This window comes from Pan paniscus, chromosome 15 (genome assembly GCF_029289425.2).
Source record: "Pan paniscus chromosome 15, NHGRI_mPanPan1-v2.0_pri, whole genome shotgun sequence".
In the NCBI taxonomy this organism is placed as follows: Eukaryota; Metazoa; Chordata; class Mammalia; order Primates; family Hominidae; genus Pan; species Pan paniscus.
Window position 1 is genome coordinate 54,104,813 of NC_073264.2, and position 288,358 is coordinate 54,393,170.

Below are 288,358 nucleotides of genomic sequence, written 5' to 3' on the forward strand. Positions count from 1 at the left end.
ACTTTTCCCTCTGCTTTTGTCAAGAAGAAGGAGTCTCGCCCATAACCACCACAGCCAGGAATGTCCTGAGTCTCACCTGAAGCCAGCAAATCTCAGAGGCTCACCCAAGGCTCTCGACATAGTACTTGGGTAGTGCTGCTGGTTATTCAGGGATCAAGGGCTCTTCAGTTAGCAGGTGATGAATTCTGTCAGGACTGGGTCCTTTTCTTCAAGGCAGCAGGTTCTCTTCTGGCCCAAGACATGTCTAGAAATGTCATCTGGGAACTAAGTCCTAGGAAGAGGGCTTCACAACTCTGACTGGTTCTCTCTCCTGCTGTGGCTGAGCTGGTATTCAAGATGCAAAACAAAATCCTCAACACTCTTCCCTCTCCTCTCCTCAAGTGGAAGGAAGGTGTCTCTTTTGGAGCTGTGAACCGTGCAGCCTGGTGTGAGGGGAGGGGTGATGCCAGCATTCCATTAGATGCTCAGGCTGGTGTCTCAGTAGGTTGCATCACCCCATCTAGTGGTTCTGGGCCCAGTTTAGCACTAGCACTCACGTAAAAGTTGCAGTTCTTGTGGCCTAGACTGCATTTCCAGATTATTAAGAGCCCCAGAACACTAGCTTCTGGTGGTGTTTGCAGGGATTGGCAATTCCCCTTCGGCTAAGGCTGATTTAAATTCTCCCTCTGTAGGTGGGCATCAGCTGAGTTTGGTCCAGTTTTCCTTTCTGAATTTTAGTTTTTATAAAGGTGTTTTATTGTATAAATAGTTGTTAAATTTGTGTCCTTGTGGAGTTGAAGGGGGCAGGGAGGATGATCAGTGGAAACATTTATTCCACCATCTTGCTCCACTGTCTTATGATTGAACTCATTTCTTCATTGTTTATACCTCCTTACTCCACTGAAATGACTCATGTTGTGATTTAAATTATCTCCATGTCACTAAATTCAAAGGACATTTTAAATCCTCATCTTTCTTGATTTCTTGGCAGTTTTTGACACTGGTAACCACTTCTTCCTTGCAACATTTCTCTTGCCTTCTGTGTCACCATATTTTCCTGGTTCTACTTTGCTTCTCCTCAGACTCCTTTGCTGGGTTATCTTTATCATCATGATCATGATTAGGTAGAGTCTTTGAGGCTGTATCTGAACATCCTTCTTTTATTCAAGGATCTCCTTCTAGGAGTATCATCCACCACAAAATCCCGTTGTTACACTGAAGAAACAGTGTCTCTCCCACCCACTCTCCTTCTCGTTTTTTATTTGTTTGTTTGTTTGTGTCTTGAGGCAGGGTCTCACTCTATTGCCCAGGCTAGCGTGCAATGGTGTGAACACAACTCACTGCAGCCTCAACCTCCTGAGCCCAAGCAATCCTTCTACCTCAGCCTCCAAAGTATCTGGGACCACAGGCCTATGCCACCATACCCAGCTAATTTTTAAATTTTTTGTAGAGATGGGGTCTCCTATGTTGTCCAGAGTTGTCTCAAACTCCTGGGCTCAAGCAATCCTCCCCAGTCAGCCTCCCAAAGTATTGGGATTATAGATGTGAGCCACTGTGCCCAGTGGCTTGTTTTATCCTTAACACTTACCAGTGTGTGGCACAAAATTAGACGCCTGATAAATGTGTGTTGAATGAGTGACTGAATGAATGGCTAGTACCCTTTCATTTATGACTTGCTCAAGGATTATCTGATAAATTCTCACGTTTTCAATCATCTTTGTGCCATCTACTTTTGACATTTTTATTTTACATTTCTTCTAGTCTTCTCCTTCCTTTCATAAAGTTTACTTTTTTCATTTCATCTTTGGGACAATGGCATTCTCCATGTAATACCACAGACTACTCTCCCTTAATTTTATCTGAGTTTAGCTTTTAAAGTATATCCCTTCCTACCAAAACATTAATCTTAATATTCTAACTATAGGAAAGTCTCCTTTTATAACAGGACTTTGTATTTTCAAGCCACGATATTCCTTGACATCCATCCTTGAAGCCTATAAAGGCCTTTAATTGCAGGCTTCTATTGCCCTTTTCACTTTTGAAGCAGGTGAACATATGAAAACATACTCAATAACTGCATCTCTGAGATTTAATCGCTCCTCATAAATGTTTTTTTAGTGTGTGAGAAAATGGAAAAGAAGGCACTTCCTCCCTTTCCCCATAACTTTAAGTCTCTGTCCATTCATTGCCTGCAACAATGGGGGAGTTACTAATTTTATTGTTTAGAGCCCAGATTATCAGTTGGGATAGCATTGTTAATCGGCAGGATTACTGTACCCTAAAGTTTGTGCCTATAGACAGTCTGTTGTCTTGTGGTAAGTATCCTATACCTGGGGCAGGCTCAACATCTTCCTCCCTTCCATTCCTTTTGGCTTCCAGGGTCTCAGGACCCTTTTATTTGGGCAAAAGAAATGAGATCTTGTCTGCACTTTCAGCAGAAACTACATTCTCCAATCCAGGTAGGGGCCACTTCCCTCTCTGTGGGAGTATCAAGTGCTTGCTCAGCTATTAATGAAGTAGAATGTTGTTTTGCATTTTGGGTTTTCTTTTCATGTGGCTAGAGCCAATTGAGTAGGAAGGATGCTTGGCAGTGCAGGATCTGGGCATTTCTGGGTCTCTTGTTTTAATATGCTCAAAATAAGAGTATAAACTTTAACCTCCAACCTCTAATAACACACTTGTTTCTTTCGGAACTCTGAATCGTAATTTCAGAGCTTATGCCATAAGGGTTTCACTTCTTGGCAGAATCTTTAAAATAAATAATAGAAAAGTCTCAATAAGTCTCCCAGTCTGTCTCCTCCAAACCAGAACAGGATCATTTCCTACATTAGGTCCAGCTAATGTTTTATCTGATTTAATTTTTAATATTTTGGATGATGACTTTCACAATTTCCCTGAGGAGGCCCTTCCATAATTTAATATTTATCTTCCAGACAGGGAGTGTTTCCAGTAATCAACCTAAATTTTTAAATTTCATTTTGTTCTCTTGGAGATTAAATATTTCCTCTCTGTGAAAAGTTAAAATTTTCAAATATGGTATTAATATACCAAACAATTCCCCAGTATGCAATCTATTTCTTTAGTCTCTTCAAAGGAATTAATAGTTCTAACCATTTGTTATTGTTCTTCAGAGATGGGGTCTTGTGATTTTGTCCAGGCTGGTCTTGAACCTTTGGGCTCAAACTCAAGCAATCACCTAACCTTGGCCTCCTGAGTATCTGAGATTGCAGGTATGAATCACCATGCCCGATCCTAGCCATTTATTTCTATTGCTTTTCTGAATACAGATCATTTTCTTCTATCCTTTTATCATCTATATGAACTAAATTTTCTACTTGTGGTCTCCTTTTTAAAACAAAACTGTCTATTTTTTACTTTTTTGTGACAAAATGCACACAACATAAAATTTACCATTTTAACTTTTTTGTTGTTCTAGCTTTTTATAATTAAAATTGTTAAACATTTACAAAAGCTGAAAAAATACTATATTATTCAACTTGAACAATTATTAATATATGGCCCGTCTTTTTAACTTATTTTAACTTTCTTTCTTTTATTTTTTTGAGACAGGGTCTTGCTCTGTTGCCTAGGATGGAGTGCAGTAGCCCAATTACAGCTCACTGCAGCCTCAACCTCCCTGAGCTCAAGCGATTCTCCTGCCTTAGCCTCCCAAGTAGCTGAAACTACAGGCCTATGCCACCATGCCTGGTTGATTTTTGTACTTTCTATAGAGGGAGGATTTTGCCATGTTACCCAGGCTGGTCTCAAACTCCTGAGATTAAACAAACCACCTGCCTCGGCCTCCCAAAGTGCTGGGATTACAGGTGTGAGCCACCACGCCCAGCCAATAAGCATTTTAACCATTTTTGAATGTACATTTCAGTGGCATTAAGTACATTCACATTGTTGTGCCATCATCACCAGTCTCCAACTCCAGAGTCTTTCATCTTCCCAAACTGAAACTCTATTCTATTAAACTCTATTCTAGTAAAGTCCTCATTCTCCCAACCCCAGTTCCAGTGGAAAGTAGAACCACTATTCTATTTTCTGCTGCTATGAATTTGACTATTTTAAGTACTTTGTCTAAGTTCATTCTTGTTTTTTCAAAAGAAATAACACTTCGGAACTGTAACATGTAGTAATTTTAGATGACAAAAATAACAATAACCTTATTACAGCTGTATTGATTCAAGGATGATATGAAAAATATTGAACAACTGGCATGACAGGGGCACTGGGCAATTGGAACGAAGCCCAGCCCAGTCAGAGTGGATGATTGATGGACCAGACCAGAGCGCACAGCTGCACAGCAACGCTTTATCTATTACATAACTCACCCTAATGCTGCTATTTGCTTTGTGGCATTTTTAGATATTTTCTTTTCATTTAATAGTTGTGCAGCTGGCTTTATTGGCTCACTGGATTTTTTGCAGACCTAGTGAAATTATAAATTCCTTAAAGTACTTGGGGGAGAGAAATACAATATATATATATCTATATATGTCTACATATATCTCAAGGAGAATGCTGTCAGTGGCAAGCCACAGAAAACTCCATTGAAGTAGTCCCATGGATGACAGAATTGAAAACTTGGCATAAAAAAGCATTTCGATCTATAAATTCTAACAGGAGTTAAAAGTTAGAATTTATGGTGATAAGCAAAAGAAACACATTTTTACAAAAGCTCCTAAGAGATAGTAGCCTGGGGGAAAGTCAGAGTACAATTTTCAAAGCGTGACTTTCATATAAATATATAGTGAACACATGTTAAAAATTTATTTAACTCATTAATGAGTAAAGCAGCAGAATGGTTCAGTTGATTCGAAGAGAATCTAGAAAGCTGATCTATAGGATTGGTGAAAAAGAAAAGACTCCTGGAAGAAGATGGCAAAATTAGATATAAAACTGGTAAATGTCCTACAGGGCAATAAAGTCATAACCTTTGAGGTTATCTTATTAACTGGACAAAAATCATTATCAATTTTTTACAAGGTAATATTGAACTTTACAGAGTCCAGGCTCTAATCATCAGTAAATGGTAAATCAAACAAGATTATATTTTCTAGAGAATCTAGAGTCTTAGGCAGGTGTGTTAGATAATGATCTATTATGATATTGAAAGGCCATACAGTACTTTCTATTTGCAAGTTTTGGACTTTTTTTAAAAAGAAAGTGTATAGCGGCTGGGCGCAGTGGCTCACACCTGTAATCCCAGCACTTTGGGAGGCCGAGGTGGGCGGATCACCTGAGGTCAGGAGTTCAAGACCAGCCTGGCCAACATGGTGAAACCCCGTCTCTACTAAAAATACAAAAATTAGCTGGCCGTGGTGACAGGCGCCTGTAATCCCAGCTACTTGGGAGGCTGAGGCAGGAGAATCGCTTGAAACCGAGAGGCGGTGGTTGCAGTGAGCCGGGATCGTGCCATTGCACTCCAGCCTGGGGGACAAGAGCGAGACTTAGTCTCAAAAAAAAAAAAAGGTGTATAGAAAACATGGTTCCTCAAATTTCCCCACTATTATTACTGAAGACATGTTGCCTTGGTGGAAAATTCTTCCTCCCAGAACGAAGTCCCTATAGGTTGGGAGAAGACCTGAATGAAGCCTGACCAAATTTTTTGTACCTCTAATCATGTTGGCCAGAAACTCCAGCATTAGATAGTTACAAAATCTAACCTTAGACAGTTATATTATCTGCCTTTAACGAGTCATGGCATCTAGATCTAACATTCGGGTACCAGATATAATTTCTTGCTATGCTACCAGTGCCACGGAAATACCACAAAAACAGTGCTACAAACACCCACGTATCCTTGGCTTAGATTCACTAATCGTTAACATTTTATACATTTGTTTTTATCTCTTTTTTCACACTCCCATAAATATATTTTCCTGAATCATTTGAACATTAGAGTATATATCATGAAATTTCACTTCTAAACACTATACTGTGTACTAAAAACAAGGACTTTGTTTTGTAGTGGATGCTACAAAACTCTACCCAGATCCCCTTTCAGGAATGAAGAGCTCATTCTCCCATATTTTTTGGAGTATCACTAGCAGACTGCCCTTAGCTTCTTTGGAAATTGTCTTGGCTGAAGAGACTCTGAGCCCAAGCTCACACCCCGCCTCCCCATCAGGGCCATCTGCATCCAATGACTGACGTGCAGGTCTAAAGGCCTGGGTTGCTTTCTTACTCCAGAAACCTGAAGGCCCAGACCAGCTTCAGCTCCCCAAGGTGCCGGCTGAGGCCTTTCTTGAGTCTGCTTCGCAGCCCAAACTTTCTCTCTGCCCAATTCTGCCTGGCTTTCTTCCAGTCTCTTTCACAGGTGTTGATCCCAAGAGCATTTCCTCATAAAATTCATGTACAACAATCTCCATTTTACAGTCTACTTCTCAGGAATCCCACCTGTGCATTTGGTGCCAGAAGGAGCTTGAGAGAGCTGAAACTATTATTGGTTTTAGTGAGTCATTCCAGAATCTTAGCATCATGACAATTAAAAAGATTTTCTCATGCTAGACCCAAAACTCTCCTGTTTCAACAGACTCTAAGATATATTAAATGAAAAAAGCAAGATACAGAATGTTGTATATCATGAGGTTCCATTTTCAAAAAACAAAATGGAGAAATACATTTACATATATGCTTACTTTTAATAGAATATCTTTGTAAGGAAATAAAAGAAGCATGTGACAGAGATTGCCTCTGGGAGAGAAGACTAGCGGCTTGGGAATAGAGGAAATAGAGGACTTTTTTTATTGTAAGCTCTTCAATAATATTGTAATTTCTATCATGTACTGTATGACTGCCTTTTTTTTTAAGGAATGTAGGAAACAGTAAAACAAAATGGTAGTGGTTGCTAATTCTGGATGGTAGAAATGTAGGTTTTGTTGTATTTTTTGTAGTTTATAAAATTAAAATTTCAAACACCAAAAGGCTACTTAAAAAAATTTTTTTTAGAGGCAGGGTCTTGCTCTGCTACCCAGGCTGAAGTGCAGTGGTGCAATCATAGCTCACTGCAGCCTCAAACTCCTGGGCTCAAGCAATCCTCCTGCTTCAGCCTCCCAAGTAGCTAGATCTACAAGTGCGTACCACCATACCTGGCTAATTTTTAGTTTTTTTTGTAGAGACAGGGATCTCGATACATTGCCCAAGCTGGTCTCAAGTGATCCTCCCATCTTGTCCTCCCAAAGTGCTGGGATTACAGGCATAAGCCACCAGCCCCAGCCCCATCTGTTTACACTTAATTTATTTCTTATTGTGAATGAACAGCCATCCTACTTATTAAAACACTTCATTTATTTGAAAATAATAATCAAATAATTTCTTGGTTTTTTTTTTTTTTTTTTAATTTGAGATGGAGTCTCACTCTGTCATCCAGACTGGAGTACAGTGGCACAATCTTGGCTCACTGCAACCTCTGCCTCCCAGGTTCAAGTGATTCTCCTGCCTCTGCCTCCTGAGCAGCTGGGATTATAGGCACCTGCCACCATGCCCGGCTAATTTTTGTATTTTTAACAGAGATGGAGTTTCACCAGGTTGGCCAGGCTGGTCTCGAACTCCTGACCTCAAGTGATCCGCCTGCCTCAGCCTCCTACAGTGCTGGGATTACAGGTGTGAGCCACCGCACCTGGCCTTGAAAATAGTAATCAAATAATTTCTTAGCCTTTTCTTCTATAAGCTTAGAGAATGAGGATCAAATCAATAGATAATAAAGTATTACAACAAAAGTTTTAAGTATCTTAATTCCTTAATTTAAAGCAATAATTTATTGATTTGATCATCGTTGTCATTTTTTTTAGAACCTTAAGTACATTCATTATATCGTTTTTTAGAGTACTTTTAGGTTCACAGCAAAATTTAGAGGAAAGTACAAAGATATCCCATATACCCTCCACCCCCACATATGCATGCATTTCCCATTAGCAACATCCTCCACCAGAGTGCTACTTTTTTTTACAACTGATGAATCTACATTGATACACAATTATCACCCAATGTTTCTTGTTTACATTAGGGTTCATTCTTGGTGTTTTATATTCTATGGGTTCTGACAGATATATAATGACACGTATCCACCATTATAGTATCATCCAGGGTATTTTCACTGCCCTAAAAATCCTCTGCATTCTGCCTGTTCATTCCTCCCTCCCAGCTCCTCCCCACTAACCTTTGGCAACCACTGATCTTTTTATTGTCTCCATAGTTTTGCCTTTTCCAGAATGTCATGCAGTTGAAATAATAATATGTAACCTTTTCAGATTAGCTTCTTTCCATCTTAGCCTCCAACCTTAGCTTCCTGAGTAGCTGGGACTACAGGTGTGCACCACTACATCTTGCTAATTGTTTTTTTTATTATTTGTAGAGATGAGGTCTCACTATGTTGCCCAGGGTGGTCTCAGACTTCTAGGTTCAAGCAATCCACTTGCCTCAGCCTCCCAAAGTGCTGGGATTACAGGCGTCAGTCACCACACCTGGCTTCCACGTGTTTTCACGGCATGATAGCTCATTTCTTTTTAGCACTGAATAATATGCCATTGTCTGGATATACCACAGTTTATCTATTCACCTACTGAAGGACATCTTGGATGCTTTCAAGTTTTGGCAATTATGAATAAAGGTACTATAAGCAACTGTGTTCAGGTTTTTGTGTGGACGTAGTTTTCAGCTCCCTTGGGTAAATACCAAGGAGCTTGATTGTTGGATTGCATGGTAAGAGCATGTTTTGTTTTGTGAGACAACACCAAACTATCTTCCAGAGTCACCATTTTGCATTCCTACCAGCAGTGAATGAGAGTCCCTGTTGTTTCACACATGATATCTTTCCAAAGTATAATTATCAAAACTAGATATAATGCTGTCTACCAAAACCAAAAATCTAAATAATGCACAGGACGGAGCTGATTTTTTATTAGTTTTCCACCTTGTAGGATCATGTTCAGCTAATGCTCAGTAACATTTTTATTTAATGTCAGCATAATCTGAAATTTTGATTCATCTGTTGGGATTTTCTTGATTAAGAAAGTAAACAAAGTCTTCAAAACCATAGGCCTACTCTTAGCTTATTGCACAAGGCAGAGCAAAGAAAAGCACATCATCTGTGTGGGCAGGCAGAGGCATACGGAGAGAAAGTTCTGAGACAGGTAGACACATTCCTTTTTCAGAACTCAGCATCACATCAGCCAGGCCTCCTCTCAAGGCCAAAATGTGAGGGTGGAGGAGAGCTGTTATAGGGAGTAAATATATTAATACAGTAAAATATTAATAAGTATTAAATTGTGTTCTATTATATGTTATACTATAGTATATATTATTTTACATAATAGTTGTATGTTATAATTATGTTGCATATTATATTTAATATGTTAAATTACAGTATTATAAATTATATTAATAAAATCAATTTGAATTTATATACGTATAATTATCAACATATTAACAATTATACATTTATATTAATTACTAATATATTAAATGAATTTATACAGAGAAAGCACTTAAAAGAGAGCTAGAAGCTGGGTATGGTGGCTCATGCCTGTAATCTCAACACTTTGGGAAGCCGAGGTGGGAAGATTGCTTGAGCCCAGGGGTTCGAGACCAGCCTGGGCAAAATAGGGAGGCCCTTATCTCTACAAAAAATTTAAAAATTACCTGGGCATGGTGGTACATGCCTGTAGTCCCAGACACTCAGGAGGCTGAGGTGGGAGGATTGCTGGAGCCCAGGAGATTGAAGCTGAAGTGAGCTGTAATCACACCACTGCACTGCAGCCTGGGCAATAGAGTGAGACCCTGTCTCAAAAAAAAAAAAAAACAAAAACAAAAAACAGAGTGCAAGAGCTAGGCATGTAGTATGCATTCAATAAATGTTGGGTATTCTTATTTATCTTTGTATCTCCAACACTTAGTGATATGGTTTGGCTCTGTGTCCCCACCCAAATCTCCTCTTGAATTGTACTCCCATAATTCCCATGAGTTGTGGGAGGGACTTGGTGGGAGATAATTGAATCATGGGAGTGATTTTGTCCATACTGTTCTTGTGATAGTAAATAAGTCTTACAAGATCTGATGGTTTTATAAGGGATTTCTGCTTTTGCTTCTCTCTCATTCTCTTTTGCTGCTGCCATGTAAGAAGTGCATTTCACCTTCTGTCATGATTATGACACCTCCCCAGCCACATGGAACCGTGAGTCCGTTAAACCTATTTTTCTTCCCAGTCTTGGGTATGTCTTTATCAGCAGTGTGAAAACAGACGAATACACTTATCATTGTGTAGCCATCTATTTAACTATTTATTTGCTAGGGGTAGATTGTTTCTTTTTTCTTTTTCTTTTTCTTTTTGAGATGGAGTCTCACTCTGTTGCCCAGGCTGGAGTGCAGTGGCGCGACCTCGTCTCACTGCAAGCTCCACCTCCCGGGTTCATGCCATTCTCCTGCCTCAGCCTCCCGAGTAGCTAGGATTACAGGTGCCCGCCACCATGCCCAGCTAATTTTTTGTAATTTTACTGGAGACGGGGTTTCATCGTGTTAGCCAGGATGGTCTTGATCTCCTGACCTTGTGATCCACCTGCCTCGGCCTCCGAAAGTGCTGGGATTACAGGCGTGAGTCACCGCGTCCGGCCAGAGGGTAAATTGTTTTTTATCCACTCCTCTGTTTTCTATGAGAAAGGATTTCCCCAACAAACTCAACCTCTGTTGCTGCCTCTTATTCCTCCCTATGGAGCTGGAGTGGGCCACTCAGCTAGTGAATATGGGAAAGGATCTTGAGGCTGGTGGTGGTAGAGGCATAGCCTGGCCCCATTGTTTTCTCCTCCTTTGGACACACATTCTGTTCTTCCTCTTGGGGTGACTTCCATGGGGGCCCATCCAGTGGGCATGTATGTATAATTTCCAGCACAGTGGAGATTGGGTGAATGAGGCTGCCTGATTTGGGTTTTTATTGGGGATATGCGTGTTGCTGCACATCTAAGCCTCATTTTTCAAAAACTGTGTTGATTGTAAAACTGATATTTTGATCTTCATCTGATTCCTTCTGACATATCTTAACTCTCAATTGGTTCTAAACCCAGTCAGGGAAAAGAGAAGTCTTACTTATGGGTCCCCCACCTCAAACCTGAACATCATTTAACAAATCTTTTTGTGGTTAGTGTTGTGGAAAAGACAGTTGAGATCTGAAGCATGAAGCAGAGTAAATGCTAAGAAGAAGATGTGGTAAGAATTTCCAGGTTGAAGGAGGAAGGCGCTGTGGTAGGGGGACATGCAGATGTGAGATCTTGAAGGCAGGTTGGGGAGCTGGATGCAGAGGGAGGAGGATATGTGTCCACTGGGGGCTGATGTAGGCAGAGGGGCCACGTTTATCCTAAGGGCAGTGGAAAAGCCATGGGAGAACTTTGCATTGTGAATGATCACTTCAGCTGTTCTGATGGAGACCAAAATGAATGTGGATAGACAAGTCAAATCTAGAGGATTTATGATCTCTTTGTGGCTTGAATTGACAGCAGTAGATGTGAAGAGGACAGATTTGAGAGATATTTAGGAGGCCAACTGAACCAAACTTTGTGATGGATTGGATGTGGGCAATAAAAAAGATGGAAATGTTACAGTAAGTCCTGGGCTTTCAGCTTGCATAACTGAGAGAATGGGAAGCACCGTTCAATGATATCAGGAGCAAAGGAAGACCAGGTGTTGAGAGAGAAAGAGCATGTGTTCAGTTCAGATATGTTGAGTCTGTGGTGCCTTTGAAACATCCAAGTGGAGAGACAGAGAGAGAGAGATAGATGATATATATATGATATGATATATAGTAATATATATGATATATTGAGGCTGGTGGTGGTAGAAGGTGGTGAAATACGTATATGATATATTTCTATATATAGTGTAAACTATTATATATATGCTAATTACACTATATTATTTACACTATATATAATATATAATATACTATATATAATATATATAAACATATACATATATATATTATATATAGTGTAAATTAAAGACCAGGATGTAGTGAGATGACCTCGGGAGAAAATGTAGCTAGATGGAGATGAGAAGGTGACCCAAGACTGAGCCACGGAGTTCTCTAACAAGTAGAGGTCAGATAGGGAGGAGTAACCCATAAGACAGACTTAATAGAAGCAGCCAGAGAGGTGAGAAGAAAGCAGGAGAGTGTGAAAGGCAAAACAAAGGATGTTTCCAGAGAATGTCTGTTGTACTGAATTGGATATCTAACAAATGGCTCTGCACCATCCATCCTAATCGTTATCCCTGTTTATGCAGATTCTCAGAAATTGCTTTACTTTTTGCTTCCTACCTGCTTTAGTCTGTTTAGACTGCCATAGCAAAACCCCTTAGACTGGGTAATTTAAAAACTACAGAAATTTATTGCTCACAGTTCTAGAGGCTGGGAAGTCCAGGATCAAGGTGCCAGCAGATTTGGTGTCTGGTGAGGACCCATTTCTCATGGATGGTGCCTTCTTGTTGTGTCCTCAAGATGACGGAAGGGGCAATCTCCCTTGGGCCTCTTTTCTAAGGACACTGATCTCATTTGAGGAGGCAGATCCCTCATGACCTTATCACCTCCCAAAAGCCCCACCTCTTAGTACTATCACATTGGGGATTAAGTTTCAACATGTGGATTTGGGAAGGACACAAACATTCAGACCACAGCACTATCTATGCTAGAAAATAACTTGCTTCACATTCTGTGTGCTCAGTGCTCACTAATGACAACTCCATCCAAATATCCTGGAAGTTTTTAGCATTGCTTCCTCCACTTTGGGAAAGAGAATGAACTTCTGAGGCTTGTAGGCAGGGCCTCTCAGGGGCAAATAATAGGTGGAAAGCAATGCAAGCTCCAAAGCTCTGGAAACCTGGTGGGCTGCACTAACTGACAGGCTAGAAATGGTAAAAGAAAATGGTTTGCAAACACTTTGTTTTGCATGTAAGAGTCTGAATTTTGTGAGCTGATGCAGCCCTAATATGATTTGGCTCTGTGTCCCCACCCAAATCTCATGTTGAATTGTAATCCCCAGCGTTGAAGGTGGGGCCTGGTCGGAAGTTATTGGATTATGGAGGTGGATTTCTTACGAATGGTTTAGCACCATCCCCTGGTGCTGTTCTCATGATAGTGAGTGAGTGAGTCCTCGAAAGATCTGGTTGTTTAAAAGTGTGTAGCACCTCCCCCAAGCCTTGCTCCTACTCCTCCTGCCATGTAAGATGTTCCTGCTTCCCCTTCATCTTCTGCTACCATTGTATGTTTCCCGAGGCCTCTCCAGATGCCAAGCAGATCCCAGCATCAGGCTTCCTTCACAGCCTGTGGAACTGTGAGCCAATTAAACCTCTTTTCTTTATAAATTACTCAGTCTCAGGTATTTCTTTATAGCAATGCTAAATGGACTAATACACGTCCCAAATGCTATAATAATTACAACCCTGAGTACTTATTGTGGATTTCCCATTACCAACAGTTTATGACTCAGAACAACAGGTTGTCATCATCTGAGGGAAGGCATGTAACATGAGGGGTTGTTATGGTGTGACAGGGGCCTGGAGTGACAGGGCAGGTACAGTGACATCTACTCACCATTCTCAGTATGTCTGGATGACACTTGCTGGGAATATGAATGAGAATTAGTACAGCCCTGTTTTCTCCCTTTTGCTCATTTTTGGTTCAGGGCTTTTTGGGGGTGGAAAAAGTGTCAGCCATCAATACTCTTTTGTATTTATTTGTAGTTATTAGAGCAAGAATTGTACAAACTGGGTGGCACAATCAGTTGTAAACTTCCCGAGTTTTGGAACTTTTGTTTTGTTCACTGCTATAACCACAATGCCTTCTGAGGCATTGTGGACTCAGTAAGTATGTATTCTGTAAATGAATGAATAAAGGATACTCTTCATCAATTACATAAATAGGGAAATATGCTATCAACTGAAACAGAACCACTGAAATTATGCCCCCTGCCAAGGAGGCAAAGTGAACTAAAATGAAGAGCTTGCTATAGCCAGTTGGATCCTTGCCATTCCGCCTGCTGTGCAAATGGCAGAGCTTGATTAGATTAACTCCTCAGTTGATGTCACGCATACTAATAAGGCAGAAAACCACAGAGAGGGAACAACTAGCACAGGCTTTGTACTCAGCAGACACTCAGCAAATTTTACTTTTTCTCTTTTTAGAGACAGGGTCTAACTCTGTCACCCTGGCTGGAGTGCAGTGGCATGATCATAGCTCACCACAGCCTCGAACTCCTGGGCTCAAGTGATCCTTTGGCCTCAGCCTCTCTAGCAGCTGGGACTGCAGGAGTGTGCCATTGGCTAATTTTTCTTTTATTTTTTTAAGAGATAGGGTCTTGCTATATTGTTCAGGGTGGTCTCAAACTCTTGGCCTCATGTGATTCTCCTGCCTCGGCCTGCCAAAATGCTGGGATTACAGGTGTGAACCACCATATTTGACCCTCAGTTTTGGCTCACCGATGACTATTTGAACCCTTACCAAGGTATTTAAATCTACAATGCCTGATGTTTTATCTTCTGGGATACATCATGAATTAGCCTTGCTTGCAGCAGCTTCTGAGGACTAATATATTCTTGAAAACTGGAAAAAGGCCAACTTAATGTCTTACTGAATGAAGGATGAAAGGGATGACCTTGAAAATTATTAAGCTTGCAGCAATACCTTGAAAAGTAGTGCAGTAAATCAGCAGATATCAATTTAGAAATGCTGAGAAGGGAACAAAGCATAAGGCATGGCTTTGTAATAAATGATCCTTGTCTGACTTATCCAATTTCCTTTTGGGCAGATGTTTAAGACTGGTTGAAGGAAAGGGAGCAATAAATAAAACAATTTTTTAAACCTATCAAGAATGTTCATTTTGTCTTGTATAGCAATTTTAAATGAGAAAAACATATTCTAGGCAGATATACTGGTAGGAGAATTAAATTCCAAGAAAAATCATTGTCAACCGCATAGAAATGGGTTGACAATGGGACTTCAAATGGATTGAGTTCTACTGACTCTACCTTCAATTATGCAAAACATATTCATTGAAAACTTACTTTTTTGCAGGCACTATTCTAGATGCTGGGGACATAACACTGAACAAAACAGATTACAATCCTTGCTCCCATGGAGCTTATATTCTAGAGGGAGAACAGAAAATATACATATGATATATTAGATAATGTTAAGTGTTAAGAAGGGGAAAATAGGCAGGTAAGTGAGATAGAAAATGTAGGCACAATGACGGGCGCAGTGGCTCACGCCTGTAATCCCAGCACTTTGGGAGGCAGAGGCAGGTGGATCACTTGAGGCCAGGAGTTCAACACCAGCCTGGCCAACATCATGAAACCCTGTCTCTACTAAAAATACAAAAATCAGCCAGGTGTGGTGGCAGGCGCCTGTAATCCTAGCTACTTGGGAGGCTGAGGCACAAGAATTGCTTGAGCTGGGGAGGTGGAGGTTGCAGTGAGCTGAGATCACACCACTGCACCCCAGCCTGGGCGACAGAGTGAGACTGTGTCTCGAAACAAAGAGGGAGAGACAGAGAGAGAGAAAGAAAGAAAAGAAAGAAAGAAAAAATGTGGGCACAAAGTGGGTGTATATATTTATGGGGTACATGAGCTATTTTAATACAGGCATACGATGCATAATAACCACATCAGGGTAAATGGGGTATCCATCACCTCAAGCATTTATACTTTCTTTGTGTTACAAACAATCCAATTATACTCTTTTAGTTATTTTAAAATGTACTGTAAATTATTGTTGACTGTAGTCACCCTATTGTGCTATCAAATACTAGATCTTATTTGTTCTATCTAACTATATTTTTTATATTCATTAACCATCCCCACTCCCCTCCAACAACCCTTCCCAGACTGTGGTAACCATCCTTCTACTCTCTATCTCCATAAGTTTATTGTTTTAATTTTTAGATCCCTCAAATAAGTGAGAGCATGTGAAGTTTGTCTTCTTGTGCCTGGATTATTTTATTCAATATAATGTCCTTCAATTCCATCAATATTGTTGCAAATGACTGATCTTATTCTTTTTATGGAGGAATAGTACTCCATTGTGTATAGGCACTACCTTTTTTTAATCCATTTGTCTGTTGACAGACAGTTTGGTTGCTTCCAAATCTTGGCTATATTTGTCAACAGTGCTGCAATAAACATGAGAGTGCAGATATCTCTTTGATATACTAATTTCCTTTATTTCAGGTATATACATAGCCGTGGGATTACTGGATCATATGGTAGCTCTATTTTTAGCTTTTTGAGGAATCTCCAAACTGTTCTCCACAGTGGTTGTGTTAATTTACATTCCCACCAACAGTGCACAAGGGTTCCCTTTCTCTACATCTTTGCCAACATTCGTTGTTGCCTGTCTTTTGGATAAAAGCCATTTTAACTGGAATGAGGTGATATCTTATCGTGGTTTTGATTTACATTTTTCTGATGATCTGAGCACTGTTTCATATACCTGTTTGCCATTTGTACATTTTCTTTTGAGAAACATCTGTTCAGATCTCTTGCACATTTATTTATTTATTTTTACTTTTTTTAAACGGATAAAGTAGGATGCAGTTTTGCACATTTAAAAACTGGATTATTGGCCGGGCATGGTGGCTCACCTCTGTAATCCCAAAACTTTGGGAGGCTGAGATGGGTGGATTGCTTGAGCTCAGGAGTTCAAGACCAGCCTGGGCCACATGATGAAACCCCATTTCTACAAAAAATACAAAAATTAGCCGGGCATGGTGTCGCGTGCCTGTAGTCCCAGCTACTTAAGAGGCTGAGATGGGAGAATGGCTTGCAAGATTGGCTTGCAAGGATGGCTTGCATATCTGGCTAAAGATTTGTCTATTTTCTTTAACTTTTCAAAAGCCCAACATTTCTTTTATTGATTGTTCATATTTTTTAAAATTTCAAATTCTTTTGTTTCTGCTCTGTTCTTCATTATTTCTTCTATTAGTTTTGGGTTTGGTTTGCTCTTTCTTTTCTAGTTGTTTATTTGAAGTTTTTCTAGTTTTTTGATGTAGGCATTTATTGCTATAAACTTACCCCTTTGTACTGTTTTCACTGTATGCCATAGACTTAGGTACGTTGTGTTTCCATTATCATTTGTTTCAAGAAATTTTTCAATTTCCTTCTTAATTTCTTCACTGACACACTGATCATTCAGGAGCATATTGTTTAATTTCCATGTGTTTGTATAGTTTCCAAAATTCCTCTTGTTGATTTCTAATTTTATTCCATTGTGGTCAGACAAGATGCTTGATATTATTTCAATTTTTTTTTATTTTTTTAAGACTTGTTTTGTGGCCTAACATAGGATCTATCCTTGAGAATGATCCATGTGCTTGCTCAGGAAAGCAGTATGTATTCCATAGTCATTGGTTGAAATGTTCTATATTTAAATATTTTTAGGTCCATTTGGTCTATAGTGCAGATTAAATCTGATGTTTCTTTGTTGATTTTCTGCCTGTATGACCTGTCCAATGCTGAAAGTGGGGCATTGAAATCTCCAGCTGTTATTGTATTGGGGTCTTTCTTTTTAGCTCTAATAATATTGCTTTATATATGTGAGTTGTCTGGTGTTGGGTGCGTAGATATTTACAATTGTGATATCCTTTTGCAGAACTGATCCCTTTATCATTACATAGTGATCTTCTTTGTCTCTTCTTAGCATTTTTGTCTTGATATCTATTTTGTCTGATGTAAGTATAGGTACTCCTGTTCTTTTTTGGTTTTCATTAACATGGAATATCTTTTTCTATTCCCTTATTTTCAGTCTATATGTGTTTAATAGGTGAGGTGTGTTTTTTTAACAGGCAACAGATCAATGGGTTTTGTTTCATTTTAAAGCCATTCAGCCACTCTATGTCTTTTGATTGGAGAGTTTAGTCCACTTATATTTAATGTTATTATTGATAAGTAAGGACTCACTACTGTCATTTTAAAAATGTGTTTTCTGGTTGTTTTGTGGTCTTCTCTTCCTTCTTTCTTTCCTTCCTGTCTTTCTTTTAGTGATGATGATTTTCTCTGGTGGTATGTTTTAATTTCTTGCTTTTTATTTTTAGTGTATCTGTTGTATGTTTTTTTATTTGTGGTTACAGTGAGGCTTGCAAATGACATCTTATAACCCATTATTTTAAACTTATGACTTATTTATTTTTTTTTTGAAGATAGAGTCTCACTCTGTTGCTCAGGCTGGAGTGCAGTGGCATGATCTCGGCTCACTGCAACCTCCACCTCCCAGGTTCAAGCAATTCTCGTGCCTTAGCCTCCCAAGTGGCTGGAATTACAGGTGCGTGCCACCACGCCCAGCTAATTTTTGTATTTCTAGTAGAGATGGGGTTTTGCCATATTGCCCAGGTTGGTTTCAAACTCCTGGGCCCAAGTGATCCACTTGCCTTGGCCTTTCAAAGCGCTGGGATTACAGGCGTCAGCCCCTGCGCCCAGCCACTTGTGATTGCATAAACAAACTAACAAACAAAGAGAAAACTAATAAAAACTCTACATCTCTACATTTTAACTTCATCCCCTACTTTTTAACTTTTGTTTTCATTTATATCTTATTATACTATCTATGCCTTGAAATGTTGCTGTAGTTATTATTTTTGATAGGCTCATCTTTTAGTCTTTCTACTTAAGACATGAGTAGTTTACACACCACAATTACAGTGTTATAATTTTCTGTTGTTTTTTGGTGTACTTACTATTACCAGTGAGTTTTATACTTCCGGTGATTTCATATTGCTCAATGATGTCCTTTTTTTCAGACTGAAGAACTCCCTTTAGCATTTTTGTAGCACATGTCTAGTGTTGATAAAATCCCTCAGCTTTTGTTGTTCTGGGAAAGTCTTTATTTCTCCTTCATGTTTGAGGAATATTTTCACCAGATATACTATTCTAGGGTAAAAGTTTTTTTCCTTCCACACTTTAAATATGTCCTGCCTTTCTCTCTGGGACTGTAAAGTTTCCACTGAGAAGTCTGATGCCAGATGTACTGGAGTTCCTTAGTATGTTATTTGTTTCCTTTCTGTTGCTGCTTTTAGGATCCCTTCTTTATCCTTAAGCTTTGGGAGTTTGACTATTAAATGCTGGAGGTAGTCTTCTTTGGGTTAAATCTGCTTAGTGCTCTATAACCTTCTTGTACTTGAATATTGATATCTTTTTGGGGAAGTTTTCTGTTATTATTCCTTTGATTAAACTTTCTACCCCAATCTCTTTCTTTTGAGGTTATTTTCTAGATCTTGTAGGCATGCTTCGTTCTTCTTTATTCTTTTTTCTCCTCTGACTGTGCATTTTCAAATAGTTTGTCTTCAAGCTCACTAATTGTTTCTTCTGCTTGATCAATTCTACTATTAGAAGACTCTGATGCATTCATCAGTACGCCAATTGCATTTTTCAGCTCCAGAATTTCTGCTTGATTCTTTTTAATTATTTCCATCTCTTTGTTAAATTTATCTGGTTGGGTCTGAACTCCTTCTCAATGTTATTTTGAATTGTTTTGAGCTTCCTCAAAACAGTTGTTTTGAATTCTCTGTCTGAAAGGTCACATATCTTGGTCTCTCTGGGACTGGTCACTAGTGTCTTATTTAGTTTGTTTGGTGAGGTCATATTTTCCTGAATGGTCTTAATGCTTGTAGATATTTGTCACTGTCTGGGCATTGAAGGGTTAGGAACTTATTGTATTCTTCCCAATCTGGGCTTGTTTGTACTTTTGCTTCTTGGGAAGGCTTTCCAAGGGACTTGGGTGTTGTGACCTGTCTTTGGTCACTGTGGCTGTACCTGTGTTAGGGGGTACCCCCAAGCCCAGTAATGCCATGGTTCTTATAGACTCATAGAGGTACCACCTTGGTAGTCTTGAATAAGATCTGGGAGAATTCCTGGGATTACCAGGCAGAGACTCTTGTTCTCTTCCCTTACTTTCCCCCAAACAAACAGAGTCTCTCTCTCTCTCTGTGCTGAGCTGTGAGACTGAGGCTGTGAGACCCAGTGCTGTTCTGCTTTGAGTGACCACTGCCTGGCTACTGCCTGTGTTCACTAAAGGCCAAGGGCTCTATAATCAGCAGATGGTGAATCCATCCAGGCTTGTGTTTTTCCCTTCAGGGAGGTAACTTCTTCTGCCTTGGTCAGGTCCAGATATACTGCCTGGGAGCCAGGGCCTGGAGTCAGGAACACTGGGAATTTACCTGGTGCTGTATTCTATTGTGGCTGAGCTGGCATCCAAGCCACAAGATAAAGTTCTTCTCATTCTTCTTTCCCCTTTCCTAAAGCAAATGAGTCTTTCCCCATGGCTACCATTGTTCCAGGCCCACAGTACTGTCTGGCTCCTGCCAATGTTCACTGAAGGCCCAAGGTCTCTTCAGTCAGCTTGTTGAATGTTGCCAGACCTCAGTTTCCCCTTCAGGGTAGTGGTCTCCTCCTCAGACCTAGGGTGGGTCTAGAAATGTCTTCCAGTAGCCAAGGCCTTGAATTGAGGATCCTAGCAGCTAGCTTGGTATTCTACTCCACTGTGGCTGAGCTGGTACCCAAGCTGCAAGACAAAGTCCCCTTTACTCTTCCTTCATTTTTTTTCAAGCAGAAGGAACATCTCCCCATAGCCACAGCTGGGAATGTGCTGGGTCACACCTGAAGCTAGCATGGCTCTGAGTTCCACCAAAGGCCCACAGCAAGTTCTGCCTGGCTACCACTGCTGATTATTTGGGGCCCAAGGCCTCTTTAGTTAGCGAGTGATGAATCCTGCCATGATTGGGTCCTTCCCTTTACGTCAGTGGGTTCCCTTTCAGCCCAGGTGTGTCTAGAAATCTCATGTGGTAACTAGGGCTTGGAATAGGGACCTCAGGACTCTGCCTGTTCCCCTGTCCTGCTGTTGCTGAGCTGGTATCCAAGTTGTAAGACAAAGTCCTCTTTACTCTTCCCTCTTCTCTGCTCATATGGAAGTAAGGAGTTTCTCCTGGAGCTGGGAGCTGCATTGCCTGGGGTTGGGGGAGGGGTGATGCAAGCACTCCTTAAGCCCCCAAGCTGTGTCTCACTAGGTTGTGTGCACCCCAAGTCCACTGGCTCTGAGCCTAGCACAACACCAATACTTGCCTAGGAATTACAGTCCTTGTGGCCTAAACCAGCAGTCCCCACTCTTTTTGGTACCAGGGACTGGTTTCATGGAAGACATTTTTTCCATGGACCAGAGATGGGAGAAGGCTTTGGGATAAAACTGTTCCACCTCAGATCGTCAGGCATTAGTTAGATTCTCATAAAAAGCGTGCAGCTAGATCCCTTGCGTGTACAGTTTACAATAGGGTTCATGTTGCTATGAGAATCTAATGGTGACGCTGATCTGACATGAGGTGGAGCTCAGGCGGTAATGCTCACTCGGCCACTGCTCACCTCCTCCTGTGCGGCCGGGTTCCTAACACGCCATGGACTGGTACTGGTCCGTGGCCCAGGGATTAAGGACCCCCGGCCTAGACTGCCTTTCAAGTTTATTTAGGACCCCAGAGCACATTAGCCTGCTGCGGCAGGGCTTGGCAGAACTCAGGTTCCAACCATTGGGATGAATGATTCCCCTCTGGCTAGGGCTGGTCTAAATGCTCCCTCCTGGGTGCTGGCTGACTTCTGCCCTGTGTTGCTTTCTGCTGTAACCAGACAGCACTGAGTTCCAATGCAAAGTCCCATAGTCACTGTGCTCTCCCTCCCCTGAGCACACCGATTCTCTCTCTGCACCATGTGGCCACTGCCAGGGGATGGGAATGGGTGGTGGAGGCAATTCAAGATAGTCTTCTGTACCCTCTTCCGTGCCTCTTTCAGGGATATGAAGTTAAAACCAGGTACTGTGATTGCTCACCTGATTTTTGGTTCTTATGAAAGTGCTTTTTTGTGTGTGTGTGGATAGTTGTTCAATTTGATGTTTTTGTGGGGCAGGGGGATGATCACTGGAGGCATCTATTCAGCCATCTTGCCCTGCCTCCCTCTCAGGTTTACAATTTTAAATAGAATGGCAGCAGTAAGGTGTTATAAGAAGGTAATATTTGTGTAGAGACTTGAATAAGATGAGAAAGAGAGTCATACAGATATATGGGGAAGAGTATTTCCGAGATGAAAATAGCATATGCAAAGGTCCCAAGGCAGGAACATGTTTGGTATTTTGCATTGAGACTAGAACAGAGTGAGTAGAAGTTGAGGTCAGAGAGGTAGCAGGGGCCAGATCATGACAGTTTACTGTTTTTGGCAATGACTACTGAATGTATACGACTAGATAGCTCTTTGTATTTGGGGACAATACTCCATAATGTAAGTCTTGGTAGGAGGTAGAATACCCTCAGCCCCAACCTTTCAAGTTGAAAGGATCCTCTCTTCACTTCCTGGTTGATAAAGGAGCAAATAGAATTGGTTATTCCTCTCCAGGACTTGGAGCCATCAAGGAGAAAAAATATCAACCCCCCAGGCACAGGAATGGTGGTGCCGACAGCCATGCAGAAACAGTGTCTATTGCACAGTGTGTACAGCACCAGCAGCAGTGCCCTGTCCAGTCTCACTGTGATATCACTGTGGCTATGCCTTCCTGCCCAGCCTTCCTTAGAGTCTGCCCATATTCCGAGTTTAGTAGTTTAACCTTCGTACCTTCTGTAAGCTACTTGATAAACCACCGCTACCACCACCACCACCACCAACAACAACAACAAAAGCTTTCTGCTTAAGTTAGCTAGAATTGCTTCATATGCCTTGGAGCCAAAAATATTGACTGATACACACAGAACTCAGGATTATAACTCAAGACATTCTTTACCAGGTTATGTACTAATGAGGAGACGGACATACAGGGAGAAAACAAACTAATGCTAGATTCATTACTACTGCCTAGAACTGGGATTTATATTAAATTACCAACTAACATAAAATAAGTCTATATAGTGTGGTAGCTCATGTTTCCAAATAGGGCTGCAACACCATCTCCCATCTTGCACAATCTATTACGCTGTGACCCTGCCACTCCCCCAACAGGACGGGAATATGTTTCCTCTCCCCTGGAATCTGGGCTGGCCCTGGGACCTGTTTTGACAAATAAAGTGTAGCAGAAGTGGTGTTGTATAATTTCCAAGGCTGGGTCTCCATCTTGGAAGCCGGCTGCCATGTGAAATGTCCCATTCTGTGAGAGACAGACAACTGGAGAGAAGACTGAAGACACTTGGAACATTCCAGTCCTGGCCAAACTCAGAGCTGAATGCAGCTCAATGAGTGAGCCCAGCCAATGTTACATGAAGCAAAAGGACCAGCCAGCTCAGCCCAGTCCAAATTTCTGATCCACAGAATCTTGAGCTAACAAATCATTGTTGTTTTAAGCTACTAAGTGTTGGGGTTTTTTGTTACACAGCAATAGATAACTGAAACATACAGATATTGTCCCAATAAAAATTTTTAAGCACTTAATTGCATATAGCTTCAGTGTGTGTGTGTGTGTGTGTGTGTGTGTGTAACATCTGCCTACCAGGGCCTTTACTTTGTAGTAGATAGAACTCTCCCAAGCACAAAAGTAAAATACATAGACTATGGGAGAAAATCACAGAATTGAGGTATAAATAGTTTTTACTGTATTTAGATTAAATATAGGACAAAGACAAGTGGTGTGTGTCTGTCTGTGTGTTGGGGAAAGTCAAGGAGATTTCTGGGAAAATTGAAGGGGAAGAAAGGAGAAAAGGAAAAGCAGTCAACAGAAAGGTTCACTTTTCTTTCAGGCCCATATGCCAAGCTCAGGGCTTCGAAACTGAGAAGCACTAGAATTAAGTTTATTAGACTACCCTATGTTCAATTATTGATCATATAAAATGTCATTCATCTACCACTACATCCTTCAGTAGAAATTGTCAGGAACATGATTTTGCCAGTTTTGCTCGCTGATCCATCCCCAAGTGACTGAAACTGGGCCTACCTCACAGGTAGTCACTGAAAACATATGGCAGAAAATAAACACAAAGGGAAACAGCAATATACTTAAAAATGTTTACCTAATAAATATCAGAAGTGCAATAGAGTTCATCCAGCTTAGGGTTTCCAAACTGACGACTGGTTAGATTGGAAGAGGTGGAGTGAGTTGATGGAAGAGCATTCCAGAAATCTGTAAAATAGATATATACCATTACCAGAAACTCAAAAAGGGTTAGGAAGGCTAACACTCCAAATAAAGCTAACGTTTGTGAAAACTATACATAAAAGCATTTTTAAACCTATGTTTCTTAGCAACAGTTTCCTCTAACTTAGACCTTTAATTTTATCTGCAACTTTTTCTTTTCTCCTATTTCCTTTACTCAGAAAATAATCTTCATATTGGTAAGTATAAAATATACATGTAAAGAGCTCAGGCAAGTTGAGCATCTCACGTCTCTTGGCTTTAAATGAGTTTATGCCTCTGGACCCTGCAAGAAAGCTTTGGTCGAGGGTAGCATGACCTCACTGAGTGTCCGCAGTTGGATCTTCTTCTGTGGGTCTGGAGGTCCAGTTGCCCTGATAGGAGGTGAGTCTGTGTCTTACAGGTTTGTTCTTGAGCCCAGGTATTATTTGGGCTAAGCAGCTTCATAATAAGCCCTATTAGCCCCCTTTGAGGAAATGTGCTTTTATAAGCTGGTGGTAAGTCTCAGTAGTATTCGACTGGTCCTTTCCAACCCATCACTCTGTCCTCTGGCAGAGGTAGCACACACCATGCCTGAGGGCTCTCCTCACTAGACAGCCTTGACAACCAGGCCCTGCAAAACAGGCTGCATAGGAGGGGCGGCTGCGTGGAATTTCTCCTTTGGTCAAATGGGACGCCAGCCTCCACAGCAGCATGTATGCACAAGATGAACATAGAGAATCCCGTACTTGTGTGTTCTGTACTGGGGAACAGTCAGAAAACCAACAAGTGACCTCTCAGCCTCTGGAATGAAGCAAGTTTTGAAACTGATGCATTATACCTTCCTCAAAAGGCCAGTGGTACACTGGTTGTGGATAGACATGCCGAGCCTTTCTCCTTTTTATAAACCTCTGCTGCATTAGCATCTCCAACACAATTTAAAATATTACTGATCAACAAAAATACCAAAATGAGTGAGCTTTTTTCCCAAGAACTCTGGGATGCTGCTTTGTTTAAATGACCTTGGCAGAAGTTACGAAGTTTACACATACGCTGCCTGCTCCATTGAAATGAACTCATACTCTGCTGTATCTTCCAACATTCTTATGGGCAAATGCCCAGAAATGAACTCATTAAGTTGAATAATTTTTCAGGCTATTGATCTATTCTCTAACCTTAATTTATCCTTTAGCAAATGTCACATACTGGTTGGCCCACTGATTAAAAGAAACACTTTTTGAAATGTATGAAGTCAAAATGTTAAAAGATTTACACATTGAATCATATGGCATCATATCAAAATTAAATGTGTCATTTAAGCATTATTTTCAGAAAATATTAGAAGTAATTCAAATGTATATTAATAAAGGTCTTGTTAAATAAAGTATGATACATCCAGATGATGGAATACTATGCAGCTGTTCAAAAGAATTAGGAAGCAACAGGTAAGGAAAGGTTTCCAAAACATACTAAAAAAAATTCAGTTAATGCAGCACAAGAGATGTAAAACAAAAAAACAAAAAAACACAGAGGAAAGACGCTCTTCAGTTTTTTTTGTTTGTTTGCTTGTTTGTTTGTTTGTTTGTTTTTTTACTCCAGGGAAAACACTGACGAATGGTCAGAGCTCCTATCCTGATCTTTTCATCAAGGCACCTTTCCTAATAATATGGTTCAACTGTGAATGTAGAAGGTAGGGGGCGGGGCAGGGGGAGAAAAAGAAAACTCTGGCCTTAGAGGATATATAAGTACAATTGTTACAAATAATGCAGACTTCAAACACAAAAAAGTCACAACCCAAACAAACCAAAATTTAAATGATCAGAATTGGCAGCACAAAGAAAACGCCCTCTCTTGACTTGTATTGTGGCAGTCTGAACGCCCCCAGAAAATTGTGCCAAAGAGTTTAGAAAAATAAGTACACAATAAAAGTAAACACACACATACACACAAAATAGCAAACTTCAGGTAACTATTTTGGATTGCAAACAGGATAAATTAAATGTTCAAACAATCTGATAAAATAACCATTTGGAAACTGAAAAAAAAAAAATCAGTTAAAAAAAGCAAAGCCCAGAAAAGTATGTCATGCTTTGATAAAGAAGGGAGAAATGTAAGAATGGGCTGGGTGTGGTGGCGTATGCCTTTAATTCCAACACTTTGGGAGGTTTAGGTGGGTGGATCAATTGAGCCCAGGAGCTGGAGACCAGCCTGGGCAACATGGCGAAACCCTGTCTCTACAAAAAATAAAAAAATTAGTCAGGTGTGGTGGTGTGCACCTGTGGTCCCAGCTACTTGGGAGGCTGAGCTGGGAGGATCACCTGAGCCTGGGAAGTGAAGGTTGCAGTGGGCCATGATTGAACCACTGTGCTCCAGCCTGGGCAATACAGCAAGACCCTTTATCAAAAAAAAAAAAAAAAAAGACGTTTAAGAATACATATTTATAATTTGCTTCTATGTGTATTAAACAACTCTGGAACTAAGTATATGTAAGAAATTAAGAAGAATGGTTACCTATGGAGTGAAGGAACTAGGAAAATGGGAGCCACGGGTTAGGGTGGGTTTCACTGTATAATTTTTTATATATTTTGATTTTGACCCATGACAACATATTACCTATTTAAGAAACTAAATTAGGCCAGGCACGGTGGCTCATGCCTGTAATCCCAGCACTTTGGGATGCTGAGGCAGGTGGATCACCTGAGGTCAGGAGTTCGACACCAGCCTGGCCAAAATAGTGAAACCCCATCTCTACCAAAAATACAAAAAACTAGCCGGGCGTGGTGGCGCATGCCTGTAGTCCCAGATACTCAGGAGGTGAGGCAGGAGAATTGCTTGAACCCAGGAGGTGGAGGTTGCAGTGAGCCAAGATCATGCCACGGCACTCCAGCTTGGGCAACAGAGTGAGACTCTGCCTCCAAAAAAAAAAAAAAAAAAAAAAATTAGCTGGGCGTGGTTGTGGGCACCTGTAACCTAACCTCAGCTACTCAGGAGGTTGAGGCAGGAGAATCACTGGAACCCAGGAGGCAGAGGTTGCAATGAGCTGAGATTACACCACTGCACTCCAGCCTGGGCAACAGAGCAAGACTCTGTCTCAAAACAACAACAACAACAACAAAGAACACAAAAACAAAAACAAAAAAACTGAATTAAAAAAATACACGTGTATGAGACAAACTTCAGCAATTCAGTTTCTAGTCAATGGGCATCTGTGGTGAGTGGATCACATTAAAGGCAGAGGTGATGGTTTATTTCTTCATTCCATGGAGAAGACAGAGGCTCAGAAACTCCAGAAGAGAAGCAGGGCTCTTCTCCCGAGTCTCCAGATCATGTAGAGAAGTGAATGGGAGAAAAGGGACATGCCCCTCTCCTTATCCTTGCTTTATCCACGTCCTCCACAGGAATTGCAGTGTTCTTGCAAGTTTTTAACAAAAGCCTAAAACCACTGCAGACATGTGCATTTAGCAAACATTTATCGAGTACCTAGTATGAAGATTCAAACATAACTAGTAGTCCATCCCAGTCCTTTAGAGAAACACAGTCCAGGAGTCAGGAAAGCAGGCAGTGGTGTGGCACAGGTAGGCCCGTCACGGGAGAGCAGAGAAGCAGCTACAGCAGCCTTTGAAGGTGAATAGGTGTGTGGGTGGGGAGGGGCGTGTCGGGGGTGTAGGCAATGGGGAAAGTGTTTTTCAGCAGGACAGGTGAGCTGAGTTTTCTGAGACTACCAGGAGTAAAGTGAAAAGGAAGGCGGGAGGGGATTCCAGAGACAGGGTCACAGAGTCACCATCCTCCTGCCTTGTGGGGTGGGGGAGAAGTAAGGGGAGGGCAAGGAAATGGCCATTGGAGGACAGGAGAGGGAGACCAGATTATGAAGGGCATTGAATGCCAGGCTAAGGTATTTGGATTCTGATCTAGACACTAAGGGGACTTACATATTAGGTTTGGATTGTGAAGCTAGGTGAACCTGGAGATGCTGAAAATTCAAGGTACCACTGAAAGAGGGAGATGTAATAATTTGCCTGTGACTTATTGCTTGTGATTGTGACTGATTGCCCTAAAATGTACAACAGCCTTGCTAGGTTCTGGAAATATAATATGTGCAATATTTGGTATTATTATTTTTGAGAATGAAGACAGAGAATGATTGTCTTGGTCAGAGTACTAACAGGAAGCAGATGCACAGTCAGAGTAGGACAATTCTAGGAAGGTTTATTTACAGAGGGAGATGACAAAGTTGGGCATAGGGCAAAGTCCCTGCAAGGGATGCTGTAGTAACCTGGGTTTGTAGCAGCCTGGCCGACAACACAGCCCTAGGCCCAAAGGGACAAGGGCAGGGAAGCCATCCCTGAACCCAGGAGCGAGAGAGCTGTGTAAAACAGGCCAGTGGGGAGGAGCAGTGAACTTCTGTTAGGAGACGTAGCCAGCCCGAGGGATCTCGCAGGGAGCAAACCAGGGCAAGAAATATTCTGACCTCACCCCTCCTCCCTCCTTCTCATCTCCCAGCAGTCAGAGGGCTCAGAGGCCCAGAGATGTGGGTCAGTCTTCAGGATACAGAAGGAGGGAGCTCGGTTCTAGAGGGGCAAATGAAAGGTATCTGGCATACATATTATAAGTACATTTCCCTCAACTTATCCTTTCTTGTGTCCACCCCCCTGCAAAGAAAAACAAAGGAGAAAAATTTTGCTAGGCAAGTATGTAAGTTAGGAAAAGCCAGCCACTGTAACAAACTGACCTTAAAATGTATTATGGCTCAAATACCATAGAGTTTATTTCTTGTTCATGTAACAGTACTGGGTACATCTCACAGGCCCCCACAGTGCCGCCTTCATGTAGTCGTTTGGGCACCCGGGCTGACGGAGGCTCTGCTGTCTATAACTGGTGGCTTTCAAGCTTTCAGGGTTGCCCTGGGGGTCATCTTCATTCCAACCAGCTGCAAAGAGCAAAGAAGATGAAGCATGGGAAGTTGTAATGGGGCAGACCTGAAAGTGGCACACGTCACTCCAGCTCATTCCATTGGCTGGACTCAGCCACGTGGCCACTCCTCCCTGCCAGAGGGGCTGGGACATGTGGTCTAGCCATGAGCTCAGGAAGAAAAGAACATGGTAAGGAAGCAGCTAGAATCTCTGCCACAGCATGCAAGTAATGTCCTTCAGCAAGATCAGTTTGTACTAAGTAATAGACTAAACTCTTGAAAGACCCACACTACTCTGAATGGTTCCAGCTCTTAACAGTGAAAATTGTCAAGTGTAGTGCAGTGCATGGACCAAATCACTAAATAGCTGAATTGGCTGAGAACGTAAAATTTTAATTTCAAAATGTATAGCTTCTTTATTTTACTTTCCTTACAGTGAAACCTCTCTCTGCTTCCAATTTATTCCTCTTATTTGATGTTGTCATCCTCCCATAATGTATGTGAATGAACGCAGTCAGGTCTTTGAAAGTTGCCAAGAGCACATCAGAAATAGACACTGGCTGGGCACAGTGGCTCACGCCCGTAATCCCAGCACTTTGGGAGGCCGAGGTGGGCAGATCACTTGAGGTTGGGAGTTCGAGACCAGCCTGGCCAACATGGTGAAACCCCATCTCTACTAAAAATACAAAAATTAGCTGGGCGTGGTGGCAGGCACCTGTAATCTCAGTGACTCAGGAGGCTGAGGCAGGAGAATCGCTTGAACCAGGGAGGCAGAGGTTGCAGTGAGCCAAGATCATGCCACAGCACCCCAGCCTGGGCAACAGAGTGAGACTCTGTCTTCAAAAAAGAAGAAGAAATAGACACTACCAATAATCAAAGAAGTTGACAGCATAAGAGGAAAAATCTTGTCTGTTTAGATGTCCTGGAAGTATGGTTATGGAGTTGTGATAGAGTCCATCATGGATCCATTAACAACGTTAATCATCTCTATGACTTTTACCACATGAGCTGTCCTCTTGAAGCTCCTGAACACAGCAATTCACCCCTTTCACGGGGGTTGCTGTGTGCTCCTATTGCACCCATCAGAGTGAATCGTACATATATGCCCAGTTACAGGTTCGTCGCTGTCTTGAGAGCAGTTTCCCACCTTATGTAGCTTTTATAAATCCTTAGCCTCTAACACATTACAAAGCACATGCAGGCAATACATTTGAATGAAAGAATGAATGAGCATTAATGAGTGCCGTTTTATTTTGGGTCTCCAGAAATACTGACAGATGTTGTAATAATCATTATCTTTAAACTTCACGTTCACAGGTAAGCCTATCTCAGCTTTCCATATGGCAAAAAACATAAGCAACCCAAAATGGCCTGTGTCCTGGGATCCCTGTCCTTTTTTTTTTTTTTTTTTTTAAGGAGACTAGTAACAATCATTACAGCCTGCCTTCACTTTTATTCAACCATATTACAGAAGGTACAAACGTACCCTAACAATTCAAACAAAGTTATAACAAAGAAATTAAACAAGTGAAGAAAGAATATATTTGATTTGCAAACAGGTTTCGGGCAGTAGCAGCATAACAAAGCACCAACATTTCATATGTGTTTGCCAAACTGTAAGTAGTAATACCACCGTTCTTTATATAAACAAATTAATAGTTTGATTTTGATTAAGCAATTGGTGGTTAAAAGATACTTTTATGTAACTCTGTGACAACTACATCACAGTTTATACAAGCAATAGGAATGCCATGCTATTTTTTTCTTTAACGTGTGTTTGCGTGTTTTTAAGTAAAGAAAGGCACAAGATAAAAAAACTTAAACAGCATGAGGGTATATATTTTAAAATGCTTCTGTCCTATCTTTGTTCCTCTAATCTAGTCCCTATCACCAGTGGCATCAAATGATACTCCTTCTTGTATACCCTGAATTTAGAGAGAATTTTAAGCATTTATAAGCAGGGTTGTGTTTATTTTTTAATTTTTTTTTTTGAGACAGGGTCTTACTGTGTAGCATAGGCTGGAGTGCAGTGTCACTATCATGGCTCACTGCAGCCTTTAACTCCCAGGTTCAAGCAATCCTTCTACCTCAGCCTCCTGAGTAGCTGGGACCACAGGTGCACACCACCATGCCGAGCTCATTTTTTTTTTTTTTTTTTTGAGACAGAATTTCGCTCTGTCGCTCAGGCTGGAGTGCAGTGGTGCGATCTTGGCTCACTGCAACCTCTGCCTCCCAGGTTCAAGCGATTCTCCTGCCTCAGTAGCTCCCAAGTAGCTGGGATTACAGGCCTGAGCCACCATGACTGGCTAATTTTTGTATTTTTAGTAGAAATGGGGTTTTGCCCTGTTGGCCAGGCTGGTCTTGAACTCCTGACCTCAAGCAGTCCTCCTGCCTGGGAAAGCATTGGGATTACAGGCATAAGCCACTGTGCCAGGCCTAAAGGTTATTTTTAAAAAGTTACACATGCAGTTAGCAATATGAAAAAATGGTCTGAGTCATCAACTGTTAGATAAGTAATGGAAATTATCCTTCTTAATCACTTATAATCAGAGGCCCAAGGGATGGGGGTCTCTGATACGGATGTATCCCGCATTAGTTTGCTAAGAGTGCCTTAACAAATTGCCACGAACTGGGTGATTTAAAACCACAGAAATGTCTTCTTTCATGGTTCTGGAGGCCAGAAGTGTGAAATGAAGGTGTTGGCAGGGCCTCGCTCTCTCTGAGGCTTGACAGGAGGATCCTTCCTTGCCTCTTTCAGCTTCTGCTGGCTTCGGGTGTTCTTTGGTTGGTGGCAGCAAAACTCCAATTGCTGCCTCCACCTTCACACAGACTGCTCTTTATGTGTCTCTGTGTTTCAAATCTCCCTCTCCTCTTAGAAGGGTACCAGTCATTGGATTTGGGGCTCACTCAAAATCCAGCATCATTTCATCTGTGTGCAAATGGAGTCCCATCTTTGTCACTTCCAGAAAGCCTTTGAAAGCTACCCCTTCCCAGCTACCCTGCCATGGGGAAAATGCCTTGTTGCAAGCCCCAGCCACTCTGCCATCCTCCTTAAGGCTCACTTAAATCAATCCTCTGTGCTGGGCCTGAAGCACAAAAGTTTCTTTACTTTTCATTGTGGGAATAAGAGTACTAAGGACCACTCAGACTTTTAGAAACAACCAACATACAACAAATTTAGCACACACAACACAAGTAATTAAGCTGGGAGTGGGGGGACTCTGGTAATATTTCCTTCTGCCCTCCACAGGAGCAACGGGCTTTGAATATAGAGAGAAGTCTCTACTCCATCCAGCCTTCATTTATTTACTCAGGATGCCACTTTGATTTCAGTTTTTATCCCTAGGGCATCCTAAGGGCCTTTGGAATCACTGTGAAATTTGGAAAGAAACATTGGGTGTTTCACACCTGGTATTCATCTGTTCATTCGTAAGTGACAGGCAGGCACTATAGTAAGATGTTGGATGGGGAGAAGCCAATTTCCACCCCAAAGCACTCCATACACTCCAGTGGTGGATGACAGACATGTAAACAGACAAATAGGACAGGAGGTGGGGAGTCTAAGGATGGGTATCTGAAAGCAATATCGGGGGTTGTCCCTGCTTCTGGAGTATGACAATTACTACAAGGGTGGCTTTCCCCGGGCAATGCTGTTGCTGTCTGTTTTGAAGCTAATCACACCTTTTGATAGTTTAAGGTCTTGGATGAACTAATAGAGTTCATAAAGATAATGAGACCGAGTTTTGAACATCCTCAAAAATAAGTGATTGTAATTAATCCAATGTAGAAGTTACAACAAAAAAGCTAAAATAAGAAAAACACAGAAACTGACTCAGAATGGTTTCTAAAGATTAACTCATATAATAAGAAGTCCAAAGATTGACAGGCTCAACAATATCACCCATCACCCCCAGTTTTCCTGCCTCTCTTTGCTATTGTCCGTAGGCTTCATCTGAATGCTGGTTCCCTTTGTCTTCCTATCATGACCCATAGCAATTTTGGCTGCATAATTCCTTGTCTGTATCCACTAGGTGAGAGAGCAAGTAAACATCCTGGTAAACCAATTTAGTTCACATGCATGCCCCTGGATCCGTAACTCTCACCGAAGGGAATGCCATGTGCTGTTTTGTTCAAATCTAGATGACTGAACACTCGCAAAAGAGGGGAGAAGGAATTACTGAAATTAGTTTAGGCCAATCAGAGCTCATGCCTTGAGTGGGAATCGGGGATACAGCCTTCTTCCCCTGAATCTCTTGGGCTGCTGAAGATGCATGCAGGACTGCTGGATGCATTAATGAAGCTGAGGTTCTATTAGGAAGGAGGGAAAGGAGAACCATAAAGAGCTGCAAACCCTGATCTACAATAATGAGGAAGGGCTTGCAGTAAACGTTAGTGAGGGCTGGTGAAGACCCCAGGATGGAACCTGCAGCCTGAGTCTCACACACATTCTCCCACATGGTGCACCATAAGGGGGCACTCAACACTCCCTGGTTAGAACCGATGGGCACAGGATGCTTAGGCTGGCTGCAGGAATTTCCAGGGGACACTGAGGAGTGGTAGGGGGAGGTGAGATTAAATGAAGAAGCACACAATCTTGCTCTAGTTGTTGGAAACAGTCTGTCAGAGAAGCAAAGCAGGAAAAAATTACCTGTGACTTGTGAACAGTCTCACAGTTGTTGATTGCTGCTGACTAGGGAACAGAAAGGGCATCACACATATACCACACACACCCACACCCTTGTGTTACAAGGAACCAAAAAGAATTTTTGCCAGTGGAGAACACCAGTTTAGTCCCTCCTTCATTGAAACCTCCTACCCGTTGCTCTTCTGGGAATACCCATCTCATGTCTGGTTCTGCCCTTACTAGTTGTATGTTCTTGGAAAGCTGTTTAACCTCTATTTCAGTCTGCTCTTATGTAAAAACGGGATAATAATAGTACCTACACTCATACGGTTGTTGTGAGGGTTAAATAAGTTAATAAATGTTAACAGTTAGAAAGTTACCTAGGACGTAGTAAGCATAAAGTGATGATAATGGTGATTGGCTGGGCATGGTGGCTCACACTTGTAATCTCAGCTCTTTGCGAGGCAGAGGTGGGAGGATCACTTGAGCCCAGGAGTTGGAGACCAGCCTGGGAAACATAATCAGATCCCATCTCTCCAAAAGAAAAAAAAAAAAAAAGAAGAAGAAGGAAAAGGATGATACTGGTTAAAAGAGTAATACAAAAGGAACTCTGTGTGTGTGTGTGTGTGTTTGTGTGTGTAAAAAGAGAGGAGCAAGAAAAAACGAATGGACAAAATAGAGTAATACCGCAACTGGGCTATGGACATTTTGAACAAACCTAAATCTGTGTGTTACCGTGGACCAGTGAGTCCTGTGTACCTCCCACTTTCTTCCTTTTTGAATAGGAATGCCTCTAGCTGCTATCCTTCTCCTGTCCCACCATTGTACATTGTGTGTGTGAGGCAGACAACTTGTTTCATTTTTTTTTCCATTTCATAGTTTTGCAAGTCCGCAGATGAAGGGGAATTGTGCTCCAGGAGCTGGACTTCATGAGTTACACCTGAGGAGCCTCATCTGTACACCTGGGCCTGATTTAGATGATGAGATTTTGGCCTTCAAAGCGACTCTGTAATGGAATGAGACTTTTGGAGGACTTGAGATGGGGTAGATGAATTTTGCACATGGGAAGGACATGGATCACTGGGGGCCAGAGTGTGGATTATGGCAGACAGGCTACATGGCTCCCAGTGAGCCCCACTGATGTGGTTAGGCTCTGTGTCCCCACCCAAATCTCATCTCGAATTATAATCCCCAGGTGTTGAGGGAAGGACTGGGTGGAAGGTGATTGGATCATGGGGGTGGTTTCCCCCATGCTGTTCTCGTGATAGTGAGTGAGTTCTCATGAGATCTGATGGTTTTATAAGGGGCTTTTCCCCCTTCTCTCTCTCCTGCCACCTTGTGAAGAAGGTGCTTGCTTGCCTTTTGCCTGCCATCACGATTGTAAGTTTCCTGAGGCCTCCTCAGCCATATGGAACTGTGAGCCAATAAAACCTCTTTCCTTTATAAATTACCCAGTCTCAGGGAAGTCCTTTATAGCAGTGTGAGAATAGACTGATATACCCCTCTCCTAGCATTCTCACCTTGTATAATCTCCTCTCCTTGAGGAGCTTGCTGTGGCTTGCTTCTACCAATAGAATATGGTATAGGAGATGGAATGTCACTTCTGTGATTACTTTAGGTAAGACCGTAACTTCCATCTTGCCAGTAGACTCAATTGATTTTGCCCCTGCTGGCTTTGATGAAATAAGCTGCCAATGTGGAGAGGCCCATGCGGCAAGAAACTAAGGTGCCCTCTGAGAGAAGGCTGGGAAGGAGCTGAGCTCCTCCACCTGACAAGCAACAATGAACTGAATCCTGCCAACAACCATGTGAACTTGAAGGCAAGTCCTTCTCCAGTTGAGCCTTCAGTGAAACCCCAGGCTTGGCTGACACTGTCATTGCAGTTTTGTGAAAGACCCTAAAACAGAGGATCCTGCTCACCTGTGCCTGAATTCCTGGCCCAATAAATGGTGTTGAATCTACCAGAGAGCCAGCTGGAAAAAGATATCAGTGGAGCCCTACTTATCTCATCACTACAATAAATTCTGGCTGGATCACAGATATAAATGCTGAGCACAAAATAATAAATCTTTGAGTAGAATATATCGCGAACATTTTTCGTAATTTCAAGGGAAATACTATCTAAATAATAAACTTTCTAGAGGCCAAAAATGAAAAGGTAAGTTCAAAAACATAAAACTAGAATTCTGTATAAAACAAACAGTAGAAGTATGGAGGGAAGAAGAAACGAACTGGGGAAGAAACCCTCCTACATGTACATTGACAAAACGTGATTTCCCCTGATATGTAGAGTTCAACAAGTCAAAACAAACAGCAATGTGATAGGAAACAGAGAACATGGTTCACAGAACAGAACATGCAAGTGGCTCTCAAACAGGCAAAGATGCTTGACATTGGACAAAGATGAAACCAAATTAAAATGATAAGGTATTATTTTTTAACCTATCAATTGGGATTGGTAAAAAAGTTGGAATATTCTGTGCTAAGGGATGGGGAAACAGGCCCTCTCTTTTTCTTTTTTTTGAGACACAGTCTCACTCTGTCACCTAGGTTGGAGTGCAGTGGTGTGATCTCGGCTCACTGCAACCTCCACCTCCCAGGTTCAAGTGATTCTCCTGCCTCAGCCTCCAGAGTAGCTGGCACTACAGGTGCCCACCACCGCACCCAGCTAATTTTTTTTTTGTATTAGTAGAGACAAGGTTTCGCCATGGCCAGATTGGTTTCGAACCTGACTTCAGGCGATCTGCCTGCCTCAGCCTCCCAAAGTGCTGGGATGACAGGCGTGAGCCACCACACCGGACCGGAAACAGGTACTCTCATACCTGTGTGTATAAATTGGTACAATCTCCATGAAGGGCAATTTGACCAAATATCTATCAAAATATCCAAATTTGACATAGAAATCTCACCTCTAGAAATTTTACCCACACATGATATATTTTAAAAGATTGTCACTGAAGCACAGTTTGTAATAGGGAAAGATGGAAAATAACCAACATGTATATAAACAGGGTACTGTTTATCTACTGAAAATGAACAAATAAGGCAGTTCTGTTTGTACTGACATGAAGCAGTTTTCAAGGTTGTTTAGAAAAACAAAGAGGAGAATATTGTGTAATGTATGCCATTTGTACAAAAACAATTACATATACCAGACGTGCTTATATATGCAAAGAATATTTCTGGGAAAATACACAAGAAACTTGCTTCCAGGAAGAACTAGGTGGCTGGGGAAAACAGAAGTTGGACACTTCTTATTTTATAGTTTTTTGAATATTTTGGGTGAATATTATGAATATATTCTCTATTCACTATTGTTAATACAAAAATGAAAAGGAAGCAATGTTTTGACACCCAAAGGCTCTCTCCAGGACTTAAAAGGGAGGCGTGTTTTTTAGGCAAGAAAGAGCCAGTGAATGCCCCTCTGTGGGAGCAAAAGAAGAGAACGCCCACTGCATTTTTAAAGTACAGCTTAAAATAGTGTGTTGCAAAGCTCAGTGGGCTCAGCCCTTTATGATTGTTGGTTAGAAGACTGTCAGGGATCATTTTCCAAATGCCAACTTACACTCCTCTGTCATCCAGAAAGTTCTTATTCCTGTGAGAATTTTTAGAATTTAGAGAATGGCTGGTAGGGCTGACAGCCCCATGTAAAGCAGGTGGGGAAACTTCAGAGGAGTGGTCCCCATGCATCTATTTCTCATTGTTTTCTTTCCTTGTTCCAGCCAGTGCTACTGCTCCTCTTTCCTGGGTCCAGCCTTTGACGTAAACTCTGCAGCTGAGACCCCGACCTCTCTCCCCGCTTCCCTGTCTTACTTAAGCCTGGAACAGCTCTTAAGCCTGGCACCTCTGCAGCTGTGACTCATTGCAAATGCTTTGCATTCCGGGATGTTCTTCAGGGTTTTGGGTCTCCCTTGTGGCTCAAAGAACCATGCAAGTTGAAAGGGAGGAGAAAAAGAGGCCCTGCAGCTGCCAAAACATTGCAGACATGAGGCGGGAAATTGTTAGGAAAACTGAAAAGGTTTTGTGCTGGAAGAACCCCAGCCAGCCACTCCCTCACTTGGGCCTGCTTGTAACTGGAGCAGAGCTAGGGGACGCCTCCGTGGAAGCTGAGTCAACTGTGGGTTGTCCCAGCCCCCATGAGGTTCCATTCACAGACCCAGAGGCACCACACCCCATCTGGAGACCATCTCCATGTGTCCATGAAGCACTGGGTTAAAGCCACTCTGGAAAGCAGAAATGGGGGTGTCATCTAGAAGTATTGTTCGTCTCAAGTGTTAGTTTACCTTTACGTCACTGGAATGATTTTGTCAGCTTGTTCTGCCTCCTCACCACCTTCAGCTGTACACAATTTATGTTTAAATTCAGGTCAATTGACATCTACTCTTATGACAGCTGTGTTCTTCCCTGACCCTTAAAGCTATGAGACCCTATGTTGAAGGTCTTTAGGTAAAAGAAATTAGTGTCTTGCTGTCCATTGTTAATTCAATGGAGATGGGGGAGGGTAAGCTGTGCCTTCTCACCTTCACTTCTTTCCTGATCCTCTATAAAGACTCCAATTGGGCATAATTTTAAAAACCTTTTAAATAAACTTTATCGATGTAAACTTACATATAAGAAAACACACCCGGGTTGGCTCCGGTTGCAGAGTTGAGTGTCCTGAGAGGTCAGATTGCCGTCAGACATGGCTCATGAACATGGACGTAGTAAAATGGAACTTCCAGATTATAAACAATGGAAGATAGAAGGGACACCATTAGAAACTGTCAAGAAGAAGTTGGCTGCGCAAGGGCTAAGGGATCCATGGGGTCAAGGTGAAGCTTGGAGATACATGGGTGGCTTTGCAAATAGTGGTTCCTTTATTGGTGCATTATTAAAAGGATTCAAGTGGGGATTTGCTGCGTTTGTGGGAGCTGTAGGAGCTGAATATTATCTGGAGTCCCTGAATAAAGATAAGAAGCATCACTGAGGATAATACCTGGAAGTACCATAGTGGTTTCTTAACTCTTCAGAATAAGATTTCTTCACTGTAGCCTACTTGTCTGGCTTGTCCCTTAAAGAATATTAGTAATATTTAATAAAGTAAAATAATATATATGCAAAAAACCCCACTCATTTTCGGTGTATAATTTTATGAGTTTTGGCAAACCTACATACCCCTGTAAAGCATAATTTGAAGCCAATGGCTTAATAGATAGGAAAACAATGAAATAAATGCAGATGGGGGGGGTCAACAGTATTTCATATTCCCCTACATTTCTCTAACCCCATGGGTGCAACATCGTCACATGTTAAGGCTCCTTTGCCATCAAACAATATTCAATATAGTTTTACTTGGATTTCATAGGAGAAAACAACTTGGATTGAACAGAAAACAAAATATGAAGTGAAGTGGAAAGAGAAAAAAATTGCTACATTTCTTTTTTTAAATTTTTATTTGAGTTTGGGGATACATGTGCAGAACGTGCAGGTTTGTTACATAGGCTAGATTTCAAATATTTTTTTTTCTGTATAACAAATATTAGCTCTTAAAAGTTCTTTGTAAAATTAAGAAATTTCGAAAGTAATGATGCTTTTTTTTGTGAACCACACATTTCAATTTTATACATTGACTGACTTCCACAAAAAAAGAGGATTATCATACTTCCTCTCCTCACATTCCCCTCTCCTCAACTTTCATATTTATTTATTTATTTATTTATTTTTGAGACGGAGTTTTGCTCTTGTCGCCCAGGCAAGAGTGCAATGGTGCAATCTTGGCTCACTGCAACCTCCGCCTCCTGGGTTCAAGCGATTCTCCTGCCTCAGCCTCCCGAGTTGCTGGGATTACAGGCACCCGCCACCACACCCAGCTAATTTTGTATTTTTAGTAGAGATGGGGTTTCTCCATGTTGGTCAGGCTGGTCTCGAACTCCTGACCTCAGGTGATCCACCCGCCTTGACCTCCCAAAGTGCTGGGATTACAGACGTGAGCCACCACACCCGGCCTTCATATTTTTATTTTGACAAGTTTATAACATTAACATTGTCTTCAGTGATAGTCCAACAGTTTTGTATTGATCTATATTTAAATTAATTTGGTGTTCACCAAAACCTTTTTTTTTTTGAGACAGTCTCACTCTGTCATGATCTTGGCTCACTGCAACCTCTGCCACCTGGGTTCAAGTGATTCTCCTGCCTCAGCCTCCCGAGTAGCTGGGATTACAGGCACCTGCCACCGTGCTCGGCTAATTTTTGTAGTTTTAGTAGAGACAGGGTTTCACCATCTTGGCCAGGCCGGTCTTGAACTCCTGACCTCGTGATCCACCCACCTTGGCCTCCCAAAGTGCTGAGATTACAGGCATGAGCCACCGCACCTGGCCCACCAAAACCTTTTATATGGCTTCTGCTCCTTTATATCTTTCTCGAAGTCTTCTCTTAATTGCCAGGATAACATCAAGTAGTTTCTCTGAGAGAGGCTCATAGACGTTGTATTTCCTGATTTTTTTCTTGTTTGGGAAAGTCCTCTTTGCCCATGTGCGGGAACTTATTTGCATAAGATCCTTGGGTTACACTCCATTAGCCATTGGTCCACTGTCTTCTGCCATTAAGTTCTGAGGTCAGCCTGTCCCCTGCGTATAATGTGTTATTATTTGTCTGAATGCCTGAAGAACTCTTTATTTTTGAATTTCAATAGGTAGGTCAAGATATGTCTCAATATTGAATGTTCTATGTTGAAGTTGTTTGAAACACAACGTGTTCTTCAATTCAGCAGATTCACTTTTCTTTGTTTCAGGGATGTTCTCTTGAATATTTTTCTGTTCAATTTGTTGGGCTTTCTACTTCAGACACAATTTGTCATTATATTACATCATCTTCATCTAGTTCTCACTTCTTTCTATTGTAGAGGAGGAAAAATAATTTTCTCTACCTTTCATAGTTCTTAGTGAGATTCTTGTAATCAAAGACAGATTAACAAGAGAAAAACAGAAGTTGATTAACATGTATACCTCAGGTATACATGGGAGATACACAGAGAAATGAGTCAATCTCATAGAAGTGGCTTTGAATTCAGCCTTATATACTATAGTTCACTGAAACAAACAGGAGTGGGGAAGGCCAGTTATGTAGAGGTAGCCAGGGAAAGCATGGGTAAACTAGGGTAAGGTTTGTTATGTGGATTTAAGTTGGTGCCTTCTGCATTGACAAGTCTTTTGTGATTCAGAGTCATCCTCTCCTCCTGGTACAGAGAGAAGTCATCCTTACAAATGGAAATTTCCTTTATATTTTCCTTACAAGATGGTAATTTGTTTTCAGAGCTAGTCCTTTGCTATTGTTCAAAATAATCCTTGCGCCAAAAAGGCATATTTTGGGGAGGCATATTCTGGTCTCCTACAGTCATATTTCAGATGTTATATTCTGGTCTCCTACACTACTTTATTTATTTATTTGAGACAGGGTTTCACTCTGCCACCCAGGCTGGAGTGCAGTGGTGCAATCTTGGCTCACTGCAGCCTTGACCTCCCAGGCTCCAGCAATCCTCCCACCTCAGCCTCCTAAGTAGCTGGGACTACATGTGCATGCCACCACACCTGGCTAATTTTTTTATTTTTTGGTAGAGATGGGGTCTTGCTGTATTTTCCAGGCTAGTCTCAAACTTCTGGGCTCAAGTGATCCTCCTGCTTCAGCCTCCAAGTAGCTGGGACCACGCCTACCACACCCAGCTAATTTTTAAAATTTTTTGTAGAGACAGGGTCTTGCTATGTTGCTCAGGCTTGTCTGGAACTCCTGGTCTTAAGTGATCCTCTCTCCTTGGCCTCCCAAAGTGCTGGGATTACAGGTGTGAGCCACCTCACCTGGCCTAGTTTTTTTTTTTTTTTGAGACAGGATCTCACTGTCACCCAGGCTGGAATGCAGTGTTGCAATCATGGCTCACTGCAGCCTCTACCTCCCACCCTCAAGTGATCCTCCCACCTCAGCCTCCCAAGTACCTGGGACCACAGGTGAGAGCCCCCATGCCCAGCTAATTGTTTTATTTTTTTTTTGTAGAGATGGGGTCTTCCTGTGTTGTTGAGGCCGGTCTTGAATTCCTGGACTCAAAGCAATCCTCCCACCTCAGCCTCCCAAACTGTTGGGATTACAGTCATGAGCCACCATGCCCAGCCAATATGCAGCCTTGGTTAGACTATTTGGGCTCTGCTTTCCTGAAATTTTGTTAAATATCTTGTACCAGTTTTGTTTTGCCCAGCTGGAGGTTGTATACTATTCTTAGGTTAGAATGGCTGAGTGGGGAGAAGGCATACTCTCAAGTTTAGGATTATTTAGTGAAGAAGTTAAGGACATGTCACCCCACAAACATATGCTGCTTTGGCATGTTGTTTATTTTGAGCTGAAGGCACTTGAAAAACAGCAGAGGCAGGAAGAGCTCTCTGATCTACCCTTTTCTATATAAGAACAGGCCATAAAATTCCCCATAAGAAAGGAGCCCTCCCTGTACAAGGAAGAGAAAAACATCCTTAACACCAGAGACTGGGAATCAGCACCGAAATGGATCTGTATAAACTTACTAAAGCAACCCTTATCATCCAGTAGTTTTATCTCCCTCCCCGTATATTTCCTGGTCACTTCCGCACAATTTACTGGCCCTAACCCAAACCCCTTTGTCTGGTCATCACTTCAAAAACTTAGCATTGCTTTGACTAGAAGGTATAAAAGCTTTCTACTCTGTTCAACTTCTTTGGGTCTTGGGACTCTTGTGAAGGGCTCCACGTGCATCTAAAAATTTAATAAAACTTGTATACTTTTATCCTATTAATCTGCCTTGTCGGTTTAAATCTTTTTGTTTCTTTGTTTTTTGAGACGGAGTCTCGCTCTGTCGCCCAGGCGCGGTCTCGGCTCACTGCAAGCTCCATCTCCTGGGTTCACGCCATTCTCCTGCCTCAGCCTCTCGAGTAGCTGGGACTACAGGCGCCCGCCGCCACGCCCGGCTAATTTTTTCTATTTTGTTTTAGTAGAGACGGGGTTTCACCATGTTAACCAGGATGGTCGCGATCTCCTGACCTCGTGATCTGCCCGCCTCGGCCTCCCAAAGTGCTGGGATTACAGGCGTGAGCCACCGCGCCCGGCCGTCAGTTTAATTCTTAGGCCTATTGGAGATCCTAGAGGGTAGAGGAGAATTTTTTTTCTCCCCAGCAGTTCTGGTGATGAGGAGGGAATTTCACTGCCTGCCTTGGCTACTGCAGCTGAGAGATTTTGGGACCTTTGACAAAAACCAGCAGAGGGTAGAAATTCTTACCACTTCAGTATCCTAGATCTCTGCCTGCAGGGTCTGCTTGAAGCAAGACTGATGAGTCTCTTGTCTTTTTTTCTTTCTACACTTACGTTAGCAGGAGAAAATATTTGTGTGAAGCCATTCTTTGGGTATGGCAACTTCGGCATTTTCTGTTTCAAGTATTCTTGTTTTCTATTTGATCCCATTCTTCCCAGAGATGGTCATTGTTTTCCTTTGTCTTTATCTTTTGTGTCATATGCTACAAGGGGGAACCCAGCTCTAGGGCCTATAGTCCTGTGTTCGAGCTGGCTTCATGGACTGGTGAGTGCACACTTCTCACCAGACTCGTGTCTGTTTAGACAACCTTTGTTGTGAGTCCCTGAAGCAAAAACAAGATGAGATTCTTCTTTTACTTGTTTTATGTACTGAAAGCTTGGCTTTGTGACCAGTGAGAATATTCTCTCTGGGCCCCACTAGCTCAGGGGAGTAAGTGTTGGCTTGCCTTGTGTCAGGTGGCTGGCCTACAGGCTGGAAGCCTGAGACATGTGATGACAGGTAGCATTCTCTTTGTTTGAACATGCCAGCTTCCAGGGGAGGTTCCAGTCCATAAGGGGCCTTTGCTGTCTCAATCTTCTTTGTCTTATTAGTACTGGGAATATCCCATCCTAGGGTTGCCCACCTGGTGCTACAGATTAGTGGGTATGTGGCTGGAGGTGTCCCACATCTTGTGAGAGACCAGAGACAGCACTTCCACAAACACAGTTCTCACTGCTGGTGACGGCAAAGGTCTTTGCTTTCCTAGGCCACCTCTGGTGTGAACTTTTTAGGATCATGTGCGTGCATCTTCTACACTCACTCTAGGGATGCCTCTTGCATCCATGGTAAAGATTTATTCTAAGCCTGGAAAGTTATTTCACAGTCTTTCCATGAAAAGGTTTATTGGTTTGAGTTGCTATTGGAATAAACACATTCTTGGAGATCCTATTTGTCAACGGCCAGATCATGGATCCTTTGAATTGGAAAAACTTCCCTATTTGAAAAAAATTTTGTCATCGAAAACAACTGTCCTATTGGCACTATGGGAACATCACATTGTAAAGAGGATGTAGAGGAGGGTAACAGCTAGCTTTAGGGAAGAACAGACTTAGAACAAAAGTTAAAGTCCACACACACTACAAATCCTCCTTCTCCATCCACCTATACTTCCCTTTACCCCCAACTGCCTGTGCCTGACCCTCCAGAAGATCTTCTGGCTCTCTGGGCCCCTGGCTTGAATCCCCCTCCTCAAAATATGGCCCCATCTCTTCAGCAAAATCCTTTAACTTGTAAAACTTTTCCAACTTTTTAGAAAATCCCTTAAACATTCAGCTGCCTGCTTTAACTTCCCTTTCCTGGGAAGATTACAGAACACACTCTGGCCTGATCTCCAGGCCTGGGGTATACAGTTTGCCTGTGTAAATGCTGATAGCCAGGAAGTAAATCTGGCCCAGGCTCCAGGAAGACTCCTCCTACTTCCCAGGGTTCTGCAAACTCCGTCAACTCCAGACCTTACTGTGCCGTGCATGTTATACTGGATCCCCACCACAAAGAATTTGTCTCCAGACAGCAGTAGACCCTTTATTTTATTTTTAAAAGTGTATATATTTTTTGAGACGGAGTTTCGCTCTTGTTGCCCAGGCTGGAGTGCAGTGGTGCAATCTCAGCTCACTGCAACCTCCACCTCCCGGGTTCAAGTGATTCTCCTGCCTCAGCCTCCTGAGCAGCTGGGATTACAGGCACGTGCCACCACGCCTGGCTAATTTTGTATTTTTAGTAGACACGGGATTTCACCATGTTGGCCAGGCTGGTCTTGAACTCCTGACCTCAGGTGATCCGTCTGCCTTGGCCTCCCAAAGTGCTGGGATTACAGGTATATGCCACCGTGCTTGGCCTAAATATTTTTTATTAGTACAAATTTATGGGGTAGTGTGAAATTTTGTTATGTATATATAATGCATAGTGATCAAGTCAGTATTTAGGGTGTCCCTCCCATCTCCTGAGTACAATACATTTTTGTTAACTACACTCACTCTACTCTGCTATCAAACCTTGAATTTCTTCCTTCTAATTGTGTGTTTGTACTCTTTAACCCACTTCTCTTCATCATCCCTCTTCCTCCCACTCACCCTTACCAGTCACTGTTATTTATCTTTTCACATTCTACCTTCATGTGATCAAATTTTTTAGCCCCCACATATAAGTGAGAACACGCAATACTTGTCTTTTCGTGCCTGGCTTATCTCACTTAAGATGATGATCTTCCAGTTCCACCCATGTGGCTGTAAATGACAGGATTCCATTCTTTTTTATGGCTGAGTAGTACTCCACTTGTGTGTGTATAACACATTTTCTTTATCCATTCATCTGTTGATGGACATTTAGGTTGATGTTGTATAGCAGGAGATCTTTTAAATTACAAAGCCCTTTGGTCCCCACTTTCAGAAGATTCTACCACATTTAGAGAGGAGTTAGAAGGATTGGTAGCCACTCATAATCCCACTCACAGGGACCTCAACTGGCCACCAAGATGTGTTCTTCCCACCTGTGATGATACTGTAGTTATTAGACAGGCCAGATGGACTCTACGGGAACCAACTCTTCCCCACCCACCTCCACCCAGGAAATAAATGGCTGGAACTACTTCTAGACCCCACTGCAAGTGACCAGGAAATGGCTCAGCTAGAGGCCAATATTCCATGCCTAATGGAGGTGATGAAAGAGGCCTTTCTCCCTAAGGTGAATTGGTCTCAGGTTGAAGCATGCACTCAAAGGAAGGAGAATCTCCTAAGGTTTTTATGGAATACTTTATACAAACTTTTAAAAGCCACACTGCATTAAACCAGAAAGCCCCAGAACACAGAAATCTTTTAATTTCTGGCTTGGTTGGAAATCTTCTCCCTGATATAAAGAGGGAAATTCAAAATAGTGTGGCTGCCCGGGTGAGTCAGTCTCTTGAGTGTTATTATAGAAGCAGCTATGCAATTCTTTGAAAATAGCTTGCAGAAAATAAGAAAAAAAAAAAACAACCAACAGCTCTGCCTTCTAAATCTAGTATTTACAGAAACAAAGCTATGAGTCTCAGAGTAACTCAAAATCCCCTCATTTTTCTTACCAACCACAGTGCCTGCCTTGTTTGCCTCCAGATGTCTGCAGATATTTAAAAAACCAGGACACTGGAAAAACAACTGTCCTGCAACTTCAAAGAAAGATGAAGAAGAAAGAAAAAGTGGGGTCCGTAGATCCCACCATCCTCAGAAGTTTCATTTTCCCCTTCTGAGGGATAATACCCTATTAATTGATGGGGTCAGCTCATCCTCAACCACACCCCCAAACCCATCATTAAACTTTAAGCAGAGGATTGGGAACTGCATTTCTTAATTGACACTGGTTTGACTTCTTCTACCATAACACCCAGAGGATTTATTTTTACCTGTCACCTCTGATTCTGTTTAAGTTGTCAGAGTCTGTGGGCAACCTATTTCACTGCCCATATCTTAGGCCACCCCAATATTCTTAGGCCCTCTCAACATTGTGCTTTTCTGGTTTCTGACTCCTTACCAGCAAATCTTTCCAAAAGAGATTTTTAATGCAAGTTTAATGCAAGCATATAATGCAATGAGAAAGATGTTTTTATTTTCCTGCCCTCAGAACAAACCTAAAACTTTCTACTTTCCTTAATGGAAACCCATCTCAATTTAAAATCCTCTGAAGAGGATGCAATCTTAAAAGATGCCTGAACTAGTCCTTGGGCCTCACATGCAAATGACACTGGCTTGCTACTAAGCACAGGGCCTGCACACATCGCCTGGGAAAGAAACAAACCTTTCCCACCAGTAGCCCACAATCTTCTCTAATGAGATGCAACATGAGGAATCAAACATATAATCGACTCCTTTTTACAGCAGGGTGGTGGTGTCTTTATTTCTTTACCCTGTAGCACCCCAAGCTTGCCGGGAAAGAAAGAAGAGAAAGTTGATTCAGATGGGGGTGGGAAGGGGGATGGGGGAATCACTTCTAACCAATTGTACAAGATCCAAGAGCCAAAAGCAACTCCTTTGTAATTCCTTGCTACCCTACCCCATAGTCACTAATCCAGCTACCATTCTTACCTTGATTCCTGCTGACACAGCCTGGTTTACAGTAATTGACCTCTGCTCGATTCCATTGCACCCTGATTAGACATTTCTCTTTGCATTTACGTATAAAAGAGACAATTAACATGGACTCACAGACCTCAGGGATATCATGAGTCTCCTTTAATACTTTCCCAGGTCTTTAAAGCCCACTTAGATTCTTTAGCCCTTACCCAGGGCTCCAATCTTGTGCCATATGCTGATGATCTCCTCTGAGCCTTAATATTAGCATTGTTCATACCCACTGCCCTTGGCTTACCTAATTTTGACAAACTTTTTCACTTGTATTGCCATAAACATAATGAGATTGCTGCAGGTATTCTAGGACAACTTTTTGGATCTCAAATATGTCCTGTAGCATATTTCTCATGTCAGTTAGACCCCATGGTAGCAAGTATGCCCTCATGCCTGTGTGCAGTTACTGCAGCTGCCACCCTAATTGGCAAAGGCAGTACTCTTATATTAGAATCCTCCATTTACCTCTATGTTCCCCCTACTATGTCTGTCTGCTTTCTTATAAGTTTATAAAACACAGCACCTCTCTACATGATGACCGACCACTTCAGAAAAGCCCTGTTAACCATCCCTCCATCACGTTACATCACTGTAACACTTTAAATCCAGCTACTCTACCACCTCTCCCTGCTAATGAAGAGCTTCACTCCATTTCTCATCGTTGCCTTGACACTGTAGAAATGGTCTCAAAGCCACGAGCAAACCTCTTAGCTACCCCTTTGGACAACCCAGACTTACTTCTGTTTTGTGATGGCTCTTGTAAATGAAATTGCCAAGGAAACATAACAACTGGCTAGTTTTCCCACATGAAACACTTGAGGTGTGCTCTTTGCTCATTGTAAGATCAGCTCAAGCTGCTGAACCGATAGCTGTCACTCAAGTTTGCACACTGGCAAAAGAAAAAATGGCCACTCTTTACACCGACTCCAGATATGCCTTTGGAGTCTGCCATACTGTTGGCAAAATCTGGAAATGCCTTGAATTTTTAACTTCTGCTGGTGCTTCTATTGCCAATGGGCATATAATTGTTGATCTATTACAGGCTATTTTCCTCCCTACTAAAATTACTGTTGCTTATTGTTCAGCCCATACTAAGGAGTCTGGTATTGTATCTCTTGGGAACAATAGGGCTGACAAGGCTGCTAAATACACAGCCAAAAATGTGCCACCTTTTTTTTTTTTTATATCTAGTTTCTAAACCTGCCTTTACCTCTAGCTGATACTATTGATTATCAGGCAGATGCTCCATGATCTGAAAAGACAAATGGATACAAAAGCATTCAAAACAATGATCAGATGGATTATACATTGGGCCAAAAGGATTTCCTACGGCCCCCATTCTTTCAGCCTTTTGGCTTGCACTTGTCTCCCATCAAATGGGATGTATGTGCAGATGGAGGATAGTTAAGGACCCAAAAGATAAATGGGCGCCAGGTGCGGTGGCTCATGCCTGTAATCCCTGCACTTTGGGAGGCCGAGGTGGGTGGATCACCTGAGGTAAGGAGTTCGAGACCAGCCTGGCCAACATGGTAAAACCCCATCTCTATTAAAAATGCAAAAAATTAGCTGAGAATGGTGGCGGGCACCTGTAATCTCAGCTACTTGGGACGCTGAGGCAGGAGAATTGCTTGAACTGGGAGGCGGAGGTTGCAGTGAGCCAAAATTGTGCCATTGCACTCCAGCCTGGGCAACAACAGCGAAACTCCGTCTCCAAAAAAAAAAAAAAAAAAAAAAAAATTATAATTGGTTCTGCCCTGGCACCCACAAAATTTCTGACCGAATTATTTCCCAGCATACTGCTTGTAAATCTCACCAAATTTCTGTAGGAAACCAATATTCCTCAGGAAGTCCTTGAGGCCTACATTGCCTCTTGTGGCACTCCAAGTGGATTTCATAGATTTACCTCCAGCTTTAGGCTATTCTCACTGTTTGCTTATTGTTTCTATGTTTAGTGGATAGACTGAATGCCATCTGACTAGACGTGCTGATGCCACGACAGTGGTGAATAAATGAATAAGATTATTCTTTGTTTTGGCATTCCTTTATGAATTGAGTCAGACCAAGGAATTCATTTTATAGCAGAAATAAACCACTTGCTTGCAAAAACTTTGGGATACTCATTAAAATTTCATACCCTGATCATCCCTTATCCTTCAAGTGGAACAGAAAAAGCTAGACATAAAAAGGACTTTGGGGAAAGAAGCATTGGAGGGACTGGGTTGTTTTCACTGCCCTAGTGAGCATGAGCTTGTGTGTGGTGTGGGGAGGGCTTTAGGAGCTGAGGCAGCTGGTGCTTGGTGGGGGTGGGGGAACCACAGTCCACCAGAAAAAGCAGATAAAGTATAAGTTCCCCCACATCTTTAAAAAAAGATTTTATTTAAAAATTTTTTAGAGATAGGGTCTTGCTCTGTCACCCGGGCTGGAGTGCAGTGGTGTGACTTTGACCTCCTGGGCTCAAATGATCCTCCTACCTCAGTCTCCCAAGTAATTAGGACTACAGGCACGTACCACCACACCCAGCTAATTATTTTATTTTTTATACAGATGGGGGTCTTGTTATGTTGCCCAGGCTGGTCATGAACTCTTGCTGCCTCGGCCTCCCAAACTGTTGGGATTACATGCCCATGTGAGCCACCATGCACAGTCTCCCACGCTTACTTAATCAAGTCTTCAAGTAACAGAAGCCTTACCCTCATATGGAGACAAGTGGTGAGTTACTGGCCCATCTGAATGACTTACTGTTTGTTCACTGATTAGCAGAAGAGTCCAGGACAAATGCCTGTGAGAATAAATGTGGAGTCATCAAAAAGGAGCATGTACCGGCTGCAGCACAGGGAATTCTACAGAACAGAGGCTCAAAATCAACACATTCTTGAAAATTGTATGATGCATTATCTTAGATGGTAACAGGTTGTAAAAGCACTTTTTATGAATCAGCTAATATTGTGGATTATTAAAATATTGGCTAGGTAGAAACAAAAAATTTTAGGAAAATTCTGTCAAGAGACTGCACTGAAATGGCCAGAAGCGTTCCCCTAAATACATAAAACCTGTAATACTTGAAATAGAAGGCATGAATTTACCCCTTTGGAAACAATACTTGGTTGTTCTATGCCTACTGGTATCTCTAAGCCTTCTATTCTTGAATTGAGTGAACCATTATGGAGACTTAAGTGAACAATTCGATGCTATGACTAGTTATATACAGGAACTGACAAGTATACTTGGAGCATATCAACAGGTAAAAATGACACAGCCAGCCTCTGCCAACTGACAATGCTTGCCATCTCTTTTGACCAGGAGATCTATGTACATCAAGGTTTTTAGAAGACATTACCTAGCTAGGAAGGACCTTATGAAGTACTGCTAACAACTTATGCCGCTATCTAAATAAAATAAAAATCCTCATGGATTCCTGCAAGCCGTGCTAAGCTAGGTCAGCACTCTTAGGACAATTGAGAGACCCCAGATCAGCACTCTCAGGACAATTTGGAAGACCATCCCTGCAAGTGACCTTAAAGTAAGGATTTCCAGGGTTAATCCCCAGGCTCAGGAAGCAGACAGCATCATGAAGTAGACAATTTTTTCCCAAGGTCATTAAGAAACTTCACTTTCACCGATTTTCTCCCCCATTATGTCTCCTTACTCCAAAACAAAAACAAAAATACCTCTTCCTTTTAATGAAGACTCCTTTTCTTTGGCCATTTATTTAAAGGCTGACTGGAGATTGCGCGTCTCAATCTATCCTGTTTTCACTCTGATTCTCCGCTATGGGCTCTCTTCCAAACTCTATTATGCTTTTATAAACTCTTCCTGTTTTCTCAACAGGCCAAGCAGAAACCCGACATCCTCCTACACCAGTTTCCCAAACCCTGGCATATTAGTTAATCAGATTGCTGGTTATGTCCAACATCTAGATCACACAAAAGAACCTGAACTAGGCCAGGCACGATGGCTCATGCCTGTAATCCCAGCACTTTGGGAAGCCGGGGTGGGCGGATCACTTGAGGTCAGGAGTTCGAGACCAGCCTGGCCAACATGGTGAAACCCTGTCTCTACTAAAAATACAAAAATTAGCTGCCGTGGTGGTGCACGCCTGTGATCCCAGCTGCTTGGGAGGCTGAGGCAGGAGAATCACTTGAATCCAGGAGGCAGAGGTTGCAGTGAGCCAAGATTGAGCCACTGTACTTCAGCCTGGATGACAGAGAAAGACTGCGTCTCAAAAAACAAAAACAAAAACAAAACCCGAACTAATTTTAATTCCTGCCAAGGAATGACAGGTACTTGCAAAAAGCTGGTAGACCAAGACTGGAAAATAGATCTATGACAAGATATGGCATTTATCACCAAGAAAACAATGTCACTCTACTTCTCCTCTTGGTGAGTTACTTGGATATGGAAAAACTTTCAGGGAAGCTCAAGGACTGTCCTTTGCTCAGGTAAAGTCATTAGAAGGGAATTTTCCCCTTTGTCTTGAAAACAGGAGTGGTGCTGGGCCTTTCCTGTGTGACATACCAAGGCAAGACATACACTGTGGTTTGATTTCACAGGCAGCATCCTCAAGCCTCTTATGAAGGTCATAAATGGTCCTGACACTGACTCTTACGGTACAAACACTTGTCAAATTACCAGATGTTAAAGCTGAACCACAAGCCACCCTTGTGTAACCTGGGGTAGCTCATCTGCTTTCCACATTAGGCTGCCAAGCAAGCTGGTGACCGATGAAAGCTGGTTGGTGGCATAGTTTGAAGACCTGAGAGCCACAGAACCAATGGTGTGGATTCCACTGTGGATCTAAAGACCTGGGAACCAGGCGTACTGAGGGCAGGAGAAGATAAATGCCTCAGCTCAAGCAGTCAGGCAGAGGGAGTGAATCCTTCTTTTCTCTACTCAGGCCCTCAATGGATTGGATGGTGCACACTCACATTGCGGAGAACAATTTCCTTTACTCAGTCTGTCAATTCAAATGCAAATCTCTTCTGGAAATACCCTCACAGGCACACCCCAGAGGTCATATTTAACCAGATATTTGGGCATTCCATGATCAAGTCAAAGTGACACATCAAATTAACTGTCATAGGATCTGACAAAACTTTTCTTAATATCTCTTATTTAAGTGGCAGGATGGAGGTCTGTGTACTGGGTTATTCAGCAATTAAGAGGACCATAGCTGGTTGGTTAGCCATTTCCTTAAGATTAATGTATGTTCTTTAAATCAGAGGAAAGCCTGGTTACAATGATTGCTTCTGACCCCATCCTGTGCAATTCTTTGAGTCTGGAGAAGCACAAAAGACTATCTAAAAAAGTGTGTAGCAGCAGAAACCTGGAAATGAAAGCTCACTGGATGGCAAAATCACTGGATTCTCAACTGATGAGCCCAAATTAACAAAGTGAAAATTTAAATATTATATATATACATATATATATATATATATATTTTTTTTTTTTTTTTTTGAGACAGGATCTTGCTCTGTTGCCCAGGCTGGAGTGCAGTGGCAATACCTCTGCTCAGTGCAGCCTCAACTTTCCGGGCTCAGGTGATCCTCCCACCTCAGCCTCCCAAGTAGCTGGGATTACAGGTGTGTGCCACCATGCCTGGCTAAGTTTTTAATTTTTTTTTTTAGAGATGGGGATTTGCCATGTTGCTCGGGCTTGTCTCAAACTCCTGGGCTCAAGTGATCCACCTGCCTTGGCCTCCCAAAGTGCTGGCATTATGGCATGAGCCATTGTGCCTGGCATATAATAGATATTCATAATTTAGGTGGTCCAGCATCCAAACCCTTTTATTTATTTATTTATTTATTTATTTATTTATTTATTTATTTATTTATTTATTTAGAGACAGAGTCTTGCTATGTCACTCAGGCTGGAGTGCAGTGGTGCGATCACAGCCCACTGTAGCCTTGATCTCCCAGGCTCAAGTGATCCTCCCACCTCAGCCTCCTGAGTAGCTGGAACTACTTGTGTGTACCACCACTCTTGCCTTTTTTCTTTGTAGAGACTAGGTCTCACTGTGTTGCCCAGGTTGATCTTGAACTCTTGGACTCAAGTGATCCTCCTGCCTTGGCCTCCCAAAGTGCTGGGATTACAGGTTTGAGCCACTGTGCCCAGCCTAAACTCACTTTATATGTGCATATATTACTTGCAAATTATTCTAGCTTCTATGTGGAATGTTGAGAATTGAAATACTTGAGGATATTTTGCATTTGTGAGAAATAAAAATATTGAAGATAATTAAATCCTTTTGTTAGCCTGTATAAGGTTGGTGCAAAAGTAATCGCAGTTTTTGCCATTGAAGGTAATGGCAAAAACCCCAATAACTTCTGCACCAATCTAATATATAAACTGGTTCTACAACTCCCAGGATCCATTGGCATCAAGAATTGAGAGAAGTTGTGGGGAAATGGAGGCCTTACCTTAACTCTCCTTGGCACAGCACAAAGGACCAAGGCTTCTCCCTGGGAAATACAATCTGGGTACTCAGTACTGGCAGGATTTAGAGTCAAACAAGAGCTTCATTCAGGCTAATGAGAGTTGGTACAAGTAATATTGCTGTAAGGATTCTTCTGACTACTGTGCATGCATATTAACCAGCTTAACTTTTGTTCCTTGTTTTTGCAGTTACAGCAAGTGATCTGGCTTAAGCCATCTTCCCTACTCCTTTTCCTGTTTTGTGACACGTATTTCTGTAGGCTGATTGAGCTGCACCAATAGAACAGGCTGTGAACTCCTAAGGTGGGAGTAGGGAGGTGGAAGGAGAGAGGCTTGGCTTCTTGAGTTTTCTCTATCACCTCGGACAATTGCAAGCACATAGGAAATTACCGTTGGATTGAATTGAACCAAACTGGAATGGAACTAACTGACCCATAAGATGAAAACCACATACAAACAAGGAATGCTTGTGTTGGGGTTCAGAAAGAGATCCCTAAAATATAACACTTTGACATGCTGAACTAAAGAAGCAGCCTCAAAGTCTCTCTGACCTCCCTGCCCGCTTCTCTTTCAATACTCTCTCCCAAAGCACAGGATGTAGCTGTTCTCGGAAGTTCCCTTATCTACCTAGAAACTGGACCCATGAAAGAGAAACACAACTGTCTTTGATCCCCTCCCTGAAATTTCATAAACCAGAGATTAAAACTCGTATCACCAAGGAAGAGGCTGAAAATTAAACACCACATCTAGAGCTCAGCTGAACTTTTTTCCAAACTATTTTCTGTTCTCTGGCTCCATTAAATTCCCCAAAATAATTATTTGATAGTCATTGTCTGAGCATTGGACCCATTCATTTCCCCTAAAAATAATTTATTACCTGCTATAGTTTGGATATTTGACCCTCCAAATTTCATGTTGATTTTTTTTTTTTTTTTGACAGAGTCTCACTTGTTGCTCAGGCTGGACTGCAGTGGCACGATCTTGGCTCACTGCAACCTCCGCCTCCCAGGTTTGAGCAATTCTCTTGCCTCAGCTTCCTGAGTAGCTGGGACTACAGGCGCACACCACCATGCCCGGCTAATTTTTGTATTTTTAGTATGGACAGGGTTTCACCATGTTGGCCAGGCTGGTCTCGAACTCCTGACCTCAGGTGATCTGCCCGCCTCGGCCTCCCAAAGTGCTGGGATTACAGGCATGAGCCACCGTGCCTGAATTTCATGTTGAAATTTTATCCCCATTGTTGGAGGTAGGGTCTAATGGGAGGTGTCTGGGTCATGGGATGGATCCCTCATGAATGGCTTGGTGCTGTCCTTGAGGTAATGAGTGAGTTCTCGCTCTATTAGCCCTCAAGAGAGTTTCCCCAAGAGCTAGTTGTTCAAAAGAGCCTGGCATCTCCCTCCCATCTCCCTTGCTTTCTCTCTCATCATATGATCTCTGCACACTGGTTTTCCTTTGCCTTTCACCATGAGTGGAAGCAGCCTGAGGCCCTCACCAGAAGCTGAGCAGGTACCAGTGACATGCTTCTTGTACAGCCTGCAGAACTGTAAGCCAAATAAACCTCTTTTCTTTGTAAATCGCTCAGCCTTGGGTATTCCTTTATAGCAACACAAATGGACTAAGACACTACCCCTCAGAATGGCCATATTTTCCCCATCTCCTTTTCCCCCATGAAGGAGAGTATATAAGCATATGGACCTCGTTGGGTTATTAATCATTCTCCTGCAATTCCCCTGTGCTTATGCATATTAAATAAACATGTATACCTTTTTCTCCAAATAATCTGCTTATTGTCATTCATTTTCAGTGAACCTTTAGAGGGTAAAGGGGAAACTTTCCCTTGGTCTCTATACTTGCTTGATATCTAAACAATTAATAGATAAAGCAACTTTGGACAGGGAGAGAAACTGGGAATGTGTTTTTCCTTGATCTTCATATTATAGCCTGAACTATTGTATAATAATTTATTAAGAATTAAGGGATGCCAGGCGCCGTGGCTCATGCCTATAATCTCAGCACTTTGGGAGGCCGAGGCTGGTGGATCGCCTGAGGTCAGGAGTTTGAGACTAGCTTGGCCAACATGGTGAAACCCTGTCTCTACTAAAAATACAAACAATAAGATGTCAGCTGAAGCACCTTTTCCTTTGAAATTCAAAGAAAATTAGCTTGAACTCTTGTGTCCCTCCTCAGGAAAATCTGGGTGATTTATGCATTTTCCAGTTACCTCAGTATTTGGAGAATTAATTTTATTTATATTTATTTTAGAGATAGAGTCTCACTATGTTCCCCAGGCTGGACTTAAGATCCTGGGCTCAAGCAATCTTCTTGCCTCAGCCTCCCAAGTAGGTGGGACTACAGGTGTGTGCCACTGTGCCTCCCCACGTGCTGTTACTCTCCTGTATTGCTTTGTCCCAACTGAGGACTCTCAGCCTTTCCGCCCTTAACCCCCTCAAAACAATAATACTCACACAAGGCATTTGTGTATGAAACTAACTTTACTAAAGGCTGCTTGGTTTCCCTCTCCCTTTTCACAGCTTTTTACTTTTTCTTTTCACATGTTCCTATCCTAAACTTACCTGCTTCTATGATTCTCTGCCCTTCACTTTACTTCCTTCTTTATATGCAGAACTATTTTTAAGTTTGAGGTACATGTGCAGGTTTGTTACATAGGTAAACCTGTGTCATGTGGATTTGTTGGTACAGATTATTTCATCACCCAGGTATTAAACCCAGTTCCCATTAGTTATTTTTCCTGATCCTCTCCCTCCTCCAACCCTCACCCTCCACCCTCTGCTAGGCCTCAGTGTGTTGTTCCTCTGTGTGTGTCCATGTGTTCTCATCATTTAGCTCCCACTTATGAGAACATGTTGTATTTGCTTTTTCTGTTCCTGCATTAGTTTGCTAAGGATAATGGTCTCTAGCTCCATTCATGTCCCTGCAAAGGACGTGATCTCATTCTTTTTATGGCTGCATAGTATTCCATGGTGTATATGTACTACATTTTCTTTATCCAGTCTATCATTGATGGGCATTTAGGTTGATTCCACATCTTTGCTATTGTGAACAGTGCTGCAATGAACAGACACATATATGTGTCTTCATGATGGAATGATTTATATTCCTTTGGGTATATACCCAGTAATGGAATTGCTCGGCCAAATGGTAGTTCTGTCTTTAGGTCTTTGAGGAATCACCACGCTGTCTTCCAAAATGGGTGAACTAATTTACACCCCCACCAACAGTGTATAAGCATTCCTTTTTCTCCACAACCTCACCAGCACGTTATTTTTTGACTTTTTAATAATAGCCAGTACAGAACTATTTTGATTCTTCTTTTCCAGACCGGCCCTGTCCTATCCCAAAACTCATTAGTGTGTTTTCCAAAACAATGGCTCACCTAAGGAATATGAACCTTGAGCTATAAGGAGAATTGCAGTCAAAGGCCTTTCTTTTCAGCCTTTCTGAAGAAGAGTTTGGGGACAGATAGTTAAATCATCCTACTTTTAAAGATTGATCCTTTATTCCTCTAATTCTGAGTAAGGCATTTCTTTCCTAATCTCACATCCTACAATCTCCTATCTGCCTCTGGGATAGTAATCATATTAATATTGCTCAATACTCTCAAAAGAATAAGCAACATTTAAGTTCCTTGGTATGTAGACTAGAATGTAAAGTTATCATATTATTCCTGTTATTTCTGCTACTAATGTTTTTTGTTTCTTAAAAAATAAAACACACTTTTGAATAGGTAACTCATGCATACAATTAAAAATTCAAAAGGCACAACAAACTGCATATAGCTAAAAGCAAGCATACCTTCTACTCCTGTCCCTCAGTTATCTAATTCTCTTTTGCAGAGGTAACCACTAAGAGTAATTTCTGGTTTGATCTTTCAGAGGTATTATATCCTATGTCTTCCCGACTGCCTATAAATGGCATAAATTCTAAACACTCTACACTCTACATTCTATACACCCTGTTTTGCATTTGGGTTTTCACTTAACCACATAGCTTGGGCACTCTGCCATACCTGTACATATAGAACTGCCTTATCTGTAATTTCTTTAATCTATACATAATTCCACCTTATAGAGGTACCATAATTTCTTTAGCTAATCCCAATCAATGGAATTTATATTGCTTTTAATATTTTGCTGTCAGTAACAATTCTGTAATTACTTTATATGTAAGTCATTTTTCAGGAGTGGTAATATTTGAAGGACAGATTTGTAGAAGCAGAATGGTTGGGTTAAAGGGTATGGGCATTTTCAGCTTTGATAGATATTGCCAAACTGCCCTCCAAAAACGTTGTACCTATTCACATTTCCACCAGCAAATGTTTGGGAGTAACTTTCCTTGTACCCTCACCAACAGAGCATGTTATAAAGCCTTTAGAACTTTGTCACTCTTATAGGTGAAAAGTGGTACCTCACTCATTTTTTTCTTAGGCTCTTCTTATAAATGATTTGAAATGCCTTTATCATATACTAAAATTGGCTATGTATCTGACATATTTCTGGGCTTCCTCATCTATTCTATTGGTCTCTCTTGTCTCTTCATACACTATTACTATAGTGTTTTGGTCACAACAGCATTATACTATGTTTTACTATCTAGTGGGCTAATTGTCCTCATTACTCTTCTTTCCCCCTTGGAAATTTCCTGAATATTCTTATTTTTTCTATACAATTTTAAGACACAGCTTGCCCAGTTCCAAAAAAGATCCTGTTTCATTTTTGAGATTGTATCATATGAACAGATTATTTCAGATACTATTACTCACTTGGTAAAGCTTACTGTTGAAGCTTACCATTTGTCCATATATTTTGAGTTACATCTTCCTTATGCTTATCACAACAGTGATGCCTTACATAAAATGTTATCTTATTAATTCTTTATAACCACCTTGGGAAACAGGTAGGGTAGTTAGAAGATTAGGCATTAGCTCAAGATTATATATGATAGACCATCCTAATCCAGTTTTATGTCTACTACATTGTAATACTTCCACAGAGATTTCATACAAATTAAAAAGACAAAACAGACTTTCCTACTAAGGGTTCTATTTTCCTATTGCAAAAAGCCAGCAATATGCAAGTACAATTCTGCAGTGTACTTCTTGTGTGACAATCTGTGGCCAAGCACTGTGGAATGCATTCCAATCAGGGATTAACAATCTCAAAAGAATGTTGAAACCAGAGTTGGCTTGAATGTTGTACAATGACACCAAGGATCTTGGCCCACTTCCCAGGTTTTCCCTTTTTGGTTTTCTAGCAAGTTCGATTATGCCTGGGAATTTGTGGAATATGGCACTTGGATCAGTGACTTCCTGAATATGACATTGAGATCAATGGCATTTGTCTGCCTGAAAGATTTTGGACTATGATTTTTAGATATATTGCAGTTATAAATAAGTTCTCTGTTGAAATGGTACTCAGGAAGCCTTGACACAGGGTGCAAAGAGGAAGAGGAGTTTGTGAATTGCTTATGGAAGGCAGAGATCTTGAAAGAAAGTTCTTTTGTGAATAGTGAGTTGCATACTTGGGCACACTAACATTCCAGCTGGAGGATCTTCAAGTCTTTAAAAAAAGATCGAGTGGATTAAAATCTATCTTTAATGCCTCATTTGACAAATGGGCACTCACCAAGGGTCAGCCAAACCGTTATAAACTGGGAGGTCCCTCTTACCATCGCCCTAGTTCAGTTGAGAGCTGACAAAGAGCCTGCATTAGTTACTGAATTATTTTTGAGGATAAACTTATGTGTTGACTTGAGTGTATTTTTGGATTACATTTCCAAAACAAATAATGCATTCATCATTTCATTGTAGTCAAACTTTTCTCAATGCCATGAGTAATTAAGAGCTGACTTAAATTTTTTAAGATGTATAGCAGTATGATATACATACCTAGGTAAGTCTGAGTTTCCTGCCACCATATAAATGAGAACATTCTTTAGCTTGTCCCTCTGCAAAAAGACTACTGTTTTCTAAACTAGAATGTTATGCAAGAATCTGAACAGCATACAGTTTACTGAAAGCTCAGCCTGTACAGTGACAACCAAAAAGTAGGACAAAGGTTAAAAGCAAAAACTTGGGGCAAGTTCTAAGCAATAAAGTTAAAGGCATATGGATGATAAAATATTTACCAAAGCAGAGACCAGGCTGTAAAATCTGGCTAGTAAAAGTGTAAAGATGAGCTGTGATTGACATGGCTATTCAATTCAATGATCTCACTGGTTTGTTGAGCATTAAGAATGTTGCCAAAATCATGAAATTAGACCTCTTTGAACAGAGAAGAGGTGGCGTGATGGTGTAATATATCATTTGCCTTTTATTCCCACTATAAAGGCAACACCTCAAGCTATAAATATTAACTATTTGTACATGAGAAATTATTGAAAGGTGAAGCAAAGCTAAGTAAAGGAAGGGGAACATCACACTCCGGGGACTGTTGTGGGGTGGGGGGAGGGGGTAGGGATAGCATTAGGAGATATACCTAATGCTAAATGACAAGTTAATGGGTGCAGCACACCAGCATGGCACATGTGTACATATGTAACTAACCTGCACATTGTGCACATGTACCCTAAAACTTAAAGTATAATAATAAAAAATAAATTAAAAAAAGGTGAAGAAAATAGGCAGCAAAAAGAAACTGTTACATTAAATTAAGCATAAAGCATATCAAGTTAGGAGAGCATTTTCAATTCTAGGAAAATGACCTAACACAGATTTCATGATTCTCCACATACATTTATTTTTTTAGAGACAGGGTCTTGCTCTATTGTCCAGGCTGGAGTGCAGTGGTGCAATCATAGCTCACTTGCAGCCTAGAACTCCTAGACTCAAGTGATCCTTCCACCTCAGCCTCCTGAATAGCTAGGACTACAGGTGTGTGCCACCACACCTGGCTAATTAAAAAAAAAAATTGTAAAGAGGAGGTCTTGCTATGCTGCCCAGGCTGGTCTTGAAGGCCTGGGCTCATGTAATCTTCTTGCCTTGGCCTTCCAAAGTGCTTAGGATTTCAGGCATGGCCACCACATGTGGCAGATTGTCCTTATATTAATAGAATTTGTCTCAACTGAGTTATATGAGGAATACTTTTTTCAAACAGTGACCATGCTGAGTTTTAACATGTGCCTTAAGTATCATTAAATGCTGTGGTTACAAGACTCAGCAAATCTCAGATAAAAGGAAATCTGAGTCTGACAAGCCTCTCAGAGAAACGTAAAACATGATTCCAAAACTAAAGGGTATTCCAGTTCCTTTTGATGACAATTTTTAAAATTTAAGATTTGTGGACTCGTTAAGGACCTCTGTATAGCTAAGAATCTGATTCTTAGTTTTATATACATATATACATACATAAATAAAACATATAACATATATATGACATGCATGCCACATATATGTCATATATGTGTGATTCTGAAGAACCTTTGAAAGATTTCAGGGTCTTTATTCTGGAAAAGCCTTCACACTCTTAAAAATGTGGCTCCAGGATGATTATGACATTATAATACAGGATATTTTCAGACTTAAACCTGGGGAGTGTGAATTGAACCATTCCTAGGACTATGTTATTCCTAGATAAGAATATTTAGCTGTTGCATGTACTGGAAGGAATACAGGTAAGATTATACTCATTGGGCAACTCACTTGTCAAGATACCAACCATTCTGCTCAAAGCCCAGAAGAGGCAAAACAGGAAGTGATCACCTTGGTTTCTTCTTCCATGTGAAAGGTTTCTCTCTTTTCCACTTGTGCACACTGTAGTTATTTTACTAGCAACTGAGATCACTAGCAGGGAAGTAAGCTAGACTTTTGGCTGAGTTACAATTTTCAGGCCTCTACATACAGACATTTATGTGGAGTCTGGTCTCAAGGCCCATCTAGAAGGTGTTCCCACACATTAAGCTGGGAGAGGCAGCAGAGTACAGGATTAAGCATAGACATATCATGGCTCCACCGCTATCTCATAGCTGTGCGGCTGTGGTTACCTAACCTTTCTGTGCCTTAGTTTCTTTGTGGAAAGTTAAGAGCTAACAACAGTATTTCCCTCATAGGGGTATTGTGGACATTAAATGAGGGGATGTATCTAAAGCACCTACAGTGCCAGGTATAGCAAACGTTCAATAATGTTAACAGTGATCTTAATACAAGCTGCACAATTAAGGATTTAATAAATTTTGCAAGCTAGTAGGCTCTCACTCCTATATACATATCCACATTCTTAAATATTTTTACAGTTGATGGGGGAAAAATGAGAATTCTTTGTAACAGGTGGTGTTAGCAAATATTTAAAGCCACTGATCTTGTTGAGAAAAATGCTCAGCCTTTGATGTATCAGCAATGAGTGTTCTCTATTTTGGCATTACTATAAGGAGTCAGACTCGGCCCCTAAATAAGATGCCCCAGTAGTCTCCGTTGCTTAAGTAACTTTCCACCATTACTATCTGTGGGAGGGGTTTCTCTCCCACATTAGTTCCCTCTTCACTGTGTTGTGGTTTTCTCTCCCCAAAGAAATCATTTTTAGTATATCAGCCACAACTTAAAATGCGCTTATATACTGGTAGAAACTGGTGATCCTTAGCCTTCCAAATAGTTGCATTCCTAAAGTTAATAGCTATTTATTTAAAACTTGGAATACATTCCATTCCTTATAAACAAAACAACAAAATGTTTTAGTATCCCTCACAAAAGCAAATTAATTGATCAACCACCATTTTCCACAAACCTCATCTTTTTCTCCTTTGTTTTCCCTTCCATTTTATTTCAGTTGCAGAATGAGTGAATCATAAATTACCGTCTAGCTTAGAGACAAAATAGTCTGCAGCTGGAAGGCATTGAGAAAGCACTGGGAATGTGTCTTTTTTCCAACTGCAACTCATTGCTGACTCCAAAATAAATGAAAGTTCAATACATGGAAGTTTCTGGGGTGAGGGGACAGCAAATGCAAAGGTAGAGAGGGGCAAACACGCACTGTTATGTTTAGGGAACAGCACAGGGCAAGCAGGAAATACTTCTTGGTTTATGTAGGAAACTGCCACTGAGTTACTATGGGACCAAGTTGGGGAGTGCCTGCAATTATAAATATTTTGTTAGGCATTTTAGCACAGGTTAATGTAACAGTTTTTTAAAATAGCACACTCCAGTTCTGCATTCAAGTTCACCCTGACATATAATTTCTACTCTTCTGCCCTGCCCCACAAGCTACTAATTTTGCTTTCTTTGGCTGTGGAAAAAGGAATCTTCCTTTTGTCTGAGCCGTTTGGTTCCAGGTAGGGTTTGCCCTTTCTCAAGGCTTCTCCCAATTCAGCAATTCTCATTATTTTGGTCACAGAATTGCCCATGAAGGCAAAGAATTTTGTATTTTAAAAACTCATGGTTATTCCCAGTACTTAGAGCCTGGTGTATATACTGGTGTAGATATAATTCAGTAAATTTAAGCACCTATGATGTACTGTGGAGGGTCTGGTGATGATTAGGATTGCTCCCCACCTTTAAAGAGCTTACACACACAAGTGGGAGACTGTAATCAAACCCCAAATCAAGGCAAAATGAAACCAGTGCAATTATTGAGAAACGTATTGCTTTTGTGTTTTTTAATAAAAAATATTTCAACTTTTCATTTAGAAACAGTGGGTAAATGTGCAAGTTTGTTACAAGGGTATATTGTGTGATGCTGAGGTTTGAGGTACAGATCCCATCACCCAGGTAGTGAGCATAGTACCCAATAGGTAGTTTTCCAACCTATCCTTCTGCCCTCCTCACCCACAGTGTTCTAGTCTGCAGTGTCTGTTGTTCCCACCTTTGCATCCTGAGATACTCAATGTTTAGCTCCCATTTGTTAGAACATGCAGTACTTGGTTTTCTGTTCTTAATTTGCTTAGATTATGGCTTCCAGCTGCATCCATGTGGCTGGCTGCAAAGGACATGATTTTGTTCTTTTTATGGCTGCATAATACTCCATGATTTATATGTACCACATTTTCTTTATCCAGTCCACTGTTGATGGGCAGCCACGTTGATCTGTCTTTGCTACTGTGAATAGCACTGTGATGACCGTATGTGTTTTTGGTAGAAGGATTTATTTCCTTTTGGGAAATAAACCCATATCCTGGGTTGAATGGTAGATCTGTTTTAAGTTATTTGAGAAATCTCCAAACTGCTTTCCACAGTGACTAATTTACATTCCCACAACAGTGTATAAATGTTCTCTTTTCTCTGAAACCTTACTGGCATGTTATTAGACTTCTTTACAATAGCCATTCTAACTGGTGTGAGATGGTATCTTATTGTGGTTTTGATTTGCGTTTCTCTGATGATTAGTGATGAGCACTTTTTCACGTTTGTTGATTGCTTGTATGTCTTCTTTTGAGAAGTGTCTGTTCATGTCCTTCACCCATTTTTTAATGGGGTTGTTTTTTGCTTGTTAAGTTCCTTATTGATTCTGGATGTCAGATCTTTGTTGGATGTCTAGTTTGCAAATATTTTCTCCAATTCTATATGTTGTCTGTTTACTCTGTTGATAGTGTCTTTTGCTGTGCAGAGTGCTTTAATTAGGTCCCCACTTGCCAATTTCTGTTTTGTTGCAATTGCCTTTGGGGACTTAGCCAAAAGTTCTTTGCCAAGGCTGATGTTGATAAGGGTATTTCCTAGGTTTTCTTCTAGGATTTTTATAGTTTGAGGTCTTACATTTAAATCTTTAATCCATCTTGAGTTAATTTTCATATACGGTGAAAGTTAGGGGGTCCAGTTTCATTCTTCTGCATAGGGCTAGCCAGTTATCCCAACACCATTTATTGAATACGGATAAAATCCAACATCCCTCATGATAAAACCCTTCAACAGACTAGGTATCAAAGGAACATATCTCAAAATAATAACAGCCATCTACAACCAACCCACAGACATCATACTGGATGAGCAAAAGCTGGAACTATTCCTTCTGAGAACTGGAATAAGAAGAGGATGCCCAGTCTCATCGCTCCCATTCGACTTAGAGCAATCAGGCAAGAGAAATAAATAAAAGGCATCCAACTGGGAAAAGAAATCAAACTAGCTCTCTTCGCTGATATGATTTTATACCTAGAAAACCCCAAAGACTCTGCCAAAAGCTCCTAGACTGATAAACAACTTTAGTCAAGTTTCAGGATACAAAATCAATGCACAAAAATTAGGAGCATTTCTATACACCAATAACGTTCAAGCTGAGAGCAGATCAAGAACCCAATACCATTTACAATAGCCATAAAAAACTGAAATACTTAAAAATACACCTAACCAAGGAGGTGAAAGATCTCTACAAGGAGAACTACAAAACATGGCAGAAAGAAATCAGGGATGAAACCAAAAAACGGAAAAACATTCCATGTTCATGGATTGGAAGAATCAATATAGTTTAAAAATGGCCATACTGCCCAAAGCAATTTACAGAATCAATGCTGTCCTATCAAACTACCAACCTCATTTTTCACAGAGGTTAGAACATTTTCACAGAATTAGAAAACAACTATTCTAAAATTCAGATGGAACCAAAGAAAGAGCCTGAATAGCCAAAGCAACCCAAAGCAGAAAGAACAAAGCCAGCAGCATCACACAGATGTGGCTTCAAACTATATGACCACAGTAACCAAAACAGCACGGCACTGGTACAATAACAGACATGTAGACCAATGGAACACAATAGAGAACACAGAAATAAAGCTGCACACCTACAGCCAATAGATCTTCAGCAAAGCTGATACAAGCAAGCAATGGGGAAAGGAACACGTTGTTAATGGGGGCTCACAAGCAGTAATTAACTTCAACCAGGGGATCACAAGACATTATCTTCAAAGACAACTCCATTAGGAATGTGGAGGTAATTTTTTGTTAAATGATTATTAATTTGAACTCTTTTGGATCCAAGAGACAGAGACCCACCTCAGAATAGTGTAAGCAAATAAAAGTACAACTGATCTGGAGGTGATACTTGCTTCAGTTCTCCAGGAACTCTTAGCTCATTTCTTGTGTATGCTTCCTTTTCATGGCAGATGCACATAATCCATGTCACAGGAAAGGGTGGAGTTTTGCCATGGATGGCTCCATCCTCATATCACCCCATGTGCCACTGGATTGTGTTTAACAGCCATAGAAGGCTACCTGCATTTCAGGGCCAGCAAATAAAATCCTATGGAAGGCTTCTGCCCTATCTAGTTAGGGTCCTGTGCCTATTTCTTGTCTAATCATTGTGGCTTATGGGGTGGGAAATAAGGTCTGATCTGAGTCATGTACTCATCTCCTGACCATGGTACAGACAGTGCTGATTGAGCTGCTGGTGCTTACAGGGACTCACACAAAGCAGAAAATAATTTTAACAAGGAGCAGGAAAGGATTCAAGACATGGAATTGGCTAGGAGAGGATCCAAAAGGAGGGGAAATAGGATGCTGGGCAGACAAAAACAGGTAGCCAGTACAATAACTAAAATGCAAGCATTTAAAGGCAAATGGAATGTAGTTTGCTGTAACAAAAATATAGTTTGATTGTTGAAGGTAGGCAGTGGAGAAGCAGGCAGGAGAGTCAGGTTGGGCAGGCTGTGGGGAGCCTTGAGTGACAGATGGCATCATCAAAGGGCTTTGGTTGTCATCAGACCTATGTGTCCCTATCCCCTTTCTCATAAACAATGCCTCTGAGATGTCTAAGCTGTCAGACTGTCATGACCATGCACCAATCTCTTTCCTTTCACACATTTACCTTTTCTTTCCCCTCACAGTCCGTACACTGTCCCATCTCAATTCTACATGTAGTCCTTATAGCCTGGCCACGTATTTCTCATCTAAGGTCAGCACCACCTCAGGGAATTGCACTGAAATTCCTAGACTGTTTAAAAAACCAACACCTAAAACTCGACTTTTAAAGTCACTTTGGTAGCAAAGGTGGGGGAATGGGAAGGTGAGTGGAAAGGTAGTAGGAGTAGGTTTCTATCTGGCACGGGTTCTTGGAGTTAGCCTGAAGACCTCAGAGCTATGGTCACTGACTGAACCCTGGACTGAGAAATTGTGAATGAACCATAATCAGAATATGCCTGTCTTTTCTAATATATAAGTGTACTTTATCCTCTGATGTTCTAGAGGGAGTTGTGGCCACCAGCCTTCCTAGTAGAACGGAATGTGGCAGCCACAGCTGATGAATAGGGAGATCTTTCAATTTTCATAAACTTTTTGGAAGAGTTACCACAAACTGTATGATGAGGATTATTTTCTCCAGAATGCTTAGAACAGTCTAGTCTGAGGTTGCTCACTGTAGGGCACAACTACTTGTTTCAGGTGAGCAAGATAACAAACGGATCAATTCAGCTAGAGAAACACAGTATAATGCAGGAGAAAACATTTACCTCTCACTTCTTTGAAATTATTAAATGTGCATGCACCAGTTCCAGCTGAGAAAATCAGAACTGAACAATGCCAGAATAAAAGTTTAAAGTTTCTGTCATCCAAACTGATCACTGCAGAGAGAAAACAGAAATAATGCATGCTTCAGTAAAACTGAAGATTCTGAGAAAACTAACCTGCTTTGGCTATTGAAAATAAGAGGTAACAAAGGAAAAGAAAAAGCCTGCCTTCAAAGAGTTGTGATTGCAGTCATTGACAACATTTAGTAGTGTTAGAGAGAGTGAACATAAGAAGTCACAGGAGCTGAAAGAAAGGAAACAAGGGTCTCAGGAGAGTTATGGTGCCAGCTGCTTCTGAGAAATGTCCCTATGAGCAAAAATTCTCCATCTTCTTACTGGCAAAGTTGGGATTATGGCAGCCTTAGAACCAGAAAATGGTTATAATTTTTTGTCATGAAGCTCAAAGGGAAACAAAAAGCTTGAGAGATCAAGCAGGGACCGCAGTGGGTGTGGGTACAGTCAAGGGAAGGTATGAGTGACGCTCCTAGATATTCAATGTCTTCCAGGAGAAAGCAGTAAAGGTCAAGTGTTAACATACTTGTTTTTCATCTTACTCCAACAGAAGACCAGATGTAATCTTCCTAAAGAATATTCCCCAACATATCCTGACAACTGTTGGGTGGGGAGGAAGCAAGTTGTACCATGTTACATATAAATGAAAAACCATAAGGTAGCAGACAATACTAAGCATGCACCCGCCCTTATACAAACACAAAGGCAGAGGAAAAGTTCACCCTAACAATCTGCCAATGGACTATTTTTGGGGAATGCACATACAAACACACACACACCAAAAAACAAAACAAAACACAATAGTAAAAACTCTTCTCGTAGTCTCCAAAAAGGGTATACTTAAATTTTAAATTTCTGAGTTAACCTATGTTGGAACAGTTTTGGAGGTGACCTATTTGTCATGAATTGATAAAAGGCCCACATAAACACTATGGAAAGGAATGTTAAACATTAGTTAACACTGTGCAACTTGTTTCTTTAAGTTTGCATTTGTCACCAGAATAGAAAACTAACAAAATATTTCCTGGACATCTTATTTTTTTCTTCATTTTCTTTCTGTTGTTTTGTATTTCTTCTTTTTTTTCCTGGGTATTTTGAATCTGAGGCATAAACGGAAGTCTGTCCAGACCTGATAGGGTACTCTTATGAGAGTCTGGAAGAAAGAAGGGACCAACTGCTAACTCAAGCCTACAGCCATGTGTCAGATTAAAGCTTGCTGATGCTTTAATCTGAGCTTAAAGCATCAGATTACAGAGGTGTGTGTGTGGAGGGGAGGTTGGGGGACAAAAACAAAGAGAGGCAGTTTCTGCCCTTCAGGAGTAGTTTCCTATCGATTAGGGGAAACAGTCTGGTATAAGACATGGTTGGGAATCAGGGGACTAGGTTCTAATTCTGACTGTCATTCATTGGCCATGTGATTGTATAGGGTGGAATCGGTCACTTACAAAATGAAGGAATCACATGAGGAGGTGAAACTGTAAAATGAAGGAATTAAATGTGATAGCATTTCTCTAGGTAAATGCCAAATTTAAAAATATGGTTAAATAAATTTGGAGGCCCCCACGCAGCACCAGATAGATTCACAGAGCATTTAGTGTAGCAAAGGCTCTCAAAGCCCTGCTGTAAGGGAGATTTTTGAATTTGTCAATTCCTAAACTTAGTTTCTGACATGACACCTGTTAATATTTGCAGAATATTATTGAGAAAAGAATGGTCTCTATGCCCCTTCCAGCTTTAAAATTCCATCATTAATATTTTTTTACTTTACCACTTCCCTCAGTTGTCACTGTATTTAGCTTTTCATGGAGTTTGCTGCCTTTCACTTCACTTTTCATGACCTTTACTGCTATTTAAATGCTGACATGATACTGTAACAGGGTTGGATTAAATGATCTCTAAAAATCTGTACAGACCCGGAAATTTTACGGTTCTTTGAAAACTATCACAAGCATCTACTGAAGACTGAAAGAGAAAGCATATAACCCAGGCTGTCACCAACTTAGCATTAACATTTACTAAATGAGACCTTTGAGATTCTTATGTTTTAAGTTCAGCCAGAGTACCATCAGATTCCTGGCAGAGGCTTGAGGCACAGGAATGACAGCGGAATACAGATAAGGGATAGAAAACTTTAGAATAGCTACAGAGGTCAACTACCCCAAACATAGTTTAGCAAAACTTAGTTTCTTTTTCTAGTATATGATTGCTACGTTCTTTTTTGTTCTGCCTTGATCTTTAATATTTTACGTGTTTTTAGAAGAGCAATTTTAATACATACACTCAAATTAGTTTTCTCGATTGTCCACATGCCTTACTCATTAATTAGCTGAGAAGATAGAAATACAATCTAATGGATCAAAAAGAAATTTGTCTTCTACTACAGACTTTACAGGAAAATCTTTTGGCTTGATCTGACTCCACTGGAAGGGGCTCATGTACTATCACTGGAATGAACAGAGGCACTAGCTGTGATACGGTACTGACAATTTCTTTTCCTTTTGTCTACTGTCTAGGTGATGCAAAGCTGGAATATGGTGTGTTAAATTTTCTGCAGACTAGGATGCTTCAGCTCCCAACGAGAAAACAGAGAAAAAAGAGACTAAGGATGAATGTTTACATGTCTGAGGCCTTTAGCGTGAGTATTCAGCATGAATGTTCAGTGTGAGTACTTCAAAAGATAACAGATGCCGTTTAACAGAAAGAAGTAAAACGTTAAGATTCCTAAGGCTTGCTTCACATACAAAAGAGCAGTTATTAGAACATCCTGTGTGTGTGTGCGTGTGTGTGTGTGTGTGTAAATACATACTTTTTTTTTTTGGATACAGTGTCCAGCTCTGTCACCCAAGGTGGAGTGCAGTGGTGCAATCTTGGCTCACTGAAGCCTTGACCTCCCGGAATCACGCAGTCCTACCGACCTCAGTGAGTAGCTGGGACCACAGGTGTCTGCCAACACACCCAGCTAATCTTTGCATTTTTTGTAGAGACTGGGTTTCACCATGTTGTCCAGGTCGGTTTTCAACTCTTGGGCTCAAGTAATCTTCCCTGCTTGGCCTCCCAAAGTGCTGGGATTACAGGCATGAGCTGCCACACCTGGCCAAAATCCAGTATATTTTAAAATTACGTCCTAAAACACAGAAACACTGGATTATAAACAAGATTACTGTTGAAAAGAAAGTATGAACTAACATAAGGCCTTAGCAAGACTAATTTTAAAGTAAAAATAAAGCAAGATTTAATCTAAGTCTTATTCTAACGGTTAATAATTCCTGGGAAGCTAACTAAAGTTCAGTGATCTAATCAGTACCTGGGAGAATCATCATAGCATGTACACAAAATAGAGAATAAAATTTTAATGGTATCAAAAACAAAACTTTTTTTGGCCGATTTAGTACTTGCTGGAATAAAGTTGCAAAATGTTACTCAGTAACTGACTTAGCTTCTAATCAAGCCAGAATGACACACAGTCTGTATATTAATTAAGTATATACAAATACATCCAATGTTAACATGCACAGACATAGAAACAAGGATACTACAAAACTGAAATCACCATCTCTACTGATGAAAAATGAACTGAAAACAAAACATCCATCCAGTAGTCCAGAACATCTTATTTTTGAAAAGGTTTTGAATATTGCTCTTTCCAAGAATTCAAATAAACTCCAAATGGTTAAATTTGACTGTTTTCTCAACATGAAAAAAAGGAAGCAGACATATTCCTATGGCTATAGGAACATACCTTTTACTCAGTGATATCAAATTAAAAGGTCTGACATAATTTCACTCTTCTCAGGTAAAAAGGGCTCTTCATATTCTAGTGGTTAAGAATAAATCCCTTCAAGTTCTTATGCATTTGAGTGTCATACCACCTACAGCAACATATGCTCAAGTACCTTTAACGATACAGTCATATAGCATGAGTTTAATTTTCCTGAGAACTAAATTAGACCTACAAAATAAACAGGCTATGAAAATGACCTGAGTTCATAGGAATCTCTAAGTTAGAGATACTTTAGCTTTGCTAAGATTTCATCAAAAGCCTTTTATAGCAAGGGTTTCTTAGTGAGTCACATACTTGGTCATGGAGCCTTGGAATTTTTTTTAAACATTAAAAAGAAGTGCTTTATGTTGTTGTGCAAATTCAGCAAAAGGCCAAAACAGCCAACAGTACTGAAGCACTAAGTAAAACCTACAAGTAAGCCACAGATTCTACTATCTTATGAAGAAAGGAGGAGGTGAGAGATACAGCTGACCAACTTTGCTCCCAGTTTGACAATGATTATTGGGAAGCTAAGCAATTCCTTGCAAGTTAAGAAAAGACAGCACCTTAAGTGGAACCTAGTGGAAACCACTCAGAAGTGAGGGTTGTGTGCAACAGGGATGGCTACTGATCCCCTCTAGGTAACTCCTCTTTTGTGTGAGAATCCAAGAACATAGAAATCAAGCAGGGAAACACCGGCTTCATGGTCATTTCTCTGAATTATGAATTGCAACTTCTGTTATTATTGTTTGCAAACTACTAAAAGGTCACATGTGAATCAAGTCATTGAACAGCATATAAAAGAATACGGCCTGGCTTCAACCCAAGCTTTTCTTTTTTGTTTTTTACAGACAGGGTCTGGCTCTGTCACCCAGGCTGGAGTGCATTGGTGTGATCAGAGCTCACTGCAGCTTCGAACTTCTGTCGGGTGATCCTCCCACCTCAGCCTCTTGAGTAGCTGGGACTACAGGTGTACACCACTACAAGTGGCTAATTTTTGTCAGTTTTTGCAGAGAAGGGGGTCTCACTATGTTGCCCAAGCTGGTCTTGAAATCCTGGGCTCAAGAGATCCTCCCATCTTGGCCTCCCAAAGTGTTGGGATTACAGGCGTGAACCACGGTGACTAGCTCAATCTAAGCTTTTCTGATTTCTGATGTAATCTAATTGACGGCACTTTAAATGTTTTGGTGCCTTGGTGTATTAACATGTAACATGAGAACAAGATTTATTTACTTACCTCAAGAAGCTAGTACATGGGTTATTGAATGCACTCTTAAACTTTGAGCCCCTCAGATGAAAAGCACTGTGGAAACAATTACAGCTGAAGAAAACCCTTCCAATGCCTCAGAATCCTGACTTACTGTGCCTTGTGTCTCAATGGCACATTGAGAAACAATGTGCACTAGTTAGTGGCATCACATCCCTTCATATATGTTGTTTGGCACACAAATGTTTATACATTTAAAATAGCTGTCATACTACCTATTCAAAAGCATTTACTAGTTTTCTAATAAAGCTAATGAAATGCACCCATTATGGAGTACTCCGTGTCAAGTTTAGAGAAACTTTAGCTTTCTCTGAAGTACATGTAACATAATAAAAAGTTTATTTAAAAAATTGAACTAGTGTTGTATGAAGCCATAAGTTTTTAATGAAAAAAAATGTATGCCACAGTGTCTATATATTCATCTGAAGAGTACAAAGATGGAGTTCTGAGAAAAAAGGGTTTATCACTATAGAAAATAAATCTGGTTCTTAAATTATGTTCAAAGCAAACATTAAAACAGTAATGTCTCATACACTGAAATAAAGCAATTAGAGGTAATAAATTATAAATACAGTAGTTCAAATATTGTTTTAAGCATTAGTTTTTCTAAACAAGTTAAATTCAAAACATTTTAAATCTGTTATATTTTTTCAAAGGGATGTACAAATGAAAGCCTTCATAGAAATCTAAAACGATACCACCTTGCGATCTTCATATAGAATATGCTGAACCTTGACCATTTTTAATTTATAACATACTTTGGTTAATACATTATGTTCCATATGCCTTTATATTTGGGAGGAATCAGATTGTGATTTGTAGCCTTTACATGCAGTTTACCCAAACCTTCTTCACATCCAGGTCTTGCTTGATTCTCTGGAGAAGGTTTTGTCAGACTCATAATTAAAATGATGCAAACTGTAAATGACTTCTTCAGAACTGAAAACTTTTTTTTTTTAAATAAAGTGCTTTTAAATTCAAATATATGTTGCCCTAAAGAAAACTGAAATATACTTTAACCCTGAAATCTCCGTATCTTGACACACACGTTTTAACGGAAAAAAAAAAAAAATCAGTTTTAGGCCATTCATGTCCTTCAAGAGTTCAGATTGGATCTAAATTGGGTTTTGCATCATCATCGTGCTCATGTTTATACATGAAGGTTAAAAGAAAAAGGGCAACATCCAAGGATGACCAATAGGCAGTATGCGACGTGACAGCTGACCAATAGCGGCTCTCCACAAGGCCTTCTCTGAGTTCAAAATCAATCCTGTGATCCAACTCCACTAAAAAGAAAAGAAGTTAAACAAATGAATACAGATTATAATAAAATATGTTCTATATAGACTTACTGGAGTTGAGAGTAAAAATTTAGCTAAATAGAAGTGATTCTGTCACTTTTTTAAGAAGTGACTTTCCATTATCATCTTAAGAGAAAAACGCTCAAAAGAGCCTCAGTAGTACAGGATTCTATTTGTAAAGTTCTTTCCTTTGTATGCTAAAGTTAATATAAAATAATAAAGGAAGACAAAAAAAATCACTTGGCATATCACAGAATATTTTCAGAGTTAAAAAAATTGCTTTCAAAACTTGGCATTACCATTTAATCCTTGTGCCTAATCTATAAAATAAGGAAAACACCCCTCTTGAAGATTTACGGGCCAGGCTTGCATGCAATAATGCCCGTGGGAGTGCAAGAGATCATTCAATCTCCTCCTTAGGGAGGCCCTATATATCCACTAGTTGTGTGAGGGATATGTTAGAAGATAACCATCTGTGTACAATCCTAGAATGTTTTCTTCTCTACTAGGCTGAATGTCTCACAGGCAACCCCCATAAACCCTAGTCTCCATCCAGTCAGCAGGGTCTAACATGTGCCTGGGACATACAAACGCTCATTAAGTGTTTGTTCAACAAAAGAAGAACATGCAGGGTGGCTGGGAAAGTTAAACGGGGAGGAGCAGTGGTGATTCTTGGGAGGAAGGACTTTGCTTATAACAGTGCTGTCCAAAAACAATTCAGTGAATTCAATCAAGTATTTTCTAAAACCCACAGAAAGTCCTTGCAATTACCTGTTAGAGAAAAATCACCTTAACAAATCAAGGCTCTAAAATAATTCCAATGAGCCCATTTAATAAATTATTAGAGATAAACACTTAAGAATATGACATTTTGATCTTTAGGAACTCCTTTAAACTGTTAATGAGCGGTACAGTGTTCTGAAGGGTCTATGTTACAAACGAAACAAAAATGCTCAAATCACTACCAACCAGACACTGTAAAGTCTGCCCCTGAACAAGCACCAAAAGGATTTTAAGAGTAAAACTGGCACAAATTAAGAAGGAGATTGGAGAAAAAGTTGGGTTTTGCTTTATACTGGGAATTTGGTAATCATACATAGGAAATCATAATACTCTAGGGAAATATTTCATATAAATGCTTAGTTAATGCTTATTTTAAATAGGTATTTTGTAACAATACCATTTGGTAATTTAACAATGCTTATACAGTTGTTATTTTTCTATTAAACTATGCTCTTCTTACAAGGTATGTTCATAAATCTAGCTACACATTTTCAGAGAAGGTTTACATTTAAGTGGTATAAATACCAATTAGGTTATAAAATACTTGTAAAATACATTGACATGGGCTTTTTACTAAGTTTTTTGGGCTGGTTTTTTTTTTTTTGAGATGGAGTCTCACACTGTCACCCAGGCTGGAGTGCAGTGGCACGATCTTTGCTCACTGCAACCTCCGCCTCCCAGGTTCAAGCGATTCTCTGGCCTCAGCCTCCCGAGTAGCTGGGATTACAGGTGTCCACCACCACACCCGGCTAATTTTTTTGTATTTTTAGTACAGATGGGGTTTCACTATGTTGGCCAGGCTGGTCTTGAACTCCTGACCTGGTGATCCACCCACCTCAGCCTCCCAAAGTGCTGGGATTACAAGTGTGCACCACCGCACCCGGCCTGGACTGCATTTTTAAAATTTAAATTACAATAAGCTAATCAATAACAAGTCAGAAATAGCTGAAATCCATGTGGACTGGTGAGTTAGTAAATGTCTTAATCTTTTGTATTCCATGGGACATTTGCATTAGATTTATAGTACATTCTGACACAGTAGACGGGAAGACAAAAATAGAACAAGAAACTGGAATGCTCAAGCACAATGAAGATGAGTCAAGATGAATTACAAAGGAAAAAGAAGATGAAAAACAGTTGGAAAATGTGTTAATATTGGTGAAGACCACAAAGTTATAATTTTTAAGACTTCACTTTCAAATGCCACTTCATGTTTTCCTAGTCCAACACTCTTTAGTTACAATTCTGTTTTTTAAGTCAAAGAAAGGAAGACATTTCCTGTTTATAACATGTGTTACTTGGCTCCACTTTGATTTTATGTTCCTGAAATTATTCTTAATATGCTATTACTGTCTTACAACACTGCCTTTCATTGAGTAGACACTCAAATGTTAAATTTCATTCTTGTCCTATATTATGTGCCCTTATCATTTTATCACTTAAAGGGACTTTACTCAGTGTCACTAACCAGATTGACTCCCTCTATCCTTCCATATTTATCTACAGATTGTCTCCATCAAAGTGGGTATTAGGAAGCTAGCTTGTACTTGATGAACCTGTTTCAGTTTCTCATCCTCCCTGAAAAGGTTTACCCCAGGCAGTCTGGCTATCAGTGCAGTGGACCTCACATCTATGTTGGTTATGTAGGTGGATGGATGAAACTAGGTGGGCCTATGTTCCATCTTTTTTCTCTCTTTTAGGTAGATCACAGATTTCCCAAGGGAGTGAGGGTCTACATAGTAGCACCATTCTGTATGTGCTGTGAGATCAGCTCTTGGCCAAAGTAGGCTCAAATCTACGTGGATTAGCCTAGGACCTACTTTCTCATTATTACCATCTCAAGAATGGGTGTTGTCATACAGGTTGGTAGTTTTTCCCTGGTTTCTCTAACTGAGCTAGGTCAAAAAAAAAAAAAAGAACATAAATCATCACTTCTTTTTCTCTCTGGAATGCCCAAGTGACAGAATTTCTCTATCCATAAAAAAGAAGAATCAGGTTTCTGAACAGTTGAAGAGAAGTAAAAATGAGAAAAGAAACTGTGTTTTTAAACAATCATCAACTCTTTGCTTACACTGTTTTAAAACACGGATTATTTTCTTTCTGGGGTGTCACATACATAGGCATATTTCTTTCCCTCTTCCCCAAAGTAGAGTATCTGCTACATTCCATGTGGAAGTGCTTGACAATCAAGGAATCTCCATAGTGTGAAGGTCAAGTGTCATCAGTAGTGTGCTTTCATCAGAGAATTCTTTTGTGCACAAGGCTTGTCAACAGACATATAATAAGTAATTATAATATATGGTAGAATGTGATGAACCACAAAACAGAGGTACAGTAAAGGACCCTCTCAGTTCTAAGGAATGAAAGATGGCTTTCACCTGGAGAAATCATAAGAGGCTCTCTGGAAGGAGGAGGATTTGGACATGTAGAGATGAAAAGACATTGCAGGGAGAAGAAACAGCATGAGCAAAACTGCAGAGGTGGGAAGCATGGGGTATGAAGAGAAATACAAGTTAGTTTTCTTGAGAAAAACCAGGAACGATTAAAAGGGAGTAGTTCTGAATTTGCCTAGAAAATTTTGTCAAACCAAATTGTGAAGGGTCCAACAAATCTAGCTATTCATTTCTTTGTATGGATGATTTTCATAGGGTCAAACAAATCTAGCCATTCATTTCTTTGTATGAATGACTGAGACCTTTCTCCAGGTGAAAGCAATCTTTCATTCCTTAGAACTGAGAGAGTCCTTTATTGTACCTATGTTTTGTGGTTCGTCACATTCTACCATATATTATAATTACTTATGCAGTTATCTACCTTCCCTACTAGAGTTTATGCTCTTTAGAAAACACACAATTTTCACACTAGCATCTTTATAGGCAGTATTGAAATTTGTTTCATCTTATCTTTTCTAGTGACTGCCATGGTCTCTTGGCTCAAGGTAAACAGTGAAGTAAATAATTGTTGAGTGAATGAAAACAGGAAGTGCAAAAAGAAGCCATATAGATATTACCATCTGAATCATTTTGTGTAGTTATGATTACAGGTTTAACTACTTAGGTAGCTAGGTAGGATGGTTTTGAGATACTGGATATATGGGCTACTTGGTTGCAGGACAAATATGAATGAATTAGTTTTCCTTTCTCCAACCAAAATTGCAAAAAACATAAATAAAATTATTTATTTATGAAACAGGCTGGCTTGGGCAGAGACCAGAGAGAGCACTTATGTAAGGTAATTTCTTAAGGGGAATTCACTGAGTTAGATCAACGCAAACTGAAGTAATGTAAGAGTTTTTTTTTTTTTACTTGAAAAAATTTATGAAAATTGGTGATCAAATAAAGAAACTGTAAAATGAGATTTGGTTAAAACATTAAAAGAAAAAAAATCCCACAAAGCCCTGTAACGTGTTTTGTCAAAGACAAAATCCAGCATTTTTTTTTTTTTTTAAAAGAGAAGCTGTGGAAAAAGAATCAGAAGTTAGTCATAAAAATAATTTTAAACTGCTAAAGTTAATCCATAGTGATACATTTAGAATATACTGAAAATTAAGAGATTAAAAATATCTCTTACATCCAAGAATACTGTTTTTAAAAGTGAATGTACTCCCCTAAACTACATTAAATATTTGTGTTGAAAGCAATCAGCTATGACATACCTACAACCCTAAGTGGTAAATTTACTGATACCTGAAATAACCAAGAATGATGACATTCTTTGTACTATTAGAAACCCTTTTATATCTAAATGTATTAAATGAAAAGAAATAGCAAACCTCTTTGGAGCCTTTAGGACAATAAAGAAGAAAGAAAATGACCTTATGCTTTTCTTCAGGTTCCTTCTTTGTAGAAGTATACACAAATATACTTTAGCACATTAAGTGGCTAGTCAATTTTCAGGTTTCAGAACCACTACCATTTAAGACTAGAAAATATGGGATGAAAATACACATAAAATAGTCTGTAATGGTAACACTGAAGCTGGGATCTCATAGAAGAACTGATCCAATTTTTCAATAAGCAGAAGAACTCTAAGTAGATCATTTTTATAGTATTCTGAATGCTATTCCTGACATATACCATACCGAGGGCATTATCTTTATTCTGCATTACATTTTCCGGAAAAAGAAGTTGTGGGAGATTAAAGAACGATTCTTGAAGTCTGAAATCTGTGAAAAAAAAACACAAGATGCTGTAAAGGGTTGGCTGATGATTAAAAATGGCCTTCAATGATGTAGTGGCCAAAAGTTAGAACAATACTCCCAAATAAGCTGACTAAATCTAGCATACATAAAGTAGTACACATCTTAATTTTTGTAAGGAGCTCTTTCATGGAAAATGTCAGCATAACTAACTTGAAATATAATCTCATAATCTGTTAACACCCAGATAGTCCCCAAATTCATAGCGAATTTAGTTCCTAACCTAGATGCAAAACAATGCTAGAAGAAACAGATCTTTGCATTATATGTTAGAAAAGAAGTCTAGACTTTTCAAAAGAAGAATAGCTAGGTAAGATGCTTCAACTGGATGAAAATAAAATAGGTTTCAATTGACAACACTCATTCTTCACATAAAGAAACAGACAGATCATGAATTCTAAGCCTGTGCCCCATTTTACCCTCAAATAGCAAGTGAATCAAAGTCGGTAGCTTCAGAATAAAGGTTATCCAGAAGAACTGAGGCAATTAATGTAAGTAGAAGGAAGAAAGGAGGGAAGCCAGAATCACCTAATCACAATGACCAAATTTCAGAAAGAAGATTTAATGAAGAAAAGTTTTATGATTTGCACGATATAGCCAAGACAGCACTTACGACGAGAAATTATGATGATTACACAGATTACGTTATTGAAGCAAGCCAAATAATTAGTAAAGCAAATCTTGGGAATAGGATTTAAAAGGCAGAATCTTATTATAATAGTCCAATTTTAATAGTTATATCTATATCTAGAGGTGAATATGTGTAATACGTATAATATATAAGTATGTGTAATATGTGAATATGTGTAAGACTCATAATTACCTCATATTGAGTCTTGTTGACTATTTTACCATTTGGACTATCAAAGAATTTATGTGTAAGAATGACATAGTATGTATTTTGTTAAGCTCTCAAAATAAAAAGATGCAATACAGCTATGCACCTCTACTAACTGCTGTTCTGGAAGAAAAAACTGGGGGTTTCTCTATTATTTTGAAATTACTATGTTAAACAGAAAAAAAAAAACCTAAAAAAGTTTTATTCCCTCAGAGCCTGTAGATTCTATACATACGTTTTCATTACCCTTTTTCTAGGGGGTTAAACCCTACCCTGCTCTTCTTGCTCCCTCCCTCACTCTAATGTTTACTAGCACTACTGTTGCGCGTTAATGACATTACAGAGAACCATGACTTTTTACCTGCTACCTTACAAAATTCTTTGAAATTAATTTTCTTCAGCAGTTAGAGTTTTCTTGACATCTGCACATCACAACAGAATTTTGTATTTTCACAATCACATTTTTGATATTAAGTAGAAAAGGAAACAAGTCAGAAATAGTATGAGAACTCTTATAGGAAAGGTAAAATATATTTAATGCAAATATCAAAGTCTAAAAAAGAATTTTCCAGACTTGCAATTATAAAATTTTCAGTGTCCAGAGTCTGGCACAGATATAATTAAATTAAAAATGCTGTTGGCCCAAGTAGGAATGTTCAACCCTATTAATAATTCATCCTGGAGTGGAGTTGACTGTGGAAGAATTATTCAGCCTCTAGGAGTGTCACACCTGAACTTTCTAAGGATGGATGGCAATGAATGCCATCATTTTACAATTTAGAGTAGCAGACACAGTAAGAACACAATACTCTAAGTAACAAATAAAATCTGTTTAAAAATTTCTAGAGAAAGAAAAGTTTTCTCCCTGCTATAGTTACAGAAAAGGAGTAGCTAGTTTCAGAATTTATATTTCATTATAGGTGTCAATGAAAAAATAGGACTTGACGTTTTAGTTTTATTTTACTAGACACCTAAAAATAATGTTCAAGTTCAGACTCTTGGAAGTAAATATATACTAAGTGTATTAGTGTTTCACAACTACTCAACATTTCAAACTTTCTAAGTCCACCGGAGAAAGCTTAAATAAAGATCCATATAATGCTAAGTCCAACATAACTATCCATTTATTTACTCATTTTTTCAATATCTGCTTTACACTAGGTAGCTGGGATAGAATTGGAAGCCATTCAGCAGATCCAATAAAATTTCTAAGCTTTGAATAGAAGTAGCATGACTTTGGTATAGCAGTTTTTAAAGTCTCAAGACCAGATACAGCATAGATCTAAAGCAATAATTACACGATTTTTGAGACTGAGAAGATCACATTAGTAAAAATCTACTTTATAAACTTCAGGGGGTACTTACCCTAAAGAGATTTGTTTTATGCTTGATGGTTAAGACCCTGTGCCACAAGGCCCTAATTACTAATATTCTATTAATTCATCAATGCAGAAAGTAAAACTGCATTTTCCTGGAAATTATTCTTAAAAATATAAGCATAAGGAAAGCATTTTTTTCTTTCAAAGTTAAGGCACACTTTAGATCTTAGAGTTGACTAGCTAGTATTAATATTTTATACCTCCCTGCCCTCCCCAAGTTTTAAAAAGATACAGTATAAACTTAAGGAAATAATGTATGAACTAACATGCAGAATCGAGGAAGCCAGAACTGCTATGTGGAAGGGTCTGTGTCCCTACAGTGGTAGCAGAAGGTGAGGCAACTGGCTTCTTCTCATCTTCCATTGAGTCTTTTGATGTTTCAGATGACTGTGTTGTAGATGAACGTCCAAATCTTGAGAACAACATTCCTCCAAGTCCCTTTCCAATGCTAGCAGCCCCTGTATTTCACAAAGCAGGGTAGTCATTCTGTTGAATCACACCACACTCTAAGCTAAAGAGCACCACCCATAATTATAGCCAACTGGCAGAGGGACCAAACCCTAGTCATGTTTTTCCAGGGTGGGAACATAAGAAAATTATAATTTATATTGCAGGTTTCTAAATAAAAATGGTGAATAGAATGAGAGTTGTATAAGCTCTAGGAATATAACACAGGAATATATAAACAAAGGAATAAAGATTCTATTTTATTCAAGTGATCATGGTTTATTAAAATATTTGGCAAGATTAAAGTCTTTAATAAAAGAACCATGCCATTGACATGAGTATAGATTTACTATTGATATACTTACTACTGAATTTAAATGGACATGTAAGAAAAAGCCATCAATAAACAATGTATTAACATGAGAAAGTAAAACAGCCAATGAGTCCAGGAGATAAAGCCTATTTATAGTGCCACCTTGTGGTATTTTACATTAAGGCAACTTGTAACCAAAGGCAATGGACAGATTCAAATACCACATAATCGAGTTCCAGTGATACAGCAAACATTGTGCCAGTACTGGAGATCATTCAAAGAAAAATTAAACATCCTTGTTGCCCTCAGGAATCACATAGTTTGAGAGACTTTTAGAATAGATCAGAGAACTGGTTGACAGGGAGCACCCTCTGACACAAGTGCTTTCTCATTTCACAGATGAGCAAGTAGAGCATTAAAAACTATATTATTTACTCAAGATCTCACAGCAAGTGGTAGGACCAAGATTAAAATGAGGGACTTGATTCTCATAACAGCTTTTTCTGGTCCATCCAGCTATCTCATATTCTAAAACTATTAAGATCTGATCTAATCAGAGAACTTTAGAGCTTTCTGGGCCTCAAGTATGAACATTGGGAGGGTAGTTAATTCTAGACACAGGGATTAACTGTTGGGAGTTTCCTAATACATAGAATACTTCTAGTCCCCCAAACTTAATGGCTATGAAAGTGCTTATATGCATAGATAAGGAATACATAAGAGAAATTACCTAATATGCTTGCTTTGCCTATATTTGTTATAGATTCTCCATAGTGTCGGCGGGACAAAACTGGTGAGGTCACAGGGCTTGGTATGGTTGAAATGCCTTCATTCTCTGAAACTGAGGTAGGTTCTTTAGCTGGGTTGAGAAAGCTTGGCTTCATATGTTCATAAGGTAAAGGATTTGAAGTATTGTACCAGTGGATCTGGACAGGTGAAATGTTGCTGTAGTGTTTCAGTATTAATGGTTCTAATCTATAAGCCTTGATTTAAAAAAAAAAATTCAAAGAAACACAGCGTTAAATCACAATGCTTGGATTTTAGTAAACTGTTCTTACTCTACTGCATGTTAAGTAAACCTCCGAGAAGGAATTTAATTAAAAAACAATAGCTATTTCAAATATGTATTTCTATTTGTTCACTGTTAATATGCAGTTGGTCTAATGAAGAGATTATGAAAAACAGTCTAGGCTAATAGTGTCTATCAATTAGTTTTTCAGAGAAATATTTTTATTATGTTCTGATATGTAACAATTAGATTTATTTTAGTCTCAGGAGCAAAGTTGTAGTAGTAGATGGTAATCCTGGGAAACAGCAAATAAGGCCAATTTTTAATATTTTAGGAGCTCTATTTAAGCTCTGTTTTAAAATAGATTGATACAGTAACAGCATAAATCAGATGCCAGCATAAGAGCATCTGTCTGATGTGAAGTAGCAATGAGACAGCAGAAAAGGCAATGGATATGGCATCAGAATCCCCCAAATTCATATTCTGGTTTCTATCACTTATTTTTTAATTTACATTTTTAGAAAATTTTATTTTTTAAGATGGAGATGGGGTCTCGCCATGGTGCCCAGGCTGGTCTCAAACTCCTGGGCTCAGGCAATCCTCCCACCTCAGCCTCCCAAAGGGTTGGGATAATAGATATGAGCCACTGTGCCCAGCCTCTGTCACTTATTAATTGCATGATGCTTGTTAAGTCACTAGGTCTCGGAGCCCTGAGTTTCCTGAGCTGTAGAAAGGAGGTAACACTTCCTCTCTTACAGAGATGTGAGAAAGAACAGATAACATTTGTAAAAACTGCCTTGCACCGTTCTGACGTAAACTATTTAACAAAGTATTAATTTTTTAAAAAATCATAGAAAAACTGTAAAATGAATAATAAAAATTTAAGAGTTTGGAATCCTCCTTTAAAGTTACAACAAAGTTTAAGTTATACAAAGGACAGGGCTCAGAGCAGACCTATGAACTGAAATTCACTTTCAAGTTACGAGACAATGAATAAAATGAGTATATGTTAATGAAATGCTTATTGTCTAGCTGGGTGTATATATATTTTACTTAATCCTAACAATCCTAGAAGGCAAAATATTATCATCTACATCATACAGATAAGATACAATCTCAGAAATAACTTGGCCAGGATTGTGCAGTTTGTATTTGAATCTTATATTAAACTTCCAGTTCAGTGAAGTTAATATGGCAGTTGTAAGTCTTCAACATATGAGAGATTTTCTAAAATTCGAATGGTTAATCAATGTTATATTTATTTGGTACTAGCTAAAAGGATCCTTTAAAAGACTTTCCACAATTATATGAAGCTATTTTTTCAGAGAATAAATGCTATTTAAAATAGTTTAATATTTAGTTAAACCAGCCTTGTCCCAAAGAAGTAGTAAGGGGGCATTTTTCTTGTCTGAAAATCTTACTTGGCATTACACTGTTTAACAGGATGCAAGGTTCTTGGAGTGCTTCCATTAAAAAAAATATTTACAGCATAAACATAATAGAGAATAGAAAAATCCAACATCTTACAATTCTATTAGGCTATAATAAAGTTTTATTTTGATGTTCAGTATTTGAATATTTTCATTTTTCAGAGAGTCTACAAAATACATTCCAATATTGTAGCATACTTTAGCTTAAAAAAGTATTTAGAGCAGGATTTTTAAGATTTATGGTTTCTAGGTTACTGGTATTACAATTGGTTAAGGTTTGAAAGTCCAGTAGACTCCTGTCTCTTGTACTAACTGTCTGGGAATAATATTTTTACATTACACTCTTGTATTACAGGTGCAACATAACCAGACCATCTCTAAGGTACTTTATCTCATGAGCCCTAAATTAACCAAAACACACGTTTAATAATCAGATAAATGAAGTGTTTTCATTAATTCGATGGCACCTTGTAAGATGTCTTAGACAGATTTTCACTTTTTGGAGACAGAGTCTCGCTCTGTTGCCCAGGCTGGAGTGCAGTGGCACAATCTCGGCTAACCGCAACCTCTGCCTCCCAGGTTCAAGCAATTCTATTGCCTCAGCCTCCCTAGTAGCTGGGATTACAGCCGTGCCCAGCTAATTTTTTGTATTTTAGTAGAGATGGAGTTTCACCATGTTGCCCAGGCTAGTCTCGAACTTGAGCTCAGGCAGTCTGCCTGCCTTGGCCTCCCAAAGTGCTGGGATTACAGGCATGAGCACCACGCCCGGCTTTTTTCTTTTTGTTTGAGATGCAGTCTCACTACTCTGTCACCCAAGCTGGAGTGCAGTGGCATGATCTTGGCTCAGTCCAACCTCCACCTCCCAGGTTCAAGTGATTCTCCTGCCTTACAGGTACCCACTACCACGCCCAGCTAATTTTTGTACTTTTAGTAGAGATGAGGTTTCACCACGTTGGTCAGGCTGGTCTTGAACTCCTGACCTCAGATGATGCACCCGCCTCAGCCTCCCAAAGTGCTGGGATTACAAGCGTGAGCCACTGTGCCCAGCTGATAGATTCTTTTTAGGAACAATCTGACATTGAGAAAAAAAGAGTCTATATTGCAACTCACCACTGGATCTGTAGGATGAAAAATATTTAGTAACCGGTTACAAATCTCTCTAGGCAAAATATGGTCTTGACTTCCAGTATTTCCTGGGCGGATGCCACGCAACGCCAAGAAAACTGCTAATGGGGATCCCATACAGAAGAAATTCTCAACCTAAAATGATAAAGTCATCTCAAAGTTTAAAAATGGTGAAGTGTTATTTTTCAACAAAATTTGGGCATAACGTAATATATGGCAAAATACAAATAATAAAATATCTTTGAGTATATTCGTTTTTAATAAGAGTTATCCAGATGGGCTCTGCCAACCATTAACCATTCTAGAATAATCTATTTCCATGAGATACTTCATTATCTTTAAATCTAATACAAGTTGAATAAAAGGAAGATAAGGATCATTTTCTTATATATTTGTATACACAAATCAAATATTTATTGAGGTACTACTTTGTGTGAAGTAATACACTCGGTGCTGTGATAGATATAAAGACCAGTAAGACACAGCTTCTGCACTCAAAATTTACAGTCCTGTGGGGAAAGCAGAATAAAATACGTGCATAACAGAGGGAAATAATGCTTTAAGAGAGTGAAAAAAATAATTCCAACTTTGAAGGCTTTACAGAGGAGGTAGCATATGCATTGGCCAGTAAAAGACGAGAAAGGTTTCTACGCTGGGGTTGGATATTGGTGCTGGAAAGAATAACATTCCAGGCTGATAGAACCAAATGAACTAAAGCCAAGGTGGGAAATAACTTGGTTTATTTTATTTCATTTATTTATTTATTTTTTGAGACTGAGTCTCGCTCTGTCACCCAGGCTGGAGTGCAGTGGTGCGATCTCAGCTCACTGCAAGCTCCGCCTCCTGGGTTCACGTGATTCTCCTGCCTCAGCCTCCTGAGTAGCTGGAACTACAGGCGCCCGCCACCACGCCCAGCTAATTTTTTTGTATTTTTAGTAGAGATGGGCTTTTACTGTGTTAGTCAGGATAGTCTCGATCTCCTGACCTCGTGATCCGCCCACCTTAGCCTCCCAAAGTGCTGGGATTACAGGTGTGAGCCACCGTGCCCGGCCATAACCTGGTTTATTTTTGAGAATAAAAATAGTCTGATAGGCTGGGTGCGGTGGCCCACGCCTGTAATCTCAGCACTTTGGGAGGCCGTGGCGGGCGGATCACGAGGTCAGGAGTTCGAGACCAGCCTGGCCAACATGGTGAAACCCCGTCTCTACTAAAAATACAAAAATTAGCTGGGCGTGGTGGCGGGCACCTGTAATCCCAGCTACTCGGGAGGCTGAGGCAGGAGAATCACTTGAATCGGAGGGGCGGAGGTTGCAGTGGGCCAAGATCACGCCACTGCACTCCAGCCTGGGTGACAGAGCAAGACTCTGTCTCAAAAAAAAAAAAAAAAAAAAAAAAAAAAAAAAAAAAAAAGTAATGATCGTAGAGATGAAATGCAAATTCTACAATGGGATCACTCCAAAGACCATACTCTTACGGCTTTTAAAAATATGTTATAACTTACCATATTGTTTTACAATGTATGGTATATATATATTTTTAAAAAAACACTTTGTAAGTAATGGAGATAGATTCAATTAAAAAACTCTTAACGTTTTAAAGAAATTTCTGCATCATTCCACATCTTAACCTGTGTATTAAGTTCTTGTGAGAAAACAAACACATTTCAAGGAGAGGTAATACAGTATACTAGACATGAGCAAATACTCAACAGGAAATGAGTATTAGGAAACTTATGACATTTCCCATTTAACACTGCAAGCAAGTTATTTGTTATTCAGCTATAGGGTATGTCCTTTCCAATAGTCTAGTCAATGCTGACACCTCTGCCACATTTTCCTAAATCACTGCTTTCAACAGGTCATTCTAATACTTAAAAACCCTGCAAAGCTTCCCAATGCCCATATCAATATAAGTTCCTTATTTCTAGCTATTCCTGCTCTCTCACTGCCTCCTTGTCCTGACTTCTGTATATTATAGCTAAACTAAGTTTGCTCACACAGCTCCAAGCTAACCCTGTGCACCTCTGTCTTGTGCTTTTGTCATATATTGTTCATCCATTGAAATGTCAGCTTTCCATCCCTGGAATCATTACTCATATACTTCCTCTGATTTTTTTCTCACCACTGACCAACTAGGTGGTCATTAAGATTTCTTAATTCTAAATAGTAAATATTTCTCATCTGTCTCTATTTTTCTTTACCACTATTCTAGATTAGCTGATGTTTCTTGAGGTATATGAAGTTACAGCCCTCCATGCCTTTGTTTATGCCATTCCTCTTACACAGAATAGCATCTCTCCTTTCTTTCACTTGGCAATATCTAATTTACTGAGACCAAGTACAAATATCACTCCTTTGTAAACTTTTGCAGGCAAAATTAGAACCTCCCTCTCCTGTACATATGTTGTTCTGTATACTGATAATAGCATCAATAATACTGTGCCATATAACCTGAGGACTGGGGAACTGACTTGTCTATTCTTTTCTTTGTACAACCAGAAATGGCAGTGTCCAACATACAGTATATGTTGAATAAATATTTATTTTGAAAGAACAATAAACTTTCATTTGAATCCTAAAGGCATATTTCACATGATGTTAAAAAAAATACTGAGATCAATGTTGAAGAACACATTGCTCTTTCCTTACCTTAAATTTTAAGGCAGGTGTTTGTGTCATAGATGATGCTTTCAATCCATGAAGCCGTTCTTCTATTTCCTTCAGCCTAAGAAGGGGTATGAGATTATATACACACACGTATTTATAATTTCATAAATATTAGATGCTTGCTAGCTTACTAAAGTATAAAGACGCAGATGATGGCCCACTATCCCTCACATTAATCCTGGTTGACAGTATTTAATAAATGTCTCTGCCACAGTACAGAAAGTATATAAAAATTTATGAAATAATTAGTAAAGTACCGCTAGTTGTCATGATACCTGCTGTTAACAGCTTTTTTTGTAGTAAAATGTGAGTCATATACAAGCACATATACATCTTTTAAAAAATTATACCAAATGGTTAATACCATATATACTGTTCTCTCTTTTCTATACTTAAGAGTTTAGAGATCTTTTCATTTCATTGCCTCCTGACCTATTTCAATTTTTTTTTTGTAACAACTATGACTGTCCAAAATACAGGTGAACCATATAGTCTAACCCTTCTGTTGATGAACATCATTTTCAATTACAATGTTTCATAGCTACTTACATTTAGTAAACTATGGAATTAAGTTATTATTATCATTATTATTTTTTAAAAGCTATAGTTGGCCAGGCGCAGTAGCTCATGTCTGGAATCCCAGCACTTTGGGAGGCTCAGGTGGGTGGATCACTTAAGGTCAGGAGTTCAAGACCAGCCTGGCCAACATGGTGAAACCTCATCTCTACTAAAAATACAAAAATGAGCCGGGCGTGGTAGCAGTTGCCTGTAATCCCAGCTACTGGGGAGGCAGGGGCAGGAGAATCACTTGAACCTGGAAGACAAGAGGTTGTAGTGAGCTGAGACCATGCCACTGCACTCCAGCCTGGGCAACAGAGCAAGACTCCGTCTCCCAAAAAAAAAAAAAAAAAAAAAAAAAAATTTGTTATTTTCCATGTTTTTTTTTTCTTTTTTTTAAGTTTTACTGGATTTATACATCTAAAATGCTGCTCCAAGTATTGCCAAACATGACATTTTATTTCAAACCTGTCAATTATTTTGACACTATAATATTTATGTGTCTAGCCTATGGTACTTAATAAGATTCTAAATGAAATCCTTAGTTAACATCTATAAGACAAAAACAAAACTAGTAAAAATTTTAGTCAATTAGCACATTTGTTTTAATATGCTAGTAAATTATCAAAATGAGTGATTTTTCATTTTTATATTAGAATTAATCATATAAAGAGAACAAAGAAGATAAGGCATGTAACTAGAGATGAAGATAGGAATGCAGCAAAGAATTAAAAGATAGTATCAGGAGGGCCACATATGATTAAATAATAAAATGTTATAATTATATAACACATATAATTATGTTTATACATATAACATGTAAAAAAATATATTTGCTAAAAAAAAGCGCTTAAAAATTATTTTCAGAATAATACGAAAGGTAGAAACCCACCTCAAAAGGTCAGTAAAACTACAAAGGATTATAAACTGGTAAACATTTTCAATAAGGATTCTATGCAGTGACTAAGCTTGGAATAAGTTTTAAATTTCACTCCTAACAAACTGTGAAGAAACGATGAAAGGAAAACAAGGAGAATAACAAAATAATTTATTTTATGCTACAGGAAAATGCATGTAATTAGCATGAAAATCAACAGTCTCTAGCTTGATTAGGCATGCTATATAGTAATCTTTGTATCTTGAACAATGCATTATTTCTTTATCATGAAATTCTTAGTTTTCTCCTAAGAGGTCCAGTAATTCCATAAAGACATTTAAAAATTTTTCAAAAGATGAGGATATTTTACCGTCGTTTTGTTATATAGAGTTCATCAAGAAGATGTCGTTCTTCATAGCTCATCCATCGTTCATCAGGCAACTCTTCTTCCTTTTGCAGCAACTGTTCATACAGCCGAACTGGATTCCAGCCAGTCATTATGTCATAAGTAATTACACATCCCAAGGAATGTGATACTATTGAGACTTTACCCCCTTTTTCTTCAAAGTCTGGATTCCGAGAACAGAAAAGGGAATACAATCGATTCAGCTCTTGCTGAAGGCCTTTAACTAGCTGTTTGAAATAAGAAAACATTATCATATTAGACTTGTCACTGACTACTATACACTTATTCTAAACTCAAATACATTAAGGTAGAAAAACATACATTACCGATCAAATATACCTAGGTTATTAAAATTAACTTAGGTCTTTCAAAATCTTGCAGGAATGAAGTAAGGTATACATACTATTATAACCCATATCATCACTAAGAATATAGGCAGATACTACCTACATAGATCCTTCTGTAGTCCTTAAACCAACTGTATAAGTCAGCAGTTCCATAGATTAAAAAAAAAAACAAAACCAAAGTTCTATGCAAATACCAATAAGATTTTCAAAGACCCCCGCAAATTTCTTTTTTGTTGTAACTTACCCACATGCAATTCTAAATTTTTGTACCTTGTAGTTTTTAGTCAGTAAGTTTTAGAAAATGAGTATCTGGGCTTATGATAATAGGTATACTAACATATTATAAATTATTGTGCACTTAGATAGAGTAATGTAATAAAAGGCCACTGAATGATTGAAGAAAAAACTAAAGTTGATCTACTGGGTATTTCAAAATTTCCACTAAGTTGGCAATACAGATATAAAAGTAAAAAGTTGTTTTCTATGTCTGGAAAGCAGGGCTATTTTAAGTTTAGAGGTTAATAATGTGGGGAGTATTTCTGTAATTTTTCTTTGTAAAAGTGCTTTCTTTGAAATTAAGCTTTAACAAATATTACTGAAATATTCCATAAAGTCAGAAGAATAAGGTTCTTTTGTTACTCAAACCCATCCTGGGCCCTGATCTGAGTTTTAAGGCAGTCTTCTTTCTTCCTACACTTTACAAACTACTGATTTAATGGCAATGTACATAAACATCTTCTAAGACATGGGTTTTAAGTAAAACTCTAATTAACATAGTTTCAGGAATATGCAGTGTGAAATACTACATGGCTCTGTCTGAAAGGAGCTATAATATGCTTTGGATTTGGCTTTGATAAGAATATCAACCAATCCTTAAAATTTCGTTATTTTCCTGATTTACAATCTACATGAGGTAGGTACAGAGAAGGCTAATGTTTAGATAAAATAATTTCCTTTAAAAGCAACAGTTCTTAATCGTTTTTATTTTTGAAGACCTTGATTTTAAGACTTGTACCATGTAAATCTCAAAGCACTAAAAGATATATACTTTAGTACTCTGACAAAACATACCTAATCTTTTTGTTTTTATAAAATACCAGCTTACTCCCATATTAAAGTTTGTTAAAAAAGGAAATCACACTACCAGTAATTAACCTATTTCATATTCAAAAATTTTAAAACATCTCTCACTACACCAAATACTTCATTAGTTTGGCAATCATATATGGGTAAAAAAACAAGATCAAATTATCTAAGGCAGAGAAAGTCTATTTGATACTAAAATATTTCACTATGGAATGAGGCATAGCATGGACAGTTTCTGAAGACCTTGATGATGTCATCTGTTTTAATAATTATACACTTGAAGAGAAATGGCCTTTGTATTTCCTTATTAGAGCATATCTGGATTTGACAGCATTTTCTTTTTCTATTGCTTATGCATATATATGAGACATCTATGGTCAGACATTATGATTTTGAAAGCCAACTTTTTAAACAGCTTTGTACTACCTCTAAATGCTTCTGTATCTCATCCGCTCATCAGTGAAAGGAGAAATTCATTTCTATGTTGTATCCAACGAGTTTACTCTAATTGGAATTTTTTTTCCTTTTCCTTCTCCTTTCTGATCCAATTATATTCTCCTAATTAGGATCCCTTTGTGACCAAGTGTATTCCTTTGGGACATCTCAGCCAAGATTAACAATATATACTGTGATCTTAACTTTATTATCTATTAGGTCTACAATATGATCTAATCAACTCAACGAACCTCTTACACAGTAAGCACTGGATAGCTTTTCAAAAGTTTAAAACAATTTCTAATTTCCATAACCACTGCTCAAGAGTTAAAATTTACGAAGGAAATGAACGAAAGGAGGAAAAACCCGGCAGTTTCAAGAGTTGAGTCCAAATACACAAAATATGGCTGAGGAATAGAGTTAGTCCTTTGTTCTCCCTGCTTCAAGAAATTGTAATGAGAAAATGTAATTTAGAGAGTTCTAGTCATCTATATCAATTAAATAATTCAAATAATGTCAAGATACAGCTAGGACAATTCTCTTTATAATTCTTCAATTTTAAAAGCTATTAAAAAGAGAGTTCAGATTTACACAAGATGTACAGTTCTCTCTGGATTTCTTGTGTTACTTTAGAGTTGAAGTAAGGGCCAAAGGCTCTCTGATGATCTCTTGACAGTCTGAAATTAACTTTTTTGGTTGATTTTTTAAACTGGTCCTCAGAAAGTCATCTGAGAAGTACTGATTGATATACACAACTTTTCCCCTAACCATGAATTTTCAGAAATTATTAGGAAAATCATTAGGGTTCTCCCATGAGCATGTAAGAATCTGAGAGTTAAAAGGGACCTCAGCAATGATCTAATTTAAACTGCTGTGAAGGTAGGAGTCCCTTCAGTAGCATCCCTGAGAAGTGGTCACTCAGTCTCTACCTTAGTGCATATCTCCATTTTAAAGTGTCCACTTCTATCTTTAAAGACAGCTTTGTTACTACAAAGTTCATTATAGTCAACAAATATGTTCCTTCCCATATTTTCTATCCACTGACCTTTACTTTTTAGAGTTAACAGAATAAGTCTATTAAAAATATGGTGGCCCTTGTAAGACATAAATATACACAGAATCAATCATAATTTGAATGTCTAAGGACCATGAATTGTACCGGAAACTTTATACACATTTCATTTTTAATCCTAATGACAAACTTTATCAGTACATATTTTATCCCATTTTATAAGTGGGGAAGCTAAGAAAGGGAGAAATTCGATCTAAGATCACAGAGCTGGTTAAGTGGCAGGTTTTTGCTGTTGTTGTTATTTTTGTTTTTTTAGATGGAATTTCGTTCTGTTGCCCAGGCTGGAGTGTAGTGGCGTGATCTCAGCTCACCGCAACCTCTGCCTCCCAGGTTCAAGTGCTTCTCCTGCCTCAGCCTCCTGAGTAGCTGGGATTACAGGTGTGCACCACCACGCCTGGCTAATTTTTGTATTTTTAGTAGAGACGGGGTTTCACCATGTTGGTTGGGCTGGTCTCGAATTCCTGACCTCAAGTGATCTGCCTGCCTTGGCCTCCCAAAGTGCTGGGATTACAGAAGTGGCAGGCTTTGAATCTGCATCTATTTGACTACAAAGGCTCAGAGAAGAAGGGGGAAAAAGGCTCTTTCAAATGCCTCACAAATAAACCAAACAAGGTTCATTCACCAGGCATGTGACTTAGTCCTAATCATTCCTTCCCTAAGGAAACATATACTTTTAAATAATTTATCCTAGAATATTGCCTAACACCAATGCCATGTTAATGTATTTTAATTTACAGAATCAACTTTTCTTTTTTAAAAATAGGAATAGGCCGGGCACAGTGGCTCACGCCTGTAATCCCAGCACTTTGGAAGGCCGAGGTGGGAGGATCACTTGAAGTCAGGAGTTCAAGACCAGCCTGGGCAACATGGTGAAACCCTGTCTCTACTAAAAACACAAAAATTGGCCAGGTGTATTGGCTCGTGCCCGTAGTCCCAGCTACTCAGGAGCCTAAGGCACAAGAATCACTTGAGCCCAGAAGACAGAGGCTGCAGTGAGCTGAGATCGTACCACTGCACTCCTGCCTCCGTAAGAACCTGTCTCAAAAAAAAAAAAAAAAAAAGTTTGCCCACCTCTCACTTAGGAAGCACCCCTTTTGTTCTTCACAATGCCTTAAGCAGTGTTTTCCCAGAATTCCCAGGATAGTATCAAGTAGGGGAACTGTTAAAAATACAAAATCACAGGCTCCATCTCAGAACCACCAAATGAGAATCTCTGGGAGATCCGGGAAACTATTCCTTTTCTTTTTTTTTTTTTAAATGAGATGGGCTCTCCCTCTGTGGCCCAGGCTGGAGTGCAATGGCGTGACCTCGACTAACTGCAACCTCCGTCTCCTGGGTTCAAGAGATTCTTCTGCCTTACCCTCACCAGTAGCTGGGACTACAGGTGCCTGTCACCATGCCTGGCTAATTTTTCTATTTTTAGTAGAGATGGAGTTTTGCCATGTTGGCCAGGCTGGTCTGAACTACCAGCCTCAAGTGATCTGCCCGTCTCGGCCTCCCAAAGTGCTGGGATTACCAGCATGAGCCACCATGTCTAGCCTCTTTTTTTTTTTTTTTAGAGATGGAGTCTCGCTCTGTCACCCAGGCTGCAGTGCAGTGGCGCGATCTCAACTCACTGCAAGCTCTGCCTCCTGGGTTCATGCCATTCTCCTGCCCCAGCCTCCCAAGTAGCTGGGATTATAGGCGTGTGCCACCACGCCCGGCTAATTTTGTATTTTTAGTAGAGACGGAGTTTCTCCACGTTGGTTAGGCTGCTCTCAAACTCCCAACCTCAGGTGATCCACCTGCCTTGGCCTCCCAAAGTGTTGGGATTACAGGCATGAGCCACCGTGCCCTGCCCAGCCTCTTCTTATTTGAAAATAATTTCAAATATATAAAATGTTGCAAAATAAAAATAACACAAAGATCACTCATATAACCTTTACCCAGGTTCACATATTGTTAGCATTGTATTCCATTTGCTTTATTCACTTGTTCTGTTTCTATGATAAACACATAAACCGTCACCTTTTTTGGGAATCATTTGAGGATATATTATATATGTCATGATCTTTTACCCCTAAATTCTTCATTGTATATTTTCTAAAACTAGGAATATTCTCTTCTATAATCATAGTAATCAACTTTATAAATTTATTTTGATATAATATTTCATCTAATCTACCATCCACATTCTAATTCTGCCAGCGTATCTAATAATATCTTTTATTGCAGTTTCCCCTATCCAGTACAGGATCCAGTTTAGGATGAGATACGGTATTTAGCTACAGGTCTCTTTAGCATCCTTTGATCAGGAACATTTTCCGCAGCCACTCGGCCTTTATGATACTTTTTTTTTTTTTTTTTTTGAGATGGGGTCTTGCTCTTTCACCCAGGTTGGAGTACAGTGGTGTGAGAACAGCTCACTGCAGCCTCGACCTCCCAGGCTCAAGCAGTCCTCCTCGGCCTCAGCATTCCGAGTAGCTAGGACTACAGCCCAAACCACCATACATGGCTAATTTTTTAAAAATTATTTTTGGTAGAGACAGGGTCTGGCTATGTTGTCCAGGCTGGTCTAGAACTCCATGGCTCAAGTGATCCTCCTACCTTGGCCTCACAAAGGGCTGGGATTACAGGCGTGTGCCACTACACCCAGACTGATAATGATATTTTTAAAGAATACAGTCTCATTGCTACTTTTTATTACAACATCCTCATTTTGTGTTTGTCTGATGTTTTCTCATTGTCAGAATACTGTAAAGTGATGTGTTCTCCTGTGTGTGTCACATCCAGAGGTGCATAATGTCCATCTGCTCCTCAGGAATACCCAGTTTAGGTACTGCTTGATTTCTCCAGTGTATGATTATTGTCGCTCTTTCTTAAATGAATTATCAGTTTGTGGGGATATACTTTAAGACCATGTAAATATCCTGCTCCTCATCAAAATACTGCCTTCAATTTAGTATCCATCGATGATTTGTGTCCAGTCTTCTCTTACCTAATCCTACCATGATAGCTGCAAAATGGTTTTCCAACTCCAGGATTCCCTCCATCAGTTGCCTTTTGGCATTCTACTGTAAGCAAGGATTCTCCTTTCTCCCCATTTATTTGCTTATTTATAGTCAATATGAACTTATAATTTTTTCAATGATCTATAAATAATAATTTTGGTGCTCAAATGTTCCAGATTTGGCCAGTGTGAGCTGCTTAATTTGGCCCTGGGTTCTTGTGACCTACCCCATGATTCTCTTGAGCATCTTCCTACCTTCTGTCATAACAAGTTGTCCCAGCCCCAGAATCAGCCATTTTCCTGAGGAACCCTGGTTTTCCTCAGTGGGAAATAATAGCGCTAGAGGAAAAGATCTGGGTGCTAGGTGTGCTCAATTAGGGTGTCTTTGCTTATCGGCCACTTTAATGGACAAAGTTAGGAAATACATGCATGAACAGGCATACCCTGTTTTATGGCACTTTGTAGACACTGCATTTACAAATTGAAGGTTTGTGGCAACCCTGGTGCCACTTTTCCAACAGTGCTCACTTCATGTCTGTGTGCATTTTATAGCAATAGAGTATTTTTAAATTAAGGTATGCATATCTGTTTAGACACAATGCTGTTGCACACTTAACAGACTATAGTATAGTGTAACCATAATTTTATATGCACTGGGAAACCAAAAAATTTGCATGACTTGCTTTATTGTGACATTCACTTTATTGAGGTGGTCTGAAACCAAATCTACAGTATCTCTAAGGTATGCCTGTATATATACATATTCACCTACATATATAAGTAATACTTACAACACACATGCATATTTTAGAAATTGTTGAATTTACAATGGTACCCTCAAATTCCAGTACCTGCCACCCCCGCCCTGGGTTTATTTTTGCTGTTATTTTTAATGAGTATGAAATGATTCTAGTCAGGGATGTTTGAAAATCACTGCTAAAGATTGCTGATGAATCTCAGTCACCAGTTCTCATGCTCTCCCATGAAATTCATCTGGATCAAAAGACTAATTCAAAGGACTGGGTGTTCCCTTTGCCCCCCATTTATCATAGCCATTGGTTCCCTCTTCCTACTATCTATTTTATTCAGTTCCTTTCTGAGGATAGTTATCTTTCCACATATAAGAGCATTACAGAAAGTGACCATTTGCTCAGTCACCACTAGCCAATAGCCAGAGCTCTAAGCCCTCTTAGGGGTACCACCAACCATATATATGCACATATGTGTATTTGTATGGTAACATGTGCTCTAATATCCTCCTCCCTCCACTCTCACTGGTTTCACTTTTAATATTATATTCTGTGCTATAAAACTCCAGAAGGAAATCGTAAACATACCAAAAATTTGCAAGTATAATTCATTATTTTCTTTATGTTCTACTCTCTTCCCCTACAAAAATCTGGTTCCCTTTCCTCCGTTTATAGTTAATATCAGAACAATCTACCAGTTGCCTAAGCTAGAAATTGTAAGCATCATCTGTCTCTTCCCTTCCTGTATCATCCATAACAAATCATTTCAAGACCACTTAATTCTATCATATTTTGAATCCATCTCTTCTCTTTATTCCTATTGACACTATTTTGGGTTAGAACCTTGTTATTGCTCACTTGAATTTATGAAGATAGAATTGGGGTATGGAATAGAACTGTTTTTTCCTTTTTTCATTCTCAAGAACATAAAAATATTGGGGAGAAATGAGACACAACACTATCTGTTACTTCCTTTGCCAAATCTATGTCATTTTACTAGCTTATAAAAATGAAAATGTGTCAAAATGTGCCCAGAAAATATTTGGCAAATTAAATTTATAAGTTAATACATACAAAATAAACCTGTTAACTCTGAAATGCTTTACATGTCTATTATAAAAATAGTTACAGGTTATGAAACCTTAAGAAATCTGAGATCTTTGTACAGAAAACATATACACTAAATCCATTCCATACTTAGTTTTTCAAAGCTTAGTTAGGAATATTTTTAGATTAAAAACACTGATGAAAGAAAGCTCCCAGAGAAAACATCGAACCCTTCTTTCTCTTATGAAAGCAGAGGGATCTACAGGCAGCAACACATCTGTTTCAGCATTGGAGAATTTTACTCAGAATTCAGAAACTAAAATGATTTGATATTATAGTACCTGTAATAACAGTAATTCTTGACTACCATGTGCCACATGTTAATATAAGCATTACCTCAATTAATCTTTACAAGAATGCTATGAAGTAGCTACTTGTTAGAATATCCACTTTGCAGATAGAGAAGCCATACAAAAATTAAGTGTTACAGTGGGACTGGAATCAAGCAGTCTATCTCTACAGCCCATATACAATTGGCAAAAAATAATTTCTACTGCATGGTTTTTAGAACAAAAATTGGGGCCATATATGATTATGAGGAAATGTGGAAATGTAATTTATCTTAAGTACTATAACAATAAGTGTAAATGCTTTTTTCAGAGGGAAAAAAAGAATAATTGCAAAAATTTCCATGGTTATCTCTTCCTTCCATACATTTCATAAATGTGGCCCTATGTACTGTAATATTTTAAACTTTTTTGAAGGCACAGACTCCCCCTTGTACAAGATCCTTGTACAGTATCTTATACGTAGTAAGTTCTCAATAAACAAATTTTCAATAAACATGTAGACCATATTCTTAGTTCAAAACACCTTTAACCAGCTGATTCAGTATATGTATATATTATCAAATCTTACCTGGGATTCCTGATAAATAAATTTTACCAAAGTGACTTATCTCACTTTCAAACACTTGCACTGATTTTCCCTGTCTCCCTGCTAATGAAGGGTAACAGTCTGCAGTAAAGTGGCCCCCTGTTAGCTAGTGTTTGGCATAAAGTAGGGCTCACTAAATATTTACTGATTAAAGGCCCAGGAAAGTCAAAATAATCAGCCAATAAATAACAGAGAGACTGGCTATATTGTGAACACAGAGGAGAGAAGCAGTAAACAGTGTAAGCTGTGAAGCTGTATTGCCTGGATTCAAATACTGGCTCTGCCACTTATTAAGTGAGATGCAATGAGCAAGCCTCAAAACCTCTCTTGGCATCAGTTTCCTCATCCTTCAAATGAGGATACTAATCATACCTACTTCACAGGATTTTTTAAAATAAGGGTTAAACAAGTTCACACATGTTAGGCAATTAACAAATGTTAGTTATTCCTACTAAACAGAATTCTCCTTTCCCTCTTATCAATAAAGTGACAAAATGCATTTGGTGGAGATTCTCTCATCTTCTTGAATAAACCTTCACCTCTCGCCCCCAGTGTTACTCTTGGGAGACATCAGCTCCACTACCATTTGAAAACTGTACGAATTCATTACAGAAGTGAAGCAATAAAAGTCCATCACATACAAAAAGTTTAAAGGACATTTTATGTCTAAAACTCTTTTGTGAAGACAACAATCATAGATATAATTAATTAGATTTATGAAAAATGTCATGTCTCAAAGAACTATTTTCTAAACAGTCCCCCAACCTGAGACCATCTGTTTTATTAAGGGTCACAATGTCTAGTTTGAAGACTATCAAATTTATTAAAAGTAGGCTATTTATAGATTAATGAATTCCTGTAATTTCTCATTTGCTTAAAAAAAACATAAAATGTAAAAATTCAGGACATTTATAAGCTATCACTAAAAAATACCCACCAGCAAGATAATCATGATACTTACTTCATCTCTATAAAGTGGACTAGTATAATACATTATGTCCATTGCACTGCTGTTCAGCATATCCCTTAAACCTCGTACTTTGTCAGGAGTAATGGAATCAACAGTGTCTACAAAAACAAACAAAAAAGCAAGTTAACTTATAGAAAGTCTCTGTTACAGGAAAATAATAGTGAAGAAAATTACGTTGCCTGAAATAGTAACTATTTAAGTTAACATTTAAATATTCAAGACCAGCTTTGGCTCTAATGGATCTTCCCTTCCTATAAAATAGTTCAAGAAAAAAAAACAGTAAAAGACAACATAGGAGATGAAAAGAAACATTAAAGGATGAAAGCCATTATCAAATCTATAAAGCTTCACCCTTTTTTGTATGTATTGGCTTTTGCATGAAATTCAGGGATACTCAGAGCAAAATGAGGCCACATATTTAGAACAGGTGTCAAAACACAATCCCAAATGGCAGCTGCTAATATTATATCCAGTATAACAACTCTCTCATTTTGCAGATTATGTAAATAATCTAAACATTCTGTTTTTATGGTTTTAATATTTAACAGACATAACTTTGTGTAAAGAAAGACACATATTTTGGTTGATGACACCTCTTTAAGGAAGACAACTAAACTGATTTTATTTAAACAAATATACAAATTATCTATGCTAGATTGTAATTCACCAGCCCAGGGAATGTACGAAAAACAACAAAGGAAAACAAAAAACCTGAGATTTTTATCTTCCGATTATGGGGAGAAAATTATTAGAAAGAAAAATGTAAGCTCGTATGGAATTATGGAAAACAAATATTTTTAAAGTACTGACAAATCAACTTCGTGTCAAAAACTTTAGAAAACATTTTGTTCCCACTATATCCCTCCACCTGCCACAATCCAGAGGGCATGCATGAAAACAGTGCTATCTATGAAATCTATGTAGTGGTCCAAATGATATTAGTCAGTATAATTATTCTAGAAATCAATGGATTTTATTTTCTTAATCTAGAACAAAGGGTGAGCATATCTCAAGACAATTAAATTGAAGACACTATATTCTCAATTAACAAAAAGTGTTTTCTAAAACTTTCTGCATTTATTTTGGTAAAAGTTTGCCATTGGCTAAATCATTCAATTTTTAAATAAAATATACCTCCATCAAGAGTAAGTTTTGACCGCCACTCAACAGGCAGAAATTCAACATGTGTTGCATGGTTGGAAAAATGCCTTTCTTCTATTTTTCTTGCAGCTTCTCTCATCCTAAAAAAACAAACAAACAAAAATGCAAACAAAGCTTTATGAGAATAACTTCACATATAAATTTATATGAGATAAAATGTGTTTAATCATAACACTTCCATTTGCTTATAGCTTTGTCCAGTTACATTCCAGTGACTACCACACTAAACAAGTCTGCAATACTAGGATACCTTCATTTCATGGTTATTTTCCTAAATTTGCCATCTATGATTTCAAATATTCTAAGCTTTTACATTATATTCTAAATAATTATATGTAAGAATTTTTAGTACACAGAATGGCATAATGAATACCTCTGTGCCATCACCCAGCTCCAAATATTAGCAAGTCATGACCTATCTTGTTTCATCTATTGCTCTCTTCATCCTTTCCATAATATAAATTTTAAAATTTTATTTAAAAATATTAAGATACTATAAAATTGACCCTTTTCCCCCTTTTGGTGTCAGTTATATAAATTTTAGCACATGTGCAGATTTGTGATTAGTATTACAATTACAATTAGTATTAGTATTACAATTAGTATTACAATTCAGAACATGCTATTCTTTTAGTAGTCACTCCCCTCCCCCATATTTAAAAGCAAATCCTAGATATTGCATTATTTTGTCTGTAGTTTAGTATCTACTTCTAAAATATAAGAAAAACATAACCTATTCAGTATTATCATGCCAAAGAAATTAATAATTCTTTAATTTCAGCAAATATGTAGTTCAGTGGTCCTATTTTCCCAGTTGGACTATAAAATATTATTTTAAATTATTTTATAATATTAAAAATTTTTTTACACTTGTTTAAATTCAGCTCTAAATACAATCCATGCACTGCAATTGGAAGACATGTCTCTACTATAGGCTCCTTTCTCTATTTGCCTTGTAAAGGCATACCCTGTTTTACTGCCTTCATTTTTTAAAAAATTGCACTCTGCAGATATTGCCTTTTTCTCCACTTTTTAAAAAACTGAAGGTCTGTGGCAACCTTGCATGGAGCAAGTCTATTAGTGCATTTTTCCAACAGCATGTGCTCACTCTGTGTCTCTGTGTCACATTTTGTAATCCTCACAATATTTCAAACTTTCTCATTATTATTACTTCCACTATGGTTAACTGCATCCGTCTAAGATGAGCTTAATCGATAAATGTATGTGGTCTGACTGTTCCACTGACTGGCTATTCCCCAACCTTTCTCCTGCTCCGAGGGCTTCCGTATTATCCCTGAGACACAACAATATTGAGATTAGGGCACTGAATAATTCCATACTGGCCTCTAGGTGATCAAGTGAAAAGAAGAGTCGCTTATCTCTCACTTCAAATAAAAAACCAGAAATGATTGAGCTTAGTGAGAGAGGCATGTCAAAAGCCAAGCATGCCAAAAGCTGGACCTCTTGCACCAGGTAGCCAATTTGTGAATGCAAGGGAAAAGTTCTTGAAGGAGATTAAAAGTACTACTCCAGTGAACACACAAATAAGAAAATGAAAAAGCCTTATTGTTGATAAGGAGAAAGTTTTAGTGGTCTGGATAGAAGACCAAAACAGCTACAACTTTCCCTTCATTTATGCCAAAGCCTAATCCAGAGCAAGCCTTAACTCTTTTCAATTCTAAAAGACTGAGAGGGGCAAAGAAGCTACCGAAGAAAAGTTTGAAGCTAGCAGGTTGGTGCATGAGGTTTAAGGAAAGAAGCTGTCTCCATAACATAAAAGTGCGAGGTAAGTGCTAATGTAGAAGTTGCATCAAGTTAAGAAGATCTAGCCAAAATAATCAATGAAGGTTGCTACACTAAACAACATATTCTCAATGTAGACAAAAAGCCTTTGGACTTTCACAGCTAGAGAGGAGAAGTCAATTCCTGGCTTCAAAGCTTCAAAGGACAGGCTGACTCTCTTGTGAAGAGCTAATGCAGCTGGTAACTTGGAAGTTGAAGCCAATGCTCACTGACCATCCCAAATAGCCTAGGGCCCTTAAGAATTATGCTAAATCTACTGTGCCTGTGCTCTATAAATAGAACAACAAAGCCTGGATAGCAGCACATCTTTTTTACAGCATGGCTTACAGAATATTTTAAGCCCACTGTTGAGACCTACTGCTCAGAAAAAAAAACGATTCCTTTCAAATGGTTACTGCCCGCTGACAATGTACCTGGTCACTCAAGAGCTCTGATGGAGATGTACTAGGAGATGAATGTTGTTTTCATGCCTGCTAACACAATATCCACTCTGCAGCCCATGGATCAAGGAGTAATTTTAACTTTCAAGCCTTATATTTAAGAAACAAATTTTATAATGCTATAGCTGCTATAGATAGTGGATGAATCTGGGCAAAGTAAACTGAAAGTATTCTGGAAAGAACTCATCATTCTAGATGCCATTAAGAACATTTGTGATTCAGTGATTCATGGGGGGTGAAAATATCAACATTCCAGAAGTTTGGAAGAAATGGATTCCAACCCTCATAAATGACTTTGAGGGGCTCAAGACTTCAGTGAGGAAGTAACTGCAGATGTATTGGAAATAGCAAGAGAACTAAAATAAGCAGAGTGTGAAGATGTGACTGAATTGCTGCAATTTCATGAGAAAACTTCAGTGGATGAGGAGTTGCTTCTTATAGATGAACAAAGAAAGTGGTTTGAGATGGACTCTTGGTGAAGATGTGAATATTGTTGAAATGGCAACAAAGAATTCAGAATATGCCATAAACTTAGTTGATAAGGCAGTGGCAGGGTTTGACAGGATTGATTCAAATTTTCAAGTAAGTTCTACAGTGGGTAAAATGCTCTCAAACTGCATTGCATGTTACAGAGAAATCTTTCGTGAGAGGAAGAATCAATCGATGTGGCTAACTTCACTGTTGTCTTATTTTAAGAAATTGCCACACCCACCCCAAACTTCGGCAACTACCATCCTGGTCAGCAGCCATCAACATGGACGCAAGACCCTTCAACAGCAAAAAGATGCTGTGAACTCACAGAAGCCTCAGATAATTGGTTAGCGACATTTAGCAGTACAGCATTTTAAAATTAAGATATGTACACGATTTTTAAAGACATTATGCTATCACATACTTGTTTACAGTGTAGTGTAAACATAACTTTTATATGCACTGAGAAGCCAATTTGTGCAACTTGCTTAATTATGATATTCACTTTATTGCAGTGGTATGGAACCAAACCCACAATATCTTTGAGGTATACCTGTAATTTTTTGTGTATGTGTCCTATAGAGTTACTCAGAGTCCGATTTTCATTCACTGCATCCCTATGGTGTTGTTTAACATGTTCTTTGTCCCATTTCCTATAATTTGGTAGTTAGTTATAGGGGCTTCATCAGATGCAAGCTCTGTTTTGGCGAGACTACTACTCCATATGTACATAGGTACACACAACTTCTTCTCTTTTTAGTGATGATAGCAGTTACTGATGATCATTGTTTAAATCCATTAGTTTATCATGGTGGCAAAAGGGCCTTTTAAATTCCATCACTCTTCATTTGTTTATAGGCTTATACTTCTAGAAAGAGAAATTTCCTTACATTAAATATTTAGCTGCACTGGGGTATAACCAAATAGTTTCTGCATGAACTGAGGCACAGTTAATCTAGAAAAGGTAGGATAAATGGTTAATTCTTCCCTTTATTAACAGTTTTCAAAATAACAAGTCATTAGGTTTTATATATTTTGACGTCATTGCTAACTCACAGATTTAAGCATATTTGATGCATATCAATCCACTGTAGTTATTATCCTTGCCAAGGTTCAAATTGTCTATTTTAGGTCTGTGAATCTCTCCAAGTTGCTTTTGACACAACTTCATTAGTTTTTTTTTTTTTTTTTTAAAAACAATTGTGGCTTTTAGTATATTCAAAGAGTTATGCAGCTATCACCATTATCTAATTTCATAACACGTTCATCACCCCAGAAAGAAACACCATACCCATTAGCAGTCACTCTCTATCCCTCTTCTTCCCACCTGCCAGCACCCACTAATCTACTTTCAGATTTGTCTATTTTGAACATTTCATATAAATAGAATCATATAATATGGGGCCTTTTGTGTCTGGCTTTTCAGTTGGTGTAATGTTTTCAAGTCTCATCCATGTTGCATCATAAATCAGTACTTCATTGCTTTTCATTGTTGAATAGTATTTCATTATATGGATACGCCACTTTTGTTTAGCCGCTCATCAGTTGATGGATGTTTGGGTTGCTTCCATTTTTTGGCTATCATGAATAATGCTTCTATGAACATTCTTTTAACAAGTTTTTGTGGACATACATTTTCAGATGTCTTGGGTATACACATAAGCGATATTACTGGCTCATACACTAACTCTAACTTTTGGAAGAACTGCCAAACTCTTTCCAAAGCAGCTGTACTATTTTCTGATCTCACAAGAAACATGTAAGGGTTGTGATTTTTCTTCATCCTAGCTAATACTTGTTAATTTCCATCTTTTTGATAAGAGTTATCCTAGTGGGTATAAAGTGGTACCTTTAAAGTGGTAGCGTTCAAGGTCACATCTAATAACTAAAGATGCTGAACATCTTTTCCTGGATTTATTGGCCATTTGTATATCCTATTTTGACAAATGTCTACTCAAATCCTTTACTCATTTAAAAAAACTGGGGTCTTCCTTTTTTAAAAACTGTTGAGTTGTAAGAGTACTTTATATATCCTGGATCCTAGACCTTTGTCAGATATGTGGTTTGCTAATATTTTCTCCCATTCTGAGGGTTGTCTTCATTTTCTTCAGTGTCCTTTGAAGAACAAAAGGACTTTTCTACTTATAATGTCATGTCATTTGCAAACGGAGATAGTTTTATCTCTTCCATTCTAATCTAGATGCCTTTTATTTCTTTTCTTGCTTAATTGCTCTGGCTGAAACGTACAGTACAATGCTGAACAGAAGTGGTGAGAGTGGATATCCTTGTCTTGTTCCTGATCTCAAGGAGCAGCTTTCAGTCTTTCACTATTAAAGAATAAATTTAGCCACAGGCTTTTTGTAGATGCCCTTTACCAGGTTGAGAAAGTTGTCTTCTGTTTCTAATTTCCCGAGTGCTTTTATTATGAAAGTATGTTGAGATTTTGTCAAATGTCTTTTCTGTATCTGAAAATCACATGATGTGTTTTTTTTTCCTTCATTCTACACATGTGGTGGATTACCTTGATTAAAAAAAAAATGTTGACCCAATCTTGTATTCCTGGATAAATCCCACTTAGTCATGGTATATAACCATTTATATATGGTGCTGGATTCAAGTTTGTTGGCATTTCATTGACATTTCTGTGGTCTCTATTCAGTAATATTTGTATAGTTTTCTTTTCCTTATGATGCTTTCATTGGTTTTTGGTATCGGGGTAATACCGGCTTCATAGAATGAGCTGGGAAATCTTCCTTCCTCTTCCATTTTTTAGAGAGTTTGTAGAGAAATGGTGCTAATTTTTCTCCATTTTTTTTTAAAGACACAGGATCTTACTATGTGGCCCAGGCTGAAGTGCAGTGGCTAGTCACTGGAACCGTCCTGTACTATAGCCTGGAACTCCTGCTTTACTTGTTACAGGTCTACTCAGATTTTCTATTTCTTCCTTGTTACCAGATCAGTTTTCCTAGTTTGTGTCTGTCTTAGAAAGTGATTACTAAAACAGTTTTGGTAGTTTGCTTCTAGAAATTTGTCCATTTAATCTAGGTTATATACTTTGTAGCATAGAATTGTGCATAGTATTCCCTTATAATCCTTTTTATTTCTGTAAGTTTGCTGGTAGTAATGTCTCCTCCTTTATTTTTCATTTTAGTAATTTGAATCTTTTTCTCGTTTGGTCTAGTTAAAATGTTCTCAACTTTGTGGATCTTTTCAAAGAACCAGAGTAATACATACAGATCTTCCCTATTTTACAACTGCATACTACTCCATTATATAAATAAAAGCTGTAGTTTATCAAGTCATCTCTTACTGATGAACATTTGAGTAGTTTCCTACGTGATGCTGCAATCAAAAGCCTTGTGCATGCCTCTTTTATTTTTTGCTGATTTTTTTTGGGATAGTACCTGGAAGTAGGTTTTCTGGGTCAAAGGATAAATACATATGCAATTTTGATAGATACTGCCACATACTCGTTTTCATTGCATTCCATCAGCTGTACAAGAACATCTATTACCTACAGCCTGGCCAAAAAAAGCATGTTGCCAAATTTTGAACTTTTGCTATTGCTAATTTGATAGTTAAGAAATGACATCTGTTTGGGTGCATTGCTCACGCCTGTAATCCCAGCACTTTGGGAGGCCAAGGCAGGCAGATCACTTGAGGTCAGGAGTCTGAGACCAGCCTGGCCAACATGGTGAAATCCCAACTCTACTAAAAAAACATAAAATTAGCTGGGAGTGGTGGTGTGCACCTGTAGTCCCAGCCATTTGGGAGGCTGAGGCAGAAGAATTGCTTGAACCCAGGAGGTGGAGGCTGCAGTGAACTGAGATCATGCCACTGCACAACAGTCTGGGTGACAGAGCAAAACTCTCTCCAAAAAACAAAAAAAAGACTTTTCACATGGTTAAGAGCCATTTCCTTTTCTGGGAACTACTTGCTTATATCTTTAGCCCATTTTCCTATAAGGTAGTTGAACATATTTTTATTTTTAGAATGATTTTACATATTAAGAATCCTTCATCTGTAAGTTGAAAATGTTTCTTTCAGTTCAACTTAATTTTTCTTTGCCATATATTCTTTTTCCTAGACAATATATTTATCAATATTTTTCCTTATTTCTCGTGGATCAAGTCATAGAATAATTTTCTCTATTCCTAAGTTCTAGAAGAATTCAAACTCTCCTTTAAAAAAATCCCTAATACTTGTATAATTTCATTTCTTTTCCTTCCCCCTTCCCTTTTTTTTTTTTGGGGGGGATGAGGTCTTGCTATGTTGCCCCAGCTGAGGTGCAGTGGCTATTCATAGGTGTGGTTATAGGGCACTACAGCCTCGAACTCCTGGGCTCAAGCGATTCTCCTGCTTCAGCCTCCCATGTAGCTAGGACTATAGGCATGTGCTACCATGTCCTGGTTTCATTTCTTTCACTTAAATGTGATCCAATTGAAATTTATCCTTGTGTGAGAAATGGATCCAATTTATTTTTTTCTATATGCAAATCTAGTTATCCCAATAGTACTTGTTGAGAAGTCTATCTTCATTTTCAGTATATTTTAAAAGACATTGCATTATAATTATGTTTATTGACTGCATATCCCCAAAGTTCGCATTTTAAGAAGCCTAGATTCTACTTTGCCAAAATAAAGATGTGCTTCCCTTATCATCACTGAAAATAAAATGACAGCCAAAACTTTAGACTTGAAGGCAGGATTTCTTTATTATCCACAAAGTCTGAAAGTTCCTTTTTTACATCAGATAAGTAATCGCATAAACATTTTTAAAGTTACTTTGTCATCTTTTCAAATGTTCAGTTTTAACAAATATGAGTATACGCAAGGAAGAACATATTTAAAAATTTCTAATATTTTTCTACCCACTCATTCAATTTTGATGGCTGTGTAGTTCTTATGTAAATCATTGTGGCATAGTAATTAGGAAGTGGTACATGTGCTGCTGTTTGAATTTGCACACAAAAGAGTTCATTTAGATTAGTGGTTCTCAACCACAGACAATTTTGTACTTCGAGGGACACTTGGCAATGTTTGGAGATATTTTTGGTTCTAACAACTAAGGGTTTTATTTGCATCAGTGAGGAGAGGCAAGGGATACAGTTATACATCTTACAATGCACAGGCCAGCCATCATAACAAAAAATTATCCAGTCAAAAATGTCAATAGTGATGTAGCTGGGAAACCCTAATTTTGAGTTCTCAACTTGGAAACACTACATCTGCTTAAAATGTTGTTTTGTTATAAAGCAAACTTACACAATCCTTCACTCCACAGGATCGCTATCATAATTCTCAAATGATTAAAAACTGATCAAACAGGTATGTCTACTGAATCATTTGGAGTACTGGAGTGACTGTTAAGAAAAAAAAGAAAAGGATGGAAGAAAAATGAAAAAATAATGAGGGAAGGAGAAGGGAGAGGAGGGGGATGGGGAAAAGAGGAAGAGGGAGACAGGGAGAGGGAAGAGAGAAGTTGGACATGTTCTGGCTATACGCCCAAATTTGCCTTACTAAAAACAGTAAAATCTATTTCTTAAATATCCCATAAGAACTACTGAGACCAATGGGAGATAGAGAAAATGAGAAAAAGGAATGATTAAACAATATTATACTATACCTCAGACAATGACCCATTACTGTGCTGCTATGCATGCACAAAAATCATGATTTCAGTCCTGTTATAAGCTTATTTCAATTTCCATGTTCTCTGAGCAATGAATGTTTACTTCATATTGTAAGAAGAGAAGATAGAGATTAATAGCATTTAAGAATTACTGTACAACTGAGGATCATTAAATAGCTGTAAAACATAAGTCTTCATAATTCCTCTCAATTAGAAAAAAATTGGTAAACTAATTGGTTTTAAGAAAATATATGTGACATAAATATAGAAAAAAATAGAAAAAGATATAAATAGAAAATCATGAACAGTGATCTCCAAGATACCTTTTTTTTTTTTTTTTTTAAAGAGATGAGGTTGGCCGGGCATGGTGGCTCACGCCTGTAATCCCAGCACATTGGGAAGCTGAGGTGGGTGGATCGCCTGAGGTCAGGAGTTCGAGACCAGCCTGACCAATATGGTGAAGCCCTGTCTCTACTAAAAATACAAAAATTAGCTGGGTGTGGTGACGTGTGACTGTAGTTCCAGCTACTAGGAAGGCTGAGATAGGAGAATTTCTTCAACCCAGGAGGCGGAGGCTGCAGTGAGCCAAGATCACGCCACCACACTCCAGCTTGGGCAACAGAGTGAGACTCTATCTCAAAAAAAAAAAAAAAAAAAAAGACATGGGGTCTTGCTTCATTGTCCAATGCTGCAGTGCACTGGCAACTCACAGGTACGATCATAGCACACCACAGTCTTGAACTCTTGGGCTCAAGCAATCCAAAATACATTTTTTAAACAAAGAAACAAACAAAAAAACAAGGTCCAGAAGTCTATAGCATGCACCTTTTGTGTGGAAAAAAATTTGTGTATGCCTAAAGAAAATCTAGAAGACTCTAAATGGGGACACAAGGACAAAGGATAATGAGGGAAGACGGGGACAGAAATGAGAATCAGCCTTTTTACTCCATATTTTAATATTTTGTTTTGTGAACTACATGTATGTCCTGTTCAAAAAAATAAGTTTCGTTGATATTCTTGTCACTATTGTTTATTCTCCCATTTTTTTTCTGTACTTACGGGTTTATGCCTTTTTGCTTTTTAAAATTCTTTTTTATATCATGTTCAAAAAGGTTTCAGGAGGGAATAAGATAAGCTCATGTGTTCAACATACTGTGTTTAACTGAAAACCTCTTTATAGTCTTCTAAGATTATAGCTTTAAAATGACTAATTTAGGGTATTAGATATTAGGGTATTAGAACTCTTCTATGAAGAGTTCCCTTGTAATTAAACTCCACAAAAAGTAAATTCAATTGTATTTAAAATGCCTTCCATTTATCCCTTTTAGTAAACTAATTCTGACATTCCCAGAAGTTGTCTAAAAATTTGCTTCTCAGTCTATGTAAGCGGTAAACATATTTTTCTGGAACAAAGGTGATTGAAGCTAGTCTGAACTAATCATTAGCAAGTTTGCTAAAATAAGGTTAAGAGGGAAAACTCTCTATTCCCAGGAATCTAAGACATGATTTAAAGAAATCCTCAGAGAACAAAAGGCTGTCAAATCAATCACAAGTACACACAAGCTTCAGGATGGCACTGATAAGGATGAAGTTTTGTATAGGCCCGAACACTGAACTTAGGAATGACAGCAAGCAGGGAAATGGTAAGAAATCCTATGGATTTTCCCATCTTTCTCTCTTTTATTATGCAGAATTCTTTTTTATATGAGTATTTTCCATTGATTACTAAGTTATGTGTAGAATTTTCCATCAAATTAACCTGTCTACAAAGAAATGATGGCAATGCTCCCTGTAGTGGACACTTGGGTTTTTTTTTGAGCCACCTTGGATTCATTCATCCTGCTTCCAATAATAGCTCTTGATTTTTATCTGTGAATCTAGCTCTTCATATAGTTAAGATGAAGTCAACTTCCATCTGATTCTAGGTTGGGAATATGACAAGTTTAGCCAATCATACCCTGCTTGGCTACATACATAGATTCAGGAAGTTGGATCAACATCATTAGTCACTAGCTAATGCATAGACTAGCTGGGACTTTTGGAAAAAAGGACTTATTCTTCTTGAATTTGAACACAAGATTATATAAATCACATTTGGAATCAAAGGAGATGTGTGATAATGGCTCCAAAATGAAGGCGATAGAGCAGATAAAACTGGATTTTGATGCCTTGCTTGGCAATATGACTCCTAGACTCCTCAGTTTTATGATTTACTAAATCCTGCTTTTGGCTTAAGCCTTTTTGGGTTAGGATTTCCCTCACTTGTACTCAAAGGAATCAAACTGATACCTTCTTATTTATCAATGGCTCCAGAGAGAATATACAAGTAAACCTAGTTCTCAGGTTCCTAGATATTCAAGCAAAATATCTGCATACTAACATATAAATATAAACATCACGGGAAGTAATACATAACTCATCAGAGAGTAAAATCAGGATCAGAGCGAAAAGATTCCTGTAATATAAGCTATGGAGATTGAAAAGGATCAAGGTTGGCCTGGCACTATGTGACAAGGTTTTTTCTTTAAAAAGTTGAATTGTGAGGTCTTTTCCAAGATGGTCAAATAGGAACAGCTCTGGTCTGCAGCTCCCAGCTTGATCGATGCAGAAGACAGGTGATTTCTGCATCTCCAACTGAGGTACCTGGTTCATCTCACTGGGACTGGTTGGACAGTGGGTGCAGCCCATGGAGGGCGAGCCAAAGCAGGGTGGGGCACTGCCTCACCCAGGAGGCGCAAGGGGTCTGGGGATTTCCCTTTCCTAGCCAAGGGAAGCCGTGACAGACTGTAATGGGAAAATCGAGACACTGCCACTTAAATACTGTGCTTTTCCAATGGTCTGAGCAAAAGTCACACCAGATTATATCCCGCGCCTGGCTCAGCAGGTCCCACACCCACAGAGCCTTGCTCATTGCTAGTGCAGCAGTCTGAGATCAAACTGCTAGGCGGCAGCCTGGCTGGGGAAGGGGCATCTGCCATTGCTGAGGCTTGAGTAGGTAAATAAAGTGGCTGGGAAGCTCAAACTGGGTGGAGCCCACTGCAGCTCAATGAGGCCCGCATGCCTCTGTAGACTCCACCTCTGGGGGCAGGGCATAGCTGAACAAAAGGCAGCAGAAACTCCTGCAGACTTAAACATCCCTGTCTGACAGCTCTGAAAAGAGCAGTGGTTCTCCCAGCACGGGGTTTGAACTCTGAGAATGGACACATTGCCTCCTCAAGTGGGTCCCTGACCCCTATGCAGCCTAACTGGGAGACACCTCCCAGTAGGGGCCAAAAGACACCTCACACAGCCGGGTGCCCCTCTGAGACGAAGCTTCCAGAGGAATGATCAGACAGCAATAATTGCTTTTCTTCAATATTTGCTGCTCTGCAGACTCCGCTGGTAATACCCAGGCAAACAGGGTCTGGAGTGGACCTCCAGCAAACTCCAACAGACCTGCAGCTGAGGGACCTGACTGTTAGAAGGAAAACAAACAAACAGAAAGGAATAGCAGCAGCATCAACAAAAATGACATCCACACCAAAACCCCATCTGTACGTCACCATCATCAAAGAACAAAGGTAGATAAAACCACAAAGATGGGGAGAAACTACAGCAGAAAAGCTGAAAATTCTAAAACCCAGAGCACCTCGTCTCCTCCAAAGGATCGCAGCTCCTCGCCAGCAATGGAACAAAGCTGGACGGAGAATGACTTTGATGAGCTGGCAGAAGTAGGCTTCAGAAGGTTGGTAATAACAAACTTCTCTGAGCTAAAGGAGCATGTTCGAACCCATCGCAAGGAAGCTAAAAACCTTGAAAAAAGATTAGATGAATGGCTAACTAGAATAAACAGTGTAGAGAAGACCTTAAATGACCTGATGGAGCTGAAAACCATGACACGAGAACTACGTGACGCACGCACAAGCTTCGGTAGCTGATTTGATCAAGGGGAAGAAAGGTTATCAGTGAATGAAGATCAAATTCATGAAATGAAGCGAAAAGAGAAGTTAAGAGAAAAAAGAGTAAAAAGAAACAAACAAAGCCTCCAAGAAATATGGGACTATGTGAAAAGACCAAATCTACGTCTGATTGGTGTACCTGAAAGTGACGGGGAGAACTGGAACCAAGCTGGAAAACACTCTTTAGGATATTATCCAGGAGAACTTCCCCAACCTAGCAAGGCAGGCCAACATTCAAATTCAGGAAATACAGAGAACACCACAAAGATGCTCCTCGAGAAGAGCAACTCCAAGACACATAATTGTCAGATTCACCAAGGTTGAAATGAAGGAAAAAATGTTAAGAGCAGCCAGAGAGAAAGGTCAGGTTACCCACAAAGGGAAGCCCATCAGACTAATGGCGGATCTCTCGGCAGAAACTCCACAAGCCAGAAGAGAGTGGGGGCCAATATTCAACATTCTTAAAGAAAAGAATTTTCAACCCAGAATCTCATATCCAGCCAAACTAAGCTTCATAAGTGAAGGAGAAATAAAATCTTTCACAGACAAGCAAATGCTGAGAGATTCTGTCACCCCCAGGCCTGCCTTACAAGAGCTCCTGAAGGAAGCACTAAACATGGAAAGGAACAACTGGTACCAGCCACTGCAAAAACATGCCAAATTGTAAAGACCATTGATGCTGGGAAGAAACTGCAGCAATTAATGGGCAAAATAACCAGCTAACATCATAATGACAGGATCAAATTCACACATAACAATATTAACCTTAACTGTAAATGGGCTAAATGTCCCCAGTTAAAAGATACAGACTGGCAAATGGGATAAAGACCCATCAGTGTGCTGTATTCAGGAGACCCATCTCACATGCAGACACACACACAGGCCCAAAATAAAGGGGTGGAGGAAGCTCAACCAAGCAAATGAAAAGCAAAAAAAAAAAAAAAAAAAAAAAAAAAAAAAGCAGGGATTGCAATCCTAGTCTCTGATAAAACAGACTTTAAACCAACAAAGATCAAAAGAGACAAAGAAGGACGTTACATAATGGTAAAGGGATCAATTCAACAAGAAGAGCTAACTATCCTAAATATATATGCACCTAATACAGGAGCACCCAGATTCATAAAGGAAGTCCTTAGAGACCCTACAAAGAGACTTAGACTCCCATAGAATAATAATGGGAGACTTTAACAACCCACTGTCAATATTAGACGGATCAACAAGATAGAAGGTTAACAAGGATATCCAGGACTTGAACTCAGCTCTGCACCAAGCAGACCTAATAGACATCTACAGACCTCTCCACCCCAAATCAATAGAATATACATGCTTCTCAGCACCACATCACACTTATTCCAAAATTGACCACACAGTTGGAAGTAAAGCACTCCTCAGCAAAGGTAAAAGAACCCAAATGACAACAAACTGTGTCTCAGACCACAGTGTAATCAAATTAGAACTCAGGATTAAGAAACTCACTCAAAACCGCACAAATACATGGAAACTGAACAACCTGCTCCTGAATGACTACTGGGTACATAACAAAATGAAGGCAGAAATAAAGATGTTCTTTGAAACCAATGAGAACAAAGACACAATGTACCAGAATCTCTGGGACACATTTAAAGCAGTGTATAGAGGAAAATATATAGCACTAAATGCCCACAAGAGAAAGCAGGAAAGATCTAACATTGACACCCCAACATCAGAATTAAAAGAACTAGAGAAGCAAGAGGAAACAAATTCAAAATATAGCAGAAGGCAAGAAATAACTAAGATCAGAGCAGAACTGAAGGAAATAGCGACACAAAAAACCCTTCAAAAAAATCAATGAATCCAGGAGCTGGTTTTTTGAAACGATCAACAAAATTGATAGACCGCTAGCAAGACTAACAAAGAAGAAAAAAGAGAAGAATCAAATAGATGCAATAAAAAATGATAAAAAGATTATCACTACTGATCCCACAGAAATACAACAAACTACCATCAGAGAATACTATAAACACCTCTATGCGAATAAACTAGAAAATCTAGAAGAAATGGATAAATTCCTGGACACATACACCTTCCCCCAAGACTAAACCAGGAGGAAGTTGAATCACTGAATAGACCAATAATAGGCTCTGAAATTAAGGCAATAATTAATAACCTACCAACCAAAAAAAGTCCAGGACCAGAGAGATTCACAGCCAAATTCTTCCAGAGGTACAAAGAGGAGCTGGTACCATTCCTTCTGAAACCACTGCAGTCAATAGAAAAAGAGGGAATCCTCCCTAACTCATTTTATGAGGCCAACATCATCCTGATACCAAGGCCTGGCAGAGACACAACAAAAAAAAGAGAATTTCAGACCAATATCCCTGATGAACATGAATGCAAAAATCCTCAGTAAAATACTGGCAAACCAAATCCAGCAGCACATCAAAAAGCGTATCCACCAAGATCAAGTTGGCTTCATCCCTGGGATGCAAGTCTGGTTCAACATACGCAAATCAATAAACGTAATCCATCACATAACCAGAACCAAAGACAAAAACCATGTAATTATCTCAATAGATGTAGAAAAGGCCTTTGACAAAATTCAACAGCTCTTCATGCTAAAAACTCTCAATAAACTAGGTATTGATGGAACATATCTCAAAATAATAAGAGCTATTTATGACAAACCCACAGCCAATATCATACTGAATGGACAAGCACCGGAAGCATTCCCTTTGACAACTGGCACAACACAGGGATGCCCTCTCTCACCACTCCTATTCTACATAGTGTTGGAAGTTCTGGCCAGGGCAATCAGGCAAGAGAAAGAAATAAAGGGTATTCAATTAGGAAAAGAGGAAGTCTAATCGTCCCTACTTGCAGATGACATGATTGTATATTTAGAAAACCCCATTGTCTCAGCCCAAAATCTCCTTAAGCTGATAAGCAACTTCAGCAAAGTCTCGGGATACAAAATTGATGTGCAAAAATCACAAGCATTCTTATAAACCAATAACAGACAGAGACAAATCATGAGTGAACTCCCATTCACAACTGCTTCAAAGAGAATAAAATATCTAGGAATCCAACTTACAAGGGATGTGAAGGACCTCTTCAAGGAGAACTACAAACCCTGCTCAACGAAATAAAAGAGGACACAAACAAATGGAAGAACATTCCATGCTCATGAATAGGAAGAATCAATATCATGAAAATGGTCATAATGCCAAAAGTAATTTATAGATTCAATGCCATCCCCATCAAGCTACCAATGACTTTCTTCACAGAATTGGAAAAAACTACTCTAAAGTTCATATGGAACCAAAAAAGAGCTCACATAGCCAAGACAATCCTAAGCAAAAAGAACAAAGCTGGAGGCATCATGCTAACTGACTTCAAACTATACTACAAGGCTACAGTAACCAAAACAGCAGGGTACTGGTATCAAAACAGAGATATACACCAATGGAACAGAACAGAGGCCTCAGAAATAACACCACACATCTACAACCATCTGATCTTTGACAAACCTGACAAAAACAAGAAATGGGGAAAGGATTCCCTATTTAATAAATGATGCTGGGAAAACTGGCTAGCCATATGTAGAAACTGGCTAGCCATGTGTAGAAAGCTGAAACTGGATCCCTTCCTTACACAAAATTAATTACACCTTATACAAAATTTAATTCAAGATGGATTAAGGACTTAAATGTTAGACCTAAAACCATAAAAACCCTAGAAGAAAACCTAGGCAATACCATTCAGGACATAGGCATGGGCAAAGACTTCATGTATAAAACACCAAAGACTTCATGTCTAAAACACCAAAAGCAATGGCAACAAAAGCCAAAATTGACAAATGGGATCTAATTAAACTAAAGAGCTTCTGCACAGCATGAGAAACTACCATCAGAGTGAACAGGCAACCTACAGAATGGGAGAAAATTTTTGCTATCTACCCATTTAAACAAGGGCTAATATCCAGAATCTACAAAGAACTTAAACAAATTGACAAGAAAAAATCAAAGAACCTCATCAAAAAGTAGGCAACGGATATGAAGAGACACTTCTCAAAAGAAGACATTTATGCAGCCAACAGACACATGAAAAAATGCTCATCATCACTGGCCATCAGAGAAATGCAAATCAAAACCGCAATGAGATACCATCTCACACCAGTTAGAATGGCAATCATTAAAAAGTCAGGAAACAACAGGTGCTGGAGAGGATGTGGAGAAATAGGAACACTTTTACACTGTTGGTGGGACTGTAAACTAGTTCAACCATTGTGGAAGACAGTGTGGTGATTCCTCAGGGATCTAGAACTGGAAACACCATTTGATCCAGCCATTCCATGACTGGGTATATACCCAAAGGATTATAAATCATGCTACTATGAAGACACATGCACACGTATGTTTATTGCGGCACTATTCACAATGGCAAAGACTTGGAACCAACCCAAATGTTCATCAATGATAGACTGGATTAAGAAAATGTGACACATATACACCATGGAATATGACACAGCCATAAAAAAGGATGAGTTCATGTACTTTGTATGGACATGGATGTAGCTGGAAACCATCATTCTCAGCAAACTATCGCAAGGACAGAAAACCAAACACCGTATGTTCTCACTCATATGTGGGAACTGAACAATGAGAACACTTGGACACAGGGTAGGCAACATCACACACCGGGCCCCACTGGGGTGGGGGGATGGAGGAGGCATAGCATTAGGAGAAATACCTAATGTAAATGATGAGTTAATGGGTACAGCAAACCAACATGGCACATGTATACATATGTAACAATCCTGCAGGTTGTGCACATGTACCCTAGAACTTAAAGTATAATAAAAAAAAAAAGTTGAATTGTATTTTAACTTTAATCCGTTAGCTGGCATTAAGAGATGTTACAATAAAAAGTGAAATAAAACTCAGCATTGCATTATTATTATAGAGGTGTTGCTGAGGACATACTTCCTAGTATCACACAGTTTGCTTTATAAGGACTCAAGCCTTTATAAGCCTCAGAATCAAATAAACTGGGCTTGTCAACAAAGACTTGTTCTCTTGGCATCATCTATAACTGATTATATTTTTCTTTATAGTGGTTGCTAGCTCAGAGCCAAATTTGTGGTGGAACCCTTAACCCTAACATGCCCTTTTAACAAAGTTGTTAATGTTTTTGAAACACGCAAATATCACATATACCCCTAAGACATCTTAAAAAGTTTCAGGATAAAGCTGAATATAAATAAACTAATGAGGTAAATAACCTGTCTGGTGTGTTGGTAAATAATCCACTGTTTTCCACATAAAATTCAGAGTTCAGTTTCCTTGGGTAGCAATTAATCGGATAGGTTAAGCTGCTAACTGGCTAATTCTTAGCCTTTTTAGGGTTGTGCAACTTTGCAGTATTCTTAGTTTCTGAAGTTCAGAGAGTAAGATGTAACTTAAAACTAGATCTTTTTCTTGCTTTCAATGTTAGATTATAAATTAACTTAATGTATTAGATTTAAAAAGGCTTCCTTATCCCTCTTCTCCATACTGTGGGGAGAAAGATCAAACATTGTCATCATCCTGTAGACATAATCCCTCTCAAAATTTGGTCCAGATACTTGATCTATGACTTAAGGGGTATTAGAATAGTTGGCACTGGAGGAACATGCAGTGGAATTAGTATACTGTTAATATCTCTTATACCCTGGATCAAAGTTTGGATTCTAGATTAGATATAGAATGCATTCATCAAAGAACTTACATAGCTGTATTTTTGATAATTCTTCCTTGGTCCATTTTCTGCCCAATGCCATGCACAACAAATACAATATGGGTAGTCTGTGATGGCTTGTCTTCTAATGTGGCTTCTTCTACATAACCTCTATGAAGTCTGGTACCACTACTTGATGCTGTAGAAAAATTATAATTCTAAGTTTACTATTTAATCTGAGAAATAGCATTTCCACAATATGTTAAAAGAAAAAAAAGAAGTAAAAGGAATATTATGAAAAAATTTCACTGGCTGTGGGGGAGGAAATAAAAACTGTAAGAAGGTATATATTGATCAGCTGTGATATAAAGTGAACTGGACACAACACCAAAGCCAGAAACTATAAAGAGAAAGAAATGGAAGGAAAGAAGGACAAACTGAATATATAAAAATTTAAAGCTTCTATATTATAATAAGAAAATATCAGGAAAAAAGAAATGGCAAACTGGAAAAAAATATGCAAAATATAACACATAATTACTTAAGTATACAGAGAGAGCTTACTAATTAAAAAGTAAAGACAACCATTCAAATAGCAAAATAAGTTAAAGTTATGGAAGGTAATTCAAAATAAATATAACTAATAAACAAAAAGATATTCAAAGCACACTTATTGATGAAATTAAAATTTTAAAATAGGATATAAAAATTTTATCAAACTTTAAAATTCTTTTTACATTTATTTTTTGATAATGCTCTCACATCTTTCCCAGGTATCATTCTCTCTTTTCTTTCATTTAGTCAAACTTCTCTAAACAGTTGTCAGGCCAGGCACTGTATTTCAAGCCTGTAACCCCAGAGCTTTGGGAGACCAAGGCGAGAGGATGGCTTGTGCCCAAAAATTTGAGACCAGCCTGGACAACACAAGGAGACTCCGTTTCTACAAAAAAATTAAAAAAATTAGCTGGGCATAGTGATGCATCCCTGTAATCCTAGTTACTGAGGAGGCTGAGTTTGGAGGATTGCTTGAGCCCAGGAATTAGTTCCAGGTTATGATGTGCTATGATCACACCACTGTACTCCAGCCTGGGAGACAGAGTGAGACCCCATCTTAAAAATAAAAGAAGAAAAAAAAAAGGAGTTGTCTATTCTCATTGCTTCCATTGCTTCACCTTCTACTTACGCTTCAACCCATGCTGATCTGGTTTCTGCCCCATCAATCCATCTAAGTCACCAGTGACCTCCAGGTCACTAAATACAATGGAAAACTTTCAGTCCTCAACTTCCTTGACACTATATTTCAACTGCCACATTTTAGGTTTAACAGCTTTTGTGCTTTTAGAAGTATAAAAGATATTTATTAATTTTGTCAAATCATTCTAAATATATAATTATTCCTTGATGAACACATGTCAACTCAATCAACTTAGTAAAAGTTTCATTTAAAAAGGAATCTGTCACTAAATTTAATATACTCAAAACATACTAAAAACAGAATATGAATTGTCTATTTTGAATATGAGAGAAAGTCAGATTCCCAAAATTTTGATAAGCTCTAGTAATATTTAACAATTACCTTTAGAAAATCCCAGTTTTTGGGTAACTGTTCTTGCAATTTTAGATGTTGTTGCATCACTATAAAGATATACTTCATCCACACTGTGCCAGTCCACATGGTTTCGACTCAACTTGAAACTATGAACAGCTATTGCAAAAAGGAAAAGCTAATTTGAAGGTCTCCAAGACAAACTTTATTTGTTTGAAGAATTATAACACTTAGATTTTAAAATCAATATGTTATCTAAAAAACTCAGATATGGAACTTAATTCAGTAAAACACTATTTCACATAAAAAAAGTTATGTGAAGCAAGTAATGGATAGGGACTTTATTTTATAAATGATTAATCCTGCTACAGGGAATGGCAACTTTTCAAACCATTGAGTGACTTAACTATCATAATTTTAACCTCTAATATACAGCTTCTATGTGTTTTGATAATTAACTGCTTTCCTGGGTGATGTGGCTGACTCTTCATTGGGTCTAAGGCATATATACCTGAAGCCCTCAATAGCTTTGACAGAGCAACTTAACTTCAGTTTCTTCTACTGATTTTACTAAAAATATCAAAGGATTTGTAAAAATTTCACTAAGTGGCCAGGTGCAGTGGCTCACACCTGTAATCCCAGCACTTTGGGAGGCCGAGGCAGGCGGATCACGAGGTCAGGAGATCGAGACCATCCTGGCTAACACGGTGAAACCTCGTCTCTACAAAAATACAAAAAAAAATTAGCCGGGCGTGGTGGCGGGCGCCTGTAGTCCCAGCTACTCAGGAGGCTGAGGCAGGAGAATGGCGTGAACCTGGGAGGCGGAGCTTGCAGTGAGCTGAGATCGCGCCACTGCACTCCCGCCTGGGCTACAGAGCAAGACTCCGTCTAAAAAAAAAAAAGAAAAAAATTTCACTAAGTGCTAGACAAAATAAGACTCAGAGGGGAAAAAAATTTACCTTTAAACTGGGGAAAAAAAAATCTATTAGAAAATGAGGTATTTTTGGAATGGATAGTAAAGCCAATAATTACTGGATATTGCTCATCATAGCAGAAATCCAAAATTGAAAGATATTTTAGTAATACAAAATTAAGGAAATGTTTTTCTGCCATGATGTTCAAATCAGTATGGTTGGCTGGGTGCAGTCAGTCACGCCTGTAATCCAGCACTCTGGGAGGCTTAGGCAGGAGGATCACTGGAGCCCAGGAGTTTGATAGCAGCCTGGGCAACAATAATGAGACCCCGTCTCTTAAAAAGAAAACTAAAAAATTAGCTGGGCATGGTGATATGTGCCTGTGGTTCCAGCTACTTGGGAGGCTGAGGCAGGAGGATCGCTTAAGCCCAGGAGGTCAAGCCTGCAATGAGCTATGATCATGCCACTGCACTCTAGCCTGGGCAACACAGAGAGATCCTGTCTCAAAAAAAAAAAAAAAAATCAGTATGGTTGCTGCATTTCTGTAACTGGGGATATGCTTGGCGAAAATGAGGCCTTAAAAAAATTCCAAACCTATTTTCTTTAGGAATTTGTAAGCCCCAGGAGCCAGGGAATGTGTCTTGACCATTTCTTATATATCCCTAGCACCAAACAGAATGTCCTATCACAGTGTCTGGCACATACCACAAATACAGCAATGTTTGTGGAAGTAGTGATAACATATCCATCAATTCATAATTTGATAATTCTTATGTTTTGAGGGCCTTAAGCTTTTCCTTTATAGCTCTGGTATATAGGTAGGAAAAATTAACATACCCATCTTCAGAAAGCTAAGTACCTTCAAATCACTATGCTTGATTTATTTTCTTAAAATTCTTTCAAGGCAAAATATTATCTCCCATTTTACTTACAAAAATACAGAGGTACAAAGAGACAAACTGACCTGCCACAGAGTTAGCTACTGGCAGAGTCTAACTCTACTGATTTAAAGATGGGCTGAAAATAACCTCAAGCTAAATATAAAAAGATATAGCTCTGGTCAAGATGTATGATCATAAGACATTTTTATGAAAACCTATTCCCTACTAGGATACAAGTACATTATGAGGAATTGTACTTCTTAGTTATATTAAATATGCAACTTCAGAAGTTTATGAAAAACCAATTTATATTTTACTTACCTGCCACGGCACATTACTAACACTGTACACCAGATCAAGATTCAATTAACATAATAAACATAAATTATATCTTCGGTTCCAAAGAAAATAATGTATAAGGTCAGCTTTTTAAATAAAAGAGCTTTTCATAAACTAAAAAAAATCTTTTGCAAGGGTTTAACAATCACTTTTCTAATTACATATCTGATCCACGCCACTATTTCAAGCTCTTATATGTTTCTAAACCACATTTTTGTTAAAATAGTTGTGAGCAACAGATGCTTAAAACGTTAAACTATGAGATCAAGATATTTAGAGATGAGTGTTAAGCGAGAAAAATTATTTTCCTCTTTAAATCATCCATATACCATCTTAAACCATTTTAATGTTGGGGAACATCTGAATATCCTGTTACTGGACTATACACACTGTTTACCAATATTTATACACATAATAAAGTAGCAGTAAACAAACTAATACAATGGACACATTTTTAAAAAACTAATAATTTCTATGCTTTAAATGCAACTGAATACCATAAGCCAGGAATATAACTACATGGAGAAATAAAACTACAATTACTGTACCTTGGGAATGCTTTCGTTTAAGACCTGTCGCATCTGTACTCTCCTTATATCTTCTCCATTTGAACAGAGAAGGGAGGGAGAAGGGAGGGAGGTGGTAGACAACTAAGAAAGCAAAAACACTGAGCTTCAAAGTAAATTTTAAATGAGATTTGCCATTTTGCCTTTTTGTTCTAGTATTAACTTTAAAAAATGAGTTGTATTTGAAAAACATTATTCTAAATGCTTCATTTATATGATTTCTAAGAATCAGTAAAGCAAAACATTAGTATAATGTTTATCAAATAGCTGCTGTTACTGAAAGAAAAAAGGCAAATAATATCTAAATTTATTAAAAACAACTGTGATTATCATGTTTAATGTCTTTGCATAGAAAGAATTTTTAAAAAAGAACATAACATTTTCAAATGCCAAGAGATTTATAAACTCCATCTTTACAACACTAAGGTTATTTACTCTCACCAAATTTGTGACTGACACAGCCAACAGCTGATGTACAAATTGAAAATGCAATAAATAACATTTTACATATCTAATGCAACCTTCCTGAGAAGATACCACAGCATACATTCTACTAGATGCTTTCCACTGCTGAAGTATAAGGGAACCTTCCCTTAGGGAAAAAAAAAAATTCTTTTCTCAACTCCATTCAAGTTCTTAAAAGACTTTAAAAAACAAAACTTTTACTAAAAAACAAAAATCAAACTGGAAGCTCTGCTTTTAACTTTGCTTTTGAAAAGACTGTAATAAAATAATGAAAAAAGTCATTAGTAAAAATGTATGCTGTGACAGCTTGTAAGCACTAAACAGACAACATAGAGTAAAGCTAGGCACAGACTTGATATTTGGCAAATCAGTAGATAACCTTAAAGTCAACATTTTCCCTGTCAAATTTTGGTAGTTATATAAATTTCTTTATATTTTAAGTAAGCAATTATTTAAAAGTTCACTTGAACTTGAACCTTACAAATTAGTTTCTCACCAGTTAATAAATTACAGGATCTTTATGATTAGCTCAAATTCATGTTCAAATACATTTGATTTTCATCCTCACTCCCTTCTATATTAATGTGACATTCAAAGGTTAAATACTGCTCAAATACAAAAATATTTAATTCCTGTTTTATAATACTAGAAATGTAACAAATCTGTTGAATATGCAGATGTAGTATATGCAAAGATTTGTGTAATAAAAGTAATTGAGAAATGCTTACAAGACACAATAACTATATCTATATGTAATTAGATGGCTACAAAAACTATAAACTGGAACTAAAAGCTGTGCTACGTCAGGATTATAAAAACATTTCCTTGTCACAGAGAGGTAGAAAATGACAACTGATGCAATTTTCTTCACTGAAAATGTTTCTTCTTTCATGTGCCTTCTGGTCAGTTACTGAGGAGCAGATGTACCACTTAGACCAGGAAACAGTTTTAAACAAAAAATTCATTAGGAAAAAGATGCTAATATATCAAAGTAAATCAAACTGACACAAACTTGAGACTTTACTGCTTGAAACAAAAACTAGATTTTGTAGATCTGGTAGTAAAACTAACGTGAACCAATTCCATATTATTAAATATTAAAAGAGAACGAAATGGGAAATGTATGGACCACTTGACCATGTTTTAAAATTATGTAAACGCTTTCGGAAAGCTAGCCAAGATACACAAATGAAGGCTTTCTTTTCTAAAAGAATAGTATAATTTAAGGATTAATAAAAAGACAAACACCCCTATACACAGAGAAACAAAGAAAAAAATTTTTTTCATCCTCCAGAGAAACATATTTAAAACATTTTCACAAAATTAAACAGACATGGTTCTTTCTTTTCAAATGTAATTCTTATTTTCACTTGAAAGTCATTTGCTTTATTTATTACACATCCTGTAGCATACAGAGCTTAACTTTTTCAACCCAAAGCACAGAATTAGGGGTACTATGATAAGTACAGTAGAGGAAAAAAAGAGTTTACTATCAATCCAAACAAAGATCACTGTTAAAGAAAATTCAAGTGCCAGAAAGCACTATTTAATTTTCTTTTTTTAAAATACAGTTTTAATTAGAAATTCTTACATAGTATTAGCAAAAGATGCATAACCTCAAAACACAACTGCAAATGCTAATTTATTAGTGCTAACATTTAATAAAAATTAATATGTTAAAGTCTTACATAGCAATGAAAAAGGTTTAAAACACTAAAAATATTTCCAATAAATTTCCTTACTATATCTTAAAGAAACTTTCTGCATTATATAATTCTGAAAGCACAAGAGTATCACGAAAGAGGGTTACTGCTGCTGATGACATACTAATTCCTACAACAGAAAAACTAACTTTTCCCTTTAGAAAAGCTGGCAACCTGAAAAATTCCAACCCCAGGGAAGCAGTCTTACACATCTCTAACCTGCCAACTATAATGAGAAAATTTCTGGCAATCTTTCTTGGACCTCAGAGAAATAAAGTTAGATAAATTTATAAAAATTAAATAATAACTAAAAGCTAGAAGGTGGGAATCCTCTTAGTCACCAAAGAGAGAAGAAAAGGAAAGCTAGTTAGAAGGTGAGCACCCCTCCATCTTTTTAATCGAGCTTTGAAATGCTATGTTCACAGTATGGGGTATATTTATTCAGCTACAGTGATAGGAATACACACTTCATCCACCAACTTGTTAAATGTCATAAATCTTTACAGAGACACCAACACCTGTGCTGCTATGGCACCTGAAATTACCTGGAACAGTAAGAATTCCAATCTTTTACTTTCAATTTATCTGTGATTTTTATAGTCAGGTCTTGCGTTCTTAAACAATCTGTCACTTTGCCTTTTAATTGGAGTATTAATTATCTTATATATACAAATATATTTATATTTGTTGTTATTGATATGGGTGAATAGGTCTGCCATTTTTCCATTTATTTTTCTCTTTGTCCCATCTGTTTTTTGTATCTCTGTTCCTTTTTCTTGGTTTATTTTGGGTTAATTGAATATTTTTTAGTATTCCATTTTAATTCCTCTACTAGACTTAAACTTTGTATTTTGGAATAATTTTAGACTTAACAGAAAATAGCAAAAATAGTACAGGGAGCTATGACATATCCTTCATCCAGCTTCTCCTAATGTTAGCATCTTGCATAACTACAGTATAATTATCAAAACTATGACATTAACAGTGGTACAATACTATCAACTAATATACAGACTTTATTCAGGTTTCTCTAGTTTTTCCACTAGTATCTTTTTCTGTTCTACGATCCAATCTAGGGTACCACATTGCATTTTGTTGTCATGTCTCCTTAGTCTATTCTGTGACAAATTCCTCAATATTTACTTGTCTTTCATGACCTTGACACTTTTGAAGACTGCTGGTCAGTCAGTTGTTTTGTAGAATCACCCTCAGTACGAGTTTTCTCACGATTGCATTGACTTTACTCATTTTTTGGGCAGAGTGATGTGCTGCACTTACCCATTCAGTTCAACCTATTTTTTACTGATTACTATGCATGTTTGGATAAATAAGATGTAAAATGAGTGAAACGCTAATCCAGCAGTAGATTTAAGTATTAATGTTTACCAAATTACTTGTTGACGTCTTGATTTCTATTTTTATGTTTCATCCCAAGTGAAACAGTAGGCTTTCATTTGTTAAACTGCTAAACATTTTCTAGCCCAGGAGGTAGGGTAAGAAGAAAATCAATTTTCATTTTAACTCTCACAGAGAACTAAATTTAGATTAAAGTATCTAAATCACAAAGTCATTATCTCTTTGTGGGTTATCTTTATTTGTATGCTACAAAGAGTTACACACTGTACCAAATTTTCATGTTTTTTTTAATTCAATGCTCATTTTGAGATTAGTAAGGAAAGTTAATAAGGAGGAAAAGATTAAATACAGTTGGCACTCCTGATCTGCAGATTCAACCAACCACAGACCAAAAATATGTGGGGAAAAAAACAATAAAACATAAAAATAAAAAATATTATCAATCAAAAACCAACACGGTGTACAACTATTTACATGGCATCACATAGTATTAGGTATCATAAATAATCTAGATATTATTTGAAATATACAAGACAGAGCTGGGCACAGTGACTCACACCTGTAATCCTGGCACTTTGTGGGGGCTGAAGCAGGAGGAACACTTGAGCCCAGGAGTTCAAGACCAGCCTGGGCAACATAGTGAGACCCTGTCTCTACAAAAAATTAAAAAAAAAAATTAGCCTGGTGTGGTAGTATACACCTTCTTGGGAGGCTGAGGTGGGAGGGTCCGGGAGCCCGGGAGTTAGAAGCTGCAGTGAGCTGTGATTATGCCACTGCACTGCAGCCTGGGTGACAGAGAAAGACCCTGTCTCCAAAAAGTAAAATAAAATATATAAGAGGATGCTCACAGGTTACATGCAAGTACCACTCCATTTTATTAAAGGGACTTGGATGTCCTCAGATTTTGGTATCTGGTGGTGGTAGGGGGTACCTAAAACCAATCCCCCACAAATACCAAGGGACAACTGTACAGCTAATCTGTTTGTGGCAAGAACAACCCTAACCAAACAGCCAAGGTCAGAAGAAAAAGGAATTATTATTTATTTTAATGTCCCTGAAGGCAAGAACTATTAGTTTCTTTGATATTCCCTAGAGCATTTAATAAACATCCCTGAATACAGTATTTTAAAATGTTTTAAATTATTAAATGAGGTTTTTCCAGAAAGCCTTATGTGAATAATTCCACTGCCTTGTGATTATCTACTCACTTTATTCCAAATATCTTTTCAGAATATGTAATATTGACTGTCTACTACTATGTCTTCTTGTACTTACTCTTTTGTAACTGTTTTCATCTGTTGGCTTTGTCTACTCTAACAGGCTTAAAACTCCTTGAGGGTAGAAACCTTGTCAATTTCTTTCACAAAAGTGCCTACCACATTACTATACATGGCATCATTCAAAATCTGACAATATGAATAGTCAAGGCTTTATACATGAGAAAATCTAGGTGGAAAGGGTATTTTCCTCCCTCAAACTAATGAAGTATAAAATTTCAGAAGCTTAGAGCTAACAGTAAATTAAAAAGATTATAATATTTTTTAGTCTTTGTAGTTACAAATTTGAATGATTTTCCCAACAACGGTAGCTTTTTGGATAGCAAATGTTCTTTCCTTAGGACTTGTTATTATTTTCAAATGTCCTACACAATTTCCCATAATTTTCAAAGCCAAATGTAACAAGATATAAATATATGTTTAATATTGAATAAAAATAAAGTGACCAAAAATTATGACAAAGATATGTTCAGTTGAACACATCTTTGCTAATAACAGAACATGCTGAATCTTATATGCCACAGTACATTATAAAAACAAATTTTCTTCTAATGAACCTCAAAGAATCAACATTTTTGAAAGATTACAATGCAAAAGTGTTCTAATAATTTAATAATTTTCCATTACTAATTAAAATTTTACTACTCCATGTATATCCATAAAGATAACAAAAAATATTACAATATCCTAGAGATTGCTACCCTAGAACTGATATATACACTCACACATACACATACGCAAAGACATTCTAAAAAATGTACTCAGACAAATAAACCATCTTCTTACATCAGTCTTATTTAAATTCAAACACTTTGAGAAAAACTGAGGTATCTTGCTACATTTAGCATTTAGGCAGGAAGCAGAAGTAAAAAGTACATATTAAATTCTAATTTTTATTGTAGTAAAAACAAGATTAGAAACAGACAGAATCTAGAGAAGAAACAGAGCTGATTATTAATCTCCACAGGATGACTTAGCAAATGGAAAAAAAAAAGTTCTGAACATAGAATGAGAAAGGGGAACCATCTACTTGTATTTTTCATACTCATCCTCTTTCTCCTCCAAGCTCCTGGATTTTTTTCATGTGTTAATAATAAGAAATTCAGGTGGCTAAACTGGGTTTGTGATGGTGAACTGACATTTTTGAGGCAGAAGACTTAGGGGAATTAACAGAAGGAAAAAAAAATCTGGAACTCTGACTTCTCCAATGGCAATACGATTATTTTATGATAAAAGGTCTATCCTTCAAATACTATGAAGTAGACTTTTGAAATTATTCTGACCAATAGTGATGAGAAGTTATGAAATATTTCAGTCACTACCATAAGATCACAGGTATATAAAACTTGCTATTTTTACTATAAGGAGAACAAAGTATTATATGGCAATCTGTAGAAACATACCTAGAGCTTTTACACTGGGCTGCTCCTTATTTATTGATATGTAAGAACCTTTAGTTTAAATTTTACAGTGAAATAAGGACATATTTGATTCTACCAATTAGGAAAATATATTTAGAATTTCCAGAGTATGGTATCTGGCACATAAAAGACAACTATTATTATATAAATTTGTTAGCTTTAATTGCTAATTTATTCAGAAGTCACAAGTTTCCTCAGTTATATAGACTTTTAATCAACTAGATGCAAATGATATTTTAATTTGATATAAGCTAAACTACACAGTTTCCTTGCTTGTGACAAATGTATACATATGTTCAGAGAGGTAAGAGAGAGCAAAGAGTGGAAGAGAGAAAAAATATGGAGTGTTACTAACAAGAAGAAGAAAAAAATCCCCTGCCAACTTAAAGCTTAGTGCTGACATTAATTATGTTATGTAAACAATTACTTCCAACCACATAATTCGTTTTTTTCAAGCTTCATTCTGTAAATCACCTGATCAATATTGAGTTTTTCTGCTTTAGAGATGTTTTAGGAGGGGAAGGGAAAAAATCAATTAATATTTTAATTCACTAGATTCAGTAGAGCTTGCCAAGAAACCTCCCAAATAAAGGCTAGCATGGATGAAGAAACGGTTTTAGAAGAAAAACTTCAGACAAATCTACAAATTCTAATCTACCTGTACAGTTATACTCACCAGAATAGTTGATCCCACTGCCTGCAGTAAATGGAACAATAGAAGTATTTTTAACTTTACCACATATTTTGAAGTTTACTCAAGATTTAGACACACAATGAAAATGTGGCAATCTTAGCTACTATACAGTATTTTTAACTGTTACAAAAATATGCAAGTGCTGAATAAAGAAATGTAATGAGTAGATTGTTTCAAATTAAAACTTGATATGGTTTTCAATAGGGGATAGCTAAGAGATACACAAAGATAATTAAAGATTTTTTTTTTTGAACTTCAGGAAAAGAACATTGAAATATTAATGAAACTTGTCTTGATATAACGACAAGGAATTTTTGGGTTAAGTTCAATTTCCTTTGATAACTAAAAAATTACTAAAAAAGATTAAATAGGGAGTGCATTGTAACAATCTGTACATTTATAGTAAACTGTGTTAATATCATGACACTTACCATACATATTAAAATAAAAATTGAGATAGTTCAGATATTTATAGTAGTTAATTTTTAAATTCTAGAATAATCAAATGTTTAAAAAAATCAAATTTTCTAATTCTAAACCTCCTGAATTATTATGTCAAATTTACAAACCACTCTAAACTTTATCAACAACTTACTTGGTTTGTAGAATATATTAAACGTATCAATTGATCTTACCATCTTTTCCATCTATGGATTTTGACACTTCAATATCGAAATTTTCCTGCATCTGCTGGCCCCTAAAACAATTGAGATGTTCTTGCTCAATTAAATTACTTTCTTCCTCTTCTAGAGGCTGCCAAGTGCCGTCAATAAACCACTGTCCACGCATTACTGGTATTTTATCAGCCTCTGAAAAAGAGAAATCACAGAATTATACACATTTTAAGATTCAACTTCCCCAAAAGAGACACAGTATCTACAATCTTATATTTTGCTACTGCTGTCACAAAAACAGGTTTTCATGACCCAATACAATCATCTAAACTTTTATTTGTGTTTATTTTGAGATATTTATCTTGCTCTGTTGCCCAGGATAGAGTGCAGTGGTGTGACCACAGCTCACTGCAGCCTTGACCTTCCAGGCTAATTTTTATATTATTCTGGTAGAGATGTGGTTTTGCCGTGTTGCCCAGACTGGTCTCAAACTCCTGGGCTCAAGAGATGCGACCACCTTGGCCTCCCAAAGTGCTAGGATTACAGGTATGAGCTGCTGCGCCTGGCCCATTTAAAGTTGTAAAATCCAGATTTTACATATTTTACATTTTAAAATCTATGGCATATACTTTTACTTATATTAAATTATTATGCCTAAAAATCACTTTAGCACTAGAAAGATAGATGAGCAGCTATGTATATAATTGAGACTCTGAATAACCAAAATTAGTAGGCTAAGGGTTTGTTAAAACGAGTTTCATGCAAGGCTCTGATGATAGTTCCAATGTCTTAGAAAATATTAATATAAAATCCAGACTAGTGTTTAGAAATAGTGTGTGTGGTAGTAGTGTGTGACACTTTTTAGAGCTGCCTTGGAGACTAGAGGCTTCTAGTACATATACAGGATAAATGAAACTATTATATTAGTAAATATTTCATCTACTTTAGGGAAAAAAATCAAGAAAAACTTTCTTGGCTAACTTTTGATGAAACACTATTCCTAGAAACCCAAGACTTTTAGTTGTTATTTAAAATAAACCACAACTGTCAGCTAAACTATCTTGAATTCTTTAAAACTTTTTTTAATAAAGCAAAAATAAAATAAAAATAACAAAACCCTAAAAGTAAAAAGCAAAATGAAACAAATGGATCTAATTATGTAGAATGCTGGTGGTTTAATCATATAAAGAGAAATTATTTCAAGTGAATTTAAAACTCCGTCATTTGTACATACATATTTGGAAATAAAATATGGAGAAAAAGAACTGCAAACATCTTAAACCTTTTGCAATAACCATATTGTTAGTAATACTATTTGTATTACTAATTTGAAACTGTAGGTTAAGATGAATGTATTAATTTTATTAATATCATTAGGAACCTAGATTTTAAGCATAAGACAAAAGAGATACAAATATAAAAATCAAATAAATAAAAAAGCTTGTAATCATAAATTTTAATTAGAAACTTCAGTATGGACTAGTGATGTATTTTCTCTTTGTAAAAATGTCCTAGTAAAGGCCTAGAACTGAAGACAAACCCAGTATAAGTGAACACTCCTAATATAAAGATTGTGAACTATAAATATCATTTCCCATTAAAAGAAACCAAGAGTCCTTGAAAAAAATGGCTAACTTCAGGTTTGAGACAAGAAATATACTAGATGATCTTGAGACATCTTGTCATACCAGATTTGTACTGTGATGTATTTAAAATTTTCTATTATGTGTTTCTATTGCTACTTGCATTCTCCTATATTCTGCTATAGTGATTCTGGTATATTTAGGTGTTTGCTGTGTCATTTGGTACCTAGATACCAAAAAATATTATAACTTCATTGTGAATTATGGCTTTAACCATTATAAATATACTCTGTCATACTGAATAGTTTTTGCCTGGATTCTACTTTGTTTAGCAAAATGGAAACTCCTGATTTCTTCTTTTTTCCATTTGCCTGTAATATCATATACATTCCTTTATTTTTGATGGTTGGAATCACTGTTTTATATGTCTCTTGTGTAAGGCATAGAATTGGGTTTTGCTTTATAAAGCCATTTGAACACCTTTTTATTTTAATAGATGAGTTAAGCCCATTTATGTTTACTAATATGATTGACATATTTGAACTCAACTCTATCTTTATAGTTACCATGTTTGTTATTCATACTTATTCTTTTTTTTCCTTTATGTGGTATTTCTGCTATTTTTTTATTTTTTGTACTTTCTTTTGGTAGTTGGGAAAATTTTAATTTTTTGTTCCAGTGGTTCTCTCTCTCTCTCTCCTGTGGTGGTGGTGGTGGTGGTGTGTGTGTATGTGTGTGTGTTTTAGAGTAACCCAAATCGACTTTTTGCTTACTTTACCTTTTATTATCTAGTCAATCCATTTAAAAGGTATTGTATGACTCTCACTTATTACCTATATTGTGGAGAATAATCTTAATTCTTTGTTCACCCACTTATTTTTAGTTTTATTCTTTTTACTTTGTCAGAACATATAAAAATTACATCTATGTCCCCAACACTGTTTTAAGTCTTGGATCTACATTTAAATATAGTAAATTATCACCACATATTTCCTACATTCTTGTGTGTTCAAACTGTTTATCTGATACTCTAAAGACAGGTTGGCTAGCTTGTGCTTTATTTCTTTGAGTTTTTAAAAATGGTGCTCTACTGTAGCCTTCCTTTGAATATTGTTCTAGGCCAGGTGCAGTGACTCATGCCTGTAATACCAGCACTCTGAGAGGCCGAGGCAGGTGGATCACTTGAGGTCAGGAGATCAAGACCAGCCTAGCCAACACAGCAAAACCCCAGCTCTACTAAAAATATAAAAATTAGCTGGGCATGGTGGTGCATACCTATAATCCCAGCTACAGGAGGCTGAGGCATGAGAATTACTTGAACCTGGGAGGCGGAGGTTGCAGTGAGCCAAGATCATGCCCCTGCACTCCAGCCTGGGTGACAGAGTGAGACCAAAAAAAAAAATATTGTTCTTAAGGAATCTGATGTCAGCCTGATTTTATTAATAATATAATCTTTTTTCCCCTCTCAAGAGGCCCAGGAAAAAAGTCTTTAAAATCTAACAGTTTTACTAGGCTATGACTCAGAGCTGTTCTGTATTAATCTGTCCATGATGGGGCCTTTTAATATGTAAAATTTGAAATTTCCTATTATTTCTGGAAAGTGTTGAGTTATGGTTTAATTAGTTCTGTTCTAGTGATTTGCTTTTCTTCTTTAGGGACTCCAATTTTAAGTATGTTAGGTCTTCTTTTGCCTGTATTGAATTTAAACTACTTTTTACATTCTCTTGGTTGTTTTCCTTCCTTTTATCAATGGCTCTTATTAGATTTTTATTTGAATCTATTCTCCATGGGCACCTTGTAATTAATATACAGTAGTCCCCCCTTATCTGTGGGGGATACATTCCAAGACCCCCACTGGATGCCTGAAGCCTTAAATAGTATTGAACCTTATAATGTTTTTGCAATATATACATATTTATGATAAAGCTTACTTTATAAATTAGGCACAATAAGAGATTAACAACAACTAATAATAAAATCCAACAATTATAACAATGTGCTAGCATCACCACTCTTGCGCTTTGGAGCCATTATTAAATAAAATAAAGGTAACTTGAACACAAGCACTTCAAAACCACCACAGTTGATCTGATAACCAAGACAGCTACTAAATGACTAATGGACCAGTGGCATAAACAGCTGCATATCCTAGACAAAGGAATAACTCCCATCCTGGGCAGGATGGAGCAGGATGGCTGGAGACTTCATCACACCAATCAGAAAAGCATCCAATTTAAAACTTGTAATTGTGGCTGGATACAGTGGCTAATGCCTGTAATCCCAGTACTTTGCGAGGCCGAGGCAGGAGGATCACCTGAGGTCAGGAGATTGAGACCAGACTGGCCAACATGGTGAAACCTCATCTTTACTAAAAATACAAAAATTAGCCAGGCATGGTGGTACACACCTATAGTCCCAGCTACTTGGGAGGCTGAGGCAGGAGAATCACTTGAACCCGGGAGGCGGAGGTTGCAGTGAGCTGAGATCGTGCTGAGAGACAGGACTAGCTGGATTTTCTAGGCTGACTAAGAATCCCTGAGCCTAGCTGGGAAGGTGACTGCATCCACCTTTAAACACGGGGCTTGCAACTTAGCTCACACCCGACCAATCAGGTAGTAAAGAGAGCTCACTAAAAAGCTAATTAGGCAAAAACAGGAGGTAAAGAAATAGCCAATCATCTGTTGCCTGAGAGCACAGCGGGAGGGACAATGATCAGGATATAAACTCAGGCATTCAAGCCGGCAACAGCTACCCTCTTTGGGTCCCCTCCCTTTGTATGGGAGCTCTGTTTTCACTCTATTAAATCTTGCAACTGCACTCTTTTCTGGTCCGTGTTTGTTACGGCTCGAGCTGAGCTTTCATTCCCCATCCACCACTGCTGTTTGCCACCATCGCAGACCCGCCGCTGACTTCCATCCCTCCGGATCCGGCAGGGTGTCTGCTGTGCTCCTGATCCAGCGAGGCGCCCACTGCTCCTCCCGACTGGGCTAAAGGCTTGCCATTGTTCCTGCACAGCTAAGTGCCCGGGTTCATCCTAAATGAGCTGAACACTAGTCACTGGGTTCCAAGGTTCTCTTCCGTGACCCACGGCTTCTAATACAGCTATAACACTCACTGCATGGCCCAAGATTCCATTCCTTGGAATCCGTGAGGCCAAGAACCCCAGGTCAGAGAACGTGAGACTTGCCACCAGCTTGGAAGCAGCCCGCTGCCATCTTGGGAGCTCTGGGAGCAAGGACCCCTGGTAACAGCGCCACTGCACTCCAGCCTGGGTGACAGAGCAAGACTCTGTCTCAAAAAAACCAAAACCAAAAAACAAAAACAATTTAAAATTGCTTATTTCTGGAATTTTCCATTTAATATTTTTGGACTCTAGTTGACTGTGGCTAACTGAAACTGCAGAAAGCGAAACCACAGCTATAAAGCTGGATTACTGTAGTCTTCCGAGATGGCTTTGCCTTTCTCTTCAATTTCTTTCCTGTGTTCAATCAAATTTTGTTGCACTTCTTCCTTTTTCATTTCTTTTCATGTCAGAGTTTAGATTTCTGCTTCTAAGTTTGTGGTTTTTGTAGTATGTTCACAGATTTGTTTGAGAATATTTTATTTGGTTGGAGCACTGAGATGCCCTTTCCCTTTGCATTTGCTTTTTTGGGGAGAAGTTTTATCAACTGAAATACTTTCTTTCAAATTTTTATATTCCTCTTAAAGTAGCTTTGTGTAGCATTTGATTCATTTCTATTCTTGAGCATAGGGTTCTTGGGTTCTTAGTTTAAGAGCATTCACTTCTGCAGATTAGTAAAGAGGAGCGCCTATAATGGACGGTGTTACGGTAGAGTTGTTGGGTGGGGGTTGGGTTGCCGTGCCTTGTTTCTCTTTCATTTCTCTAGAAGCCTCAATTTTATCCCCACTTCCTTCTTTCCTCTTGCTGCCATGCCTCCAAGAGGTGTCGTTCTTTTCTCTGTCTCTTCTAGGAGCAATGCTACTCTGAAGCTGCTGCTTGTGGCCCCTCTCACTTTCATACAGCTTCCTGTAGCTAGTTCTATAAATTACCAAGTCCTAGGCCTGTCTTTGTATCTGGCAACGCTGAGGACTTTTTCTGAGGGTGATGTTGCCTGTGGTTTATTTTAACCTCTGTTCCCTTCTCCTATTTTCTCAGTCTCTTAAGCCTTTCCTTACCCAGCTCTTCCCACTCACAGGTTTGTAGCAGCAACAGGAACCACTGTAATGTGCTATTTCCTTGTATAAAGGTAATTAAAAATTCATGGTATCATCTGTCTTGCGGTAGTGCTGAAAGTGTGAGTTATGTATGGTTTCTGTGTATATATATGTGTGTGTGCATGTGTGTGTGGAGTCCTTTTGTTCTTACAGCTTTTGGGGAGGACATGCGGAGAGATTTAGATTTGGACAGTTGCCATTATCTTCCAGACCCAGAAGCTCATCTCATTTAACAATAATCTTAAAAGGCTATCATTCTCCCAACTTTACAAATGAATAAGCTAAGTCTTAGTGAAACTAAATAATTTGCTTAAAGGCACATAGCTACTAGTAATGTGAGAACCAAGATTCCAACCTAAGTTTGAGTTCAAAGTTCATTCAAGCTCTTTCTACTACATAATACAACCTATACTCTCAAATACAAAATGCATTTTCAGCTCTCATTTAGTTCTCACCTCCCAAGCAGTAGAGGTTCTTTACTGGTGTTCAACCACAAATAGTCATGAAACCCTTAGCTTCCTGGAAAAAAATTGAACAAAACAAAACACACACCCATTTTTCCACCTGCATTCCCTATCACAGTGAATGGAAAGCTGACAGTATTTAGGTGGCTACCCAAGGCAGAAACCTGGGAGTCATCCAAGATGCTGCCTCCTCAAGTACTTCTTACAACTGGACACTAAATGCTGTTTATTCCATCTCCTAAATCACTCTCAAATTCATCCCTTGTTTATCAGGCCTACAGTCATTATTTGAGTTCACACTAATCATTTCTTGTTTTATTTCAGAAGCCTCCTACGTAAACTCAGTATCCCTAGTTTCAACTCTACAACACTCTCACCACCATTACCCAATGCCTACTCACAAGCAAGTGTATATGTAAGTACATGCACATACATTCAGATTCCCTTCATTTACTCTCTCCTCCTTAAAACCCAGAATGTGTTGTGCTGGTTCTTACTTCTGTATCTTGCATATGCTGTTCCTTCTATCTGGGATGCTTGTGCCTATTTTCTACATTTAGCTAGCTTTTATATTTACTTCTTCAGGAAAGCCTTTCTTCACCTTCTATGATTTCACTGAAATAATTCTGTACATGTCTGTCAGTATTTTTCTTAACTGTATTCTATTTAGTCTTCCTCCTTTCTCTGGAATTCTTAGATACAGGTGTTATGTCTTCATACATCTTGAGAACTCAAAAGATAAGAGTAACTATCATAGCTAGGCGTGGTGGCTCAAACCTGTAATCCCAGCACTTAAGGACGCTGAGGTGGGTGGATCATCTGAGGTCACGAGTTCGAGACTAGCCTGGCCAACATGGTGAAACCCTGTCTCTACTAAAAATATAAAATTAGCTGGGCTTGGTGGTAACACGCCTGTAATCCCAGCTACTCAGGAGGCTGAGGCAGAAGAATCTCTTGAACCCGGGAGGCGGAGGCTGCAGTGAGCTGAGATCACACCATCGCACCTGCACTCCAGCCTAGGTGACACAGCGAGAGTCCGTCTCAAAAAAAGAGAAAATAACTAAGTCATTATCCTAATTACAATTGCTAGGAAGAACGGTCTTTATTGAAATCAAAAGAACATGGGTTCTTCTTGACTGAAAAATAATTCTAAGGTTCATTTTCTACTATGCAAATGCTTGAGTGGATCTCATGTGTGAGTAGGAATACATTCGCAATAAAGATATTTATGTGGCCGGGCGCGGTGGCTCACGCCTATAATCCCAGCACTTTGGACTGTCTAATCCAGATCAGCCCCTGAACTATCAAATATCTAATGTATTAATGCACTGTTGCCATCAAACCATCCTTTATGTTTTCTTATAGAAATACATATTCTAAGTTATAATTTAGACCATCAAGCATTTATTTCTCCATTAGGGTAAAGACTATATCCCATAAATCATTTTTTTTTTTTAACAGTAGCTAGGACTGGGTAGCTATTGGTGATAATGACTCTTCCTTCTTCCCTGTAGTTAACGTGCTTACAGCACAGGCATCAGGCTTTTTCTGAATTAGAAAGACAAAAGGCAGCTTGGTACCTGTGTACTGTAGACTTTGAGTTTTCCTGTACAGGTCATGCAAAAGCTGTTATGCATTACTAAGAGGAGGCTAGGTATCTTGGTGTTTTGGTAATTATCTTTAAAGTTTATTACCCCCCTCAAAAAATACATTAGACTCAGCAAATTAAGAATTTTTCACTTTAATGCTTGACATGTAATATACATTGAATTAAAATCCATTTTACAGAAGAGTTGAACAGAAATACAAGGTTTCAGCTATTCAGGTACAATTTCTATGCAACCTCATTTCTTTACAACCTCATTAAAATTAGTCTGGTTATTGAAATGTAATATTGTGGATAATTAAGATATCCCAAAGCTAACTGTCCAATTGAAAGCACAGAACACTTCCTAAAGTATTTAACACTTCCCTTAGTAAACAGAATAGGGTAAATATAAATTTACATTTTCAAGGCATTACCTTAATTTATTATGAAAGGGAGCTTTGTCGTGGAAGCTATATATACTGCTTATATTGAAAGGATTTTGACCACAGAGTAGATGTTAAACATTGTCTGTGTCTCTACTGTCAACTTTGTCTACTGCTAATCTGTATCAGTCTTAGATGAATATAACAAGTTACACAGGGCCTGGCGTGGTGGCTCACACCTGTAATCCCAGCACTCTGAGAGGCCGAGGTGGGCGGATCATGAGGTCAAGAGATCGAGAATATCCTGGCCAACATGGTGAAACCCCGTGTCTCTACTAAAAATACAAAAATTAGCTGGACATGGTGGCGCACTCCTGTAGTCCCAACTACTTGGGAGGCTGAGGCAGAAGAATCGCTTGAACCCGGAAGGCAGAGGTTGCAGTGAGCTGAGATCGTGCCACTGCACTCTAGCCTGGCAACAGAGCGAGACTCCATCTCAAAAAAAAAAAAAAAAAAAGTTACACAGTTTAATGTGACATGAATTGAGCTAGGTAAAATTAATTGCTATATCAAAGCCTTTTCAAACAGGTCTTTTCTCAAATTACCATAAATAAAACCATTTTCTATGGTGACTAAGTTTTTTGCATGCTCTCCATGCCTATGATATTCAACACCTATATCTCTTATTCTACATTACTAATATAACTTACTTATCAATCTGCTTAAAAATATACTTATAATCTGCTTAAAAACATCTATGTCCTTATCGACTATTTTCTACTCCTATTTGTGTAAGTAACATGTGGAATAGTCTTTACAGCATCTATCATCTATACCAGTATAATTTGTGGAGCCTACACATTCTTTATTATTGCAAGACAATGGTAGACGTTCTTCACACCTATCACTAAGCCCTGCTTGACTTTAACAAAACTGGCTGCATGCTATTCATGATACTGAAAATCATGAAGAGTGCCTGAGTATAAAAAAAAGATATGTTAGAGTCACTTGGTAAAGAAATATGTAATAATTTAAAAGTGACTTTCACTTTTTTTTTGTTTTTTGAGACACAGTCTCGCTCTGTCATCCAGGCTGGAGTGCAGTGGCGCGATCTCAGCTCACTGCAACCTCCGCCTCCCAGGTTCAAGCAATTCTCCTGCCTCAGCCTCCAGAGTAGCCAGGAATATAGGGGTGCACCACCACACCTGGCTAACTTTTCTATTTTTTTTTTTTTTTTTTAGTAGTTTCAGGGTTTCGCTATGATAGCCAGGCTGGTCTCAAAACTCCTGACCTCAAGTGATCTGCCTGCTTCGGCCTCCCAAAGTGCTGGGATTACAGGCATATGCCACGACGCCTGGCCATCTTTCACTATTTTTTAAAAAAGGGTTAGAACTAGAAGAAATTATTTATAATGCATATAGCCATTCTATATTTTCTTTTTCTTTTTCTTTTTTTTTTAAAAAAAACCCTGTACAAGCCAAAAAAAAAAAAAAAAAAGTATGAGAAACTCTATTTTAAAATATGGGCAAAGGAGGAGAGGCCAAGATGGCCGAATAGGAACAGCTCTGGTCTGCAGGTCCCAGTGAGACCAATGCAGAAGGCGGGTGATTTCTGCATTTCCAACTGAGGTGCCCAGTTCATTTCATTGGAGAAATGAACCCACGGAGAGTGAGCAGAAGCATGGTGGTGCGTCACTTCACCTGGGAAGCGCAAGGAGCCAGGGGACCTCCCTCCGCCAGCCAAGGGAAGCCATGAGGGACTGTGCTACCCAGCTGGGTTACTATGCTTTTCCCATGGTTTTTGCAATCTGCAGATCAGAAGATTCTCTTGTGTGCCTACACCACCAGGACCCTGGGCTTCAAGCACATAACTGGGCAGCTGTTTGGGCAGACACTGAGCTAGCTGCAGGAGTTTTTTTCAAAACCCAGTGGTTTCAGGAACCCCAGTGAGACTTCACTTCCCTAGAAAGGGGGCTGAAGCCAGGGAGCCAAGTGGTCTCGCTCAGTGGGCCCCACTCCCATGGAGCCCAGCAAGCTAAGAACCACTGGCTTGAAATTCTCACTGTCAGCACAGCAGTCTGAAGTCGACCAGGGACACTGGAGCTTGGTGAGGGGAGGGGCGTCCACCATTACCAAGGCTTTAGTAGGTGGCTTTCCCCTGACAGTGCTAAGGTGCCTGGCAGGTCTGGACTGGGCGGAATTCACCACAGCGGGGCAAAGCGGCTGTGACCTGACTGCCTCTCTAGATTCCTCCTCACTGGGCGGAGCACCTCCGAAGGAAAGACAGCAGCGCCAGTCAGGGGCTTACAGATAAAACTCTCATCTCCCTCGGACACAGCACCTGGGGGAAGGGGTGGCTGTGGGCACGAGGCTTCAGCAGATTTAATCTTTCGTGCCTGCCGACTCTGAAGACAGCAGTTGATACTGACAAGGGTGATTCTCCCAGTACAGTGCACCAGCTATGCTAAGGGACAGGCTGCCTCCTCAAGTGGGTCCCTAACCCCCATACCTCCTGACTGGGAGAGATCTCCCAACAGGGTCTGACAGACACCTCATACAGGGGAGCTCTGGCTGGCATCAGGCCAGTGCCCCTCTGGGACAAAGCTTCCAGAGGAAGGAGCAGGCAGCAATCTTTGCTGTTCTGCAGCTTCCACTGCAGGTCAACAGGGTCTGGAGTGGACCTCCAGCAAACTGCAGCAGACCTGCAGGAGAGGGGCCTGACTAACAGAAGAAAAACTAACAAACAGAAAGCAACAACATCAACAAAAAAGACCACCACACAAAAACCCCAACCAAAGGTCATCAGCCTCAAAGATCAAAGGTAGATAAACCACAAAGATGAGGAAAAATCAGTGCAAAAACACTGAAAATTCCAAAAACCAGAAAGCCTCTTCTCCTCCAAATTATCGCAACTCCTCTCCAGCAAGGTCACAAAACTGGATGGAGAATGAGATTGCCGAATTGACAGAAGTAGGCTTCAGAAGGTGGGTAATAACAAACTCCTCTGAGCTAAAGGAGCATGTCCTAACCCAATGCATGGAGGCTAAGAACCTTGATAAAGGTTACAGGAACTGCTAACTAGAATAACCAGTTTAAAGAGGAACATAAATGACCTGATGGAGTTGAAAAACACATTCCGAGAACTTCATGAAGCATACACAAGAATCAATAGCTTGTGTATCGATCAAGTGGAAGAAAGGATATCAGGGATTGAAGATCACCTGACTGAAATAAGGCATGAAGAAAAGATTAGAGAAAAAAAGAATGAAAAGGAATGAACAAAGCCTCCAAGAAATATGGCACTATGTGAGAAGACGAAACCTAAGTTTAACTGGTATACCTGAAAGTGGTGGAGAGAATGAAGTCAAGTTGGAAAACACACTTCAGGATATTATCCAGGAGAACTTCCCCAGCCTAGCAAGGCAGGCCAACATTCAAATTCAGGAAACACAGAGACCACCACTAAGATACTGCTCAAGAAGAGCAACCCCAAGACACATACTGATCAGATTCTTCAAGGCTGAAACAAAGGAAAAAAGGTTAAGGGCATCCAGAGAGAAAGGTCAGGTTATCTACAAAGGGAAGTCTATCAGATTAACATCAGATTTCTCTGCAGAAACTTTACAAGCCAGAAGACAGTGGGGGCCAATATTCAACATTCTTAAGGAAAAGAATTTGCAACCCGGAATTTCATATCCAGCCAAACTAAGCTTCATAACCAAAGGAGAAATAAAATCCTTTACAGACAAGCAGATGCCTAGGGATTTTGTCATCACCAGGCCTGCCTTACAAGAACTCCTGAAGGAAGCACTAAATATGGAAAGGAAAAACCCATACCAGCCACTGCAAAAACAAAACAAAATATAAAGACCAATGACATTATGAAGAAACCACATCAAATGATGTGCAAAATAACCAGCTAGCATCACAATAACAGGATCAAATTCACACATAACAATATTAACCTTAAATGTACATGGGCTAACTGCCCCAATTAAAAGATACAGACTGGAAAACTGGATAGAGTCAAGACCCATTGGTGTGCTGTATTCAGGAGACCCATCTCATGTGCAAAGATACACAAAGGCTCAAAATAAAGGGATGGAGGAACATTTACCAAGCAAATGCAATGGGAAAAAAAAGCAGGGGTTGCAATCCTAATCTCTAATAAAACAGACTTTACCAACAAGGATCAAAAAAGACAAAGAAGGACATTACATAATGGTAAAGGGATCAATGCAACAAGAAGAGCTAACTATCCTAAATATATACACACCCAATACGGGAGCACCCAGATTCATAAAACAAATTCTTAGAGACCTAGAAAGAGACTTAAGACTCCCACACAATAATAATAGGAGACTTTAACTACCACTGTCAATATTAGACGGATCAATGAGACAGAAAATTAACAAGGATATTCAGGACTTGAACTCAACTCTGGACCAAGATGACCTAATAGACATCTACGGAACTCTCCACCCCAATCAACAGAATATACATTCTTCTCAGTGCCACATAGCACTTATTCTAAAATGACCACATAATTGGAAGTAAAACAATCCTCAACAAATGCAAAAGAATGGAAATCATAACAAACGGTCTCTCAGACCACAGTGCAATCAAATTAGAACTCAGGATTAAGAATCTCACTCAAAACCACACAACTACATGGAAATCACACAACCTGCTCCTGAATGACTACTGGGTAAATCATGAAATTAAGGCAGAAATAAAGAAGTTCTTTGAAACCAATGAGAACAAAGAGACAACGAGTGAGGATTTCTGGGACACAGCTAAAGGAGTGTTAAGATGGAAACTTATAGCACTAAATACCCACATCAGAAAGCAAGAAAGACAGAAAACCAACATCCTAACATCGCAATGAAAAGAACTAGAGAAGCAAGAGCAAACAAATTCAAAAGCTGGCAGAAGCAAGAAATAGAGCAGAACTAAAGGAGATAGAGGACACAAAAAACCCTTCAAAAAATCAATGAATCCAGGAGCTTGGTTTTTGAAAAGATTAACAAAATTGATAGACTGCTAGCTAGACTAATAAAGAAAAGAGAGAAGAATTAACAAAATAGACTGCTAGCTAGACTAATAAAGAAGAAAAGAGAGAAGAATCAAATAGGCACATGAAAATGATAAAAGGGATATCACCACTAATCCCACAGAAATACAAACTACCATCAGATAATACCATAAACACCTCTATGCAAATAAAACAGAAAATCTAGAAGAAATAGGGGTCCCTTCCAAGATGGCCAAATAGGAACAGCTCTGGTCTGCAGCTCCCAGTGAGATCGACACAGAAGTGAATGATTTCTGCATTTCCAACTGAGGTACCTGGTTCATCTCATTGGGACTGGTTGGACAGTGGGTGCAGCTCACGGAGGGCAAGCTGAAGTACGGTGGGGTGTCGCCTCACCCAGGAAGCAGAAAGGGTCGGGGGATTTCCCTTTCCTAGCCAAGGGAAGCTGTGACAGACTGTACCTGGAGAAATGGTACACTCCTCACCAAATACTGCACTATTCCCACAGTCTTAGCAACCGGCAGACCAGGAGATACCCTCCTGTGACTGGTTTGGCAGGTCCCACACCCACGGAGCCTTGCTCACTGCTAGTGCAACAGTCTGAGATCAACCTTTGAGGCTGTAGCCTAGTGGGGGAAAGGGGCATCTGCCATTGCTGGGGCTTAAGTAGCTCACAGTGTAAACAAAGAGGCCAGGAAGCACAAACTGGGCAGAACCCACTGCAGCTCAGCAAGGCCTACTGCCTCTATAGATTCCACCTCTGGGGGCAGGGCACAGCTGAACAAAAGGCAGCAGACAGCTTCTGCAGACTTAAACATCCCTGGCTGACAGCTCTGAAGGGAGTAGTGATTCTCTCAGCAGGGCATTCGAGCTCTGAGAATGGACAGATTGCCTCCTCAAGCGGGTCCCTGACCCCTGTGTTGCCTGACTGGGAAACACCTCCCAGTATTGGCCGACAGACACCTCAAACAGGCGGGTGCCCCTCTGGGACGAAGCTTCCAGAGGAAGGATCAAGCAGCAATATTTGTTGTTCTGCAGCCTCCACTGGTGATACCCAGGCAAACAGGGTCTGGAGTGGACCTCCAGCAAACTCCAACAGACCTGCAGCTGAGGGACCTGACTGTCAGAAGGAAAACTAACAAACAGAAAGGAATAGCATCAACATCAACAAAAAGGACATCCACACCAAAACCCCACCTGTAGGTCAACATCATCAAAGAACAAAGGTAGATAAAACCACAAAGATGGGGAGAAACCACAGCAGAAAAGCTGAAAAATCCAAAAAACAGAGCACCTCTTCTCCTCCAAAGGATTGCAGCTCCTCACCAGCAAGGGAACAAAACTGGACGGAGAACGAGTTTGATGAGTTGACAGAAGTAGGCTTCAGGTCGGTAATAACAAACTTCTCTGAGCTAAAGGAGCATGTTCTAACCCATCACAAGAAAGCTAAAAACCTTGAAAAAAGATTAGATGAGTGGCTAACAAGAATAAACAGTGTAAAGAAGACCTTAAGTGACCTGATGGCGCTGAAAACCATGGCACAAGAACTTCGGGACCCATGCATAAGCTTCAATAGCCGATTCAAACAAGTGGAAGAAAAAATACTAGTGATTGAAGATCAAATTAATGAAATAAAACAAGAAGAGAAGTTTAGAGAAAAAAGAGTAAAAAGAAACAAACAAAGCCTCCAAGAAATATGGGACTATGTGAAAAGACCAAATCTATGTTTGATTGGTGTACCAGAAAGTGACCGGGAGAATGGAACCAAGTTAGAAAACACTCTTCAGGATATTATCCAGGAGAACTTCCCCATCCTAGCAAGGCAGGCCAACATTCAAATTCAGGAAATACAGAGAACACCATAAAGATCCTCTTCGAGAAGAGCAACCCCAAGACACATTAATTGTCAGATTCACCAAGGTTGAAATGAAGGAAAAAATGTTAAGGGCAGCCAGGGAGAAAGGTCAGGTTACCCACAAAGGAAAGCCCATCAGACTAACGGCGGATCTCTCGGCAGAAACTCTACAAGCCAGAAGAGAGTGGGGGCCAATATTCGACAATCTTAAAGAAAAGGATTTTCAACCCAGAATCTCATATTCAGCCAAACTAAGCTTCGAAAGTGAAGGAGAAATAAAATCCTTTACAGACAAGCAAATGCTGAGAGATTTTGTTATCCCTAGGCCTGCCTTACAAGAGATCCTGAAGGAAGCACTAAACATGGAAAGGAAAAACCAGTACCAGCCACTGCAAAAACATGACAAATGGTAAAGACCATCGATGCTATGAAGAAACTGCAGCAATTAATGGGCAAAATAACCAGCTAGCACCATAATGACAGGATCAAATTCAAATGTAACAATATTAACCTTAAATGTAAATGGGCTAACTGCCCCAATCAAAAGACACAGACTGGCAAATTGGATAAAGGGTCAAGGTACCATTCCTTCTGAAACTATTTCAATCAATAGAGAAAGAAAGAATCCTCCCTAACTCATTTTATGAGGCCAGCCTCATCCTGATACCAAAACCTGGCAGAGAGACAACAAAAAAGAAAATTTTAGGCCAATATACCTGATGAACATCAATGCGAAAATCCTCAATAGAATACTGGCAAACCGAATCCAGCAGCACATCAAAAAGCTTATCCACCACATACAAGTCAGCTTCATCCCTGGGATGCAAGTCTGGTTCAACACATGCAAATCAATAAACGTAATCCATCATATAAAGAGAATCAATGACAAAAACCATATAATTATCTCAATCGATGCAGAAACGGTCTTTGATAAAATTCAACATAACTTCATGCTAAAAACTCTCAATAAACTAGGTATCAATAGAATATAACTCAAAATAATAAGAGCTATTTATGACAAACCCATAGCCAATATCATACTGAATGGGCAAAAGCTGGAAGCATTCCCTTTGAAAACCAGCACAAGACAAGGATGTCCTCCTCTCTCACTACTCCTATTCAACAGAGTACTGGAAGTTCTGCCAGGGCAATCAGGCAAGAGAAAGAAATAAAGGGTATTCAAATAGGAAGAGAGGAAATCAAATTGTCTCTGCAAATGACATGATTGTGTATTTGGAAAACCCCATGGTCTCAGACTAAAAACTCTTTAAGCTGATAAGCAGCTTCAGCAAAGTCTCAGGACACAAAATCAATGTGCAAAAATCACAAGCATTCTTATACACCAATAATAGACAAGCAGAGAGCCAAATCATGAGTGAACTCCTATTCACAATTGCTAGAAGCAAAATAGAACATCTAGGAATACAACTTACAAGGGACGTGAAGGACGTCTTCAAGAGGAACTACAAACCACTGTTCAACAAAATAAAAACAACACAAATAAATGGAAAAAAATTCTATGCTCATGGTTAGGAAGAATCAATATCGTGAAAATAACCATACTGCCTAAAGTAGTTTATAAATTCAATGATATTCCCATCAAGCTACCATTGACTTTCTTTGCAGAATTAGAAAAAAATACTTTAAATTTTATATGGAACCAAAAAAGAGCCCATATAGCCAAGACAATCCTAAGCAAAAGAACAAATCTGGAGACACCACACTACCTGACTTCCAACTATACTACAAGGCTACAGTAACCAAAACAGCATGGTACTAGTACCAAAACAAATATACAGACTAATAGAACAGAACAGAGACCTCAGAAATAGCAGCACACATCTACAACCATCTGATCTTTGACAAACCTGACTATAATAAACAATGGGGAAAGTATTCCTTATTTAATAAATGGTGCTGGGAAAACTGGCTAGTTATATGCAGAAAACAGAAACTAGACCCTTTTCTTACATCTTATACAGAAATCAACTCAAAAATGGAGTAAAGACTTCAATGTAAAACCCCAAACCATAAAAACCCTAGAAGAAAACCTAGGCAATACCATTCAGGACATAGGCATGGACAAAGACTTCATGAATAAAACACCAAAAGCAACTGCAAAAAGTCAAAATTGACAAGTGGGATCTAATTAAAGAGCTTCTGCACAGCAAAATAAACTATCATCAGAGTGAACAGGCAACCTACAGAATGGGAGAAAATTTTTGAAATCTACCCACCTGACAAAGGTCTAATATCCAGAATCTACAAGGAACTTAAATCTACAAGAAAAAAAAAACCAATCAAAAAGTGGGCAAAGGATATTAACAGACACTTCTCAAGAGAAAACATCTATGTGGCCAAAAAACATGAAAAAAAAGTTCATCATCACTAGTCATTAGAGGAATGCAAATCAAAACTACAACGAGATACCTCTCACACCAGTTAGAATAGTGATTATTAAAAAGTCAGGAAACAACAGATGCTGGTGAGGCTGTGGAGAAATAGGAACACTTTTACACTGTTGGTGGGAGTGTAAATTAGTTCAACCATTGTGGAAGACAGTGTGGCAATTCCTCAAGAAGCTAGAACCAGAAATACCATTTGATCCAGCAATCCTGTTACTGGGTATATACCCAAAGGATTATAAATCATTCCACTATAAAGACACATGCACACATATGTTCACTGCAGCACTATTTACAATAGCAAAGACTTGGAAGCAACCCAAATGCTCATCAATGATAGACTGGATAAAGAAAATGTGGCACATATACACCATGGAATACTATGCAGCCATAAAAAAGGATGTGTTCATGTCCTTTGCATGGATGAAGCTGGAAGCCATCATTCTCAGCAAACTAACACAGGAACAGAAAACCAAATACCCCATGTTCTCAGTCAAAAGTGGGAGCTGAACAATGAGAACACATGGATACAGGGAGGAGAACATCACACACCAGGGGTCAGGAAGCAAGGGAGGGAGACCATCAGGATAAATACCTAATGCATGCGGGGCTTAAAATCTAGATGATGGGTTGATAGGTGCAACAAACCACCATGGCACATATACACCTATGTAACAAACCTGCACGTTCTGCGCATGTATCCCAGAACGTTAAAAAAAAAAAAAAAAAAGGGCAAATGATACAGTGTAAAATATCCACTTACTGCCTCTCAGCTCTAAATCTACCCTTCCTTGTGTGCTCTACAATAATGGAGCTGAACTCTGTAAATAGTTCTCTCTTGCCAGCTGGTCCAATTAGGCTTTACCAGTAGATGACACTTGAAGGATGCTGGAAGAAGGTGTTTCTCCTTCTGGTTCCAGTGTGCTTACCTTATTGGGTTCCTGCAGGATGCAGATTTTAATTTTTGGCAGCGTCCAGGTGCTAACAGCCGTGGCACCTTCTCATGAGCTGCTTCCCTGGCACCAACCACCCCAGACCTCCTGGCAGTTTCATAGTGAAATGTCACCTGCTATGTAACTCCCCTTGGACTACTTTTTTAGCACCTACTCAGGCAGCTTACAATGAGTTCCACAGCTAGGCACCTCCCTGGGGAAGACTATCCCGAGGGCAGATTTCTAACAGTCCCCATGGGGCAGCACTTTGTGACCACTGCCACACTCTCCAACTAGGTCTGAATCTCAACCTTGAGAGGGAATGTCTCTTCCTTGGGTGCTCTATCTCAGTTCCACAGATAGTGGCTGCTACCTGGATCTATTATTTCTGTATTCTTTACACACTTCTCTTTGCTCTGTTACTTTGTTCCTCTGCTAATAGTTTTTTTTTTTTTTTTTTTGACACAGTCTCACACTATTGCCCAGGCTGGAGTGCGGTGGTGCGATCTTGGCCCAGGTTCAAGCAGTTCTCCTGCCTTAGCCTCCTGAGTAGCTGAGATTACAGGCACCTGCCACCATGCCTGGCTAATTTTTTTTTTAATTTTTATTTTTAGCAGAGATGGAGTTTCACTATGCTTGTCAGGCTGGTCTCGAACTCCTGATCTTGTGATCTGCCCGCCTCAGTCTCCCAAAGTACTGGGATTACAGGCGTGAGCCACCGTGCCTGGCCAGTAATTCTTTATGTTATGCTCTCTCTGTTGAAATTAAGAGTGGTTTCTGTCTCCTGATTAAAATATAACAACATTTTTACAGAAGGAGAAACCCAAATAGTTAACAAAACTATAATGTAAAATATGCTCAGATTCACTGGTAATGAGAGAGACAGATAGAGAATTTGAAACAGTCTATTCCTAAGTATATAATCTAGAGAAATTCTGGCACATTTGTACAGAGACACAAATGTACCAGATAATTGCTGTTATTATTATTATTATTATTATTATTTTGAGATGGAGTATTACTGTGTCGCCCAGGCTGGAATGCAGTGGTGCGATCTCAGCTCATTGCAACCTCCGCCTCCAGAGTTCTAGTGATTCTCCTGCCTCAGCCTCCCAAGTAGCTGGAATTACAGGTGTCGTGCAACAACACCCAGCTAAGTTTTGTATTTTTAGTAGAGACAGGGTTTCACCATGTTGGCCAGGCTGGTCTTAAACTGCTGACCTTAGGTGATCCACCGACCTCGGCCACCCAAAGTGCTGGGATTATAGGCATGAGCCACCGCACCTGGCCAATTGCTGTAATTATTACAGCAATGTTTGTAATAGCAAAACAAACAAACCTGCAAACAACCCAGATGTCCAAAGAGGAAAATAAACTGTGGTATATTCATGGAATGAAATACTACTATGCACAGTAAAAACAAATCACTGGAACTATATGCATCAGTATGGTTAAATCTTGAAAACCTATATTAAACCAAAATGCAAGTTTTAGGAGGATGCAAACAGAATGAGACTGTTTACATAAAGCTAAAACAAGCAAAAAATGCCAATGGGAATAATAATGCATGGAAATAAACAGAAATTTGGAATGGTGGTTACTTCTGGATTAAAAACCGGAGAATGGAGGAGTCAGGAGATTTTGATTGTATCTGTAAAGTTTAATTTCTTAAGGTAGGTGAAAGAGATGCTGATTATTTTTTTTACATGTTTGAAATATTTCATAATAAAGTCAACAATTAAAAATAATAAGCTGACAATACTCAGATGGGTGATAAAAATATATTAAGTTGGCCAGGCATGGTGGCTCATGCCTGTAATCCCAGCACTTTAGGAGGCCAAGGCGGGTGGATCACCTGAGGTCAGGAGTTCGAGACCAGCCTGGCCAACATGGTGAAACCCTGTCTCTACTAAAAATACAAAAAAAAAATTAGCCGGGCATGGTGGCAGGCGGCTTTAATTCCAGCTACTCGGGAGGCTGAGGCAGGAGAATCACTTGAACCTGGGAGGCAGAGGTTACAGTGAGCCGAGATCACACCAGTGCACTCCAGCCTGGGCGACAAGAGTGAAACTCTGTCTCAAAAAAAAAATAAATAAATAAAAAATAAATTATATATATATATATATATGGTTAAAAATCAAACATTTAATTGGTAAATGGAATGAAAGGTAGTAACTTAGGATCTAGCATCAAAATGCTACCTTGCATTAGAATACCTGAATACTTGTTCATTCACTAGCTAGAAACTGTAATCTGAAAGAATAATGCAGGACAAAAGTAATTAATCATTATCCTAATAATCATTTAGCTTGGCTGCTAAGTTGGATAGTAGTTAGCAATTATACAGAATTTTATCTTACATAAAAAATACCTATACCTCAAAATATAACTGGGATCGCATTTGAAAATAACAGTCATGCTAAGAATACTAAATAATGCTTCAACAAGGGATAATGTCAATAGTATTTACAAACCACTTTGATAGAGGTAAAGAATTCCGGACAATGTAAGTATACCCTAAATACCATTTACTAATTTTGATTCAAGAAACAAGGCTGTAAGGGTTTTAAAACCTGCAAATATGTCTTAGTGCTTCAGCAGTGTAGCTGTAAAATTAATGAAAAGATTTATTGTCTCTGTATTAGTTAGCTAGGGCTGCTGTACAAAATACTAAAGATTGAGCGGCTTAAACAACAGTAATTTATTATCTCATAGTTCTAGATGCTATAAGTCCAAGATTAAGGTGTCAGCAGGTCTGGTTTGATCTAAGGCCTCTCTCCTTGGCTTGCAGATGGTCATCTTCTTGCTGTGTCTTCTTATGGCCTTTCCTCTGGGTGTGTGTGTGTGTCTCTTGTGTCTCTGTGTGCCCAAATTCCCTCCTCTTGTGAAGACACCAGTCAGACTGGATTAGGGAAGTTTAGGACCTACCCTAAATGTCTCAATTTAACTTTATCACCTCTTTTATAGGTCTTATCTTCAAATACTGTCACAATCTGAGGTATCAGGGCAAGGACTCCAACATAAGACTCTTAGCCTTTTTGCAAATTTTAATTCATGGAGGTAGCTTTTATATATTCTCAATTCTTTGCATCTCAATTTGGAGAAGAGACTTTAAATCATAGGCCATTTTATATCAACTCTTCCAAGTTTAATATTTTGGTGGATCTAGGCAATGCAGAATTTTATATGCTTAGGGAAAAATTTCTCTCCAGGTACTTAGCTAAGAAAAAAAATATTTGATATAACCTGCATAGATATGGAAGAAAAACCTTGCTAAATAAAATGGAGTATACAACCGTAAAACAGTTGTCTGAGTTTTCAGTGTTGATTTTAGCTTAGTGGATACAATCAATTCCACACTGATTATAGCCATTCTATCAGATTATTAAAATCAAAAGAATATGTATTAACATAGTTGAAACTTTTAATATCAGCACAGTGTCATTCAAACTTTTCTATTTTCTCTTTCTACTCTACATATTTTCCATGATTTAAACCTGTGGTTTCTAAACCTGGCCTATAATCAGAATCACCTGAGGAATTAAATTAAAAGATGGATTTTTTTTTTTTTTTTTTTTTTTTTTGAGATGGAATCTCGCCCTGTCACCCAGGCTGGAGGGCCATGGTGTGATCTTGGCTCACTGCAACCTCCGCCTCCTGGGTTCATATGATTCTCCTGCCTCAGTCTCCCGAGTAGCTGGGATTACAGGCACCCACTACCATGCCCGGCTAATTTTTTGTATCTTTAGTAGAGACAGGGTTTCACCATGTTGACCAGGCTGGTCTCGAACTCCTGACCTCGTGATCTGCCTGCCTTGGCCTCCCAAAGTGCTGGGATTACAGGCGTGAGCCACCGCGCCCAGCAAAGATGGATTTTTTAAGATTCCTTCCTAAACTTAATAAACCAGTCTCTGAAGATAGGGTCCAGAAATATGTACTTTAAGTTCTTCAAGTTATATATCACAAAACACAGTCCTTGCATAAGTGATCACTGGTTCCCAACTAGTTAAAAACAGTTAATTCTCTAAATCTGATCATTTACCCAAGGTAAAAATATTTTCAGTATTTTTATGTATACATATTTACAAATTATGTATATATATTATTGTTCTAAAATGTTTGATTCATTATGATACACAAAAATAGAAAAATTGAAAGGGTGAAATAGAAGTGAATGTGAATTCAAACATTTTCATTATAATACATCTAAATGTAGTGTCTGCATACCCTATTTTACTCTTTTTGAGACAGGGTCTCACTCCCATCTCCCAGGCTAGAGTGCAGTGCAGTGGAGCAATCACGGGTCACTGCAGCCTCGACTTCCCGGGCTCAGGTAATCCTCCCACTTCAGCTCCCAAGTAGCTGGGACTACAGGCATGCGCCACCATCCCCAGCTAATTTTTTGTATTTTTAGTAGAGATGGGGTTTCATCATGTTATCCAGGATGCTCTTGAACTCCTGGGCTCAAGCAATCCATCCACGTTGGCCTCTTAAAGTGCTGGGATTATAGGCATGAGCCACCCACCCGGCTGATGTAACATCTTTCTTTAAGACTCATATCAAGCATCAATTTCTCTGGAAAGCTTTTTACTTGACGTAGAAGTGGTCATTCCCATCTTTTTTTTTTACCTAGTAAATATTAACTATTTGTTGAATTAATGAAATTAAAGTTTTGAAAAAATGTATTGAAAGAAAACAATTCACATTACAAAAGAGAAGCACAGCGTTTAGAAGATGGCAAACAAATGTCAGACTGTCAAAATAGTTACTAGTCAGGAGGATTAACTAGCTATAAATAAAACAATCACGTGAGAATTTAAGCTCTAACGGGTTGAAATCAAAACAGAAACTAAAAATTTTTAAAAAAAGAACAGAGAAAAAGGAGAAAAAGATTTGTGTAGTCAAAATTCATAATGCTAACAAGCACAGATGTAAACGCTTGAACATATGTTTTTTTAAAAAAGCAGAAGAAACATTTAAGAAACTAAAGTTACCAGACAATTGAGAAATTTATTTAGAAAATCATCAAACAGGAGGAATACATAGCAATAAAGTTGAGTGAGGAAATTTTACACAGGTTACAAAATAATCCAAGATATTAAGTATTATTGGCAACCTAAGCTTCATTATCTGCTCAAATCGTGTAAACAGTGAAGTTGCAGACTGTACAACAGTAGAAAAAGAACTGGGTTAAGGACTCAGGAGGCCTAGCCTAAAATTCCAGTTCACCCCTTAACCTCTCTGAGCCTCAGCTTATCATCTATAACATGAAGATATTGTCTCACTGCAGGGTTACAATGGGGATTAATAAAATAATGTATGTGAAAGTACTTTGTAAACTACAAAATCTCATCCCAAATTATGGCATTATTTTAATTTGTGGAATACTGTTTGAAGTTTCTAAAACCACATGCAGTAGTTACACACAGCTACATCAAGACTAACTGTGAAGAATCCTCAGCCATTTGGTACAACTAAACACCATTTTCCCCACCAAGTCTTCTAAAATAAAAACCTTATGCCATGACAGCTGGAGAAGCAAGCCCAGAGAATCAAAAAACGAATACATACTAAGACCTGAAGGTGAGATCGCTACAGACACACAATGACTGGCAAGCTAACTCAATGCTCTTATTTACTTCCTGGTGTTATTAGTAAAAGGTAGGTCTTTTTATGTGAAAATAGATCCTTAAGAGTCTGTTTTTACATTGAGTTGTATAGTTGTATGAACCAAGACAGAATAAGAAAGGTGGAATGACATGGTTTGGCCGTGTCCCCACCCAAAATCTCATCTTGAACTGTAATTCAAATTGTAATCTTCACGTGTTGGGGGAGGAACCTCATGGGAGGTGAACAGAACACGCGGGTGGTTGCCCCATGCTGTTCTGACAGTGAGTTCTCACGAGATCTAATGGTTTTGTAAGGGGCTTTCCCCTCTTCGCTCTATATTTCTCTCTCCTCCTACCATGTGAAGAAGGACGAGTTTGCTTCCCTTTCCATCATGATTGTAAGTTTCCTGAGGCCTCCCCAGCCACGTGGAACTGTGAGTCAATTAAACCCCTTTCCTTTATAAATGACCAAGTCTTGGATATTTCTTCATAGCAGCATAAGAATGGACTAATATATGGAGACTAAGGATCTGTCTTAGTCCATCTAGGCTGCTGTAATAAAATACCATAAAGTTGGTAGCTTTTAACAATGGAAACTTATGTCTCACATCTCTGGAGACTGCCAAGTCTAAGATCAAGGCACCAGCAGATTTGGTGTCTGGTGAGGGTCCACTTTCTGGTTCATTGTGCCTTCTCACTGTGCCCTCACATGGTGGAAGTGGGGAAGGAGCACGGTGTTAATGCGATTCACAGGACTCTGCCGTATGACCTTATCACTTCCCAAAGGCCCCACTTCCCCAATACCATCACCTAGAGGTTTAATATTTCAACATACAAATTTTGGGGAGATATTAACCTTCAGTCCACTGTAGGAGCATAAGAAATTAAGTGCAACAGCTGGTTCAGTTAGGCCATATGTATTATGTCAGCAAAAAAGGGCCAGAAGCCAACAGTTCTGATACAAAAGTCTATCACTTCTACCTACAGCCCATAACTGCATAATGTCAGGCCTCTGAGCCCAAGCTGAGCCATCATATCCCCTGTGACCTGCAGGTATACATCCAGATGGCTTGAAGCAACTGAAGAACCACAAAAGATAACATTCCACCATTGTGATATGTTCCTGCCCCACCCTAACTGATCAACTGACCTTATGACAATACACCCTCCCTGCCCTTGTGATAATGCACTTTGTGATATTCCCCTGCTCTTAACAAGGTACTTTATAATATTCTCCCTGCCCTTGAGAATGTACTTTGTGAGATCCACCCCGGCCCACCTATCCCAAACCTATAAGAACTAATGATAATCCCACCACGATTTGCTGACTCCTTTTTCGGACTCAGCCAACCTGCACCCAGGTGAAATAAACAGCCTTGTTGCTCACACAAAGCCTGTTGGTGGACTCTCTTCAAGTGGACGTGCATGACATTCGGTGCCGAAGACCCGGGACAGGAGGACTCCTTTGGGAGACCAGTCCCCTGTCCTTGCCCTCACTCCGTGAGGAGATCCACCTATGACCTCAGGTCCTCAGACCAACCAGCCCAAGGAACATCTCACCAATTTTAAATCGGGTAAGCAGTCTTTTCACTCTCTTCTCCAACCTCTCTCGCTATCCCTCCACCCTTCAATCTCTCCTTTCCTTAATTTTGGTTCCTTTCCCTTTCTGGTAGAGACAGAGGAGACGCGTTTTATCCGTGATCTCAAAACTCTGGTGCCGGTCACGGACTCAGGAAGACAGTCTTCCCTTGGTGTTTAATCACTGCGGGGATGCCTGCCTGATTATTCACCCACATTTCAGAGGTGTCTGATCACCGTGGGGATGCCTGCCTTGAACCTTCACGTTGGTGGCAAGTACCACCTTCCCTGGGAGGCAAGCACCACCTCTCCTGGGTAGCAAGTACCACCCTCCTGCCCCCCATGTCTCTACCCTCTCTTTTCTCTGGGCTTGCCTCTTTCACTATGGGCAATCTTTCAACCTCCATTCCTCCTCCTTCTCCCTTAGCCTGTGTTCTCAAGAACTTACAACCTCTTCAATTCTTGCCTGACCTAAAAACCTAAGCATCTTATTTTCTTCTGCAACACTGCTTGGCCCCAATACAAACTTGATAATGGCTCTAAATGGCCAGAAAACAGCACTTTTGATTTCTCCATCCTACAAGATCTAGATAATTATTGTCGTAAAAATGGGCAAATGGTCTGAGGTGCCCGACGTCCAGGCATTCTTTTACACATCGGTCCCTCCCTAGTTTCTGCTCGCAATGCGACTCGTCGCAAATCTTTCTTCTTTCTCTCCTGTCTGTTCCTTCAGTTTCCACCCCAAGCTCTGAGTCCTTTGAATCCTCCTCTTCTACAGACCCATCTGACCTCTCCCCTCCTCCCCAGGCTGCTCCTCGCCAGGCTGAGCCAGGTCCCAATTCTTCCTTGGCCTCCGCTCCCCCACCCTATAATCTTTCTATCACCTCCCCTCCTCACACCCGGTCTAGATTACATTTTTGTTCCATGACTAGCCCTCCCCTACCTGCCCAACAATTTCCTCTCAAAGAAGTGGCTGGTGCTAAAGGCATAATCAAGGTTAATATTCCTTTTTCTCTATCAGACCTTCAGACCTTCCCCAAATCAGTTAGCATTTAGACTTTTTCATCAAATATGAAAACCCAGCCCAGTTCATGGCCCATTTGTTAACAACCCTTAGACGTTTTACCACCCTAGACCCAGAGGGGCCAGAAGTCCGTCTTATTCTCAACATACATTTTATTACCCAATCTGCTCCCAACGCACATCAGGACTTAATTAACCTCGCCTTCAAGGTGTACAATAATAGAGAAGAGTTGCAATTACTTGCCTCCGCTGTGAGACAAACCCCAGCCACATCTCCAGCACACAAGAACTTCAAAACGCCTGAACTGCAGCAGCCAGGCATTCCTCCAGGACCTCCTCCTCCAGGATCTTGCTTCAAGTGCCGAAAATCTGGCCACTGGGCCAAGGAATGCCCGCAGCCCGGGATTCCTCGTAAGCTGTTGTCCCATCTGTGTGGGGCCCCACTGGAAATCAGACTGTCCAACTTGCCCGGCAGCCACTCCCAGAGCCCTGGAACTCTGGCCCAAGGCTCTCTGACTCCTTTCCAGATCTTCTTAGCTTAGTGGCTGAAAACTGACGCTGCCTGATCTCCTCAAAAGCCTCTTGGACCATCACAGACACTTTGGGTAACTCTTACAGTGGAGGGTAAGTTCATCCCCTTCTTAATCAATACAGAGGCTACCCACTCCACATTACCTTCTTTCCAAGGGCCTGTTTCCCTTGTCTCCATAACTGTTGTGGGTATTGATGGCCAGGCTTCTAAACCTCTTAAAACTCCCCAACTCTGGTGCCAGCTTGGACAACATTCCTTTATGCACTCCTTTTTTAGTTACCCTCACCTGCCCAGTTCCCTTATTAGGTCGAGGCATTTTAACTAAATTATCTGCTTCCCTGACTATTCCTGGGCTACAGCCACACCTCACTGCTGCCCTTTTCCCCAGTTCAAAGCCTCCTTTGCATCTTCCTATTGTATCCCCCCCACCTTAACCCACAAGTGATAGGACACCTTTACTCCCTCCATGGCAACCAATCACATGCCCATTACTATCCCATTAAAATCTAATCAGCCTTACCCGGCTCAACACCAGTATGCCATCCCACAACAGGCTTTGAAGGGAATAAAGCCTGTCCAGGATCTTCGCCTTATTAATCAAATCATCCTTCCCATCCATCCTATGGTGCCAAATCCATATACTTTCCTATCCTCAATACCTTCCTCCACAACCCATTATTCTGTTCTGGATCTCAAACATGCTTTCTTTATTATTCCTTTACACCCTTCATCCCAGCCTTTTTTTGCTTTCACTTGGACTGACCCAGACACCCATCAGTCTCAGCAACTTACCTGAGCTGTACTGCCGGAAGGCTTCAGGGACAGTCCCCATTACTTTAGTCAAGCCCTTTTTCATGATTTACTTTCTTTCCATCCATCTGCTTCTCAACTTATTAAGCATTTTGATAACCTTCTACTTTATAGCCCCTCCTACAAATCTTCCCAACAGGACACCCTCCTGCTCCTCCAACATCTATTCTCAAAAGGACATCGCACATCCCCCTCCAAAGCTCAAATTTCTTCCCCAACCGTTACCTACCTCAGCATAATTCTTCATGAAAACATGCATGCTCTCCCTGCTGATCATGTCCAGCTAATCTCCCAAACCTCAACCCCTTCTACAAAGCAAGAACTCCTTTCCTTCCTAGGCATGGTTAGGTACTTTCGCCTTTAGATACCTAGTTTTGCCATCCTGACAAAACCATTATATAAATTCACAAAGGAAACCTAGCTGACCCCATAAATCCTCAATCCTTTCCCCACTCCCCTTTCCATTCTTTAAAAAACAGCCCTAAAAGCTGCTCCCCACTAGCTCTCCCTAACTCATCCCAACCCTTTTTCATTACACACAGCCAAAGTGCAGGGCTGTGTGGTCAGGATTCTTACACAAGAGCCGGGACCGCGCCTTGTGGCCTTTCTGTCCAAACAACTTGACCTTACTGTTTCAGGCTGGCCCCCACATTATTCCTGATACCACACATGACCCCCATGACTGCATCTCTCTGATCTACCCAGCATTCACTTCATTTCCCCATATTTCCTTCTTTCCTGTTCCTCACCCTGATCACACTTGGTTTATTGATGGTAGTTCTTCCAGGCCCAATCGCCAATCACTGGCAAAGGCAGGCTATGCTATAGTGTCTTCCACATCTATCATTGAGTCTACTGCTCTGCCCCCCTCCACTACCTCTCAGCAAGCCGAACTCACTGTCTTAACTCAGGCCCTCACTCTTGCAAAAGAACTGTGTGTCAATATTTATGTTGACTCTAAATATGCCTTCCATATCCTGCACCACCATGCTGTTACATGGGCAGAAAGAGGTTTCCTCACTACACAAGGATCCTCCATTATTAATGCCTCTTTAATAAAAACTCTTCTCAAGGCCGCTTTACTTCCAAAGGCCACTTTACTTCAAAAGGAAGCTGGAATCATTCACTGCAAGGGCCATCAAAAGGCATCACATCCCAGTGCTCAGGGCAACGCTTCTGCTGATAAGGTAGCTAAAGAAGCAGCTAGCGTTCCAACTTCTGTCCCTCATGGCCAGTGTTTCTCCTTCTCACCGGTCACTCCCACCTACTCTCCCACTGAAACTTCCACCTATCAATCTTTTCCCACATAAGGCAAATGGTTCCTGGACCAAGGAAAATATCTCCTTCCAGACTCACAGGCCCATTCTATTCTGTCATCATTTCATAACCTCGTCCATGAAGGTTACAGGCTGCTAGCCCATCTCTTAGAACCTCTCATTTCCTTTCCATCATGGAAATCTATCCTCAGGGAAATCACTTCTCAGTGTTCCATCCACTATTCTACCACTCCTCAGGGATTGTTCAGGCCCCCTCCCTTCCCTATACATCAAGCTTAGGGATTTGCCCCTGCCCAGGACTGGCAAATTGACTTTACTCACATGCCTCGAGTCAGGAAACTAAAATACCTCTTGGTCTGGGTAAACACTTTCACTGGATGGGTAAAGGCCTTTCCCACACGGTCTGAGAAGGCTACCACAGTTATTTCTTCCATTCTCTCAGACATACTTCCTCGGTTTGGCCTTCCCACCTCTATACAATCTGATAACAGACCGGCCTTTATTAATCAAGTCATTCAGGCAGTCTCCCAGTCCCTGGGCATTCAATGGAAACTTCGTGCTCCTTATCGCCCTCAATCCTCAGGAAAGGTAGAAAGAACTAATGGTCTTTTAAAGACACACCTCACCAAACTCAGCCTCCAACTTAAAAAGGACTGGACAGTACTTTTACCACTTGCCCTTCTCAGAATTCGGGCCTGTCCTCGGGATGCTACAGGGTACAGCCCATTTGAGCTCCTGTATGGACGCTCTTTTTCATTAGGCCCCAGTCTCATTCCAGACACCAGCCCTCTAGGTGGCTATCTTCCAGTCCTCCAGCAAGCTACACAGGAAATTTGCCAAGCTGCTAATCTTCTCTTGCCTACTCCAGATTCCCAGTCATATGAAGACACCCTAGCTGGATGATCAGTTCTTGTTAAGAATCTGACCCCTCAAATTCTACAACCTCGATGGACCAGACCCTACTTAGTCATCTATAGTACCCCAACTGCCGTCCGCCTACAGGACCCTCCCCATTGGGTTCACCATTCCAGAATAAAACTGTGTCCATCGGACAGCCAGCCTGAAGTCTCAAGTACTCTCCCCTACTTCCCTTAAACTCACTTGCATTTCTGAATAACAGTAATAAACCTTATGAGCCTAATCCATCCCTTCATTCTATTAGGTCTATTCGTCCTTACCCTACTTTTTGCAACAGGGCTTTACGCAGTCACTCCCACTACTTGGACTGTGCCCCAAAAACTTGTCATCCCTCCTATCTTCTGTCTAGCCATACTCCTATTCACCATTCTCAACTACTCGTAAATACCCTGCCCTTGTTTACATTGCTGGTTTACACTTTTCCTCCAAACCATCATAGCGGATATCTCCTGGTACTATCCCCAAACAGCCACTCTTGACTCCCTCTTGGAGTGAACAGATGATCTTTGCTGACAGGGCACACTCCAATACTTTCGCCCTGACAAAGTCCTATTCTTTACTTTTATACTCACTCTTATTTTCATTCCCGTCTTATGCCACCCTCTACCTCTCCCCGGCTATCTCCACCACACTATCAATCTCACTCACTCTCTCCTAGCCATTTCTAATCCTTCCTTAACAAACAGTTACTGGCTTTGCATTTCTCTTTCCTCCAGAACCACCGAGGCCTCGACCTTACTCACTGCTAAAAAAAAAAAAAAAAAGAGCAGACTCTATATTTTTAAATGAAGAGTGTTGTTTTTACCTAAATCAATCTGGCCTGGTATATGACAACATAAAGAACTCAAGGCTAGAGCCCCAAAACTCCCCAACCAAACAAATAATTATGCTGAACCCCCTTGGGCACTCTCTAATTGGATGTCCTGGGTACTCCCAGTTCTTAGTCCTTTAACACCTGTTTTCCTCTTCCTTTTATTCAGACCTTATATCTTCCATTTAGTTTCTCAATTCATACAAAACTGCATCCAGGCCATCACCAATCATTCTATGTAACAAATGTTCCTTCTAATAACCCCACAATATCACCCCTTACCCCAAAATCTTTCTTCAGTTTAATCTCTCCCACTATAGGTTCCCACGCTGCCCCTAATTCTGCTCAAAGCAGCCCTGAGAAACATTGCCCATGATCTCTCCATACCACCCCCAAAAATTTTCGCCACCCCAACACTTCACCACCATTTTGTTTTGTTTTTCTTATTAATATAAAAAGACAGGAATGTCAGGCCTCTGAGCCCAAGCTAAGCCATCATATCCCCTGTGACCTGCAGGTATACATCCAGATGGCCTGAAGCAACTGAAGAACCACAAAAGATGACATTCCACCATTGTGATCTTTTCCTGCCCCACCCTAACTGATCAATTGACCTTATGACAATACACCCTCCCCACCCTTGTGATAAGGCACTTTGTGATATTCCCCTGCCCTTAAGAAGGTACTTTGTAATATTCTCTCCGCCCTTGAGAATGCACTTGGTGAGATCCACCCCCTGCCCGCCTATCCCAAACCTATAAGAACTAATGATAATCCCACCACCCTTTGCTGACTCCTTTTTCAGACTCAGCCCAACTGCACCCAGGTGAAATAAACAGCCTTGTTGCTCACACAAAGCCTGCTGGCAGACTCTCTTCACATGGACGCGTGTGACACACAACACATCTCAATTCTACTCTGTGTGGCAGCCGCATGATCTGTAGTAGCTCACTAAAGAGTTGTCCATTTTAACATTCCTGAACAGGAAGGCACATAGGATATGTAAGCACTGGGTTGTGCCTAATAGAGAAATAAAGATGGTCAAGAATGAAGAGAGTAAATCAGTTAAACTGGAAGAACAGTCTTCTACTTCCAGCAATGACAGAATAACACATAATGGATTTAATATCTCACCTTAAATAACTAGAAAATCAGACAAAATATATGTAACAATGATTTTCAGATATTGTACAAAAGACAGAAGAGGACAGTGATCACTGAAAGAATTCCTACCACTGTAATGTCAGGCCTCTGAGCCCAAGCTAAGCCATCATATCTCCTGTGACCTGCACGTATACATCCAGATCACCTGAAGCAACTGAAGATCCACAAAAGTGAAAATAGCCTTAACTGATGACATTCCACCATTGTCATTTGTTTCTGCCCCACCCTAACTGATCAATGTGCTTTGTAATTTCCCCCACCCTTAAGAAGGTTCTTTGTAATTCTCCCCACCCTTGAGAATGTACTTTATGAGATCCACCCCCTGCCCGCAAAACATTGCTCCTACCTCCACCACCTATCCCAAAACCTGTAAGAACTAATGATAATCCACCACCCTTTGCTGACTCTCCTTTCGGACTCAGCCCACCTGCACCCAGGTGAAATAAACAGCCTTGTTGCTCACACAAAACCTGTTTTGGTGGTCTCTTCACACGGACGCGTGAGACAGTACAAGCTTAGTGCCAGAGTTTCCAGGCAATAGCACAGGGAAAGTTAATCCAAACAAAGCCTAGCACTCTAATTGAGTTTTGAAACAGCTAAGAGTTCAGGAACGCCAAGACCTAGAATTTGTGACGCAAAATGTAGTACAGGGCATTTTGGCACTGTAGAAAGACAGTGCCAAAGATCTCTAGAAGAGTTCCCTTTATTCTTTAGCTGAGTACTGGCTTATGCACATAAAGGAGAAAACTACCTGAAGCCAGGGAAAAGAACCACTGGAAAGGAGCAGGTGGAACAATCTCCAGAGCTTATATAAGGCAATAAATAGTTCATGTTCCAATCAGCAGTCAGAATATAAAGACCTAATCCAAGAGGCAGTGAGCAATGTCCTCAGAAAGGTAATGCCTCAGTAGTGGAGATAAATTATCCCATTAAATGCTGCTGTGACTACCCTAACAAAGCTCAAAAGAAAGCCTTGGTAGAACAAATTAATTTGAAGTATCTTAACTGTCCATTAGAACAAAACCCAAAAGTACTAAAGGAATCCTACATAATCCAAAAACATCTAAAGCATATGCCTAACAGGTATCCAAAGAAGCATGAAAATTCAACACATACCCAGGAGAAAAGTCAGTCAATAAAAACATCCAGAAACAACATGGATGGGAAAACTGGCAGAAAAAGATGTTAAAACAACCATTCCTCACTCCCTAGATTCAAGAAGGTGGAGGAAAATACAAATATGATGAGGAAGAAAACAGAAGATACAAAAAAATACCTAAAATGAACTTCTAGAGACGAAAAATACAATATGAAAAATAAAACATGTAACAAATGAGATCAATAGTAAATTAGAAATTACAGAAGAAAAGATCAGTGAAATTCTTCAAAGTCATAATATAGCAACAGGACATATTCATTCAAGAAAACAGCAATAGAAACATAATAGAAACTAAGGTGAAATACAAAGAAAAAAAGAAAATAACAGGGCAGGCCAGGTGTGGTGGCTCACGCCTGAAATCCCAACACTCTGGGAGGCTGAGGCAGGTGGATCACTTGAGGTCAGGAGTTTGAGAGCAGCCTGGCCAACATGGCGAAACCCTGTCTCTACTAAAAATACAAAAATTAGCTGGGCTTGGTGGCACATGCCTGTAATTCCAACTATTTGAGAGGCTGAGGCAGGAGAATCACTTGAACTTGGGAGGCAGAGGTTGCAGTGAGCTGAGATTGCACCACTGCACTCCAGCCTGGGTGACACAGTGAGACTCTTTCTCAAAAAATAAAAATAAAAATAAAAATAAAAGAAAATCACAGGGCTACAGGGCAATATCAAAATGTACAGAGTTGTTAAGCAATATCAAAGCATACTGACTTACATGTAGTAGGAATCCAAGATAAGGGGTAGGATGAACAGAAAAATAAATTTGGAGAATAGCCAAATTTGATGAAAGTGATAAACCCGCAGTTCCCAGAATCTTCAACAAATCCCATGCAGATGAATTATGAAGAAAATCACAGGAAGACACATCATAATCAAATTGCTGCAAGTCATCAATAAAGTCAGGGGGTTGGGGGAGGAAGCTGTCAGGGAAAAAAAAGCTGAAAGTTAGAAGAACAAAGATAAAAACGATAGCAAACTTCTCATCAGAAACTATAGAAGTGAAAGACAATGAAGTGATAATTAAGTTGTGAAAGAAACAAAAATGTCCACCTAGGATTCTATATCCAGCAAAATTATCTTTCAAAACTAAGAGAAATAGAGTTTAAATAAATTGTTTTTTTAAAAATTGACTACTTAAAGGCTGGGTGCGGTGGCCCATGCCTGTAATCCCAGGACTTTCAGAGGCCGAGGTGGGCAGATCACTTGAGGTCAGGAGTTCAAGATCAGCTTGGCCAACATGGTGAAACCTTATCTCTACTAAAAATACAAAAATTAGCCAGGTGTGGTGGTGCACATCTATAATCCCAGCTACTTGGGAGGCTGAGGCAGGAGAATTGCTTGAGCCCTGGAGATGGAGGCTGCAGTGAGTCAAAATTGTGCCACTGCACTCCAGCCTGGGCAACAGAGCGAGACTCTGTTTCAAAAAAGAAAAAAAGTAAAAAGATTGTATTTTGGTGTTTATAATGATTGTATTTTGGTGTTTATAACAAATAGTAATGAAATGTATGACAATGGCAAAACGGCTATGAGGAGGGTAAATGAAAGTATGCTAATAAGATTCTTCCAGTCTACAAGTGACACAAAAATTTTTGAACCCTTCAGAGAGCTGAGGTCACAGTGCAACTAACTAATAAGAAAAATAATATGTAAGTACTTGCTTACTTAGGGGGAAGACATCAGATGCCATACAAGCCAGTAAAAAGATTTCAGCAAAAATGTTTCAACAATTTGCTAAAGGTCCAGTGTGGGCTATAGTAAGAGTATAAAACTGCTGGGGCTTCAGACACCAGAGGAAATTACACCTTGTTGCAGGTTCTTCTCCACAGATATTACCAGGAACTCATAAGAAAGACTGAGGGAAGGGCAAGAAACCTGAAAAAGTATCCCCTTCATAGTGCAGGGTTGGGAGAGGGGAACAGTGGCAGGTATGGAAAGGTCTGCCTGGATCCTTACAAGGTCTTGTCTAGATCCTTACTCCCTATCTCACCTAAGGAATGAAAGCCTTAAGCTGCTGCTAGAAAAGCAACAACTAAAGAACCATAGCAGCTGGGAAAAGGTAATAGAAGAGGAAAAAAAAAAAAAAAACCACACCCACACCCACAACCACACAGGCAAACTATCAGAGGCAGGAAATTGTCCTGGGCCTAGAACATTCATGGCTGGGGTCCGGCAGAATTGCTGAGAAGGCTCCACTCTTGAGACCCAGAGACACTGTGCCTAAGAATAAGGCAGAACCAGAACAACAGAGAATGTCCCTTCCCCACTCTCGCCCACACCATCATCACCAAGTTAGGGAGTAAGTTTCATCTATTTCTGGGGGAGAGTAAAAGCATGAAGAACCTTCTTGAGATAAAGGTGGAAAGGGAAAACCTGAAGCTAAGAATAAAGCAGACCTGAAGAAAAATCCTTGGCGAACCAGCCTTCTACTCGAAATGCAAGGCAATGCTATGGGAATTTGAAGCCTGTGGTGCACTGATAGTAAGTACAGCAATAATGAAACCCAAACACAGATCAACTCCCAACTAGGTTGCTCAATCCCCCACACTAAACGTCTAGCGAAATACAAGGTGTGCCTTGAGAATTACTTGAACCCAGGAGGCAGAAGTTGCAGTGAGCTGAGATTATGCCACTGCACTCCAGCCTCGGCAACAGAGTGAGACCCTGTCTCAAAACAAAAACAAAAACAAAAACAAAAAAACAAAAAACAAGGCGTGCCTATTTCTAGGCATAAATACTCTACTGCCCACCACAAGATGTCCAACTTTAAATTAAATTATAAGACATACAAAGAAGATGGGAAAAACCAACACACTGTCAAGAGACTACAAAAAAAAAAAAAAAAAAAAAAAATCAACAGACCCAAACCAGAAATGCCCACAGATGCTGGAACTATTAGAAAACTTAAAATAGGTCTCCCTCTCCCGTCTCCCTCTCCCGTCTCCCTCTCCCGTCTCCCTCTCCCGTCTCCCTCTCCCGTCTCCCTCTCCCGTCTCCCTCTCCCTCTCCTTTCCACGGTCTCCCTCTCATGCCGGGCCAAAGCTGGACTGTACTGCTGCCATCTCGGCTCGCTGCAGCCTCCCTACCTGATTCTCCTGCCCCAGCCTGCCGAGTGCCTGCGATTGCACTCACGCCGCCACGCCTGACTGGTTTTCGTGTTTTTTTGGTGGGTTTCACTGTGTTGGCCGGACTGGTCTCCAGCTCCTAGCCGCGAGTGATCCGCCAACCTCGGCCTCCCGAGGGGCTGGGATTGCAGACGGAGTCTCGTTAACTCAGTGCTCAATGGTGCCCAGGCTGGAGTGCAGTGGCGTGATCTCGGCTCGCTACGGCCTCCACCTCCCAGCCGCCTGCCTTGGCCCCCCAAAGTGCGGAGATTGCAGCCTCTTCCCGGCCGCCACCCCGTCTGGGAAGTGAGGAGCGTCTCTGCCCGGCCGCCCATCGTCTGGGATGTGAGGAGCCCCTCTGCCTGGCTGCCCAGTCTGGAAAGTGAGGAGCGTCTCTGCCCAGCCGCCATCCCACCTGGGAAGTGAGGAGTGCCTCTCCCCGGCCGCCATCCCATCTAGGAAGTGAGGAGCGTCTCTGCCCGGCCACCCATCGTCTGAGATGTGGGGAGTGCCTCTGCCCCGCCGCCCCGTCTGGGATGTGAGGAGCGCCTCGGCCAGGCCGCGACCCCATCTGGGAGGTGAGGAGCGTCTCTGCCCGGCCGCCCCGTCTGAGAAGTGAGGAGACCTTCCGCCTGGCAACCGCCCCGTCTGAGAAGTGAGGAGCCCCACCGCCCAGCTGCCACCCCGTCTGGGAAGTGAGGAGCGTCTCCGCCCGGCAGCCACCACGTCCAGGAGGGAGGTGGGGGGGTCAGCCCCCCGCCCGGCCAGCTGCCCCGTCCGGGAGGGAGGTGGGGGGGTCAGCCCCCCGCCCGGCCAGCCGCCCCGTCCGGGAGGGAGGTGGGGGGGCTCAGCCCCCCGCCCGGCCAGCCGCCGCATCCGGGAGGTGAGGGGCGCCTCTGCCCGGCCGCCCCTACTGGGAAGTGAGGAGCCCCTCTGCCCGGCCAGCCGCCCCGTCCGGGAGGGAGGTGGGGGGGTCAGCCCCCTGCCCGGCCAGCCGCCCCATCTGGGAGGTGAGGGGCGCCTCTGCCCGGCCGCCCCTACTGGGAAGTGAGGAGCCCCTCTGCCCGGCCAGCCGCCCCGTCCGGGAGGGAGGTGGGGGGGTCAGCCCCCCGCCCGGCCAGCCGCCCCGTCCGGGAGGTGGGGGGCTCAGCCCCCCACCCGGCCAGCCACCCCGTCCGGGAGGTGAGGGGCGCCTCTGCCCGGCCGCCCCTACTGGGAAGTGAGGAGCCCCTCTGCCCGGCCAGCCGCCCTGTCCGGGAGGGAGGTGGGGGGTCAGCCCCTCACCCGGCCAGCCGCCCCATCCGGGAGGGAGGTGGGGGGGTCAGCCCCCCGCCCGGCCAGCCGCCCCGTCCGGGAGGTGGGGGGCTCAGCCCCCTACCCGGCCAGCCACCCCGTCCGGGAGGTGAGGGGCGCCTCTGCCTGGCCGCCCCTACTGGGAAGTGAGGAGCCCCTCTGCCCGGCCAGCCGCCCCGGCCGGGAGGGAGGTGGGGGGGTCAGCCCCCCCGCCCGGCCAGCCGCCCCGTCCGGGAGGGAGGTGGGGGGCTCAGCCCCCCGCCCGGCCAGCCGCCCTGTCCGGGAGGGAGGTTGGGGGGTCAGCCCCCCGCCCGGCCAGCCGCCCCGTCCAGGAGGGAGGTGGGGGGGGTCAGCCCCCCGCCCGGCCAGCCGCCCCGTCCGGGAGGGAGGTAGGGGGGTCAGCCCCCCACCCGGCCAGCCGTCCTGTCCAGGAGGGAGGTGGGGGGGTCAGCCCCCCGCCCGGCCAGCCGCCTCGTCCGGGAGGTGAGGGGCGCCTCTGCCCGGCCGCCCCTACTGGGAAGTGAGGAGCTCCTCTGCCCGGCCACCACCCCTCCTGGGAGGTGTACCCAACAGCTCATTGGGAACGGGCCATGATGACAATGGCGGTTTTGTGGAATAGAAAGAGGGGGGAAGGGTGGCGAAAAGATTGGGAAATCGGATGGTTGCCGTGTCTGTGTGGAAAGAGGTAGACATGGTAGACTTTTCATTTTGTTCTGTACTAAGAAAGGTTCTTCTGCCTTGGGCTCATGTTGATCTGTGACCTTGCCCCCAGCCCTGTGCTCTCTGAAACATGTGCTGTGTCCACTCAGGGTTGAATGGATTAAGGGTGGTGCAAGATGTGCTTTGTTAAACAGATGCTTGAAGGCAGCATGCTCGTTAAGAGTCATCATCACTCCCTAATCTCAAGTACCCAGGGACACAAACACTGCGGAAGGCCGCAGGGTCCTCTGCCTAGGAAAATCAGAGACCTTTGTTCACTTGTTTATCTGCTGACTTTCCCTCCACTATTGTCCTGTGACCCTGCCAGATCCCCCTCTGCGAGAAACACCCAAGAATGATCAATAAAAAAAAAAAAAAGAAAGAAAACTTAAAATAATTATGATTAATATACTAAAGGCTCTAGTGGAAAAGGTAAGCAACATGTATAATTAGATAAGAAATTTCAGCATGGAAATAGAAACTACAAGAGTCAAATAGAAATGCCAGAAACTAGAAAAATGGTAAGACAGATAAAGAATACCTTTGATCAACACAGCTGAGGAAAGAATCAGTAAACTTGAAAATAAGTTAATAAAAATTATGCAAATAGAAATACAAAGAAAAAAAGAGTGGGGGAAAAATTAAACAGAATAGAGCATCCATGAGCTGGGGAACTATATCAAATGATCTAACATACATACGTAATTGAAATTCAAAAAGCTTAGAAAGGCCTGGTGCAGCGGCTCATGCCTATAATCCCAGCACTTTGGTAGGTCGAGGTGGGTAGAGCACCTGAGGTCAGGAGTTTAAGATCAGCCTGACCAACATGGTGAAACCCCGTCTCTACTAAAAATACAAAAATTAGCCAAGTGTGGTGTACGCCTGTAATCCCAGCTACTTGGGAGGCTTAGACAGGAGAATTGCTTGAACCTGGGAGGTGGAGGTTGCAGTGAGCTGAGATTGTGCCATTGCACTCCAGCCTGGGCAACAGAGCAAGACTCTGTCTCAAAAAATAAACAACCAACCAAAAAAACTCAGAGAACACAAACCTAGACAAATACGAAAAAGTATCCCTAAAAACTAATATTAAAGATAGAAGAGAATCATTAAACAAAATCCAATCCCAAAGAAGGGAGGAAAAGAGAAGAAAGGGAATGAAGAACAAAGGGGACAAATAGAAAATTAGTAGCAGGATGTTCATTTTAAAATCAAACTTAGCATTAATCACACTAAATGTAAATAGTCTAAAATGCCAATTAAAAGGCAGAGGTTGTCAGAATGAATTTTAAAAAGCAAGACCCAACAGATAGGTAAAGACACATACAGGTTTAAAAGTAAAAGGACAGGAAAAGATACAAATTGCAAATACTAATCAAAAGGAATCTAGAGTGGCTATATTAGTATCAAATAAAGTAGACTTCAACAAAAGAAACATTACCAGAGATAAAGGGGGATATTTCAAAGTGATAAAGGCAGTATTTCATTAAAGGATGTAATAATCCTAAATGTATACACATCTAAAAACAGAGCTTCAAAATACATGAAGCAAAAACCAATATAACTTTATCCAGGCTAACTATATCCACAATTATAGTGGAGACTTTATCCTTCTCCTCACTGACAAAATAATACAGATCAATAAGATACAGAAGTTTTAAATTAGAAGGACAGAGTGGCAATACATAGGTAGAAAGAACAAAAGAGATTAAATAAAACTACCAATTTGCCAGAAGAAGGTTAACTCCCCTAGAATCTCTTGAAATGCAACCTTGGATTGACTGAACTGGTAATTCTCAGAGTGTAAGTGAAAACGAGTGAAGATGAGGCAGCTTCTGGCCATTTAGACTAGGGGGTTTATGAACTAACAGAATTACCAAAGTAAGGTCTTCGAACCCCTTGTAAACAGAATTTCTTCTATTAAAGAGGAAGATTGTCTGGACCTAGCTCAGATCTCTTGTACCAAATCTCCAGGGATAAGATCTGAGAATCTGTATTTTAACAATCTTCCTTCCTCAATTAAATCTGCAAACTACTGGTCACACAAAAGTGTTAGAAATTAACAACACAGGTTGCCATTCTGCAGACTACAGAATCCAACAGAGGCAATCAGAAGCTGAAGAGTATTCCGTTGTCTTCATCTTAGCTAGAAAGTTCTACATTTTCTTCAAACTCAGAGTTCAAAGAAGGAATTAAGGTGAAGTGTGAAACTTCACTGTGACTCCCAGAACTCTTGGAGTGATTAAGTAGTTTTAAGACGAGTACATGAAAATATATATAGTACATGTGTGTATGTACGTGTATATATGGTTATCAAGTATAGGCTGAAGAAATTTTGATAGAGTCATAGCTTTCCACCCTTCCCCCCAACCCCAAATACAACAGGTTTACCATGTATTTTTTTTTAATTCCCAGAAGATAGGCTTCTATTTAAAGAGCAAATATACCAGCCTGGCTTAGCTAACGCTTATTGACCTAGGTACTGTGCTAAGCATTCTGCATATATGAACTTCAATTAAATCTAAATAATAATAATCACCTGATGATAACTCTTGGAAGCAGGAATGATCCCCATTTACAAAGGAGAAATAAATTAGGCCACAAAGATTATAACTTGCCCAAAGGCATATAACTATGGTAAATCAAGGATTCAAACTAAGGGAATTTGACAACAAAGATCTGCGTATCTGTTCCCACATGGTTTTTATTGCCAGTGCTGGATAAGGAATGGCTGTCACGTCCATTGACTAAAGAGAGATTCAAGATTATTTTATACTGTTAGATTTTACACTAAGTGCCAGAACCTAGCTGCCATCCCCACTACTGCTGGTTTAACTGCAGATCAATTAAGAGGATTCTCTCATAGTTTTCATGCTAAGGTCTCCATCATAAGAAGAATTGTGGGCCATTTTTTTCTTGCCGGCATGGCAAAAACAAAACAAAACAAAAAAAAAAACAGGAACATTACTGGCTTTGCCTTAACTGAAAACTGAGCAGTCTTTTAGAAAACTGTAAAGTTCTCTATTTTATCAAAAATCCTGGTAGCTGGGAGAGTCGTCTAAATGAGCTCTGGGGATAAAGTTGGTATCTCTCACATTTGGTGACAGGATCTGCATACCAACAAAAGCAGATGCTCAAGAATTTAGAATGCTTTTATGGGAAAAAATTCCTCCTCTCCCATAGGCAATAGATTTGTAAGAGAATGACTGGTGAACTTCTCCCAGGTCCAAGCCAGGAGAACTCAAGACAGCACCAATCTTTCTGGAGCCTGAGAGACCAGACAAAAATCACAGCTTCTCATAAAGGTAGGCAACAGTTACAGAGGATCTAGGGCTGTGCCCATTTGAGAGTTGATTATCAAGATGGCAGGCCAAGAATATGCCAAGTGAGGAAACAGACTACAAATTGAAACAGGAGAGCCAAGAATGTCAAGCGGGTTGGAAATTTGGAAGAATACGCAGGAAGATGGAGAAACAATCATAGCTAACAGTTTTATAGAACTTACTATTCATCATGGGATATTTTTAAGATCTTTAAATATTTTAACTATTAAAAACAATCACAAGAGGTAGATAGTATTATCCACGTTTTATAGAAGAAGAAACTAAGACACAGGGAATTTCAGTTGCTCAGGGGCACAGTGTACAGCAGAGCTGGGATTTGAGCCAAGTCTGGATCCAGTGGTCCTTAACATTCTTCAAACACTAAACAATGTTGCCTCCCTAGAAAAACCAGTAAGAATTGAAATGGAGGTGGCAGAGATGAAACTGATGAGCTGTGGTAAGGTGAGTGGTGATTTGAAAACAAATGCTGTAAACCATGTTTGTTAGAAAAGCTTGTTCCTCGGTACAGTAAAGAAATAGCTCTTGAACACAAATTTAATTTCCTCAGCAAGGCCATTTTTACTTTCTGCAGAAAGGGTACACTTGCCAGCAGTTCTGCCATGAGAGTGCACCAAACAAAGGAGACAGGGTCATTTATAACCTGACGCGTCCACCTTACTACTGTGTCTGGTTTCTACTGGCTGGAACGGGACCTCATATTCTGTATCTGTCCTAATTGGCTAGCAACTTAGAACTTTTTAAAAGAAGCAAAGGCAGAGGACAACAAAGGAAGGAGGAAGTAACTTGTGGAATGCTGAGAAAAGTAAAAACACCTTCAAGTAAGGAAGAGGAACAGGCTATGACTTAATGCTTGCTTGGACCAGTATAAGCATGCGAGGGCAAATATTTAGGCTAAATTGTAGGATCTAAGAACATAAAGTACATTGATTTCTTTATTATGGCTAGCAGATATTTAAGAAAGTTAGCACAGGTCTTTGAATAAATTTTGCTTCTAAGAGAAGTTACTCTTTATTCTTAATTAGATGGGGAGGAAACTCTTTGAAGAGGAACTTCTACTTTACTTTTTACAGGGCTCAACATTTGTACGTGGCCTATCATACTTCTTGATGGATTGTAGGTCTTTCCATAAAAGGGAGAATCCTGACAGGCAATTAGAATTCCAAATGATTCAACCCAGTATTCCAAGATTAGGGGCATTCACTATACATGAGACATAGTTGCACCTTTCTCCCCTACCAAAACAAATAGATAATGTAGTTTACACAAAATAGCATAACAAGCAAAACAGTAAATAGGTGAAAGAATAAACTGCAACTATATCCAACCAGATATTCTAAAATATAAAGTCCTAATGTTTTCCAGTGAAAGGCAAAGAGCGGAATCATGGGTAACTTGTGCTAATCTTAAATAAGAAGCATAATAGTGATTGGCTATACAATGAGAATGTTAAGCAAAGGCAAGTATCTTTTCCTAAACCTTACAGACAGGTACACTTGTCTCATATGGTGTTAGCCATATAAGAAAGGTTCATTTCAGCAGTAGATAGCCACATTGGAAGAATATGAGTCGCTGAAAGTGCTTCAGCAACCACACTGTGCTTTCTTTCCTCAGTTTGGATGCTCAACAACGTCTTTGGTTTGAAGTAGATTCTCTCTTTCCTATAACTGTCTTTTGATTTACAGCAAAGACTTTGTTTAAAAAATAAACAAACTTGGGTGCACTTAATGTTGAAACATATACCAGATGTTAAAATGCAAGTTTTACTGAAGGTCTAAGTAGGTGTGTCAGGTACACATGAGATACCCTGGGCCTAGTTAGAAGCAATTCTACAGAATGAGAATAACAGACTCAGCCAATAAAATATGAACTAAAAGTTGCTATTAAGTAGTTGCAGTAAGTTGTAAAATCTAAGAGTGGGATTGCATTTAACTAAATGTCTACACTAAGGCTTAGAAGTAATTCTGACTCTGCTCCCTGTGCATCATCCAAAATTACTGAGCAGAGGCTGGGAGCGGTGGCTCACATTTGTAATCCCAGCACTTTGGGAGGCTGAGGCAGGTAAATCACCCGAGGTCAGGAGTTCAAGACCAGGCTTACCAACATGGTGAAACCCTGTCTCCACTAAAAATACAAAACTTAGCCAGGCGTGATGGCGCTGGCCTGTGATCCCAGGTACTTGGGAGGCTGAGGAATGAGAATTTTTTGAACCTGGGAGGTGGAGGTTGCAGTGAGCCGAGATGGCGCCACTGCACTCTAGCCTGGATGACGGAGGGAGACTCCATCTCAAAAATAATAAAAATAATAAAGCAGAGCATTCCATGGCACGTGTTTTAAAATCTTCAGTTTTAATAAGGCTGGGTGTGATGGATCATCCCTGCAGTCCCAGCGCTGTGGGAGGCTGAGGCAGGAGGGCTGCTTGAGCCCAGGAGTTTGAGACCACCCTGGGCAACATAGGAAGACCATGTCTCTACAAGTAATAATTTTAAAAATTAGCTGGGCATGGTGACGTGCACCTATGGACCTAGCTTCTTTGAAGGCTGAGGTGGGAGGATTGCCTGAGCCTGGGAGGTCAAGGCTGCAGTGAGCTATGATCACTCCACATTATTCTGGCCTAAGCGACAGAACAAAACCTTGTCTCAAAAAAAAAAAAAAAAAAAAAAAAAAGTTTTAACATAGTACAACTAGTTATTTGTCCCATATCATGTTTCTCAAAGGATATCCTGCATCAATGTTCAGAAAGATAGTCCACTGAGAAGCAGCCAGAGACAATTAGTAATATCAGAGAGATTTCCATTCATATAGTTAATATTACATTCTAGCACATAAAAGCTTAACTCTCCATTATTTGGAAAAGCCATCCATTCAGATGGAATTTGTATTTCTCAAGGATTTTCCAGTATCTGAGGTCTTGGAATACAGAAGTACCAATAACAATGTCATTTCCAAAGGGTGACCTGACCCCCAGCAGTCATTCAAGAGTTTATTTAAACATACAGAGCAATGATTATAAATATTATCTAGAGATAGCTTAATGTAGTAAGACATTAAAATAAACATTAATGGGCAGGGTATGGTGGCTCATACCTGTAATCCCGGCACTTTGGGAGGCCGAGGCAGGCAGATCACTTCAGGTCAGGAGTTCAAGACCAGCCTGACCAACATAGTGAAACCCTGTCTCTACTGAAAATACACAATTAGCCAGGCATTGTGGCGCATGCCTGTAATCTCAGCTACTTGGGAGGCTGAGGCAGGAGAATCACTTGAACCTGGGAGGCAGAGGTTGCAGTGAGCTGAGATCACGCCATTGCACTTCAGCCTGGGCAAATAAGAGTGAAACTCCATCTCAAAACAAACAAAAAGGCCGGGCGCGGTGGCTTACACCTGTAATCCCAGCACTTTGGGAGGCCAAGGTGGGTGGATTACTTGAGGTCAGGAGTTCAAGATCAGCCTGGCCAAAACGGTGAAACTCCACATCTACTAAGAATATAAAAATCAGCCAGGCATGGTGGCACATGCCTGTACTCCCAGCTACTAGGGAGGCTGAGGCAGGAGAATCGCTTGAACCTGGGAGGCAGAGGTTGCAGTGAGCTGAGATCACACTACTGTACTTCATCCAGGGCAACAGAGCATCTCAAAAAAAAAAAAAAAAAAAAATTAATGAATGTATAATTCAATCTTGTTCACAATCTGTTGATGCTAAAAAGCGTACATAAAATATAATTACTTTTACACAATCATATCAATTTTGCTACTGTTTTTCTTCAGTTCTCTGGTACAGGCAAGTTCCAATTTTTTACCACCTTGAATTTCACTTGTCTCCTAATCTAGGAGTATCAGAAAGTATCTGCATTGTGGTTTTCTTCCTAGTAATCTACTCAATTGTCAGTGATTCAACACTTGTTATGGGTACGATTTTTCTTTACCAATGTAGACCCAAAAGAGTAGAACTGTAGATTATATACAGTAACTATAAAAAAATTTTTCCTTGTTCTACTTTTTAACTGAACTTTTAGAGTGTATTGTGGAAAAACAGAAGGGACTCTGTATATCTGTACCCTTCATCAATGCTGACAGTTGTTTTTTTTTTTTTTTGTATAACATGCACAGTTTAAATTCCACTACACTCATGAAAAAACAAAGGTCTTAGGTCAGATTCCCTAGTTATTAGGAATTCCATAACTACCTATTTCCCAATCTCTTTTGCCAATATTTTTCATCTTAGGCTTCCTGTGAATAATACATTCTCCTTCTAGTTCTCCTCCCTGACATCCACTTTCCTCCCCCAGTGTCCATAATTCTCAGAGGATTCCTTGACCAGCACATCCAGATTTTTCTTGCTCTCCACAAAAAAGGATCAACTGTAGGTTCCAGACATCAAAGTTCTCAGCAAAATACAAACTATAAAGAGTTATATGGAGATAAAAGACCCAAAATACAATTCGGAAGAGAGAAGCATACTCAAGGTCTCTTTTATAAGAAAACAGTAAAAGAGGAAAGAAAAGCAGAGGTGGTTGACAGGGGTAAGAAAACCACACTGATTGCTCTAAGCATTTGCATAAAGCACTTGCAAAACATGCATTATAACATTTTGGCCATACGTAAGGTGAATCAATAACTGATATTAGATCCGTTTTTAAAGTAATGGTGCATTTCAAAGGGAAAGAGAAGCCCCAAATGCCATGGTCAGGTGCCAAGTCCTGCCATCCATACATGTCACTATCCATTCACATCCTTTTTCTGTTTTAGCAGGTCACTGTGCATTCTAAAATGCACTCTAAAGCAGACTTGATCTAGGATGCGGTGGGTTCTCAGAAAACTGGGGCCTTGGTACTGTAAACCGAGCAGTCAGGGTTCCAATGCAGTCCAAGGCTGCTTTCCAGTCCAGGCTAGTGGGAAATAACACAGTTATAAAGAGTAAAAGATAAAAGTCTCCAACACTTTTTCAGGGTCAGGCACGATCCCTATAGTCCTGCTTTATTGGAGACAGAAACTGGTCAAAAAAGAGTGCCTTCTACCCCCGGGACTCCATTATTTTCCCATGATGCCCTGTGCCACACAAAGGATTGTTATTATGAATAACATGGTCACATCTACACCAAGTTTGTAAACATTATGTAATTAAGGGAAAAGCTCTAATTTTTTAATCTCATTTTATTGGTAATATAATCTTCCCGTTGTTGCAATATACCACAAAAACAACAGGTCTATTTCTAAAGCATTTGAAACTGAAAATGGTTTAAAATTACAATAATGCAAGTAGGCTGTATAAGTATACCAGAAGGTGGTGGGTGACAGAGGGGAAAGAAGAAATCTGTGGTTTATAGTTAAGACTCCTGGAAACTACATATAAAAATTTGGTCAATTAAATAACTTTATTAGTTTAGTCAATGCATAGAAATCACACAACTCCCTAGTGCAAACTGCACACATCACTGCCATTGGAATTGAATTATTCTTTTTTTTTTTTTTGAGAGGGAGTCTTGCTCTTGTCGCCCAGGCTGGAGTGCAGTGTCACAATTTCGCCTCACTGCAACCACTGCCTCCTGGGTTCAAGTGATTCTCCTGCCTCAGCCTCCTGAATAGCTGGGATTACAGACGCTCGCCACCACGCCTGGCTAATTTTTGTACTTTTAGGAGAGACAGGGTTTCACCATGTTGGCCAGGCTGGTCTCGAACTCCTGACCTCAGGTGATCCACCCACCTCAGCCTCCCAAAGTGCTGGGATTACAGGCATGAGCCACCACGCCTGGCCTAGAATTGCTGAATTATTCTAAGCTCATGAAATATCTCTAGAATGTTCCATATGCCTTCCCATCTGCTATTACTGAATGCTTTGGCCACTTTCTTGCCAATGTTCCTTACAGACATTCTTTCACCTCTGATGAGGTACTGAGTAATAACAAGAAATTGTGGGCACTCAACAACTGTGCACTGGTTAACCTTACTAACCTGTATGTAACTAAAAATAAGGTGTATAGTTTTTGTGAGACCCACATATAGTTAACACCTAGTACAACGTGCCAACCACTGTAATAAGGATGTTACATATAATAATCCTCAAAACAAGTCTATGAAGTGAGTACAAACAGGAAGAACACTGCAAACAAGAGAGTTCACTTAACCATTACTCAGCAATGATTAGTTTTTATCTAAAATGTCCACATGCAGCCAGGAGAATATCTAAACATACAATAAAACAAAAATGTTTACTACGATATTTTTTCATATGTAATAATATTGCTCCTCATTAATAGAAGACAAATTCTGTTCTCCTTTCTGATTCATGTACCCCAAATTAGTTCAAATTTTATCTGCTAGTCAAGTTCAAAAGGAAGAATAAAATAAAATCTTTCTTTTAGAATAGGTATAGCTAACTTGTTGGCCTTGACACCCAGATGCAGTGGGCTAAATTAGGCCACAAAAATCTAAATGGCCAATGGATTCATACCACCATTCTACATAGGAACTCACTGGACATTTTTTTTAAACACTTTTATTACCACTAACCAGACAGTTTCCAAAACAGCTAAAAAGGAAAAGTAAAATGGGGGCAAGGTCAAAAGCTGCAACGTATAGTATGAGTTTTTCTATTTGAAGAAAGGCTGAAGAACCCATACGGGGACTGGACCCTCCTAGAAAGTGTGAAAACTTACACACAGAGACTTAAGAAACCAATTAAAGTTATATGAGATTTTGTGAGAAATGGCAAATTACAGGATAGACAAAAAGCACTACTGTGTTTTTATTATAGCTTATACTAGGGCTTGGACATCCACAGGATTGTACCTTGTAGAGAACTATTTAGAAAATGCTAAAATATAGATAAAAATAGGTGTTGCTCTTATGCTAGTTATAAGCTATAATTGGCCTAATGGCTATTTGCTTTAGGAAAGAAGATTGGAGAAAGGTAAGTCCACATTACCTTTAGGTTAACTTTTGTAGGCTCCCACCAGTTTTCACCTGATTTATGACACTAGCATTCTACTTATATTCTGCTTCCAACTCTCCAGCTCAACTTTTGCATTGTCATTAATCACATGTAAGTATAAAGAACCTTCTACTGTTTGGTTCCTCATTACTCGCAGGATAAAGGCCAAACTCCTTAGCACTGCATATCTACCCTGTCTCTTTTCCAGCTATTGTCCCAAATGCGCCATTCATGTGCAGGTGCTCCCTTCACAATCTCCATCCTGTCCCTGACCAAACACCATCCCTCACATACTTCGGTCTCTGTGGTTGGTCAAAGCCCAAACCCACCTCATGTGTCACAGTGCCTGCAGGTGTAGACCTCACTTCCTTAAAATGCCACGCAGTTTCAGACCTGTGTCCTTGTGTATGTGCCCCATCTAGCTGGAATGCCCTTCCCTCTATTTCTCTGCTTCATTAAATTCATCCTGTAAGACTCTGTCTTAAATTTTCTGGGATGCTTTCCTGATACCCTCACCCTTGGATGGGTCAGAAGCTCTTTGCATACTGCACTGTATTTCCCCACTAGACTAATGAATGAACTGCTTCATCACTTTCTAGCTAAGTGACCTTGGACAAGTTCATTAATTTCGCTGAGCCCATTTCTTCATGTATATAATGTTGGTATTAATTTGCTATCACTGTAAAATAATGAATGTCAAAAATCACTTTGTAAACAGTGAAGTACCACGCAGGCATTAACAATTTTATCAAAAACCAAGAGAGCACACAGTATTCTTGGTGAATATACTTCAGTTTAATCTAAGGGTAAGATTCATCTCTTGGTTTCCGTCCCCTCTCCAAGGATACCCTGTATTTTTATCCAACTTTCTGACTCCACTAAGTCTTGGTACTTCTATCTTCAGGAAAAAAAAATCTATGATTATGTTTAAGTCATTTGAAGGAAACACCGAGTGGGAAGCTCTGAAAGGGTAAGGATTTTCCTTTTCCCCATCTTTCTTAATGCCTTCACAAGAGTACCGTTATGCACATATAAATATTCTGAATATGAAAGAACTGAATGAATATAAACATACCCTGCCTTTAGTGAGTATATAATCTAAAAAAGTGAATGATGTAACAGATCTCACTAAATCTGACCTTATAAAAATGGTAATGAATGCCTTTAGTATCATCTTAATGTGCAGTAAGAAATTAAATTTCCTATTATTTTATTTGGTGATTTGACACATGTTGGAATTGCTATCTTAGTAAGTCATGCTTAACATATGAATGTTTTAACATTATCAGAATCACTGATGCAATTCAATACCTAGTTATTGAATATGTATTGCACTAGGCCCTATCAGAGTACAAAGATAAAGGTGATGGGCTCTGCCGATGGTAAGGTCCTAACATACAGAAAGGAAGCTGTCATCAATCCATCTAATAGAGGGCAGAGTGTTGTATGGAGGATCTAAAGGTTGTGACAATCAATGAAGACATCTGAGTTAGGGCATTGGGCCCATGAAAATTAAAAGTGTATATTACCTATTATAATACTGGTGGTCAGTAACTTCTGTGACTATTGAATATCTCCTATATATTACATACGTAATATTTGCTGCATGCACTGGCAGATATTTACGGTCACCTTCCTCCTATTCTAACTATAAACCCATCTGTGTTGTTGTCTAATAAATACTGTTAACACTCATATCACACGTAAGTACCAACCATAGTTCCAAGCCCTTGAGGTATATTTTCTAATTTACTTTCACAACAATCCCGTGAGGTAGGTACAATTTCTCCCCTTTTACAAATGAGGAAGACGAGGCATAGAAATGGTAATTTTTCAAGGTTAAGATGCAAACACAAAAATATGTAAATGAGGACCTAAGAGACAGAATCCAGTATTCCACCGAGGGAGCGGAGCCACTTGCCAGAGCTGCTTCACGCAGTGCTTTCCACCTCTCCGAACACACCCAGTGGGAACAACCTATCTCCTTTCCCTCCAGGGATTCTTTTACTTTTCCTGAATCCATAACTAAGCTGTTGATTCTCGAGCAGATCCTCTCAAACCTTCCTACTCCAGAAGACGTGCCGCTATTTAAATCATAGGCTGTTTAGGGTAAATGAGACAGAACCAGATCCCCAGGTGGACAAAGCTGGTAGGATCACGAAATTAAACCTCGGGCTGCGGATCCGGTCCTGGATCACTTCCAGGGGATGGCAGCAGGACCCGGCTCACCCAGGAGGCGCTACCCCCGAAGGTATCCAGTCCTCCTGACCCCAGGCAGCTTGGGTTTTGCCATCTGCTCGTTTACCCTTCAGCTGCCGACGCTCCCTGCTCAATCTCCATCCTGCCCCAGCCAAACGCCAGGCCTCACGCGCCTCCCTCTTCGCGGCGACCAGTCCCAAACCCACACCGGTGCGCATCGGCCCATGCAGGGGCAGCCCGTCCTGCCCTAACCCCGGCCCGCTACTCACGGTTCCAGTACACCGGGTAGCACTCTCCTTGGGTCACATCCACCTCGTAGAGGCCGCCCCGCACGCACACAGGCTCGATGTTCACAAGCTCCACCATCTCCGGCTCGTGCCCCGTGGTACTCTGGCAGAAGCCGCAGGCGCGGTCCTCATCGTCGTCATCTCCGGAACTGGAGGCTGGGCCCGTGGGGGAGCACACATGGTCGCCGTCCCGGTCCCCGCCCTGGGGCCGGGCACCCGTGGTCTGCAGCAGGGTCCGGAAGGCGAGCTCGATGCGGAGCGAGTCGTAGCCGATGAAGGGCTTCCAGGTCTTCTTGTCCTCCTTGTAGAACCAGCGTACCTCCTCCGGGCCCAGCTCCGTCACTACCTCATAGCGGTGCCGGGCCGCCGGGCCGCCAAGCCGGGTACGTTTCCTTTCCCCGGGGGCCCCTACTGTCGCGCCGCCGCCCCCCGAGTTCGTCGGGACCAGCGGAGGCTGCTGCGGCGGGTGCAGCGACAAGGAGCTGCCGCCGCCGCCGCCGCTCTCACCCTCGCTGTAGTAGCGCAGCGAGGAGCCCGACTCGGCGGAGCTGAAGTCATAGTTCTCGTCACTGAGGCAGGGGTCCAGCGCGAGGTGGTGGTTGTGGTCGTCGGTGCCCGGCGCCAAATGCAGCCCGGGTTCCCCGCGCAGCAGGGCCAGGGGCACGTCGCCGTCGTCCGGGTCCCCGCCGGGCAGGTGCTCGAAGCAGCAGACGCCGCCGCCGAACGCTGGCCTCGCGTCTGAGCCCAGCTCCCAGGCGCCGCCGCCGCCGCCTCGGCCGTTATGCTCGGGGCTCCGTGGGGACCCGCGGCCCGGGTAATTCATGCTGTGGAGACGCCGCCGGCTGCCCGGCGGCGCGCGGAGCCGTGACCCCCAGCGCTTCCGCCACACATTCAACGCCGCCGCCCTCTCCACCCGGAGTTTCTAATCTTTCAAATCCCGACCCGAGCTGCGGCGGCAGCGGCGACCGCTCCGCCCCCACGAGACCCGCAGCCGCCGCAGCTGCGTTCTGCGGCCGGCCCCATTGTCACGCAGCCCGACGTAGGCGGTGCTTCGGCCCCCGCCCCGCCCTCCGGCCGCGCGCGCCTCCCCGGAAGCCCGGGCTGCACCGGCGCCGCGCGCGGGGCTTCCCCCCTGCCCCTCTGGCTGGGAGGGCAGGATGGCGTCAGGTCGCCCGCCGCTCTTGGGCCTCCTCGGCTCCCTTCCTCCTTCCCTGCGGTCTTCATGCACAGCTGCTTCGGTCCCCCGCTTCTGGAGTTCACAGCCCAGATGTGGATAGGCTTTACCCCACTCATCCTTACAATGTGGGTCATGAGCCCAGAGCCTTAAGCTACGTGTCAGGAGGGCCCCAGGATGTAGGATTCAGCATTGCTCTTTTTGACCTTAGGCCCTACTGCGGCCTCGCCTGGACGTTTTGTCACCTGGCCCTGGTGCCTCCAGACAGAACCAGGACGCATAGGTGGGTGGATACGAGGGCACTCCACCCCACACCCATCACTCACCTTGGTGTCACCACTCCCACTGGGAAACTGGAATCTAAACCTTGCTTCATATGCCATCTCATATTATTACTTATCTTTTGATGCTTGGATTTCCTGTTTTCTCAACCTCATTGCTAGGCCCTTGATGGAAACCAAGTCCATGTCAGCCTCTCCCACACAGTGGGTGCGCAATCAATCAGTCTTAGTTGATTATAATGATGTCAAGTCCAACCAGCTGTGGTAAAGAGTGTTCGATTGAGAGGTAGAAAACAACCAGGTTCTAGATTTAGCTTTGCTAACCATCCACAGGCAAATCACATAATCTTCCTGATCTTTTTGGTTTCCTCATCTGTAAAATTAAGATTCTTGGACCAGATGATATCTAAAGTTCCTTCTAGCGATGGAATTCTATGAACTTTAAGGTTTCTTCCAGATTTTTATGCATCTCTGATTCTGTAACTCATATTCTGGGATCAAGTTGAATACAGAGGCTCCCTTATGTGGGTCTTTTTTATTTAAAAAAAATTATTTTGTAAGCACATCACCCTGTGTTGAGAATCCAGAGAAAAACCATCTCCAACCTCAGTGTTTTCATTTTAAGAATAGACAGTCTTCACTATTTCTTTTACTCTCTGGTGGAATCAGATTGGTAGGGCAATTTTTCTTGCTCCTGAGATGTAACCTGTCAGACATTATTACTCTGTCATTATTTAAATCAAGACTATCTGAAGTTTGTACAGGGCCTTTGTAGGAATTTGAAAAAAGGCATTGCTTCCTGTGGGCAGATACAGAGCGGTGTTGGAGTTGATGGCTTGTCAAGTAGAATACAGGCTGGATTTTCTGCCCCAATTAGTGCCCTTAGCTGGTTAACCTTGTGCAGTGAACAACCTATCCAACTGTATACTGCAGCTCTGACTGAAAGCATCTAAGATCAGGACCCTCTTTACCACTCAAAAAAAATTTCTGAGTGCCTGCTTCCCAGTTGCTCCTCCAGTATTTCTATTGACAATATGCAGCATATGATATGGGGTATGGGCTTTGGTCTGTTTACTAGCTGTAAAAGCATTCATTCTACAGGGTTTGAATAGGTGTCTGGCCACCTATATGCCAGGCACCTCTGTGCTAACTTCTACTATAAGAGAGAATGGGAGACAGTGATTTCTTTCTTCAAGGAACTTACAGCCTAGAGGGGGATACAGACAAGTAAACAGATACATTATATTATAGTACAGTATGAAAAGTACTATGAAGGGGATTATAAATAAGGAATATCACAACATTTAAAATATCTCTATTCCTTTATGTTTCTTGATAGAATGTAGCCTAACTATATAACTATCTGGTCAGATTATTTTGGACAGATTTTAACTCTTGACTACACAATTTCCGTTAACATTATCCTCTGTTTAAAAAAAAAAAAAAAAAAGTACTAAGGCCGGGCGCGGTGGCTCACGCCTGTAATCCCCGCATTTTGGGAGGCCAAGGCGGGCAGATCACGAGGTCAGGAGATCGAGACCATTCTGGCTAACATGGTGAAATCCTGTCTCTACTAAAAAAAATACAAAAAATTAGCTGGACGTGGTGGCGGGCACCTGTAGTCCCAGCCACTCGGGAGGCTGAGGCAGGAGAATGGCGTGAACCCGGGAGGCGGAGCTTGTAGTGAGCCGAGATCGCGCCACTGCACTCCAGCCTGGGCTACAGAGCGAGACTCTGTCTTGGAAAAAAAAAAAAGTACTTTCTGCTTTGCATTGAATGAATGTTTCTATTACTTTTAAGTGTGCTTATTTGGTTATTTTGAGAAGATTATCCTCTTGTGGTTCACTGGGGAAATGCCACACTCCTTTTAGGTAGAGTGATCATTTTTGAAGGAAATGTTGATTCTTAACACAACCCAGGTGGCAGAAGAAGGGAATCCTAGATTCTCTGCTGACCTGGTTATCTTGGTCTAGAGCCAGGTGTGTGTAATCTTTTGGCTTTCCTGGGCCACATCGGAAGAAGAAGAATTGTCTTGGGTCACACATAAAATACACTAACACTGATGATAGCTGATGAGCTTAAAAAATCACGAAAAAATCTCGTACTGTTTTAAGAAAGTTTATGAATTTGTGTTGGGCCACATTCAAAGCCATCCTGGGCTGCATACGGCCCATGGGCTGCAGGTTGGGCAAGCTTGGTCTAGACCTTGTTGAGGGGAGATGTCAATCAACATTTGTGGGCTGAGATTGCTTCTGCCCCTTGGAAGTGAGCTTGGGCTATGGCAGACCCATATACTGGGTCCCAGGCTGACAGTGCTCAGAAGATATTTGAGAGCACAGTATCTAACTTCATGTGACTGCATGTGTTTATTTCCTTTTTACTCCCTAGCCATCATAGCAAGGCAAAGGTCATGATGTTGTTTTTCTCAACTTTTCTGCTTTAAAAAGTCATGTTTTATCTATTGCCTCCTGTTCCTGCTCTCCTTTTGTTTTCTAGATCATCTTCTCAGGTAATATGATCCTGACCAGAGGGAGATGGGTTGGGGCATCTATTCTAGTCCCCACCTGCCAGAATAGGTGTCAGGTGGCTCCTCACCACTCTACATCATTAGTGTGTACAATGGACACAGCATTATCTGAACTTCCATGGCTCTATGTAAAGCATTCCATTGTATTTTAATAATTACGCAAGACAAGGCCTCTTTCACATAAGGCAAATAAGTGTGATTGATTCAGACTTCTGGCATTACTGGGCCATGCTGCCGCAAGAAACAGGTGCATGTGGAATCAAGCCTGACGGAGTTATTGGTGTGCAGAAAAAAAAAAAGGTAAGCCAGTTGGTTTGTACTACAAAAGACTAAAACAGCTGGTCTGTGTATCCTACCACCTTCCTGTCCGCATTAGGCATATGGCAAGAGCTATCTGGTAACAACGGCCATCTCCTCCACGCGTCTCAAAGATGTTTTAGTGCAATTGTGTGCTGTCTTTCCCTTTTCTTCTTTTCTTAAAGTTTGTCCCTGTTATTCATTTTATTATTTTAGAGATAGGGTCTTGTTGTTGCCTGGGTGAAGTATAGTAGGCCAATCCTAGCTCACTGCAGCCTCGAACTCCTGGCCTCAAGTAATCCTCCTGCTGCAGCCTCCCCAGTAGCTAGTATTACAGGCACAAGCCACCATGTTGTTCATTTTAACCTGTCTTCACCTTTGTAACATTAGGGAATGCTTGATGCCAAGTAATTTATCCTGAGCCAACATCCCACACCTGCACTTGAAATAGCTTCATCCAAAGTGTATGATGGAAGACCCCTATTTAGAATGAAAGAAAGAGGGCAGACATAACCATGCCCCCATCTGCTGTATCTCGTGTTCGATAAGCCATCCACCACACCTTAAATTTTATTTCACTTTTTATTTTTAGGATTACTACTTATCCAGTTTTTAAAGATGAGAGTGTTTTATCTGATGCCCTGACCAAATGAAACAACAACCTAGACTGAAGCAGGGAACATTCGCTGGACATTTCAGGCACTGTGCTAGGCTCTACAGTGAAGCATTCACAGTCTAGTGGTGTCTATAAATAAAACCACAATGCTAACTTTTAAATTCCTATGAGGAATATAATTGTAATGCCACTATAGCTGCATCACTACCATGGGGTCATTCTCTCCCTACAGACAGATCGATAAACAAAATCAAATTACAATCCAAAGGAAGCAAGGTGGGCAGAAATAATGTAGGGATTCATGATGAATAAAGTCATTAATCCTTCCATTTATTCATTCAACAAATATTTATTGTCTAGTGCTATTGTGTTTTTATTTTTAACTGAAATCACACTTAAAATTTAGAATTATGAAATGCATTTACTTAAAGATTTATAAGAGGCCTATCCACAAAACCATACTTACCAAAACCCTATAAAAATGTTTTCTATTCCTTTTGGAAATAAAGGTCAGTGGTGGTGAAGGTATATATTCAAATGAAAGAAAGTATAAATCAATACAACATTGATGCATACTCTGTGGAGGCAGCCACAAAATCCTCATCAGCTTGTTTATATCAGACAGATTTGGCCATCTTCCTGCCCTTTCATTATAGAAAAGTGAGTTGGGCCATAGCTATTGGCTGCTGTGAGGCCCACATTATGCACCCATTGTAGATGTATTTAATGACTTCTGTGCTCTAGGATTTTTTCCTACCTCCACAGGTAAGTTGAAAGTACATATTTGTTCACAGACTCATATGAGCCTTCAATAAAAAGTAATTGATAATCATAATATGGTGCTGAGCAAGACTTAGAGGCAGCACCTTGCATATGTGTATTGTCATATATAAGTTAAAAAGGAAAGAAAAGAGAAGCTTTGTTCCAATAAAGATTTATTTCCACTAATGTAACTGTCAGTAATTTGCTGAGCATTTAAAAGACTGAACAGCAGAATTGATTTACTGTTTTTGCAACTGCTGCTTAAAAAAGTATGTTTATCCTTACATCATAAGTCAGCAACTCATTTAAAGTTTCAGCTTGAATAAAATATGATTCTAGGCCGGGTACGGTAGCTCACGCCTGTAATCCCAGCACTTTGGGAGGCCAAGGCGGGTGGATCACAAGGTCAGGAGTTCGAGACCAGCCTGCCCAACATGGTGAAACCCCATCTCTACTAAAAATACAAAATTAGCTGGTCACGGTGGTGCGTGCTTGTAATCCCAGCTGCTCGGGAGACTGAGGCAGGAGAATCACATGAACCCGGGAGGCAGAGGTTGCAGTGAGCCGAGATCATGCTACTGCACTCCAGCCTGGGCAACAAGAGCGAAACTCCATCTCAAAAAAAAAAAAAAAAAATATATATATATATATATATACACGTATATATATAATAATCATACATATAATAATCATTATATATACATATATATGATTCTAGACTCACAAGCTCCCAAATTCTTTTTGTGGGTCTCCCATTGGGTTATTTGAACCATACTAGATAGCCATTAGGATAATACCATTAATAAATGTAAATGGCATGGTAGAAAAGCAAAATTCTTCAGAAATTTTATCTTCAAGATTCAGCAACATGTATTTTAAATATGAGAAATTAGTAACAATGGCCCTGCATTTGTGACTCCTTCACTTCTAAAGTTTAGAACATCAGATTCATACTAATTCTTAATCATCTGTAAGAACTCACAAATAGTCCTTCATTTGATTATTCATATTACTCTGCTTCTCAGGTTAACAATTATAAACTTTGATCACTCATATGACTGTACTTCTCAGGCTAGAAATTATAAACCTCTGGGCCAGGTGGATCATGCCTGTAATCCCAGCACTTTGGGAGGCTGAGGCAGGAGGATCACTGGAGCCTAGAAGTTCGTGACCAGCCTGGGCAACATGACAAAACCTTGTCTCTACCAAAAACAAAACAAAAAACAAAAACAAAAATTTCCCAGGCGTGGTGGTGTGCCTATAGTCCCAGGTGCTCAGGAGGCTGAGGTGGGAGGATTGCTTGAACCCGGGAGGCAAAGGTTGCAGTGAGCCGAGATCATGCCACAGCCTGGGTGAGAGTGATATCTCATCTCAAAAAAAAAAAAAAAAAAAAAAAGAAGGAGAGAGAGAGAGACAGGAATTAATTATAAACCTTTAGAAGGTATAGAGGGACAGTGTATTCATTTCCTAGGGCTGCACTGTATGGTTTAAAGCAACAGAAATGGCCAGGTGTGGTGGCTCACGCCTGTAATCCCAACACTTTGGGAGGCCGAGACAGGTGGATCACCTGAGCTCAGGAGTTCCAGCCAACATGGCAAAACCCTATCTCTACTAAAAATACAAAAATTAGCTGAGCATGGTGGCAGACACCTGTAATCCCAGCTACTTGGGAGGCTGAGACAGGAGAATGGCATGAATCCGGGAGGTGGAGCTTGCAGTGAGCTGAGATTGCACCACTGACTCCAGCCTGGGTGACAGAGAATCCTCCTAAAAAAAAAAAAAAAAAAAAAAAAACCATGCAAAACAACAAATATATGTGAGAAAATTGGAGAAAAGGGAAAATTGAGGTTAGAAAAATAAGCAATCAGGAATAAAACATACAGGGCAAAGCCCTATATATTTGTAAAATAGAAATGGGCCACAGATTCTGAGCTTTCCAGCAGATTAGCTATGTGATTCATAGTCTCAATCAGATGAAAGTTACTGATATTTGTTCTTCATATGTAAGCAAGGGAATAAAGCATTATTCAGTAGAGGGAATTACTTATTTTCATCTTTAGAATTTTAGATGAAATATAAATTAATAAATATATGTATTTTTTGAGGGAGAGTCTCGCTGTCACCCAGGCTGGAGTGCAGTGGTGCAATCTTGCCTCACTGCAACCTCTGCCTCCTGGGTTCAGGTGATTCTCATGCCTCAGCCTCCCGAGTAGCTGGGAGTACAGGTGCCTTCCACCACACTAGGCTTTTTTTTCTTTTAAGTAGAGATGAGGTTTCACCATGTTGGCCAGGCTGTTCTCAAACTCTTAACCTCAAGTGATCCACCCACTTTAGCCTCCTTAAGTGCTGGGATTATAGGTGTGAGCTACTACACCTGGCCTGATAAATATATTATTATAATACTTTGCTACAGATATTCTTCTCTTTAATTTCTCAGATAAGTCATAGATGTTTCAAAAAATATTTTTGGGAAGCCAATGGGAGAGAGATTATCTTTCCTAAACCCTTACTGACATAGATACAGGTATTAGACAAGATAATCCAAAGTGTATTATCTCTGTTTTGAAAACCAAGCAAGAACAAAAAACCAAAACCAGAAAAACTAAAAACAGAAAACTATTCTATAGTAGAAAATATCTTGATCTAAGAATGAAAATAGCAGAATGGTTAAATAGCCTATTGTACATCATGACTATGGAACACTATGGAAAGAAGAGCTAAGCTGGGCATGGTGGCTCATGCCTGTAATCCCAGCGCTTTGGGAGGCTGAGGCGGGTGGATCACCTGAGGTCAGGAGTTCCAGACCAGCCTGGCCAACATGGTGAAACCCTGTCTCTACTAAAAATACAAAAAAATTAGCCGGGTGTTGTGGCGGGTGCCTATAATCCTAGTTACTCAGGAGGCTGAGGCAGGAGAATCGCTTGAACCTGGGAGGCAGGGGCTTCAGTGAGTCGAGATCACGCCATTGTACTCCAGCCTGGGCAACAAGAGCAAAACTCCGTATCAAAAAAACAAAAACAAAAACAAACAAAAAAACAGAAAGAATGTACTGGCACAGAAAGAACTCAAAGACATACTATTTATTAGGGGAAAATGTCAAGTTACAGAATAACCCATGGTTTGATCTTATTTTTACATTAAAAACACAAACATTCCCACACTGTGTGTGTATATACATATATGCATATATTTTTATATGTTTACCTACTTATATGCAAGTTGTTGATAAAAGGAGATGTTTGAATGGATATGTTCCAAACTATCCACCTAGTTAATTCTGGATGGTGAGGGGGAAATAAAGGTAGACCTTAAGTTCTATATCTGAACTTTATATGATGAGCACATATTTATATGTTACTTGTAGAATTAAAAATAGCTTTTAAAAATAAGTAAAATAGGCCAGGCGTTGTGGCTCACGCCTGTAATCTCAGCACTTTGGGTGGCCAAGGAGGGGTGATCACTTGAGGTCAGGTGTTCAAGACCAGCCTGGTCAACATGGTGAAACCCCGTCTCTACTAAAAATACAAAAATTAGCTAGTTGTGGTGGTGGGCACCTGTAATTCCAGCTACTCAGGAGGCTGAGGCAGGAGAATTACTTGAACCTGGGAGACGGAGGTTGCAGTGAGCTGAGATTGCACCACTACACCCCAGCCTGGGCAACAGAGCAAGATTCTGCCTCAAAAAGAAATAATAAAATAAAATAAGTAAAATAAAAGGGAAAATATAATTTAATGTTGACCACACCTACCTGCTTTTAGAGATTTCTCTTCAAGCAGCCCTCTCCTTTCTGGACTGTATCAATTTAGACAATTAACATATTTGAATAAAATCACTGTCTACAGGTGTCATACAAATCACATGCGGATGACAGACAGAGCTAGGTTCAGTTTTCAGTCCTGTGGAAGACTGACTGTGAGCTTTGAGCCTCAGATTCACCATCAGTTACATGGGAATAATAACAATGCTTGCCTCACTTTGTTGTGGTAAAGTTTATTTAAGACAAAATGAGCTAATGTGTATGAAAGCTCTTGTGGTACCTCCCATGACTGTCACTTGCCATAGCTGACAGCAAACATATTATGCAACAAAAGACTTCCTATTTTTCAAAAGTTTTTTCCCCTTGCTTTCTTTTTATCTATAAGTCTTACAAAGTAGAATTGGTGAGATTCAGCATCTAAAACACCTTACTTATTTGCATTTCTTTCTATTCCTCTGATATGTTAGTTACTCAACCTTGTTCATCTCAGAACTGTTGGCCAATCCAAACAGAGATGAAGAAAAGGGACTCAACCTCTCAGTCCTCAAAGGGCCTGTAACTACCCATGTTCTCTTCTCTGAAGCTGTTCATAAACCCTTTTTGGCTTCTCCATGTTAGTGCAACTTCTTGGAAAGGCCACAGACCTGAATTCTAGATCATGTGCAGTCCTTGTTGCAACTTTGTGCTCTCCCCTACTTAATAGTACTGGCCTTCTTAATACCAGTGGAGCAATCCATGGAGTTTTAAAAACTAAAATTTAACAACTTTTTTTTTTTCTTTTTTTGAGACGAAGTCTCGCTCTTGTCCCCCAGACTGGAGTACAATGGCGTGATCTCGGCCCACTGCAACCTCCACCTCCTGGGTTCAAGAGATTCTCCTGCCTCAGCCTCCCAAGTAGCTGGGATTACAGGCGCCTGCCACCACACCTGGCTAATTTTTGTATTTTTAGTAGAGACAGCGTTTCACCAGGTTGGCCAGGCTGGTCACGAACTCCTGACCTCAGGTGATCTGCCCACCTCGGCCTCCTAAAGTGCTGGGATTATAGGCATGAGCCACCGCGCCCGGCCAATTTAACACACTCTTTAATGTGCTTTGTTTGAAATCTTCTTTAGAAGAATCCAGGAACCCATGAGATTCTTTGGTGCCTACAAATTCTGATCTCCTTTAAAGGTCATGAAAACTGTGAGAACCCCATTAGAGCTAAATGAGTTTTAAGGTAAGTGAAACTTCCTTGGAGTTTTCTGATTGATGACCTAGTAGTCTAAGTCGCAGGTGAAAACATAGAATTCTTAGGGAGAAAAAAGATGCAAATAGAATTTTATGCTCAGTAGCATGTTTCAGCTCTTATAAATAATTGTCAGGCAATATTTTCCTACTTGTAAAATGAGGGACATGAAATGATCCTTCTCTCAAGAGTGATGAGTTATTAGAGTAATTGACAAAAGGTCAACTCCAGTGAAGACATATGTACTGAATGTCTACTATGTATCAGCCAAGTACAGTCATCCCTCAGTAGCTGTGGGTGATTGGTTCTAGGACCCCCTACAGATGCCAAAATTTGTGAATGCTCAAGTCCCTTATATAGAATAGCACAGTATTTGCATATAACCCATGCATATCCTCCTGTATACTTTCAATCATCTCTAGATTACTTATTAATATAATACCTGTATTATAAAACACAATGTAAATGCTATGTAAATACTTGTTATACTGTATTATTTAGGGAATAATGACAAAAAAAGGCCCGTACATGTTCAGTACAGATGCAAGCATTGTAGGCCTACCGCATTTTTTATCTGTGGCTGTTTAACTCTGTAGATGCAGAATCCATGGACACTGAGTGTTGACTGTACTCTTTCAGGGACAATAATAGACTGACCCTTATAGGACTTACAATATGGTGGAAAATGTAGAAAATATGCTGTTGTAAAGTGTGAAAGAAGCCCTGAGAAGGGCCTTGAAGGGTGCTATTATGGTATTTAGAGGGATGACCAACCCATCAGTTGGGGGTGAGGATGGGAACATTTAGTTGTAGAAGCCATCCCAGAAAAAGAGATACTGTCTTCATCTGTTTTATTTTGCTATGACTGAATGCCACAGATTGAGTAACTTATAAAGAAAAAATTAGAATAAAAAAAGAAAATGAAATTTTAAAAATATGAAGAAAAAAGAAAAAGAAAAGAAATTTATTTAGCTCATGGCTCTGGAGGCTGGGAAGTCCAAGAGCATAATACCAGCATTTGGCGAAGGCCTTCTTACTGGATCATAACATGGCAGAAAACATCACATGATGAAAAGAAAGAGCATGCATGTCAGCTCAGATATTTCTCTTCCTCATTTTATAAAGCCTGAACAGTCCCATCATGGGCCCCCACCCTGATAACCTTATCTAATCTTAATGACCTCCCAAAGCCCTACCTCCAACCAACATGAATTTGGGGAATAAATTTCCAATATATGAAATTTGGGGAGCACATTCAAACCACAGCAGAGGCCTAAGCCAGGACTTGAAAGACGAATAGAAGATAACTGAAAAGGGGAGTGGAGGTGGAATGTAGAAGAATATTCCAGGCAGAAAGAATCATGTACCTACTGATCCAAAGTCGTGAAAGAGCTAGACAAACTGGAAAATAGAGAGTAAGCCAGGAATGATGAGCAGGTGTAGATTACTAGAAAAGTCAAACAATATAAAACAATAATTATCTAGAGCCAGGCACGTTGGTGCATGCCTCTAGTCCCAGCTACTTGAGAGGCTGAGGTGGGAGGATTGCTTGAGCCCAGGAGTTCGAGACCAGCCTGGGCAACTTAGCAAGACCCCATCTAAAAATCATCTAAATATAGCAGATGCCATAACATATTTAAAGGGTGGGCTTAAGTCCCTAGCAATAATCAGAGCTATGGCCTTCCTTAAATCAATTTGATTGGAAGCACTTTGATAGCTCCTCCATCATCTAGCACAGGGCCTTGCACATAATTGCCACTCAGTCCATATAATTGAATGAGGGCACTTCTAGGTATTTGTTTCATTCCATGACCTGTACTGATATCATTATTCTCATATAGTCCTATCAAGGGCTCATCCTCGGTCATTGTGCTGATTTTGATGGAAAGGACATCGCAAGGCTCAATCTGCTTTAAAACACTTCCTCAGTAGGGCATTTCCTTCCTACATGGTTTGACATACATTCATAACAAAGGTAGGAACACTGTCCTTGTTTGTTTCTTTATTTTTTTATTTATTGAGATGGAGTTTCACTCTTGTTGCCCAGGCTGGAGTGCAATGGCATGATCTTGACTCATTGCAACCTCTGCCTCCTGGGTTCAAGCGATTCTCCTGCCTCAGCCTCCCAAGTAGCTGGGATTACAGGCATGTGCCACCATGCCCAGCTAATTTTGTATTTTTAGTAGAGACAGGGTTTCACCATGTTGGTCATGCTGGTCTTGAACTCCTGACTTCAGGTGATCCACCAGCCTCAACCTCCCAAAGTGCTGGGATTATAGGCATGAGCCACCGCACCCAGCCTGTATGTGTATTTTTAAATGTGTGCAGCTGGTATGACCAGGCTTTTCACTAGATATAAATGAGGTCATATTAACTTTCTAATGCTCCAAATATAACTTGAGCCCCCACTTAATTGATTGCTAGTCAAATATTTCCCAAATATTCCTGTCGTCTCCCAAAGGATAGCTTATATCTGCTTACAGTGTGTCCACTACAGTAATCATCCAAGCCAACCATGTTCCTTTCCTGCTAGTCTAGCAACACTGTGTTCACCCATATGCCCTGCCTGTCCTCCAAGTAGCTTGAAGGAATCTCATTGTTGCCTTGGTAATGATGCTGTACCCTCCTGATATTGGTGGTGGCCTTGCCAAGAGCATGGTCTTCTGATTCCCTCTGGCTCCACTATCCAGGTGCCAAGCTGAGCAGGGAGGAGTGGACACCCCCAGCTCTGAGCCATGCCTTTCACCTGAAATTTCAAGTGATCCTCCTGCCTCAGTCTTCTGAGTAGCTGGGATTACAGGCTTGCACTGCTACACCTGGCTAATTTTTTGTATTTTTAGTAGAGATGAGGTTTCACCACGTGGGCCAGTCTGGCCTTGAACTCCTGACCTCAAGTGATCCACCTGCCTTGGCCTCCCAAAGTGCTAGGATTACAGGCATTGAGCCGCTGCACCCGGCCAGAATCTGCAACTCTTAAATGACAACTTCCTCACTTCTATCACCCAGGCTTCAAAAATCTTAGGGCCCAGGCCCAGCTAAAGCACTTTAGGCACAAAGGAAACTCTGCCATCCAGAGGGGAAAAGGTAAGCTCCTTTGCTATTAACCTAATAAACTCTGAATTATTTAGCAGACTGGTAAAGGCATGAAGGGTCTAAAGTCTGAAGACCAGCCAATGTCAGAGTATTAAATACCTGAGACTGGAAAACTCTAGGTAGTTTCATAGGAATCTGGTAGAAAATGGGAAGAACAAAGGATGAGAGGGAAAGCTTCCAAAAACAGATTCTAGACATAAATTATATGCAAGACAAACTCTGACCTATCAATTAAGCTCTAAAGTTTTTGACTTTCTAACATCACCCATAAGTTAATATCACAACAAACTCTGAAAGTGTTGTCATAAATATGACTGACACAAGATTACAAATCTCAATAAATAAAGAGGTCCTATTCACAGACTGGAAATCATAATAAGCTTCCATTAGAAAATGGCAGAAATTATGAACGTAAATTAACAAAAGAGGAAATGAAAACTTGAAAATTGTTAAGAGAATAGGATAAAGACTTCATCTGGTACAGTAGCAAAAAATGTAAAGTAAAACAATAATTGCATGCCACTTGTGCCAAAGTTTGTACCTGATCAGGGAGGACCCCTAATGGCATGCTCATGAGAGTAGAATTTATTCTGTATGAATAAATTTTAATGTATGAAAACATTAAAGGATATTTTATCAGGAGAGTTACATCATATCAGCCACCCCCCACCTTTTTTTTAAGGAAAAGGAAGATTAATTAGTCAATGCGATGTAGGATGAATTAAAGAAGATGAGACTGGCCTGGCACAGTGGCTCATGCCTGTAATCCTAGCACTTCGGGAGGCTGAGGTGGGCAGATCACCGGGTCAGGAGATCGAGACCCTGTTCTGGGTAACACGGTGAAACCCCGTCTCTACTAAAAATACAAAAAATTAGCCGGGCATGGTGGTGGGTGCCTGTAGTCCCAGCTACTCGGGAGGCTGAGGCAAGAGAATTGCTTGAACCTGGGAGGCAAAGGTTGCAGTGAGCTGAGATTGTGCCACTGCACTCCAGCCTGGGTGACAGAGCAAGGCTCCATCTCAAAAAAAAAGAAAAGAAAAAAAAAAAAGATGAGACTGCCTGCCATAATTGTAAATATGAGGGAACATTTCCAGAAATGGTCTGTGTAGACATACTGTTGAAGATCTAGCTTTGGATAAACCCATAAGAAAGGATTGAATTACATGCTAACTTCTTCCATTCACTATACTGTCTCTCACCAGACCTTGCTTCCTGATAAGGGATGCCATTATACCACAAGACTTTCTATAAAATGATATAACACAACAACATCCAATAACTCATTTTCAAATTAAATAGAGGTGTCCTTTTAAAGAAATTTCTTTCACAAATATTAGCAGGCACCAGCATCAAGAATTAGAGCACTTCTATTTTCAAAAGATGCTTTTTTTTTGGTCCATGAAACATGAGGAACAATTTTTTTTCTCACCCTGCCTTATGGTGCTGAGAGGAACAATTTTATCAGCCCCCTTAAAATGGCTATGCCATCCATTTTTAACAGTCCTGCTTTATTGCAAAGGTAGTCTAATGAAATGAGACTTCCTTAAGTTTGGCTTTTCCCCAAAGACAAAGAATTTTCTGATACTTACTTTTTAGAATATTTCAACTTTATCTTAGAAGATCTCTTTTCCTAAGTGGACATAAATATTGTTTCCTTCTATCAAAGAAATAACCGAACAGCAATTCTGTTTAACTGGCAGTAACATTGAGCAAAAACTTATTTTGCCTGCTCAGATTTCTTCTGTTTACTTTCTGTTTTAACTGTGTTCCCCAGAGCTCACTAAGACATGGTGATGCAATGATGGTTTACCCTTTCCCCAACTAAGGCTTGCTTTCACCCCAGCCATCAGTGTACTCAAGTGACAAAAGAATTAATTTAAAAAAATTACTTATTGTTATTGCATGGAGGCCTTTTTCAGAACTCCACCAGGCAGAGCTCTAGGTATGGAGAAACAGAATATTTGGATTATAGTAACTTTCTCTTTCTTATTGTAGGTAGGTGCTTTGGGCCTTGCTGGTCCTAGCTCTCCTTAGCAGTGTCCTTCATAGACAGAAGGAAAAAACCTTAGTCTTCTTGATAGAGATCAGGGAAAGCAGGTGTGTTTCAAGACGTGTAGCTAATAGCAGCATGTGGGAATGAAGGAATGGAATAAGTATGGGACAGGAAATTAGGAAACCTGGATTCCAGACTCAGCTCTGCCACTAATTAGACATGTGACCTCTGGCAACTCTTTCACTCTCACAGGGTCTGATTTTTTCTCATCTGTAATATGAGGAAATTTGTTACCAGTGGCAAATCTGTACACATCTGCAGCAACCTCAAGTCTTGTCTCCTCAGAAGAAAGAATTGAACTGAGGGGCATAAGGCAGAAGGAGAGACTGAGGCAAGTATTATTTACTTGTTTATTTATTTATTTTTGAGACAGAATCTTGCTCTGTTGCCCAGGCTGGAGTGCAGTGGCCCAATCTTGGCTCACTGCAACCTCCCCCTCCTGGGTTCAAGCGATTCTCCTGCCTTGGCCTCCCAAGTAGCTGGGATTACAGGCACCTGCCACCACGCCAGGATAATTTTTGTATTTTTAGTAGAGACGGGGTTTCACCATGTTGGCCAGGCTGGTCTCGAACTCCTCACCTCAAATGATTCGCCCACCTCGGCCTCCCAAAGTGCTGGGATTACATGCGTGAGCCACCTCGCCCAGCCGAGGCAAGTTTTAGAGCAGGACTGAAAGTTTATTAAAAAGCTTTAGAGCAGGGAAAAAAAGAAGGAAAGTACACTTGGAAGAGGGCCAAGCAGGCGAGTTGAAGGACAAGTGCACGCTTTGACCTTTTGACTTAGGGTTTTCTATGTAAGTATACTTCCGGGGTCTTGCCTCCCTTCTGCCCTGATTCTTCCCTTGGGGGTGTGCTGTCCGCATGCGCAGTGGCCTGCTAGCCCTTGGAAAGGGAGCATATGCAGTGTGTTTACTGGAGTTGTACGCATGCTCACTCCAGGCGTTCTTCCCTTACCTGCCGAATGTCCCTAGGAGGTCATATACCAGTTAAAGTGCCCCATTTTGCCTCTTAGTTTACATTGTGAGCCCACTCAACCAGTTCCTGAGATACTACTGGGAAGCTGCTGATCACCAGTTTCAGGTTTTTTCCATCTGTTGGGAAACTGCCTATCCCTTGTGCTCGCTGCAACCAATTATTATTTTAGGGAGACAGTTAACCGCCTGACCATCACCCGATGATCGCCTGATGTTCATGGTAGGGGGTGGGGAGGGTGCTGCCTCCTGCCCTGCTCATGTCTGCCTGACTACCTACTGTAACAAACTGAGCTAAAAGTCATTTTTAGCTACAGCCTTTTTTTTCTTTTTGAGACAGAGTTGCGCTCTTGTTGCCCAGGCTGGAGTGCAATGGCACGATCTTGGCTCACTGCAGCCTCCGCCTACTGGGTTCAAGCAATTCTTCTGCCTCAGCCTCCCAAGTAGCTGGGATTACAGGCGCCTGCCACCATGCCCGGCTAATTTTTGTATTTTTAGTAGAGACAGGGTTTCACCATGTTGGCCAGGCTGGTCTCGGAACTCCTGACCTCAGGCGATTTGCCCGCCTCAGCCTTTCAAAGTGCTGGGATTACAGGCATGAGCCACCGCGCCCAGCCTATAGCCTTTTATAATTGTTTTTCCAACCCCCAAATCAGCATCCATGACTACATAAACTTTTTGGCCGTTTGACCAAATGGGGACATCTGGCATACTGCTATCAACCAATATGTAAGTAATTGAACTTTGATATATCACGTCAACCCAGAGGAAACTACAGCTATTGAAGTAGCAGGAGTGTCCCGGGGGACTGGGAGAGGGTGGATGTGGCCTACAGACCACTTCCATGATCTCATGTATTATCTCTTTTTTATACTTCTGTATTTTCACAATTATCTGATTTTTGTGTTTTATATTATTTTATATTCTTATTCCAACCCTGACCCCTTTCTTTCCTTTACAGTGTTTGAGCTTTAGTGTTCTTGCAAAAGAATTTTCATAAGTTGGGGTCTGAAATAAATGTATTATAATTCTTGCTAACTGAAATACGTTCCCAGCCAACTTCATTCATCAGCTCACACTGGGCAAAGCCTCTGGAGCGTGAGGTGGGAGGTGCTGCTTCTGCAGGAGTTCCTAGCACTGGAGTCCTAGGGATAGGACCCTTACACATGTTATCTCAGTACATGGACCCTGTGGTTCACCTGGTATAAGGCAGAGGCTCTCAGTGTACTTCTATGTCCAGCTTGTGCCTTGTCTTCTTGTTTCTTAAACATGTGTTTCTATTTAGTCACATTGCACCTTGTTCTATTAACCAACATAGTGGGTGTACATTTCAGGCTACACATTCAATTGTACAAGAAACATCCTTTTTTTCTCTATTCTGCCAGGTAGTTGAAAATTAAGCTCAGGGTCTGAGTTCTGGGATGTTCACCAGTGCCAAGGAGTCAGAATGGAGGTGAGGAACTGGGAGCATCTGTTTTATGTTGTCATCATTTATCCATTCTGGCATCTGCCAAAATTGTCAGTGTTCCTGTCCGATCTTTGATGGTGGATCAATGGATCACTGTTTTGTCTTCCTTGTCCCAAGCTCAAGGCTTCTTCAGGCCTGCTAGCCTTCTCTCAGCTACATTTGTAGTATTTTTTGAGTGACATAGTGACCTATAGAAAATGCGAGGCCCTCTGAGCAGGGGGAAACATCATGTAGCCATTTACACTCTGTCATATCCAGCTGAGTGGGGAGAACTGAAGGACCTAGCAGGCTCCTTAGGTTCTACCTTGAGACAGTGAAGATGGAATGTCCTAGCTGCTAGGGCTCAGGGAAGGGTGAGTGGAACTAAGAAATACTGGGTAGGGTAGGGGAAGAAGGGATGGGAGGAAGGAGAGGAACTCTAGGTTAATAGCTCAAAATATTATTCGACTACACAAATATTAATGGGTCTATATTTTGGGTTCCTGATTTTGGGTGTAAGACAATAATAAGCCTGTAAACTATTTGACTTACTCGTTCTAAAGATGTAGCTAAGATAGGATATTGTTTGAAAAACTTCAATGCTGTTCATATTAATAGCAGAATTGGAAAGCAGTGATGTTGTCTGGTGCTTCTAGTTTCCTTTTTGTCTCTCTCTCTTTTTTTTTATTGCTTTCTCTTCCCCAGGCATTATCTTGGTCTCTTTGGACCCAGGGTTAAAAATGGAGATATATTCATTCATACTAAAATGTTCTGTCTTGTAGAAGTGTTTAAATTTTAGCTGGGCGCAGTGGCTCACACCTGTAATCCCAGCACTTTGGGAGGCGGAGGCGGGTGGATTACCTGAGGTCAGGAGTTCGAGACCAGACTGGCCCACATGGCGAAACCCTGTCTCTACTAAAAATATAAAATTAGCCAGGCATGGTGGCACGCACCTGTAGTCCCAGCTACTTGGGAGGCTGAGGCAGGAGAATCGCTTGAACCTGAGAGGCAGAGGTTTCAGTGAGCCAAGATCGTGCCATTGCTCTCCAGCCTGGGCGACAGAGCGAGACTCTGTCTCAATAAATAAATAAATAAATAATAAAAGAAATACTTAAATTTAAAAAAAGGCAGCCCCCACATTTAAAATAAAGGAATAGATCATTATAGATGGGATTGAAGATAATTGGAGTGTGCCTGAGATTTTTCTGGGAAGAGAAAAAAAAAAAGGGAAAAATCCAAAAAAATAAAAGATAATTGGAAAGGAGAGATTTTTATCTATTTCTCACTATTGGAGTAATCACTGCATGGTTCAGAGTAAAGGAAAGGGTGCTCTCTCTGATTTCCCTGGAAGCCTGGAACAAATCAGTTAAGGGAGGGACAACTCAGAGAAGGGAGCAGTTGCAATACAGAAGAGCGCTGGTATACAAAGGTACCTATCAGGCCATCAGGGGCAGAACTGCAGAACAGCTATCAGAAGGAGCCTGTCAGAGTCAGGTATTAAGCAGGGCTGGTACATCGAAGTGTTCAGACAGGTTGAGAAGTAGGAAGACTGAGGGTTTCTCAGGTAAAGTCCAAAAGAGGGAATGGGAAAGGACATTTGCTGTATATATGCTTGGCATGTGCTGTGGGTTTAAAGATACTGAGCCAGAATGGTTAGAGCTCCTGATGATGATGAAGGAAGTGGTCTCTTTAGTGTTGCTGAAAAATTCTTACCATGCAAATGTGCTGTTTATTGCTTTTTGAAATACAGTCAGAATTGATTTTCAACTGTAGCTGTTTGGTATATACCTTTAGGTATTTATGTCTTAAATTAATACCTTTCAGATGTAACTTTTTTTTTTTGAGACTGAGGCTGGCTTCTGTCACCCAGGCTGGAGTGGAGTGCAGTGGCACAATCTTGGCTCACTGCAACCTCCGCCTCCCGGGTACAAGTGATTCTCCTGCCTCTGCCTCCTGGGTACAAGTGATTCTCCTGCCTCTGCCTCCCGAGTAGAATAGCTGGGACTACAGGCATGTACCACCACGCCCGGCTAATTTTTGTATTTTTAGTAGAGACAGGGTTTCACCATGTTGGCCAGGCTGGTCTTGAACTCCTGACCTCAAGTAATCCACCCACCTCGGCCTCCCAAAGTGCTGGGATTACAGGCTTGAGCCACCACACCCGGCCTAACTTCTTTTTAAAAAATTATTTTTTATATATACATATATATGTGTGTGTGTATATATATATGTATATGTATATATATGTATATGTATATATATATGTATATGTATATATATATATATAAAATGTTGTCATCATTTATCCATTCTGGCATCTGCCAAAATTGTCAGTGTTCCTGTCTGATCTTCGACGGATATAGATATATATATATATATGTATTTATTTATTTTTGTAGAGATGGGGTCTTACCATGTTGCCCAGGCTGGTCTTGCACTCCTGGGCTCAAGCAATCCTCCTGCCTTGGCTTTCTGAGTAGCTGGAATCACAGGTGTACACCACCATGTTCAGCTAATTGTTGTATTTTTTGTAGAGACGGGGTTTTGCCACATTGCCCCGGCTGGTCTGGAATTCCTGGGCTCGAGCGATCCACCTGCCTTGGCATCACAAAGTGCTGGGATTACAAGCATGAGCCACTGTGCCCAGCCCAGATGTAACTTCTAATCACCTATATTCTCAGTGCAAAAGTTGTAAACAATGTTACCTCTAAGATTTTCCAACATGGTTGAATCCTTTCATTCCACCTTGGCTCAGCAGAATGGGCCAAGCCCAGTTACACAAGGAATTACTTCAAATTTTCTTGGGCTACCATTGTCCTGCCTGACTTGCCCACAGCTGGTTTAATGTCTCCTTACTAGATTTGGCTAGTCTCATTGCATCTGTATCTGTTTAGCCAGCTGATTGGTCAGGATTCTGGTCCTGACTACCCTCCAACTGATTGACTGGTCAGGATTCTGAGCTTTGGCACCATTCTCCTGCCTTCCTGATTGTAGATTTTCACTCTAGGCCAGATATTGGCTGCATGTCTCAAGCCTTAGGACCTCCCCTTGGTATGTTATTGCCCAGGCATGAGGACCTTGATATAGCTAATTGGGGTGATTGCAGTCAGAAGTGGGAGTACAGGCTGGGTGCAGTGGCACTTTGGGAGGCCAAGGTGGGAGGATCACCTGAGGTCAGGAGTTCGAGACCAGCCTGGCCAACATGGCGAAACCCCGCCTCTATTTAAAATACAAAAATTCACCAGGCGTGATGGTGTGTGCCTGTAGTCCCAACTAGTTGGGAGGCTGAGGCAGAAGAATTGCTTGAACCTAGAAGGCAGAGGTTGCAGTGAGTGTGAGATTGCACCAGTGCACTCCAGCCTGGGCAGCAGTGCAAGACTCTGTCTCAAAATAAATAAATAAATAAATAAATAAGTGGGAGTAGAACACAAAGAAATATGTTTTAACTATGCTCTAATTTTCCCCACTTGGCGGCTGGGTACAGTGGCTCACGCCTGTAATCCGAGCACTTTGGGAGGCAGAGGTGGGAGGATCACCTGAGGTCAGGAGTTCGAGACCAGCCCGGCCAACATGGTGAAATCTTGTCTCTACTAAAAATACAAAAATTAGCTGGGCGTGGTGGTGGAAGCCTGTAGTCCCAGCTACTTGGGAGGCTGAGGCAGGAGAATCGCTTGAACCCGGGAGGTGGAGATTGCAATGAGCCGAGATCCTGCCACTGCACTCCAGCCTGGGTGACAGAGCAAGACTCCATCTCAAAAAATAAATTAAATAAATAAATAAATAAATAACAATCTTCTATGCTTCCATTCTTCTACGTGACAAATCAGCAGAATATATCTTCAGAATCAGGTACTTCTTAAGCGGTAGTAGCCAAAGGGATTATTTGCTGATGGTTAGCAAAGCTTGCTTGGGAGACTTTTCCAAAGTGAAGGGATGGTTGAGATGAGCTAGCTTCGGACCCAGGAGAAATGGATCCACTGAGACAAATGTACACATTATGCCTAGATTTGGATTTTTGAAAAAATGACAGGAAAACAAACCAACCAACCAGTCAGGGTCAAACAACTAGCCAAACACTTAAGAATTGCTGAGGGGGTGGCCTTTTCTGAGAAACACTTGAGCACAAAGGTTAATTAGAAAGACAGTTTCACAAACGCAGCCCGGTCTTGCAGAGAGCAGTCTTACCTTGTACCTAACAAGGGGCAGATTGGCACAGTGGACAGAGCCTGGGCTTTGGAGCCAGAAAAGCCCGAATTGGATCCCTGGCCCCTTACATTTATGGCTTTGTGCTCTTGTACAAACCATCAAATCTTCCTCAATCTCAGTTTTCTTCAAGCATAAAATAGATTATCTCAGAGGTTATTGTAATGATTAAAGGCAATGCATATAAATCTCTTGGCCAATAAATGGTTGCTCTTATTTCAATGAAGGTCAAATTCTAGTGACTCTCACAGTCACTATGAGGCTTGTTACCTGGTTATGATGGATAATACATATATATTTCTGGATTCCAAAGCACAACTCAGGATGCTTTGTGATTGCCAACACGTTCCACCAGAGGCCTGTTTCCAGACCTTTCTTATTTTTGCCAAGTAGAGATAAATGCTGATGGAAACTGTCACCTGTCACATTCCCAGCCCCCAGGCATCTCCCTAATCTCTCTGTTTCTCTGCAAGCAGGGCTGTCAGGGAAGGCAGATCAAGAGCTCAGACAACAAGGGACTACAGCTCTGGCCTCACTCCTTTGTCCATTCAAAGAGATGTACCAGATGCTTAGAGCTGGCTTGGAGGAACAGGCTAAAGGAGCCCAGATAGTTTAATAGTAAAAGATCCCCGTACACATCGGTTTTAAGCAAAAGACTATATGTTTGTATGATAAAATATTACCACTTAATTGTGGTCCTGGCCAGAATTAATCACAATTTTAATCAGCAATGCTGCAATGTAAGTAAGAAGGGGGTCCTGGGAAAATGCTCTGGACTTTTAAAATTTATCTCAGTGGAATGTGTAGAAAAACTTCTGGGTGTTACTGCTGGCATGGATTCTCACTTACTACATGGGTTCTCATTTCCTCATTTAATCCCCAAATTTATTTCAAAATATGACTTTGCCTCCCGGTAGTGACCATCAGAGTAACAGTGATTTCATAAGCTCAGTCTGGAAATCAGAATAAGTTTTGTTTTCACTGGTGAAATTGGTGAATTGTTTCACCAATTCCTCGATTGTCTTGCAGTCAGTTCAAATGAACAGTTTGTTCATTCAGTGCCTCAATTGCCTCAAGTCAGGGTGTTATAAATAAAGTTTCGGTGCTGCAAAATAAATAGCACTCAAATGTAAAACTTTCTTTTTAATTATCAGCAAGGCAAGTTACTCCTACAGAAGGGTGCGCCCTTACAGATGGAGCAATGGTGAGCGCACACTTGGATAAGGGAGGGGAAGGGGTTCTTATCCCTGACGCACATGGCCTCTTCTGCTGTGTCGTTCCCCTATTGGCTAGGGTTAGACTGCACAGGCTAAATAATTCCGATTGGCTGATTTAAAGAGAGTGATGGGGTGAGTGGTTTGGTGGGAAAAATGTTTATGACAGAGCAGGTAATCGGAATGAGTCAGGGTGGAAAAGGTAATTGGAATGAGTCAGGGTAGAGCAGGTAATCGAAAAAGGTTGCTTTGCGAGGAAGTTAAGTTTAAAAGTAGAGGGCAAAGAATTGAACATACTAACATATTGATTCTTTGAAAAGAAATTTAGAATGCATATCTAACAACCCCTCCTCTTGCATTTCCTCACAACTCTTTCTTTTCAAACTTTTTAACATGTCTTGGCTTAGTGTTCTACTTGATTTTCTAAAAGAAGCTTCTCTGGATAAGGTGGAGGATAGTTAAGGGAGGTTTTAGTAAGTGTCGTTTTTATGAGCCTCTGCACCAACCCACAGATGCATGGTGTGACACAACACCAGACAAGGATAAGTATACCCATTACGGCTGGGAGGGAAGTAAGAATTGAGGCTATTATTCTTTTCCATTTACCGAACCACTTTTCTAGCCATTCTATAAAGGGGTCATTTACCCCTGAGTTGATGGGTAACTCATTGGATAGAGCAGTCAGACCTTGCAATGCCTTTGTTATACTTCCGTTAGGGGCGGTGTTGTTTCGAATGAAGGTGCAACATTGAGTTTTAATCATGATGCAGACTCCTCTTTCTGCTAATATCATGTCTAAGGCTATCCTATTTTCCCAAGCCATCTGGCTAGTAGCCCCTAATTGCTCAGCTATTCTTTTAACAGCACCTCTAGTGTAGTTAATAAATCACTGTTGGTTGTAATAGATGTAGTTTTTCCAATTTACATTTTTATTAATTGTCACTCAACAAAATATTGACTCGAATCCTGCAGCTATTTGATTTGGGCTTTAAATTGATTTGGTATTCCCCGTGGGACTCCAGTGGCATTTAAATATGCGTGAGAGTTGAAAGACCCATAAGGGGCTTCTCTCGCTTTATGATGTCTTATTTTCCCTTCCTCTGGTTGATGAAATGCCAGGGTAAAAGAGATAGCCGATTGGACTAAAGCACAGATGCCACTCCAGTTATTTGGCAGAGTGTCCAGTAAAGGTCCACCACAATACCACCACACATCCACTCGGGGATGAACAAGGGCTGACTGATTGATAAGCTCTTGAAAATTCTTAAGCTCACCACACCCCTTCAGGTCTCCAAGGAATGCTAAGTTTCCTCCCTGTCATGAGAGACACAAAGTGAACTTAGTGTTGGGAGATGGAAGCTGGATGGCCCTTGGGGGCTGACCCGCTGGGTGCCGGATTTTGGGATATAGCAGAGACAGAGGGTGGCATGACTTGTTACTTCAAGCTGTAGAATCCTGGAAAAGAGCTACCATGCAGCCCACGCCCAGTCAACTGGAGGACCACCCTAGTGGAAAGGGGACAATCTGGGCCTCTGGCCTGCGGTGTGCACAAACATAACAATTGCTTTTGTTTAACGTGCAGATGGAATATTTGATCCATTCCAACCAGGCATTTGCATCTTGATATCCTGTCTTAATTGCCAAAATTTGTTTTAAGTCTTTAACTTCTATGATAGCTGTCTCGGTCTTGTCTTGGTCTTGTTGTTAGATGGAGGAGGAGCAATTGTTCCGTTGTGAGAGGTTTTGGAAGAAGGCTTAGAGAAAGGTACAGGAGGCGGGGGATCAAAGAAATGCATTTCAAATAATCCAATAGGGTCTGTCTCTGAAACCTCAGCCCCCATAGCATAAAACCAGCTTAAAGAAGGGAACCAGCTTAGAAAAGGGGAAGAACTTTGAGGGTTTGAGATAATAACCTCTATAGGATTGCACTGGTTTAGCTGACAGTTGGGGGGTGGGGTGGGGGCAGAGTGTCCCTCTAGTAAAATGAATGCATGGTTTTAGGAAATTATAAAAACAGATTGGGGCAGTCCATCCTTGCTCTTTAGTGGTCCACAGAATGTTGGACCAACTATGGCATAAAAGCTGTACATCTGGGAGCAAGACTGATGGTTGACACTGGGGTCTTTATTAAAATCTCCCCGGATTAAATGGTCCCAATTCACTAATGCCTAGTCTGAGGAGTCAGGAGGAACAGAGTTACTTTTCTGAAGCAGAGAGCTGTCTTTGAGTTGGCAAGTCCCCACAGGGTATAACAAGGCAAGCATTAAATGCAATAGTTTGAGGTGAAATTGACTTGGTTATATTAATAACTAGATGGTCAGCAATAGAGCGAGGAAAGAAGAAAGAGTAATAGAATAGATGAAAGAGAGTTAAATTTTTCTTAGCTTTAGTTTGGTAGGGTTTTCCCCTGGGACTATGGCCCACGACTCTGGAGGGGCAGCACTTTTTTGACTCAACTGTGATGAGTCCATCCCCTTTTTGTTGTACGAACAGCCGTCTTGGTGGTTAGCAGTACAAGGTAGGGTCCTTCCCAGGCTGGCTCGAGTTTTCCTTCTTTCTACCATTTGATGAGAACGTGATCCTCAGGCTGGTGCTAGTTTACCAGAAATTCTAGGGGTGCTACCTGTGCTAAAAGACTTTTAGTTTTGAGGGAAAGGAAAATGGAAGATAAACCAAGTATATAATTTCTAAGAAATTGACCTTTTGTTTTAAATGTGGGGACATCAGCAGTGGACTTTATAGTCCTTGGTGCCTTCTTACTGAGAAATTTCCTTTAGCACCTATTTTTATTACTTTTTAGACCAAAGAAAGCCAAACACCGTTTTATATTTGACAATGCTTCCTGTATGATTTTTATACCAGATAAGCTAAATTTCACCTTTATATTAGTGTGTTATTAATGTTAAACTTAATTGTAATAAAACCTTATAGGCATATTTATTCAATTTTTAATGTCTGACCATAAGGTAAGATTTTTATAGTCTCTTTTTAACCTTTTATAATTTTTGTTAAAGAGCAGGTTAGTGCTTTAAGAAAAACCTTTTGTGCTTTTATTTTAATGTCCAGTTCACAGAAAAACTGGATGATACCCCTTTAACTTTGGCCAATATGTTTACACACAGAATTTCCTTTACAATTAACATTTCAAAACTTGTTTAAACCTTTAAAACAAATTTTTTAACCTTTTAATGTAGGTAAAAATCCACATTCTTATGCCTCCTTAATAATCCTTTTACCAAAGATATATTTTACTTTCCTTATACACCTTGCACATAAACTGTTTCTTCATTAGTTTTACATTCAGGAGGCCTAATTACTTTTAAATTATACAACATTTCTTGCATAAATTCCCTGTTATAACTTTCTTTTTTCACAACTTTTACAGACAATTGTTTGACATGCCTCAACTTTTTTACTTGTTGCAAACATCGCTTTCTTTAAACAACCGGTTAATTTATTTTAGGACAAGAACTTACCATATAACATTCCTTTTTACATAAATTATCCCCCCGACTTTTTTTTCTCAAAGATGATAACCTTTCTTTTCCAAAGCGAACTTCCTTCATGTCTGTGGACTAGGCTGTCTAAGGCCACAGATTAGAAGTTAGGATAATACATGTTACACGGTTAACTTTTAGCAAACTTAACTTTTGTAAAGTAAAGTTACTTTTGTAAGTTTGGGATTTCAATTATTCTTTGCTATTAATAAGACCTCGTTCAGTCCATATTAACTTATAATTGGTATAGATGGCTCTTTCCTAATTCTCTAAGTACTTTAAGGCTTGGCTGAGTGCAACCAGCTGGCATGTTTGAGCAGACCAATTATTAGGTAATTTTCCTAACTCTGCTTCTACTAGAGTTTCCATATCATTTACTGAATACCCATTGTGTCTTTTTCCCTCAATCACCCGGGAGGGAGGAACCATCTATTGTCTTGTTCTGAAGGGAGTTCCTCCTAGGTCTGGTTGGACCTTTGTAAGGTAATTAAGATCCCTGTTAGGAAACCTGCTGGGTTAAGGGAATTTTCAGTGGTCAATGTTAAATCATCTTTTTCTAACAGAATAGCCTTATACTTTAAGGTTCTTGAGTCAGTAAGCTACCTTTTTGCTTCTTTTTTTCTTTTCTTTTTTGACTTAGGATGGTTCTGACCTGATGAGGTGTGCTCACAATGAGGTTTCCTCCAAAAGTTGTTTTTCTACTTCCTTCTGTTAGCAAAGCTGTTGCCGCTACAGATTGAATGCATTTGGGCCATCTGCGGGTTACTGGGTTAAGGATTTTTGATTAGGAACGCTATGGGTTGTCGTGGCCTCAGTGCTTTCGGGCTACGCCCTTGTTTACGCTGACAGCAAAGTGGTATTGGAGTGTTATAGGGTCATGGAGAAGACCTTCAATTATCAATTATAGGTTTTAAATTTACCCTGGCTTTTAAAGGAATAGGGTACACTGTTTTCTCTTTACTACTTCTATCTCTCTCTTTCTTTCTTTCTTTGACTTTCTGTCTCTCCCTCTCTCTCTTTGACTCCCTCTTTGTCTGTCTCTTCCTCTGTCTCTGCCTCTCTCTTCGACTCCCTCTTTATCTCTCTGTCTCTTCCTCTGTCTCTGCCTCTCTCTCTCTTCGACTCCGTCTTTGTCTCTCTCTCTTCCTCGCTCTCTCTCTGACTTTTTCTCTCTCTCTTTTCTCTGTCCTCTCTGCTGGTCTTTCCCTGCCTCTGCCAGCCGCTTATGCTGCTGTTCTCCCCTCTCCTTCCCCTTCCCCTATGAGAGCAACCGGTGGGAGTGGAGCTACTCTTTCTTCCCCTGAGAAGAAAGGAAAGGGGAGTTCTGAATATTTTTCTTACTACCAGAGGTTTGTGTGAGGTTCAACCCCCTCCATGGGGATTTCTCACCTCTTTTTGAGGTTCAACCCCCCCCATGGGGATTTCTCACCTCTTTTTGAGGTTCAACCCCCCCCATGGGGATTTCTTACCTCTTTCTGAGGTTCACTCTCAGCATGGGGATTTCTCACCGCTTTCTGAGGTTCAACCCTTCCTCATGGGGATTTCTCACCTCTTTGTGAGATTCAGCACCCCCCAATGGGGATTTCTCACCTCTTTTTAACCTCCAAGACATCCTGACTAAGGAGTACTTCACCGCCCCCTGCAGCTTTCTTTCCCTAGTCCTGACTAAGGAATGCTTTACTGCCCCTGCGGTTTCTCTGTCCTTGGTATGTCCTAACCAGTGAATGCTTTATCGCCCCCTGGCTTTTTCCTTAGTCCTGACCACCAAAGAAATACTTTACTGGCTCCTGTGGCCTTCTCCTTCCTTGGTCTGTGCACAGAGCCATCGCGGCAGTATGTGAGGATACTTTAAGCTAGGTTGCTGGCCAGTTTCTTTCCATGTTGCTGAGAGCTCAGGTTATTCCTCACACTGGGTAGGTCCTGATTTCTCACCCCTGAGGCTGCCACAAGGGGGTGGGGCACACCTCCTCACAAGAGAGAACCAGAGACCACCCCTGGAGGGGAATGTAATCACAGGTGAGCCCCCAAATTGTTATAAATAAAGTTTTGGTGCTGCAAAACAAATACCACTCAAATATAAAATTTTCTTTTTAATTATCAGCAAGGCAAGTCACTTCTATAGAAGGGTGTGCCCTTACAGATGGAGCAATGGTGAGCACACACTTGGACAAGGGAGGGGAAGGGGTTCTTATCCCTGATGCACATGGCCTCTGCTGCTGTGGCATTCCCCTGTTGGCTAGGGTTAGACCACACAGGCTAAACTAATTCCATTTGGCTAATTTAAAGAGAGTGACGGGGTAAGTGGTTTGGCGGGGAAAAATGGTTATGACAGAGGTAATTGGAATGAGTCAATGTGGAGCAGGTAATCGGAATGAGTCAGGGTGGAGCAGGTAATCGGAATGAGTCAGGGTGGAGCAGGTAATCGAAAAACATTGCTTTATGAAGAAGTTAAGTTTAAAAGTAGGCAAATAATTGAACATACTAACATATTGATTCTTTGAAAAGAAATTTAGAACTCATATCTAACAAAGGGACAGAGAATATTAGGATCACTGTCACCACAGACATTATCATCATGAGGAGCATTTGAAACTGCCATTGTGAAATTATGACAGTAAGAGAAATCTGACGTAGTTAACTCCATCTTGCTTCTCACCTTTGCGTTGTCCTTAATTGTTCCTGAGCATAGGCCAAATTAACCTTGGGAGGAATTTAGTTTATAGTTTAACCTTTAAGCAAGGATGATAACAGCCCTTCCCAAAATTAAACTGCCTTTGAAAAAGCAATGAAAGGCCATGAGGTTAGGATTATGAGAGGGGTCTGCACTCTGCTAAGAGGTAGATGTAGTTTCTAATCCCTTACCACTCTGGGCTCATGTGGCCAGAGGTCACAAAGTTTGTGACCTTCCCAATTGCTCCTGTAGGTAACATCACTGTTGTAGAACCTAATATGGGTGTTTTTGAGATGTTTTTCAAACTGAGTACACTTAAACTCCACTGATCCTGTGGCCCAAACCCAGAGATGGACTTGGTGCATGAAGATAGTTTTCCACACCCCTATGATTTCATCCCAACCAATCAGCAGCACCATTCCCTAGCACTCTGCCCACCAAATTGTCCATATAAACCCTTAACATCTGAGCCTTTAGGGTGACTAATGTGAGTGATAACTCCAGTTCTCCCATGTGGGCTGGCCTTGGGTCAATTAAACTTTTTCTCTACTTAATGCCATGGTCTCAGTGAATTGATTTTGTCTGTTCAGCAGTCAGGAAGAATTTGTAGGACGATTACATGTTTATCATAAATTCACCACTGCATGATGCCACATCAAGGAAAATGGGCAGAATAATTAACCACGAATGAAGACTGTTTAACCCATCAACATTTTCACAGAGCCCTCCAGACCTTTGTGCAAATCCTTTAACAGAACCTTGGTAGGATACTACATTGCAACAAAGACAAATTATGTGGATAAAGGGGCAGGAGAGTTGGTAATATTCTAAAAGTTAATTACTATATATATATATATATATATATATTTCTATCTCCTTAGCTTTAAGATCTTCATAAAAGGAAAGTGGGAAGCACTGCACTGTAGTTCAGTGGTGTGGTAGAATATGAAATACAAGCAGTATCTTTGATCTTTGTCTCCAGTTCCTGACACACTTGGAATTTCCTGAGTTACAGAAATGTCTTTTGTTATTCATAGGGAGCCCCTTAAATAACGAGGAAGTTTATGCTAATAAAGTGATTTAGGGTAGGGCCCCTAGATAGCCTCAGGATAGGGCCAAATCACCAGAAAGACCAAGCGATTAGAGGATTAGAGGGTTGGAAGTTTCAGCATCAACCTCCAGGAAAGGGGGTGGGGCTGGACATTAAGTTCTAAAAACTCCTCAACAAGGATTGAGCTTCAGATAGCTGAACAAGTGGAAGTTCCTGGAGGGTGGTGCCCAGGAGAGGGCATGGAAGGCCTGCACCTCCCCCAACACCTCACCCCATAATTCTCTTCATCTGGTGTTCCTTTTTATCTTTTTAAAATATCCTTCATCAATAAACTGGCAAATGTAAGTAGTGTTTCCCCGAATTCTGTGAGCTACTCTTGCAAATTAATTGAACCTGAGGAGGGGCTAGAGGGAGTCCTGATTTATAGCTTGTCAGTCATCAGTATAGGTGACAACCTACTACTTCAGATTGGCATCTGAAGTAGGGAGCAGTCTTGTGGGATTGAGCCCTCAGTCTGTGGGATCTGACACTATCTCTAAGTAGACAGTGCCGGCTTGAGTTAGAACACACCCAGCTGGAGACACTACTGGAGAATTGCTTGGTATGTGGGGAAAAACCACAACACATTTGGTCATAAAAGTGTTCCATGAGTGTGTGAGAAGGAGAAAAATAGCTTAATTTTCCCTTTTAGAAGTGGTTTCTAGATACTTTTATTTGTAATGCTTGTTCCTTGGTGCTATAAAGAAATAGCACTTGAACACAAATTTAATTTCCTCAGCAATGCCGTTTTTATACTTTCTGCAGAAAGGGTACACTCACCAGCAGTTTTGCCATGAGAATGCACCAAACAAAGGAGACAGGGTCATTTATAACCTGATGGTCCACTTTACTGCTGTGTCCAGTTTCCATTGGCTGGAATGGGACCTCACATTCTGTATTTGTCCTGATTGGCTAGCAACTTAGAACTTTTTAAAAGAGGCAAGGGCAGAGGAGAACAAAGGAAGGTGGCAGTAACTTGTGGAATGCTGAAAAAGGTAAAAACACCTTCAAATAAGAGGAACAGGCTATAACCTAATGCTTGCTTGGACTAGTGTAAGCATGCCAGGGCAAATATTTAGGCTAAATTATGGGAGCTAAGAACATAAAGTACACTGATTTCTTTATTACGGCTAGCAGATATTTAAGAATGTTAGCACAGGTCTTTGAATAAACTTTGCTTCTAAGAGAAGTTACTATTTATTCTTAATTAGATGGGGAGGAAAGTCTTTGAAGAGGAACCTCTACTTTTTATGCTTTGTTTTTTACGCATCGGTTATATTTAAAAACAAAAATTGGAGGGACAATTATAATTTGCCAACTTTTAATTTCATCAGATAAGGAAATTAAAAAAGGGATTTACTAGAAACAATTGATATAATTTTATGAAGAGACAGTTTAATACCAAAGTGATAAAGTGGATATAATTCCAGAATAAACAATGGTCTTTCAAACTGAATAATAGTGGCTAACATTTATTGAACACATAGGCAAGATGCTGATCTAAATTATTTGAATGTACTCTTTTACTCACACAACATTATGAGATGGATACTGTTATTGTTCCCATTTTATAGATAAGGACATTGAGGTACAAAGAGGTAATATGTTCTAAGTCATATAGTAATGTCAGAATTTGGATTTATTTCTCCAAAGTCCATGGTTTTAAAAACTATGCGATAATCTTTAATAAGGCCTTATACATTTAGCTTCCCTAAAAAAGTGGTTGGTTATGTTTTAGTTTGTTTGTATTGCCATAACAAACTACCATAGACTGGGTAGCTTATGAACAAGAAAAAAAAATTTTTTTTTTTTTGAGACAGAGTTTTGCTCTTGTCACCCAGGCTGGAGGGCAATGGCATGATCTTGGCTCACTGCCACCTCTGCCTCCCAGGCTCAAGCGATTCTCCTGCCTCAGCCTCCTGAGTAGCTGGGATTACAGGCATGCACCACCATGCCCTGCTATTTTTTTTATTTTTAGTAGAGATGGGGTTTCACCATGTTGACCAGGCTGGTCTCAAACTCCTGACTTCAGGTGATTCTCCTGCCTTGGCCTCCCAAAGTGCTGGGATTACAGGTGTGAGCCACTGCACCCGGCCAAGAAATTTATTTCTCATAGGTCTGGAGGCTGGAAGTCCAAGATCAAGGTGCCTGTAGATTCAGGGTCTGGGAGGGCCCATTTCCTGGTTCACAGCCTGCTGCCTTCTTGCTGTGTACTCACATAGTGGAAGGGGTGAGGTCTCTCTCAGGTCTGTTATACAGGGGCACTCATCCCATTTTTTAGGGGTCTGACTCCATGATTTAATCATCTCTCAAAGGCCCCACCTCTTAATACCATTACTGTAGGGGTTAGGATTTCAACATATGAATTTAGGGGGAACACAAACATTCAGACCACAGGAGTTACATAATTTATTTTTCTCATTTTGACATCAACGGGTATAAAAAAGTGGTCTCAGACCTGCACTAGTTTGAAAATCAGGGTCTCTCCTGAAGAACGGGCAAGAGATTGGCAGTGATCTTGGAAGGCCAGAGTAAGCCTGGACCTTAGCTTTGAGGGGCCTCAGATTAAGACTCTTGATGTTATCCTCAAACATTGTTATTCATACAGACACCTAGAGACACCACCTGATTTAAAAGACAAATCATTCAACAAACTTCTGGTATATCATTATCAGAAATATCACCCATAGTACAGTATGACTTGTTTTTCAAAGTAAATTTTATAATTATCTTCTGAGAAATACCATTCTATTGGCATTGGAACCACACTGTGAGGGAGAGAGTACTTCTTTCCCACTCCTGTTTCCATGGAAGGAATAGATGATCCACTCCCTTCCCCAGCAGAGAAAGGCATGGCAGGACACATTTTATCTTCTGCTCTCTCTCTCTTCCTTCAAGGAGATGTGATAACTTACCTGACTGGTGAAGTCACTTAGCTCAGTGCCTTTTGGGTTTGTCTTGCAGAGCCAGTCTATACCTAGAATGCCTACATTTTCTGCTCTTCCCTGTGGTCTGCCTGCTGAAGCATCTCTGCCCATAAGGAGAGGCAAATTCAATTTGGGGAGGGGTGTTAATAAGCCCCTTTGGTTTTATATCTAAAGTCACATTATCCAATGAGTTTTATCTGTTTTAAAGTTAACAATTTGATATTTATTTTTCTGTCTTCTGTGTTTTATTTCTGATTTGATTACATATTTTGGAAGGGAATAAAGTAGCTGTTATTTAAGCCCTAAACTCCAAAATGATGTGGCATCATACACTTGTGAGAGGGAGTTGGGAAGGGGCCTTAAGAGGCCATCTGAAACATGTCTAAGCTAAAGACCTTTTCAGAATAATCATCCTTATTTTTTTATTTTTATTTTTTTTTTAGCACTTACTATGTCATAGGCACTGAACCACAAGCCTTCTGCAGGAATGATCTCATTTAATTCTTACAGCAATCCTATGAGATAAGTAGTGCTGATATTACCATTTTACTAATTAGAAACTTGAAGCTTGGCGAGGTTAAATAATATGTCCAAAGTTGCAGAATGATTCAGTAGCAGAGGCTCATTGAGGGGCAAACAAGATCAATCCAATCCCATTCCTGTGTGAAGAAGACAGACATTAAACAATTAACCAAATAAATAATTGATGATAGCTGTAATGAGTGCTATGACAGGTGCTGAGCCAAGGCATAACTTCTGTTCTGAGGGTTCAAGGAAAGCATTCTTCCCTGACAAAATGACATTCAATCATGGACTCCCACAGTGCTTAGGAGCTGGCAAGGCAAAGGCTTGGGTAGGATGGTTGGGATGAAAGTAAGAATGAGGAGTGAACAGTATTCTAGCTGGGAGGGTCCAAAGTGGGAAGGGGCATGGCAGACCATGGAACTGAGAGAAGGCCAGCAGGCAGGCTGCAAAGAGGGTGAGGGAGGAGGCAGCACCAGATGAGATTGGAAAGCCAGGTTGGGGTGTCATGATAGAGGCTTTGTAGCCATGAGAAAATGTTGGGCCAGGCCAGGTGTGGTGGCTCACACCTGTAATCTCAGCACTTTGGGAAGCCTAGGCAGGAGGATTGCTTCAGGCCAGGAGTTTGAGACCAGCTTGGACAACATTATGAGACCTCATTTCTACGAAAGATAAAATTAAGAAAAAAATTGGCATGGTGACATATGCCTGTAGTCCCACCTACTTTGGTGGCTGAGTCTCCCACTTGGGTCTGGGAGATCGAGTTAGCAGTGAGCTGTGATTGTGCCTCTGCACTCCACCTGGGTGACAGATCCTATCTCAAAAAATAAGCAAACAAAACAAAGAATGTTGGGCCGTATCTTAGGAACAAAGCAATGCCATTGAAAGGTTTCATAAAGTCAGTGGCATTTGTGCTTATTTCTCTCTGAATGTCCTCCTGCTATTTTCTGAGCTTTGAATTCTGACTACATTAGAGAGAAATTTTCTGTTAAGATGCTAGTCTCTCTTTAACATCTCGTGTGTGTGTGTGTGTGTGTGTGTGTGTGTTTTATGAACTACTAATCTCCCTCTTAATAAAGGACAGGGTATATGAAGACTATTCAATAGTTGTCAGCCTTGGCTGCACCTTCAAATCACCTAAAAAAAAATTTTAAACACTGATACAAGGCCATACTGAAGACCAATTAAATCTGAATCTCTAGGCATGGGAGCCACACATCAGTATTTTTTAGACCTAGCAGCCTCTGTAATTCAATTTAACAAATGTTTGTTGAACCCCTAAATCCAGGCCCTGTGTTAGATGCTGCACAAAGATGAATAAGTGTGAACAGCTGTCAACTATTCCAAAGTTGTAGCTGCTACAGCTGCTATAAAAGGCAGCGAGGCTGAGGCTGCCCCAGGAATCAGGAGGTAATTAAAAGCATCCTTGAAGTCAGTGAAAATAACAACGCATGCGATTACATGTCCGCAGTGTCTCTCCTGGTCTATTCACTGCATTACCACTTGAAAACCTCAGAAATCAGCAACTCCAAGCCAAGAGAGTGGATACTCATTCTCATGGTATCGTGTGTGATGATTCAGATGAGTCCAGGTAACCTGCTGCTTGCTTCCCTGGGAGAGTTAGTTGGAGAAAGAAGGCAACACATCCAGTTATTCAAATATTTATTGAGCACCTATGTTGTGCTAGACACTGGGGCTACAAATCTTATCCACCTTTCCCAAACTCGTTGTTCACAGAAAACAAGGAATCTAATCTGTTTTTTTAGTTTATTGTATAAGAATGACATGCCTTCTGATTGTATTTCAAAAGGCTGATCTGTGGATAAAAATAGGTAATAAATATTCAAGTGCTTTGGGAAAAAAAAGAATTCATGATGCATCATGAAATTCTGTATCTTGAATCATGAAACCATAACCTTCAAGGTTGGCTATTTATGCTATTGATTTTGAAACATATTTTCAGAGACCAGGAATGATTTCTTTTTCTCGTTTTATGAATTTTCTAGCATTGTATCAGGCAGAATAAGGCATTTAACCAATGTTATTTTGATTATGATTAAATGACTATTCAAGCTAGAAAGGATACATTTTTTTTTCTGAACAAACTTTAACAAAAAAAAAGACATTCCATTATGAAACAGAACAAATGTTGAGGCCAGTACAGATTTGAAAGTTTTAAAAGAATGTAGAATCATGTCTCATTTTTAAAGCTCTAGATATAGCCTAAGTTTGCAATGGCCTCTGGGAGCTTGAATTCTAGGATTTCAACCAGAATAAGATAGGAAGACATCTTTGTTTAATAAATATTCAAGTTTCCATTTAAGTGCCTTAAGTGCTTCTCTTACTTGGCTCCACTTTGAGATAACGTGAGAGAAAATAAAGACATATTTCATAGCTTAGAGATTCTTAGATGGGAGGTGGAAAGAATCCAGAAGTCTATCCAGAATGACCTAGAGAATTTCATTGGAGAGCACCTGCCAGGCCTGGGATGGGGTGGTGGTGTGGGGTATAACTGGGCATGGGGGACTGGCATGGATGCTTTTCATTTTCTTTTACTTTTTTTTTTTTGAGATGGAGTCTTGCTCTGTCACCCAGGCTGGAGTGCAGTGGCGTGATCTCGGCTCACTGCAACCTCCACCTCCCAGGTTCAAGCGATTCTCCTGCCTCAGCCTCCTGAGTAGCTGCGACTACAGGCACCCGCCACCACACCCAGCTAATTTTTGTATTTTTAGTGGAGACGGGGTTTCACCATGTTGGCCAGGATGGTCTCAATCTCCTGACCTCATAGTCCGCCCACCTCAGCCTCCCAAAGTGCTGGGATTACAGGCATAAGCCACTGCGCCTGGCCCATGGATGCTTTTAAGAAGCTCTCCTAATGGTTCTGATGCCTATTCTAGTTCAGAACCACTTATCAAGTCCAATTACTCTGTTTTATAGAAGAAGAAACTAAGACCCAGAGATCTGAAGTGAGCTATTCAAAGTCTCACAGCTAGTTAGTGACAGAACTTAATATTATGCTTTCTATTATACCACATAGATTTCTATATTTCTGCTTACATTGCTATTGCCTCAGTTCCACTGGCACAGCCTTTGCTCTGTAAATAATTCAAACGTATTTCTTCTCAGGTGTTGTATAAGAGGAGAACTTAGCTCTGAATGGACTAGTATACCTGATCACCAGCAGCAGTTAGAAGGTATGATTATATATGCCTCAAACAATCATCTAATAAAAGATAGGAGTTTAATGGTCTTCAAGGATCTAGAATTAAAAGGAAACTGAAAAATCATTCACTTGGGGTGTGTGTGTGTGTGTCTGTGTATAATATGTTATATATATTTATATAGAAAATTATGTATATATATATAATTTTTAATGGGGACTGAATCTTGCTAAGTCCTCAGGACTGGTCTTGAACGATTCTCCCGCATCAGCCTCCCAAAATGCTGGGATTACAGGTGTGAACCACTGTGCCCAGTTTGTTTTTTCTTTTTTCGTGAAAAGTACACACTCAAAAAAGGGGAGTGTGGGTGTACTCAAGAGAGAGTCGCCCACTTGGTTTAAAAAACAGAACTCTGTTATAATACAGCCTTTTTTGTTCTACTCTGACTTTAGAAGTGAAATATACTTATGTTAATTAAATAATATCAAAAAACCATAACATTATGTTTGAAGACCACATTTAAAATTTTCTCCTTTTTTTTTTCAAACAGGTTCTTACAGGGTCTTGCTCTGTCACCCAGGCTAGAATTCAGTGGCATGATCGCTTCTCACTGCAGCCTTGACCTCCCAGGCTCAAGCCATCCTCCCACCTTAGCCCCTGGAGTAGCTGGGACTGCAGGTGCATGTCACCATGCCTGGCTATTTTTTTTTTTTAATTTTTGTAAAGAGAGGATCTCACTATGTTGCCCAGGTTGGTCTCAAACTCTTGGGCTCAAGTAACCCTCCAACCTTGCCTCCCAAAATGTTGGGATTACAGGTGTGAGCCACCATGCCTGGCCTAAAATTTTCTTTATAATATAGTAATGTGGTATAGGCACTTTCTTCCCACCTGCTGCTAAAAATTTGGAGATAATTTACCCTCCATCTCAATTTTAAGTATGATCAGAATTATATATCTAATTGAACTAAATACACATTGAGTAGAAAGTTATGTCACAGTTTGAATTTCACTCATATTCTGACTTATATCCATTTTGAAATACTCGAGATTAGTATACACAACACTATTTATTCTAGTGTTAAATATGAATAGTTCCAGTGAAACTGCAAGTATGTTTGTTTCAACAGCTCCGGTTTATAAGGTGACTAATGTGTTTTTGTGCACCTCTTGGCTCTGCTCTTTCTAAAACTGCAGTTGCCCAGCTGGCTTAGCACATGGGTAGGCTGAAAGAGCAGTGTGGGTGGGAGGTGTGTGTGTGTGTGTGTGTGTGTGTGTGTGTGTGTATGATGGAAAAAGAGACAAGGTTTGAATAGGGAGTTCCACTGAACTACTGTGAGTAATCAGTTATGCTACTATGACTTCCAGGTTCCCATTCAGTGAATAACCCTTTACTTTCTTCTGTCCTATGCAGCTTTCTCCTTTTTATTTCTTAGAGATACAATGTTATACCACTGATGTTAGCTTAAATTATTCGTAGTACCATAAAAAGCATTAAACACCAAGTAACAAAGGGCCAAATTTCCAGATGCTCAAAACCTTGAGAAAAATAAAATCCATACCATGAAGCTATCTGTGATTCCTTCCTCAAAGTATGACCCTTCCTGGACCCTTATAGAACTTTGCCTGCGCCCTTGTAAGGCCACATGCCATCTTCTGCTTTGTACCCTTAACTCCAGAATACAATATAATTGTGTTGCAGCCAGTATGTATTTCCCATAGTCCCTAATCTGATTCCTTGTACATAGTAGGCACTCATAAAGGAGTGTCAGAAGACTGTATTTTTAAGATTAACTTGGGGAGGGGGAGGTCTCTATTGATAAAGGAAGTGGCATAAAACATTTATGAAAGGCTTAAATGTACTGGTTTCATTAAAGAGCTATTCTCACATTACATAGGCATCAAATAGATGATTCAAGAGGGAACAGGTTTCTTTCAATTGGTACATCATGTCATGGGGCTTTGAAAGGAGATACACTTAATGATCTAGAAAGCTCTTAAGAGAAGCTCCCTAGCTCTTTAGGAAAGTTAAAAATAGGAAAGGTGAAGACCACAATGAAAACGTTTATGGAGGTTCTCTTTACCTCTATCTCTGATATATTAAATAATGTTCCAATTTGACAACCTCTCAGAGATAAAATAACCTGGATCCAACTATCAACTCCCTGAGGTTCTCTACCTCCCTGGTTCTAAAAGTAAGGTTCTGAACCAACAACCAACAGTTCATTCCCTGTGGGAATTTGTGAGGAATGCAAAATTTCTGGCCCCATCCTGGACTTAACTGAATCAGGAACTCTGGGGTGGAGCCCAGCCATCTGATTATGACAAGCCTTCCATATGGTTCTATTGCAAGCTAAAGTTTGAAAACCACTGCTTCACCCTGACCCTTCCAGACTGCAGTGCACTAGTAGCTCTGGTCACCTGGGAAATGCTCCCTTAGGCCTTAGGCTCTTGAACAGAGGAGAAAATAAATGTTTGTGAAGAGGGAATAAAGCTTACCTTCTTTTTTGTCCTGTTAAAATAAAAATACCCTGTCTCTCCACTAAAATAACACCTTAATTATGTATTCTAATCTTAATAGGGATTTGCTAGTTCAGCTGAGAGCTAGAATAGTGCTTAGTTGAACACTGACTTGATCTGGGATGCACTGGACTGAGCCAGCCTAAATTGACGTTTGTCTTCTGTCAGGGAGGAAGGAAGAAGGTTTATATATGATCGATTATGTTTCTACACTCCTTCTTCCAGGCCAGGAAGTAAGATAATCAATCATATAAACTATTTTTAGAAGTGTGTTTAATTTACATAAGAGAAAATATCAGACTTGCAAGAGGCCTTAGAAACCTATGATGATTTTTCTGCTCTCCTCATTTTACTAAGTTCTCACAGCTAGTTGGTGATAGAGTCAGGACCACACACCAAGTTGTTATCATTCATAAAGGAGTGCTTGTTCCAGGGATTCTAACGAACAGCCTGCAGTGCCAGGAATACCTTATATCACTCAACATTTATTTACATTTCAACATTTTCCTTATGCTAAAGGGATGGCAAGTCTAAATTTAAGGTAGATCAAAGATGAAAAGCTAACATCTTGCCCTCAAGGAATTCACAGTCATCTTAATATCTGGTTGAAGTTCTAGTTGAAGAGCTAATTATACTCATTCATTGTTTTGTCAAATAATCCCAGAAAAGTGGCTAAAAATCTGTTGGATTGAAACCACCTTTGCAAAATTATGACAGAGACAATGAAAGATCTAACTTAATCGGCTTCATCTTGTTTCTAACCTCCAAATTGTCCTTGTTCATTCCTGGGTGTAGGCTGAACTAACTTTGGGAGAAACTTAGTTTATGGTTTGTAGTTTAAAACAAAGATGATAACAGCCTTTTCCCAAAGCAGACCTCCTTCCTGCCCGGGGAATAGATTGACTTTGTAGGACTTACTTTAGCCTCATCTGATTTTGTGGTCCCCACTCAGGAACTGACTCAGCCCAAGGCAGCTTCGACTCCCTATGATTTCATCCCTGACCATCAGCACTCCTGGCTCACTGGTTTCCCCCAACCCACCAAGTTGTCCTTAAAAACTCTGCTCCCGAATGCTCGGGGAGACTGATTTGAGTAATAATCAAACTCTGGTCTCTTGCACAGCTGGCTCTGCGTTAATTACTCTTTATTGCAATTCCCCTGTCTTGATAAATCAGCTCTGTCTAGGCAGTGGGCAAGGTGAACCCATTGGGTGGTTACAGTATTAGTTATAATTATTTTGGTTGCAAGAAATAGAAACCTACCTGAGCCAGCTTAAGCAATTGATTACAGCGGGATCAAAGAAAGATGAACAAGCAGGCCTCAAAAGGGTAGGAACTGGGATGTGGAGCATTGTAATGTGCCTAGGAAGTCCCCTTTCTGGGTCTCCTCCTGCTCTGCCTCTGCCTACTCATGAATCTCATTCTTTCAGGGAGCAGCATGGTATTTTTCTGTCTCACAGAATACATGGGAGTAAAAAAAAAGCCACAGTCAGTCATGAGTTTGTATACATGCATGTATTTATTTATTTATGAGACAGAGTCTTGCTCTATTGCCCAGGCTGGAATGCAGTCGTGCAATCTCGGCTCACTGCAACCTCTGCCTCCTGGGTTCAAGTGATTCTCATGCCTCAGCCTCCCAAGTAGCTGGGATTACAGACATGCACCACCACACCCAGCTAAATTTTGCAGTTTTAGTAGAGATGGTTGGCCAGGCTGGTCTTGAACTCCTGCCCTCAAGTGATCCACCTGCTTCAGACTCCTAAAGTGCTGGGATTACAGGCATGAGCAACTGTGGCTGGTCAGTCATGAGTTTTATATGTTGAGTATAGAAATGCCCACTGAAACGCTCAATAGTCTTCTTCTCTTTCTTCTTTTTTTTAGAGACAAGGTCTCATTATGTTATGTTGCCCAAGCTGGTCTCAAACTCCTGGGTTCAAGCAATCCTTCTGCCTCAGCCTCCTAAGTAGCTGGGACTACAGGCATGAGCCAGCATGCCCAGCTTTCTTTTTTTATTTTTAACTAATTTTTAAAAACTAAGTTTAAACTAAAAAGGAGAAAAGAGCTTTATTGAGATATAATTCACGAATTCACATAGCATAAGGTTAACTTTTAAAGTATACAATTGAGTGCTTTTTGGTAAAATTGATCCTTATTATTCATGGATTCTGAATTTGTGAATTTACCTATGAGCTAACATTTATTTGTAACCCCAAAAATCAAGATGTATCACACTTTCCTAGTCATTTGAAGATGTGTGCAGAGTGGCAAAAAATTTGAGTCACTGGATATGCGTATTCCAAGCTGAGTGTGAGCAAGACAATGCTCTGCCTTCTGGTTTCAAGTCATACTATAGACAAGGGTCCTTTTCATGGTCAACAGAACCAGAGGAGCTGTTACCTGGACATTCTGATAAAAGAATTGCTATATATGATTATAAGTAGCAAAACTCATTTAATTTATCATGCAAAAGTAACTACCAATTCACACTGACTTCTAAATTAAAGTGAGTTAAGGATGGGTTTACTTTTTCTAATTTAACAACTCAAGGAATTTTATTTTTACATTCAAAAAGTTTTCTTTGGGTTGGGCGCTGTGGCTCACGCCTGTAATCCCAGCACTTTGGGAAGCTGAGGTAGGTGGATCACGAGGTCAAGAGATGGAGATCATCCTGGCCAACATGGTGAAACCCCGTCTCTACTAAAAATCCAAAAAATTAGCTGGATGTGGTGGTGCGTGCCTGTAGTTCCAGCTACTTGGGACGCTGAGGAAGGAGAAGCGCTTGAACCTGGGAGGCGGAAGTTGCAGTGAGCTGAGATCGTGCCACTGCACTCTAGCCTGGCAACAGAGCAAGACTCTGTCTCAAAAAAAAAAAAAAAGTTTTCTTCTTTTTCCTTTTTCACTAGATAATCTTCCTTGAGAATGAACACTTACATGGTTCTGACTATTGGCCAGGTGCTTTTCTAAGTGCTTTATTTGCTCATCAGATATTTTTTAAGTGTCAGGTAGTCTTCTTTTTTTTTTTTTATTTGAGACGGAGTCTCACTCTGTCGCCCACACTGGAGTGCAGTGGCACGATCTCGGCTCACTGCAAGCTCCGCCTCCTGGGATCACGCCATTCTCCTGCCTCAGCCTCCCGAGTAGCTGGGACTACGGGCGCCCGCCGACACGCCTGGCTAATTTTTTTGTATTTTTAGTAGAGACGGGGTTTCACTGTGTTAGCCAGGATGGTCTTGATCTACTGACCTCGTAATCCGCCCACCTCCGCCTCCCAAAGTGCTGGGATTACAGGCTTGAGCCACCACCCCCGGCCAGTGTCAGGTAGTCTTCTAAGTGTTTTGGATGCATCAGTGAAAAAGAAAAACAAAAATTTTTTTGCTTTTGGGGAGTGAGCAGATGGACAGTAAACCATAACCACAGTAAATGAGATATAATATGTTAGAAGGTGAAAAGTGTGATGGAAAAAATAGAGTAGGTTAAAGGATATCAGGAGTTGAGTTTACTCCCAAATGATGGCATTAATTCATGAGGGATCTGCCCCTATGCCCGAGATTGCACCACTGCACTCAGCCTGGGCAAACACCACCCACTAGGCCCCACCTCCGAACACTGGCAATAAAACTTCAACATGAGTTTTGGTGGGGACAACCCATCTTCAAACCATAGCACCATCTTCAGACACGTGATGCTCAATCATGGCAACCCAAAGGGTAATGAAGAGGCGGGTTGATCACGTCCCAGATGTTAAGCATCGCACCCTGCAGGTCAGGCTTAAAAATGACTACAAGTGAGAACACAGAAGTGAAGCCATCTATAGACAAACAGCATGTCTTCTACATTAACATGACTTTACCATTTAATTGTTTTAATCAAGATAGCTTTATTATTTCAGGATACTCTTAGAAACATAAAAATCGCAATTAACTATATTTTCCATTTCAAGAACTTTGTTAAAACTTTATTTAAATAAGCATCATGATAATTTGCTCTCCAAGAGTTTCTAAAACCTTTGCTTTAAAACCCCTACCTTGCTACGTACACAAATTATGATTATAACGTGATTCTTACCCAGTATTAATCAAACCGCCCCCTATTGGAAGACCTGTCTTAAACTCAATCTGTAAGCCCCAAAAACGTCCTGACTTTGCATTTCTGCTCCAAGATACTACTGATAATTTATCTCACTACTAAGGTAGTGCTCTCCAATACTGCAGTAATTAATAAACTCAGCTTTGCCTTATCAATAGATTAGTTTGGTTGTATTCTGAGGGAGCACATATTCAATAATATTTGGCCTGGGCACCTGCCAGTCGGACGACATGCTGGCTGTGTCACGGGAGCAGGTCCTGGAAACCCTGCCGTGCCTAGAAATACCCTTTAGTTAATGGATTGTGGGAGAGGTAAGGGCGGCTCCAAGGGTGGAGGAGAGTTGGGGTGGGTGGGTCTGGTGGGTGGAGCAGTGTTTTGGGCAGCATCTGTGTACCAACTGGCTTAGAAGTATTTCAGTGCTTTGACAACTGGCTAAAACATTATCCTGGCTATAGTTGGTGGGTACCAGTTAAATATTGATCCTTGGTGAAATGATCAAAAGAGCAGATGGGAAAAAGTATGACTCATGGATGCCAGCATGTATAGATACCTATTCTAGGGAATAGGTGTATTTGTCTATTGAATGCCTTGCCGAACTCTAAACCCCCTGAAACTTAAAAGTAACCCAGGGAAGTAGGACATCAAATTGGTGAAGATTAAGTTTTGCCACTTGGTTGAATAGAAATTCCATGTAGATATTATATCTAGCTCTAGAGAAATAAAGTGACATTCTTAAAAATACATTTCAGTTTTTTGGACTGAAATTTAGAAGTGCTATGTATACATTTTTTCTTTATATAAGTGAGATCACACTTTTTCCCACTTAAGAAGTCTATAATAGAGCTTTTCAGTGACCTACCTCATTTTTCAATATGGTTGCATAGTATTTTGCGTAGTGTTTTATGGTATGAATGTACTAGGTTTTATATAACCACTTCTATGATGGACATTTACATTATTGTAGTCATATTGCCATGGGAAACACTGCTGTAAAAATATCCTTTTATATACATCTGAGGAAAAATTCCTACAAGTAGAATTTCTGAATCATTTATTGCCTAATTACCTATCAAAAAGGTTGTATCAATTTACTTTTCACACTAACAATGTATGAAAGTTGTATTTCCTGTTATTATTACCAACACTAGGTGCAATAGTTAATGTTAGGTGTCAACTCGATTGGATTGAAGGATGTCTAGATAGCTTGTATTTGTGGTGTGCTATGGGGAATGAAGAAAGTAGTGAAGAAAGTAGTATTTCCCACAAGGGCAGAGAGAGGTGGCAGCAGCTAGCAGGATACAGGGGACTACAGGGAAGTGGGCTGCAGAGTGGACACACCAGAACAGCCTACCTCCTCCCCATTTCCCCTACCTCAAACACACCCAGAGAATGTAAGCTCCATGAGGGCAGTAATTTTTTTTTTTAACCTGCTTTTCATATTATATTTCTAGTGCCTAGAATAAGAGCTTGACACATTGAGTAACAGTAGTAACTCAATAAAAAGTTGTTGGAATGAATGAACAAAAATTCTAGCAGAGGTTCTGAACCACCTACAGTGCTTGGAATGGGGGTTTGAGCTGGAGCATTTGGATGTTAAAGCAAAAGGTGAACCCAGAAAGATGGAGACTTGAGAATCTAGTGATCATTTATCAGCCCTGAATCTTGGCTGCTTCAGCTCTGGTCTTGTATGTGAGATGTCTGTTGTGTCTATCTGAATTTATTCTCTATGGATAAGCAATTTGTGATACTGCAGTGATGGAGAGCTCTTTAAAATCCCTAATTGCTTCCTAAATGGAATCTCAGCTACAAATGGATCTTTCAGTGCATATTACCATGACATTTCCTATGTAAGTCTGTAACCACCCAATGGGTTCATTTTGCCTGCTGCCCAGATAGAGATGATTTATCAAGACAGAGAAATTGTAAAGAGAAAGAGTTTAATTCACACAGAGCTGGCTGAATGGGAGACTAGGGTTTTATTATTACTCAAATCAGCCTCTCCTGAAATTCAGAGGTAGGGTTTTTCAAGGATAGTTTAGTGGGCCAGGGAATGGGTGCCACTGATTAGTTGGGGATGCAATCACAGGGGTGTGAAAAACAGCCCGCTTCTGGGTGGGGGCCACAGGATGGTTTGGTGGGTCTGGGTGGAGCCATCATCCTCAGAAATAGAAAAATCTGAAAAGACAGTTCAAATGGCCAATCTTAGGTTCTATGACAGTAATGTTATCTGCAGGAGTAATTAGGGAAGTTGCAAATCTTGTGACATAAATAATAATGGCTGATAATCATTTATGTCCACACCAAAGCAGAATTCAGGCTCCTCTCATCCTCCTAACTTGGTGGTCTGTCACTAGCTTTACAAAGGCAGTTTAGTTTTGGGGGAGGGCTATTATCGTTTAAACTATAAATATCTCTCAAAGTTAGCTTGGCCCAAGCCCAGGAATGATTAAGGGAAGTTTGGGGGTTAAAGGCAACACAGGGGTTGGTTAGATGATATCTCTTTCAGTGTCTTAATTTTCTCACTGTTATATTTGCAAAGGTTGGTTCAAGTCTGTTAAATCAATCCCTCAGGGATGTTACACTTACAATGTGGTGGGTTTGGGGGCTCAAGAGTGGCATCTCAACAAGAAATGGCCATTGTAAGTCCTACAAGATGAGAATTAGAGACCTGATGAAGAAGTCTTTCAGAATCTTGGATGCCACCACCATAGCTGTGATTCAGGTGATCATCAGTGATATGGGTTGGCTGTATTCCCATTCAAATCTCAACTTGAATTGTATCTTCTAGAATTCCCACGTGTTGTGGGAGAGACCTAGAGGAGGTAATTGCATCATGGGGATTGGTCTTTCCCATGCTATTCTCGTAATAGTGAATAAGTCTCATGAGATCTGATGAATTTGTCAGGGGTTTCCACTTTTGTTTCCTCCTCATTTCTCTCTTGCTGCTGCCATGTAAAAAGTGCTTTTTGCCCTCTGCAATTATTCTGAAGCCTCCCCAGCCATATGGAACTGTAAGTCCAATTGAATTTCTTTTTCTTCCCAGTCTTGGGTATGTCTTTATCAGCAGCATGAAAATGGACTAATATAGGAAATGGTTACCAGTAGAGTGGGATGTTGCTGAAAAGATACCTGAAAATGTGGAAGTGATTTTGGAACTGGATAACAGGCAGAGGTTGGAACAATTTGGAGGGCTCAGAAGAAGACAGGAAAATGTGGGAAAGTTTGGAACTTTCTAGAGAACTTTCTAGAGACTTTCTTGAATGGCTTTGCCCAAAATGCTGACAGTGATATGGATGTTAAGGTCTAGGGTGAGGTGGTCTCGGATGGAGTAGAAGAACTTGTTGGGAACTGGAACAAAGGGGACTCTTGTGATGTTTTAGCAAAGTGACTGGTAGCATTTTGCCCTTGCCCTACAGATTTGTGGAACTTTGAACTTGAGAGAAATGATTTAGGGTATCTTGTGGAGGAAATTTCTAAGCAGCAAAGCATTGAAGAGGTGACTTGGGTGCTGTTAAAGGCATTCAGTTTTATAAGAGAAGCAAAGCATAAAAGTTCAGAAAATTTGCAGCCTGACAATGTGATATAAAAGAAAAGCTCATTTTCTGGGGAGAAATTCAAGCCAGCTGCAGAAATTTGCATAAGTAGCAAGGAGCCTAATGTTAATCCCCAAGACGAGGGGGAAAATGTCTCCAGGCTATGTCAGAAAACTTCACAGCAGCCCCTTCCATCACAGGCCCAGAGGCCCAGGTGGAAAAAGTGGCTTCGTGGGCTAGGTCCAGAGTCCCTGTGCTGTGTGCAGCCTGGGGACATGGTGCCCTGTGTCCCAGCTGCCCCAGCCATGGCTGGAAGGGGCCAACATACAACTTGGTCTGTGGGTTCAGAGGGTGGAAACCCCAAGCTTTGGCAGCTTCCACGTAGTGTTAAGCCTGCGGGTGCAGAGAAGTCAAGAACTGAGGTTTGGGAACCTCTGCCTAGATTTCAGAAGATGTATGGAAATGCCTGGATGCCCAGGCAAAAGTTTGCTTCAGGGGTGGGGCCCTCAGGGAGAACCTCTGCTAGGGCAGTGCAGAAGAGAAATGTGGGGTTGGAGCCCTCACATAGAGTCCCTACTGGGGCACTGCCTAGTGGAAGAGGGCCATCATCCTCCAGACCCCAGAATGGTAGATCCACCAGCAGCTTGCCCTGTGCACCTGGAAAAGCTGCAGACACTCAATGCTAGCCCGTGAAAGCAGCCAGGAGGGAGATTGTACCCTAAAAAGCCACAAGGGTGGAGCTGCCTAACACCATGGGAACCTACCTCTTGCATCAGCATGACCTGGATGTGAGAGCTGGAGTCAAAGGAGATCATTTTGGAGCTTTAAAATTTTACTGTCCACTGGATTTCAGACTTGCATGCGCCCTGTTACCCCTTTGTTTTGGGCAATTTCTCCCATTTGGAATGGCTGTATTTACCCAATACCTGTACCCTCATTGTAGCTAGGAAGTAACTAGCTTGTTTTTTATTTTACAGGCTCATAGGTGGAAGGGACTTGCCTTATCTCAGATGAGACTTTGGACTGTGGACTTTTGGATTAATGTTGAAATGAGTTAAGAGTTTGGGGGGGATGTTGGAAAGGCATGATTGGTTTTAAAATGTGAGGTCATGAGATTTGGAGGGGCCAGGGGCGGAATGATATGGTTTGGCTGTGTCCCCATTGAAATCTCAACTTGAATTATATCTCCCAGAATTCCTACATGTTGTGGGAAGGACCTGGGGGAGGTAATTGAATCATGGGGAGTGGTCTTTCCTGTCCTATTCTTATGATAGTGAATACGTCTCAAGAGATCTAATGGGCTTATCAGGGTTTCTGTTTTTGCTTCCTCCTCATTTCTCTCTTGCTGCCACCATGTAAGAAGTGACTTTCACTCTCCAGCATGATTCTGAGGCCTCCCCAGCCATGTGGAACTGTAAGTCCAGTTAAACCTCATTTTCTTCCCAGTTTTGATATGTCTTTGTCAGCAGTGTGAAAATGAACTAATACAGTCAGCGACCAAATAAAGCTATGAATGTATTGCATAGAGGTAACAAAGTGTGAAATGCATCTGTAGGAGTATTCTACTAAGGTTAGGAACTGCTGAGGAACTTGGTGGGTTTGGGCTTGGAATGGGGACTACTTTTCTAAGATGGCCAAAATATTTGGGGACAATTATCTGGGGAGAAAGTGGAAAGAAGGTGGCCCAGGCACTTGACCTCTGATTTTTGGACACATAAATCTCTAAATCATCTGAGTTTCCATGAGGATATACATAAAATGGAAGTAATAATGCATACCCCTGCTGCATTTTGGTGAGGTTTAGAAGTAATTTATTTATAAATACCTAGCTGAGTGCTAGGTACACAAGAAACACTTAATAAATTATAGCTATTAAGATCATAAATGTTTTTCAGATTTGCTTAGAAATAGCTATACAGTAGGGCTATACAGTAGGCAGTTCAGTAAAGCCCAAATAAAGGGCTTGTAGAGGGTTAGAGTATTACCATATTAATGTACTGTAAACTAAAAAGTATTTGAGACAAGTCTCAATCAATTTAGAAGTTAATTTTGCCAACGTTAAGGACATGTCTGTGACACAACCTCAGGAGGTCCTGAGAACATTTACCCAAGATGGTTGGGTTATAGCTTGATTTTGTACATTTTAGGGGGACAGAAGTTACAAGCAAACATTAATCAAATCAAACCGTAGGTGGACTCAAAGATTTTCTGATTGGCAACTGATTGAAAGAGTTAAGTTGTTATTTAAAGACCTGAAATCAATAGAAAGGAATGTCTGGGTTAAGATAAGGGGTTGTGGAGACTAAGGTTCTTATTATGCAGATGAGGTCTCCATGTAGCAGGCTTCAGAGAGAATAGTTGGTAAATGTTTCTTATCAAACTTTAAAAGGTGCCAGACCCACCCCACAGCCACAGACCACAGGCACACCACTGCTCCCTGAGGCAGCCTTGGCCCTGGCCTGGGCTAGGGCAAAATTAGAGAATTTTAAAATTTTGGGAAAATGGCAGATAGGAGGCAGGACTAACTTGCAGCTCCCACTCAGACAGACAGAGAAGCGTGTGGAGACCCATATCATGAACTTTTGCTCCAATAACTACTACAGGAACATACCAGGAAAGCCAAGATAATCCACAGACCCTTTGAACTTCAACTTCAGGCTCCATGGGACAGCCAAGGAACTCCGAAGACAAAGAAAATAACCTCTTGGGAGCTCTGTGGCCCCACCCACCTCCTGATCCTCCCTGTACTGCCACAGCTGATGTGCTCTTGAAAGCACCACCTCCTGGCTGAAGGCCAACCAACACAAAACCAATGCAACACAACAAAAATACTACCAAGCACCTCACAGAGTCCACTTTACTCCCCTGCTACCTCCACTTGAGCAGGTGCTGGTATCCATGGCTGAGAAACCTGAAGGATGGATCACATCACAGGACTCTTTCCAGACACTCCTCAGTACCAGCTTGGAGCCTGGTAGCTCTGCTGGGTGGCTGATCCAGAAGAGAAATAACAATCACTGCAGTTCAGCTCTCAGGAAGGCCTAAATCTAGGAGAAAGTGCAGAGCACCATGTCAAAGCAGCACCCAGTGGGACAAAATAATCTAAACAACAGTCTTTGAGCCCCAGATCTTCCCTCTGACATAGTCTACCCCAATGAGAAGAAACCAGAAAAACAATTCTGGTAATATGACAAAACAGAGTTCTTTAACACCCCCAAAAGATCACAGTAGCTCAACAGGAATGGATCCAAACCAAGACAAAATCTCTAAATTGCCAGAAACAGAATTCAAAAGGTTGACTATTAAGCCAGTGAAGGAGATACCACAGAAGGGTGAAGTCCATCTTAAGGAAATGAAAAAAGTAATATAAATGGAAACATCTCCAGTGAAATTGATAGCCTAAATAAAAAACAATCACAACTTCTGGAAAAGAAGGACACACTTAGAGAATTGCAAAATCCATTGGAAAGTCTCAGCAATAGAATTGAACAAGTAGAAGAAAGAACCTCAAAGCTCGAAGACAAGGGTTTTGAATTAAGCCAATCCTACAAAGACAAATAATAAAGAATAATAATAAAAAAATGAACGAAGCCTCCAGGAAGTTTAGGATTATGTTAAACAAGTAAACCTAAGAATAGTTGGTATTCCCAAGGAAGAAGAGAAATCTAAAAGTTTGGAAAACATATTTGAGGGAATAATAGAAGACAACTTTCCCAGCCTTGCTAGAGATCTAGACATCCAAATACAGGAAGCTCAGAGAGCACCTGGGAAATTCATTGCAAAAAGATCATCACCTAGGCACACAGTCACCAGGTTTTCTAAACTCAAGACAAAGGAAATAGTCTTTAGAGCTGTGAGGCAAAAGCATCAAATAACCTATAAAGGAAAACCTTAACAGATTAAGAGCAGATTTCTCAGTAGAAACCCTACGAGCTAGAAGGGATTGGGGTCCTATCTTTAGTCTCCTTAAACAAAACAATTATCAGCCAAGAATTTTGTATCCAGCAAAACTAAGCTTCATAAATGAAGAAAAGATAGTCTTTTTCAGACAAATGAATGCTGAGAGAATTTGCCACTACTAAGCCAGCACTACAACAACTGCTAAAAGGAGCTCTAAATCATGAAACAAATCCTCAAAATACACCAAAATATTTTACTTACTTACTTCTTAAAGTGTAAATCTCACAGGACCTATAAAACAACAACAATAATAATAAACTACAAGGTATTCAGGCAATAAATAGCATGATTAACAGAATAGTACCTCACATCTCAATATTAATGTTGAATGTAAATGGCCTAAATGCTCCATCTAAAAGGTACAGAATGGCAGAATGGATAAGAATTCACCAATCAAGCATCTTTTGTCTTCAAGAGACTCACATAACACATGACTCACATAAGGAATTACATCAACTTAAGGTAAAGGGTTGGAAAAAGATATTCCAGGAAAATGGACACCAAAAGCAGGCAGGAGTAGCTATTCTTATATTAGACAAAACAAACTTTAAAAGTACAGCAGTTAAAAAAGACAAAGAGGTACATTATACAATGGTAAAAGAACTAGTCCAACAGGAAAATATTTCAATCCTAAATATATACGCATCTAACACTGGAGCTCCCAAATTTATAAAACAATCACTACTAGACCTAAGAAATGAGATAGACGGCAACACAATAATAGTGGAGGACACTAGACAGGTCGTCAAGACAAAAAGCCAATACAGACACAATGGATTTAAACTATACCCTAGAACAAATAGACTTCACAGCTATTTACAGAACCTTCTACTCAACAACTGCAGAATGTATATTCTATTCGTGAGCACATTGAACAGTATCCAAGATAGACCATATGATAGGCCACAAAACAAGTCTCAACAAATTTAAGAAAATCAAAGTTATAGCAAGTACTCTCTGTGACTACAGTGGACTAAAATTGGAAATCAACACCAAAAGGAGCCCTCAAAGCCATGCAAATACATGAAAATTAAATAACCTCCTCCTGAATGACCCTCGGGTCAACAATAAAATCAACATGGAAATTAAAAAATTCTTTGAACTAGGCCAGGTGTGGTGGCTCACACCTGTAATCCTAGCACTTTGGGAGGCTGAGGCGGGCAGATCACTTGAGATCAGGAGTTTGAGACTAGCCTCGCCAACATTGTGAAAACCTGTCTCTACTAAAAATACAAAAATCAGCTGGGCATGGTGGCAGGCACCTGTAATCCCAGCTACTTCAGAGGCTGAGGCAGGAGAATTGCTGGAACCTGGGAGGTGGAGGTTGCAGTGAGCCGAGATTGTACTATAGCACTCCAGTCTAGGTGACAGAGTCAGGCTCCATCTAAAAAAAAAAATAATAAAATATACATATATATATATATATATATATATATATTTGAACTGAACAATAATAGTGACACAACCTATCAAAACTTCTGGGATACAGCAAAGGCAGTGCTAAGAAGAGAGTTCATAGCATTAAATGCCTACATCCAAAAGTCTGAAAGAGCACAAATAGACAATCTAAGGTCACACCTCCACCTCTAGGAGCTAGAGAAACAAGAAAAAACCAAACCCAAATGCATCCGAAGAAAAGGAATAACCAGGATTAGAGCAGAACTAAATGAAATTGAAACAAGCAAACAAAATATAAAAGAGAAATAAAACAAAAAGCTGGTTCTTTGAAAAGATAAGTAAAATTTATATACCATTAGAGAGATTAACCAAGCAAAGAAGAGAGAAGATCCCAATAAGCTCAATTAGAAATGAAACAGGAGACATTACGACTGATACCATAGAAATACAAAAGATCATTCAAGGCTACTACGAACAGCTTTATGTGCTAAACAAGAAAACCTAGAGGAGGTGGATAAATTCCTGGAATATACAACACTCCTAGATTAAATCAGAAAGAAACAGAAACTTTGAACAGACCAATAACAAGCAGCGAGATTGAAAAAGTGATTAAAAAGTTACCAACAAAAAAAGTTTAGGACCAGATGGACTAGCAGCTGAATTCTCTCAGACATTCAAAGAAGAATTGGTACCAATCCTATTGACACTATTCCAAAAGATAAAGAGGGAATCCTCCCTAAGTCATTCTATGAAGCCAAATTGCCCTAATAACAAAATCAGAAAAGGACATAATAAAAGAAGAAAACTACAGACCAACCTTCCTGATGAACACAGATGCAAAAAATCCTCAACAAACTACTAGCTAACTGAATCCAACAGCATATCAAAAAGATAATCTGCCTTGATCAAGTGGGTTTCATACCAGGGATGCAGGGATGTTTTAACATCCACAAGTCAATAAATGTATACACCACATAAACATAATTAAAAACAAAAATCACATGATCATCTCAATAGATGCAGAAAAAGCAGTTGACAAAATCCACCATCTCTTTATGATTAAAACCCTCAGCAAAATGGACATTAAAGGGATGTACCTTAAGGTAATAAAAATCATCTATGACAAACCCACAGCCAACATCATACTGAATGGGGAAAAGTTTAAAGCATTCCCTCAGAGAACTGGAGCAAAACAAGGATGCCCACTTTCACCACTTCTCAACATAGTACTGGAAGTCCTAGCCACAGCAGTCAGACAAGTGAAAGAAATAAAAGGCACCGAAATTGCTAAAGAGGAAGCCAAACTGTTGCTGTTTGCTGATAACATGATTGTATATCTAGAAAATCCTAAAGACTCATCTAAAAACTTCCTAGAACTGGTAAATGAATTCAGCAAAGTTTTAGGATACAAAATTAAAATACACAGTCAGTAGCTTTGCTATACACCAATAGCAGCCAAGCTGAGAACCATATCAAGAACTCAACTGCTTTTACAATAGCTGCAAAAAAATAAAATACTTAGGAATATACTTAACCAGGGAGGTGAAAGACCTCTACAAGGAAAACTACAAAACACTGCTGAAAGAAATCATAGATGACACAAACAAATGGAAACACATCTCATGCTTATAGATGGGTAGAATCAGTATTGTGAAGATGACCATACTGCCAAAAGCAATCTACAAATTCAATGCAATTTCCATTAAAATGCCACCATCCTTCTTAACAGAACTAGAAAAAGCAGTCTTAAAATTCATATGAAACCAAAAAAGGCCACAGAGTCAAAGCCAGACTAAGTAAAAAGAACAAATCTGGAGGCATTACATTATCAGACTTCAAACTACACTATAAAGCCACAGTCTCTAAAACACCACGGTACTGGTGTAAAAACAGGCATATAGACCAATGGAGCAGAATAGAGAGCCCAGAAATAAAGCCAAACACTTACATTCAACCAATCTTTGACAAAGGAAGCAAAAACAAAAAACAGAGAAAAGACACCCTATTCAACAATGATGCTGGGATAATTGGAAAGCCACATGTAGAAGAATGAAAATGGATCCTCATCTTTCACCTTATACAAAAATCACCTCACGATGGATCAAAGACTTAAATCGAGTCCTGAATCCATAAAATTTCTAGAAGAAAACTCTGGAAACACCCTTCTGGATACTTGCTTAGGCAAAGACTGCACAAGCAAGAACCCAAAAGAAAACACAACAAAAATAAAGATAAACAGACGGGACTTAATTACATAAAAACTTTTGCACAGCAAAAGAAATAAATCAGCAAAGTAAACAGACAACCCAGAGTGGGAGAAAATCATCACAATCTAGACACCCAACAAAACACCAATCTCCAGAATCTACAAGGAACTCAAACAAATCATCAAGAACAAAACAAACAATCACATCAAAAAGTGGGCAAAGAACGTGAATAGATAATTCTCAAAAGAAGATATACAAATGGCCAACAAACATATGAAAAAATTTTTAACATCACTATTTAACAGGGAAATGCAAATCAAAACCAAAATGCGGTATCACCTTACTGCTGCAAGAATGGCCATAATCAAAAAACCAAAAATAATAGATGTTGGTGTGGATGTGGTGTAAAGGGAACATTTTTACACTGTTGGTGGGAATGTAAACTAGTATAACCACTATGGAAAACTGTGGAGATTCCTTAAAGAGCTAGAAGTATATCTACCACTTGATCCAGTAATCCCACTCCTCTGTATCTACACAGAGGAAGAAAAGTCATTGTACAAAAAAGATACTTGCACATGCATGTTCATAGCAGCACAATTCTCAATTGCAAAAATATGGAACCAGCCCAAATGCCCATCAATCAATGAGTAGATAAATAAAATGTGATATATACACACACACACACACACACACACACACACACACACACCTTGGATGATATGGTTTGGCTGTGTTCCTTCCCAAATCTCACCTTGAATTGTACTTTCCGTAATCCCCATGTGTTGTAGGAGGAACCAGATGTGTGGTAATTGAATCATGGGGGTGGTTACATCTATTGTTCTCATGATAGTGAGTGAGTTCTCACGAGATCTGATGGTTTTAAAAGGGGCTTTTCCCCTTTTGCTTGGCACTTCTTCCTGCTGCCATGAGAAGAAGGACATGTTTGCTTCCCCTTCCACTGTGATTGTAAGTTTCCTGAGGCCTCCAAAGCCCTGCAGAACTGAGTCAATTAAAGTTCTTTCCTTTGTAAACTACCCAATGTTGGGTAGTACTTTATGTTTGTCCTGTTAAATTAAATCTGGTTAGATTTGGCCTATTGGTGCAGACAGGTGTGACCTTTTTGTGATCTAATTCAGTTATTTACCATTAATGGCACTTCCTACCTTCAAATTGTCTGAAAATTTGATCACTGGGCCACAAATACCCTCATTCAAGTTGTCAGTAAGAGCTTGAAGTAGTTAGGGACAAGGTCGGTGCTCTGGGGAATGCTTTTGGAAATCTCTGTCCGGGGTGACTTTGACTAATAACTCAGCATTCTTTGGGTTTGGTTCTATGTATACTTTTGAGCAGTCACTTTATTCATCTTGTCCATAAGGACATCATGACTGCTGAAATGCAGATTTTTAGTACCTATAGCAGTTCTGAGATTTTTACCACATTACGAATCTTAGGAAAAAATGTTTGTCGTGAGTGTTCTTGAATTCAGTGTAATTCCTTGTGATCACAATTTTCTAAGTGTTTAATATATTTAAAATAATTCTAGAGATTTTCCTAGAATCAATGGTGGATTTACTTGCTACCCATTTTGTTTTATATAATTTATATTCTTCCCTTTGTTGAAAATCAGTGAGGGAAAAGATATTCTCCAGATTTCTGGCACCTGTTCTCTTTTCTGTGGGATGCCATTGCTAATCTTAGAAAAGTTTCAGAAAAAGGATAAAACTGGAAACCAGATTTCAAGGTGCTGAGTTAATTAGAGGGGAATAAAAGCTGGATCTTAGGTTTAATAATGCTTTTCCTTAATATGTACAAAGCATTTTTGTGTTTTGAGTTCAGCCATAAGAATACAAACTTCAGTCCATTAGGAAATTTATGTGTAGAGAACCCTTTGGCCAATTCCTGGCATTTCTCCTTTCCGTCAGATGGTTATTTCACAATAGCACAATTTATTGAATTTGGCACATTGTCATCTTTTTTTTTTTTTAACATGAATACAAATCATGCTGTTTCAAATATCTCTTTGACAATTACAATTGCCTGGAAATGTAAGATTATCAGAAAAGGTACATCATAAGAGTTGTACCTAATGAAGAATTTTAACTATTAGTCTTCTAAAGGTTATTATTTCAGTCTTTTTTTTTATTAATCTAGTACACATTTATTAAACATTTCTTTTGTATTATGAGTGATACTAAGTCTGTATGTGTGAAAGTAATTTTGTGTTTTTTCCTTGTTTTTTATTATTATTTTATTTTATTTTATTATTATTATACTTTAAGTTTTAGGGTACATGTGCACAATGTGCAGGTTAGTTACATATGTATACATGTGCCATGCTAGTGTGCTGCACCCATTAACTTGTCATTTAGCATTAGGTATATCTCCTAATGCTATCCCTACCCCCTACCCCCACCCCACAACAGTCCCCAGAGTGTGATGTTCCCCTTCCTGTGTCCATGTGTTCTCATTGTTCAATTCCCACCTATGAGTGAGAATATGTGGTGTTTGGTTTTTTGTTCTTGTGATAGTTTACTGAGAATGATGATTCCCAATTTCATCCATGTCCCTACAAAGGACATGAACTCATGATTTTTTATGGCTGCATAGTATTCCGTGGTGTATATGTGCCACATTTTCTTAATCCAGTCTATCATTGTTGGACATTTGGGTTGGTTCCAAGTCTTTGCTATTGTGAATAGTGCCGCAATAAACATACGTGTGCATGTGTCTTTATAGCAGCATGATTTATAGTCCTTTGGGTATATACCCAGCAATGGGATGACTGGGTCAAATGGTATTTCTAGTTCTAGATCCCTGAGGAATTGTCACACTGACTTCCACAATGGTTGAACTAGTTTACAGTCCCACCAACAGTGTAAAAGTGTTCCTATTTCTCCACATCCTCTCCCCAATCTTTTATTCTTAAAGGGTAAGAGGCTTGTGAGAGGTTTACTTAGTTCCTGCACTCAGCTTTGGTTTGACCAAATGCATAACTGAGCTTCTCTTTATCATTCTGAGACTCAGCTGCAGCAACACTAGAGTTGGCAGTGTTGGCCGAGTACCTCTTCCTAGTACTGTACGAGATATTTTAATTCACATTTTGGCAAGAGGAGACTCCAGCATCTGCTGATTGAAACCCAGGATTCAGGGACCTGAAATGGATTATGTAGCCCGTTTCTAGTACAATGTTAAAACAGATCACTCCAAGTCTAGAAAGTTTTGTATTATCTGGGCTGCTTTTTTAAACACCAAGATCAAAGTTAACCCTATAAACATTCCTTACATTATGGCACAGATGTCTTTGTGAAGAGTTGGTAGAAATTGAGTAGAAGACTGGATTATATTTTATAGGAACTCTGGTGACTTACTTATAAGTTAAAGGTATGCTATTAAGATCTTTATTTTGTTTGAAAGAACACTCTCTAATATATCTTCTGTGTAGCTGTGGATTTTTATTTGATAATTTTTCCTAAAATAGATTTTTTTAAAGTCACCTGACTCTGCTTCTTTAAGACAGAGTATAAAAACAACGGAAACCGGGCACGGTGGTTCATGCCTGTAATCCCAGCACTTTGGGAGGCTGGGGTGGGTGGATCACCTCAGGTCAGGAGTTCGAGACCAGCCTGGCCAACATGGTGAAACCCCGTCTCTACTAAAAATACAAAAATTAGCTGGGTGTGGTGGCGGGCACCTGTAATCCCAGCTACTTTCAGGAGGCTGAGGCAGGAGAATTGCTTGAACTTGGGAGGCGGAGGCTGCAGTGAGCCGAGTTCGCGCCATTGCACTCCAGTCTGGGCAACAAGAGCGAAATTCTGTCTCAAAACAAACAAACAACAAAAAACAATGGAGCACTCTGGAAGTCAGCTTTTTAGGACCACATGCTGTGACATCTGACACTTGGCATCCTTAATGTTGAGGGCACTTTCTTTGGGAGGTACATTGGCCTATTTCTAAGAAAAATATATATCATAATTATTGTATAAAACAGTTACTGATCTTTTTTTTTTTTTAAAGATGGTAGTAAGTTGAGAAACTTCAAGTAAACATTAAGTAAACTTTAAATATTAAGTAAAGCTTTATTTTAAAAGCTGTTAGAAGTTTCTTTTCTGGCTGTTTAGATAATGCTGGGTAAAGACATTATTTTACAATAAGTAAGTGATTTGAAGAGAATAAAATGATATATTTGGTATAATCAACATTAATGCAATCATAAATAATAGAAAACTCTCATGTTTGGAACACATAGTTTAGATTTTAAGGTAATTTGAATATATCATGTGTGATTACTTAGAGATCAACTATTCTCAGCCCTGGCTGTGCATTAGAATTACTGAGGAACATTTTAAAAATACTGATGTCTGGGTCTCACACTCGGAGATTCTGATTTAATTTGGGAAGTGGATCAGACTCTATATTCTCAGAGATCCATGGGGAAATTCTAATGTATAGTCAAAGCTGGGAACCACCAGTATAAAACCTTGCAACTTAGAGTGTGGGCCATAGACAGTGTTAGCCTCACCTACAGCTTATTAAAAATACAAACTCTCAGGCCCCACCTTAGACTTTCTGAATCAAAGTCTGCATTTTAAGGTGAGGTAAGGTAGCTGACACCTGTAATCCCAGAACTTTGGGAGGCTGAGGTGGGCAGATTGCTTGAGGTCAGGAGTTCGAGAGCAGCCTGGCCAACATGGTGAAACCCCGACTCTACTAAAAAAAAATACAAAAATTAGCCAGGCGTGGTGGCGGGTGCCTGTAATCCCAGCTACTCAGGAGGCTAAGGCAGGAGAATTGCTTGAGCCTGGGAGCAGAGGTTGCAGAGAGCTGAGATTGTACCACTGCACTCCAGCCTGGGTGAGAGTGAGACTCCGTTTCAAAAAACAAACAAACAAAAAAGTCTGTATTGTAACTAGATTGCAGATTCATTTGCAACATGTTTTTCATAGCGCTTTGACTTTAAAAGTGCTTTCATAGTCATTTTTCTATTCATTTGTGTATTTTGTGTGTGTGTAGGGGGGGTCCATTTATTAAGTATCTGGTGGGAGTGGACACTGTTGTAGATACTGAGAAACATAAAAGTAGGAATAAGATTTGGGCCTCCCTTTCAAGTAAGTTGCAAAGGAGTGGGGTGGAGGTGGGGTAGAAACAGATCTGGTGAGCAGATTGGGACCAGAGATGTAAAACAGCTGTGCTATGGAGCTATTGATAGCCTTTTGGGAGGAGAAGGAACAGGGGATACCCCTCCCTTCTCTACCCCATCTTCACTCAGGGAGTGGGATTTGAGCTGAGTTTTTGAAATAGAAGTAGGCATAGGACTGGTGGTTCCTAAAGTGTGGTTCCTGGCCAGCAGCATCTGCATCCCCTGAGAACATGTTAGAAATGCCATTTGTTGGGCCCTTTCCAGACTTAATGAATTACAAACTGAGGGTAGGGACCAGCCATCTGTTTTGTATTTTTTTTTTAACATGCCCACCATGGGGGGGAGGGTGGGGGGGGATTATGATACACATCACCCAAGTTTGAGAACACTGGATGCAAGCATTTTCCATACAGAGAAGAGAGGAAGGAGCATTGCACACCATTGAAAAAGTATCCCCCAAATCAGAGGAAAGGTCATTTGTAGCATTCTGTGAAGTTTGTCATGGCTTGAACTTAAAGTAAGTTGAACATAGTGAGCTGACTATACTAGGAATTTCCCCCAAATTTTGCTCAGATCCATGTATTTTTATTGTTCCAGAAAGCTTAATCTTTCCCTTTTAGGTCATTGGATCATTAATTACATTTAAAGAAAAAGCTTTGTGTTTGGTTGTATTTATTTATTTTTCTGAAAATTAAATTATGAAGTTGGCTGAACACTTTTTGTTATAATTGGAATGTTATAACTAGAAGATTTCTGTAGAAATGCATGGGAAGACTGAAGCATAGGGACATCCCTATTTGCCTTTAAATAAGCCTAGTTTAAATGGTCTTTCTTGGAGTGTAGCTGAATTTACATTGTCTGTGATCTTCTGTGGTAGAGTGAATCCATATGAACCAAAACCTCCAGGTCCAAACCACTTTAATAATGTTAGTTTTTCCCATTTTTATATTTTCTTGTCATAATAACCAGCATAGAGCAAACATTTTTTACTTTCCTTTTTCTCCTTCTCAAGTTGAACTGCTAATTGGCACCTTGGAGGCCAACTGGGGGTCACCGAAGGGAGGAAAAGGGCTGGATAATGAATCAGGAAATAGGGTTCAAAGGGAATTCCCATTCCAGTGCTGGAAATAACCATACAGATCACACAATCCAGCCTTTTCACATCAGAGGCCTCTGAGAGCTTAAATGAGTTGCCTAGGGTCACATTGTAATGTAGGAGCTGGAAACAGAAACCATGTTTCCCAACTCCTTGCTGAGTGTTCTTTCTACTGCTTCATAGACAGAGGTAGACTGTAGCCTCATGGGGAAACACACACACTATGTGGGTGTTGCTGTAGAACATAATGATTGATTTTTCCCTTTGCCATGTGTAAGGGGCTAGTAATAGACCAGATCTCATCCAATTTGATAGCTTTAACTATATGTAAGGTACATGGATGTTCTTTGGTCAAGGTTAGGCCAAGGCAGACATCCAGGCCTGCATGATTCAGTGGGTTTAGGGTGCAGGCTCATACTCCATTTGTTATCACCTGTTTGTGTAAGTTCATTCTTGGCTTGGAGCTGCTGTTGTCTTTAAAAGGTATAACTGCCCGGCTGACAGTATTGCATGGGGCTTGGCTCTTAGGCATGGCTCAGCATGGCTCTTGTACTGGTGCCCAGAGAAACAGAGAGAACCAGAGCTGTCTTGTCTTGTGGACGGACAGAGGGGAGCCAGGTCATGGCTTGGCTTGTCTCTTGTGCCCAGGGAAACAGAGAAAGAGTTAAGCTGCTGACCCTGAAAGCAGGGGAGAACCGGCTGTGCAGCTGTGTGTGTGGGAGCAGTTCAGAGCAAGCAGCCGAGACAGGGAGGACAGTGCGAGAGAGACAGTGTAAGTAAGCTGCTGATGAGAAAGCTGTTGATGAGAGCTGCTGCTGAATAAAATCATCTTTCACCTGCCTAAGGCTCCCTGAGTGTTCTTTCTCTTCATCCATCTACTCTCTTTGGACCTCAACATGACAATTGGCATAGTCATGAACCTGACACTATATATTGGTTGTTATGTCCCAAATCATCTTTGAAATGAATTAAAGTGTGAATAGATAATAAAAAGCAAATAAAATCAATCAACCCAATACTGACTTCCCTACTAAGGCCAAGGTTATATATCTAATAGCCTCCTAAACAGGTGTACCTGGACATTCCATATAGGCATTAAAAAATAAACATTTCCCAAATTGCATATTTACTCACCTAAAACTTGCCCCCCACCTTTAGATTCTATCATTGTTTACTCAGAACCTTGAGAATCATCCTCAACTCTTCCTTTTTCTCTCACTTCACATGTCCACTCAATCACTAGCTTTGTCAATTTTATCTCCTGTCAACCTTAGCTCTTAAACAGTTTTCAAGTCCAATGTCTTCTCATCACTTGCACTTCCACTGCCCTAAATCAGGCCACTAATACCCCTTATCTGGTCTATTGCAATGGTCTTCATCCTGGTTTTTCCTCCTCCAGGCTTGTGGTTGAAAGTTTCTCTTTCATACTGTTTTCAGCATGATCTTTCTAAAGCGCAAAGCAGACCACACCATAGCCTATTTTACAATAACCCTCCATCACTGATAAGACAAAACTTTAGAATGGCACAGACAACTCTATAATTTGACCTCTGCTTATAACGTTATGTCCATCTCTGGTAACTCTTATCTATATACCCATGTCCATCAAGATGAGACTACTTGTAGCTACCAAAACATCTTATTCACCAACTTATTTGACTGCCTGGTGAAAGCTTGTTCATTCAGAACACAACTCAGACATCACCATTTCATTGACATTGTCTCTGACATCTCCCCACTTTCCTCCAAAGCTAGAGTGAATTGCCTTCTCTGTACCTCTGAGCCTTACACATCTTTATACTTGCATATAATTTTCTTCAACATTTTATGAGGAAAATTTTCAAGCAGAAAAGTTGAAAGAATTTTGCAGTGATCACACAATTAATGTTTTATTGTGCTTACTTTGTCACATCTCTCTCTCTATCCATCAATCCACGTTTTTAGAAAAATGCTTTTCAAAGTAAGTTGCAGATATCAATATACTTTTTTCCCAATAACTCAGAATACATATCACTCAGAGTTCCTACATAACATATAGAGTTCTATATTTGTTTGTAATTCTTATTTTTAAATTTCATGTTAAATTTATGTACAATGAAATGTGAAATGCACAAATCTTAAGTGTACCATGAGATTCACTAAATCATACATGTGAGTAACCTACACACCTATCAAGATATAGAATATGACCCTGACCCTGAAAACTGTACTCAAGCCCCTTTCCAGGAAGTCTCCTCTTCTAGAGGCAGTGACTATTCCAATTTTCTTCCAACTAGTTTTGCCTGTTATAGAACTTTATATAAATTGAACTGTACAGTATATTCTCTTTCATGTAAGACTTCTTTTACTCAGCATAATGTTTTTGAGATACATAGGTTGTATGTATCAGTACATTTTTTTTTTTTTTTTTTTTAAGATTCAGGGTCTCACTCTGTCGCCCAGGCTGGGGTGCAGTGGTGATCTTAAGTGTACCATGAGATTCACTAAATCATACTGTGTCCAAAATTGGTGGGTTCTTGGTCTCACTGACTTCAAGAATGAAGCCGCGGACCCTCACGGTGAGTGTTACAGTTCTTAAAGATGGTGTGTCTGGAGTTTGTTCCTTCTGATGTTCGGACGTGTTCGGAGTTTCTTCCTTCTGGTGGGTTCGTGGTCTCACTGGCTTCAGGAGTGAAGCTGCAGACCTTCGTGGTGAGTGTTACAGTGCTTAAGGCAGTGCGTCTGGAGTTGTTCATTCCTCCCGTCTGGAGTTGTTCATTCCTCCCAGTGGGTGCGTGGTTTTGCTGGCCTCAGGAGTGAAGCTGCAGACCTTTGCAGTGAGTGTTACAGCTCATAAAGGCAGTGTGGACCCAAAGCGTGAGAAGCAGCAAGATTTATTGCAAAGAGTGAAAGAACAAAGCTTCCACAGTGTGGAAGGGGACCTGAGTGGGTTGCCACTGCTGGCTGGGGCAGCCTGCTTTTATTCCCTTATCTGGCCCCACCCACATCCTGCTGATTGGTCAGTTTTACAGAGAGCTGATTGGTGCGTTTACAATCCCTGAGCTAGACACAGAGTGCTGATTGGTGTATTTACAATCCTCTAGCTAGATGTAAAAGTTCTCCAAGCCCCCACTAGATTAGCCAGACACAGAGCACTGATTGGTGTGTTTACAAACCTTGAGCTAGACACAGAGTGCTGATTGGTGCTTTTACAAACCTTGAGCTAGACACAGAGTGCTGATTGGTATATTTAAAATCCTTTAGCTAGACATAAAAGTTCTCTAAGTCCCCACCAGATTAGCTAGATACAGAGTGCTGATTGGTGCATTTACAAATCTTGAGCTGGACACAGAGCACTGATTGGTGCATTTACAATCCTTTAGCTAGACACAAAAGTTCTCCAAGTCCCCACCAGATTAGCTAGATACAGAGTGCTGATTGGTGCATCTACAACCCCCCCCCCCCCCCCACTAGACACAGAGTGCTGATTGGTGCATATACAACCCTCCCCTAGACATAAAAGTTCTCTCAAGTCCCCAACTGACTCAGGAGCCCAGCTGGCTTTCCCTAGTGAATCCCGTGCTGGGGACACGCTAGCAGAGCTGCCTGCCAGTCCCGCGCCCGCACGCCCACACCCCTCAGTCCTTGGGCAGTGGATGGGACCGGGCGCCTAGGAGCAGGGGGCGGCGCCCGTCGGGTAGGGTCGGGCTGGCGGGAGCCCGGGGCGGGGCTTGGGCATGGCTGGCTGCAGGTCCCCAGCCCTGCCACACGGGGAGGCGGCTGAGGCCCAGCAAGAATTCAAGCTCCGCGTGGGCAGGCCAGCAGTGCTGGGGGACCCGGCGCACCCTCCGCAGCTGCTGGCCCGGGTGCTAAACCCCTCACTGCCCGGGCCGGCGGTGCCGGCGGGCTGCTCTCAGTGCGGGACCTCGGAGCCTGCGCCCACCCGGAACTAGCCGCGTTCAGCCTTGGTTCCCGCCCCCGCCTCTCCCGCCACACCTCTCCACAAGCAGAGGGAGCTGGCTTCAGCCTCAGCCAGCACGGAGAGGGGCCCCCACAGCGCAGTGGCGGGCTGAAGGGCTCCTTGAGCATGGCCAGAGTGGACGCCAAAGCTGAGGAGGCGCCGAGAGCCAGTGAGGGCTGCTAGCACGTTGTCACCTCTCAATACATGTGAGTAACCTACACACCTATCAAGATATAGAACATTACCCCCACCCCGAAAAGTGTACCCAAGCCCCTTCCCAGGAAATAATCTCCTTTAGAGGCAATGACTATTCTGATTTTCTTCCAACTAGTTTTGCCTGTTATAGAACTTTATATCCATTGAACTGTACTCTTTCATGTAAGACTTCTTTTACTCAGCATAATGTTTTTGAGATACATAGGTTGTATGTATCAGTAATTTTTTTTTGTTTGCTTTTAGATTCAGGATCTCACTCTGTCACCCAGGCTGGGGGGCAGTGGTGCAGTCATAGCTCACTGCAGACTTGAGCTCCTGAGCTCAAGGAATTCTCCTGCCTCAGCCTTTCAAGTAGCTAGCACTACTGGTATGCATCACGACCTCTGGCTAATTTTTTATGTTTTTCAGTAGAGACAGGGTTATTATTATTATTATTATTATTATTTTGTGACAGATTCTCACTCTGTTGCCTAGGCTGGAGTGTGGTGGCACTATCTTGGCTCACTGCAACCTCCGCCTCCCGGGTTCAAGTGATTCTCCTGCCTGAGTAGCTGGGACGACAGGCGTGTGCCATCACGCCAGCTAATTTTTGTATTTTTAGTAGAGACAGGGTTTCACTATGTTGGACAGGCTAGTCTCGAACTCCTGACCTCAGGTGATCTGCCCGCCTCGGCCTCCCAGAGTGCTAGGATTATAGGCGTGAGCCACCTCATCTGGCAGGGTCATTATTTTTTAAAAGTCTTTAAATTACCAAGTAATATTCCATTGTATAGATATACTAAATTCTAAAAATCCATTCTTCAGTTGAAGCACACCTGGGCTGTTTCCAGTTTCTGGCTATTGTGAACAAAGCTACTATGAATATTCCTGTGAAGGTCTTTTTGTTGATACACACACGCACACACTCAATTCTATGACTGATATTTTTGGGTCATAGAATATTTACATTTAGTTTTTGTTTTTAAAAAAACTGCTGTACTTTTCCCCAAAATGATTATACCATTTACACTCCCACCAAAAATGTGTTGCTTCATATCTTCATCAATATTTGGTATTGTGTGAGTTTTAAATTGTAGACATTCTGGTGGATGTGTAATAGTGTTTCATTATGGTCTCATAAAATTTTGGTTTACTAGTCTTTCTCTGCAGACTTTGAACTTCCTGAAGACAGACATTTTATTCATATCTTCTGTACCTAATAATGTCTGATATAGAGTAGGGCTCAACAAATATTTGTTAAATTGAACTGATCTGAATTGAATCCTCCTGTACGTAGCAAATAAAAAAACCCACTTCTTTCCTCACTTTATCCCTTTAATCAAAAGGCAGGGTGAGGTTTTTTTTGTATTGCTTTGTTTTGTTTTTGAGACTGGGTCTCACTATGTCGCCCAGGCTGGAGTGCAGTGGTGCAATTATGGCTTACTGCAGCTTTGACCTCCTGGGCTCAAGTAATCGTCCCACCTCAGCCTCCTGAGTAGCTGGGACTACAGGTAAGTGCCACCATGCCTGGCTAATTAAAAAAATTTTTTTTTTCAAAGACATGCTCTCGCTATGTTGCCCAGGCTGGTATTGAACTCCTGATCCCAAGAAATCCCCTCACCTCATCCTCCCAAAGTGCTGGGATTACAGGCATGAGCCGCCATGCCTAGCTAGAATGAGCTCTTCTGTTATAAGCAGTAACATTTAAATTAAGATTAGGGTGCTATCCACCTGGAGTGATTTGGGGCTCAAAGCATCTCTTTCCCTAAATATTTGTTCCATTGCTCCTCTTTTTATTTATTTTTAATTCTTTATTTAATTTTATTATTACTATTTTTTGAGATCGAGTTTTGCTCTTGTTGCCCAGGATGGAGTGCAATGGCGCAATCTCGGCTCACCACAACCTCCGCCTCCTGGGTTCAAGCGATTCTCCTGCCTCAGCCTCCCGAGTAGCTGGGATTACAGGCATGCACCACCGCAGCCAGCTAATTTTTGTATTTTTAGTAGAGATGGGGTTTCTCCGTGTTGGTCAGGCTGTTCTCAAACTCCTGACCTCAGGTGGTCCGCCTGCCTCAGCCTTCCAAATTGCTGGGATTACAGGCATGAGCCACTGTGCCCGGCCTATTTTTTAACATTATTGCATTCTTTACACATTTTTCAAATTGACAAGTAACAATCGTTAATATTGATGGGGTACACAGTGATGTTTTGATACATATAATGTACAGTGATTAGATCAAGGTAATTAGCATCCATCATCTCAAACATTTATCATATTTTTGTGTTGGAACATTTAACATCCTCCTTTTAGCTATTTGAAACTGTGATATATTATTGTTAACTTTAGTCATCCTGCAGTGATATAGAACAATAGAATTTATTCCTGCTATCTAGCTGCAATTTTGTATCCTTTAACAAGTCTCTCCCTCTCCATCTCTTCCTCCTACACTTCCCAGTCTCCAGTATCCTCTGTTCTACTTTTCACCTCTATGAGATCAACTTTTTTTAGCTTCCACATATGAAAGTTAAACACCTTTCTGTTTCTGGCTTATTTCACTTAACATAATGTTTTCCAGTTCCATCCATGTTGCCATGAATGACAGGATTTCTTTATGTGGCTAACTAGTACTCCACTGTGTATATATATCACATTTTCTTTCTTTCTTTCTTCTTTTTTTTTTTTCTTGAGACAAGAGTCTCGCTCTGTCACCCAGGCTGGAGTACAGTGGCTTGGTCTTGGCTCGCTGCAACCTCTGCCTCTGGGGTTCAAGCGATTCTCCTGCCTCAGCCTCCCGAGTAGCTGGAATTACAGGCACCTGCCATCACGCCTGATTAATTTTTGTGTTTTTAGTAGAGACAGGGTTTTGCCATGTTGGCCAGGCTGGTCTTGAACTCCTGACCTCAAGTGATTCACCTGCCTCAGCCTCACAAAGTGCTGGGATTACAGGCGTGAGCCACTGGGCCCGGCCATATACCACGTTTTCTTTATCAGTTTCTCTGTCGTTGGACACCTAGGTCAATTCCTTATCTTGGCTATTATGAATAATGTTGTAATAAATATGGGGGTTCAGGTGTCTCTTTGATATAATGACTTCGTTTTCTTTGGGTACATTCCCAGCAGTGGGATTGCTGGATCATATGTCAGTTACATTTGTAGTTTTTCTGAGGAAACTCTATACTGTTCTCCATAGCAGTTGTACTAGTTTATATTCCCACCAATAGTATATGAGTTCCCTTTTCTTCACATTCTTGCCAGTATTTGTTATTTTTTAGTTCCTTGTATATTCTGAATATGAATTGTCTGATGAATGAATAGTTTGCAAATATTTTCTCCCATTCTGGGGGTTGTCTTTTCACTCTGCTGATTGTTTCCTTTGCTGTGCAGAAGCTATTTAGTTTGATATAATCTCATTTGTTTATTTTTGCTTTTGTCGTCTGTGCTTTGAGGTCTTATTTATAAAATATTTTATCAGACTAATGTCCTAAAGTGTTTCCCCTATATTTTCTTCTAGTTGTTTTATTGTCCTGGGTCTTACATTTAGGTCTTTGATCCATTTTCAGTTGATTTTTGTACAGGATAAGAGGTGGAGGTCTAGTTTTATGCTTCTTCATACAGATATACAGTTTTTCTGGGATCATTTATTGAAGAGACTGTGCTTTCCCCAATGAGTGTTATTGGCACCTTTGTCAAAAATCAGTTGACTGTAGATACGTGGATCAATTTCTGGGGTCTTAATTTTATTCAATTGGTCTATGTATTTGTTTTTATATCATGTTGTTTTGATTATTTTGAGATCTGGTACTATGATACTTTCAGCTTTGCTCTTTTTTTGTGCAGGATTATTTTAGAAACTTGGGCTCTTTTTTGGTCCCATACAAATTTTAGATTTTTTTTTTTCTGTAAAGAATGTCATTGGTATTTTCATAGGAATTGTGTTAAATTTGTAGATCTTTTTGGGGGAAGTATTGTCATTTTAACAATACTAATTTTTCTGGTCCATGAGCATGGCTTGTCTTTTTCATTTTTTTATGTCTTCTTCAGTTTCTTTCATCAGTGTTTTGTGGTTTTCCTTGTAGAGATCTTTCACCTCCTTGGTTAGATTTATTCCTAGGTATTTTATTTTATTTTATTTTTGGTAGCTATTGTAAATGAGATTGCCCTCCTGTTTTTTTTTTTTTTTTTCCAGATAGTTTGTTGTTTCTGAAAATAAATGATTTTTGTTTATTCTGTATCCCACAACTTTACTGAATTTGTTTACTGGTTCTAAGAGTTTTTTTGTAGAATCAATCTTTTGGTTTTTCTATATATAAGGTCATATCATATATAAACAGGGACAATTTGACTTCTTTCTTTTCAATTTGGTTGCCTTATGTTTCTTTCTATTGCCTAATTGCTCTGGCTAAGACTTCCAGTACTATGTTGAATAAGAGTGGTGTGCATGGACAACCTTGTTTTGTTCCAGTTCTCAGAGGAAAAGTTTTCAACTTTTTTCCACTCTGTAAGGTGTTAGCTGTGGGTTTGTCATATACAACCTTTATTATGTTGAGATGCTTTTCTTCTATACTTAATTTATTAAGCAGTTTTATCATGAAGGGATATTGAATTTTTTTCAATTTTTTTCAGCATCTATTGAGATGATATGTTTTTTCTTCTTCATTCTATAGATATGATGTATAATATTTATTGATTTATATATATTAAACCATCCTTGTATTCTTAGGATAAATCTCACTTGCTCATAATGTATTTATCTTTTTGATATGTTGTTGGATTCAGTTTGCTAGTATTTTGTTGAGGATTTTTATGTTTATATTCATCAGGGATATTGGCTTATAGGGAGTTGGCTTATATTTTTGTTGTGTCCTTGTCTGGTTTTGGTACCAAGGTTATGCTGGCTTTGTAGAATGAGTTAGAAAGAATTCCCTCTGCTTCAATTTTTGGAAATGCTTTGAGAATAACTGCTGTTATTCTTTAAAGGTTTGGCAGAATACAGTGGTGAGGGCACCTGGTCCCGAATTTTTTTTTTTTTTTTTTTTTTTTTTAAGACAGAGCCTCCCTCTGTCACCCAGGCAGTGGTATGATCTCGGCTCACTGTAACCTCCACCTCCTAGGTTCAAGTGATTCTTCTGCCTCAGCCTCCTGAGTAGCTGGGATTACAGGCGTGTGCCACCACACCCCGCTAATTTCTGTTTTTTTAGTAGAGACAGGGTTTTACCATGTTGGTCAGGCTGGTCTCGATCTCCTGACCTTGTGATCCGCCTGCCTCAGCCTCCCAAAGTGCTGGGATTACAGGTATGAGCCACCATGGCCGGCCTGAACTTTTTTTTTTTTGGAAGATTTTTATTACTGATTCATTCTTGTTACTTGTTATTGGTCTTCTGTTCAGGTTTTCTATTTCTTCTTGCTTCAATCTTGGTAGATTGTATGTATCCAGTAATTTATCCATTTTTCTCTAGGTTTTCAAATTTATCTATTAGTGTATAGTTGTTCATTGTAGTCTCTGATGATCTTTTTTTCTTTTTTCTTTCTTTCTTTTTTTTTTTGAGACAGAGTCTCGCACTGTTGCCTGGGCTGGAGTGCAATGGCAAGATCTCAGCTCACTGCGACCTCCGCCTCCTGGGTTCAAGTGATTCTCCTGCCTCAGCCTCCTGAGTAGCTGGGATTACAGGCATCTGGCACCATGCCCGACTAATTTTCTGTATTTTTAGTAGAGATGGGTCTTCACTATGTTGGCCAGGCTGGTCTTGAACTCCTGACCTTGTGATCCACCCACCTCAGCCTCCCAAAGTACTGGGATTGCAGGCGTGAGCCACCATGCCCAGCCTCTGACGATCTTTTCTTTTTCTGTAATATCCATTGTCATGTCTCCTTCTTCATTTCTAATTTTATTTATTTGAGTCTTCTCTCTTTTTTTCTTAGTCTAGCTAATGGTTTGTAAATTTTGTTTATCTTTCCCAAAAGCCAACTTTTTGTTTCATTAAACTTTTTTATTTTTTTATTTTTGTTATTCTCAATTTTGTTTATTTCTGCTTTGATCCTTATTCTTTCTTTCTATTAATTTTGGATTTGGTTTGTCCTTGCTTTTCTAGTTCCTTGAGGTGTATTGTTATGCTATTTATTTGAAATCTTTCTAGTTTTTTGATGTAGGCCTTTATTACTGTAAACTTCCCCCTTAATACTGCTTTTGCTGTGAGCCCCGTAGCTTTTGGTATGTTGTGTTTCTATTTTCATTTGTTTCAAGAAATTTTAAATTTTTATTCTTAATTTCTTACTTCACTCATTGGTTGTTCAGGAGCATGTTGTTTAGTTTCCATGTATTTGTATAGTTTCAAATGTTCCTCTTGTTATTGATGTCTAGTTTTATTTCATTGTAGCCAGATAAGATACTTGATATGATTTGGATTTTTAAAAATTTTCTGAGACTTGTCTCAGAATGTGTCTGCCTGTCCTAATACATGATCAATCCTGAAGAACGTTCCATGTTCTAATGAAAAAAAAAAGTGTATTATTCAGCTGTTGGGTGAAATGTTCTGTAAACGTTTGTTAGGTCCATTTGGTCAATGTTACAGTTTAAATTTGATGTTTCTTAGTTGATTTTCTGAGAGAAAATTAGAGTGTTGACATCCTCAACTATTATTGAATTGGGGTCTATCTTTCCCTTTAGATCTAATGATATTTGCCTTATAAATCTAAGTGTTCTGGTGTTGAGTGCGTATGTATCTACAATTATTATATTTTCTTCCTGAAGTGATCCTTTAGTTATTATATAATATCCTTCTTTGTCTCTTTTTACAGCTTTTAATTTGAAGTCTGTTTTGTTTGATATAAGTATAGCTACTCCTGCTTGCTTTTGGTTTCCATTTGCATGAAATATCTTTTTCCATCTCTTCACTTTCAGACTATGTGTGTCTTTATAGGTGAGGTGAATTTCTTGTAGGCAGCATATATTTGGGTCTGTTTTTTTTTTAATCTATTCAGCCAGTCTATAGCTTTTAAGTGGGAAATTTAATCCACTTACCTTCAAGATTATTGTTGATAGGACTTATTTCTGTCATTTTATTGGTTGTTTTCTGTTTGTTTCGTATATCTTTTGTTCCCTACTTCCTCTCTGATTATTTATTTTTTTTGGTTGGGTGGTTTTCTGTAACAATAAGGTTTGATTCCTTTCTCCTTCTCCTTTGTTTATCAGCTCTACAAGTGAGTTCTATAGTTTCACAGGTTTTCATTATGGTGGTGATCATCTTTTCACTTTCAGATGTAAGGCTCTCTTGAGCATTTATTGCAAGGCCATTCTAGTGATGGTGAATTCCCTTAGTTATGCCTTGTTTGTGAAAAGTTTTATTTTTCCGTCATTTCTGAAGCATACCTTTGCTGGGTAAAATATTCTTGACTGGCAGCTTTTTTTTTTCTTTCAGTATTTTGAATATATTAATATCATCTCATTCTCTCCTGGCCTGTAAGTTTTTTGCTGAGAAATCCACTGTTAGTCTAATGGGAATTTTTTAGTATGTGACTTGACATTTTTTTCTTGGTGCTTTTAAAATTATTTCTTTGTCTTTGACTTTCTAGAATTTGACTCAAATTTGGCTCAGATAGGAACTGTTTATGTTGAATCTATTTGGGTTTCTTTGGGCTTCCTGGAACTGGATATCCATCTCTTTCCCAAGTCTTGCAAAGGTTTTTGTTATCATTTCATTAAATATGTTGTTCTTCTGTTTTTCCTTCTCTTCTCCTTCTGGAATGCCAAATATTTGTTTGCTTAATGGTGTTCCATAAATCTTATAGGTTTTCTTCATTCTTTTTTTATTCTGTATGCCTGTGTTATTTCAAAAGACCTGCCTTCAAGTTCTGAAATTCTTTCTTCTGCTTGGTCTAGTTTGTTGTTGAAGCTCTCAATTGGTTTTTTAAATTTCATTCATTGAATTATTTGGCTCTAGAATTTCTTTTTTGTTCTTTTTTATGATATTTATTTCTTTGTTGAATTTCTCATTCAAATCATTTTTCTGATTTCATTGTTTTGTCTATTTGTATTGTCTTTTATCTCACTGAGCTTCCTTAAGATTATTAGGGCTTGAATTCTTTTTCTGGAATTTCTTATATTTCCTTATGATTGGAGTCTGTTACTGGAGAATTACTGCTTTCCCTTAGAGGTCACATTTCTTTACTTTTTCATGGTTGATATGTCCCTATGTTGATTTTCTATGCATCTGGCAGAAAAGTCATGTATTCCAATTTTATGGAAGGTTTCATAGGGAAAGACTTAGTTGTATGAATGGGTCTTGGTGTATCAGTTCAATGGGGTGTGTTGGCCTTGGTTCTAGAGGGACATAGTAGTGTAGTCTCCATGTAGTTTCTTCAGCTATAATCTACACTAATGACACTTGTGAGTTTCTCCGTGGCCTGGACTGAGAGAATTTGTGGTGATGGTGGTGTAACTTTGCTGGCGTGGCTTGCCAGGGTGTTTGTCAGGTTAGGGGCGCATGTATGCACACAATGGATCAGCCAGATTGGGATTTTGCTTGGTGGTGTTGGGGCCACAGGGCTGTTACTCTAGCCAGGAACATGAGCATACAATTGCTTGGCTGGCCTGAGGATGTTCTTGCTAAGAGCAGCTCACACGACTGTTTCTCGGGCCTGGGATGTGGTCACACAGCTGCTTGGTAGGTCTGGTGATATGTCTGCTGGGGGCAACTCACGGGGCTGTTTCTCAGCGCTAGGAACAGCTGCACAGCTGCTTGGCTGGTCTGGGGCCAATTCTGTGAGAGGTGGCCCGGAAGCCTGTTTCATAGGCATGAGACATGGGCCTATGAAACACAGCAGTGCTCAATTGGCTGGGGGGGAGGGCATCCTACCAAGGTGGCCCATGGGGCTGTTTCTCTGTCTAGGGACATGGGTTCACAGCTGCTCAGTTGTCGTGGGGGCATATCTTCTGGGGATGGGCCATGGAGTCATTCCTCAGTCCTGGGAAGTGAATACACACCTGCTCAGCTGACCTGGGGGCATGTGTGCTGGAGAAGCCCATGGGGTAGTTTCTCAGGTCTGGGATGCTAGTGCAAGGCTGCTCAGCCAGCTGAGGGGTTGTGCCTACCAGGGGCAGCTTACAGGGCTGTTTGTCAGACTCTTATTGGGGGCACAGGCCATTGGGTAAGCCAAGAACATGTCTGTGGGAGGTGGGGGCACTGTGGGGCTGTTTCTCAGGTCCTGGCATGGGCACATAGTCACTCCACTGGCCTGGAGGCATATCGGCTGCTCAGAGACTTGGTAATCTTTTCCTCTTGGGGGAGGGTGCACAGTGGTTTGGCTGGCTGAGGGTGGGTTTGCCCCAGGGAGGACTGGCAAACTGTTACTCTGGCTAGAAGTGCAGTGATGGTGGTTGGTTTCCCTGCAGCTGGGGTTGTGGTATTCAGCCACCTGTGTGGACTTGGAATGATGAAGATGGAGCCCCACTGCTGGAGAGGTGCAGTGGCTACTGGCCCCCAGGGCAAGACACTCTTCAGAGGTGTCTCTGGCCTCAAGATGGTGCTCTGCTGCAGCAGATTGGCTCAAAGCGGGTAGACAGGGGTGAGAGTGCACACCTTGTGGTCCTTATTCAGGGCAGTGTTGCTGTATGAATTCCTGGTAGCTCTCCAAACTGGGCTCAGGGCTTGTGAGGACTGTGGGATTCTCGTGTTATATAAGGACTGTTTGTATTTGTAGTGGCAGTGGGGGCTGGTGGGAATCTTCTGCTTACCTTTTCCCTACAACAGGAATTCCCTCCTGACTCTAGGCCAATCCAATCAGGGAGGGAGCATGGTGGGAGGGGAGGCTGCAGAGACCAGTTGCATCTTGCTGTCCTCCTGAACTTCCAATCACCACAGGTGCATCTCCAGTTCCCTGCTACACTCTGGTGCTCTCCCTTCAACACTCCAGTCAAATCTTAGCTGTTCACTCATTGCCTTTGTTCTTTTCTTGTAGTGGGGGAAAATGTCAGGCATCTCTAGTCAGCCATCTTGCTGACATCTGTCATCTTTTTATTTTAATAACTTCATTACTTTGGGTCTTTCTTAATGGCTTTTCCATTTTGATAGAGCCTTTTTAAGATGGTAATATATGAAAGAAGATGAGTTAATACTTGAATTACAACCAATAAAAGACTACACTGAAGTTTTGATTTTTGTTCTAAGGCATGAAAATTGGTGATGAGTGGGTCTAGAAACAGGATAGGAACAGTTTATCATATGGGAAAGGTGCCACAGTCAAGGTAATAAGTAGTTGCTGACATAGGAACTTCTTAGAAGTCACACAGTAGACTTTTTATCAAGGCTTCCAGTTTAGGTACACCATGACCATTTATCTTCCTCCATTCCCTCTTTCCTCTCTTCTTTTACTTCTTCCCTTTATCCCATCCCCATCTCAGTTCACAACTATGGTCTTGGAATCTAGAATGTTGCCTGGGATAATCTAAGTGTTGAATAAATATTTATTGAGTAATGTAGGCTATTTTTCTAGGGCCTTTCAACCTTCTAATAAAATAATTATTAATTTAGGGTCAGTTAATGAGCTAATGGTGATCTTCCCTACCATAGAAACATTTGCATATAGGGTTAAAAAAAAAAGGCAATGGAGTAAGCCATATCTTTGTCCGAATCCTGGTTCTAAGTGTGTGATTTTAGACAAGTTGCTTAAGACCTTTTAATTTGTTTTCTTATGTGTAAAGTGAGGATAATATTTATTAAGTACTTTGCAAGGTGTTATAAATATTGGTATTAATGTACATTTGACAGGATATATATTTTTTTGAATGTCAGGGTTTTTGTTTGTTTGTTTTTTTTCCAGGATCACTTCTGGTTCCCCCCGCCCACCCCTCACCCCCCATCTCCCCCACAAAGCCAGTTTGATTGTGTTCATTGCTTTGTTTTATTCTTCATGTGTGGTCACAGAGGTATTTATCATTTCTGAAACCTGGCTAAACCTCTTTAAATTTTAGTTTTCTTTAAAAATTATGATAAAATACATATAGCATAAAATTTACCATTTTAGCCATTTTAAAGTGTTCAGTTCAGTGGCATTAAGTACATTCACATTGTTATACAACCATTACCACCATTCATCTTCTGAACTGTTTTAATCTTGCAAAACTGAAACTCTGGACCCATTAATCAATAAATCCCCATTCCCTGCACCTCTCTAGCTCCGTCAGCATCATTCTACTTTCTGTCTCCATGAATTTGACTACTCTAAGTACTTCATATAATGGAATCATATAGTGTTTGTCGTTTTGTGACTGCTTTATTTCACTTAGCATAATATCTTCAAGGTTGATCCACATTGTAACATGTGATAATTTCCTTTCATTTTAAAGCTGAATAATATCCTACTATATGAACATAACACATGTTGTTTGTGTATTCATTCATAGATACTTGGGTTGTGTCACTTTTTTGGCTATTGTGAATCATGCTGTTATGAATCTGGGTATACAAATGTCTTTCGGAGTCCTTGCTTTAAATTCTTTTGGGTATATAACCAAAAGTAAAATTTCTGGATCTTGTGGTAATTCTATGTTTAATTTTTTGAGGAACCTCCATACTATTTTCCACAGTGGTTGCACCATTTTAGATTGCCACCAACAGTGCACCAGGGTTCTGGGCTCCAATTTCTCTATATTCATATATGTATATATATATATTTGTTTTTGTTTTTGTTTTTTTGAGATGGAGTTTTGCTCTTGTTGCCCAGGCTGGAGTGCAATGGTGCAATCTCAGCTCACTGCAACCTCCACCTCCTGGGTTCAAGCAATTCTCCTGCCTCAGCCTCCTGAATAGCTGGGATTACAGGTGCCCACCACCACACCTGGCAAATATTTTGTATTTTTAGTGGAGATGGGGTTTCACTATGTTGGCCAGGCTGGCCTTGAACTCCTGACCTCAAGTGATCTGCCTGCCTCGGCCTCCCAAAGTACTGGGATTACAAGCATGAGCCACTGCATCCCACCTGTTTTTTTTTTCCTTTTTCTTTTTTTTAAATAGTGCCATCTGGCCAGGTGTGGAGGCTCACGCCTATAATCCCAGCAATTTGGGAGGCTGAGGCGGGCAGATTGCTTGAGCTCAGAAGTTCAAGGCCAGCCTGGGCAACATGGTGAAACCCTATCTCTACAAAATAATACAAAAATTAGCCAGTTGTGATGGTGCACGCCTGTAGTCCCAGCTACTTGAGAGGCTGAGGTGGGAGGATTGCTTGAACCCAGGAGGCAGAGGCTGCAGTGAGCCAAGATCATACTACTGCACTCCAGCCTGAGCAACACAGTGAGACTCTGTCTCAATAAATAGTAATAATAAAATAAAAATAAATAGTAGCCATCATAATGGACGTGACATGACATCTTATTGTGATTTTGATTTTCATTTCCCTAATGTTCAGTGATATTGAGCAACTTTCCATGTGCTTTTGGCTGTTTGTATGTCTTCTTAAGATAAATGCCTATTCAAGTCAATTGCCCATTTTAAAATCAAGTTTTTTTTGTTGTTGTTGTTGAATTTTAGGTGATCCTTATATATTCTGATGTGAATCTCTTATTCGATATGATTGACTGGATAACACTTTTTAATTTTCTCTTTTTTAATATTGGATTTTTAGTTGTTTTGTGTTTAGAGCAGAGGAAAGTATATTGAAGGAGAAGTTCACTGCATCGTTGTGGCCAGAGTCCTTACTACCTTTTAATTTTTAAAAAGTGGATTTGTTTTTAAAAATCAAAATATACGAATTTGCTTGTTTTATGATTACAATTATTTTAATGATAACAGCAACAAACTGTACATGAATGTAGGAAAGTATTAACTGCTATTTTTCTTGGTAATTTACCTATGGGTGATTTTTTTCTATTCACTTCTATTTTCACTTAAATAATAATGATAATCAATTTCTATTATGATGATATAAATAGGCATTATTTAAAACAAGTAGGTTTTGTATGAAGAAAAAATGAGAGAGACAGGACAAAAGCTAAAATTAATTTCCTGGGTTAAGCAAGTATTTTATTGGTGGTGTTTGTTTTATGTTTTGTTTTAGCTTATTATTATTTTTCGTTAGAGGAGAGATTATTGAACATGTGTGTACGTATAGCGGAAGGAATTAACAGAGAAAAAAGCTGAAGAAGTAAGAGGGATAAGACAATGGTGAGTGATCGCTGGAGCCAGGTCCTTTAGGAGACAGAAGATAAGAATCCAGAGCACTCACAAGGAAGTTGGCCCCCATCAAGAGGAAAAATAGCATAAATCTAGGAGAGTGTGTAATAAATCTGTAGGCTCGAAGGCCTTGAAGCTGAGAGGTGGACTGTTTTCTCTAAGCAGTAGAAGTGTCTTTTTTCAGAGAGTGTGTGGGAGGGCAAGTAGAAGCAGGGAGGTCATTTTGACATTTGCACTGTGATTAGGAGAGTGAGCTGACTGGGGCAGGCAAAAGGCATTTCTGAATGACATTTAAGTGGCTGCAGTAGGAAATAATTCATTTATTCTGGCAGCAATCAACTGGCTGCTACATGTAGAAGAATATACAATGGATAATTGGATGATCTGGGGTGAAAAAAAGATATCTGAAAATTTTGTCAAGAGCATAGGATTTGAAGATCCATTGGGTCTATCTTGGCTGAATATGGAAGGAAACTGCTGATAAATTAGATCGAGACAGAAGGACTGTGAGATTGGAGCTCTCTGTGCGAAGTAGAAAGTGACGAGGTCTGAATAAAGGAGTAAAAAACTGGAAAGTAGGAAGCTGTGGTCAGACAGAAATTTTGAAGGATTTTTATCAGACTTGGCTAAGAATTCTTAAATTTCAGATTTTTTCAAAGTAATACTCAGAAATGTTTGTGTCTCATTAGATTCAATTTGATTTTATTTTTGAGACAGGGTCACATGCCACTTTGTCACCCAGCATGGAGTGCAGTTACATGAACATGGCTCACTGGAGCCTCCACTTCCCAGGCTCCAGTGATCCTCCACACTCAGCCTCCAAAGTAGCTGGGACTGCAGGTGCATGCCACCATGCCTAGCTAATTTTTTTTATTTTTATTTTTGTATAGATGGGGTTTTACCATGTTGCCCAGGCTGGTCCCAAACTCCTGGGCTCAAGTAACCCATCCACCTCAGCCTCCCAAAATGCTGGGATTACCAGTATGAGTCAATGTGCCCAGCCTCATTACATTTTATATAAGAATTACATTCTTTTTTCCATTTTCTTTCCTTCTTTCTTTCTTTCTTTCTTTCTTTTTCTTTTTTCTTTTGGCAGGGAGAGGAGAAAGGGAGGGTCAAGAATGGTTTCTTTTCTCATTTCTGCTTCTGTAGAAAACATGTTAGGTCATTTTTCCCAGAGAAATGTTTGCATTATGAATGGACAAAATCAAGAAGTTGCTATTTATTAAGTCTGGTAATGAAAATTTGAAAAAAACTAAATTGTACATTCTGAATTGAAAATGTGAAATAGGGCCAGGCATGGTGTCTCATGTCTGTAATCCCAGCACTTTGGGGGGCCGAGGCAGGTGGAACACTTGGGTCAGGAGTTCAAGACCAGCCTGGCCAACATGGTGAAACCCTGTCTCTACTAACAATACAAAAATTGAGCTGGGCGTGGTGGCACATGCCTATAATCCCAGCTACTGGGGAGGGTGAGGCAGGAGAATTGGTTGAACCCAGAAGGCGGAGGTTGCAGTGAGCGGAGTTCGCACCACTGCACTCCAGCCTGGGTGACAGAGTGAGATTCCATCTCAAGAAAATAAAAATAAAAAGCGAAATAGATTTTCACATTAAATTGCTAAGCCTGATTATAGCAAATATTCTATTTGACATTTTATTATTAATACTTTATTCGTTTTCTTATTTATGGCGTTCTGGTAATAAGAATGACTTACACATTATCTTAGCACCTTGGGGGGCCAAGATGGGCAGATTGCCTTAGCTCAGGGGTTCGAGACCAGCCTGGGCAACACAGTGAAACCCCGTCTCTACTAAAATACAAAAAATTAGCCAGGCGTGGCGGCGTATGCCTGTAGTCCCAGCTACTCAGGAGGCTGAGGCAGGAGAATTGCTTGAACCTGGGAGGTAGAGGTTGCTGTGAGCTGAGATCATGCCACTGCACTCCAGCCTGGGCTACAGAGCGAGACTCCATCTCCAAACAAACAAACAAGAAAAAGAATGACTTACACCATCTTATGATCAGTATTGTGATAATCAGAATAACTTATACCATCTATTTTCACAAACTGAATTAAATGGGGTAATATACATGTATAGAGGAAAATTTGGGCAAATATTTGGTTGTTACTAAATTATCTGAATTTGTTTGTTGGAAGGGAGGACAAAACCTTTCTCCTCTGACCTACCAGATTTAGTAACTGGGGCTCTGCAAAATAATCTGACAAAAGACAGATTAGCAGGAGAAAAGAAAACAGAGGTTATTTATGTGTGTAGTGTGCAAACATGTGGGAGGAACTCACTAATGAATAACTCAAAGGGGTGGTTAGACAGACCCCAGGGATTAGATACTATTTTAACAAAGAATGATAAATTTGTGGAAGAATGACAAGACAAAGGAAAAGGAGATTTAGGTTTTCGGAGACAGCAAACTTTGGAGAGGTAAATATATGGGGAAACTAATGGAAGATAAGTGTTGTTTAGTAAGGTTTGTTATGTAGCTTCCTCTTGGTGCCACCTCTGGGCTGATAAGAGTCTAGAGTTATGTCTGGTGATTAACTCATTTGTCTCTTCCTGGAACAAGAGAGAGGAGGGAGGACTTTTTTTTTTTTTTGTGACACAGTTTTGCTCTTGTTGCCCAGGCTGGAGTGCAATGGCACAATCTTGGCTCACTGCAACCTCTGCCTCCCAGTTTCAAGTGATTCTCCTGCCTCAGCCTCCCGAGTAGTTGGGATTACAGCCATGTACCCCCATGCCCAGCTAATTTTGTATTTTTAGTAGAGATAGGGTTTCTCTGTGTTGGTCAGGCTGGTCTCGAACTCCCAACCTCAGGTGATCCACCCACCTCGGCCTCCCAAAGTGCTGGGATTACAGGCCTGAGCCACCACACCTGGCAAGGGAGGGCATTTTTACAAATGAGAATGTATGCCCAGCTTTTAGGCAAACATAGGTGGAGAGTTTTCTGGTTTGTGTGTGTGTTTTGCATCTGCTCTTTCTCTATTGCCTTCAGCTCAAAATAATAGTGCCAAAGTGGCATATTTTGGGGTGGCATTCTCTGATCCCCTTTATTGTCTATCTTTACCAAACTTGGATTGCTTTTTCTTCCCTTTCACCTCAAGGTTTTTTTTTTTTTTTTTCTTTTTTTTGAGATGGAGTCTTACTCTGTTGCCCAGGCTGGAGTGCAATGGCACAATCTTGGCTCACTGCGACCTCTGCCTCCTGGGTTTTAGTGATTCTCCTGCCTCACCTTCCCGAGTGGCTGGGATTACAGGTGCACACCACCATGCCCAGCTAATTTTTTGTATCTTTAGTAGAGACGGGGTTTCACCATGTTGGCCAGGCTGGTCTCGAACTCCTGACCTTGTGATCCTCCTGCCTCGGCCTCCCAAAGAGCTGGGATTACAGGAGTGAGCCACCACACCCAGCCTCACCTCAAGCTTTTGATATATGGACAGGGCCACCATTCTTCAATAACGTCATCTGGGCTAAGATCCCTGATGTCTTTTGGTGGGCAGACTTCCCATAGTTAAACCTCATCTTTTCTCCCTACCAGCAAAGAGAAGATGATTATTCCACTGGCTGCTAACCAATGCCAAACTGACCATTGGACTAGTTCAATTACTGCCTTTGAATCTTTTCCTAAGCAGTGCCACTTAGTAAACACTCTCTTTTCTATTAAGTACCCAGCTATTCTTTTCTCCTTACTTAAGAAGCTCCTGAAAACAAAGCTCATCTGCGGATGCTTCACTTATGACCCTGTAAGAGATGCCCTGACCCCATTTGACCTATCTTAAGTATCTTGCTGTCCATTTAAGGGTTGGTTTAATGTTCCTGTTCTGCTTCTATTGTGACATTTTGAGTTCCATGATAATAGGGAACATGTTTATTCAACTTCTGAAAAACTACAATGCTTAAGTATGTTGATTTCTGCAAGTAGGCACTTAAAACTGTTTTATAAAGTTGATGACAACAATGATGGTATCAGAGAAACTAAGTCCTTATGTGCTTTCTAAAGCTAGTAATAGATTTCTGAGGTCTTAACATTTGTATTTAGGATGTGATATATGTTCCTATTATTATTTGCTTTTGAATGTAAGACCATCCTTTAATCTTCCCTTCAAAATGAATAAGACTGAGAGAAAAATACAGGCTGATTTTTAATCTCAATTTTAGTGGCTAACTTATGTGTATTTTTTACTTTAAGCTGCCTCAAATTCATTTTAGGAAATGTACACACTTATATATAAAAAGATTAAATAAATTCATGGAGGAAGTAAGGTAAGTTCCCCCCCCCCATGTCACTGAGAGTTCTAATCCTTCGTTCCCTAACTCTTGGAAATCTTACATCTTGATTCTTTCTCTTTTTCACAATGGGTAACAAATTAGACCAGGGAAATTATAAAACATGCTTAGTTCATTTTGTTATCTTTGTATATCGCAGAGGATGATGACGGAGGGAGAAAAACATACTTGTAATAGTGGCTGATTATGCTGCACAGTTCAAATCACTGGAGGATTTTCTTTTGAGATGATAAAAATGTGTGTAATGAAACAGTAGATGAAATAAATTATACAAAAATCCTTTAAAGTATTTAAGGTATCTTTCATATGGGAGCAAGAAGAGAATGAGTTACTGGAATAAAAATAGTTATATGGCTCATAAAAATTTCTATTTGTATATCATTCAACAGATTATTCCATAGTGTCTCAACCTGTCATTTCTTGCGCTCTCGTTACATAGCTTCTTCCCCTCTTTCTGAAGGCCAGCTTATTCTCAGTTAACTTCTATGAGCTTTGTCCTAAGAATGAAATAGGTAAGAATAAGAAAATGAAAACTGATGCCCTAGTCTCTGTAGAGGTACAGAAATAATTCAATCTTACTCTCCCAGAATTTTGATTGTAGTATCACAGATTTTGAATCATGTTGGAGATCTTCCTCTCAATAGGGTTTAGTAGAAAGGCAATTGATTTTAGACTTAGAAGACCTACATGTGATTATCACCTTATAGTTTGCAGTTGTATGAACTTCAGGCAGTCATTTAACCATTCGAAGTCTTAGTTCCTCATTTCTAGACTAGCAGTAATAATAATTGTCTCATGGGTTGTTGTATCAAAGTATATAAAAGGACCTTGTAACCATGAAGTGGGGTACAACTATATCATCATTGTCATCATAATTTTATATGAGAAAACTGAAATTAGTCAGAAAGATTAACTATTTTCTCCAGGGACACACGATTTATTAGTAATAGAGCAGAAACTAAAAGCTGAGTGTCCAAATTCTTAGTTTAGATTGTTTCTCTTTGACTCTTTTCAAAGTTCTTTATTTTAATTTGTAGGAGCCTTGTTTTTCTCTCTCATTCTGTATGATTGGGTTTTACTCATCGTGAGTAAATAAGAGTAAAAATTTAAATTGTGTTTTTCTTCTTTACAATTTTAAACTTGAGCTTGAGGGATGTATCAAGCTCAAGTTTCAGAGGAAAGAAAAAGCGAATTCCTAAGGGCTCCCTTTTGCAGACCATTTCCTTGCAGGAGCTTGATTGCCCTTCACAGGAGTGGGACCTGTTTTTGTATCTGGGAAATTGACCTTTGCTGTGGCTTCTCTGCTACAATAGGTGGTGGCAGGAGATGTGTAGCAGCTCACCACGCAGCATTTGATGGCAGAACTCCAAAATGCCTGACACAATTCCTAATCAGAAAGATCATCTCCGATGGGACCCTCCCAAGGATCTCCTTTGGTGAAGACCTTGCATTTAATCAACAGTGTCCTTTGTCCAGAGGATTAAGATAGTGTCCTCTCTACAGAGTGTTCTGACTCCTTGTGTTTTAGTTAAGAGGGAGTAGAAATTGAATAGGAACAAAACAGACTTGCGCCAGAGGAAGGGGGTTCATTTTATGTAGTTATAAATTGAAAAAAGTGAAGCATATGTTACAAAGGCACATTTGATACTAATGTGTCTCCAGGTGACTTTAGTAATACGATTAGCGTTTCAGCTATGCTCTTCTTGTTAACATTTTCAATTTGTGTCAAATTTTTCCTTTTTAAAGGAAACAGCTATCAGCAAACAGCTAGGGGATGTCCAGTGGAAAATTTAGAACTGCACTGGAGAAAGTGTAGTTTCAAAACCAAAGAACATAGTGATATAATGCATTGAATAAAGTGAGGGTTCAAGTACTCATTTTTAGAGCCTGCCAAGACCAAATAATTTTACCCCAGTCAGAAACAAGGCCAGAAAAAGATATATTTTAGGGAATACCATTCCACCCTCAAACATTTACCTACAAGGGATATATCAAGGGACATGCCAAGAAGAAATAATAGTTACAGACATTTTGGAAATACCTGCAACAGAAAATATCTTCTGTAAAATTAGTGAGAGAAGTTGTTAAGTATCCAAGAGTAACAAGAAATGAAAGGGAAGTGGATTTTCTTGACAATGGCTGCTGAAACTGTGTGTGTTGTATAGGAAATGACTTGCAGGAAAAGTGCAAATTCTTTTTCCGTAGTGAAGGAATTATACTGCATATGCAGAGGATGGGGGAAGGGGAGGCCTTATTTCATTGTATTGTCATAGGGGGTTTTGGGCCTTGGAGCCAGAGCAACATGGGTTTGTATCCCAGTTCTGTTTCTTACACTGCTGGCTGTAAGGCCTATAAAAAAAAGATAATGTATCATTTGGGAATGAATATCTTCAGCTGAGAATACAGAATACCCAATTAAATGTGGCTTAAACTGTAAAGACATTAAATTATATCACTTAAAAAAAATTCTAGGGTGGCTTATGCCTATAATCCCAGCACTTTGGGAGGCTGAGGTGGGTGGATTGCTTGAGGCCAAGAGTTTGAGGCCAGTCTGACCAATATGGCGAAACTCCATCTCTCCTAAAAATACAAAAAAAAAAAAAAAAAAATTAGCTAGGTGTGGTGGCATACATCTGTAGTCCCAGCTACTTGGGAGGCTGAGGCAGGAGAATTGCTTGAATCCAGAAAGCAGAGGTTGTGGTGAGCCAGGATTGCACCAGTGCACTCCAGGCTGGGCGATAGAGAGAGACTGTCTGAAAAAAGAAAAAAAAAAAGTATTCTGAGGGCAAGTTATGGTGGTACTGATGGAGCAACTCAACAATGTCATCCCGGATCCAGGCTCTGTGTGTGTGTGTGTGTGTGTGTGTGTGTGTGTGTGTGTGTGTGTGTTTTCCTTTGTTATTCTGAGAATATTGGCTTCTTATTGTTAGGCTGGTCAAGTCATGGCCCCAAGATGACCACCTTAGGTCCAAAATAATGCCTCACATAGTTATAGCTAAAGCAGAGAGTCAAGGAGTGGAGACAATAGGATTCTCTCCTCACGAGGAGGCTCTGTCTTTTATGTGGGAAGAAACCTTTTCCTAAAGTTCTCTGGCAGACTTCTCATTATGTCTCATTGGTCAAAACTAGATTACATCTGCTCCACTGGGCCACCCCCATCAACCACTGATTTAGTGTGGGGATGAGGTTGAGGCCTATCTTCTCCACGAGATCTATTAGCAACTCACTATGCCTGCAACAGGTAATATTTATCTTGCAGGGTACCAAGGTAGTAAGCATTAGGGATAATACATCTAAAGTTGTTAGCACTTCACCTAGCTTATCGCAGGCATGCATTAAATGACCATCATTATTATAACTTTTAAAATTATTTGTACTTTTTCTACAATCTTTTATTTTACTGTGAACATTTGAATATAGTCATAATCAGTGTATACAATTTTGGACTCTGCTTTTATTTCACTTCTCTTTATAGTCTAAGTGTTTCCCAATGTCTCTGTATAGACTCAATAAAACTTTTTAAATGACTGCATTGAATTCAATCTATCAAGTGGCTGCATTAGAATTTAATTTAATTATTTTTACATATATAGGATGCTTCCAGTTTTTTTTCACTATTATAAGACATCTTTGTATATGTAAAACATTTTGTATTTTGGATTGGTTATTGAGGAGAGGTCCAGGAGTGGCATTATTAGGTGAAAAGGCAAGACACAAATTGGCTAGCTGTTTACCAAACAATTTCTTTTTCTGCCTGAGCCCGCAGGTAAACCACATTTCTCAAGCTCCCTCAAGCTAGGTATGGCCAGTGACTGAATTCTTGCCAGTGGAATAAGACATATTTGATGTACTCCACTTTCGAGCCTGATTCAGAAAGACTCTGAAACCTCCATTCTCTCCCTTCTACTGGGCATCTATTTCCTGGATGACCTTAAGACAAAGATGGCAGAACCTTCAAAGTCTTGGACCCTGAATGACTGCCTGGAGTAGAAGCTCCACTCTACTCTCATGCTAGGAATTGACATGAGCAAGTAACACATTTTATTATGGTAAGCCAGGTATTTAGGGAATTATCTTACAGCTGTTGTTACTACAACTAATATAGAAATTGGTGCTTTGAAATGGTAACTACTACAATGAGTAAGGCGTTAAACTACTTTTATACATACAATCTTTTAAACTAAAAGAACAAAAAAGAATTTATTTAAATAGAAGCATTAACATAGCTGAGATAGAAAATTAATATGTACACAGGAAGAAAACAAATCTACAAATGCAAATTGCCTGAAATGATTCATAATTTATGTTAATAGAAAGCAATTAATAAAAATTATTTATCACAATAATTTCTAAGCAATGCACATATTTAATTATTTTAGTTTAAGGCCATCAAGTAATTAATAAATTATTTTTAATTAAAATTAATTACTTTTAAATCTTGTTGAGTGTTTCTTTTAAAAAACGTTATAGTACCCCTTGCTTGTGGCATGATATAGCCCTGTGAGCAGCCAATCCAGGACATACTAGGCATTTTAGTAAGCCTGGTTTGTATCCCCAAAGTTAAGACCCTGAAATTGTGTTCAGACGCATTCCAGCAGAAGAGATGGCTTTAATCTAGAACTTTGTGTAATCTGGAGGGCCCCAGGCAACTGGTTGAGCAGTAGCAGTACAGGCTGATGATTGTTTTTGTGCTCTGTGGGAGGCATAGCCCAAAAAGAGCTGGGTAACTCAGGTTTTCAGGAAAGTAATTTTGGGACAAGGGTTGCCCGAACTCTTAGCATGTAATTAGTTAACCATGCTCAATAGCTCTGAGCGAGCCAGGTATTTCCCAACTGATAAATGATAAAACATAGATCAAGATATAATTCCATGCCTGCCCTAGAGTGAGCACAATGATGATGATAATGATGATGATGATGATAATCAGGCTACTGGACTTATCTGGTGAGGTTGACTTTCACCTTCTAATAGCAGAGAGTCAAAACCTGAGTTTAAATTGTGTTCCCTACTAGGCCAGGTCTGGTAGACCACCTTAATCTCAATGATGACCTGAGATAGTGGCTGGGAAGACAATTAAGCACTTGAGTTTGATGCAGGAGTGGTGGTTCACAAGGGTGAGAATTACAGCACTGTTTGTTTTAGGATAAACAACTGATACAACTGAACTCATTCCCTTACAGTGCTAGTTAAATAAGTTGTTATAGTGAATGGAATAGCATATGGTAGATTAAAAGAATGAGGTAGATCTATGTGTACTGACCTAGGAACATCTCTAGAACATGGTCTTAATTAAGCGAGAAGCAAATTTCAAGCAATCTACAAAGTAAGATCATTATGAAAAAGAATTGAATACTAGGAGAAAACCACCCAAATTTGTCCAATTCAGTCAACTTAGTTCAATCTAATTATTTAAACCGTCTTTTATTCCTTTTTTTAAAAAAAATTACCAATCATTCAGATTTCTCCTCCATTTCTCTTCTACTCCCCAAGGTGGTGATTGTGTATATAGGGCATTTGCCAGGTCCTTTTGCTGAGGAGGGGCAGTGGGCCTTGTGTCCCTACTGTGCTTGTGGGCCTCCCGTTAGTCCTTGCTAGTCTATGTCAAGATGATTCCCTTATATTTCTGGCCACTGCTCACTCTACTAGAATCTGTGGCCGAACTTGGCCTCTGGTGAATTCTAGATTTCTTCTTCCAGCTTAGTGAGGAACCTATGGTCTTCAGTGGTGTGTTGAGTGCTAGGTGCCTCCTAGAAGTCTGGTTGTGATCTTAATTGGTTCCCAGTGAGGGAAATCTGCCTTGTGGTTCCAAGCCACAGGGTCACCACTGGCCCTGTTGAGACAGCTACCATGGGCTTGCCAGCCTGCACCACCACTTACTCTTCGTGGGCACATGGAAACTTTTGAACTGTTAGGTAGCTTTCATTTCACATGTGAGCAGAAGGAGACCCTGAACTTAGAATTTTCTTTTGCTTAACCAGGTTGCAACCATTGAGAGTCCTGTTTGAGGAAGCAGGGAAAAGCCCCTTAAACACTTGCAATTCCAACATAATAGGAATTGCAATCATTTACTGAATATAAATATTTGTTTCCCTTATACTAAATTTACATTCTATTGTTTTGTTTCTGTACCTTTCTGTAAATGCAATTTTTTAAAAACCCATTCACAATCTTAGTGTCATCTTTTTGAAGATAATTTAAGTTGCAATTAAACTCAACCTGGAACAAGACAATTAAATTTGAGAAGCAGGGAGAAAATGAATTGGGTTTTGAGGTGCTGTTGATGGTGGCCACTGGCAGCAAAGGCCAGACTGAGGTATCTTACCTGACTTTGTGGGCAACAGAAGCGCTGGCAGTTAATATCTTTGAAGAAAGACTGAAAAAGAAAAGAAGAAATCCAAGGACATCTCATATGGTAGGTGCCTGGACCACTCTTACTTTCTGTCTTCCTTCAGGGTTAAGCCTGAATGTCCTGTCCCCAAGAAAACTTTACCTAACCCACTAGGAACTTGGTTAGGTCTTCTATTAGGTTCTTATCCTATCATAGCAGATAGCATAATTTTTTAAATGGCTGTTTTAACTGTGTATCTTCTTACTAGAAAGAAAACCCCATGAGGGTCTGTCTTATTCACCATTGGATCGCTCTGCCTGGAATAGTGCCTGGTCGATAGTCAGCATTTAGTATACATGTGTTGAAAAGGAGAAAGAAAGGAGGAAGAAAGAAAGGAAGGAAAGAGAGGAAACAAAGTAATATGCTTGTTGAAGGTGCCAATAAATAATTGATTGGGTTGGGGATTGATATGGTTTGGCTGTGTCCTCACCCAAATCTCATCTCGAATTCCCATGTTGTGGAAGGGACCCAGTGGGAGGTAATTGAATCATGGAGACAGGTCATTCCCATGCTTTTCTTGTAATAGCGAATAAGTCTCACGAGATCTGATGGTATTATAAGGGGGAGTTTCCCTGCACAAGCTCTTTTTTTGCCTGCTGCCATCCATGTAAGACATGACTTGCTCCTCCTAACCTCTGCCATGATTGTGAGGCCTCTCCAGCCATGTGGAACTGTAAGTCCATTAAACCTCTTTTTCTTCTCAGTCTTGGGTATGTCTTTATCAGCAGCATGAAAATGGACTAATAGAGGAAATTGGTGTTGGGAGTGGGGCTTTGCTGAAAAGATACCTAAAAATGTGGAGGTGACTTTGGAACTGGGTAGCAGGCAGAGGTTGGAACTGTTTGGAGGGCTCAGAAGAAGACAGGAAAAAGTGGGAAGGTTTGAAATTCCCTAGAGACTTGTTGAATGGTTTTGACCAAAGTGCTGATAATGATATGGACAATAAGGTCCAGGCTGAGGTGGTCTCAGATGGAGATGAGGAACTTGTTGGGAACTGGAGCAAAGGTAACTCTTGTTACGTTTTAGCAAAGAGACTGGTGGCATTTTGCCCCTGCCCTACAGATTTGTGGAACTTTGAACTTGGGAGAGATGTTTTAGGGTATCTGGTGGAAGAAATTTCTAAGCAGCAAAGCATTCAAGAGGTGACTTGGTGCTGTTAGAAGTATTCAGGTTTGTTTGTTTGTTTATTTATTTATTTATTTATTTTTGAGACAGAGTCTAGCTGTTAGAAGTATTCAGGTTTGTTTGTTTGTTTGTTTGTTTATTTATTTATTTATTTATTTATTTTTGAGACAGAGTCTAGCTCTGTCTCCAGGCTGGAGTGCAGTGGCACGATCAAGGCTCACTGCAACCTCTGCCTCCCAGGTTCAAGCGATTCTTCTGCCTCAGCCTCCTGAACAGCTGAGATTACAGGCACACACTGCCATGCCGAGCTAATTTTTGTACTTTTAGTAGAGATGGGATTTCACCATGTTGGCCAGGATGGTCTTGATTTTCTGACCTCATGATCCCCCAACCTTGGCCTCCCAAAGTGCTGGAATTACAGGCATGAGCCACCAGGCCCGGCCAGAGTATTCAGTTTCAAAAGGGAAACAGAGCATGAAAGTTTGGAAAATTAGTAGCCCGACAATGTGATAGAAAAGAAAATCTCATTTTCTGAGGAGAAATTCAAGCTGGCTGCAGAAACTTGTATAAGTAACAAGGAGCCGAATGTTAATTCCCAAGACAAAGGGGAAAATGTCTCCAGGGCATGTCAGAGACCTTTGTGTCAGCCCCTCTCCTCACAGGCCTAGAGGCCTAGGAGAAAAAAATGGTTTCCTGGGCCAGACCCAGGATCCCTCTGCTGGGTGCAGTCTAGGGACTTGGTGCCCTGTGTCCCAGCCACTCCAGCCATGGCTGAAAGGGGCCAACATAGAGCTTGAGCTGTGGCTTCAGAGGGTGCAAGCCCCAAGCCTTGGCAGCTTCCACGTGATGTTGAGCCTGTGAGTACACAGAAGTCAAGAACTGGGGTTTGGGAACCTCTGCCCAGATTTCAGAAGATGTATGGAAATGCCCAGATGTCCAGGCATAATTTTGCTGCAGGGGCAGGGCCCTCATGGAGAACCTCTGCTAGGGCAGTGCTGAAGGGAAATGTGGGGTTGGAGCCCCCACACAGAGTCCCTACTGGAGCACCACCTAGTGGAGCTGTGAGAAGAGGGCCACTGTCCTCCAGACTGCAGAATGATAGATCCACTGACAGCTTGCACTGTTCACCTGGAAAAGCTGCAGACACCCAATGCCAGCCCATGAAAGCAGCCAGGAGGGAGGCTCTACCCCACAGAGCTACAGGAGCAAAGCTGCCCAAGACCGTGGGAAACCACCTCTTGGATCAGCGTGACCCAGATGTGACATATGGCGTCAAAGGAGATCATTTTGGAGCTTTAATATTTGACTCTCCTGCTGGATTTAAGACTTGCATGGGGCCTGTACCTCCTTTGCTTTGGCCAATTTCTCCCATTTAGAATGGCTATTACCCAATGCCTGTGTATTAGTCAGCATTCTCTAGAGGGACAGAGCTAATAGGATATATATATATAAAATATATTTATATATTATATATATACAAAAAATATATAATATATTTATATATATAAACTATATAAAGGGGAGTTTATTATTATATAAGTATTTATTAAGTATTATAAATATTATATTTGGAATGGCTGTATTTACCCAATACCTGTACCCCCATTGTATGTAGGAAGTAACTAGCTTGTTTTTGATTTTATAGGCTCATAGGTGGAAGAGACTTGCCTTGTTTCAGATAAGACTGTGGACTTTTGGGTTAATGCTGAAATGAGTTAAGACTCTGGGGGACTGTCAGGAAGGCATAATTGGTTTTGAAATGTGAAGACATGAGATTTGGAGGGGCCAGGGGTGGAATGATATGGTTTGGCTCATTGTCTCTACCCAAATCTCATCTTGAATTATACTCCCATAATTCCCACGTATTGTGGGTGGGACCCGGTGGGAGATAATTTGAATCATGGGGGCAGTTTCCCCCATACTGTTATTGTGGTAGTGAATAAGTCTCATGAGATCTGATGGTTTTATCAGGGGTTTCCACTGCATCTTCCTCATTTTTCTCTTGCCACCACCATGTAAGAACTGCCTTTTGCCTCCCGCCATGATTCTGAGGCCTCCCAGCCATGTGGAACTGTAAGTCCAATTAAACCTTTTTTTATTTCCAGTCTCACATATATCTTTATCAGCAGCATGAAAATGAACTAATACACAGTGTGAAAGGAAATTAAATTTTGGGACCCTAAACTCATTTAGCCAAAGGGAAAGTGAAGCTAGGAAGTGTGTCATGCAAACCTGCCTCCTGCTTTGGTTCCTAAATAAGATGGCTACAAGATGAAAAGCTACCGCCTCCCTCATATTTTGCCCACAAGGAAATTCCTGGTGAGCTCTTAAAACTTCACCATGGCAATGCAAATTGGTAGCTTATCTTTACAGGTGCAGTCACCCTGGACCCACCAGACACAAATGCATATCTGATTGTTCTCCTATCCCATTTTGTCTGTGTCATCTTATGTAAAATGCAGATACTGCACATTTTTCCTCTGCCCCTTTTGTTTATGTGAAAACTATGTGCTTCTCAATATCCCGCCCTTTCCCCTTTAAATTGGAGCCCTCAAAATCATCTTTGGAGAAAGGCATAGACCTGTCTCCTGAGTGCATCTTTAACTTTGGCAAATAAATCTCCTAAAATGATTGAGATTTGTCTTGTCATTTTCTTCAATTGACAGCAGTAACCCTTCCCTGTTTTCCTTATTCCCAAACTTGAGATCTTGGGATCATCTTTCAAATAAATTATCTGCCCCCAAGTCCTTGTCTCATGATCTGCTTTTGGGGAAACCCAAACTAAACCACTAGGCATGCTGTTTCTTGCCCTGTTCCCTTCCAATGTCTATGTGGGAGCAAGATTTAATATAAATTAAAACGTAAGTCAGACAATGTCACTCCACCACTATAACCCTTAAAGAGATTGCCATGTCACTTAGAATCAAACCTAGACTTTTTACCATGGCCCACCAGCCCCCTCCAATAGTATCTCCCTCACTCCCTGCTATGGCCTCAAAATTTGCGTATCCTCAAAATTCATACTGAAATCTTAATCCTTAAGATGATGGTATTAGGAGATGGGACCTTTTGGGAAGTAGATCATGGGAGCAAAGCCTTTATAAATGAAATTAGTTCCCTTATAAAAGAGGCCTGAGAGAGACTCCTTATCCTTTCCACCAGGTAAGGACATAGCAAGAAGGTGCCATCTATGAACCAGGATATGGGGTTCTTGGCAGATACTGACTCTGCCTGCACCTTGATCTGGGACTTCCCAGCCTCCAGAACTGTGAGAAATAGATTTCTGTTGTTTTATACCAGTTTATGGTTTTTTTAAATAGCAGTCCAAGTGGACTAAGATACTCACTCCAGCTAGAGAGTAGTCTTCTATCTGTGCTTTAAACAGGCCACACTCAGACCCCTTGGTACTTCTAGATCTTCCTCTATACACAAATCTGATTATGCTTCCCCTGACTTCACTCTGCTCAAAACTTTCTGGTGGTTCCTAAATCTCTGCACCAAGGCAAAGCTGTCTCCATGTCTTGCCCTTTTCTCTCTCTCCTCTTTTGTCCCTTTGTGTGCCAGTTTCTCAGCACACTCTATTTCTTCCATTGGTACCTTTGCTCATGTTCTTCACTTTAAAACCCTTTAACCTTGAATACTTAGCTGCTTCTGGAAGCCATTTCCTAAACCACATATTGAGCTAAGGGTCCCTCCTCTGGACTCCCACACTGTGAATACCATTTTATTTGGTCACTTACCACACTGAGTTGAAGTAATCTTTAGATAGATATCTTTCCTACTGACTATAAAATCCTTGAGGACAAGGAAGATCTATATTTTCTTCATCTTTGCATCCCTGGTGTTTAGCAGAATTGGGTGTATTGTTGATATCTATGTTAAGTGGAATTAAACAGAACTAAAGCGAGATTGGGAAGCCATGACAGAGGAAGAATCACACAGCAGGTTGCTACTTCCAGAAAGGCAAAATATCCCCTGGTCTAGGGAGAATCATGGGTAACCCCTGGAGAGAGGCCTTTTTGAGTAATCCCAGGGATGGTAATGCATTTGGTGCCATGTGGTGTTCAACCAAGGTCCTCAACTACAGCATTCGCAGGCAGTACTGGCAGGCTCATGCTGTGCCCCTTTGCCTGTGAGCAGGCTGGGGTCCTGGATAGCTCCAACCCCTCCTCTCATCCTCTGGGAGTCAACTGGTAGAGAAAGGAGGAGGAAGTACCTCATTGGCAGTCAACAGTATATGCAAAAGCACAGAGGCCTACTACCACTGGGAAAAGATTCATAGCTCTATTTGACTGGAGAAGAGAATTCAGGATGAGGAGTGGGAAATGAAGCTGGAAAATTCACACTATTAATTTTCATAATAACTACAGTTTATTGAGTATTTACTAGGTATAGGTACTGGGCCAAGGGCTTTAAGGTTGACTGCATTTTGTCCTCCCAGCCACACTGCCGGCGACTTGCTTTTTGCCCTGATATTAATTTCCTCCCTGCCCTCCCCTGGCCATGCTAGGTATCACAGGAGATTACAGTTCCCAGGCTTTGTTGTAAACTGGTTTCCGGTGGGCTTGGTCAAAGGAAGACACTGGTGGGAGACTAGAAAGAAGGAAGAGGGGAGAAGTAAGAATGTTTCTTTCTTTTCTTCAGCCTCTGGGGAGGTCTTCGACAGCAGCTGCATCCCCTCTCATGTCCCAGCTCCTGCCTGGCAGCTTGCTCCCCTGTTCTGGCTGCTAGCCCAGCTCCTGCCAGGCAGGCTCACTATGGGCCTGCTAGGTGGAGAGGGACCCCATGCTCCAGAGCTATGTTCGTCTAGTTCTAGGAATGGTAGTGGCTTTCTGTTGTTGCAAACCTCTGCATTGCCTTACTGTCCCCTGTTTGACTGCTCAGCCCTTCTGTCACCTGTTTAACTCATGTGCTATATTAAATTTCTGCTCTTTGAAATACTGGAGTGGTTTCAGTTTTCCTGACTAGACTCTGACTGACAGAACCTCTAAGGAAGGCAGACACTATTTATAATCTATTTGGGTGAGGAAGCTGAGGCTTGGGAAAGTCAAGTGACAAGCTCCAGGTTTTACAACTAATAAGTGAGGGAGGGTAGGCTGTGCCAACTGGGAAATGACCTTGGATACCAGGAATAAGGTTTGATCCTGCAGGAGGTGGAGATCAACAAAGACTTTACTCTGAAGTGACATAATCAGAGCTGTGTTTTAGAAAGGGCACTGTAGCAGAATCGTCTTTCATCTCCAACATGGTGGCTTATCTCGGCCAAACTACCCCAGTTTTCATACAGATCTAAATTGCAAGAAGGCACAAAATGCCTTGATTGACCTTCTTTCTGTTCTTTTTGTTTTCTTAAGTTGTGTGCTATATTTTTCTGCAGATTTAGCTAAGAATCACTTCACTAATGAAAAACCTTCTGTGCCTCAAACCTGACTTTTTACCACATGCGCAACTAAATACCTTTAAAGAGACTGCTTTCAAGTCCCTGTATATTCTATCATAGTTTGTAAACACTTCTTTCCTTAGAGTTCTTCGGGCCAAAGGGTGTACAAAATGAATCCATGAAATGTACATTATTCATGGGAATATAAGATTTATTCCACACATTTACACAAATAAATGAGACAAAATTATGTTTTAATATGTACTTAATTATGTCTTACGGATGTGCCTGAATTACCAATAAGTTCAATATAATAATGTAGGCAATCTAAAAATTTGCCACTCCTAACGTATCTTATTATGGAAACTTTTTTTAAATGTGTTTAGATTCAGCCAGTTAAAAATAACTCTTGATCTTATAAAGTGTAAATAGTCCATATTTCTTTATTTGAGTAAAACTAGACTCATACACTTGTAGAATGCATAGTATTATACAAAATGCAGGTATTGATTAATTTGCAAAACTGTGAAAAATTAAAAATAATGTGTATAATCTTTCAATGCCTGTTGGTATGAAAATTCACTCTTGCATTTTACATTTTTGGTGAAAGATCTTGTGCGCTCATGAGAACCTGCATGTATGGTGATTAAGAGCATGGATTCTGGACCCCAGGTGTGAATTCAGACAACCTACTCATCAGCAAGTTGTAATTTGACCTTGACTTAACCTCTCTGCCCTCGTGTGTAAAACGAGCATAAGGATAACACCTACATTATAAGGTTGTTGTGAACATGAAATGAGTTAATGTGTATGAAACATTTAGAGTTGTGTCCAGCATAGAGTCAGCATGAGTCATTATTCCTAATCAGCCCATGATTTGGCATTAGAAATTTTTATTCCTACCACGTAAATTAAAAAATGTGGGAGCATTAATATACTTATGGGAGGGAAGATGGTGATATATAATACATTTTCCAAGCCCCAACTTGTAATATTAAACTATGTAAGCTTCATTTTAGTGGATACCAGCATCATCCATTCCTCCCTGCAATTGGAATGGGAGTCCTTAGACTCCAAGTCACTTGTGGTTGTTAATGCCATGAAGGCAAGCCTCAAAATTTGCAGTCAAAGAGAGGGTGAGGAAGGGTTGGAGACTCTGAGTACTTGGCATGTGGAAGCTGGGAGAGGGCATTGGGGACCTCCTGTGAGATGCTTGCTCCCAGGCTTATTTCTTGGTAGGCGTCTTTCTTTTCTCCAGTGGCACAAGAGACAGAGCTGCCTACTTCTATTCCCTCCGGTACTACTTATTATTTCTGATCAGGGATTCTTGTCCTAGCCCAATATGGAACACAATATAGTCTACAGGTTGTCTCCATTCCTTTGAGGAAAACACACATTCATTTTTGGGATTTCTAAGCTTTAGAAAACATGCTGATAGTAGAGAAAAAGCAGGGAGTTAAAGCAGAATGTGGGGCTCCGCTCTTGTTCTCCCTTGCCTGGGATTCCTCCTCACTTCACAAAAGCTGTGTTTTCTCTGTATTCTGTCCTCTGGCTTCTCACAGCAGAAGGATCACAGGCTTTCTATTGGAATTTTAGCCACTCCAAAGGGATCTGTCTGGTGTTTTTCCACCAGCTAGGTAGAAATGGTAAAAAACAAAAAACAAAAAACAAAAAAACCCAAAAAACCAAAAAACAAAAACTGGGGAGCTAGGTGCCAGTGCGTCCTTCCAAGTGTTGACTTGAGTCCCCTTTTGCTAACTCTCCAGTGCTTGCAGGCCGCAGGTAGTTGGTTTTTATAATTTGTTCAGAGTTTAGAGCTGTTATCTCTGAAATCTTTGATGTGACAGAAATTTACTTGGCCAGTAACAGAAATGAACCCCCTGTATTTGACCTAAAATTAAAAATCCATTCAGTGAGTTCTTAATATCATTGATTGCATTTTTTTCAGTTGTAAAATTTCACGGTTCTTTCAAAATAGTTGAATTTAACTGCTAAAATTCTCAATTTCATATTTTAATTTCCTGAATATATTAATCATAATTATTTTAAACTTTGTATCTGATACTTTATTGAACACATTATGGATTTATTTTGTTTTTCTTTTAAAGTAAAATTACAATTTCACCATCAATTAAAATTACAAGACCAGACATGGAAGAGGGAATACAGTCCGTTTCTTGATTTTACTTATCTTGCTACCTGTAACCCCAATTTATTTGCTTCCCTTTGCACAATATCTCTGAAATAATTATTTATTCTTATTTTTTCCATTATCTTTATTCACTTGTTCATTAAACTTAGTCTGAGTAGACATTCTCTCCTGGCCCTTTACAGAAATGATTTTTATATGTTATTAATGGCCTCCACATTGCTAAATCCAATGGTTATTTGTCAGTTCTCATCTTATTTGACCTGTCAGTTGATGATTCCTTCCTCCTTAATTCACTTTCTTTACTTGGCTACCAGAACACTGAAACTCTTAACTTTACTGCTCACTGGTTGCTCCCTTTCTTTCTCCTTTACTGCTTTTTCATTGCCTGTCCTTCCTTCCTCCCTCCCTCCCTCCCTCCTTCTCCTCCTCCTCCTCCTCCTCCTCTCTCCCTCTTTCTTTCTTTTTCTTATCCTGGATTGACCTAGTTCTAAGTTCTTGATACTCCTCTCTTCTGTAGATGCACTTACTACCTTGGTGATCTCAACATGTCTCATAGTTTTAAATGCCATCTATACATTATAACTTCCAAATTTCTATCTCCAGTCCAGATAACTCTTCTGAATTCTAGACTCATGTATTCAACTCTCCATTTGATGTTTATGCTTGGATGTAAAATAGGCATCTCAAACTTAGTATGTCCAAAGCTGGGCTCCTAATCTTCTCCCCGACAAGACTAACTCCATCAACAGATTTCTCCATCTTAATTTATGACATCTTCACTATTCCAGTGTCTTGGCTAAAATCCTCATAGTCATTGTTTTTTTCTCTTTAATTAGTTAATTTAAAAAATCTTTATAGAGGTATAACTTACATTCCATGAGGTTTACTCACTTAAAGTGTACAATTCAGTGTCTTACAATATATTTAGAGTTGTATAGCCATCAGCACAATCTAATTTAGGGCATTTTCATCACTCTGAGAAGAAATCTTATGCTCATTAGCAGTCCCTCCCCATTCCCTGCCTACCCTCCACCCCAGTCTGTTTCTTTTTATCTGCTTTTGTTTACTCTGGGTTTTAAATCATGTTGTCTTTTTGTACACTTTTAAAAATAGGAGTGTCAAACATTGCATATGAAAACCCAGTAAAGGTAATTTCAGATTCCTTACAATGGCATCTTACTCTAGAGAGGATTTCTGGTGTGCAGCTAGCTATGGCACTAGCAATCAAAGCAGTTCACCACACTCTAATCAGGACTGAATGATTCGAATTTGGTTTTCAGTTCCTTTGAGGACTGGTCTAGTTATAGTTCAGTTACCCTAGAACGTAGCTCTTTGGTATCATTCACGTAAATCTGTTATACTTGCCAGGGTCTTTCTGCCTGTGGACCTTGAATCCTTCTGGCTTATGAGTTTACTGAAGTTGTGGAGGGGGAAAAATTCCCTCTACCTTATTACATTAAGTAATTGGGGGCATGTGAATTAAACTGACAAGACAGCTTTGCAAGGAAAAAAGTTCATTTATGTGTGCAATGTGGATGCAGACAGGAGTGCTCAATGATGAGTAACTCAGAGGGGAGATTAGAATTTGATGTTGATATATCTAACTTAGGAGGGGAAAGGGAGTAGGGAGAAAAGATTCCTATGGGAAGAACAAATAGGTTCCTTTAAGAAAGACAAATGGGTTTTTAGAACAAATGAGAGATAAGAAAACTTCTGATGCTTATTTATGCAGACTGGTCTGTCTTCTTCAGGGCCACAAAAATCCCTGGAGAAGGGATTTATGGTGGGATTACTTTTGATCTCTCTCCTAGGAATAGACAACTTGAAGAGAAAATTTATAGCAGTTCTTATTTCTCAGAAAATTCTGCTTTTAGTCAGATTATAAGAGCTCTGATAAGTCTTCTTTCTGCATTTTTTGAATCTCAAATATCTCCTGTTTAAAATAACCTTTTTAAAGAAAACATTTACTTTAGGTTCTGGGGTACATGTGAAGGTTTGTTGCATAGGTAACTCATGTCACAGGGGTTTGTTGTACAGATTATTTATTTTATAACCCAGGAATTAAGCCCAGTACCCAATAGTTATTCAATAGTTATCTTTTTTTTTATTAAGAAAAATTTAAAAAACTTAAAGACAGGGTCTCGCTGTGTTTCCCAGGCTGGTCTTGAACTCCTAGGCTCAAGCCATCCTCTTGCCTTAGCCTCCCAAAGTGCTGGGATTACGGGTGTGAGCCAGAGCATCTGGCCCCAATAGTTATCTTTTCTGCTCTTCTCCCTCCTGCCATCCTCCACCCTCAAGAAAAACCCAGTTTTTCTTTTTTCCTTCTATGTGTGTACAAGTTCTCATCATTTAGCTCCCACTTATAAGTGAGAATATGCGGTATTTGGTTTTCTGTTACTGCGTTGCTTTGCTGAGGATAATAGCCTCCAGCTATATCCATGTTTCTGCGAAATACATGATCTCATTCTTTTTTATGGCTGCATAGTGTTCCATGGTGTATATGTACCACATTTTCTTTATCCAGTCTGTCATTGATGGACATTTATGTTGATTCCATGTCTTTGCTATTGTGAATAGTGCTGCAGTGAACATTTGCATGCGTATGTGTTTATGGTAGAATGATTTTATATTCCTCTGGGTATATAGCCAGTGATGGGATTGCTGGGTGAAATGGTAGTTCTGCTTTTGGCTCTTTGAGGAATTACTATACTGTTTTCCACAATGGTTGAACTAATTTATACTCTCACCAACAATATATAAGTGTTCCCTTTTCTCCACAACCTTGCCAGCATCTATTATTTAACTTTTTAATAATAGCCATTCTGACTGGTGTGAGATGACATCTCATTGTGGTTTTGATTTGCATTTCTTGAATGATGAATGATATTGAGCTTTTTTTGATATGCTTCTTGGCCACATGTATGTCTTCTTTTGAAAAGTGTCTGTTCATGTTTTTTTGCCCACCTTTTAATGGGGTTGTTTTTCTCTTGTAAATTTGTTTAAGTTCCTTATAGATGCTGGATATTAGACCTTTTCAGATGCACAGTTTGTGAAAATTTTCTGCCATTCTGTAGGTTGTCTCTTTACTCTCTTGGTAGTTTCTTTTGCTGTGCAGAAGCTCTTGGGTTTAATTATAAACCATTTGTCAATTTTTGCTTTTGTTGCAATTGCTTTTAGTGTCCTTGTCATGAAATCTTTGCCTGTTACTACATCCAGGATGGATACCTAGGTTGTCTTCCAGGGTTTTTATAGTCTTGGGTTTTACGTTTAAGTCATTAATCCATCTTGAATTCATTTTTGCATATGGTGTAAGGAAGGGGTTCAGCTTCAGTGTTCTGCATATGGCTAGCCAGTTATCCCAGCACCATTTATTGAATAGGGAATCTTTTCTCCATTGCTTGTTTTTGTCAGCTTTTTTGAAGATCAAATGGTTATAGGTGTGCAGCCTTATTTCTGAGCTCTCAATTCTGGTGTAAATTGCTTTGAGAAGTATGGGCATTTTAATGATATTTGTTCTTCCTATTGAAAACCCCCAAAATTTGAGACAGGTCTTAGTTAATTTTGCCAAGGATGAAGATGCATGCCCATAACACAGCCTCAGGAGGTCCTGATGACATGTGCCCAAGGTGGTCAGAGCACAGTTTTGTTTTATACATTGTAGGGAGACCTGAGACATCTATCAGCATATGTAAGATGAGCATTGCTTCAGTCTGGAAAGGCAGGACAACTTGAAGCGGGGAGGGAGCTTCTAGGTCACAGGTAGATAAGAGACAAATGGTTGTATTATTTTGAGTTTCTGGTTAACCTCTCCAAAGGAAACAATCAGATATGCATTTATCTCAGTGAGCAGAGGGGTGACTTTGAATAGAATGGGAATCAGGTTTGCTCTAATCAGTTGTCAGCTTGACTTTTTCCTTTAGCTTAGGGATTTTCAGGGCCCAATATATTTTCCTTTCACCTTTCCTCCCTTTTCTTTTTACAAATCTTTTGAAGAAAGCATTTTAGAAGAAAATGAGTCTCTGGTCCCAGGTTTCATCTGATCTCTCATGGCTAGGATGATTTATTCCTAGACAGGTAGGTCCTGAGTTATTAGGAAAGCTCATTTTTAGAAAGTTGTGAAGTCTCATGTCCTATGATGAGAAAATAGGGGGAGGAAGGGAGAAAAACAACAACAAAGAAAATAACAATACTGGAAAATTGACATAGGCCATATTATTTTGAAGTCCATACATCAGTAGGCAGGTATGAAAGTGACTTATGTGTGTAAATAGGTTGCTATTGTTTTCTTTTGAAGTTTAAATTGTCTAGCTTCAGTTAGTAGGGCTTTATGAAAGCACAGCTTAGTTTTCAGTGACTCCAAATTAGGAAAAATGAGGAAAAAAATTGAAAACATTGTTTTAAAAACTTATAGCCAAGAAAAATTAGGATTTGGTCCAAAGCATAGAAAATAATGAAATTGAAAAACATTAGGCAAGACTAGACTCTAACAACAGGTGTACTACAGTTTTTAAAACATAGTTTTCCCTTTCTAGTTTCCCATTTTTACTACCTACTAAATCATGGTAGGACTGCTTTGCTTTATTATACTTGGCCTAATTATTGGTATATAGTGCAGCAAGGATAATTATTTTTTACATAGGCTTTTAAACTGGTTTAGATGGAACTTTGTTCCATAGAAGGAATCTCAGAAAAGATTTTTTAAAGCCAAGCCCAGCCATGGATTTGTGCCATCAAATACCTGTGAGTTGGGTGGTCCTCTTCTTTTGAGGTTCCAAGGTAAACTTGGGGCTCTTGGGCCTGTCAGAAAGTGACATTCTTTACTTGCCATGGCTCAGGAACCCTGTACAGGGGCTGTATAGACAAAGGTATAAGGTCAGTTTTTCCTGGGTTCTTTTATTGGCTCCATAAGTCAAGTCTGATTCCTTAAAGGAAAGCACACCATTTCAGTCAAAGCCTTGGTAAAATAACCAATTTCTCCAATTGTGTCCTGTTACAAATGAAAATGGCTTCTTATTGCACTTATGCAAATAGCTATATTGTCATAAGTTAAGAATACTCACAAATAGTTTCCAAATTCTGGAGAAATCAGGTAGAGAGAAACAAATGTACTCCAAATTTTGTTCATAGGAGTATTCTTTACTCAACTGTTAAAAGCTGTAAATAGCTTAAAAGTTTTCTTGACTCTGAAAAACAAAACAAAGGATCAGCAATGTTTTAAGCAAAATGTTAAAAAGATTGATTTAGTCTTCTGTTAGTTCAGTTCACACAGTTAACTCCTGTTCTGCTTGATATTCATGAACATTTCAGCTCTTCATGAGAGTCCTGAAAGTTTTTTCTTCTATTCTAATGTCACAATCTTCAAAGTTATCAGAACCCTGCATTTAAAAACACGTGTTAGAGTTCTATAGCTGATTATAAAACCACCTTCTAAGGAGGATCAAAACAAGACAATTGTCCATAGATGACAAAAGGTTTTAGGGAAGCCATAGTCAAAGATACAATTGACAAGGAAATTTGTTACCTCTGTGGCACACAATAATTTAACATAACAATTATAATTATTACTGATAATGTACACTAAGTCTTTACAGAACTTTAGGAGTTTCCCATGATTTTGGAACACATACCAATAACATATTTATACAAATACAGACTAAAGAAGACCAAACACCATTTCATATTTGACAATGTTTCCTGTATAATTTTTATACCAAATAAGCCAAATTATGTCATTTTTTGACTTTAGGGACCCTAATATCTTTTTTTTTTTTGAGATGGAGTTTCACTCTGTCACCCAGGCTGGAGTGCATTGGCATGATCTCGGCTCACCGCAACCTCTCCCTCCTGGGTTCAAGTGATTCTCCTGCCTCAGCCTCCTGAGTAGCTGGGATTACAGGCACATGCCACCATACCAGGCTAATTTTTGTATTTTTAGTAGAGATGGGGTTTCACCATGTTGGCCAGGCGGTCTCAAACTCCCAACCTCAGGTGATCTGGCACCCTCAGCCTCCCAAAGTGCTGTGATTACAGGTATGAGCCACTGCACCTGGCCAGAAACCTAATATCTTAAAGGGTTAATTAGATCAGAAAAAGACATAATTTATAATTTGATTTTGGAAAGTTTGTCAAATATAAAAGGTTTAAAACACTTGATATCACAGGTCATTGCAAAATAAGTCATTCATTTGACTAAAGTGATAACTCAAAGATTAAAAAAAAAGGTGAAAACCTTCCTTCTTTGATAGAGGAGTCTTAATTTTCCAAACAATAAGTCCTAATAAAAACAGCATGAAGCCAATTAAATTTGTTTTTCAAAATTTTATAAACAATCTGTAAAATTTTAATCTTAATGATAAGATATAACTTCCGTAAGACCCTTTCATAACCTTTATAATCTTTATTTAGGAGTCAGTTAATACTTCAAGAAAACCTTGTTAATCTGACACAGGGGCCTATATGTAGGTCTTGCATCAATGGTCTTGATATTAATGATTAATTTATAGAGAAACTGAACTTATTTTATCTTTCAAAATTGGCCCTTAGAATCTTATATGTCCACCTCTTCTGTGATAGTCCCTGGACCTTGAGGGGTTGAATAGCTTTAATTTCTATTCAACCCCTTGAATAGAGTGTTTGAGGAAGGCAGTTTATTTTGATTGGCATCTGCTACCAGGCCTGAAGATGGGGCTTTAATTGCCATCAGTGTTTAAAACTTAGAAGGACGTGGTGTCCTTTTTAGACCTGCAGTCAAAGCCCTGTAACTAAATGTCACAAATACTTTAAAAGTGCATACAGAAAGATACATGGATGTAGTAACCTTAAATAAAAAAAATTTGTAATCTGTTTTTTTCCTAAGCAAACCAAAACTTAATAATAGTGTGACAACTTTATCATATAAAAGTTTTCTAAAAAGTAAATCCTCTTATTGTGACTTACATAGACTGTTCATGACATGCTTGCAGTTTCTGGTTTGTGCTGAACATCCCTCCTTCTTAAACAACCAGTCATGTTACTCTAGGACTCAATTTACTATACAAGATTCTTTCTCATATGAAATGATTTCTCTTCAAGCTTTCTTACCAAAAAAAACACCAAACCTTTTTATTTTTATAAGTTTCTTTACATATCTTTTATTTTCTGGTTCCTTTTACCTTGTTTCATACATGACCTTTAAATAAGCTTTGAACTAGACAAAAATTGTCCACCTTTTTTTTAAAAGGACACACCTTTTTTATTTTTAGAAAGAATGTTTTCCTACAAATATGTTTTTATTTGACAATATCCAAATAATGAAATATCTATTATTTAACTTAATATAACTTTAGAATCTAAATTATGATGAGTTGTCTACAAGTTTTTATCCTGCTACATTACCTAATTATTTTATTTTAATTGTTTACGTAGATTATAAAAACTGTGAATGCCATTATTTAAAGTTATGGAACTGCCATTGCAAAATTATAACTGAGACAGTGAAAAAGATTTGGCCTAACTGACTTCATCTTGCTTCTAACCTCCAGGCTGTCCTTGTTCATTCCTGGGCATAGGCCGAACTAACTTTGGGAGGAACTTAGTTTATAGTTTAGCTTTGAAACGAAGATGATAAACAGTCCTTTCCTAGAACAAATCTTACTGCCTGTGGACTAGACTGCCTAAAGCCACAAGATTAGAAGTTATGGTAATTTTACTAAATTCAAGATGTAGCTATTTTTATTAAACCAATATCAATATCTTATTTATTAAAAATTATACAAGCAAAGGTCATTCTGTCTTGGGCTGCATTTAGAGTTTTGTAACCTCTGTACCAAATTTTGACACCTTATGGTATTTGGCAGGGATAAATATGAAATTGCTTGATTAATAATTGTACATGAAAATGTATGCTGACAATTTTTAAGATATTTCTAATATTACTTTACCAATAATTTTAAAGCTACATTATTTATTAAGATTTTACTTAAGTTATGTAAACTTGAAAAAGCATTTGACTAATCTTTTCTTGTTTCCAGATAAAGTGTTTCAAATACTTTATTTTCTTAAGCCAATTAATCAGAACTCCTTTATATATTTTCAGTAGTGAAACATTGTGTACACAACACATAAATACATAGATGTATTAGGCTTGCTGATAGAAGTACATCTTATAGATTTATTTATTTATTTATTTGAGATGGAGTCTCACTCTGTTGCCCAGGCTGGAGTGCAGTAGCATGATCTGTACTCACTGCAACCTCTACCTCCTGGTTCAAGTGATTCTCTTGCTGCAGCCTCCCGAGTAGCTGGGATTACAGGCACGTGCCACCATGCCTGGCTAATTTTTGTATTTTTAGTAGAGACTGGGTTTCATCGTGTTGGCCAGGCTGGTCTCAAACTCCTGACCTCAGGCTCAGGTAATCTGCCTGCTTTGGCCTCCCAAAGTGCTGGGATTATAGGCATGGAGCCACCGCTCCCAGCCAGATTTATAAAAACCTTTTTTTTTTTCCGTCTTAGATTTTCAGATTCTTGAAAACCTATTTCACAATCCTGGGCAGTTGTCAGCTAAACAGCCTTATATTTGCATGTTAAAGGAAACAACTCAGGTGAAAATCAAATAGTAAAATTTACATCATAAGGTACAGACAGAAAAAGTCTGGTGGTGCTAGAAGGAGACTAAAGATGGATGCCAAATCAAACATAAAATTATAGAAATCTATGATAGGATTGTATAAGGAGTCCAATTTTATTTAGATAGAAACTATCTATCTTTTAATTAGGTATCTGAGCTCTGGGCAGAGCCCACATTGAATCCTGGGTCTCCAAAAAGGGAGAATTATTATGAGATTAGACCACATGATGCTTTTACAGTGCACTTAAAAAAATTTTTTAAAAACAAGACATTTCTAAGTGTCTAAACCACATTCTTCCTTAAAAAGCCAAGGATAACCTCTGTTGCAATAAGTATTTTAGTCAAAAAATATATGTACACAAACAGGTAACACAATACAAAAGTAAGCAGTTTAAGAGCTGAGAGAAACTTGACTGTTGACATTCTTGGGGTGCCATAAGGAAAAACAGGTTTCTCCCCCAAAGGGAGTCTATCATCTTCTTCATTTTCTTTAAGGAACCCAAGGCTATTATAAACTATTTTAGGTCCCACATGCAGCAGAGGGTACAAGAGAAAGGAGAGACATAATTTAGTCAACTAAGAAGAAATAAACTTTTGCTCAAGAGACAAAGTCCTAGGAGAAAAGCAAAACCAAAAACATGAAAGCCTTTTAAATACAAACACACAC

The 288,358-nt window shown here is 40.0% G+C and overlaps 2 protein-coding genes across 7 annotated transcripts; one reads left to right on the forward strand and one right to left on the reverse strand.

Moving 5' to 3' along the window:
- The first annotated feature begins 25,668 nt into the window (after nucleotides 1–25,668).
- LOC100995161 (NADH dehydrogenase [ubiquinone] 1 beta subcomplex subunit 3) lies at nucleotides 25,669–74,668 on the forward strand. Its single transcript, XM_055097589.2, has one exon. It carries the CDS (start codon nucleotides 38,300–38,302, stop codon nucleotides 38,582–38,584), a length of 285 nt encoding a protein of 94 aa, XP_054953564.1. The 5' UTR covers nucleotides 25,669–38,299; the 3' UTR covers nucleotides 38,585–74,668.
- DDHD1 (DDHD domain containing 1) lies at nucleotides 70,266–184,892 on the reverse strand. Of its 6 annotated transcripts, XM_008957059.4 has the most exons (15): nucleotides 181,003–184,892; nucleotides 129,854–130,027; nucleotides 129,201–129,221; nucleotides 122,285–122,386; nucleotides 119,633–119,761; nucleotides 118,108–118,255; nucleotides 100,053–100,159; nucleotides 98,910–99,016; nucleotides 89,252–89,514; nucleotides 87,429–87,504; nucleotides 84,766–84,915; nucleotides 81,947–82,199; nucleotides 80,723–80,914; nucleotides 78,123–78,206; nucleotides 70,266–73,243 (listed from the first exon to the last, which is right to left on the reverse strand). In XM_008957059.4, exons 1-15 carry the CDS (start codon nucleotides 181,841–181,843, stop codon nucleotides 73,062–73,064), a joined length of 2,829 nt encoding a protein of 942 aa, XP_008955307.2. In that variant the 5' UTR covers nucleotides 181,844–184,892; the 3' UTR covers nucleotides 70,266–73,061. The 6 variants fall into 6 exon arrangements, with proteins under 6 accessions (XP_008955307.2, XP_008955309.2, XP_008955308.2 ...); XM_008957061.4 differs by lacking the exon at nucleotides 122,285–122,386 and having other exon boundaries at nucleotides 181,003–184,889; XM_008957060.4 differs by lacking the exon at nucleotides 78,123–78,206 and having other exon boundaries at nucleotides 181,003–184,886.
- Nucleotides 184,893–288,358: the final 103,466 nt, after the last annotated feature.

What these genes read in the sequence shown, in the direction of transcription:
- LOC100995161 (XM_055097589.2), top strand. Translation starts at nt 38,300, where the DNA reads ATGGCTCATGAACATGGACGTAGTAAAATGGAACTTCCAGATTATAAA.
- DDHD1 (XM_008957059.4), bottom strand. Translation starts at nt 181,843, where the DNA reads ATGAATTACCCGGGCCGCGGGTCCCCACGGAGCCCCGAGCATAACGGC. An exon ending in ATCCATAGATGGAAAAGATG is followed by an intron (nt 129,222 to 129,853) that starts GTAAGATCAATT and finishes CATTTACTGCAG; the next exon opens with GCAGTGGGATCAACTATTCT. An exon ending in CAGTGGGATCAACTATTCTG is followed by an intron (nt 122,387 to 129,200) that starts GTGAGTATAACT and finishes TTGCTTTCTTAG; the next exon opens with TTGTCTACCACCTCCCTCCC.